We start from the raw sequence: 288,358 nt of genomic DNA, 5'->3' as shown, positions 1-288,358 counted from the left end.
TTAAGATGTTGGTATCTGCCTTGCATCATCTGCAGTGAAAAAATAAGCAATTAGCTTCAGCTCTTTCCAATCTCCTTATCAACCAAAAGTACTCCTTTAAATCTCTCATCATTCAACTCCCTCCCTAGCGCTGCTTATATGTTTAAATGTTTATCATTTCTCTAAACAGTATTAGTGCTGGGCTCCACAAAAATCTTGTTGGCATTGTGCATCCCTTACTCTCATGCTGCCTAGTTTTTTTCTAATTTCTTTGAAGGAAGAGCCTGTTCCTTTTTGTCCCTGACTGGGCAAGAGTTGATTTTCTGAAGTCTCTAACAAGACTTTCTGGAAAGAAGTCTTCTTTGACATGACTTAAGTTTGCTTGTGACATCTTGGACTTGTAGTACCTTTCTTGATTTCTGGTGTACTTTCTAACTGCACTTCTATTACAGGCCCTCCGACATTTCACAGTTGGAAACCAGATCATGTGTGGCCAAGCAACTGGGGTCAGAGCTTGGGGTCAAACCTATTAATGGAGAGGTAAGCCTAGGTAAGGCTGGCCATAGTTTCTTTTTGCTTGAGCCTAATGGGAAGGATGTGGCTCTGATCCTCTTTACTCTCCTTGCCTGCTGAGTTAATTGAGGGAAGCCTACCTTTGCACTTTACACTCACTTTGCAGCAATGGGGCAAGTGGAAGAAGGGGAAACTGGGACATTTTTAAAAGCAGCTGAAAAAGTGAGGTGATAGAGGATTAACTGGGACCACCCCTGCCAAAAGGGAGTGGTTGCAGGATTTACTATTATTGAAGTTTTGAGTACCCTCTGCACCAGCATTCCAGAGAAATTCTTGACCCTCTTTGACTTTTAATTTCTATTTCTATTGGGGCTTTCATTTTCTTTAAAAGCGTCTTAAGTGAAATGTGATTTGCATTGGACTGTCTTGCCTCAGATGGTCAGGAGGCTTCTAAACCCAGTTTAAAACTTGCATGGGCCCTGAAATTTAGGAATAATTCTAAAGTGCAATTCAAGAATACATCCTGGAATGCAGGTGGTTTTCCTCTCAAATGGTTTGAAGATGACTAGTTTTCACTCAGCAAAGGGATCTTGTAGCACATTTGAGATTAACCGAGTGAAATAAGTTGTAGCATAAGTTTTTGTAGAGTTAGTTTACTTTCTCAGATAAATAAACTAAGGCCTGGTACTCACTGGCAGCAAGACAGCCCCTCTTTGCTGTGCAACATTGCCGCAGCAACCAAACCATGAGACAATTCTGCACAGCAAAAAAGAAGCTGCCTAGAGCAGCTTCTTTTTTGCGGCGTCATAAGGGCAGTGACGCAGCCCTATGATGACACTTCCTTTAAGAGATATGTGGGTGCTCAGATGCCCACATGTCATGTACATGCCCCCCTCCCTGTGTGGGCGGTGCCGCTCAATAATGGTGCCACCCACATATCATAGGGCTCGGGAGCGTGCGGTTGGTGCACGCTTCCGAGCCCTACTATTGCCACCAGGACACCACTCCCTGGTGGTGTGTACCGCACCTAAGTCTACGTAAGCTTATGCTACAACTTCTTTTGTTCAGTTAATCTGAACAATCTGCTACAAGAACCCTCTGCATTCTGATATTCCAGACTAGCACAGCTATAGTCCAAAACACACTGCAGAAATAATCCAGTTTGAGACAGCTTTAACTGCCCTGGCTCAGTGCTAGGGAATTCTGAGACATTTAGCCTTCTCTGCAACAGAGTTCTGGTGCCACAATAAAGTACAATTCCCAGGATTCCCTAGCACTGAGCCAGGGCAGTTACAGTGGTCTCAAACTGGATTATTTATACAGTTTATTTTGGACCTATGTCTCTAAATTCTAGTTTTCTCCAAGGTAAACTATATGGCAGTGCTCAAAGATACAGCCATGTTAGTCCGTAGAATCAATTGTAGAGAGATCTTGTAGCACCTTTGAGACTAACCGAAAGAAAGAAGTTGGTAGCATGAGCTTTCATAAACTAAAGTATACTTCCTCAGATGCATTTGGTCAGAGGAAGTAGACTTTACAAAGCTCATGCTGCCAATTTCTTTCAGTTAGTCTCAAAGGTGCTACAAGATCTCTAACTGGCAATGAATATTGAAAAACGGACTTTTAGTCTAACTCCTGGGGTCTCTCTCTCTCTCTCTTTCTTTCTCTCTGTATAAAATGTGTGTATGTGTGTAAGACAGAGTGTGCTGTACATTCCTACTTTGTGAAAGGAAAGGTCAAAGCAAGTGGCAACTTCCTAGAAGTTAATGCAATACAGTAATAGGGAGAAAAGGCTGATGTGGGATCCTTTACATCATATATTAACATTTTATTTTTGTTAAAGCCAAATCCATTCCTTTGCAGTTGTGGAATCTTTGGTAACTAATAGTCCATCCCCAAATATGTTCCAGGACCCAAGTTACTTGTTAATCTTTTTTTCTATTCTGGAAAATGGAGAATAGAGTAGGCCACATTCTTCCTCCTCCTCCTCCTCCTCCTTCTTGTCCATCCCTTTGATCAGATTCTCTGCAGCCAGCCAGACAGACTCCTAGCATCTCTCTAACTATAGTGTGGCAATAAGAAAATGAGCAGTTCTACATTGTCTGTTGAATGCCTGCATTTGCAGCAAAAATACCAAAACTGTATAGAGAGAACAAATTGCAGCCAGGGCAGAAAGCTAACTATGCCTTGTGGCTGTGAGAGCTGACAGAAATGAAGAAGCTCTTGGCCCAGATCCCCTATTGGCACCAAAACACAGGGAGTACAGTGCAGACTTTCAAACCATCTGAGGGAATTCACAGGAAGCAACACCATTCTTTTGCTCGGGCTCATCTCCAAAGGTGAAAAGTATTTTAAAAGAGAGGAAAAGATGACAACATACTTACTATCTGATACCCACAGGAATTTACTACGGCTACATTTTTGACTATAAAACCAGGTGTGGGAATCATGCTGCTCTCCAGTTCTTGTTGAACTGCAACTCTCAGCAGCTCTAGCCACTGTAGCCACTGGTGAGGAATTATGGAAGCTGCACTCCAGCAATATCCATAGAGGTAAATGATAGCTTAGGAAGATCACCTTTGTAGCTGTCAGGATTTCTACCTTATCCTTTCACCCCACCTGAAACTTCTTGGTTCAGAATTATTACTACAATGAATATCCAAGCATTATATACTGACCATACTAGTTTTTACTAGGTTTTTAGGGGTGTTCTCCTCCCCTTTTTTAATTTTAAAAGCTGCAAACTTTGGTCTTCTCCACACCTAGCCAGTATTTCCCTTTTGTGGGCAGTTGCTGCTGTTTTCACTACACAAATATTCACATTTGAAGAATGAGTTTGTTATTAGTGTGCTGGACTAAGAGGACTGTCAGGACCTGTCTCTGAATGGTGCTCCTGAGCCTGTAATACATGCTTGGCAGACAGAAGTACTTTGGATGTCACCATTAAACTGCAAGAAGAAATTATGTTCTTGATGGTCTATTGAAGTCACAGTCAGATCTATGCATTTCAAGATGATGCTCTTTGGCTAATTGATGTCCAAAGTTGTAAATCCTCTCGCTCCAGCAGCCTGCTCCCAGATCCAACTGGCTCTAAATATGGATAAATAAATCCAAACCTCAGATTGGCCCATTTCATTGCCATCTTTAATCAGACAACTATACTGTTTCTGCCCCATACCTACACATCTTATGCTCTGAGGCTTGGTCTTGTTAGAAATGTGGCAGTCTCCTTCAGTTTTCATTAGCATTCCTTGTCAACCTGTGTTACTCACAATTCTCTTGTTCCCAGTTCCTCAGGGCCAGGTCAGTTCAAGAACTGCCATGTAGTCATTAGCAGGTCATAGAGCAAACTGCTTTTCTGTTGTGTAACTGCAGTGCCTACTTGCCAGTGGGAATGGTCAACTTACAGTATATTTATTGAAAACGATAACTCTTTCCTGTTTTGCTAAAATGGGCATGTTGCTGTTAAAGATGCTCACACTTCCCATTATATATGGGAGCTAATCAGTCACCCTTTGGAATGTTTTAGTTGTTAATTTAAATGTGTGTAGTTCACCTTTTGGTTTGAATGAATGAATGAATGGAGGTTTATTTATATACCGCCGTTCCAATGATCACGGCGGTTAACAATAATAACAAAACAATAACAATACATTATATAACATAGGAACCCCCCAAGATAAAACCATACAACATCATAAAAGCCATCATTCATTCCTAACTTAAAACCAATAAAACATCAGTAAAACCCCCTAGCTAAAACACGATCAGACATCATTACAGGAGCAGATAACAATTCAAGACATGGTAGGGAAGGCTTGCCGAAACAAATGGGTCTTCAAATTCTTCTTAAAGGGAGAGGGCTGAGCGGAGCTCGATAGGGAGAGAGTTCCAGGACTGCGGGGCAGCGACCGAAAAAGCCCTCTGCGAAGTTATTACAAATCTCGTCACAGGAACTCGCAGAAGTTGTCTCCCTCCTGACCTGAGAGTGCGGGGCGGATTATATGGGAAGAGGCGGTCCTCCAAGTACTCTGGGCCCAAGCCATTTAGGGCTTTATAGGTCGCGACCAACACCTTGTATTGCGCCCGGAAGCGAATAGGCAGCCAATGCAGATCTTTCAAGATAGGTGTTATGTGGCTGACCCTGGAAGAACCAGTGACCAGCCTGGCTGCCATATTCTGAACCAACTGAAGCTTCCGGGTTTGGTACAAGGGTTGCCCCATGTAGAGCGCATTACAGAAATCAAGTCGAGAGGTTACCAGCGCATGTACCACTGTTTCAAGGCTCCCCCGGTCCAGGTAGGGTCGCAGCTGGCGTATCAGCTGAAGCTGGTAGCAGGTGCCCCTAACTGTCGCATCCATCTGAGGAGTCAAGTGAAGCGACGAGTCAAGAAGCACCCCCAAGCTGCGAACTGTGTCCTTCACGGGGAGCGTGACCTCGTTCAGGACAGGTGGACAAACCTCCTTCCCGGGACCAGGGGAACCTATCACTAGTACTTCTGTTTTCCCTGGATTCAGGCTGAGTCTGTTTTCCCTCATCCAGCCCATTACTGACTCCAGACAGGCGTTGAGCGGAGAGATGCCATCCCTAGTCACTTCAGCAGTCGGAGACACAGAGAAACATATTTGGGTGTCATCAGCATACTGATAACACCGCGCCCCGTGTCTCCGGATGATCTCTCCCAGCGGCTTCATGTAAATGTTAAATAGCATAGGGGACAAGATCGCTCCCTGAGGGACCCCAGATGTAAGGGCCCTCTTGTCAGAGCGACAGTCCCCCAGCTCCACCATCTGGAATCGACCCGAGAGGTAGGAACGGAACCACTGCAAAGCAGTGCCCCCGATACCCAACTCCCCCAGGCGCTCCAGAAGGATACCATGGTCGATGGTATCGAAGGCCACTGAGATGTCCAAGAGCACTAACAGGGACACGCTACCCCTGTCCATGCCCAGACGGAGATCATCGACTAAGGCGACCATGGCAGTCTCAACCCCATAGCCCGCCCAGAAGCCGGTTTGAAATGGGTCTAGATAATCCGTATCCTCCAAGACCCTCTGAAGCTGGAAGGCAACCGCCCTCTCGATCACCTTCCCTAGAAATGGCAGCAGTGACACAGGCCGATAATTGTTCCGAATTAGGGGGTCTAGGGAGGGCTTTTTAAACAAAGGTTTAACAATGGCCGTTTTAAGATTAGATGGAAAACAGCCCTCCCTGAAAGATGAATTGATAACTCGGCGCAACATTTCTGTTATCGCCGTTCCCCCTTGAACTGCCAGCCAAGAAGGGCAGGGATCGAGAGAGCAGGTCATCCTCCTAACGCTGCTGAGGATCCTGTCCACATCCTCGGTACTAACAGACTCAAACTGATCCAGTATAACTGAGTCCACGGAAGCTCTGGACGCCTCTACTCCTGATTCTGAACCAATAACAGCGTCAAGATCAGCCCTTAGCCGAGAGATTTTATCCGCGAAGAAGTTGTTAAACTCGTCACAGCAGGCTTTAGATGGCTCCAATAGTGGGTTCAGGGGGGGAGCCAGTTGAGTAAGCTCTCTCACAACCCTGAACAGCTCTGCTGGACGCGACTCCGCGGACGCAATACGTGCAGCATAGAAAGAATTCTTAGCTGCACCTATTGCCACTCCATAGGCCTTCAAATGAGACTCTAGGAGTGTCTTGTCGGCTAAGTCCCGATGTCTCCGCCATTTGCGCTCTAGTCATTGCGCAGCCCGCTTCCTTGCCCTGAGATCTTCCGTGTACTAGGGCTTTTTATTGGAAGCACGCCGGAAAGGACGCTTGGGAGCGATACTGTATATAGCCCTGGAGAGATCAGAATCCCAGGTGTTAGACAGGGCATCAACAGAATCGCCGTCAGTTCCAACCAAGTAACCCTCTAAGGCTTCCTGGAACCTTTTGGGTTCCATCAACCTTCGAGGGTGGACCATTCGAATAGGTCCACCACCCCCGGGGGGGATCTGGATAGCAACCTTGATACTCACCTCAACCAAGAAATGATCCATCCATGACAGGGCAGAGGTATTCGTTACCTCTGCCCACGGAGACTCCATGTCCGTACAGAAGACAACATCGAGTGTATTACCGGCAGAATGCGTAGGCCCTGTCACCAATTGGGACAAGCCCATGGCAGTCATGGTAGCCATGAAATCCCGAGCCGCACTGGTTGGAACATAACTGGCCTCGAAGGGGATGTTGAGGTCCCCCAGGACAAGAAGCCTAGGGGACTCCAGCACCAGCTCCGAGACCAGCTGTGTCAGCTCGGCCAGGGAATCTGTTAGCGCACGGGGTGGCCTGTAGACCAACAGAATCCCTAACTTGTCCTTGGCCTTCAGGGTCAAGTACATACACTCGATGGAGTCAATCTGGCGCACATGGTTCCTGGTGAGGGAAAGCGTGTTCTTATGGATCAAGGCCACTCCCCCCCCGCCCACTCACCCTGATCTGGTCCTTAACTGAGTACCCGGCAGGGAGGGCCTGTGCCCACACCGCTTCACTCTCAGGCCCAAGCCAGGTCTCAGTAATGCAAGCCAGGTCGTAGTTCTTATCTTCCAGAAGATCATACATAATGTGGGTCTTATTTCTAACCGACCTGGCATTGCATAGGAGCAGAGACAAGGATTGTGGTACAGTTGGACTGACCCTCAGACCTCTTTGGTTAGGAGAGTGGATGGAAGGTGGGATAGATATTATGCATCGATCCTGCCTTCGCTTGCAATATGTCTCCACCCTCCTACCGCTATATCTCCCCCTGCCCCACACTACATTTCTCAATGGAGTTCGTAAGGATAGCTAATTGCATGTTAAAAACAATTTGTAGAGAATGATACAGTCTGAGAAATAAAAGCTAAAGCACTCAGCAACACTTATGTTTGGACTGCCAATGTTATATTTTTAGAGTACAGTTCTCAGAATCCCCCCCCCCCTCCTGCAAGGTGATATTTTCAAGCTTGGATTAATGCATAGCAATTAGCATTAAGAAAGATAAATACAAGACAAAACACAGAGCCAGCAAGGTGCAGTGGTTTGGGTATTTGGCACTGGGCATTGGGAAACCAAAGTTTGAATCCCTGCTCAGCAATGGAATCCCACTGAGCGATCTTGGGCACGTCACACACTCTCAGCCTCAGAAGGCAAAGGCAAACACCCTCTGAACAAATCTTGCCAAGAAAACCTCTTTATAGGTTCACCTTAGGGTTGCCATGAGTTGCAAATGACTTGAAGACACACAACTACAACGTAAGACAAAAAGAGAGCACTGGAAAGTAAGTCCTTGAAAAGGTGCCTAAAGAAACAATTAAAAAACCCCTGAAAAACAGATATAGAGGGGCTACCCAACTCTGATGAAGTAAAATGTGCCATAATATGGGCATCACTGCAGAGAAGATCATGTCTCTCATGCCCACCAACTGCACATCAGATGAAGGTGGAATATAAAAGGGGCTTCCTCCAGGAGGAGTATACATACATACATATGTATATTCAGATGCCAAACTTACTTGCTAATCAACTTACTTGCTGTTCACCGCTATGATCTTTGGAATAGCGGTATATAAATAAAACAAATTATTATTATTATTATAGGCTTTTTAAGAATGTTGAAACCAGTGCTTTGAACAGAGATTGGAAACAATAGGGAAACAATGGAATGGGTAAAGCAGGGGTGCTACATAACAGAAAATGGAGCTGCCCGACTTATCGGGCTGGCTCTGTTGCCACAGGAGAGGGAGCCAGGTTTGGGGCCTCTGCTGCCTGGTAGAGCCCCAGCATGCCTTGCGGGGTTTGGCCCGGCAGCCTATTGGCTGCTTGGAAGGTAAGGGATGGTGCTTTCGCTCCCCTGATGCTGAGACTACATCTCCCAGCATCCCTTGGGGAGCAGAGGTGCCTCCTGATTGGCTATGATGCACTGGGCGACTCAGCCAATTGGTTGGGAGCTGAGGAGGGAGGTGCTTCCTCTTCAGCTCAGGATTGGATCTCGGCCCTATTTAAGGACCATGTGGCACTGGTGCTCTGCGCCATTCTTGCTCAGCTCTGTCCTCTCTCCCTCCCTCCTTCCCTCTGTTTTGGGGGTTGCGCTGTCACAACTTTCGGGGCAGTAGCATAGGTCTTCGATCTGGTGGGTGTGGTTTCCAGGGCTGCATAGCACTGGATTGGGAGTCCTTCAGGGACCCAGGAGCGCTGGGGGCATGCGGTGTCACCACTGCAGGGGTGACATTGATTCAGCATCTTCCAGTGACTAGGGGCATAAAAGAGAGCACCTGATCTACTGGTTACCTGGTGCAGTAGGGCATTTAACAGGTTGCCCCTATGTCATCCCGAAGCTTGGTTGTGACCAAGCAATTTGGTACATTGATCAACCAGGGGTTGATTAATGACAGATCCAGACCTTTGGTGCCAACCCTATTCTCTGCTGTTTGAGGTTAATAAAGTTGTGACCTTTCCTTCCAAGCTATTGTGTGTTGTATTTATTGGTGACACTCCTTCGAGGCAACTGGTTCTTTTTAGCAAGCTTTTTCACTCATGAGCATTTCTGGACGTTTTGCAAAGGCAGTCTGTCTAGAAGGAGGGAGGTAGATTTCTCTAACTTTGTAGCTTCAACCACATTAGATGATAACTTCCACCCTGGGGCATACATGTATGTCTGGGGTTGTAAAGGGATCTTGTACCACCTTTGAGACTAACTGTGCAAAAGTTGTAGCATAAACTTCAGCAGACTTGGGGGCGGTCTACATGTGTGCATTTTATGTGAATTGTTGTGGATTTTTTCACCTTTGAATAAACTCCTATTGTCTACACCTCTGAGCTCATTCCTGTCTGTTTGCATGTATACAATTTCTGTCACCCACACACAGCACCATTATTATTATTTTGCTGTCAATCAAAGGATGCGGACAAAGGCAGTTCTGCTGTCGTGTATCTCTCCCTCCCCTCCCTACAGGTTGGCACTACACTTTTCTCCAATCACCTACTGTTTGGATCCCTTTAGTGATTGTATGCTGCAAAGTTTTCTGAAAACAAGAGTTTAATACATCTCTTTTTTTCTGCCCCCTCCTTGAAATTTGAAAGAATTGAGGTCAGTGTCTCGTGCAATGGATGAAAGAGTTAATAAGGGGGGAAAGAAGGAAGGGGGGGTGTCGATTTGCATATTTCCTCCAAGGGACCTTCAACTATTTAAATGCCCTTTCCCTTTGGGGGAGGGGAGTGGAAATTGAATCCTAGATTCAAATGGCTTTTTCCAGTCTGGAAAAACATGCTGTAAAATGTCAAGCAGTTTACTCTATATGTACCTAAAGCCAAAGAGATCTTTTAGAAAAGTGACCCCGTTTATGAGACATCTCCAAGACCCCTATCTTCCACTGCTCTGCCTAGGGCTTGTAGATTCAGGCCTGTGACCTCCCTAATAACATCTGACCATCTGGAATGCATTCTTCCTCTCTTTCTACTACCTTCTGTCTTTCCTAACATTATTGTCTTTTCCAGTGATTCATGCCTTCTGATGTTGGGGCCAAAGAACAACAGCCTCAATTTGATTATCTTGGCTTCCAGGCAGAGTTCAGGCTTGATCTGTTCAAGAACCCATTTGTTTGTCTTTTTGGCTGTCCACGGTATTCTCAGACCTCTTCTCCAGAACCACATCTAAAATTAATTGATTTTCTTCTTATCTGTAAGCTTCACTGTCCAGCTCTCACAACCGTATATGGTGATGGGGACTGCAATGGTTTGGATGATTCTAACTTTAGTGCTCAGTTGTATATCATTGCTCTTTAGGATCTTGTCCAGTTCTTTCACAGTTGACCTTCCCATTCCCAATTGTCTTCTGATTTTTTGACTTGAGTCTCTGTTCTGATCAATGTTTGATCCAAGATATGAGAAATTTTTAACTATTTTGATTTCTTCATTATATAGTTTGAATTTATGTAGATCATCCATGGTAATTTTTTTTGTTTCTAAAACCAACACAATCTGTTAGCAGAAACATTCAAAGAGGATGTGCACACATTTGATAATGAGCAGTCAGTCAGTCAACCTTTATTAGGCATAGAAAACAACACACGTTTACAATAAATTACAATAAAATTTACAATAAAATTTAAAATAAAATTTACAGAACTTCCGGGTCGTTGTTCGAATAGAGCCATAGTCTCGTTGCCTCCACTAGAAAATTGGCCGTTAGCCTGGTTATATATGGGTTTTGATCTTCTAATAGAAATTCCACTGTTAACCCAATTAAAGAGATATTCATAATGAGCATCTTTCAGGACAATGCAGTAAAAAGTGCAGCACTTTTTTCTTTGGCTTTTGAGGACTTTTTCACTCCCTTTCCTCAAAAGGGACGAATACATCTGCATCACATATGGCTGGATCACATTCTACTTGCATTCTAACAGGAGATTTTTCAGCTTGTAGACTGGCCCTGGGTTACTTCCTCAGATGCATGGAGTGACACTGCTGGGGTTGGTAAGAGTTTTGAACAGGTCGAGATGGACTGAACCAAGGCATGCAGAACTAGGGCAACATCCATTACTGAATAGGAGGTTAAGTGAATATTGATTTGGGGACAGTTTTCTTTCATGAACTTCTTTTATTTAAATAAATAATCTTTCTCTTCACTACATCCAGAGAGGTCTGATGCCATAGCAGCAATGCTTGATATGCTTGTATCTGATTCCTAAGCCCCACTCAAACCCCCAAACCTGCTTTGAAATCCTAAAGGTCTACTCTAGAGGTTTACTGTTCCTTTGGAGATCATTATAAGTGCACAGCTGTTTGCAACAATATCTGTTTTTGACCTACAAATATGCTAAATGGTAGGCTACAGTGTTTATGGCTTGAGGCTGGCAGAAAGCATTTTTCTCCCCTAAGAAGCAGCACTTTCCCTCATTTGGCTTCAGTCTCTGCTTTCTGTAGAAAATTGGATACCAAAGAGGGGGGAAAAATTAAAGACGTTGCAAACATTGTGAGACAAGCAGGCTGGATTTCATCCAGACGCTGAGGCAGTTGCTTTTATCTTTGTCGTTTAACAGCTTGTGTTTGTATTAATACCTTTAGTACCTTTTGTGGAAGGCTCCAAAGGCTGATTTTCTACATGGAGCAAAAGCTGGTGAAAAAAATCTATTTTGTGTTCAGTGGGCACTTAGGTGCTATTGAGAAGGAAAACAGTGGCTGTACAAGCTTGAGACACAACTGAGAAACCCAGTGGCTTGTGTATTTTATTCCAACAGGAGATGGCACTGTTAGGCAGATACTCAGCTGCAACAAGACCAAGTGATAAATGGGGCAGGTGGGGACAGATTCATTAGAGATAAATGCCCCATTGAAGCCATTATTAAACTGTATCCAATGAGGGAGAATAAGGTCATACATACCAGACTTCCTCTATGTGTGCTGCTGCCACCTCTCATGACAGCTTGAAAATATCACCTTTTGAACTACAACACCCAGAATCAGCCTGCCTGCGAGGGGATACTGGGAGCTGCAATCCACAAAAAACAAAAACAAAAAACTGTTCAAAGCTATACCTCTCACTTTCCTGCATTGAACCTGAAGATTTGATGAGGGATTTGAAGCATGATTGTCTAGAAATTAAGGATATTCTTTGTTGTTGTCATCGTGTTGTGTGCCTTCATGTAGATTATGATTTATGGCAACCCGAAAGGATACCTATCATGGTTTCTGAGGCTGAGACTTTGAGTTGTCCGAAGTCATCAAGTGGGTTTCCTTAGCTGAGTGGGGATTCAAACCCTGGTCTCCAGTGTTGTATCCCAACACTCAAACCACTATGCTGTGGTAGCTGATAAGGGTATTCTATCTACTCTTAATTAATATGCAAAAGGATCTTGTAGCACTTTTGAGACTAACAGAAAGAGACAGGTTGGTACCATGAGCTTTTGTAGACTTGAGTCTATTTTCTGATTTTCCAGATTACTATAGCTATAGACTTTATCATGCGGAGGAAATCTGGTGCAAAAGCAGGATTTAACAGGTAGGAAAAACCGGCAAAAGCGAGTTGATTTTCTCACATGTTGTTGTTAGACTTGTGTTAACCTGAACAGAAAGTAAATAAAAGCCAGTCCTTTTTACTTTCAGGATTTTCCGAAAGTAAAAAAGGAACGGCTTTTGTCTACTTTCCCTCCACTTTCCGTTCGGGTTAACATTAGTTTAACAATGACGTTGTGTGTAAATCAACCCACTTTTGAGGTTTTTTTCCAATTTAAGCTCCCATTTTTGGATGGGATTTCTCCCGTGTTATAAACTCCAAGATCTGTGGATTCTGCTCTTAATTAAGTCAAGGATATTCTATTAAGAATTTCTCAGAGCTGCTGTCCAAATATCTTTGAGAATTCTTGGAGGACAGGCGACATCCCTGCAGATTGGAAGAGAGCAAGTATTGCCTTTTCTCTTTAAAAGGGGCACAAAGAGGACCCAAGAAACTACTGGCCAGTAATCTTGAGGTCAAAATAAATAAAGGTGCTAGAATAGATGATTAAACAGTCAGTCTGTGAGTACTAAGAAAGGAACACTATGATTAGTAAGATCCCACATGGATTTCTCGAAAACAAATCATGCCAAATAATCTTCTCTCTCTCTCTCTCTCTCTCTCTCTCTCTCTTTTAAAATAGAATTACAAGCTTTGTAAGTCAGGAGTGTACTGTGGATGTAATAAATCTTGATTTCAGTAAGGCTTTTGACAAATTCCTCTGTGATACTCTTCCAAGCAAGCTGGTGAACTGTGGAGTAGACTGTTACAGTTAGGTGGATCTGTAATTGGTTGACAGGCCAGAAAGCAGTCATCCCAGAGAACCCAGAGAGCAGTCATCAATGATTGTTGTCCATCCAGTAGAGAAGTGACTAGTGGGATACCTCAGAGTTTTATACTGGAACCGGTGTTGTATAAATGATTTGGATGATTTAATAGAAAGCATGTTTATGACTAAAAATGGGGAGTAGCTAATGCTCCAGGTGACAAGAACAGAATTCAAAGTAAGTCTAATTTATTTTATTTGATGGGTTTATTGTCAGGAAATGACATTGGTGTGGCCACTAGGGGGAGATGTTGTGCCCTCCCCTTTTTCTTCCCACTGAGCCTCGCCCCACTATCTCTTCAGTGTTTTAAAAGGGACACAGGTGAACTGCACAGTCCATTTCTGCCAAAAGGCAGATGTTTGGGGAGCAGTGGTGTCAGTCCCCTTAAGGTGTCACCTGCTATGTTCTGCACCCCCCTCACCCCCTACTGACATCCTTAGTCTTTGGCGCAGTACAGACAACCAAAAAACGGAAAAACTGCTGGCGCCTGTTTTTCCACCAGAGGGAAACCACAGTCGCCAAAACGTGCGGCTTCTCGCTGGCAGAAAAAGAACCCTCGAAAAGCGGGTTCTTTTTATGCTGCAGCGGTGTGCGGATGCTGCGTGGTGCTTACGTAACAATGGCAGTTCCCATGTATACAGGGCACCACCATTGTTACACCCTCATCACATGCTGGGGGTGTGTGGGCGCACCACCCCAGGACAACCCTAGCATGTGACAAGGGTACCACGAAAGGCCCGTCTGTTCCGGGCCTTAGTTGTCTTTCTCACAAACCTATATGGTCTTGAGTGTTCTTATATTTGAGTGAGGGGATGACAACATCTGGCATGGTGAACCTGATGCCAGAGAGTGTTCTGATGGGAAAGGAAGACAATAGATACTGTATGCATGTGGATGTTTACTAGGAAAACAAGAGAGAGAGCTTGGGAGGGAAGGAATTAGGTGAGCAGCCTGAGGTGGGAAGGTGACAAGAAGGTGGTTTTTTTTTAAAAAAAATAATAAACTGGGAGAGCAGTGTCAATTTTACTCTAAGCTTATGTTTGTCTTCCTAAGACAGATCTCTTCCAGCAAGCCTTTCCTGAATAGCTAACTGGGCCACCAACTGAACCATCCCTTTGATTATGCTGGAGCCCCATTCACTTGCTTTTATTTATTTTAATGTATGTTTTAAATAGCTAATTGTTTAACTGTTTAATTGTTTAAAGTGGTGGTGGGAACTATTGGGATATCTGGTTTTGTATGTATTGGGATGTGTGGTTTTGTATGTATTCTTTTAACTGTAAGCCACTCCAATTGTCATGGTCAGAGAGGCAGGATATAAATCAAGTTTTATTTATTATTATTTATAAATATTTTAATTTTTCACGTTGGCATTGGCCTTGTGCTTTCAGATTTCAGGGCTGCCGTTCCATTTCCTTTTCCTCCATTTCTACAAGAAGGACAAGAGTGAACTTTACAGAACCTATGATGCCTATTCCACTTTCTTTCTCAGTTCAGAAGGGTTAATTAAATGTCACAGGGTAAGCAAGCTGATGCCATCCCAGCCTCTCATGAACAAGCTGAAGCAAGTTGTACTTGCGTCCTTATTGGGCCTCGGGCTGTCAGATCAGAGGCCATCACTTCTACTGTTTTTCTCAGCACTGTCTAGCAAAGAGCAGGAAGCACCAGTAAGCTGTAGAGAGAGCTGAAGTCCACTGGCTATCTTGTCCTCTTCCTAGTATCTTTCACAGCTAACCTACCACATTGCCAGGTGTGGCAAGGAGAATGCCACTAGCAGTTCATTGTGTATCCATGTTGCCTTTGTATAAATAGTGTGGGCTTTGCCTTATGTCGCTGCTGTCAATCGCACCAGCAAGTGCTGTAAAGATGGTTAAAAAAACAAAAGGAGCCCTAGTGGTGCAGTGGTTAAATGCCTTTACTGCAGCCACTCACTCAAAACCATAAGGTTGTGAGTTCAGTACCAGCAAAAGGGCTCAAGCTCGATTCAGGCTTGCATCCTTCTGAAGTCCTAAAATGAGTACCCAGATTGTTGGGGGCAATTAGCTTACACTTTGTAAACCGCTTAGGGAGTGCTTAAGTGCACTGATAAGCGGTATAGAAATGTACTTGCTATTGCTATTGCTATTTCCCTCCCTTTAAAAGCTACCCAGTGTTGTTCAACTAGGAAACCTGGGTCATAAAGCTGTTTAGGATCAATCAGCAGTCTCTTCTCTATGAAGGCTTTAACCTGGTTGCACAGTGTATAAATTCAAATACCCTATTTCCACATTTGTTAACCGCTGGTTCTTTGACTAATGCTTGTTTAGTACTCTTGTTTTTACTACACAACCCTGGACATGATAGCTTCTGTTCTCAAGGAAAGTGTACAAGGATTTTCTTGATGAACCTCCAGCTAGCATGGTATAGTGTTCTGAGTGTTGGACCAGGACTTCAAGAGATCAGGGTTTGAATTCCTGCTCATCCATGGAAACCCATTCTCTGAGCCCTAGAAGGTGGCAATGGCAACCTTCCTTTGAACAAATCTCCATCTTAAAGTTGTTATTAAATTGGAAAAAACTTGAAGGCACACAACCAGCATAGCCACCACGAGCAGCACCTGGATAGGATCAAGGATGAGGTATTGCTGTAGGTAACTTGACTCAGGGACGTAGTCAAGGGGGGCGTCCGTGGGGTCCAGACCCCCCCCTTCTGTTAGATCCAATGAATGGTGCGCGCTGCTGTGGTACCGTGCCCAAGCCACATTATAATGGTGGCACTTAGTCTGGACCCCCCCCCCCCCTTCCCAAAATCCTGGCTACGTCCCTGCTTGACTGAGACCTCTAATATTTCACCAAGGTAATGTATATTAACACAGCTACTATGCTATATTTTGTTACCGAGAGAGAGAGAGAGAGAGAGAGAGAGAGAGAGAGAGAGAAGCCCTGACTAAACATGATGATTTAGATCCCACTAATGATCTATATCAGAAGTAAAACACACAATAGTACATTTAGTGGAACTGGGATGACTGCAGTCTATAGCAGTAAATCTATGAAGCAGGTTGGTTTTGACCTTATTGTGACACAAAAATGGAGAATGTTGTGATAGGTTAACATTCTAGAAACTTCATTTCACTTTTCAGTCAAAACTGGATCTTTGATCCAGTATCGTAGTCCAAATGGATAAACCTATACGTTGTTTTATCACAGCTGAGAAAAATCAGCTGCCTGTTATTACACAATCTCCATTGGTCTTTTCTCTGCCAGAATGTGAAGATTGGAATGATTTGTTATTTACACTGAGGTAAGATGGTAAAGAGCCACCCACTGGTGAATCTTTTGCTACAAGAGGTAGCACACATCTACTCTCAGTTTTACAATTGGTTCTTCCACAGCTGCTCTGGGTTGTAGTGGGGTCTTCCCAGTGCTAAACCTTTTTGGGGAATAGGGACCAGGACCTGGGTGGCTCCTGTACAATTCTGACCAACTGCAGGAGAACTGGCTGTAAAGTCAAGAGTGCAAATAAGGAGCAGTCATTTTTGGAACCTGATCTCTTTGTGTGTTGAGCTGTACAGTCCATGTTATATTTAAAAATAAAGAAAGAACCCTAAAAAGGGAGAGCAGGGGCCTAGAAGCTGCCCTTTAACATTTAGCACTGGGACAGCAACTACAATGACACACAGTTCAGCTGGTCCCAGCTGTCTTTACTAGCAGTGGATTTATTTCAATTTGACAGCAAGCATGGTGTTGGTGGAGTCATTGGGGTGTGTGTGTGCATGATGCAGTCTGCACTGGGTGACACCACAGAAGTGGAGTAACATCCGGTCGGGCCCTCTCTCCACACTACTCCCTTGGCACTGTCCCCACACATGCTCCCACCCTCCCCAAACCTTACCATGCTCCCCTGTGTGCTCTACCACCCTCCCTGCACCTTTCCCCCTCTCCTGTGCATGCTTCCTCCTCTCCCCACCATCCCTCTCCCCCCGCACATGCTCTCACCCTCCCCCACATGCACTCCCACCTTCCCTGCACCATCCTGCGCTCCCCCACGTGTGCTGCCCCTTGTGCCATCCCAGATGGGACAGCTTGAGGGGGAGGGAGCATGTGCCCCTGGAAGCCCAACCCCCAAAAGCCCTTCCCCCTGCACTGGTGCAAGGACACTACTGCATGGTGTATTGATTGCGGTATCTGACTATGGCTCTGGAGACCAGGGTTTGAATCCCTGCTTGACAATGGAAGCTCACTGGGTGATCTTGGGAAAGTCACATTCTCTGAACCTCAAAGGATGGCCATGGCAAACCTGCTCTGAATAAATTCTACAACAAACAAAAAAACCCACCATAGGTTTTCTTTAGGGTTATTATAAATGATAACAAGAACAAACTGGTTTTACAGAAGTATTGCTTTAGTTTTCCCATATGTATGGTTGTGTGTGTGGTGGCACAGTGGTTAAATGCTGGTACTGCAGCCTCAACATTGCGAGTTTGATCCCAGGGCTTCAAGGTTGATTCAGCCTTCCATCCTTTTGTAGGTCAGTAAAATGAATACCCAGCTTGTTGTGGCAATTGGTTTACAGATTGTAAACTGCTTAGAGAGTGGTGAGTTCACTGTTAAGAGCTATATAACTGTAAATGCTATTGCTATTGTGCACATGCATGGGCATTTAGGTCATATACCTTTGGTATGGTTGGCTGTCTTTTGTTTCCCTATCCTGTCATGATGATGATAACAATAGTAGTAGTAATAATTATCATGATAATGGTAACATACTATACATTGGGCACCTCTGTCCCAAGTTGGGAAATTTCAGTTAGATCAAAACATGGCAGCCAGATTGATTACTCATACATCCAGGAGTGATTTTATGACACCAATATTAAAACCACTACACTGGCTGATAATTAGTTTCTTGGTAAAGTACAAAATATTGGTTGTTACCTTTAAAGCCCTACATGGCTTAGGTCCTAGTTAGCTACAGAATTACCTTCTCCCATATCAACCATAAACGTGTACTACATTTTACACGTACATTTACTTGCCTGGTGGCATCCACTAATGTTTCACAAACGCTAAAAGTTCACCAAAGAGCCTTGTTTTCAGGTATTTGACCCAGCTGAGCCTTCCTTGGGGAATAAATTCCACAGCTGTGATATGTTGGCCAAAAAAGGTCCTGTGTTTCATATGCTTTACTTTGAAAAGCCCCGTTTCCAAGACCAGGTTTCTCAGTAAAGCAATAAGGAGACAAACTCCATGTGCTCTAAGGTGGTCAACTGTTTATCCCTTTTAATAATAATAATAATAATAATAATAATATGTTTTATTTATAAACCGCTATTCCAAATAGATCATAGCGGTGTATAAGAAAATTATAAAACAGTACAAGAAAAATCTACAATTAAGATATACTGTTTCTTCAGGCTAGCCCCTGATGAGGCTGGGCCAGCCTGTTCTCTCCCTCAACGGCCGAAAGATGACAGTTTTAGCCCCATGTGTTTTGGCTTATCTGGGAAAAGGCCTTCTTCAGGGGCTAGAATGAAATACAAATACAAATATTTGATAGGTATTTAAAAAAACAAGACAACACTAAGTTAACTGTATGAACTACACAGTATTACATTATTATTCATATCAGAAACATACATACCCTTTGGCAGAAATCACTGGTGTTCTAAACACTCCCCATTGGACGGGCTGCATTAGACAAACTTCAAATCAAGTGCTACAAACCCCAGATTTTCTTTTCAAATCCCACTTTCTGTGCCAAAAAGATGCTATTCATTTGCATGAAGGACATAATGCAAAGTACTACAGTGCTATTCAAATATATTCTTAGATTTCTTACTTATTACTTATAACAGATTCAATTCAAACTCAGTCATACTGAGAGAAGACATCTATGGGTTTTAAGTTAGTCATGAGTACGTTGGATCTAATTTTATAAATAGGCCTACTCCAATCCTATATTATTATCCTACTTTTCCTTAGAAGAATACAGAGTGATAAATAATATTCTCCCACATTGTATCATCCCACAACAATGTGTGGTGGACTAGTCTTGGTGAACTTGATGGCAGAGTAAAGATTTGAAACACAAGCTTCTTTGTATCTCAATCAGAGCTCTTATATCACAGTATCAAACTGGCATCAGCTGAGTGACAAAATAATATTCATAAATTTACACTATCACCTGTTCTGGCCATTTGTGTACCTTCTCTAGGTGCTGACTTGCAGCAGCAATCTCATAGAGTTTTCTTGGAAAGATTTATTCCAAAGAGATTTACCATTGCTGCCTTCTAAAGTGTATAACTTTATCACACGAGGCTATAAAAGCAAAATAAGATAAAAGTGTATTTGGGCAGTACTTATTGCACAATGTCATGTGTTCTGCTGCTGTCTTGCATTCCATTTGTTACAGTAGTGTACCTTTTCACTGACAGGAAAAACCTGTCAAGAATTCTCAGTCTTGCTGCTATGCTATTACTGCCTTTGTGCAATAGGTCCCTTTTACTACAGTTCTGCTTCTCAGGCAGTCATGTGGCGTCAGTGGGTGTGATTCTGCTCCTTTCACCTCTTCCCCTCACAGCAATTGTATCTGCCAACACTTTCTCAAAGCCAGCTGTTGTGTGCACATTCACACGGCAGCTGGCTTTAGGAGGTGGTTGACAGCGATGATCACTTATTCCATCCGTATCCTGAAGCATGGGGCTGCTATATGAATGTGCACACAGCAATCAGCTTTAGGAGGCATTTGGCAGCTATGGAAATAATAATAATAATAATAATAATAATAATAATAATAATAAGTAGTAGTAGTAGTTTTATTTATAGCCCGCTTATTCATGAGAAATCAAGGTGGGTTACAACATGTAAAAACTATGTGTTACATATCAAATCCAATTGAAATGTATCCCTCTCCCAACCTCCCATCTCAAATTATAAAACAAAATTAAATAAATTACAATATAAAATGTTTTAATGATAAAATCAACAGAGTTGGGGAAAAGAGGAAAGGACTCTATAGTAGGAGGGAGAAGATGCTATCGTGCTCAGAGAGGGGAGACTAATTTGGAAAGGAGAAATATCACATGGAGAAATTATCACATGGAGTAATACTCCTGATAGAGATGTGGCATTGAAAAACTCAAAATCGGGTATTATTGCATGTGCCAACGGCCAAGCGAACAGGCAAGTTCAAGCTTGATGCAGCCCAGACTCAAGCCATGCTTATTCAGCCAAATTTTAAAAATGGGAACCTTCGTTTTTTGAAAAGCCACTGGATAAGCACAGCGGGGGTCCGAGCTACATCCGGGTTGCACTCACCCGGTCACCGGCACATGTGATAATACCCAATTTTGAGTTTTCAATCCCCCATCTATATTGGGAGTACTTCTCCATGCGATAACCTCCTATGATTGCTCGTTCTCTCTTTCCTCTCAGAAGATAGTGTTTGTCAGTGTGGAAAAGAGATCATATGACCATAGACTGCCAAAACACTATATTCAGGAAGAATGTGATATATGATTCCAAATGGATTGCTCCCATTCTTAAACTAAAGTAATTGTGGCAGGACAGCAGGCTGGTGTGATGAAATCCTGAAAGAGTGTGACTTTGTCCTAGGTTCACCCACCGTGTTTCCATGGCTGAATGAGAATTTGAACTCTGGTTTCCCTCAATGCTAGTCCAACACCCAAACTCCTTCAGCATTCTGGTTCTTGCTCTTGGTATCTTTCTTTTTAAGCCTACCTCCAGCAGGCTTCAGTTGCTCACCTTAACAAAGATATATTTAACCACAGATGCCTAAAATATCATTCAAGCCATTATCAGACAGCAGTGTATTTTGCACAAAACTCATGTTTAAAAAAACCTCAAGGCTGTGTACAGGACTTTCCTCCAGAGTGATATGGTTTAAGACCAAAAGCTATTGGTATTGGCATATAAGTCAGCTACTACCTTGATTTAGGGCTGCTTTGGGAATGACTATGTTCTTCCATTGCTGTCAGAGGGTGGGGGAAATAGTCCCTGTAGGGCATTATGGTGTCAGTTTAACTGTTGTGATTTACTGAGATCCTGCAGTTGTATGAAAAAAAAAAAAGACAATTCTGCTGAAGAAGAGTGAGTGAGTCAGAGAAAGAGAAATGATTTTTCAGGAACAGAAAAGAATTCAATCTTATTTTTTATTAACAAGCTTGCTGTTTCTCCACAAGCATGTTCTACACACATAGCGGCTAGGGAACTCTGAATGTTTTAGACCAAAAAGGTAACTTTTCCAAGCTCTGGTCTAGCACTCTATTTCATAGTCCCACGTCAAACAAATATTCTCCTGTTTTGCCACAGATAAATTACAAAAAGCCTATTTGTCCTGAACTTGATGTAATAAGTAATTTAAAAACGTTTTATACTCTTAAAAGCTATTGTTTTGATGGTGGGAAGTTTTTGATATTTTCTGCTCAGTAAGAAGTAATCAGAATTTTGTGTATAAGATTTTTTAAAAATAAAATGAATAGTGTGGGCCCTTGGCATCTGCTGGGGTTTGGTTCCTGGACCTCATGTGGATACCAAGATCCATGGATGCTCAAGTCCCATTAAATACAATGGCATTGTAATATAGATAATAATACTAATACTAATACTAATAATAATCTGTATCCCGCCTCTCCCTGTATTGGACCGAGGTGGGTAACAACAAACAAAAACAATAATATAATATAGAATCATAGAATTGGAAGAGACCACAAGGGCCATCCAGTCCAACCCCATTCTGCCATGCGAGAACTCTCAATCAAAGCATCCCTGATAGATGGCCATTCTGCCTCTGTTTAAAGACCTCCAAGGAAGGCGACTCCACCACACTCTGAGGGAGTGTGTTCCCCTTGTGCTTTCCCTTTTATAAAATAGCAAAATCAAGGTTGCTTTTTGGAATTTATATATTTTAAAAATATTTTCAAGCCATGGATAGCTGAATTTGTGGATAAAAAATTGGATACAGAATGCTGACTGTAACAATGTTAATTAAAATGCTTAGTGGAAGGAAAGAGAAGTTTTCTTACATTTTTCACAGCCATTAGCTTAGAATGAACTGAATCTAATCCACAAAATGTGTCTTTCTGATATATTTACATTGAATTAGATTAGTACTTTATAGATTTTAGCCATCTTTTAGAAATAAAGAAAATAGTATCCTTTTAAAGTCAGAGTAGACAACTGCCAACATGGTGTGAGGTGCCAGCATGGTGTAGTGGTTTGAGTGGTCTCCATACTATGACTTTAGAGACCAAGGTTCAAAACCACAGTTCAGCCATGGAAACCTACTGGGTGACCTTGGGCAAGTCACACTCTCTCAGGCTCAGGGATGGCCATGGCAAACCCCTTCTGAAGAAACTTGCCAAGGATGTCATGAGAGCAACAAATACTTTTTATGTGAGGTGTGTGTTGGTGTTTGTGCTACTGTTTGAAATGACCTTTCCAAGTTAGAACAGATAACATTGAATATTGGAAATCCACTGAATATGACCAAGCATATACTATCACTTATTTTCTGCACACGCACAAAAATCCATAGATTTTCTCCTGCTGAAAAATCTGAGACTGCAATGAATGTCGAAATGGGGGAGTTCTCCTCTCTTTTCCCTCACTGATAAAATATTTCCAAATATTATTTCCCTACATTGCTCATATTCTTCAGAAAGACGTAAGTCATCATGCCTGATTAATATGCATTCTTTAGAAAACAATACCATTTGTTTGGAAAGAGGTTTTAAAATGCAACTCTAAAGGAAAATTGGTATGTGCACTTCACGTTTCCTTTCCTTCTTTCAAAACTATGAATGATTCACAGCATTCATTGTGTTGTTAGAAGATCTGTACTCTGAAGTTCTGAACAGATGTGGAAGAAGGAAATTACAGTTGGGCAGGTGGATGCAGAAATCTATGGAGATACTGCATGTTAACTAGGAGTGCTTTGATCACTTCTTTCTTCACTGGAGGGGAAAGCGGACATTTGGGGGGGCTCTTTCTGATTCACAAGTGCTGTACAACCCAAATGAAGAGAAATGTATCTGAAAAGAGGGCAGAAATTACTATAAAACAAAGCAATTTGGCACCAGCATGGTGAATTTCTCTCTTGCCTTTTTCAGACTAAAGACTGCTAGGTTTATGAGCTACCTTGCTGTGAAACTCCAGGTTGCCTTTGATTTTATTGTGTGTGTCTCTGTGTGTTTTCATTTTCATCAGAAGCAAAAACTCGACAGAGCCTGTGACAACTCAACCAGGTCCCACAGGTGCTGCCACATCCAGCATCACCACTGTCATACGTACCGGAGGCAACTGGTCTACTGGCCTTTTTGATGTCTGCAGTGACAAGAAAGTTTGTAAGAGCTGAATTGTTCTTTTTAAATCTTATTTCAAAGCTGCATTCCCAGGTGACTTGGGAAAAATAGGGTATTTTTATAGACATTTTACAAGACTGCTGATTGAAAAACCTGCTGTTGGGATAATAATGATAATAATGAAGCTGAGATGCTATGGTATGGAGAGAATAAAAGGCTGGTGTTGATTTCTTGTCCCAGGTCCTTCTATGTTAGCTTTCCTCAAGCTGGTGCCCATCAGATGTGTTAGACCAGTGCCAGTCCCCAGGCCATCAGATGCTGGTCCCTGGAGAGTTTATGGGGAAAAAATAAATAACTATAGTCAATGGTTAAAAATATGATTCTTGTCCCATGACTTTTGCTATTATTATTATTTAGCAAACTTTGGCAAAAAATAATAGCTGCCCATCCCCACACTATGTTAGACTTCAACTTCCAGCATCCCCAGATGGGAGAATTAGATCTATGTTCTCATCTACCCCACACTGTGATATCACTTAAGAAGCAGACGGCTTATTCTCTTATCAAGAGTCCATTGTGTTAAACCCAGTTTTGGTCACACCCTAAAGCATTTCTCCACAGAAACAAGTCCTACTGGGTTCATTAAGACTTTGCCTCCCAGGTAAGTCAAAATAGGTTTGCAGCTTTAATCATGTGAAACACAAGTACAACTGAAAAAGTTCACATTTTGTCCCTGCTTTTTTCATTTACAGTATAGTAAAGAAGATTAAATAATTAATTTCCACTTGTGTGAATATGTTTATGTGTAGTGCATGTTATCCAGTTCCTTAATAATGAAAATAGTTTGACTGATAAAAAGGCAAACTGAGTAGAATATTAAATATGGACAACTTCATTTTATAGATTCTTGGAAGTGTTAGGAAGACAACACTCCCTCTCAATCCTTGCCCATCATGGTTGACCACCGAGCGAGGGGATGCAACATAATTAATACTACAATCTATAATTAATGCATCCCACAGGGAGGGGAGTTTTCAATCTAAACTAAAACTAAACCGCTTTTGAAAAAACCCTCCCTGGATCCCCTGGTGAGAAATAATTATAGGCCGGTCTCCCTCTTACCATTCTTGGGCAAAGTGATCGAGAGGGCAGTTGCCTTCCAGCTCCACGCTGTCTTGGATGAAACTGATTATCTAGACCCATTTCAAACTGGCTTCAGGGTGGGATATGGAGTGGAGACTGCCATGGTTGCCTTAGTTGATGATCTCCGTCTGGGCATTGACAGGGGAAGTGTGACCCTGTTGGTGCTCTTGGACATCTCAGCGGCATTCAGTACCATAGACCATGGTATCCTTCTGGAATGCCTGAGGGAGTTAGGCATTGGGGGCACTGCGCTCCAGTGGCTCCAGTCCTACCTCTCAGGCAGATTCCAGATGGTGATGCTGGGGACAGCTGCTCTTCCAAGAGAGAGCTGACAACTGGTGTCCCTCAAGGCGCCATTCTGTCCCCCATGCTGTTTAACATTTACATGAAGCCGCTGGGATAGCTCATCCAGAGACATGGGGCACGGTGTCATCAGTATGCTGATGACACCCAAATCTATTTCTCTATATCTCCGACTGTTGCAATGACTAGGGATGGCATCTCTCCTCTGAATGTCTGCCTTGGGTCGGTAATGGGCTGGATGAGGGTAAACAAACTCAGGCTGAATCCAAAGAAAACGGAGGTACTTGCGATAGGTACCCTAAGTCCAGGGATGGAGTTTTGTCAACCAGTCCTGGATGGGGTCACACTTCCCCTAAAGGATGAGGTTCGCAGTTTGGGAGTACTCCTGGATCCATCTTTGCAGTTGTCATCTCAAATAGATGCAATGGCCAGGAGTAGCTCTTATCAACTACCTGGACTGAAAGGACCTTGAAGCAGTGGTACATGCACTTGTAATCTCTCATTTAGATTTCTGTAATGTGCTCTACTTGGGGCTATCTTTTACCAACTTTGGAAGCTTCAATTGGTTCAAAATGCGGCAGCCAGATTGGCACCGGTACAACTAGACTTGACCATATAACACCAGTGTTGAAATATCTTGACTGGCTGCCAATTAGCTTCTGGGAGCAGTATAAGGTGTTGGTTATTACCTTTAAAGCCCTACATGGCTTGGGCTCAAGTTACTTGTGGGAACACCTCTCCCTACACAATCCACCTCACACACTTAGAACATCTGGGAAGTATTTATTGGAACATCATAGCACTAGGTTAATGACAACTTCCCATAGGGTGTTTACTGCTGTGATTCCAAGATTATGGAATAGCCTACCAGAAGAGATCTGTCTTACCACTACCTTAGAGGCCTTTAAGAAGGCATTCAAAATGGATCTCTTCCGGTGGGCTTATCCACTGGACTCCACATAAAAGGTTATGACGATTGTTTCACTCCTGACTATAATTTTTGGCTATTGGTGAATTGATGAATTGTTATTTTAGAGAACTAATAGGAATGTCGGTTTATTCAGTATTAGTATTTTATTGATTGTATTTTGTATTATTGTATTATTTTTACTGATGTAATCCCACCTCAACCCTTGGGAGAGGCGGGAAATATAAATGTTGTTGTTGTTATTGTTATTATTATTATACATGCTCCCCAGTGTCAGGGTGATAGTTTGAACTAACAGCTGAATTTACATGAACAACAGAACAATGTGGTGGAGCTTATGCTGAATCATATGCCTTCCAACAGGTTAGGGAGTCATATCTTTCAGTTCTTAGCTACATAACAAACATTTGTGCATACAGAAAATTAGCATTTAACACAAAAAGAGTCATACTGAATTCAGCATTTTCTCCTCACAGATCGCTGTGGGAAGCTTACAGGCAGGGCATGACAGTAATAGTCTACTCAGTCTGATGTTCTGTTGTTGTTGATGATGATGAGTGCCTTTAAGTCATTTCCAGCTTATGGTGACCCTAACAGCAAACAGGATCTTCTTGGCAAGATTTGTTCAGGGGAGGTTTTCCATTCCCTTTGTCAAAGGCTGAGAGAATGTGACTTGTCCAACATCATCTAGTAGTTTTCTATGGCTGAGAAGGGATCCAGACTCCTGGAGTCCCAGTCCAACACTCAAATCACTACACCAGACTGGCTGTTATAAAGTTCCACAGCAACTGGTATTTCCAGTTTGATATTGGCTGGTATTTCTGATACTGGCTGGTAGCTACAACCCTTCTGCCTAGTAGATACTGATTGACTTGTCTGTCATCTGTATATCTAAACATTCACAAATTCATTGCAACCAAATTGTTCATTAGAAAAGCGTACTGTATAGTTTCTGCTGGATTTAGCTGAGGGCTACAGAAGGGGACATGTTTAAACTTTAGAGTGGTGTACACTTCTACAACTCCACAGGAGTCTTAGTCCTGATAAATATGGGATCTAGAGTAGGCACTTTATCACACCAGCCTACTGTCCTGCCACAATCATGCTACAAGCATACTAGTTTGGTTTCATTTCTTATCACATTTTCCTCCACAATAGTGTGGAGGGGATCCATAGTTGCAAGATCTATTTTCCACACTGCTAAATGCCACTTCTGGGAAATACTGTGAGTGAGCTATCGTGGCTGCCAATTGCCTCCCGAACGTGGCTGCACACAGGCAGTTGGCTTCAGGAGGAGGTTGATAGCTACTGTCCTTCCTCCTTCCCACTACCAAAGTGTGGAGCTGCTGTGTGCACATTCATACAGCAATTCCATGCAAGCAACTGTAGCTGCCAACCACCTCCTGAAGCTGACTGCTATGTGGGCATGCACACAGTAGCCGCTTCAGGAGGCAGTTTAGATGCAATCGCTGCTAGTGGGAGGACGAGAGGGGAGAGGAGCAGAATTATGCCCTGTCACACCATGTGACTTCCTGAGAAGTGGAGCTGCAGTGAAACAGTACAAAGGCAATAATGGAATTGAGAGCCTATTGACAGTTTTGCTCATCAGTGAAAAGGTGTGCAGTAATGAATGCAATGCAAGGCAGTGGTCTTGATGTCATGTGACAAATACCAGCCAAAGATGCTTTTAGCCTCTAAATTTCTGCTTTTCAGCTTTGTGTGATAAAGCCTTTAACTCCATAGAATGTGATTTCAATATCCATATTGACTTTCAATGGGTTCATTTGGTCAGCATTCCTACTGATTTCTAGCAGGTTCATTTGGTCAGCATTCCTGTTAGTTTCCAATGGAATCATTTTATCCCCCTTGTCAGGCATTGAACCTAATGAAAAGTGGTCTGCTTTTCTACCATACATCTTGCCCATGTCTTCAATTTGCTTTCAGTGTTCTCATAATCTGAATCATGCAGTTTGCCTGGAGAGAACTGGTGTATAGAGGATTCAAATCCTCCAGCAAGAGGTTGGCCATGGTGATTTATGTGGGTCCCCTCCAGTCAGATTGTTCTTTGAATATTCAGTGTTGATCTAGCTTTCATCATCTGTTAACAGCATTCTTGTGGTTGTGCTTAATGATAGGTGTGTGCGGTTCACTCTGCAGCCTGTGCTTGGAATGTTCTCTTGCGAGCCGCTATGGAGAATGCTTTTGTTTTCCGCTGTTGCTGGGCTCCACCATGGCATTAAGAGTTGGCACCAGAGAGAGATACAAAATACGTGTAAGTCTATGGAAATGTCCTATTCCTCTTCCACAAAAACCCCTCACCCTGACTCACTGGTAGTACAACCTGCAGCTGTAGCGTAAAATCTCTTGACATGGCAAGAAACAAAATTGGTAAAGCATGCTAATGAATACCGATGACTTGAAATCATTGTGAGGGTGAAAAGTTCAGGCAGAGCATAAGAAAACCTCGTGGTGTCATATCAGTATACATACTTGCCATTTTCCTCACCTTTCTGAAAGTCCCCCAACTCTTCTCTGTATGAAGCTGAGATCTCTTTTATTGCTAGCACTATGCCTTCTTAAAGGAGAGCAAAGACATTAAGCCCTTGAAACAGCCTCTCCTTTAGCACACCATTTGTTTATAATAGCATGTCAGTGCCAAACAAATCCCCAGGTTTTTACAGCATTGAGTAAGAGCTGCTCTATTTTTCTTCACTTTGGCTGCAAAATTGCATTGTCCACTAGTCCATAGTAAGGGGGAAATATTCATTTCCCATGAAATCAGGAAAGTGAGAGTAAGAGCCCAAAATTACTGTAGATTCTGTGTTAGAATATACTTTAAAGGGAGATTGTCTGAAAGTTATGGAGTCTCTGCAGTAGAACTTAAAGAAGCATGCCATATTTTTTCATGCAGCTTTATTTATTGTAACATTATGATGCCAGAATAAGGATATCGACATTTGGCAGGCGTGTACTGTGAGGATGAGAGGATAACTGTTCCCCCATGTTTTCGAAATACAATGCAGAAGCAATGGATGTCATCAAGGCTGATTTCCCATGCTGCCCTTTGAGTGGAAAAAGTGGGGTCCTGTAAAAGCCCTTCCAACTACTTTGACTTCTAAGACTTTGGTTTTATGTCACTGAAGTATAGATCTCTCCTGCTCTTTGATTGTTTTCTGCTGCCATTGAAATATACTACTGCCATTTTAGAATTCAGAAACAAGTATTTGAGCTATCTGCCTTCTAAGGTGCCCTCAACCCTGGAGATAGTGTGAATCTCAGCTGTGGAGCTCAGCTTTTCAAAAGCTCTTGGATTCCTTTGGCAGTTGACTAAGTACATGAACACAGATTCCCTCCCCAGAAAACAATCATTACCACCAGTGCCCATCCCCCAAAGAAAGAAAGAAGACAATTTATTAAAAAGAAATGAACAAGACACACATGCAATACTGCCATGTGGATGAATGTTGCAAGCAACTATACAGACTAAAAACACATAATTACTCCACTAGGGATCAGTTTAAGGTTACAATGTAATTTGGTAACACAACTTCTGGAGTCGGAATGTGCAGGTGTTCCAACTAGAGATCCTAAGCTACTCATACTTCTGTAAGTTACTCGCATCAGAACCCTCAAAAAGGGAAGGATTGATTTCTGGCCTGCTTTATTGCCCAGATGTGTCTTTTCTCCTCTTTGCTTGTCTAAAAGCCCTTTCACACTACACGATTACAGCACTGTGATCCCATTTTAACTGCCCTAGTTCCATCCTATGGAATCTTGGGGCTTATAGTTTGGTTAGAGACACTGGAGGAGCTATTTGCTTGAAAATTCCTTTCCCTAAATTGCCAATTCCAGGATTTTATAAGATTATAGCAGGTAAAGTGAAATAATGCTGCTATAATATTTAGTTTGAACGGGCCCCCAGTCTTCAAAGGAAGGAAGGGAGCCTGGCATGTCCTGGTCCTGGAGTTGTGCCAGTTCTTCCTTTCTTCTTCTAGGTCTTACTTCATAAAACCTTCCAGGCACTGCTGGACTGGCTGATGGAAATAAACAAATATGCTGTCTCTCATTTTATTATAGATACTTGTTAGGAAATATCTTTAAATAAATGTCCCCTCTCTTCAGTAAAGCAGATGGAAGGTTAAGAATATACTGTGAAGCTGTATGATGGGGTGGGCATTATGTGGCCCTCCAGATATTGTAGAACTATATCTTCCATCCCTAACTACGGACATTATCACATGGGGGAAATCGGACAAAATCGTGCGTATAAACAGCAATTATCCCATGAAAAATGTGATATCGCAATTAAGATTTTCACACGATGTCACTATTAAACAGGCAATAAACAGCAACAAATCATTCACGGGGAAATCCCAAAAATGATTTGTTGCTGTTTATTGCCTGTTTAATAGTGATGTGTGTGAAAATCTTAATTGTGATACTGCGTTTTGCACTGGATAATTGCTGTTAACCCCCCCCCCCCCCCGATTTCCCCTGTGTGATAAGGTCCTATATGTGATGTAGTCCTCAAGGGAGATGCAATCCAGCAGTGTCTGGAAGGCCCCATATTCCTGATGTGTGTTGTAAAACAGGAGTGCTTCATTGGCACAGCGCTGCGGGTGCTGCCAGAGCAATAAATCTCAGTACTATCAGTCAAAGGGCATTACTCACAAATTTCATCTTTTCTTCTATAAGTTTTTTGTTTGTTTGTTATTGTTTTGGTGGAAGTAGCAAAAGCATAGAAGAAACAGTTGGAAAAGAGAAAATGAAGATGATGTTATTGAGACCCTTTGTAAAATGCTGGGAATGATGTAGGCCAATTGGACAATGGAGGCCTCCTCTGAAAGCAAAGAGGAGAAGGGTAGAGAGCCTCTGCTAAGTCACTTCAGAAATCATGTAGAATGTGTAACACTCCTCTTGTTATAATTGTTGTTTGTACCATCAAGCCATTTTTTACTTATATGGCCAGAAGAGGCAGGCCAAAATAAAGCTGCTTTGGGTCACTTTGGAGATATGCCGTTTAAATGATGCATGTATCTTAAGAGGCCAGAAGCTGCGCTGCAGTCCTTAGGAGTGGAGCATAGCTTTGGCGTGGCTTCCGGTCCCTTAGGACACATGCATCATTTAAACAACATACCTTCAAAGTGATCCGAAGCAGCTTTATTTTGGCCTGTCTATTTGGGCCCTTAGAGACCCTAGGGTGAGCATATCAGGGGGTTTTGATGGCAAAATTTGTTCACAGGGAATTTGCCTTACTCTGAGATTCAGAGAGTGAGACTTTCCCAAGGCCACCCAGTGGGTTTCCATGGCTGAGTGGAGATTTGAACCCTGGTCTCCCAGTGTCCTAGTATAACAATGAAACCACTATGCCACACTGACTCAGTGCACTCCTCGTACCCTGATTTTTTTTTTTTTAAAATGAATCTGGTCACTTCTGGCTTTGTTTTTGGCAGGTCTGGAAAGGGGAGGCAAAAATATCCCCTGGACCTTGGGAACTTGACCATCCCTGAATGAAAAGGTCAGTAGCACTTTGCCAGACCACACTGGAAAAGCAATGCTGCAATTTTAATATTTTTTTAAAATGCCAAAACACAGCAAACATTGAATGCTATAGATTACCAACTTGGCTATCTGTGTTTTCTTTACAAATATAAGCAAATATAAAATTATATATGTATAAAAGGCATTCTCTATCCAGATAAAATGAGCATGTATGAAGGGAGAGCATGTTAGTTTCACCTCCTCCTTCACAGTTACCATCACCTTCTGCCTATAGAGGTTGGTTGGCTGAAGAGGAAAGCTTTGGCTATCCATGAGGCTCTCCTCCATGCATACATGAACACTGAAAAACCATGGACACCATGTCAATTTAATTTGAACTGGTTAATGTGGAAGTAATCTGTGCCTTCTCTTTATTTTTAAGGTTTGAATCAGGGCAAAGAACTAGCATAGAGTGGTTCTAAGTAGATCAGCATTTAGTGATGTGGAAAAATGTTTTCTCAGTTATTCTAATGTGGAGAAGTTCTCTTCCTGTTTTTCCCCAGGGAACACTCTGTGAAGACTGGATGGTAGTTCATTGCTGCTGGCCTTTTGCAGTCTGTCAAATGGCCCGAGAAATGAAGAGGAGACCTATATTCCAGCTCCATGAAATGCACCAATCTCCTCCTCCACCTCCTTTCAAAGATGCTCTTCTTTAAAAACCATTCCAAAAAGCATGGGTCATAGTTCTTTCTCCCACAATGTCAAAACTGGTTTATGTAATTCTTTTTTAATCTACATTTTTCTCATGGTAAAAATTTCCCCACTGCCTCCATCATGTATCTGTTGTGTTCTCAGGGAAAGGTGCTAAGTAACAACTCCATTCCAAAAGCAGTCAGCTATTGGAGTAAAGTACCAGTCCAGGCAGGGCTACCTTGAGGGGCTGGTATTTCCAGGCATCTGCTGAAGCTGATGGTATGTGGCAGCAACAAAGCTTTCTAGCTTCTTGGAATGGGTCTTGTTTTTTCAAAATGAATGGCATCCATTTTTCATTCCGATAATACTTTTTAGTTATTTTTTAAATATGAATTTTACATGGATTTTTAATGTAAGAAATAACACAATAATATGGAGATGGGATGGTTTCTGAACATATTGAAACTGACATAAACTAGAGATAGACATCTCTTCCCAGCAGAATGTGTTCTCCATTTCTTGATAAACACTAATTTAATGAAGAGCTGGTACAGTTCAACAGCTAGGAATGAGCTGTTATTCAGAGGTCTCAGCTCAGCTACAAGTTAATTAGCCAGGCCACTTTATTCCAGCCTCAAAATTCATCTGTAATAATTAGAAGGTAAACATATTAACCTATAGGTTTAAAATACTTACCTTTCTAAAACTCTATCCGGTTTGGGACCAAGTTATCTTTAGGGCTATCTGTACCTGTTTCAACCTCCCTGGGCTCTGAGATTGGCCAAAGAAGCTTACATTTCTTTCTCCAAGATCTATTACAGTGGCAAGCACCAGAATCAGGGCCTTTTCTGTGGTGATACCATCTTTGTGGAACTGTTTCTCATGGGGTGGTTTTAACAGGCCTTAAAAGGCAACATAAAAAATTCTAAATAAGTGTGTGACTTCTTGGCAGGATCGATAAAAATGATCCTTAAAATGCTTTGCATATATTTAAATGCTTAGTATTATAGTAAGAGCCTTATCGCATGAATAAACAAAGCAGAAATGGAGCCAGAGGATAGTGGCTTTCTCCATGCCTTACCATGTGGTATTATAATACTTCTTTTCTATTCCAGTGGGAGATGGTCATAAAAGCATCTTTTTTTCTAGCTGGAAAAATCTGTATGACAGAAGATGCACTTTTACAACCATCTCGTGTGGGAAGAGAATTAAACTGCTATGACATTGTGTAGTAACACACAGAGAAAACTGCTACGCTCCATTTCTGCTTTGTTTTCTAGTGCGATATGGCTCTAAGTCAACCTCCAGCTGTTTAGTGACATTTTTTTAAGTCACTACATAGAAAAGTATGCTACATTACTGCTGCCTCATTGGAAGAGATAGCCAATGTGCTGCCACCAGCAGCAGTATGCAAAGAAAGCAGTGCAGCAGGATTTGCTCACCTGCTTGCTCTTCTCTCCTCTCACCTGCCTGCCTGGAAAACTGAAGAAATACTGTTTGTCCACATGTTTATCAATGTCTTGTCTTACGCTTTTTTAAATAAATGTTCACTAAGAAAAAAAAAAGAGAAATACTGTTGCTGCTACTATCACTAACTAACAGCCTGTTGTGCTGTGAAGAACCATTTGCTTCATGAGAGCTTGGTTCTCTGCATCCTCAGAGCAGGTTGCGTGAGAGAGGTATAGCCTGACTGGGAAAATACTTTATTATGATATGCACTGTGTGTGAAGCTACCTTTGAAGACTGTTTGTAAGCTACAGCTTACTCAAAGTACAGGCATCAGGTTGTTAGCTCAAGGACAGTTAAAAGTTGGAGGGAATGCCTTTACCTACATCCTGCTTCAGGGCAGCTAATATTATGTTAGGGACAGGGGAACCAAGCTACTGGATGAAGGTCCTTCACAGAGGCCTTAGTAAATAGTGTGAATCCACATAGACCTAGGCATGTTTTCACTGGATAAATAAAAGGATCGGGCTCAGGCCTTGCATAAGGAAAAGTGAAACAACTGGGATGGCTTGTGGACCTATTGGAACAGGGACAATGAACCCACTCTTGGTGTTATCACTGCTCCCCTGCAGCTGCTGGAATAGGAACTCTCCTAGGGTTGACTCTAAGGAAATTGTCCTACAACAGGAAAACAGGATACAACTTGGAACAGCTGAGGAAGGGGTAGCCATAAATCCAAAAGGGCTGTGCTGGCTCTATGGCAATGGTCTACTGGCCACTGTGGGTAGTCAGATTTAGGAAAGGGCAGCACCAGCACCCTAACCATTCCTCACTTTCAGACAGAGGGGTGTGTACCCCATGATCTGGCCTTTCCCACCTAAGGTAGCCAGGTTCTCATGCTTGGTGTGTTGAAAGACCCCATCCTATTGGTAATGCTGAAGATTCTGTTGCCAGGATAGTTGGCTTCAGCACATATTGCAGAAAAGGCATCTTCTCCTATGCCCCAAATATCCTGGTCAGTCCTGCCTTTCCAGTCCATGTGGTTGATTTCTCCAGTGGCCTGGACAGCAAAATACCAGCACATACTGGTGACATGTGCATGCTTCTTACCATACAACCTTCCCTGCTAGGGTTAGAAATGGGAGGATGATGTGACCATGCTCTAAGTGAATCAGCAGCAACACATACCTCTTTTTCCACTAATAAGATTATGAGCCAGAAATGCACTGCATGTCATCCTGACACAAATGGATATTTTTGTTTGTTTCTAGAAAAACCAATACAATTTTCAGAGAAGAGGGGATTCTCCCCTGTCTCCCTTATTTAATAAAAACTAGGAAGCATGACTGTGGTTTCAAGCTCACAGGGTTAAACTATTTAAGGATTTCTAGGTCTTTGAGCTGCTATATGGGCAATTACCTCTGACAAATGACCTGATGCAAACTCTCCAGCTCTGTGCCAATTCATTAACTCATTCTATAAGATTAGTTTAAATGGTGCTCATCACGAACTTCTGCTAGAAATCCTTCTGTTACTGTTCATGTGTTGGGCCACTTTCTGCTATGTTTAGCTCACTTCTGCAAGCCTGTTTTCTCAGTCCCTTACCACTTCTAAAAAAACAATGCAGTCTGCTTCATGTTTTTTTTAATCTAGAAAGCCCTTTTGCATAGCAAAAAATGTGCAGGTACTTGTGAAGGGAAAAATGTATGAGAAAGAAAGAATGTGTCACCATGAGGTCACAACTGAACAAATATATTTCAATATCAGAGCAGATGTAAGTAATCTTTTCATCCAAAGGCATCACAAAGAAAGCAGAGGTGCCTTCTGAGTAATACTCTCTTTCTGAATGTCCAGCCAGAGCAAGGAATTCAGTAGCATCACATAGCTGCCTTACCAGAGCTTCCAGTCCAGCACTTAGAGTTCTCAGGGTCAGGCCAGTCAATCAGAAGAGGAAGGCAATCAATCAAAGTGACACATCCAAATTGGTAGCAAAGCAAGTCCATGAAGTAGGGTTCAAAGGCCATGGAATCACAGAGTAGAAAGTCAAGAACAAAGCAGGTTGCACCTTCCTGAAAAGGTCAGTTGTTAGTAATGAACTTCAAAGATGAAGCAGGGATATTTATGTTATATTAGACTCCCACAGTTGTTGCCTGATTTCAGCACATTTTTAAAATAAATATGCTCTCACCAATGTAAGCCCTTCCTTTTGTGTTTGCATTCACTTGTGGTGGGTACTGTCTGGTTTGTGTCTGTGTCTTGTGGCTACTGGGGGATATCCCTTTTTGTCTCCTGCATGGGCACATCCCTCTGCTCTGAGTCCTGAGAGCTAGGTCTGTCACCTTCTTTGTCTGCCTCAGGGTCTGTGTCGTATGTCAGAACAGGGGACTGGAAAGGGGGCATAACACTGAATGCAAAAGTGTAAGGTCCTTCATTACATGGAGGAACAACTTTGCTGGACAATATCAACACCACTACCAAATAACCTGGGTTCTAAATTCTAAACCAGGAATAGAAGAACTTTGGTTTGCCAAGTATTTTGGATGGGGGGATCTCATGCACAGAAATTACGAATGACATGTAATTACTAATACCTTTTCTCCACTATGTAGAATAGCTGCTGTGCCATGGTCAGAATTGTTAGCATGTAGGGAGAGCTAGTGTGGTGTAGTGGTTTGAGCACTGAACTATGATTATGGAGAAAAGAATGTGAATTGGCTATGGAAACCCACTGGGTGACCTTGGACAAGTCACACACACTCAGCCTTAGAAGAAGGCAAAAACAAACCCTCTCTGAAAAAAAAATATTGCCATGAAAACCCAGTGATAGGTTTTCTTTAGGAGTGCCATAACTCAGAGGTGATTTGAAGGCACCAAACAACAAGGAGGACAGCAATGGCCATTGTAACCTTTTGTTCTTATTACCATAGTCCTAAAAAAGTCTCCCCTCAGCAGAAACTCTCTAGATGTTTGACACTGAAAGCAATGTTCCATTGACAGTAATTAGTGGCCAAATAATCCCTGATTTGTAACCAAAATTGTAACCAAACATTAAATTAAATTAAAGAGAATGATCTGTTGCTTGTAATTGAACAAATATGACCATGCCCCTTTTGACGTTTTTCTCCGTTTTATTAAAAATAAAAAATAAAATAAAATAAAAATAAATCTGTAGTTGAGAGCAACTGAATGTTTGTTAAATAAAACTTTCTATCTTACTGAAAACTGAAATAATTTAATTGAATAATTTAATTGAATTGAATTAATCTGTTAATTATGTGTGTGTAACTTCATGCTTGTTCTTTTTGGTTGTGATGTCATCAATGTTTTATTTATTTCAAGGATTTATATCCCGCCTTTCTCCCACATTGGGATTCAAGGCAGGTTACATTAATTTAAACAGACAGAACTAAAACACTGATTACAAAAGTTAAAAGATAATTAAATAATACCAACATTAAAACATAAGTTAAAATCAGCATAGTTAAAACCAATATGACTGGTTTTATGATTGGACGAGGTTCATAAAGAGGTGCCCATGCAATCTACATAAACATATTCTTTTGTCATATGTATACCAATTGGATACTTTTGTATTCTGCCTGATCAAGGTTTCTGTGATTCTCCAAAGCCTTCATACTTTTGATAGAAAATTAATTCATGCAAAACAGCACCTAGAAATCTCTCATTACTTATCCATTTCTCTGCATTTTTCTATGACATTTTTTTACAATGAAAACTGCTAGTAAGTTTGGGAAAGTTACTTTTTTTACTCCATGATTACTAGTGCCTGGGGGATTTTGGGATGTGTAGTTTCCATAAACGCAACGTTTCCAAGTTCTAATTTCCTTTCCCTTCCTTTCTGACATGAACAAGTGTGGATTTTGTAACTTCTGAATTGCGCAGCCTGTTTCTAAAAGCAACTGGCTACAGTTATGGTTTAACTCCCCCCCTTCCCAAAAAAGATAGTTACCATTATAACACTGCATTAATTACAGTTTTCAAAACCAACTCTTGACTTTCTGTTTTGGAAAGTAACTAAATAGCTATTACAGTCGGCCCTCCTTATCCACGGATTTTTTAATCCACAGGTTCAAGCATCCATGGCTTGAAAATATTCCAAAAAAGTATAAATGCCAAATAGCAAACCTTTATTTTCCATTTTATATAAGGGACACAATTTTATTATGCCATTGTATTTACTGGGACTTCAGCATCCACGGATTTTTGTTAACCACAGAAGGTCCTGGAACCAAATTCCAGCAGATAACAAGGGCCCACTGTACCTTATGCTGGAAAGTACACTCTTTTTCTGTCAACTTCACTGTCACCTCAACTCCCCACAACACAAGCCAGCACATTCTTCTTTCATAACTGAACCACACCTTGTTACTATTTGAGTAATTAATGTTACATTAATTAAGGAATTAAGGAATTACAGTTATGCCTCAAAAGACTTCACATTATTCCTAATTGTTTTTTTGTGGGTTTTTCAGGCTGTGCCGGCCATGAAAGCATTTGACTTATTCCTAATTGTTGCTGTGTGCTTTCAAATCATTTCTGACTTATGGTGACCCCAAGGCAAGCCTATAATTGGGTTTTCTTGGCAAGTTGCTTCAGATTGGGTTTGCCTTCCTCAGAGGCTGAGAGAGTGTGACTTGCCCAAGATCATCCAGTGGGTTTCATGACTGAGCCAGGATTTGAATCCTGGTCTCCAGAGCTGCAGTCCATTCCTAGTTAATGTACAATTATTGTTGTGTAACCATGCTTCTATTATATGGAAAATGGCACTAACTGTTGCTGTCAAGGAACCACGGAATAACTAATCTCAGTGCTTCATTGCATTTGGAGCTGGGTATTCCTGAGTTGTGTGAAATAATATTAATATGCCAAGTTGTAGTAGGATCAGCTGCTGTGGAACTGGCAGAAAACTTGGAAATACACTCCTAATGAGGCCGGTGATATTAATCAAGAAAACAAAGTAAAGGGTTCATCCTGAACACTGGGGGAGAGCTATAGCAAAGCAGTTTGCTTTTGGAGGCCACATAGCAAAATGACACACACACAACTGCACTCTTGCTGGTGCATAGTATACAATGCAATTTGTTTGTTCTGACACCAGAGGCAGAAAACATATTCCCTCTATGGTGGTTTAAAAATGCAAGAACAAATCAGATAACTAACCATTTGTTGGCTTTTCCTGACACATGAAAATTACTGGCTAAAGTTGTATTCCCTCTCTACCTAAACTGCCAAAGATGGACCTATATAGTAGAATCCTGCTTTGGTTGACTTTCTGTGGTTTAGTTACTTAGGCTGGTTCAGGTGAGAAGGCAGAAGAGGCTGGAATCTTACTTAAGAAATGCGTTCCTCCCAAATTATTAGTAATCTTTCACCATATTGTTATTCCTTTCCACCACAGGTGCACCAGCAGCTCATTGCTTTCCCTTTTATTTCTGTTCCCTGCTAGAGGAACAAGGCCATTATTAAACAGGGAAGTGGGTGTATTTTGCATTCTTCAAAAAAGATCCATCATTGTAACACATGTCCACCCCCACTCTGAACTCCTCTCATCCATCTTGCTCTATTTTGGTCTTTCTAAGGAAACCATCACCATGGTATCACAGCACTGAAGCATGCTCCACAAGCAGCCTGCTTTAGATATCTCCTGTCCTGGCTTTAAATAGCTTCATGCTGCTCTACAAAAAACATTTTCTCCTTCCCCTCTTGCTACTCATACACTCACATCAATATCGGTAAGCCAACATTTCTTTTCCAACCTGATCCTGCCACTGCTGTAAGGTATCACAAGACAGTGAGGGAGAGCATGTTCTCAGTTTAAAACTAGCAATGAGTGGAATGTTTTGGCATCAGGTTGAGCATCCTGATTGTGAAAATGGATATTTGTCCTATAGTTGCATAAAGTCTGTTTCATATCTTGGAAAATTTCTCTAACGAAGAATGATGATAATAATCACATGCTGAAGCCATCCCTAACTAAGCAGTGTGAGGATGATGCTCAGGATGCCAGAGCATCACCTTTAGGCCAGGTCAAGACTATCAGAGGCCCTGAGATTTTTGGACCAAAACCTGAGACCTGGTGATGGCTCCTTTTGATGTCTCAAGGGGAAGCCTCTGGTTATGTCCTTAAAATGATCTTTGAACATCTACCACAGTTGGATGAAGTGCACCATTTATTTTTAAAAAAGCAAACAGATGTGTGTGTACACTCCTATACATAATTTTCAAAGCAGTGTTCTCATTCAGAGATTCCTCCTCCTGCCTTATAAACTAGAGAAAAGGGTCCATACCCTGGTATCTAATAATTCTAGAACAGTTCACTTGTGAATAGCTTTATCATTTAATTATATGCATTTTTATAATAGTAATATTCTAAGCTCTGCTCTTAGAGGGCATCTGTATGGGGTTTTACATGTTTTTTTCCCCAAAATAGAATGAATTTTCATTCAGTGTACACTAATTTCTTATGTGGCCCAGACTCATCCTAAAAAATTGATTTTATCTAGTCCTTTTCAATGATGCAAATCCCAGAATCTGTGACTTTAAGACCAAGTACCCTTCCACACTACACAGTTATAGCACTTTGTTCCCAATTTCGCTCCCATTGTTGTATCCTATGGATTTCTGAGGTTTGTGGTTTGATCAGAGGCATCAGAGGAACCCTCTGGGTCATAATTCCATATACTCCTCCTTAAACTGTTTATCCCAGGATTCCATTGGATGCAATCATGAGAGTTAACATGGAATCATGGTGCTAGAATTTTGTGGTGTGAAAGGGTCCAGGCAATACTGTAATGAACTCACAAAACAGCAGTTGGAGCACATCAGCCTCTGGCTGTCCTGCTTACCTCTACTGAAGGCAGCACAGCAGGGTAATATGCAAAGGAGTAGTCCATAGTCCAGTCCAAAGCAAGTACCTTGCCAGTCAGTCACAGTAAACGGCAGAGTCAAGAGCGTAGTCACAAGGCAAGTCCAGAGATCAGATAACTTGAATCCAACAGCAAGGAATACAGAAACAACAAGGCTGCAAAGAACCTCTGCAGCTGGAGATCTTTTAAAGGGCCTGTGCTTCTCTCAGCTGAAACCTATTAGCTCTCCTCTTGCCTTCTAGCCTGGAAGACCTCCTCAAAGACTCCTTGACCTGCCTTCTCTCCACAGGTCCTAGCACCTGCAGTCTAGATTTCCTAGAGTCTGTTTCTCCCTCTGCAGCTTCCTGAGCCTGCTCTGAGACTGCTGATCCAGGCAGCCCCAGATCTGCTCCTGTCTCAGCCTCCTCTCAAGCAAATGTCCCTGATTTCTTCTATTCTCTTTCTCACTACCATACAGTCCTTCCTGAAGCATGACAGGGCTGGGAATGTCAAAAACAAAACAAAACAAAACAAAACAAAACAAAACAAAACAAAAAACACCTAAAACTTCCCACATAATTTGGTCTGAAAGTGGTCAAGGATGATAAATCTTGATTTCTCCAAAATCTGACAGATAACAAGAACAACAAAACAGTTGTTTGTCCCATAACTTTGAAATACTTGGACATTTTATCCCACGATGACAGAAAATCGTACACTTTCCCCAGAAAACTTCACAGTTTTCTAGAAGCTATGCAGCTCTCTCAGGGAACTATGCAGCCTACCCTGAAAATGGCACAGCTTTCGATATAGAAAGGACTACTTTAGGTAACCACATGTGTGTTTTGTGCAAGATTGCTTTTTATAACATAGTAAACAGCAATGTTGCACAACAAAACAATCAACAATGTTGAACAGCAAAACCAAGTGCCTTTTTCTGTGCAACACTGCTGATTTTTCTCATCATTTTTGTCATGGAACATTTCTGTTTTCTACCTAAATAGCAGTGGTGTTGCACAACAAGTAGCTATGTGGCTATTTTGCCCAACACTTTTGTGCAACACATTTGTTATGCAACATTGCTGATTTTTTAATGTAGAAAACAGCAATGTTTCACATCAAAAATGTTGCCCAAAATCAACAACACTGTACAACAAAAACATGTGGATATTTATTGTGTAACATTGCTGTTTTCTACATGACTACAGCTTCAGTCAGCACGAGTTTTTTCCTGCTGTGTAATAGTTGGGTTGCACAACTTTCAACTGGCATAAGCTGCAGCCATGATATGGAATGCTATGCCACATTGTTTGTAAAGAGTGCAATTTAGTTTTTCATTTTCTGCACTTTTTGCAAGGATATAGTGAAAAACAACATAAGCAGATGAGGGTTCTGGAAGCTGTGCAGTTTTCTATGCATAGTAGAACAGAGTGTAGTAAAAAGACTGAAAGTGTAGGTTTTGTCTGCAAAGCTACACAATTTCTCAAACTCTTGCACAGTTCTCAGAAACTGTACAGTTTATGATGTGCCAGGAAGAAAAATAAGTTCCTGCAGTTTGCCATTTTTCTTCCCACCTACATCTCCCAGGGGGTTAGGAATTCCAAATTTGACCCCAGTTGAGAAACTGAAGAAACTGTTCCATTTCTAGATCAGGCATCCTTCAAGCAAAAGGTGTCCCTCTCCCTGTACCCTTTCCTCCTCCAGTGCCATCTCACTTACTATCTGAGTTTATGTTGATATGCATGCAATTTACTTTGGAGTACATTTTCCCTCTCTGTACCAGATCACACACCTTTGCTCTCTACCCCGGTACTCCTCAGTCGTCAGGCCTGGAATCCACTTTTGGCTTTAGTCTGTATGGTACCTGCCACAACTGCTGATCTCTATATATTTTTCCACATCTGAAGATTGCTGTAGTTGCTATTGCTTGCTGTAAGATTGCCAACTTTAGAACTAGCCCCTGACATGCTGTGTCTCTTCCTTTGAAATCATTAGCAAATAAATACATAGGCTCTAGGCCCTGAAAATCATCACTTGCTGTTCTGACATATATCAAACCTATATTAAAAGGACAGAAGCAAAACAGGGCAGATTTTCTTTCACTCATGATGTGCATTCCATCAAAGATCAATGCTCTGTGATACATAATATGGACCATTCCTCCTCCATTTTGAATTCCAGAGGTGTATGTACTGGATGGAGGACAAAGGGCTGTACCAATAGCCTGTTCAGGGGAGGCTTTGTGCCGCCCCTAGAAGCTCTGGGTTCGGGATGCAGCAGCCGCACGCTACGCCCCCAACCCGGTGCAAATAGAAGCCACAAAATTAAGCTCCTATTTGCACTCTAGAAGGGGCACCATAAGGGCCGTGGCACAGCCTTATTACACCCCTTGTGCACAGCAGCGTTTGGATGCTGCACATGACGGATGTCATCATGGTGTGCACCAACTGAATGGGCATGCACCAAAATGGCACCTGGTGCGTGTGGTAGGGTTTCTGAGAGTGTAAACGCTCAGCCCTTGAGCAACCCCAGTTTGGGTCCAGGCTGGCAGAAAGTGCTAATCTGTCTAGGCCCAAAATGAGAACACTGCCTCCCAAACAAGAATTTCGTTGCTTCCCATGAAATTTTCCTTCACTCCCTGAATTTCTAGTACTGAAAAATTTAAAACTTCAGTTGAGCATTTAGAAACACAGTTTAGGCTTCCAAAGAAGAGGAAGAAGCAAAGTTACCAAGGTAATGTGGGCAACAAATATAAATGTTGTAGGTGTGAAATACTAAAAATGTAGAGAGCGAATGGAAAACTAATTGGAGAAAAGAATTCTTACTTTGAGGAGCAATGCCCCCATTCCCCACCCCATACCCACATCCTTGTTGAATTTTATATTTATGATCAGCAATTTAGGTTATAATCTCCATCATACATATGGCCTCAAAATCCAGTGTTATCAATGGACCTTATCCCACGTGGGGGAGTTTGCAGCTCAGATCCGCAGTCACTCCTGTTCTAGCAATGCAAAGCGTGATGTTTTTTCACACCAGATCCAGAGTCACTCCTGTCTAGCAATGCAAATTAAGGTTAAAATGTGGTGTTTTACCACACCTGGTTGCCTTTCCGCTGCCCTTCCGAACTGAGGGGGAAGTGAAGAAAGTTCTATTCCAAGGAAGTCACGTGATGTGGATTCAAGCAAAGGGGAGTGAGTACACATTGTATTACCACACCGGAGGGTTCAACGATTTGAATCGGCACCCTTGTACATGCTCAGTGGGGCTCTGGATGCTGTCCTCCTTCCCTGCCCCCTCCTTAGCTGTTATCCTTCATCGGGGTGAAGAAGCAGTCAGGGGATGATGGGATAGATGGCAGTTTGGCAGAGAGGGTGAGACGGGGATGCAGGAGCAGGATTGGGGCCAGGATTGGGATGCAGGAGAAGGCAGGGGACGATGGGATAGGTCGCTGAGGGTCCCTGGGGCCAGGATTGGGATGCAGGAGAAGGCAGGGGATGATGGGATAGCTCGCTGGGGGTACCTGGGGTCAGGATCGGGATGCAGGAGAGGGCAGGGGATGATGGGATAGCTTGCTGGGGGTCCCTGGGGCCAGGATCGGGATGCAGGAGAAGGCAGGGGAGGATGGGATAGCTCACTGGGGGTCCCTGGGGCCAGGATCGGGATTCAGGAGAAGGCAGGGGAGGATGGGATAGCTCACTGGGGGTCCCTGGGGCCAGGATCGGGATGCAGAAGGCAGGGGATGATGGGATAGCTTGCTGGGGGTCCCTGGGGCCAGGATCGGGATGCAGGAGAAGGCAAGGGATGATGGGAATGATGGGAAGGGTTGCAGGGTGGCAGAGGGGGTGAGATGGCATGAAGGAGGAGGAGGAGAATGATGGAGCAGGATGCAGGGGACCAAGGGGGGTGACATTGGAGTGGCTTTCCACACCAGACCAATTTGCAGTTTTACCAAAATGAGGGGTCACTTTGGAATCACTGCAGAAGCACCTCGCAAGGAGCTCTCATAGAAAGGAATGGCGTCTGATAACACATTCACGTTACGATGTGAATGTGCATCGCTGGAGGCGCAGTCACGTCGGAACTGACCTGCAAAAGCTCTAAAAATGTCTGTGTGATAAACCTCAATGTTGTGCTAGCACCTGACCACTAAGGCAATGGGAATTTCTTTCTCTCTTTTCTTTCCTGCCACCTTCCATGTCATCTGAAAACGTGCTCTGGATGGGGGGCTATGGGGAAAGATCTTCTCCCATCCTAGTTCTGCTGATGGAAGCAATTCCACAAGCAGAACAGCCCTGTTGGATTCTGGTCCTATGTGCTGAAATTTTTGAAAAGGGTGGAAATGTTTATTGCTCTACCAATCTGTAGCCATTCCCATGCCCCACTGGGAATATATCAGAGTGTGAAAAATAGTTGCCAGATGTATGCTATGAACTTGAGATTTCAGTCACAGAAATGGCTAGTCATTTTGGAGTCAAGGATACAACCATGATATCCAGTTTTTATCTTTTATAGTGAGTTACCATGACTATTTTATTGTTCTAAAAAAGCCTCAAACAGACAGATGAACATGCTACAATTTTGTGGATGCAAAGAAAAAAATTACAGGATGTGGCTTTGAAAAAAGGTCTGAAAATGTTGAACTGACCCTGGAATAACTGCATTTTAAAAAATCTAATACTGAGATAAAGTGAGCACAGTTACCATAGCTTCCAAAAAATCATTCCAAGAATTACTTGAACATTTGGGAAATTCAACATTTTGGTAATCTTGGAAAGCCATCCAGTGGATTGAATTTGCTCGCAATCGACATGAGGTCTAGGAACTCCCTGTTCTAAGCCTAGCTCTGCCTCTGCATACAAAATGGTGTGTCCACAGCAGTGATGCATATCCCGCAGCCCTCCAGATCTTGTTACATTGCAGCTCACATCAGCATAGCCAATGGTGAGGATTGTTGTGGAGCTGAAGTCCATAACATCTAAGGAGCCACAGAATTCCTACCCTTGACCTGGGGGAGGTCACCACGTTACTTTTCTGTAAAATGGGGAACCCTTTCTCTTTTGCTCCCTAGCTGTGGGCTGTGTGATAACAAACATGGAGCACTATGCATACAACAAGTGTTGTGCAAATGCCAAATAACAGTAGATGAGCAGTTCTCCAGTGCTCCTTCACCCGTTCACTTAATCTACTCTCTCCTGTCAGGTAGAGAAGCTCTGTTTAGGAAGGCGCAGGGTTTTGTATTTATATCTGTCACATCATTAGCACTGAACATCTGCTTCTGCTCAACGACTGGGCAGGTTCTTCTTTGTTTTCAAATAACTCCTCCTGGTTAATAATTACCATAGCAGGTAGTTAGTGAAGTGCTTCATGGTGTGAAAACTCTGACTGCTTGAAGGTAAGTGATCCTAAGGTTGTCCTGGTTTGGCATCAGGGCTACCAGCTCTTTGGCCTGTGGGCCACCTCCAATGGAGCAAAATAGCCCATCTGGCTTGGAAAAATCCATCCTCACCCTGACCCTGACCTTCATACATACAGCCAGGCTGCCAGCTTCCAAGCAAGGATGTTATTGGAGATGGATGAAAGAGGTTGTTTCAACAATTCTAAAACTCCAGTCCCATTTTTTTTTGGTCTGTTTTTTCAGCTGGCATCTGCCCACCTCTATTTTCAGCAAACATCACATTTGCCAGTGACTCCATCTGCAGTTTATTTTTGAATAAGGCAAATTTTTGGCTTGTGTAACTCTCATGTATGTGCATGCGCATGTAGATGCACAAGGTAAAAATAGGTAAGAACCCCAAATGATTTTTTACCCCTTCCCCCCCAAACAAAAATTTGGTTTGTTTGATTAGATGCTATTGAGGGCAATGAAGGAAGCCAATTGCCCAATTATCCTTCAAGCAGGGATGCCTTCTTGTTCATTATGTGTCTGTGAGCATGTTTGTAAAAATGAGATTGAAAGGCAAGGCTATTTGAATGAGGAAAATGTCATGGGAAAAGGGGGTCAAACCCTGCCCCCTGAAATGTAGTTCCAATTTAATTAACATTTACTCCCATTAGCTGCTTTTTAAAAATGTTATAGTTCATTTATGCTGCCTTTTGGCCAAAAAGGCTCCTAAGAGACATGGAATCTGATGACATTGAACTTGATTGCATATCTCTTAACATCTCATTGAATTTATCTATCAGTTTAATACTTGAGACAGGGAGAGCCAGTTTTTAACTCCCACTTGATCAGGGATTTCACCAGGATGCCCACAGGCTAGTCTCTCCTAGTTTAAACTATAGCACCAAGATCTGAAAAGAGAATAGGCTAATTTAATATATATAATTTTAGGAAGAAGTTGGCATAAAATGTCAGAGCTGGTCTTACCATGATATAGGGTGAAACAAACAACCTATTTCAGGCAAAACCATAAGAAATGGAAGAGGAATAGATACAGGAAGGAGTTAGTGGGAGAGATGGGATGCTCAGGCAGTAAAAGGTATTGGGCCAATACTGACAAACCTGCTAATAAGATATCCCCTTTGTGACTGTCATCCTAGTCTGTTGTACAGCCTGTTTGTTTCTTCACAAAACAGAGCAAATACTGAGTGATTTTAAAGCAGCTTATTCTGTATGGTGGTGAATACTCCCACTCTGCCCTGCCAAATACACACACAAAAATTTTGTGAAATGACCCTGAATCAAATTTTGGTTAATAAGGAACATCCATTTGATTTTTCTGATGGTGCTTAGTCTTCCATACTTTGCAAATCCCTCAACCACTGTAAGGAATATTTCAGCATGCCTGACCTTGCAAAGCAAACATGGGGAAATGAGACAGCACAGTTCTGGGAAGGCCAAAGAAGAACTGGTTTTGCAGGCAATGTGGGGATTAATCTGGGCCCCAAAGGTAGAATAAATCTGAACAATATTGCATTTTGCTACAAATTTAATTGAGAAGATGGTTGGTGGTTGCCAAGCCAATAATAGATCATTGTACCCCTCACTTGCTCTTGATTCAAAAGGAAAATGTTTCTCCTCAGGTGCTTTCCAAACATTGTATTACCAGTTGCAAAGTTCCCTTGTGTCAGTGTCATTGGTTCTCTGCAATCATTAAAGAAGGTTAGCTTCCAAACTTTATTGAAACGGCATAGCAGAAACCATTGCAAAATGTCATGCTCCTTATTTTGGCTGGAATGCATGGCCTTTGAACTAGCAGTGTGTACAGACAACAAAAATAAATAAACAAAGCTCTATCACATAGCAGTATTCAAAATATTAAGTCACATCTAGGTTCATATCATATGATTTACTGGTTTTGCTTATTGCTAAGGCCAGAGAGGATGAGAGCAGTTGGGTGCAAGTGAGCATTGTGTGAACAAGACCTGATAAGCAGGCAAAGTGAGGGAAAGGCTTTCTGCAAGGAGGGACTGGAGCAAGGATACTGAAGGTGGACAGAAGAGTGGTTAATTGTGTGGATTGATTGGGGTGTAATTTGGATGAACACTGGGATCCCTTATAAGGGGTGTGTGTATCCCCATTTCCATGTTTATTGGTACACATGCAGTAACTACTTGTAGACTACTCTTATGCTCATTTTCTCAGAAGCAAATCCCATTGAGATTAATGAAGCGGGTTCCTCATTGGGACTGAAGCTCTGGCCCATGAATTTGTCAGCACATGTTAACAATCTCTTAAACTCTTTATATGTCTGGAGGATTAATTTCTCAGGTCTTTAAATACAGTTGTCATTTAATGACATGGAATTAGTGTCACTGTTGAATCACAAAGCTACTGAAATACTTGGTACATTGCCCACTATAAGGATGTCAGTCAGTCAATCCATAGAAGCAAGACCCAAAATAAATGGCTAGGGAGATCTGGTAGAGGGATTGTATTTTCTAATCTCCCTTGACTAACTGTTTTTGGAGCTAGGAAACACTTCATATTTCTAAAAATGTATTTCAGATTCTAACATAAATCAACTCCAAAGTTTTTAAATGCAAATAGAGAAGTTAAGGGGAATATGAGACCTCAGCTAGATAGTTTGGGAAGCAAGGGTTCTATTTTATCCACTATAAAACACAGAAGACCAAAGAACATCTTTGGGGGTTGGGTGGGCAAGTTTGTGTTTCCATTTTCATTTGCATTCCATGGTACTGAAATTTAACTTAGATAAATGTGGCTTTTGAATTGCCTTCTGTATTCAAAATAATCTATTTTTCTTTCAGTCATATTTTGTTTGTACTTAAGCAATCAAATTAATTTTACATTGCCACTGTGGTTATCTATGTGCATATGGTGAGAAAGGCATGTCTGGAGTACACACTTACAGTTTGAACCATAGATGTGGCACAAAACAAGACCCTTCCACATAATATGAAACACGTGGTGTCCATTAATAGGCTATAGCTGTGTAGATTGGTCTTAGAGCTCTAGTTCTTCTGTCAGGTTTCAACTTTTTTTAAAAAAAGTTGGCAGATTGGACCCAAGATATATTATTGTTTGCTTACAAAGTAGAAAAGACAGGAACACCCACAGGGATGAAATTTAAACAGGATCAAACTTTTCAGTTTTCAGAGATGGTATTGTAATTCTTTTTTGTAGGAAAGGTCATGTGGCCTGCTAGACCAGATAGATCCAGTGATGAGGTCTTGGGATGTGGCATTCTTCTTTGATGAACTGGACTGGAGCTAATACGATGAGAATAGAGAGCTGACATTTCTGGGACTTTGTTTACATCTGAGTGTATTGTTTCTGTAGCCCCTCCTTGCTCAGGTTTGCCACTGAGTGATGACAGAGAATTATGTCTCTTGGATGGTGGTGGGCTGTAGTTCTGAAATCTCACCGTTTTTACTTGCTGAAACACAACAGAAATCAGGAGTTATGTTTTTCCCACAAAGCTGCCAATAATGCTGTCATTATTATGTGCTCACACAACATGCCTAATTTAGAATCTCTTTGGCAATGTACTAGAAGAGTACCTAGCGTGTCATTTCCTCCTAACAAAGAGGAAGATGTGAGAAGTGTGCCACCTTACTAAAGATTTGAAAGGGATGTTTCTAGAACATTTCTGTTGGGTTAATCTATAAAATGGTATTGTCTTGGATGGAAAACATATTTCTATAATGTATATTTTATAAGCAAATTAACTTTTATCATCAGAACTGTTTCTAGTCACATTTGCCATCCCCATAATCTCAAGAGATTTCCCTAACCATTTAAAGAGGAATGTATTTGAGAGGGCCATCTAATAATAAAACAGAGTAACAAAAATTTAGTTTAGAATTTTCAGACAGGGGTGAGAGATTTTTCCTAATCACTTTTCCTATTTTCTCCCTACTTTATTCTTCAAAGCATCAGTAGTTGGCAAGAATCTTTAAGAACATTCATAGATTTTCTTATCCTTGACAAAAGACGGTGCCTTGGTATGTTAAGGTCTCCATTCAACATTCCCTTGTAAATATCCCCATGTGGACTTTGGCTACTCTGAGTCATATACAACCTTGATCTACTATAAAGCCTCTGAACTTACCCCACATGGCCATTCCATGCTTCACAGCAACCAAGCAGGCAGGATCAGAGAGGTATCTGGCTATGCTCCCACAGCCAGACTCACAATGATTACAGCAATACTGAGACTGCTGGAGGAACCTGACAGATCTCAGCACTAATGTCATCATTTTGTGCCTGGCTATGGGGATGTAGCCAAACACTTCTCTGATCCTGCTTGCTTGCTGTGAATTGGGGTGGGTATTGCAGGGGGAGGAAGGGTATACCAACCCCATAGAACCTGAAAAAAGACATAAACATGCAGAAGTGTGTGTATTTCCCTAGCAGAATTCCAGCCTAAGATAGCTTTAGATCATTTATCAATAAATGTTCATATTTAGGGACATTTTATGAAAGGATTATTTGTATTTTGTAGAAAATACAATGTTTTTCACCAACAAATTCGTCACAAAAAAGTACCAGTATGTGAAAAATGTACAAAGGTTCTTGCAGTCTCACTCAACCTTTTGAAGTTTTTCATTTTGTGCATGAAAATCAATAACAACTGAACTATAAAAACTGAACTATTCAAATCACCAACCCACTAGAGCTTTAGTTAGGGTTTATATCTGAACAAGGTAACTTAACAGTTGAAAAAGCATAGTGTCATGCACAGCAAGTCTGTGCTCAGTGCCTTTGGTGTCTGCAAAGAATTGGATGCTCTGCTTGAATATGTTTGCTTGAATGTGAGCAGCAACTTCCACAAAGGCTGAGAACCCCAAGTTAGAGGATTCCCAAAGGCCAAATGGTTGAACTCACAGTCAAACAAATGTGATTAGAAAATATTCTTCCCAGTTTCAGTGCGTGTAAAATAAGGCCTGCTTAACAAAGAGACCACATTGTTACCTTCTCAGTGGTGTTTCTGGAGGTCTCTGGTTTCACTAGAATGGACGGTGGAGCAGATGGAAGTGGCTTTAGAGTCAGCTCATTTTTTGCCTGCAGTTCTTTGGTGTCTAGTATTATTGTGCTACATACAGAAGGAGCTCGGCTGCTTCCACTTCGGGGCACAAACACTAATGAAGAATCATAGGAGGAGTTTTGTTTGATTCCTGTGTCAGTTGCACCAGCTCCTCGGGGAAGAGTAGAGATAGGTTGATATAACAGCAATTGCTGGGGTTGTGTTTGGGTGGCAGGACTTCGCCTTAGGGAGTTGACAAATGGAATAAGAGCTCCTGGTTGCAAAGGTTTCTGTAAAGATCCACCTACAGAAGCAGAATTCAGTAAGAGATGAAGGCTAATGTGAAAATAAACCCCAAGTAACTTATTTCTGAAAATTCATATTAAACAGAATGGGAGAAAATGGCTGAACTGTTAGCTTAATTTCCCTCTTGATGCTGACTGGCATTACACCATATACTTTTAGAATATGTAGAATATTAGATTAGAACATTTTATAATATGTAGGGGTGACAAAATTGGCTGGCAGCTACAAACATTGGTAGAATAAATGTTTTGCATGCAGAAATTTTGAGGTTTGTTCCTGGCTACCTCAAGTTAAAACAAGGATGGGGGAACTTTGTCTCTCCAGGTGTTTTGGACTTCAACTCTCAGAAGCCCCAGCCATTATGACCAATGTGAATGGGAATCCAAACCATCTGAAAGACCAGCTATTTTATCCCTTGGACTTGAGCAAGGCTGGGAAAGTATTCTATTAGAATTCAAGACAGCACCGGTCAGTGAGCATAGGCAATACTGAATTAGATGGGCCAACAGCCTGAGTCAAAGGAACTTTCATATATTCAGATTACACTTGCTTGCAAATGGGGCATCTACCTTCTTTAATTGTTGTTTAAAATATATTTTTAAAAGCTACCAGTAATAGGAGGAATGGTTTGACTGGGGGCACATGAAGCAGTCAGCTCCTTAGGCTAAGCAGATTTGAATCTGATCAGCACCTGGACTGGAGACTGTGGGGCTGAACAGACTGCCCCTTTCAGTGCCTGATCAGGGCTGTGGCAATTACATGCTGCAGCCCTGATCTGGCCATTCCATGGAGTAAAAAAGGAGCTGCAAAAAGTGGCTCCTTTTTGCACCACAGAAAGAGTGCCATAGTTGCTGGTGCCATGGATTTTTGGTGCTCCTTTAGCACTGCATCATCTGGACATGGCGGCAGAGGAGCACCATGACACTGCCCACTGTGCGGTGGGGCGCATAGTGTCATTCTGGCATGGGGGCAGCATCAGAGCATGCATTGTGCGGATGTCACACTCCCACTCCACCCCGATACCGGCTTTTATCACCGGTCAGTTAATAAACTGGTTGTATGTGAACTATTTTGAGTTCCCTGATGGAAGAAAGGTATAATGTAAATTTACTTAATGATAAACTATTCTTTTGTATTTCTTATTGATTACTTTATTGAAATTGCATTCTGAAGTTAAAACAAATGCTACTTTTCCTGTGAAACTGCTATCTTTTCAACTAGTGGAGGGAGAACTCAGTGTAATTAGGTTTACCACCTTTTAGTGCCTTGGTTCCAGTTCCTTCCAGACATGGCATGTGTTATCATGTCTGGAATTAGATGAAGGATTCCTTACCATTTTAATCTTTCTTCACCTACTAAATTTCTTAGTGTCTTGATGCAGATAAACTCAGTTGCAGCCAATAAAATCATGGCAAATGATTTGCTCGCCTTCTCTTCCTTAGATACACACTTCTTGTCTTGTCTACTTTCAGAGATTATCATAATAGTGACCCAGCATATTTTATGCCACTATTTCCCATTATAACCAAGAATGTGACTTGTGTTCCTCCAAGTCTATTATCCTCTGCCACCTCAAAACTTTGCCCTAAGTGAATCCATCCATTTTCTGCTCTGGTACATCTGGTAGATACTGTATTACTGTAGCTCTGTAATAGACCAAAGCTTTACAAGGATGAACCCACACACAATCCCTGCCATCTTCAGATACAGTTAGATGAAACCCCTGTCTGAATCCTGAAGACCTACTGCTAATCAGTGCAGGTGATACCAGCCCAAATGGAGCAGTAATTTCACTCCATATAAATCAGTTTCCTAACACTGATATTATTCCTTCCTTCCTTCCTTCCTTCCTTCCTTCCTTCCTTCCTTGCTTCCTTGATATTCTAAATCCAGCATGTGCATTAAAACCTTTGATTTAAATCCTTCATGATTCTGGCCAAAATAAAACCTGCTGTATATACTCATGCATAAGTCTAGAAATTTTAGTCAAAAATTGACCCAAAAAGACTGGGTCAACTTATCCATGGTTCAATCAAAGTATTGTACTTTAACTCTCATATATATATATATATATATATATATACACACACACACACACACACACACACACACACACACACATATGAGAGTTAAAGTACAATACTTTGATTGAACCATGGATAAGTTGACCCAGAACTGTTCCCTTCTCTGAGCAGAGTGGCAAAAGGTGAGAGAGTAGTCCATCCTGGGAGAATCTAAAAGAAGCAGCAACAACCTCTATCTGCCATGACACTGCTTATGGCCTTTGCTTATGGCAGGAAAATAGTGGCAGGAGTTTCTTCCTTATCCATCCAGCCTTATGGGTGAGCACAAACATTTATGACTGTTGGAATTTTGTGAGTTCTTTGACATGGTTTCCTCTGCTTGATCTTTTACATCCTTTATTACATGCCCCTGAGATTTACCCTCTACTTACCCACGGGTCATATCAAAATCCATAATTTTAACCCCCAAACCTGCCCTTGACTTATATATGAGGTCAACTTATAGTTGAGTATATACAGTAAGTTATGTGTCTGTCTTTCAACTTGCTCATATTTATCCATTAACTGTATGTCTCCCTTTCTTCGTCTCCTTATTTTGTTTTCCACTGTTGAAATGCAGACAGATCTTTGTATTACTCTGTAGCGGTGTTCACAATGTTTCGTTTTGTTTCATTACTCAGTTTGTTTCTGTTATTAAGGACACAATTCCTCTCATTATATAGGCGGGGTACAGACCGCCAGAAAGGGGCGCCAGGGAGGTGCCTCTCTTTGCTGCGCAGCAGCTTCACAGCAACCAGATTGTGTGACGCTGCTGCACAGCAAAAAAGGAGCAGTAAAAAGTGGCTCCTTTTTGCTGTGCAGCTGCGCTGCAACAAACCTGCAAAGACACCCTGTTTGGGTGCTACGCAGCTGCGACATGATAGCTGTGCGTGCTGTGTGGGTGGTGCTGCGCAGCTGTGACACCCTCGTTACATGTGAGGGTTGCCGGGCATGTGGGTGCTCTGCCTACCAGGCAACCCTCGCACATAACGAGGGCACTGCAAAGGCTCGTCTTTTGAGGGCCATAGTTACAGAAATCACATTCATTATCCATTTGTAGGCATTACACTAACCATTTGGAGGTGCTACTAATGATTACTTGTGTGTGTGTGTGTGTGTGTGTTGGCTGCAGTAAGCCTGTAGGATGGGAGGCATGAAGCCAAACTTGCCTATGGCCTCTCCCCAGTGCAGGAATTGGATTGGCCATTGATCACTGTGCTTGCCCTGCCTGCACATTTGTCTATTTCCTGATGGAGGATGTTATGACTATTTAATAAGGTATTTACCAATACTATGTCTCATCTATTTTTCATTTAGTTAGGCTGACCACTTTAATTACATAATGTATTAGCCCTCTGCTCTGTCCTTGTTATTTTTTTTTATTGTGTTATTAATAGATACTTTAATCTCCCATTTTAATTGTATCATATTTAATCCTGTTTTAAGGGGAGGGAGAATTTGGGACATAATGTTGAATGTAGATATTTTAATGTGCTGTGAGCTGCTTTGATTGTCTCATCACAGAAAAGCAGGATAAAAATAAAAGGTTTATTTATTTATTTTTATTTATTTAATTATACTCTGGCCACCCAGACATGCAACATTTCTGGCTGAGCTTAGGGCCCTATATGTTGCAATACTTTAGGTCACTAGGAGGAGGGAAGGGTGACCAACAGAAAAAGCAATGGCACCACCCCTCTAATAGTGGCAATTCTAGAATGGCACAACATGCATGGCATTATGGGTAAAGAAGCGTCTACAAATGACTCCTATGCTCAGCTTGTGCTGCAGTCAACCCTGTAGAGATGTAAGGCCTGGACACATCACATAAAAACTTCAATTGGGTACTATGAACAGGAGTCCTGAATGAGATTTCCATTTCGATCCATCTACACTTTGGCACATTCATTTTGGAATGATGATAGGCCAAATGAAACAGATCTATTAGGTTCAATTTTTCATGTGTTCTGAATAAAATTCACAGCTCTATTCTTTTGCAAAGCACCATATATATGTCAAGGATGCTATCTGTTTGTATTTTTTTTAAAAAAAGTTGTTACTGTCATCTGTTCATTTGTGTGCTACCAACTCATTCTGTGTTGTGGTAATTCTATATAAATATGAACCTTTGGGAGATCTTTCCAGAATGAGCCCCAGTTTACTGAGACATTGGTGAATGACCAAGAATAATATCATATAACATTTGTGACGTTGCTGCCAAGGCTTCTCCTCCTCCTCCTTTTTTATAATTTCCACAATCTCAGATTCAATTCATGTGTGAGGAACAAATGAAGACTCAGAAAATCCACTGAGTATGGTTGCTATATTCCAGTCTCTCATATGTGAGCATATAATTTGCATATTAATAATTTGCATTCTGATTGTGTAATTGCACCTTTTCTACCATTATGTTTCAACCTCAGTACCAAGCTAAGAGCTCTCTCCCCCCCCCCTTCTTTTCTCCCCTAGCTGGTGTGGAAACAGCAGGGCTTCCAATCAGAACCAGAGAGTAAAGGGACTCCCATATTCTCTCTAGGTTATTTGGAAGCAAAGGTCCACTGTGTTGCCTAGCCCTAGGCTCAAGCCAATGATAGAGTCACCACACAACACAAGGCCATTTCTCCTTGCCTCCTTTCCTTTTCTGCCTTCTGGGCCTGTTGGGGAAAGGAATGGAAGAATAAGGTGGCAATGCTATGCCTGGGCAGTATCAAAAAGAGCCTGCAGGGTGAGATAAGGTTCCTGTCAGTGCCAGCCTTCTTGACAGGTTTCCTGCTTCATTGTCACTGCCACATTTTAACCTACTCATTCACCTGTGAAGGAGAAAGCCGGCATTTACTGTTTTGACTGGCCCAGTCGGCTGGGACATTTTTTTGTACCTTCAATCTGGGGTTTTCCAGGACAAATGGCACTGAATTTTAACTTGGATTTCTCTACGTATAAAAACGTATTTCCTTGTAAGAGATTGAACATCTGATCCTACCACACATTTCTGAGTTGTCTCAGGCTATCGAGAATACATCCGTGCCTTGGGCAGGGCAGCCTTCCAAGCCAGCTGTACATATGCAATCAGGTTCACAACTCTTCAGGAGGCTCAGCCTAGCATTTATGTCTATTGCATCAGACTTGAGTTTCAGTGAGCTAATTAAAGGCTTCTGGCTGTATCTCTGCCACTTGGGAACAGGTTGACATCCCTCTCTCACCAGGACTTACTTTTCCGATTGCTGCCACGTTCTCTTCTCTGAGAGGTTGTTTGCCCCGAGGCATTTGGCTCTGAGAGATTCCTCACAGGCGAGGCCAATGTTGTGGGCATGAAGGCAGATTTCAAAGACCTGCTTTGCCTGGGGCCATTTTCTGAGATGCTTCCCTGGGATGAAAGAGAGGAGGTGGATAATGTCCAAGTCGCATAGAGGGAAGGTGTTCTTGTATCAGGGAAGGTTGAGGACTTCCTGGTTGTTTAGGAGAGAGGCAAATAAAAGAGAGGGAGGGAGGGAGACAAGAGAGAGTCCAATTTCAGATAATTAGAGAGCAAACACAGCTGCACAATTCAGATCCAAGAATTTTGTTATCTAATTAAAAAAACAGTGCAAAGTGTAGAATGCCACCTGTAAGCATTAGTTTAGCTATGATATTTCAAAATCTTTACAATTTCAGTCTGCCATTTTAATCTTCTTCCATGTCTATGATCAAACTCCAGAATTATTGTCAGAAAGCCACAATGGTCATATTAATGAAGGAGGTTGTATTCTCATGAAATAGAATACTCAAACTGTCTTTTTGTGACTGAGAGGTTATGCAACATTGCCTTCCTAAAATTAGTGCATAAAATAAGTGGCTATTTGTTTTACAAATCAGAATGTGAGAGATCAAAAATGCTTCTCACAATTACTTATTCCTTTGCTTCAAATCAGGAGCACAAATATTTCTGTAGGTTAAACAAAACCAATGTGTATGCCAACATTTCCATGGATATCTGTGCTATTTTCAAGGAATCTATGAGATTTTAAAAAGTAATTGTCAACTGCTGTCTTCAGTATGTTATTTCATATCCTCCAGCTGTCCCAATTTGTCCTGATTAATTCTGTGTCATCCCAGTTTTTCAGCTGCTTTAAAAATGTCCCAGTTTCTCTCTCCTCCTCCCATCTTTCATTTGACCTCAGCTTACTTCAATTACTACAAACTGAGTTCAAAGTACAAAAGCAGTTTGTACTCAGCTCAATGGTGGTGGAATCTTTCCCTTTCCAGAAGTTTCAGGAAAAAGTAAACTGCTACAGCCTTTCTTAACTTATTCATTCTTCCTCAGTAATAGCTTTTGCCATATTGACCATTCTTTCATGTTCAATGGTCATACCTGTCCTGGTTTTCATCTGTTAAATGTTGGAAGGTATGTTATTGTTGATATCCTACCACTCCAAATGAGTGGTTTTACCCTGATCATTCTCTAAGCAGGTGTGACATTCCTTGTTTTTGAACATATTTAATCTGTGTTTCTCTCACAGGTATGGGGTATACGGTGATAATTTTAGGTTGAAGTGGCAGGTGCAGCTTGTTTTCTTCACTGTCATTTTTTGATGCTGGCAGGTATTTACCTGAGAGCAAGAAATACTAGAATAAAGGAATTGAGGAGGGAGTAGATGGGGAATAATTTATATAGATAGGCATTTTTATGCTCAAATGATTCAGATGCAAAGGAAATAACTTGGAAGTAAAAAATCAGGGAAGGGGAGAATGCAGTGAAGATAATAGGTATGTGCAAACATATTCAGAGCCAATTGTATGTTTTCTAGTTTACAGAAAAAGGAGCTGCAGGATATTCTCCACTAGAATATAATACAGCAGAGTGAAAATCCCCCATCCCCCAAGTGCAGCATCTGTAGAGAGATGCTAAGTCCCAGCTGAGGCAAGTTAAGGAAAGGAAAATTAGAAATGGGGAGAAGGCAGTTAGGTTCCTCAGACCATTAAAATGAACATTTTGTAAGAAAACATGTTAACATATATATATATGTTTTCTGTTATTGCTGATGTGCTATCACTCCAAATGAATGTTCTTATCCCTGATCATCCTCTAGGCAGATGTAACATTCCTTGTTTCTCATAACTTTCCTTGTATCAGGCCAGGAGAGTCCAAGAGGTGGCTGGGAGAAGGGCTGCTCCACATTCACTGGGGTGGGGAGTGAAGGACCCCATGAATGTGGAAAAACCTCAAACAAAAAAGAGCCCACTATTCTTTTAACTTAAAAGAACAACTGTCTAGGAATCTCCATGTCCTTCAGTGCAACTCTATGGTCAATATCCTTCTGTACCACCAAAATTGGCTGGTAGAGCATGCCTGGGAGATGGGTGGTGGTTGAGTGGCAGCACGACAGCAATTTAATGTGCGATAACACCCGTTTTTCCATGTTCTGCCCCGATCCCATCCTGTTCACTGCCAGGGCAAAATGGCTGTATGATAATCTCCATGGTCTGCTACACAACATGAACAAATTGTTCTTTTGTGTAAAAGTAGAAGACCTTAGCAAAGGCAGAGAGACACAGTCCATGGCTCTCATGGAAGTCAGCCTGGCTTGAGAAGGATGAACCTTAAAACAATCTAAGTACCCATTGCTCTCCTTCTGTCTAGGGTGGGAAGCAAAGCATTCCTGTCATTTTACTTTTTCAAGAACACCACACCACAACCAGCCAAAGCCTGGCATCCCAAAGATGAAGGCACAAGACCACTCTTCCAGAGGAACAAGATGGGTGGCAGTAGGGTACCCTTCTCACCATAGGAGGAAGAGGAGTGCAAAAGGAGGATGACTGCTCTAACATCTTCCTTTCACTGTTGAAAGAAGAATAGAAGCTGTCATACAAAGGCCAGCTATTCTTCTAAAGACCTTCCTAAAAACTAAGGCACTGTGAGAGGGATGACTAAGAAAAACATTTGCCAAAGAGTGCCTTGGCTTCAGGCAAAAAGAACAACAACAACTGGCCTCCACAGCGCTGCTTCTTCCTTTTGGTGGGGACGCTAGACCCACACTCTTCCATGAAAGATGTGTGGTTGACACTATTACCCCCCCTCCTCCTCTCCCACCACCAGGGGCTTGGTGGGCTGGCTGTACTATCATGTATGCCAGGCCATCAGAAAATGTGTGTTTGGGATGTGTGCATGTGTGACCCCCATCAGCACTGATGAGTTACCATAGTGGCTATTGTCCAAAACAAGACACACAAACTTCAGACTGTGGCAATGAGGAAGAAGAGCAGCATAATTGGACATCATGACATTGTCATAACTTGAGATTACTAACTTTACTTAAATAATTTGGCATAGGCAATCACAGTTTTCCTAACTGTAAGTGTTACGTGTTTAAGTGTAAGTGCTTAAGTGGTAAGGGTATGAAAGAGGCCACAAAGAGCTAGTCTCTTGCTATGGCAGTGAGGGCCAGTATGTGTGCAAACTAGAGATACATTCCTGTCTTGGCAACAGGAAGGGTCCTTCCTCAGTTAGTGGGTCAAGCAAGAGCCAAAACAGCTGGCTTGGAGGATTGACTAGAGCTAGTACTTACTGAAAAATCTATCACACATGGCTCAAGATTTTACAGGTAGTTAGGCTCACATAGGAGCATAGTCTCTGAGGGGCACAGGAGTAGTTTGGGTGCAAGAACTAGGAATTAGTTCCTTCTTCATTTTCAGCTAACCTCTATTTGTCTTTATGTAGTTGTATACAATACTGTTGTGATAGCAGCTCAGTTAAGAGACATGTGACTCTTCAATGATGCTACAGTCATAGGCTCTTTTAGACTGGATTCAGGCTGTATAATTCCCCCCCCCCCAAAGAATGGAACACCACTAAGGATCAAATTAGGCTTAAATGAATCTTGCTCCACTTTTGCAACATTTCTCAGTAGTGGAAACACCACCCCCAACCCCAGGTTGCTCAGTAGGCAAGACCAACAAGTGGTACCCTACCAGTTCTCCTGAATTGCCCCAACAGTAGAGGAAGCTGTTAGACTCAAAGAGATTGTTTGATGGTGATCCTGAAGGAAAAATGGGACTGAGTTTTTGTACTCTTTACTTACTTGTACATCCATTTCCCCAGCTGTGTTCCCCCCTCCCTAAAGTGTGTTGCTGTCACTTTTGATTATTTCTTTTCCCATCTGCTTTCCCTGATGAGGCTGACAAGGCCACATAGCTCTTTCACCTCAGTTCTTAAATTGCTGAGAAGGCCATCCATCTTCCACATGAACAGGATGCTTAAATAACCTTCCTTAAGTGCTCCTAATTTCTTTGGATGCGGAGGTGTGGAGAAGGGTCTGTGAGGACTCCTCTCAGAGAGAGAAGGGAAAACAACAACTTCTGGCTCATTTTGTTATCTTTCCACAACTGTTCTGTGCTTTGAAAAGTGATTTATGATTTAATAACGGGGAAGAGATTCATCAAAATAACCAAGACATCAATTTAGTTTGAAGTGATCTCTGAAGGAATCCATACTGTAACAGGCTTCAAACTTGGTGTTCACGACTGATTTTAGGAAGTTACTTCCCATGTCTGCCTTTGATTGTTTATTGGTTTGGTTTATGGGGGGGGGGAGCAAAGCTGCAGTGTTGTCATAGGCCAAAAGCTGGAGAAATAAGCCAGAGGGATGAAGAGTAATGACTGACTCCCCTTAATGCAAGGGGTTTTAGTGGATATTAGAAGAAATAACTCTGGGCCCAAAGTGACTGCAGTGTCTCTAATTTAAACGGCATGATTTAGCATGGTAAAATATACACAGGGGAAGAAATGAGTAAAAACGTATCTCTAGTGAAAGCAATTACATGGATAGTTGGGCTTCTGCTAGAGTGCCTCATATCTGTGATAGCAGACTAAAACTTGGCATGTTTAACTCTGTTTTGGTTTTTTTTTTTTTGCATTTTATGTTAAGAATTACTGTCAAAATGTTTATAGCAGAACATGGAAGTGGGAATTTATAAGTAACATAGTTATCTGTAAATATAAATATATATTTGTTTGCATAAATAATTTGCTTAAATATGTAATAGTGAAAATGATCCAGAGAGATGAATAGTGTGATGAAGCTGCATTTCAAAGCTAACATAATTAGCAGAAACAATGGGAAATTTAGGAAGGGTGTGTGTAAGAATGATGCTTTCCAGTTACTTTAAGAAGGCATTTTCAGCAAAATTTTACATCATCCTTTATCAGTCCTAGGTTCCCCCCCCCCCCCCCTTTAAAACAAAGATGAGTAATAGAACAAGCAAAGACATAGGAGATTATCACATTTACTAAAAACCTGACTGCTCCTCAGCAGGATATAGTTGGGTTGCAGATTGCCACCAGGTATTATTGCTCATAATTTGTTGCCAATTCCACCAGGCGATTGCAACACAGCTGCATCCCAGACATGCTTATGAGCCCCCTTTTCCAAAACGGGATCTTTCCATCTTGGAAAAATGGCCTCCAAAGTGCACTTGGGATGTGAGACGCAGCCAGGTTGCAATCCCCCAGTGGAATCAGTGGCAAATTATGAGCAATAATACCCAGTAGCAACCTGACTGTATCCCACTGGGGAGCAGTCAAGTTTTTTGTCAGTGCGATAATCTCCGTAGTCATATTAGTCTCTCCGTTCTCTCCTCCTCTAATGGAGCCTCTCATGAAGGGCAGAGCTGCTGGTGGGAGAAGAAGGCAGAGGGAGGGCATTGTGGAAGTCCTCCTGGACAGGAGGGAGAAAGGGAGGACATGCCCTGGAAAGGAGGGCATCAGGGAGTATCTGCCCTCGCTGGAACCAAGCAAGTTAATGGAACCACCTTTCTCTCTCTCTCTCTCTCTCTCTTGTGTATGTATGTCTTTGTGTGTGGTTTTAGGAGTTAACAAAGGGCACCCTCATTCTGCCTTTCTCTGAAACACCTTCTGAGGCAAAGAGGATTCCCCCCCCCCATATCCCCTCCCCGGAGCGTGTGTGTGTGTGTGTGTGTGTGCGCGCGCCCTTGTGGAAATGACACTTTGGAGCATGCACAGAGGAGGCATTTCTAAGCAGGCAATGAAGATTTGTTTGTCTCCTTTTGATAGCCAAATTCGCATTGGGCCCACTTTAATGTGCTTTTAACCCCTTGTTGTGCTCTCTGTGTGATAACCAATAGCAAATGGGCTTGCTTTTCTGGGATGCCACCACTTTAACCATTTTTAGGATGGAAGCACATACAGTCTAGGTGTGATAAAGTCCATAGACTTGTTCTACTTCTGTTTGTGAAAGCTTATGCTACAATTTATTTTGCATGGTTAGTCTCAAAGGTGCTACAAGATCCCTTTGCAGGACAAGCAAAGGAATGAGTTACATCACCCTGGATTAAAACAAAGGAAATGCAAAACAAACTACTTTGGAAGGCTTTACACTAAATTATACAACAATCTCTTTTTAAAAATTAACCTTCCTGGTTTTCCTTTTTGGTTGACCCAGTTGCAAATGTATCAACCTACATTATTCAGCAGAAAGACAAATTATAATAAATAAATACTAAAATATTTATTTCTAGCCCACATTTCCTGTGATCAAGGCGGGTTACATACACGTGCCAATACAGCATAGCAAGACAATATAAAACACAAGACAACAAATACATTACATTAAAAATTGCAATAGCAATTACAAATTTCAAATTACAAAATCTAGCTAGCTCGAGATACTTCAACACATACAGTAAGAGAGGGGAGGGCTACATCGGGGAAGGCTGGGGAAAAGCCTGTTGAAACAGGTAGGTTTTTAACTCCTCCTTGAACTGGTCAAGAGAGGTGACCGAGCGGAGCTCACCGGGAAGCGAGTTCCAGAGCTTTGGGGCCGAGATAGAGAAGGCCCTCTGCGTTGTCATGGCATATTTTGAGTCTGGAACTCTCAAGAGTTGCTTCCCGGCCGATCTGAGAGTGCGGGGCGGATTATATGGAGAGAGACGGTCCTCCAAGTACCCTGGGCCCAAGCCATTTAGGGCTTTATAGGTAATAACCAATACCTTGTATTGGGCCCGGAAGCGGATAGGCAGCCAATGAAGATCTTTAAGTACTGGTGTTATATGGCTGGCCCTGGAAGCTCCAGTGACCAGTCTAGCTGCCATATTCTGGACCAATTGCAGCTTCCGAGTTTGGTACAAGGGTTGCCCATGTAGAGCGCATTACAGAAATCCAAACGAGAGGTTACCAGAGCATGTACCACTGTTTCAAGGTCCCCCCTGCCCAGGAAGGGTCGCAGCTGGCGTATCAACCGAAGTTGATAACAGGTGCTCCTGACCGTCACATCCACCTGAGATGTAAGGTGGAGCGACGAGTCCAGAAGCACCCCCAAACTGCGAACAGTGTCCTTCAAGGGGAGCGTGACCCCGTTCAGGACAGGTGGAGAAACATCCAGTCCCAGGCCGGGGGAGCCTATCACAAGTACTTCCGTTTTCTCTGGATTCAAGCTGAGTCTGTTTTCCCTCATCCAGCCCATTACTGACTCCAGAGAGGCATCTAGAGGAGAGATGCCATCCCTGGTCACTACATCAGTCGGAGACACAGAGAAACATATTTGAGTGTCATCAGCGTACTGATAACACCGCGCCCCGTGTCTCCGGATGATCTCTCCCAGCGGTTTCATGTAAATGTTAAATAGCATGGGAGACAGAATGGCTCCTTGAGGGACACCGGATGTCAGGGCCCTCTTATCAGAGCACACGTCTCCCAGCTGCACCATCTGGAATCTACCCGAGAGGTAGGAACGGAACCACTGGAGCGCAGTGCCCCCGATTCCCAACTCCCTCAGGCATTCCAGAAGGATACCATGGTCAATGGTATCGAAAGCCGCTGAGATGTCCAAGAGCACCAACAGGGACACGCTACCCCTGTCGATGCCCAGACAAAGATCATCGACCAAGGCGACCATGGCAGTCTCAACTCCATAGCCCGCCCGAAACCCGGTTTGAAATGGGTCCAGATAATCAGTATCATCCAAGATCGACTGAAGCTGGATTGCAACTGCCCTCTCGATCACCTTCCCCAGAAAAGGCAATAGTGAGACAGGCCGATAATTGTTGTGCATCAGGGGGTCAAGGGAGGGCTTTTTGATCAGCGGTTTTACAATGGCCAATTTTAAGCTGGATGGAAATTGCCCATCCCTGAGTGATGTATTAATTATTCGGTGTAACATGGCTGTTACAACCACTCCCCCTGAGCCGCTAGCCACGAGGGACAGGGATCGAGAGAGCAAGTTGTCTTCCTAACACTTCTAAGGATCTTGTCCACATCCTCGGTATTTACAGACTCAAAATGATCCAGTACAATTGAGTCCACAGAAGCTCTGGAGACCTCTACTCTGGTTTCTGACCCAATAATGGTGTCGAGATCAGCTCTTATCTGAGAGGTTTTATCCGCGAAGAAGTTGTTAAATTGGTCACAGCAGGCCTTGGATGGTTCCAAAATAGGGTTCAGGGAGGAGGGAAGCTGGGTGAGCTCCCTCACTACTCTGAACAGCTCTGCTGGACCCGACTCTGCGGATGCGATATGCGCAACATAGAACGAGTTCTTTGCTGTGTCTATCACCACTCCGTATTCCTTCAAAAGAGAGGCTAGGAGTGCCTTGTCAGCTAAGTGCTGGTGTCTCCGCCATTTGCGCTCTAGTCGTCGCAGGACCCGCTTCCTTGCCCGGAGATCGTCCGTATACCAGGGCTGTTTTTTTCAAAATGAATCAAAATATGCCATATGTGAAGGGACACATCCAAACTAGCTATCTGTTTAGCTATTTTGATTGAGATAATACTAGTCAAATATATTCTTAAGGCTTTTGCTACTCCCTGCTGCTGTTGCTGTCCATTCTGTCAGGCACAATAGAAAATTAGACACTGTACAATCTATGTATTTTCTGAATGTGTAACAGTTTGTTACACTGATGAGATACAGAAAAATGTATAATAGATTATATAGGCAAGTAAGGCTAATTGATCTGAAGAGTTATCTCCACCAAACTTTAACCGTTCCTCATGTACTAGTACACTGTCATACTGTCACATATCCATCCTGCATCTAACCTATAATGACTGCTATAAATTACAACCCACAATTAATTTTTCAGTAATCCTACCAACCGAAGATGAGAACATTCCTGAACTGTTACTTACTGGAAATGTTGAACCTCTTGGGAAACAAAACTGTATGGGAAACATTTTTGTTCTGCCTCCCTAACAACCTAAGATGTGTTTCCAAAGAGGTATCCTCTGTCACAATTTGTGATTTTCCTTTGGGAAGCCTACAGCTCAAGGTAGAAGGGCAGCAGCATCTCTCTAGTGTGTGACACCCCCTGCCCAAATCTGATATTCAAATATAAGCAGCCTCTGAACATGGAGATTCTCTCAAGCTATTATGGCTATATTCAGTATTAGGAAAATTTGTTTTTGAGAGCAGCATGGAAATTTCAGCCCAAAAATCAAAACTTCCAAGGGCTATTTATTTTTGTAATTCTTTCCTGGCAAGGAGGACCTAATAGGCAAAGCTGTTTCTAAAAGACACAAACTAACTGTTTTTAAAACTTCTTTTGTTCTTCAATATTTCTGATTTCTTTCCCTTTTCTATTTTTTCTTTTCTTTTCCCTACTTCACCTTTTTCTGTTAAGGTCCTTCCAACATATGGAAAATAAACCAAGTAGGAGCTACAAGATGTAAAGAAAGAGCACCAGTTTTCCATTATTCTTTTATATTATTCTTATTATTATTAACCTTTATTTATAAAGTGCTGTAAATTTACACAGCGCTGTAACCACCACGTGTTGTGATAGTGAATCCTACAAGTTTACAATGTGTGATGTGCAACAGCAGTTCTTTAATATGAATTACTTGTGCCATTGGAATAAACAAAACTGCTCCTATTTTGTTCAGTGATTATTCCTGGGAAATTCCCACAATACCTTTAAAGTACCAATCCTGGATGGGGCAAGCAATGACTATAATTGTATTTTTAAAAGGTCAGCACAGCCCATAGGGCATCTTCTACCAGCCTACCAACACTTAGTAACAGTAATAATGCTAGCAGAAGCCATTGTGTTGATTGTAATTGTTACTGTCTGTGCTGTCTGCATTTTATTGCCCTTTGATTCCCTCCCCCAACCTGCAATTTACGTCACCCTTTCCTCTTGAAGTCGACACTAGTCTACAAAAGTTTTTGTCATAAAAAAGTGTGCTAGACTTTAAGATGCCATACTTGTTATGGTTCACAATGAGATGAAACTCTGATGAATGTCATGTGGTCACCTTCCAAATATATGAGATATGAACTATTGTGCAACAGTTTTTGCATAAACTATCACTGACCATTAATAATAATAATAATAGTTTATTCTTATATACCGCTATTCCTTATACAAGATCATAGCGGTGTACAGTTAAAAACAACATTAAAACAAGAAGAATAACAATAAAAACAACAATATCAACATCTAAGACCGTATAAAAACATCAATTCCCGCAAAATACCAAATCAATAAAACAACAGAATAATACAACTCAAGTTGGATGAGCCTCTTACTATGGTTTGTAGTTACTACTTGAGGTGTGTAAGCTTCAGTTTTATTCCTCAGGGGCACTCTGCAAGCCTCAACACCTTCACAAATGCATATATTCAACTCTCCCCTCCCTTACTGGGAACTGGAAGTGTTGAGGAAAGGCTGGGATTACCACAATATCCACTCTGGTTTATATTTTGATGAACAAATGTAACTTTAGCTTTTCTAAGTATCTAGGAAATTGCCCCTTACTACTACTACTACTACTACTACTACTACTAATTATAGATTTATTTCTAGCCCACCCAAACACGAAGAATCCGGGCGGGTTACAACAATAAAATACAACAAATTACAATAGAGTTAAAAAATCAAACCCTGGACCTACCAACCCCCCCCCCCATTCCCAGTACTAAAACAGAATTAAACAGTAATAATATTAAAACATTAAAAACATTGAACAAACAAAAAATAGGCAGAAACATTGGCGGGGGGAAATAGACAGATGAGGGGACAAATATCTCTATATCTGGGGAGGGTAACTAAGTTAGAAAGGCCTGCCGGAAGAGATCCGTCTTGAGTGCTTTCTTGAAAGCTGCCAGAGTGGAAATGTGACGGATCTCCTCCGGCAGGTTGTTCCATAGTTTAGGAGCAGTAGTAGAGAAGGCCCTCTGGGAGACAGATGTTAACCTAGATTTTTTTTGGCTGTAGTAGATTTTTTCCAGAGGACCTTAGTGTGCGGGACGGACAATAGGAAAGGATGAATAAGTCAGTCCTAAATTTTACAAACTTAGGTTTGGTTTGTCCCAATTCTATTTCAATTGGGATTTTAAAAATATTGTTTTTAGAAAGCCCAGATGAATTTTTATGTGCATATCTCCTAATGTATGCATTTTTGACACATCATCCTAACATTCACATTCCCCCCTAGTTTAATGTGTTCTTATTACCAATATTCACACTCTTTTCACCAGTATGAACACTACTGCATACATTTCTCCCTAATAAGTACATTTTTGTACACATTTTTGATTGTAAGACAGTGCAAGAAAATCTGGAAAGTGGATATTGAACTAACAAATGTGTTTCTGTTGATTTTCTGGTTTATGAAATGCAAACTGAAGACATTTCTCCTTAGGGGTAATTAATTGAGTTTGTGCAGTTCCTTAGAATAGCTCTACTTGAGGTGACCATTCATTGCAAGCAGCTATTCTTCACTGAACCCAGAACAACCAGGGGATTTGGGGCATGTCTACACAGGCCAAGTGAAGCAGTTTCCCACATCACCATGGTTGCCTGTGTACTTGAGTGCAATCTGTCTTCATAATGGAAGGCCAGTTCCACACTGAATCCACCCCCTTTCTCCCTTATACTGGCTTAAAGTAATTTATGTTTTGCTCCAGATTTTGCAGGAAAAACCAAAGCATTTTGTAGCAATGCCAGGTAGCTGTTTACACATGCATCCTGCTTTGTTAGCTGGTGCTGCCACTACTGGTACAAGTCACTCCTTCTGTGGTCAGAATGAGGTGCCCAGCCATGTGATAGATGCCGGGCACTTCATTTCTGACCTCAGAGGGAGTGACTTCCCTCAGTACCAGGCAACATAGAGGGATATGTGTGCAGACAGCCATCCATTGTCACTATGCAGTCTGGAGTAATGGGGAATCTGGGGGCAGTTCTGGGGCTAGATTACTCCAGAAGCAGCTGGTGCATTCTGGCTGGTAGAGACAAACACCCCATCTCAAGATGTTCTGTATGATACTTTATTGTATTTTATTGTTTTTAAACCATGATTATTTAATTGTAGTTTTAGCACTGGGAAGAGGGGTTGAGAAGGGATCAATTTTGAATTTTATTATAATTCAATGTATTTTTTTATTGTTGTAAACTGCCTAGATTCCTTGTGATTGGGCGGGCTATAAATAAATCTATTATTATTATTATTATTATTATTATTACTACTACTACTACTACTACTCTGGGTGTAAAGATAATGTGCTTTGATTTCCATGTCATTCTACCACTTATGTAGCTGTTATTTAGGTTTGAGTTTTTATAGTTATATGCACATCTCTGTCCTATGCATCATTTTTTGTATGAGCTGTGGCCTCATATTTATTCCAGGATCCCACAAGGGTGATGCACATGGTTGCAGGAAAGCCACGATATACAATATTTCCCTCATTCCAAAAGAAAAAGGCAAACACATCCAATTCTATTGAAAGGCAGGAACTGAAGAGTTTCAAAAATGTTTGTGGGTAGTCCTTTAAGTCATTTATTATGCACTCATGTTGATCCAATTCAAATCTAATTTTGGCTGTGGAAAGGTTTTTCTGTTACCTGCTGTATATGTCATTTCTATCTTAAAAATATAAGTAAATCAAACCTGAAAAGAGGAGCAACATAATTGCTTGGGAAGATCCCAATTTTTCCTGTGACCAAGGACATCCCTTTAAGCCAGCCTTCCTGGTGTTTCCCCAGAACCCGAATGCCTTCTCCTTTTTCCAGCTCTAGTTCATCCGGATTGTGAGCTGTGTAGGAGTGCAGAGCCACACACCTGATGAAACCATAAGGAATGAAACAGCAACGTAAGGCACTCTGAAGAGGCAGCTCCATTTATGTAATGTAATGAAGTTATGATCCAACAATCCTTTTTAAAACTGCAATGGGAACTCTGGTTGTGATTTGTGCTGTGGCTGTGGCCTCTTCAAATAACATGTTTGTCACACAGTGTGGGAATACCCCAGTGTTAGGAGACTGAATCAGATTAATAGGCAGACAACTCATCAAGAATGCTGAATAAATGGGAGACAACACAGCGGACACTCCCATCTGAGATGGTATAATGTGTACAACAGTGAAACAATAAACTTCAGAGTCAGAAATGCCTTAAAGCCTTGGGGTGGGAAAGAGATAAATAGCCATCCAAACCAAGAAGAGTCATAACAACAAAAAGGGATTATATGAACCTTGTCTAGCTGGTTGTTACCACAGAATTCCTCTCAAAGCCTGTAAGAGATCCAGCAGCTGAGGAGATCCTCAGGCCTCCTTGCATAGGTGTTTGCTTGCCCCCAAACCACTCCTTCACAAATGTCACCAATGTTGTGCAGATGCTACAGTTTGGAAATGATCTGATTCATAATTGTGTCAAGCAATCTGGCAGTCGAATACAAACTGCTTCTATTTCATATAATGTAATTGTTTTTTGTTTGCTTCTTGACTTGTCTGAAGCCCCTTTACATGGCAGATTAACTAGATGAAGCATTTCTATCAAGGGGGCTTTTTCCATTTTAACTGAACACCAATATGTGAAAAACCAAAATTCAGCTGAACACCAATATAGTAAAATAGCTCACAGGATTGTTTTTTAATCACCTTTTCACTATATCCATCTGGGAGGTTTTGGTCCCATTTTTATTTCAGTGTAAAAAAATTGGCAGTATGGGCTATGGTTGCTAGGAAACTGTCTCTCTAGCCCCAGAAAAATGCTGTCCATACCCAATTGATAAGGATTTGCCTTACGTACATATTCACCGAGAGGTGCTGCTGTAAATGGGGAAGGGTGACGATAGCTGTAGAGTGCCCCATGGATTCAGATGGAGAGTAGTAGGAAGTGCTCACCTGGAAATAAGGAGAAAAGAATTCAAATGGGTGTCATTATATCCTACCTTCAAAGGGAATAATCTTGAACAAGATCTCGCAAGCAGCTGACATCAAAGCGAAGCAGAATATCCTGTTTCATGAATACCGCATTTACCTCATTAGTAGAGCTGATTCACTCTGCTGTATGTGTGGCCAGATATCTAAATGGAACATTAACATTGTAGTCACCCGGATAACAATGAACATGCTGCTGGACTAGTTTGCTTGTTGTCAGTGATGAGGAAGGCTTATTACAGGTTATTTCTGAGGGACTTGAAATGTGGTATCCCTGAAGGTAATGTGTCTGTCACCTTCACTCGTCAGAGCACATCCACCCACTGGAGATGTGATGCCTGTTATGCACAAGATCTCTGCTATTTTGTTATGACTTGAAACTTTAAGGACATGGTGCAGCAAGAACACACTATTTCTTAATTTCAATGAAATCAAGAGTTCTTTACCATTTAACTAAGCATTTAGTTCCTTTGTTGTCAGACTTACATGTGCTGAAAGTCCTTTCCATTGCCCATCTGAATGTAACTATACCAGGAGCAGAGGCAAGCTCTGGTCTATTGACTTGCATTCAATATATCAGAAAGGGTTAATACTTGCTAGCAGACCTGGGCCAGTGGTATAGTATGTCATTGTTGGGAGGAGGTAGATAGGACCATCAGGTATGGTGGCTGAGACTGATGAGAGATCTGGAAGACCATGGCTTTCCCACTTACAACATAGGTCATAGGATAAAATAGTCTCTTTAGTCACTCTATTTGTGCTGTCAAAAACCTTGGTATTCATGACTAGGGATAGTACAATAAAATCCAAAATCCATAAAGCAGTGATACCTTTATTGGACAAACCAAAAGGCATAAAATATATGCTGCAAGCTTTTGAAGCTCCACTGGCTTCTTCACCAGCCAAAGGTGTTACAAATAGTAAGGAGAAAAAAATGGCCCTCTAAAGGTATCACTGTTTTATGGATTTTGTACTTGGCTGTATGGCCAACATGGCCAGCCCTGGATATGATGAGGCATGTTACCTATAGACGGCAGGAAGATTGTAGAATCCCCCAGCCCAAGAAGAAAAGGTTGGTTCTCTCTGTTCTGAATTTCAGCCAAGACCTTGCAGGGCATTTCTTTTTAACTGACAGTCTTTTGCTTTGGGTTCTGTCCTCTTGAGTTTAAGATGAATTCTTACAGAGAAAGAACTGAACTGATATTTTCTAATCATGACTATATCCTATATTAAGGGTTAATGTCTATTTGTGAATTTTTTGAGATGCATATCTGCATGGCGGCCCTTTAAAAAGTTTGACAAATCCTTTTCTGTACCTCTGCGATTGAATAGGGGCTGGAGTCCTATTCCCCCCCCCTTAAAATGTGATTGAAGTTTATCACACAGGCCCTAAAACGGGCCTGTTGCGTTACAAAATTTGTGCACGCATGGGTGCACACGGAACGGGATGGGGCTAAGAACTGTATTTTACTGCATGCTTTAGAACAGTTCTCAGAAATTGCGCCCTCTGGAACAGAGGGAGGCCGTGATTGGAATGCCCGGCGGCAGTGGCGGCCTTCCCTCGTGCAGTAAAATACAGTTCTTAGCCCCATCCGGTTCCATGTGCACCTGTGCGCACACGTTTTGTAATGCAACGGTCCCATGCAATAAACTTCATTGAGTCTTGAAGTATTTTTTTTAATGGTTTCTGAATGTCATTTCATCACGTCTATTCATCTGTGTTAAAATTACCTTTTGCATTTGGCCATGCACTTGAGTTGCCTACCCACATCCTTAACTGTACCCTCTTGATCATGTCCTTATGTTATTTGACACTTTCAACCATGTTTCTGTTTTCGTAGATAAAATGTGAGAGATCGTATGTACATTTTTGCTCACCTTTTTATCAGTGCAAACAATAGCTATGATATTTTTTTTTAATTGAAAAAAGAGTGGTAGTGGAAAGATTAATCCTGCTGACCTATGCCACAATACCAGGCTGGACTGGGTGGCTCAACTACTACTTCCAAAAATACAAAGTGGGCCTTTGAGATGCAATCATGAATATCCATCACTGTGTGTAGTTTGGCCTTGAAGTGCACTTGGATTGAACATGAGATGTGACATTCTTCTATCACAGGGCTTTTTACAGTGGGGATTTTTCTTCAGATCAATTCTCCAGGATATTTGGCTGAAAAGGCTACTTTCTTTATATTTATATAACCCATTGTTCTTACTTATTTTTAACCAAATACAACCAGTACACAGTTCTGAAAATAGTTTTTACAAGTGATTATTCTGTGTAGGTTAATATGAGGGTTGGGGATGGGCATACACCAGAACTGAGAACCTATTTCTGGCATTCTCGGATCTTGGCAAGATGCACTGGCATGGTTGCCAGAACTGAAAGTGCCATTTTGAGCAATCAGAAGTCACTTGGATGCATTTGTTTTTGATCTTTTGGTGTGCTAAAATTAATGTTTACAGTGTCTCCCAAATGCTAAAATTCAAAGATATAGCCATATTAGTCTGTAGAACCAGTACGTAGAGAGATCTTGTAGCACCTTTGAGACTAACTGAAAGAAAAAAAATTGGCAGCACAAGCTTTCATAAACTTCAGCCTACTTCCTGCATCTGAAGTCTACAAAAGCTCATGTTGCCAATTTCTTTCTTTAGTTAGTCTCAAAGGTGCTACAAGATCTCTCTACGTCTCAAATGCTAGTTTTGGCTGAAAAGGTGTCTTTTCAGCTGAATTTTTTTGGGGGGGATTGAGGTAGGTTAGGGGACAAGGATTCCACAGAAACCCCTCTTAAAGTTGCCCAGTTCTCATCCCATGCAGCTTTCTAACACACTAGGTTTGGCCAATCTCCTATTGTCAAAATATTTCTTGTTGTTCAATTGCTCCTAATAGATGGTTTCCTCTTGACATGGAGCAAATATCATCAGCTAGCCAATATCATCAATGTACAAGACACTCACTATAATAACACACAAACAAAATAAACAGGCCCCTTTCCTCAGGTTTTTACAGTCTGAAGCACTGCTAACTCAAGTCACAGGAAAGTGAAAACAAGAAGCCTTTAGAACACATACTGTAGTTTGGTTCTTTCAGGCTTAGAAGTAGGGAAGTTCTTAGAAGGACAAGAAAATACTTAGAAGGACAAGAAAAATATTCTGAATCAGAGACACTTTTTAAAAATGATCAGTCTGGAAAATGAAACAACTACCCACGCATGGGGCCACACACAAACACTTCAACATATTCCTTATCTAGAGTAGTGTTTATCCAACTGCCACGATCAAGGGCTCTTGTGCTTTCTGAACAAAATATCACCCAACAAATGCTAGGTATTCAAAATCACAATGGTGCTGAGGGACAGATAAAGAGTTTCTGAATATAATTTAGGATTCATTTTAAAAATGGTAAAGTACAAGTCTTTGTGATATGAAGAACAATGGGAGCTAGAAATATGACTCCTTAAAAGGGGAGGGGGATTATTAAGTATTCTGCATGGTGTGGTATGGGAGGAGGTGAATGGGGGGGGGGGGGAGATGACACCATGAGTTATCACACTCAGTAACACCAAACCTAGGGATACCACTGGACAGGAATGCTGGGATCTGCAATCTAACATCACGTGGAGGGCTGATTCCCAGCCCTAGTTTGAAAGACAGGCAGATATTCTTCACATTCCTAAATGATTTTTCAAGAAAAGTTTCTTTATTTTAGGGGTAATAATCACACAAACTTTCAGATATTGCTTGACTGTAGCTCACAGCAGCCCTAGTCAGCAGAGTCAAGGTCACGGAATGCTGGGAGTTGCAGTCTAATAACATCTGGAGAGCCAAACAATTCCAACCTCTGTTTTAAACTGTTTAACTTGTCTTAATGTTATTTGTAAGCCATCCATTTCATAAGTAAATAAATAATAAACCTCTGATTTAGCTGGTACACTATATATTCTCTGCCAACGTCCCTGGCTTTCCATCTAGATACCTTGTTTTAGTCTTTTGCCCCCTTGTCTTGAATTTAGAAAGGACATACAGAAAGCCACTGCAAAAAAGGCTATGGAAAAGTGACACTTGCTGTGTGTGTCACCCTCTCCCCATTCCTAAAGGATTTTCAGTCTCCCATCCCACCTGAATAGGAAGTGGAGTACTCTGATACTTTGAGACAGACTGTGGGATTCATCAAGCCAGCTCCCCAGAGGCAGCAGTCCACATCTTCCTATACTGCAAAGTATTTTGTAATTGACAGGGTTAAGGCAACAAAATTCCCACACATCCATTATATCGAATTCTTCAGCCTCTAGTGCTTATTCATCTGTACAGCTGCTAAAAGGAAGAGGCAACCCTTTCTCACCTCTCATTCCTCAGTTGTTTCTTACTGAAGGAGAATGATCTTCAGTGTAGATCATCCATTGTGAAATACAGCGACTGTGCAGAGCTAGAACAAATTCAGACACTGAAGGAATATAAAAGTAGATCCTATTTTATGGTGAAATAATGATCAAGACAGGCTCCTATTTGAGTGCTAGTTAATAATGAACTTACCTTTGGAGGGGGAAGTCATATCTCCATGCCAGAGTTATAGTATTCCATGTTATCACTGTCACAGATTGTTGTCACTTGTTTTTGCAAGTTTTACTACACAAAAACTGAGCTGCTCCCTCTGTTAATTATTTCTGGTGGTCTGAACAAGAAAAAGCCTGATCCACCTACTCACCTCCATGCTGCTTGTGCTAGACAAATACTGGAGGGATGGGATTGCTTTTGTGCTCTCCAGGAAAACAACAGATGCAGTGATATTTGTGGACCTGTTATCAGTTTTGTAGTGTTGGGGCTTGACTGGCCCACCACTGAGTCAACCTCTGTATTTACTGTTTGGGTTATCTTCCCACCCTGATATTCACTGAGGCCATTTAGCCATTTGGACAGATAAAATTTTTATCTAACCAATTCTTTCAAACATAGACCAATGCTTATTTTTTTGGTCTTCCATTTAACCTTTCCCAAGTTGTCATGCAAGGCTAATTAACACTGAGGTGGTGCTATTTAATGAGACAGTCACAATGGCAGGACAACCTGGGTGAGGAAAGAGCTGGCACCATTGGTGAGCACCTGAAGGCAACTTTAGGATAAAAGGCAACTTCCGAGGCCAAAGCTGGCAGAACAGCCCAGGCCATGCTGCTAATGTCCTGGATATAAAACAGTGGCCGTGTGTAAAATTGTAAATTGGGAGAGCCACCAACAGTAAGAGGTGACCAGCCAGCCAGTGAAGTTTAGTGAGCTGAGTTCTGGTCTGGCCCAAGACTGCAGAAAGGAGAGCATAATAAGGCATTTCAAGCAGAAATACCCTAGATCTTCTAACACTAGACTTTATCCCAGACTTTACCCTAGACCTTACCCTAGACACTACATTCTGAGAGAGCCAACAAGGTGTCATGGTGTGAGTGTTAGATAGCATTCCATGACCCCCAATCTGCCATGGAAGCCCACTGGGTGACCTTGGACAAACTACATTAGTTCATCCTCAGATGAAGGCAATAGCAATCTTCTTTTGAACAAATCTTGCCAGGAGAACCCCATGACACACTCATCTTAGGGTCAAAATTAGTCAGAAATGACTTGAAGGCACACATCAACAACATCAGCAACCGAAAGCCACTCTCAAGTTACAGGATTATAGTTCCTCCTTTATGGCCCAGAGGAGATGGTTTGCAAGCACCATTGCTTTCCCTCAGTACCAAAGTTTTGCAGGCCCTCTGCAGATCTTTTAAATAATAGAATCACAGATTGGTACAGATCACAAGGGCCTTCCAGTCCAACCCCCTGCCATGCAGGAACACACAATTGAAGCACCCTTGACAGAAGGCCATCAAGCCTCTGTTTAACCCCCCCCCCCAGAAGAAGACTCTACCACCCTCCAAGGGAATGTGTTCCACTGTCGAACAGCTCTTACTCTCAGGAAGTTCTTCCTAATGTTGAGGTGGAATCTCTTTTCCTGTAGCTTGAATCAATTGCTCTAGGTCCTATTCTCTAGACCTGCTGAAAACAAGCTTGCTCCATTCTCAATATGACATCCCTTCAAATATTTGAATGGGGTTATCATATCATCTCTTAACCTTCTCTTCCCCAGGCTAAACATACTCAGCTCCCTAACCCTCTCCTCAGAAGGAATAGTTTCCAGACCATTCACCATTCTGGTCACCCTCCTCTGGACATGCTCCAGTTTCTCAACATCCTTTTTGAATTGTGGTGCCAAGAATTGGACACAGTATCCCATGTGTGGCTTGACCAAAGCAGAATAGTGTGGTACTGTTACTTCCTCTGATCCAGACACAATACTTCTATTAATGCAGCCAAGAATTGCATTAGCTTTTTTAGCTGCTGCATCACACAGTGGGTGGTTAAACAGTTATTGAAACTGTGGCTCTGTTTTATCCAAGCCTATGAATTTGTAGTCAAGGGTTTGAAAGGTTAAAGCAGTTCAAGTTAATTTCTGCACAGGATTTACATGGATTGCAGTTCACTTCTTCTGCTGCATGAAACATTTCTTGCAAATGTAAAATTTGTTGACAGGGTGATGGGGTAAGAAGTATAGTATGAATGGGTAAAGGGTAATTAAAAAGACAAAGGTGGTTGAACAGGTTATTTGCACAAGCACAGATAAGCAGATAATCACATGTATAGTAGAGAAAAGTCTTTGTCTTGTAGGTATAGTATTTTGGAACTAGGTGTGAAAAGAGAGAAAAAAACCCAGTTCAATCATTGTAGTAAAACAGGCAACATTTTTTTTAATTATTTGTGTACACACACCAATGAATGGAAATCAGCATATTAATACATGCAGTATGCCCAGAAGCCATTATCTCTTTCCAAATCTTTGCTGATTCAGTCTTAATGGATGCACCAGTGGCAACCACTATCCAAAATCTGCACCTGCACTGCCAAACTCTTGGGGGGGGGTCCATGATGCAGTGGTTGAACACATGGAACTGTGAAGGTAGACAGTTACTGTTTTGATCCTTAGCATCTCTAGTTAAAAGGATTACAGGAAGCAGGGTTATCTCAATAGGTCATTGTAGAATTGCTGTCAAACTAGATATTGAGCCTCATGGGACTAGTGCTCCAACTCATAATAATAATAATAGTTTTTTTTATATATATCCCGCCTCTCCCTGTGGATCGAGGCAGGAGTACAGCAACAAATTTAAAATTACGGTTAGTTAAAATACATTCTCATATCATAAAATCTTAAAAACACATCAATAACCCTATATAGGTACAATATCACCATCTAATTTCCCATAAATGCTCTGAATGAAGTGTCATCTTAAAGCTATTATAGCAGGTCAGGGGGATAGGCTCACCGGAAGATATCTGTCTTGAGTGCCTTCTTGAAGGCATCTAAGATGGTAATAAGATGGATCTCCTCCAGCAAGCCATTCCACAATTTGGGAGCCATAGCAGTGAATGCCCTGTGGGAAGTAGATTTTAGTCTGGTCTTTGGACAATCCAATAGATTCTTCCCAGTTGTTCTGAAAGTGTGGGGCGGATTGTGTAGGGAGAGGCTTTCCTTCAAGTAACTCGTGCCCAAGCTATGTAGGGCTTTAAAGGTAATAATCAACACTTTGTATTGTGCCCAGAAACTAATCGGCAGCCAGTGAAGGGATTTTAGAACTGGCATTATATGGTCATGCCTAGGTGTTCCAATGACCAATCTCGCTGCCACATTTTGCACCAGTTGAAGTTTCCGAACTTGATACAAAGGTAGTCCCATGTAGAGCGCGTTACAGAAATCAAGATGAGAGATTATTATTTTGGTAGGTTCTGGAAAAAGGTATAAAGGAAGACAATAGATTTATTATTAGCAACCTAGTTGAAAAGAATGATGTATTTAAAAGCCAGGTCTTCATGGTTTTCTGTTCTTTCTCACATTTTGGCATCACACTTCAGTACAACCAAAGGAAAGATTTTAGGGTGAGATTATACAAATACATGCACCACATTAACCTCCATAGGGAAGAAGAAACAACAATTCTAATGCTACTCTAAACATGGGTCATGAGGGACAGATCTTTGATAAGTCAAAAATATTTGCTCCTCTGCTCTATAAGGTATTCACTAGTGACTCCAAATATTATCATGCTTAATATCCGTGAGGACCCACTTTGCATTTTTTTTATAAGAACCCTGGTCGTGCGGTGGTTAAATGCTAGTACTGCAGCCAAAATGTTCTAAGTTCGATTCTACAGGGCTCCAGGTTGACTTGGCCTTCCTTCCTTTTGTAGGTTGGTAAAATGAGTAGACAGCTTGTTGGGGGCAATTGGCTTACACATTGTAAACAGCTTAGAGAGTGCTTAGTTTACTATGAAGTGGTATAGAAAATAAGTGTTATTTCTATTAGTATAAGCATATCACCACCACCACCCATAAGCAAAATAAGTATTTTGGATATAATGGCTGGCATTCTGTTAGTAACATATGTATGCATAAGTCACACTAGGCATGCAGGACAAATTAATAGCCGTAGTGCAAAAATAGTCTGCTGACAGTGGTGGTTGCACACTGTGTTTATGCAGTATACATTGTGCCTTGTGCACCCAGTAATTGATTTGTGTTGCACAATGTTGCTATTCTGCATTGGTGTTGTGTTTTGCTAGTGCAGCATTTCTCCACATATGGATAGTTACATTCTATGAGGAGATGCTGGATTGCAGCCAATATATAAGCTTGCTTGCTCCCATGTTGCTTCTGCCACTAAACAACCAAATTCTCATGTTCTCAAGTTCTGGAGAAAGAGAAAAAAGAGAGAAAGAAAACTATAGCCCTGGTAACATGGCACACTCTTCATTTCTGCAAAAGCAAGAGATAAGGGTCATCAGCCCAAGAGGTCATGTCACTCATTTTCTTATCTGTATTTATCCATGCGCTAGCAATGTCTGCTAAACCAGCCAGTACTTTTATTAGCTTTTAGCTGATAACTGATGTTGCTTGCCTGCCTTGAGAGAAGAATGGTCACTGAACAGTACAGTTAACTTATCAGAAGAAGCACAGGCAGGTTTGGGGCTCTGAGACGAAGCTAAATCAAATATAAATTTCCTAGGAAGTGCTGTTGAAAAACAGGTTGTATAAAACCATAAAGGATACCACCAATGTTGCCCTTTAGCAGATAACCAGAGCACCTCTGCAATTACTCACCTCTCAAACTGTAACTGTTTGTTTTGAGAACATAAGCTTTAGGAAAGCCTAAGCAGTATAAATGCCAAAAAAGCAACACCTACTCAAAACTGAGACTGCTACAATAAATCCTGAATAGAGGATAAAGCAAATCAGCAAACAAGACAGGATGTTTGTTAAGAAAATGCGTATTAGACTTCAGCAGATCAGTGTGGACCTCTGACATCCTTAAGACCATCACTCCTAGGGTTGCCATAAGTCAGGACCTCCAAAGAGGGACGAATGTAGGACAACATTTTCAAATGGAGGACACACACAATTTTTTGATGATTTTTAAAAAATCTTAATATAAATGCATGTTTCTTAGGCATGATCAAAATGGAGGACATTTTGGCATTATTCCTAGACAGATGGCAGAAATGTACTTCCCTTTCTGGCCAAACCACCCCTTCCCCGTTCCAAAACACACGACAGCACATTTGGGCATTGAACATGGCTTTACTTAACATGGCCTCTTTTATATTTCAGAGGCTTATTCCATAATTGAACATGGGTTAACATGGCTATGCATATCGAACATGTCAAGGTGGTTTCACAAGAAGTCGATTTGCCCTCAGTTTCAGGTTTCTTACCGCAACTGTACTTCTGGTGTACTTGGTCAAGGCACTTTGATTTTTCTTCACTGCGCATAAGTTTGTAAAAATCAGAGCAACTTACATTGGCCATGCCTCAGAGGTTTGCTGATATCATCATCATCAGCATTAAAAGGAGAAAAAACACACAGAAAAGGCACTTTGGAAAGTCACACTGTCTCGGCTTCAAGAACATCAGGCGCAGGCCTCTGAAGCTGACTGATACCAATATCACCACCACCACCACCATCATCACTAACATTGTTAAAAGAAGGCAAACTTGTTAGCATTAAAAGCAGAAAGAATACACAAAAAATACATTTGGGAAAAATAAATATTAGAAAAAATACACAGGGTCCAAATAAATATTAGAAAAAATACACAGGGTCCAAATAAATATTGAAAATGGCCATGCACCTCCTCCTCCTCCTCCTCCTCCTCCTCATCATCATCATCATCATCCTCGGCGCCAAAGGAAATGGCCCTCTCTCCTCTGCTGCCTTGTTGGGCCCAGTCTATGTGGGGACCAAACAGAGGAGGAGCTCCTCCTCCTGAGTCTGGCTGGCCAATGGGGGCTGACTGGGGCTGGAACAGCCCCACCCCCTGCCAGGAATCACAGGCTCTGGCTTTGAGAAGGGGCGGGCTGTTCAACCTTTGCCCAGCCAGCCTGCCCTCAGGAGGAGCTCCTCCTACTTAGCCCTGCACGCAGCCCTGAAAGGGCACGCAGCAGGGCAAGCAGAAGCGCCGGCGGCTGGAGAAGGCTGCGTTGGGGGTGGAGGCCCCAGCAATAGTGGCCACACGCAACGGCAGCTGCCTCAGTGGCAACCTCCTCAACCCGGGACAAACCTGGGTCAAGGAGGAAACAATGCAGGGACGCCCCCTACAGGTGAAAAACTGGGAATGTCCCACCGCCAGGCAGGTTATGGCAACCCTAATCACTCCTCATCTTGGCTCCCGTCACTGCCTTCTTATTGGAACTAGGAAGCATGGGGTGCGTAGAGATACTGATAAAACATAATTATGTTGCTTAACAATTGTATATGGCACACAAGACTCCACTAAAATATATTACAGTCAGTCCTCCACATTTGCAACTTTGACTTTTGTGGATTTGACTATTTGTGGATTTGATTAATATGCACTCTCTAGAACTTCTAGTGCAACTCGGCCAGAAGTTGAACCTAGAGTCATTCTGGAGGAGCTAGAGATTCCTAGCGAAAACACTTTTCTAGGGGTTGTTCTCACTAGGTGAAACCCCGCGTTCTGAATCGAATCCAAGGAGTGGCGTTCCTATTAGGATCCGATTTAAACCTAGAACGGTTCTAGAGCAACCCGCAATCGTCTCCACTACAAATCGAATTGTAGAGCGGAATAAAATTTTGATTCGAGTTTTCCTCATTTAACATGTGTTAAAAAAACACTAGGGTCTGACCTACGTTTTTCCATTGATTCGATTTAGGAACCGGAGCATTTAAATAGGAACGACAGCCTTTGAAAGCCTTAGATGAATGGGAGGAGCGGAGTGCGATGGGGCTGTCCTTGGGGGAGTTGCCCTTTCTGTCCCCATCTGTCTGGCTGTCGCCATTTTTGCTTCCCTCACCCCTTTGTCCGCTGTGGTCTTTCAATAAGAGATAAGGATTATTTTTATTTTTTATTTTAATGGTTTACAGGCGCTTAATCTCTTCAGCGCTTTAAACACCTGAAGTCCCGGCTGCTCAAGGCTTCCCCCGGTGGATTGCAACCTCCCCTCTGTGTGGGGAGAGCCCATTTCTAACGGAGGAGAGGCAGGGAAGGGATGGCTCCTCGCGAGGAGACATTCCCTGCCCGCTTGGGCACTGATCTCGCCCAGACAGGGAAGGGAAGGCTCCTCGCGAGGAGGCATCTGATCTCACCCAGGCAAGGAAGGGCTCTGATCAATGGGGGGGGGGGGGGATAGAGCCTTTCTCCCTCCATTTCTCAAATGGAATCTGCCTTTTCCCCCAACCCTGGAAAGAGAATCTTTGGGAAGAGTGCTCCCTCCCTGCTTTTCCAGCAGCCTCCTTCATTGATCTCTGTGCTCTCTGAAGGGATTCTCCCTGGCTGTCAATGAAATGGAAACGATGCCAAAAGATAAATCGCTTCCAAATATTCCGGATTAACGTTACGTCATTCTGACGTACTATTGATTGACAGCTCCAAATAAAGTATGGAGGAGAAGAATCGCTTTATTTAAACACCGATTTCATGCCAAGTAGGAACGCTTGCAGGTAAAAACTTTGATTTAAACAGATGGGAACGATGAACAAAGCGAATCGGATAGCGGGATAAGAACAGTGTTATTTTGAATCGATTTTATTAAAAACGTTGTATTTTAAATCGTTTCAAATCTTAAGTGGGAACAACCCGCTAGACATTTGTAGGTGCTCTAGCATGATTCTATGGTCAGCTTCCAGTGGAAGAAGTGCTCTTTCAAGAAAATAAAAGTGGGGTTTTATTGTGGTTTTCCCACTTTCACGAGGGTTCTGTGTTCTAACCCCAGTGAATGTGGAGAATGTGGAGCTGACTGGAGGAAAAATGTGGCTATAAAGGCAATGGATAAAAAATTACTATAAATGTAATGGGAAGAATGGGATCTTTTACAGGATTACCAACTGCATGAACAGAGTGTATAGTTGTTTATGCATCAGGTTGTCATCAGCTGGATGAGTGACCTACAACCTTATCCTCCTTCATTTGAAAACACAATCTGTATATGACAGGGAAATAAGATTTGTACAAAACCCAATATTTGTATCAACTAATCCTTCATATCAGATAAATCCACCAACAAAATCATTTGGCTTTAAGTGCTCTGGCTTTATGGCCCATTACAGATGGGCCTAAAAGTACAAGCTCCGTGCATACTAGTGTTAGAAAGGAGCGTCCTTTCCGGACGCTCCCAACTCTAGCACGCTCAGAGAGCGCACAAAATGGCAGCGGCCATTCCACACGGCTGCCGCCATTATGTCATGACCGCGCCTCCTCCAAACGAGGCGGTGCGGATGCCTAGAGCACCCTTTCCGCAGCGTAAGAAGGAGCTCCGAAATGGAGCTCCTTCTGGGGTTTGTGTCGCTGGGCGCAGCAGAAGAGAAAGGGGCCAAGTGGCCCCTTTCTCCTCCTCCCCGCTGTTGCCAGGTGTCCTTGGGGCTTGAAGCGGCCTTTTGCCACTTCCCCGCGGCCTGGAAAGCGGTGGATCGGGGCCTCGCAGGCTGCCGGTCTGGCAGCTGAGGCCCCGATACAGCGGGGAAAGGGGCGGGTGCAGGCCGCCCCAAACGGGCAGTCTGTAACCCGCCTAACTGACTTAAATTAACACCTACAACATGCTCTGGCCTAAATTACACATTGCACACAACTGCAAATAAGAAAGCCCCGATGGAAAGCAATCCCTGGAAGCAGGAATAGGAAGAGAAGATAAGAGCTTAACCCTTTCCTGGTATTTATTCACCCCCAGCTGCTTTTCAGGTTAAATTTTTTTTGTGTGTGTGTGTATGTGTGTGTGCTTTTTTTTTTTTTTTTTTTTAAAATGTCATTGCTGTGTTATGCTTTTTATTGTGTCTACTGGGTAGTTTGCCCCCCAGCTGCTGAGATGTTGTCAGGTTTAACCACAGTTCAAGTTGTCAGACATTTTAAAAAGTATCATTGGCCCAGTCCTGACAGGCCAAATGCGCCATGCTGGTGGCGTACTAGGGACTGCGCGGCAACTGCACGGTCCCTAACCCTAGTATGGTGCGGCACCATAACAATGGCGGCACCCCATGTATACGGGCACCGGCATTATGACGTGATGGACGCATAGCGTCCTCACATTGCACCATGTCAGTTACATCACTTGTGTGCCATTGGCGCACTCAGGCGTAACTGATGCAGCACAAAAAGAACCCGCTTTTCGCAGGTTCTTTTTTCCCCACAGGGAAGCCTTGCAGTTTGGCAGCTGCAGCTTCCCTGCAGGGGAAAAATGGTGCCGGTAGGCCTTCCTTTTTGGGATATCTGTTCTGGGCCATTGGTACCAAATTTAGTTTCAGAAACAGAAAGAATTTAATTCTGTTATTAGAAGAGGGTCTGGAAGCAAAGGCAGTTGGAAGGATAGCCAAAGTACTCCTCAGTTGGTGGGCCATTTGAGAGTACTGCATGTATAAGGAGGCAGTATATGAATGGCACACATCAAAAGTGCCTACATAATGCACTTTATGTGTAACTACTGTTGTGACTGAGTGGGTATTGAATGGGAAGCATGTGAGAATGAACAATAGCCATGTCAAGAATCCCACATTTGTGAGTGCCTTACCAGTTGTGTACCTCTCAGAGGGACAAAGTCAGCTTCACACATATTAAAAGGCAAGCAAATGAATACAGATGTAGAAGCATCTGTACTAACAAGAAGGTCATATGTCATTAAAATGTATGAAGAGCTTGCTTGATCAGATCAAAGGCTTCATTAGACCATTATTTCACTTGCCCAAAGGCAGGGCAAGAAGGCAATTGCATCCCCCAACTTCAACTTCCTGAAAATATGAATGCAAAGGGATCTTGCAGCACCTTTGAAATTAACTGAAATATAGAAGTTGGTAGCATGAGCTTTTGCAGACCTGAGCCTATTTTCCCAAATGCATCTGAGGAAGTAGGTTCAAGTCTACGAAAGCTCATGCTGCCAACTTCTATCTTTCAGTTAGTCTCAAAAGTGCTGCAAGATACCTTTGCAAACTGATTTTCCAGACTAACATGGCTATGGCTTTAAAAATATGAAGTTATTCCACCTCTGATACTGGCTTTTTCATTCATTCCAGGGAAATTTTCACTATTCTTTTAGCTGTTTTTAGTCATTACCATACCTGTTATCAACATCCTTAGTGTGTGCATACACAGGCTGAGCCCATGATGGAAACTGTAATGTTGTCAGGAAGCATGTGTATAGGATGTCTGACAAAGGATGGTTGTTGTTCTTCTTTCAACAGAATTTTGGGAATTGCTTAAGGGCATACTCCCAGGAATAAAGACTGCAGTGCTTGCAACACGCATGTTTCATAAGGGTGATATTGTTTCTGCTCTGTCGTGTCTTTGTTTCTCCCAACATGCTCTTCCTCCACCCTAAGGCCTTCCTTGATCCTGCATAGTTAATGATTTTCAATTCATTTTACCACATACAGTGTCACACCATTGGTAATGCATAGCACTGTGTTTTAACTTTAAGTTTTTATTACTACAGTACCACCTATAGTGTAGCAATAAAAATTTAAGGCTAGAGCATAGTGCTATGGGATTATTACTATGCTACTTCCCACTGCAGAGCCAGTATGGTATAGTGGTTTGGACATTGGACAATGATTCTTGAGACCAAAGTCTGATTCCCCACTCAGCCATGGAAACCCACTGGTGATAGGTTTGCTTTAGGGTTGCTATAAATCAGAACAACTTCAATAACCACCTATATCAGCAGTGAAGGAAAATAAAGGAGCCACATTGTACTGGCTGAAGATGTGTTTTTTTTTTCAGATGATGTGTGGGGTGTGGGGAATGAAGAGAGATTGTCAGTAATGAAAAATACTTGGGAAGATCTGATCAGCAAAAAAGAAAAGCATGGTGGGGTGGAGGAAGCAATTATAGTGGAATTTAGCCAGGATGCCAGAATTAATATCTTGCATGAAGTCTCTCTCCCTTCCCTCTTCCTTCTAATGCCAAGGCAGTTGGAGTCTGGCCCTTTGTCCCTCAGCTCCTAATAAAATGCCTTAATTATCATGTGGGTGCATTTATTCCTTGCTGGCATTTGGAGCAAGTGCTTATTATTCAATCACAAATTCTACTACTTCCCTACCTGCTGCTCAAATGGAGTGGCAAAATATAAAACTGTGAAACTAATTTCACATTGTTCTTGAACTTTGAGTGGAGTACAATGTGGGAGCCTGCCCTACATGCTGTATGTATGAACATTGGAAAGCCTTATCTGAGCCATGTGGCAAAAGCTACAGTGGCTTCAGGAGTGTTTTGAATTATTAGGGAATGCTTCCACCACACATTCTGCTTGACCATGTCTTCTTTTAACAAAAAAGAGCAATGGACACAAACAAGGTTAACCTTTCTTTACAAAATAAATGGAAAATCTCAAAATCCTTAAAATAGGTCAAAAATGGTATATCCTATGATGGGAAAGGGCGTTACATCCCTCATTATTATTGTATAGACATGAGAAGGAGAAAATCTAATCCTCCAGATATTTTGATTTATAACTCCCATCAGCTATGTCCAGAACCTGCCAGTCGTAAAGGGTTTTGGGAGCTGTAGTCCAAAACAGCTAAAAGGGTAACGTGTCCCCACTACATTATGAGATACTAATATAAGCTCATATAGCCTGTATACACAATGTCTTATTGTATGGATGTGTGCATTTCCCAGTAATACGATATACTGTACAGTGTCTTACTGTATGGATGTGTGCATTTCCTAGTGACAAAATATTGCTTAAATGTTGGTAAAATATTAGAATAGGTATAACCTTACATCACTATATCTTGATGTTGCCTTGGGTCCCATTCAGGAGAAAGGCAGGAAATAAATAAAATAATAAATAAATGTCATACAACAGCTGAAGAATTATTATCATCTAGTAACATCTTCTGTAGGGGGATATCACACGGGGATGTGTGAAAGGTTGTGACACCTCGATTGTGAGTTCCTTTCATATTATGCAATTATATCACTATTGTTCCATACTAACTGCTATAGCAACATCCCATGGAATCCTGGGATTGGACATTTTGGAACATCTTCAGCTCCTTTGGTACTGCTGACCAAACTACAAACCTCATTATTCCATAGAATGCAGACAGGGCAGTTAAAATGGAATTACAGCATTATGGCCCGATTTAAATGGGCCTTTGTGCCGCCCCTGTCACGTGCTAGGGGTTGGCCGAGGACATAGTGTCCATACTGGCCTCACCTCTAGTACGTGATGGGGGCATCAAAATGGAGGTGCCCTGTACACATGGGTGCCACCATTTTGATGCGACAGACGCATAGTGTCCACACTTCCTGGTGCCTTTGTGACGCCGTAAGTGCGCCATTGGTGCCTTGCAGCATCACAAAGGCACCACAAGAAGAACCCACTTTTTGCGGGTTCTTTTTGTTCCGTGACGGAGCCACGCGGTTTGTCCGCTGCAGCTCCTTCGCGGAGCAAACCAGGGTGGCAGAAGATCGCCCTTTTTGGGCTGTCTGTATCCTGCCTATAATTCTCTAATGTGAAAAGTCCCATGGAATGCTTTCTCTTTAGAGGTTTTATTACAGCACCAATTTATAACATGCCTTTTTTTATGAAAGCCCTTGGGGAAACCTAATTATTTTATCCAGCTTGTACATGATTTTAACTAACATGTTTTGATTTGTTATGTAGTTCAATGTATCCCTAAACTGTATTTTTATTGTTTAAAGTTGTTTAAACTTTTTTTTAAAATAATGTTATAAACTACCCTGAGATCCTTGGATAAAGTGTGTAATGTAAATATTTTTCATATATAAAAATAAACAGCATATAGAAAAATTCAGGGTAATTAATTAATTAATTAAAAGATTTATATTCTTCCTTCCTCCCAAAGTGGGATTCAAGGCGGCTTCCATGGTTCAGATAGAATGGTATCCATGTTCCCCATCATCCATCCATCTTTCTTTCCTTGTCTTATCCTGTCTTCTACTTAATTAAGCAAAAGGCAAGCCAATTTAGGGGCAGCTTTTTCCCCCTTCCTCTGCAACCTGTCCTTGGAGAGAAAAAGGAAGCTTCTCAAGGGCAGTTGAGATTTTAATTCACACAGGAGCCAGCAGAGAAAGCTGAACAGCCAGCTTGTCTTTAGCTGAGTATGTACTGTATTATGTATAAAGAAAAGAAAGACCACCCTTATTGGCCAACTCATCTCGCATGAAACAAACAAACAAACAAATAAACAAATCCCCATCATCATCAGACAGGAGCTGTGCACCTTCTTTCTGAATTTAATTTAGGGAGGTTAATGATTTGCTAATTGAGGAATGGGGCAATTAAATGAAGAGAAATACCCCTGGAACAGGATCTCAGTCATCTGTTTAGTAAATGGTTTGGTAGTAAATTAATTGAAGAGCTGATTTAAGTGATCTGGGGTGGGGTGCAAAGTAATTGAAGAATTTATTAGCTTGGGAAATTAATTGGCTTGTCGTCTCTGTAATGTAAATGCTAGCAATTAATTCTAAATTTCTACATGTTCATATAAAACAGCACAGGCAAATTCAGTGCAGATTTGTTCCCTCCCCCCTCCCCTTTTATTGCTGATGCAGTATTGGGGATGTAGGTCAGCAGCACCTCAGTGAGCGTTGTGGATCAGACAGTCAATTTGGGGGGTGTTCTCACTTACGATTTACAATGATTTGAAATACACCGGTTTCGGTAAAACTGATTCAAAATAACACGTGTGTTATCCCGCGTTCCAAATCACTTTTTTTCTTTGTTCTCATGTACCAACTGATTTGCCGTAAATGATCCGCTTTCGTTCCTATTCAAGAATGAATCGGTGTATATATAAACCGGTTTTAGCGTCATTTCGTTCGCACTCACCTTTTTCAGCTGTCAATAAAAGTGATGTCATCGTGACGTCACAATAAACCGGAGTAACATAAACCGGTTTAGCTGTTTCCTGCATTTCCATTTATTGACCGTTTGTAATTCGTTTTTAATTTGGCGCTTTTTTTTAAAAGGACCAATAAGAAGGTGCTTAAGCTATTATGCGTCATAAGCGCCCAAGCTTTTAAGAGTCTTCCGGTTGTCTGTTCCCTCCTTCTTTTGCCATTACTGCTTTCCTTACCGACAATCATGGACCCTCACCTGCACCTGGAGCAGATGTTTGTGTTAATATGCATGTTTATAGAGAACTCCCTGAGCTGTCTTTTAAGCCATGAAGCAGGGATATGTTCTGCAAAACCCATCCCATAGTTCCTCTGGAAAGAGCCTTGGTTTCCCAAATTCGCTTTGCCTGTCCCATGGGGAGAGAATCTTTGGGGAAGAGTGCTCCCTGAGCTGTCTTTTAAGCCATGAAGCAGGGATATGTCCTGCAAAACCCATCCCATAGTTCCTCTGGAAAGAGCCTCGGTTTCCCAAATTCGCTTTGGCCGCCCCATGGGGAGAGAATCTTTGGGGAAGAGTGCTCCCTGAGCTGTCTTTTAAGCCATGAAGCAAGGATATGTCCTGCAAAACCCATCCCATAGTTCCTCTGGAAAGAGCCTCAGTTTCCCAAATTCGCTTTGGCCACCCCATGGGGAGAGAATCTTTGGGGAAGATTGCTCCCTGAGCTGTCTTTTAAGCCATGAAGCGGGGATATGTCCTGCAGGAGCAAATAGGAGTTCCTGTTGCTCCTACTCTCTTATCGCAAGACCTCGGCAAAGATGGCGATGGACGATGGATGGGGACAAAGAAAGGGTGACTCCCCCGAGCCAGCCCATCGCACTCTGCTCCTCCCATCCAGTTAACCCAATTCAGAGGCTGAATCGTTCCTATTTAAATACTCCGATTCCTATCCCGAATCAAGGAAAAATAGAAGGGTCGACCCTTCTATTTTTTTTACTCTGGTTTATAAGCCTATAACCCGGATTAAATAAAATACACCGATACAGATTCGAATAGTAGTGGAAACGATTGCAGGTTAATCTAGAACTGTTCTAGAGTTAAATCGGGTTTCAGTAGGAACGCAACACCTTGAATTCGATTTGAAAACTGGAGTATAAGCCAGTGAGAACAACCCCTTGCTGGAGCTTTTCTGTTCTCCTTTTTGGCTTAGCCTACTTGGACACCACCTGTAATAAGGGATAGCTCAGCACAGTAGCACTGATAAAGCATCTTCTGTTCCTGCTTCAGGCTTCAGTGCATGATTGGGAATCATGTGGTTCTCCAGATGTTGTTGGACTACAACTCCCAGTGTTTCTCTCCATTTGCTATGCTGATTTGCTATGCTGCTGGGACTTGTAGTCTGACAACATTTGGAGAGCCAGCTGCATCTCTGTCCCATTTAGGGCTACACTGAGGATCCAATTCAACTATAAGGGAAATCAACAATATATTTAACAATTGAAGCCTGCAGCAAAATGTAGCAGTATAGCTCAGCTCCTAGAAAGAGTATTCCTGCTCAGGGTTTGAGTTTGCTAGCCATGCCACCTCCATGATGCTATACGATTTAAGATGCACAGGGCACTCCACTCATGCTGTTTTCCACTTTCCTACTGACACTCTATATTATGTGATTATGCACAGTCTGTTCTCATTTAACTTAGGAAATGGATTGTTGCTTTAAGGTGGGATTTAAAAAGAATTATGCAGGTTTCTTTACCAAAGTGTTGTTACTTTGAACATGCTGGTACAGTAATTATTTCTGGCTCTCAGAGATAAACGAGGGGCTGGTGTACACTAGGAATATATATCAGACCTGGTCCCAATGTGATAAATAATAATAATAAAAATTTTATTTGTATACCGCCCTTCTTAAAATCAGGGCGGTGAACAGCAACTATACAACAGTACAACAATAAGCCATACAGAATTAATTAAAAACAATTCAATAAAAATAATAAAATTTCATGCCAGCGAAACAATGCTGACGAAGGGGGGGGGGAGGGGAGGAAGTATTCTGGTCAGGGGTAAGCCTGTTCGAATAAGTAGGTTTTTAGCCCCTTCTTAAATTGGGCTAGGGAGGCGGCTGAGCGGAGCTCGAAGGGCAGCGAGTTCCAGAGGTTGGGGGCCGAGATGGAAAAGGCCCTGATGTGTCCAGATGGCATAGGGCTTCATCTGCTGGAGTGCCTCCAGGTCTCTTGGCTTTCAGGACAGCTGGACTGGGTCCAGTGCAGCCAAATCCAGTTGTACAGACAGCAAACATGGCACCGTCTCCCTTACTGTGCAATGAGCAGCTCAGGGAAGGAGATGGATCCTCTCTGGAGCTACTCCCCCTCTGGCCAAGCCACTGCCATTACTTCTGCTGAGATCAGAACAGGGCACCTATGCCATCCATGAAGCAGGGGTAGAATGACACCCTCCTTGTTGATCACATGGTGGGCATTCTGTTCTGACCTCAGCAGAAGCAATAACCAGGCTTGCCCAAGGAGCCATTTGGCCAGTGAGACGGCAGCAGCAGTAGTAGTATCACTGAAGGGATGGGCAGTGGGGCTGATGTGGTGTGATCCCAGCTGGTCCGTGTGCACAATGTCACAGCATTGCACCAGATTTGGCCCTGTGTGTGTGGTTGCCATCATGGTCAGTCTGGGGCCAGTCCGAGGCATAATACTCTTGACTGGTCCCATAGTAAGTAGTCAGTGTAGACACACCCTAGATGTTAAGGATAATAAGTATTCCTTACTGTTTTCCTTCCCACAGTGGGAATTCTTCAGAGAAGTCTGCTTTAACTATCAGACTTGCAAAGTAGGTCTGCATTCATCTTCTGATCACTAATGACAAAACAAAGCATGCTAAATGCAAAAAAATGAGGTGAGGAAAAGCAAGTCCTATCACAGATTTCTTTCAACACTTGAATGAGAATCACTTCTAGCAGTATTTTGAGGTTGACTGCCTAGAAACATGTTTTGAATTCATTCCTGTTGCTGCTCAAGTGAATTCTCTATTAATGGACATAATTATAGTAATAAATAATAAATGTAATTATTGAAAAAAAATCCACAAAAGTCCACTACTCTAGAAGCCCTGATTTAGCCAAGATAGCCACTTTCATACACCACATTCACCAAATATTGCTATGTCCAAGAAGCAGCTTACACAATACAGAACTGTATTCTATTTGTGGGCAGCTGAGAGTCTGGGTTATCTGACCCAATAATGGTCCATCAGACCATGCCACTGGACTCCCATTTTTGGAAACTGTACTCCCCCAAAGAAAAATGTCCAATCCCTGGGACCCCCCCCCCCCCAACTATCCAAACCAACAGTGCTCTTCTTTTCAACTATAAATTTGGGGATGGCACACTTTAATTTAAATCTCAGGAAGTCTAATAATAGTATTTACCTCTTGCCAGTAAATAATAACTATGATCATTTCTTTCACCTGTTTCTGCTTCCCTTTTAAGTCTTTCTCCCACATATCTCTCTCAGCTTATTTTTTTTTCAAATACCCTCAGCCAATCTCTCTTTCTTTCACCAAGTCTGATTAATTTTGTCTGTTCTTCTCTGCTGTGTATATGGAATAATGAAACAAAGCCTCTGCCTCAAACAGCAGAGGGAGAAGAAAGAAACCCTGCTCTAGAATATTTCCCAAATTGACTGGCATCAATGCAGAAGTGAGCAGCTGCCACAGAGAAAATCAGAGGAAGCATAACGCTTGTGGGCACGACTGTTTTAGGCAATTACTGTCATTTATAGGAGCAAAGTTTCATCTTTTGAGGAGTGGTATACTGGCGGCAGAGAGCACAGGCAGATTATGAGGGAGTGAAATGACAGCCTTTCCTATTCTGAGTATGGGTTCCCCTCTTCTCTTAATCACACAGAGGGAATATGGTTGCTTTGGACATACTCAATACACTGGTTAGAGTATTTCTCTTGCACAGTACACAATATGTTTTTTAACTGTTTCATGCATGCCTTTTGCTCTGAGAATATTATTTCCTTAATTTATCCCCCTTAAGTAAAATGTAGGATTCTGCAGTCCTCTAGAGAATAAACAGATAACTCAGGCTCTGTCTACACGGGCAAAAAGGTCCATTCCTCCATCCTATTCCATTCTGGCATCATCCTGTTTGGACAACGCATGGTTTAAACCCCTATTCAGCTGTGAGCAAGCTAGATGACAGATGGCACACCCCACACGAGAACTGGGGCATAACAAGCTTAAGATGAATTAAAATAATTTACCTGTTGCTCTGAATCTCCCAGGGAGAACTGGAGCCCTCTGTTTCCATGCTATGGAGACGGTCTGCATGGCTATCCTGCTGAGCCACCTGAGCATGTCCGCCACTACCATGGGTCACTTGTTCTGAAGTCATGAGGTCAGAACAAGGCACCCATCCCTGGGGACTTTGTGCTGAACTCAGAAAAAAATAATCTGCAATGATGGCGGATGTGCCAGGCAGCCCAGTAGGATGCCCTTATGGGCATCTGCAGTGGCACGGAAAGAGAAAATGATGCAACAAGGGCAGGTCTAGGCAGCTGAGGGGCCAGGGTACTCTGAGCTGCACCTGGAGTATCCTGGTCAGTGCAGACAAGGCCTCAGATAGAGTAGCAAAGAGCAGCAAGTTACACAGTGATTTTTCTCTCTCCATCCATCTTTACCTTGCTGTAGTCTAGCACCTTTCATTGCAATTACAGGGTGTATGTCTTCAGTTTAGCCAAATGCATTTTGTGTTAAGGTTTGGGTACCAGCAGGAAATGTGAATGTATCTCATCAGCTTTTTTTTTTTTTAAATGTGTTGATAAATTATGGATTTTTCTTTTGAAATGCTTGTGGGTGACCTCAGGCATGGTCTAGTTGGATATGATATAGCAATCTTGCTAAGACTAAGCAGGGGTCCTTTCATATACTGTATTACAAATGTAGCATTGTGGTTCCACTTTATCAGCTATGGTGGCATCCCATGGAACCTTGGGATTTATAGTTTTATCAGAGGCACTGGATTCCCTGGCTGAGAATTTGAAAAGGGCCCTCCCTAAACTTCAAATCCCATTTCCATAGGATACTATCATTTCATAAAGTTGAATCATAGTTGTATAATTGTGTAGTATGAAAGGGCCCCAGGTATAGGTCAGATCCCCACTGGAATGGGAGACAACCTGGGAACTCTCCATCCCTTGGAGGAAAGGTTGGATATAAATGTAATAAAAGTATATAACTATATGTACACCATAATGGACTCCTGTGAGGAAATAATAATCATGGCTACAACAAAAATACACAATTAAATGGAAAGGTTTGAGATGCCGCTGGAGGCTCACTATGCTTGCTATATATGTTAAGAAGTACTGATTTAAAGAGAGCCACAATTTTTCTTGCATGCTCTTCATAATGCCTGAGTACATTTTATACATTATCATCATCATGTATTTATTTAATACAGTACCATCAGTGTACAACAGATTTGTTTTCCTTGTGTCGCATGGAATGGCCCATAGCTGGAAAGAAGGTAAAATCTGGGGGTATCTGAGGATACATGTTTTAAGGATGTACCATATTGTTTATAATTCTGTGATTTTTGTTGTTGCTGTCATGTAAGAAGCAGGAGGCAGCTACACATCCTGTAGTTCAGGAGCAGCACCTGTATTACTGCAGTTTTCTAAGTTATGTGTGCAAAAATGATGAAAAACAAATTATTTTTTTAAAAAATCCAACACATGGCAGATCACAGTACATGATCCTGGCTCCAGACCGATGGAACATAAAACACTACTTGGGCTTTGCCAGCATGAATGGGAGAAAGTTTGAAAATCCCTTTGAGACAATTTGTGGTTTGCAGCTTGGGTGTCGAGTCACAATCTCCCTAGCACAGCATATGCATCTGTCTCCTTTGCCTGGTATAGCTGGGAAAAGATATGTGACAGCTGGCAAAACTGCATGGAGAATTCTAATCAGGAAACAAATGGTTGTTTTCAAGAGAGACCCCTTGGGAACCTTGAGCCAAAGACAGAGATAATGGAGTCACAGCTGGTGTTAATTAAACAAAAGGCCTGCCAAGGCCAAAGATTAAGAAATTATGTGTTAAGAGCCCTCCTCCTCTTGAAAGTACGAGTTCCTGCCGATAATGGTGAGATTTAAGTGGCACGTGCTAGGGAGATTTAAATGTCATCTTTTCAGGCATGTCCCTGAAACAACAACGGCTAGAAAGCTGAGCTTTGAGAGATTTTCACACAGGGACAGGATAGGGACGGGATTGCTCCCCCTTATTATCCTGTTCTTAACCCATCCGTGACTGCAATGGAGTGAAAGGCTTTCAAATCATAGCATCGATCCTGTCATTAACCTGTCATTAAAGCGGAATTGCATTAATGCAAACTTCCATTAATGCAAAATGCCAGCCAATGTCATTTTAATGACAGGTTAATGGTGGGATAATGATGGGATCTGTGTGACTTCATCTGAAAGCTTTTCACACAATCACCATCATTTGTGCTTCCCAGATGGGATAAGCATGAATCCCCTCCAAGGAGGGTTACAAACCGCCGCTTTGCGGCGGTCTGCCGCTGTTTGCTCCATGAGGGAGCTGCCGCAGCCAAACCGCGCGGCTCCCTTACAGAGCAAAAAAGAAGCTCCAAAATGGAGCTTCTTCTGGCAGCGTGCTAATGACACTGCGAGGCGCCAATGGCACACTCACGACATCATTAGCGCCGCACGACGTGCGGACGCACAGCGTCCGTTACGTCAAGATGGCGGCGGCCGTGTGGAACGGCCGCTGCCATTTGTTACGGACAGAGTCCGTAACAGGAGTAGGGGCGTCTGGAAGAGACGCCCCTTTTTTAAACTGGGACGTCCTGAGGACGTCCCAAGTGGCGGTTTGTAACCCGTCCAAAAGTCTTTCCCACGATCCCTTGGGAAGGACAGGAACATGATAGGACAGGGATGGGACATCCCTTGTCTGATAATCCCCTTGGTTTGAAACAAAAGCTGAAATGTAGCAATAGCATTTTGATAGGGTAATCACAGTGTGGTGTAATGGTTTGAGACAGTATTGGACTAGGACTCAGGAGACCAGGGTTCAAATCCCTGCTCGGCCATAGAAACCTACTGGATGATCTTGGTCAAGTCATACTCTCTCAGCCCCAGAGGAAGGCAAAGGCAAATTCTCTCTGAACAAATATTGCCAAGAAACCCCCATGATAGGTTTGCCTTAGGCCTGAGACAGATGGATGGGAAGCGAAATACTGGCGCTGATTGTAGTGTTCAGGACTGCACACCAACAGCATGCTCCCAAACCCTAGTCCGTACAGACCCCACCATCATGGCAGCCTCCTGTCCCCATGGGAGCCGCCATGATGATGCAAGTGTGGTGTCACATCTGCATGTCGCGGCATCACTCTCACATCATTGACGTGCGACAGTTCGCCAATGGCGCATTCGTTGGTATGGAGGGGTGCCGCATGGTTTGGCTGCTGTGGCGTCCCTCAGGAGCAAAAAACGGGCAGCTCCAGCCCACCCTTTTGGGGTGGTCTGTCAAGCCCCTTAGGGTCACCATAAGTCAGAAATAGCTTAAAGGCACACAACAACAAACAAAAATCATGTTAAAATAACTAGCACTGGTCCTGTGAATTGTTTTTTTGAGACTTCCCCCATGTGGAATGTGGAACAGCTGATCTCACTCAATATGCTCGTCTTACATACATTTGCATAAGCACCTTGAAGATTATGAGAAACTAAACCTTGCATAATACTTATACCTTTCCTATCCAGTAATTTGTATTTCCTCCCCACCTCCAAAACCAGTCCTGAATCTAGTCCCTTTCAAACTAAGCATGGGTGAGCAGTTGGAACAGGGGACAAATTTTCTCCCTTGTGTTCTTATGGCAGACTCCTGGTTTTCACATTTTAAAAAATTGTAGAAAATCAATTCCTGAAGTGACCAGATGTCTATTTTCAATTTACCCTTTCACGTTTTTGGGGTGATCTGAGTCTGGGTTGGGAGTTAGGGTGTTTTAACTATTTCTACCAGTCAAAGTAATGCTTGAGAATGTTGGGAATGATTTTCTTATCACCTGAAAAAAATGCAACTGGGAGTTTGGGGTGGTATGGTGTACAAAATGGATATGGGGGCTGCATATATCCCATATTCTAAGGGTATGAACCCAGGTTAGTAGAATAGCCTATGAAAGATGCCAATAATAAAAGCTGAGACAAACACAAATCTTTGAATTAGGCCATTAGTGTAAATGGTTTAAGAGTTGGACCCAAATTCTAGGAAACCAGGGTTAAAGTTCTCACTCAGCTATGGAAACCTACTGAGTGACCTTGGGCAAATCACACTCTCTCAGCCTTAGAGGAAGGTAATGGCACCCTCCTCCAAACAATTCTTGCTAAGGAAACCATAGAAGAGGGTTGCCATAAGTCATACACTGTCATATACCTAAGTCATATAGTGTAGTGACTTGAATGTTGGACTAGGGCATTGGGGACTGTGTTCCAATCCCCACTCAGCCACAGAAACCCTTGGGCAAGTCACACTCAGAAAGAGGGAGACACCGCTCCCCCTGAACTAATCTTGCCAAGAAACTCCATTACAGAGTTCCTTAAACTGGAAATGACTTGGAGGACACAAGAACAAGAACAACAACAACAGAACAAAACAAAACAGAACAAAGACCCCCAACTCCCACCTCTTCTCAGATGCAAGTTCCATGCAACCTGGGAAGTGGTTTCCAAGTGTGTTTTCCATTTGAAACTGCTCTGTATGCACACACACAGGTCAGAATGATGGGCTCTCCTTCCAAACAGACTTCTTCCTTCATGACAGAGTAAGATGTATTGCAGTCAGAGTTCTTCTCTAGGGTTGGGGGTACTTGACAAAGAATAGCAGGCACTGGAATGGCACACCTTTCAACTGTCCCAATTTGGGAGGGAGAGTTCCAGTTAATCCTTTGTTGACCCACTCTTTTAGCTGCTTTTACTATCACAGTTGAGTCACACTCAACTTTCATGTTCATGTTTTATCCATTTTTATTTATGTTTACTGGATACATGAATAAATGCTTCAAAACACACCACTGGAAGATAGTAAGTCTAAAATCTGACACACTCAAACAAGGTACCAGCAAATGCCCACTAGTCTGCATGCAAATTATGGGCAATTGAGTTTACAGAAGCATCATGTTCTTGCATTTGTCTGAAAACATCGGGTGTGGCTAATTGGCTGTTGTTTATGTGTGCTTTGCCCCAAAGCTTGGGAGGAGGTGCGGCATCCAGGCTTGCAAATTGCCCTGGATGCTGTGCAGGCATCCTAAAAGCCAAACCAGAGGCTATCCTGACAAACATATAAGCCACAAGGAGGAATCATGTGCCCCTCCAGATGTTGTTAGGATGGTCGTTCCCAGCATTTCTCACCATTAGCTATACTGACTAGGGCTGCTACAATTTCAAGTCCAACAAAACAACCGTCTGATATGTACCTCTCATATCAACCCATATATGCCAAGATGTTTGGGTAGGCTACAGGTTCTTCATGGGTGAGTCAGCCAAAAGGAGACAGAAGTGTCCAGCATCCCCACAGCAGCCATTTCTCCCCTAATGACTGCTCCTTTGCTTTTTCAGCTAGAGAAAGCTTTTAGTTTTAAAGAGCTAAAATCTGTGGACAAAAGAAGTACTCAATCCTTTCTCAAATCACATGTTCCAACCCTCAAGAGACATATTCCTCTCTCTAGCTGAGAAGTCAGAAACAGTCATCAGTCCCCTCCAAATGGGCCCTTGCTTGCAAGAGAAATATGGAGTTGGGAGCTTCCAGTTCCCCCCAAAACATCTAATCTACTATGTCCCCAGTTGTCAGCCTGGGTAATCCACAAATGCTTGTTTATAGTAAGGTGAGATCTGCTCTCACACTTGCCTACCTGAATAACCTAGAAATCCTCACTTGCTAGCAGACTATCGCTGAGCTGTAACAATCTCTGCTGTAGGCTTTAGCAACTCTTATCCAAGTAATCTGTAGAGCAGCTTTGATGTGGTTGCACTCCATCCTGCTTCCTTGCACTGAGCTTCTCTGTATTTTCTTGCAGCTCAGTGTACACCATGGTTGCTCATTCCAAGGCAATATAGACCATGCTAGCACTTTGTTGTTATGTACCTTCAAGTTGCTTCTGACTTATGGCAACCCTAAGGCAAGCCAGTGCGGCATAGTAGTTTGCATGTCGGACTGGGATTCTGGAGACCAAGGTTTGATACCCAACTCCCAGCTCGGCTGTAAAACCCACTCTATGATCGTGGGCAGGTTGCATGCTCTGAGCCCCAAGTGAAGGCAAAGGAAAACCTCATCTGAACAAATCTTGCCAAGAAAACCCCATGTTAGGTTTGCTATAAGTCAGAAATGACCTGAAGGCACACAACACCACCACAACAAGGCAAGTCTATTACAGGGTTTTCTTTGCAAGTTTCTTCAGAGGGGGTTTACCATTGCCACCCTCTGAGGTTGAGAGGGTGTGACTTGCCCAAGGTCATACAGTGGATTTACATGACCAAGCTGGGATTCAAAACCTGGTCTCCAGAGACCACTACACCACACTGGCTACCAGACTGAAAACGAGAGAGGGCTCCTCTATTTTTAATGGCTGTATACAGGAGACAATTTCATCACTGACTGTTCGTTAAACAATACTGGTTGAAATTATTTCTTCTACACAACTGCTATAGATACAAGAGCCTTCTCCAGTTTTCACCCTAGACAAAGTCCTGCCTCCACCCCGGTCCAAAAACAAATGTAGTTTCAAAGCAATCTGGTAGGGGGTATGAATAATACTATGTAAAGAGAGTTCAGATATGGGTCCGCTCAGAACTAAACCAACATTCTGAAAATGGGTTCCTCATTTAACTTGTAACCATTTCTGACCGTACAATCCCACCCCCTGCTGAAACATTAGTACCAGCAGCAAAATTACCATACCCTTTTCTTAAAGACCAAAGACAAAGTTTTTGTTTGACAAATCAACAGTTGATTATTAAAGGAAAAACTAACCTCTCAAAAGAACTGAAGGAGCCCATTCCACAAAGTTGGCATTGACATGGTCAGTCTCAGGTTATGCTGTTGGAAAAACTGACAGGCTCCCTGCTCATCTGAGAACAGAGAACAATTTACCTGGTCCACACCCCAACCTTAGGAATGCACTGAAGGCCAAACACCTCTTGGGTGCCTCCAGGATGTGAGCTTCCTTATTCATCTTTCAAGCAGCTGGGATTCTGAGCAAGCATTTAAAACTGGGTTGAGCAGTTTCTAGATACTGGTGGACTGCAATGCCCATCATCCCTCACCATCACTACACTAAATGAAATTGGTGGAAACTGCAGTCCAATAACATCTGGAAGTGAACAGGTTGCTCACCTGAGATACAGAAGCATCAGAGTCTACCCATCCTATGCCTTGCAACCTTTTCTTGGCAGAACTTAAGAAAAACGTGCAAGTCGGATATTCCTCATGTGAAGCACTTTCTGACACAGAACGATGTCTGCTGAATAGCAGTATTTTATGCAGCTGTTAAAACTTGGGATTCCAGCCAAAAAATCACTGGCAACTTTTGCTAGCTTCAATATCCTTTCTTATAATCCACCCCAATTCCCACCAAGTTACAGTCTAAATTCTGCTAGTGGGTTTGTTTTCTTTCTAACATAATGCTTCAGGCCACCCTAGCCCCCAAATGTGTTAGTTAAAAAAGAATCAGCCTTCATTAATTTTCTTTGTATTATTTCAAGGCTAATTGGTGCCTTGAGTCTGATCCAGGCATAGAAGAAAAAACAAGGTATTTCAAATGGATCTGCTATGAAAGGGCAGTGGTTTCCAATTGAGAATTAGGCAGGGGGGAAGGCAGGGCGTGCATTCATTTATTTTCTGTTTCCCCTAGAAGCTGCACTCATGTAGAACTGCTACATGCCTCAGAAGCCTAGCCTGTGGGAACAGACCCACTGCTGCTTTTCTTTTTTAAAAGTATGAATTTGCCAGAACTACTATTATTATTATTATTACATTTTCAGTCTGCATGCCCAGAAGTGACTGTGCAGCAATATAAGTATCTTCCTCTTCCCCCACCCTTCATCTTTATTCTAAAACAGAGGTGGAGAATTTGGAGTTCCTCAAATACAGCTGGAAAAGGCCAGAAGGGCCATCCAATTTAACCCCCTGCCATGCAGGAGTACACTATAAAAGCACACCTGACAGATGGTCAACCAAACTGCAAAAGAGGAGACTCCACCACACTCTGAGATACTGTGTTCCACTGTCAAAAAGCTCTTATGATCAGAAAGTTCTTCCTAATGTTTAGGTGGAATATCTTTTTCTTTAATTTGAATCTATTGCTCCATGTCTAGTCTCCAGAACAGCAGTAAACAAGTTTGCTACTTTTTCAATATGACATCTTTTCTAATACTCAAACATGATGACCATGATTTCCAGAGCTTTTATGATTTTGGTTGCCCTCCCCTGGACATGTTCCAGCCTGTCAATATCCCACATGAATTGTGGTGCCCAGACCTGATCACAGTAGTCCAGGTGAGGTCTGACCAAAGCAGTATAGATCCTTGATCTAGATGAGTGATTCCCAAACCTTGGTCCTTCAGGTATTTGGACTTCAATCCCTGAAGCTCTAGCCAGCTTGGCTAACTTTCAGGAATTTGGGGCAATGCAGCCTAGAATCATTTGCTTTTTAAGTTGCCACACCAAACTGATGACTCATGTTCAGCTTGTGATGTACTAACTCCTAGATCCCTTTCACATGTACTGTTGCCACTCATGTGCACTTAATTTTTTCTGCCTAAGTGTAGTTCCTTACATTTCTCCTTGTTGAAATTCATTTTGTTAGTTTTTGCCCATCTGTCTAATCTGTTAAGGTCATTTTGAATCTGTCTTCTTGGGTATTAGCAACCCCTTCTAATTTAGTGTTATCTTCAAATTTGATAAGCATGCCATCCATTTCATCATCCAAGTCATTTATAAAGATGTTGAATAGCACTGGGCCCAGTACAGAACCCTGTGGCACCCCACTAGTCACTTCTCTCCAGGATGAGGAGAAGCCATTGGTGAACACCCTTTGGGTCTGGTTGGTCAATCGGTTACATATTCACCTAACAGAAGCATTGTCTAGTCATATTTTACTAGCCTGTTTGCAAGATCATCATGATGTACCTTATCAAAGGCCTTACTGAAATCATGATATACTGTTTCCACAACATTGGTAACTCTACCCAAATCAGAGATAAGATTAGTCTGGTATGATTTGTTTTTGAGAAACTCATGTTGACTTTTAGTGATCATGGCATTCCTTTCTAAGGGCTTAAAGACCATCTGTTCAATGATATGCTCTGGAATCTTTCCTGGTATTGATGTCAGGCTGACGGGCAGTAATTGTTTGGGTCCTGTTTCCCCTTTTTGAAGATGAGACAACATTTGACATCATTCAGTCAGCTGGGATTTCTCCTGTTTTACAGGAATTCTCAAAGATCATTGCCAGTGGCTCTGAGGTTACTTCTGCCAGTTCTTTCAATATCCTTGGATGTAGTTTATCTGTCCCTGGAAACTTAAATTTATTTAAAGTAGCCAGCATGGTATTGTGGTTTGAATGTTGGACAGCGACTCTGGAGTTATTTTGTTATGGGCCTCCAAGTAGTTTTTGACTTATGGTGACTCAGTCTAAGGCAAACCTATCATAGGGTTTTCTTGGCAGGTTTCTTCACGAGGACTTTGCCATTGCCATTGTCTGAGGTGAGAGTGTGTGATTTGCCCAAGGTCATCCGGTGGGTTTTTATGCTTGAGTGTTGAATCAAACCCTGATCTCTGGATACCGGGGTTCAATTCCCTGCTTGGCCATGAAACCCACTGGGTGACCTTGGGCAAGTCACTCTCAGCCTCAAGGGAAGGCAATGGCAAACCTCCTCTGAACAAATTCTGCCAAGAAAATCACCTTCAGGTTGCCATAAGTCAGAAACAACTTGAAGACACACAACAAGAAGACAGTTATTCCTGTATTTGCCTATTCTGTGCTGCATTTTCCCCACTGCATCATCTGCTCTATTTTCCCCAGGCTGAGCTTTAAGGAGAAGACTGACGCAAAAAAGATGTTGAGTAATTCTGCCTTTTCTCTGTCCTCTGATAGTATTTTACCACCTTCTTCATGCAGCAGCCCTAGCATTTCCTTATTATTGCTTTTGCTATGCACATAACTCCCCCCCCCCCAAAAAAACCAAAACCCCACCCAAACCCTTTTCGTTGTTTTTAACCTTCCTAGTAAGCTTGAGTTCATTCTGTGCTTTAGCTTTTTTGACTTTCTCCCTACATGTGCTGGTTATTAATTTGAATGTCTCTTTGGTGATTCCCCCCCCCCCCCCCTTTCCACTTCTTTTACATGTCCCTTTTAAATTTTAGCTGAATTGAAAATTCTTTAGATTTTAGACTTTTAATGAGCACTTCCATTATTCTGTATGCTGGCCAGGCTTTCATGTGTTGATGGAACTGGAGTCTGACAACATCTGGAGGGCAGTACAGGTTCCTCACCAATGTTCTAAACTATTGTAATAAGTAAATATTTTTTTAAAAAAATTAAGTTGAATTATGTAAAGGAATAGACATTGCTAGACACAGCTCCAGCAAATATGCACATCTTGCCATATAATTACTGAGTTTTGTGAAGTGCTTTGTCAGGCTGCATGTGTCAGTCAAAATGTTGTAAGAGGTCAGCAGTATCTCTGTCAACAATCTGGCTACTTTGCTATGTTATCTTTTTATCACTCCCAAGTATTCCTTTCTGCCATTGTCAGACATACAGATTAGTTGTGGATTTTCCTATCTAGATGTCATGTGCAATAAAGTTATTAATTCTAGTTTGTTACACAGTTGGCCCTCTGTATCCATGGATTCTTCAACCATCCATAGCATGAAATATATATTAATATATATATTTATTGGGACTTGAGCATGCACAGATTTTGGTATCCATGTGTATGGGAGGTCTTGGAACCAAACCTCACAGGATACCAAGGTCCCACTGTACTTCCATGAGTTTCAGAAAAACAGTAGTGTGGTTCTAATCTTATGGTTGTATTCCCTTTTGATTACTGTGCCTGCTTGAGTTGGGTGTGCAGGCTTGTTTACTACTTGTGCCATCCTCCTTACACAAACCTATAGAGGAGTGCATGATTTGGCTAAAATTGGGGCGGGTTGGGTAGGATGCAGTTACCTTGACATATATCTTGCTTACATCTAGGGATTCTTTCTCATTGCACAAGTATAGCACTTTGATTCCACTTAAACAGTCATGCCTCTATCCTATGGAATCCTGGGATTTGTAGTTTAGGGAGGAACCTCTGGAATTCTCAGCCAAGGAGCTCCTCTGATGCCACAGGTTGCCAAGGCAGTTAAAGCCAAGGGAGTTAAAATGGAATTTGTTGTTGTTTGCCTTCAAGTCATTTCCAACTTATGGCAACCCTAAGGTGAACCTATGATTGGTCTTTCTTGGCAAGATTTGTTCAGAGGAGATTTGCCATTACCTTCTCCTCAGGCTGAGAGAGTGTGACTCACCCAAGGTCACCTAGTGGGTTCCATCATGGCTGACCTGGGAATCGATTCCTGGTTTCCAGAGCCGTAGTCCAATGTTCAAATCACTATGCCATGTTGGCTAGTCTATTGTAAGTGGAATTACAGTGCTAAAACTGTGCAGTGTGAAAGGTTCCCAGACTGCCCTTGAAAACAAATATTACAAGAGAATACTCCTTCTGTGTCGTGTCTCTCTAGATTGTAAGCCCAAGGGCAGGGAAATGTCCAATTAAAAAGATTGTATGTACAGCGCTGTGTAAATTTACAGCGCTTTATAAATAAAGGTTAATAACAATAATAATAATACTTCATATAATAGTACAGTACTTCAATTCCGTATCTGTTACAATAACTGCCTATTTATTTTCAGGTTCAATCCAAGATGATGGTTTTGGCTTTAAAACCTCCACATTTTGGAAACACTTCACCTGTGTGAGCCAACCCGGCCCAAGCATTAAGAACAGCATTAGAGGCTTGGTTCTTAGATTGAGCAAGGAGTGCCGTTAGGCTGACAGATACTAAGGGTAGAGCTTTTTATATGGAAGCCTCACACCTTGGAACTGCCTTTCCATGGAGATATGCATCACAGCTAGAAGCTGAGAAAATGCTTTCCTTTTTTTTTATTTGCATGTGGTGCTTGAAACCAAAATGTTTGCTCCTGTATGTTCTTAATTTTGATTTTATTTCCCCATATTTAATGATTATACAAGTAATTGGTGGGGTTAGGATATTTAAAATTGTTATTAATCATCATCAACTACAAACAAAATTAATGCTCTATTTCTCTCTGTTCACTGTTCAAGCACTTGTATTGTGCCTATGAGGAATAATACATAAAATCAGCTTTAATTGCAAGCCAGATTCTGGATTGTTGTTAACTTATGTGTCTCTTTGGGAATCAGTTGGGTTTTTCCCGTATTCATCTGCTGACCCATGAATCCTCTGAATTTCTGTGAGAGAAATGCAACATGATGTGAGTTGCCTCAGAGGATGAAGCTTTGCTGCTTATTGGATACCAAAATGAGAGCCTTGTCTATTATTTGTTAAGGACTGTGATCTATTTCTAATGCTAACAGTGAAAAAAGACAAAAATCTTCCAAGCATAAGCAGAGTGCCTCCCCCACAAAAAGCAATCAATGCAGCACTGTTAACACCTCTAAGGTGAGAAAATATGCCCTTGACATATATATTTCAACTTCTTGCTCCCAGGTAGTATTGCCATATTGCAACTTGAATAATTCCCTGGCCTTTTAAATGTCAGCTAAATAGGGAGAGAAGGGAACTTCAGTTTCCCGTCTATTTTTCCCTTTGTCGTGTCTTTTTCACCTGCCCATCTTCAAGTGGGCATTCCAGAATTGTCACAGGGTTGGTACTATGTCTGATAAGAAAAAGCACTACATACAATTGTTTTTGTCCAAGTCATTTTAGTCTAGTACAGTATAGGCTTCTGAATGTGGAAAGCATGTGGTGTTTGTTTTTGTGTAGGTAGTCCTGCTGTCCCCTGGAATGGACTTGGGGTGAAGCTAAATAGAAATGCAGATAGAAGATAGAATCAGTGGAAATTTTGTGCATGTGCGTGCGTGCACACACGTTTCACTCACGGAAGCCTCCACTGGATCAAAAGCCTTGTATGAACTAATGTAGATTCAACTATCTGGGTGGAGAAGAAGACTACAGAACAGAAGTCATGCAACACATTCTGTTCAAATGAAGCACAACTTCCACTTTAATATAGTGTCTTTTTTAAAAAATAGTATGCTTCCTCTGTGTGTGTGTGGTTTGCCTTCAATTTATTTCCAACTTAGGTATCGCAGGGATTTCTTGGCAAGTTTCTTCAGAATGGGTTTGCTATTTTCATCCTCTGAGGCTGAGAGAGTGTTACTTGTTGCCCAAGGTCACCCAGGGGTTTTTCATAATTTGTTTTTTATTTATATACCGCTATTCCAAAGATCATAGCGGTGAACAGCAAGTAAGCTAATTAGCAAGTAAGCTAATTATGGCCTAGTAGGGTATCGAACCCTGGCTTCCACAGTCATTGTCCAATACTCAAATCACTGTACCATTTTTGTTGTTGTTGTTGTGTGCCTTCAAGTTGTTTCTGACTTATAGTGATCCTGCGGCAAACCTATCAAAGAGTTTTCTTGGCAATATTTGTTCAGAAGAGGTTTCCCATTGCCTTATGCTGAGGTTGAGAGAGTGTGACTACAGAGCAGTTACTGGAGCTACTGTCTTACCTAACCCACACATGTTGGGAATGGGTATTTCTATACTCTTCCTGATTCACCCTCTAACACTGCCTCTTTGCTACTGCTGGTCCAACAAAGCTTCTGACAGTGAAGTTTCCTTTTGGAAAAGTCCTCTTTTATTTCTCATCCTCTGTCTAGCTGGAATTTTTACAGCAGCATTGGCACTAGGGGATAGTGGAGGACTGGGAAACAAACTCTGAGTGGCAAGTTGCAGCATCATGATAGCAGTAAGCAATGTAAATAAGGCTTGAGCTGGAAAAGAGTGGGGTTATAATCTAATCAATCCTATTTTAGCCTCCGTTAGGCAAGATAAACAGCAGTATTATCCTGAATCTCTTACTGAGCATGTATGAACAGCACTATCAAGAGAAAAGCAGAGAGAGGATAAGTCTGTTTCCCCAGCTCTTCTTAGCATGTTATAAAAGCATAGTGCTTGGCCATTATATGGAAATCATTAAAAAAAATGGGGGCTGGTCAGAAAAAAATCATCCCTGCATACATTTTAGAAGAAACCTGCCAGTGGTTTTCAAAAGGTTCAAAACAGATGGTAGGGTTGCCAGATCTCAGGGCCTGACCTTGATTCTCTAGTTTGCAGGGGTCATTCCCAGGCAGGAGATAAGGCTGCAAATTTTCCAGGGACAATGGTCTCACCTACAAGCAAGAGGAAAGGGCTGTGTTCAAATCTTTAGTTCAGCGATTAACACAGCATCTTACAATAATTTCCAGGGCTTAATTGATTTGTTGCTACAACCTGCAAGTCATTGTAGCACCAGGATCCACCCTCCAGTCTGCTCGTCATCCAGCTTCTGGCTAGATGCCACATTAAATGTGCCTCATCCCTTTTGGGGATTAGGACTGTCCCTTCCAAATCAAGCTAGTTGGAGGGGTATGCAAATAGAATTTCATAGACTATGCCTTAACTGCATTCACTTTTAATATTGATTCTTCCCAATTCAGTTATTCTAGTCTAGTCAAAATAACAAATAGAAACACAAATGTAAGAAAGTCCTTAATTCCTGCTCCTCCTTCATGAATCATTGATGGCTCAAGTGACTCATGAGATAGGACAATCAGTTTCAATGGAAGCTGAAACAATGCATAAGTAAATAAAAAGCCTTAGTTTTTAGATAGTATGTTGTCTCATGAGCATTGTTAAAGCTAGTGATTTATCTCCTATCCCTCCCCTGCTTCATCTGACACAGTATTCTTAAACTGAGTCTTTTATCTTTATTATTTCTTGGCCTACTGGTTTTAAGAATAAAACACCAGCACTGATACAGAAGAAAGACTGGGCTCCTGTGTTGGTTAACACTTCTGCTCTTAGTCAGTTAACCTTTATGATGAGGTAAATGAAGCTACATAACAGGGCGATCTGGTTCTACAGGAGCCCAACACCTGAGATATTATTTTGCTTAGATAAGTATTATTGATTTCAATGGAATTTAATTTCCACGGAAGTCTGGCAGAACTGAAAAGAATCCAAATGATTCACCTAGTGAAAACTAATACAGGATAAAATTGGGAACATGTAATTTATCCTTCTGCAGCATGGGCATGAGACTCGGGAAAGCTGATGTAATCTATCTAGCCTTTTGTAGACTTCTAAGCAAGGAAAACTCAACAAACAGATGCCATTGCTGAACATCTGTTATAGGTAGGAAGTGCTAAAGTTCTTGTTCAGCATTGTTCCTTGCAAATTACATTAAGTGGCACCAATCCAGCATAAAGCCTTCCCAATTTTGGATCTAGGCATGCATCTCCTAATGCAATAGTGGGAAACCTTTGACCCTCCAGATGTCATTGGACTCTAGCTCCCATCAACCTCAGTAGCTGTGGCCTCTGGGCTAGTGGACGTTGTAATCCAACAATACCTGGAGGCCCACAGGTTCCCTGCCCCCAATATATTGTATGTATTGTTTACTCTGAATGAGCCAATCACTTGTTTGGGAGACTGAATCTAGGGACCACTACCTTTTGAAGAGGTGATGGATGGTTTCACAGCCAGCCATCCAATCATGTTCTGTATGCTGGGGATGATGGAGAAGATAATGATTGGTACAGTGACATTGGCAATTCAGTATTAAAAAGGATATTCTGGTGGCCTGATACCCATATGATGCCATTAGGGTTGGTGTCACCACAGTGTGGTATCTCATGCTGTCATCCTCCAGGCTGCCTGGCACACCCCTCAGCCAAATCCCTCTGCCAGCCCCAGACCACTTCTGCCATGGCCAGAACCCAACCAGGTCTAGAAGGCAGCCTACTAGAAGGCTAGAAGACTCAGAAGGCAGCCCCTTCCAACAACAGTCACTGGTGGGGATGGGGTGTTGCTGACCTCTGGCAGCCCACTCTGGGTCTGACAGTACTGATTACCAAGTAGTAAAGGGAGGTAATGTTAGCAGTGGACTCCTTTCCTTTGATGAAAGGGGAAGAGTCTGTGGCTGATACAGTTGCCTGTGACCAGCCTGACTATCAGCCTTGCCAGACCCACAGGTAGCTGCAGCCAATGGATGGCATAGGCAACCAGGGGGGGTCTTGGGATGATGAATGATTACTCTCTGCTCTGGGTGTTCACCTCCTCTCAAGTGTCACCTGGCATGGTCCGCACCCTGTGATGACACCCCTTCATGGATTCAAGCTAAGAAAATAATAATTTGGTGGCTAGAAAATTGCCTCTGCCAGTGGTCATCATCAAAACAAAGCACTTTTTTTCCTTCAAAGTCCAGAAGAAGCTGAAGTATTTCCCTAGTGCCCATTCTGTGGTTCTTATTCATTTCTAGAACCTACATTGAATAGCCTTGTGTAGACAGTATACACAGGCATGGAGTCTATCTTTCACTGAAAGATCAGACTCTGTACATATGATCTTTCCTATGCTTTTAGGGTGAGAATCATACAGACTTCCTATTAGGGAGGGGGCTTTTGAGAGTAGCAACCAAAAAGCTCTTTGATAAGCAAATGAGACCCGGCTTTCCAGTATACCTTTTATAAAGGTAATATGACAGAGGAGTAAGACGTTTTCTTCTGTGGGACTCATCTATGGGATCTTAGGATGATACCTCTCTATGGCCCCATTCCCACTGGTGGGTTTGCTCCTGAAGGAACTGGGAAGATTCAGGGAGCCCCCTCCCGAATCTCTCCGTTAGTAAGTGCTCACTACAAGAAGAGGGGCATTTTAACCCAAATGTCTTCTTCAGAAATCAGGGTTTACCATGAAGGCGCCTGTTGTCAATCAGGCGATCGTCATAGGTGATGTTTGCAGCACTCATTGGGGTATCGGAAGTGTGCTTTTCCCCCTCCTTTTTTTTTTAAAGAGCCAGGCACAAAATGCACCAAAATGCACACATTTTGTCAAATTTAAAAACCTCTTTTTTTGTGTGTGTGTTTGGGTTGTGGGCATTTTCAACCCCAAAATGCAAGCTAATGCATCCTGTATCCCCCACTACTTGCCACCCCAGAATGCCTCTTAGACATGTAATAATAATAATAATAATAATAATAATAAATTCCTCACCTCGGAAATGCCAGAAAAGGATGCGATTGCCATGCATTCTTTTTGGCTTTTAAAAGCAATTCAGGGCTACCCCTGAATTCCTTAGAGACAGTAGCAAAAGCATGTATCATTTTGCCAATTGGCCAAATTGACAAGAGCAACAAATGTAACATTCGAATTGTAGCATTCCATTCGCAAGTCTTGCCCATTGTAACATTTCCCCTTTGCTGGGAGCAAGCAAATGAAAGGGAAAGTGAACCAGCAGCAGCTACCCACGTTCTATCTATCTATCTATCTATCTATCTATCTATCTATCTATCTATCTATCTGCCTCAAGCAAAAATAAGCATGCACATATTTTGTCAAAAATAATTTTAAAAAATAAAAAAAGGGGGGAAGGTGCCTGATATGATCTCCGTTCATGCCCTGCCTCTGACCTGAACTGAACTGACCCCTTTCCTCCTGCTTACATTCTCTTCAGAGGAGCTTTGCCATTGCCTTCCAATGAGGCTGAGAGAGAGTGACCTGTCAGTTCCAACTGACCCATGGAATCAATTGGGAATAAAAGGGAAATGCAGCGCAGGCATTCTGACTGTAGCATCCTCATATAACACTAATAATAATAATAATAATAATAATAATAATAATAATAATCCAGGAGCAAGAGGAAATAAAGTAGCACAAGCAAGCACACAGACATGTCACCCAAAAAATCATGTGCATAAATTGTCAAAAATAAAAGCCTGATTTTACAGCCTGATTTCCCTACATCCCTCCTCTGGCTTGGTCTCACAGCCCAATTTCCCTTGGCAATCCTCCTCCTCCTCCTCCTCCTTCCTTTTGACCCTCCCCTCCCTCTGGGAGCTGCCCTGGCTCCTTCATCCTCCTCCTCCTGCTCCATGCCCTCCATGGCTCCCTTCTTCCCATGGCTCCTTCCTCCTCCTCCTCCTCCTCCTCCTCCTCCCCCTCCATCACTTTCTCCACTACCCCCTCCCTCTGATAGCCCTTTGCAGCCCCTGTCAGTCACCCTGATTTTCCCTTTTTGCCTCCTGTCACCCTTTCCTCCAGATTCCCCTTTTTCCTTCGGCTCTTTCCTCCTCCTCCTCCTCCCTCTCCCCTCTGATGAGGGGAGGGAATGCTCTGCCCTCTGCCTGCCCTCTGACCTGAATCCCTCCCTGAATTTGCCCCGATCATGATCGAGGGCAAGTTCATATTTCGCGGAACCTGGGTCTTTTCAGAAAAGATGGATTTTAGCCCAAATCTCGATAGCCTGCACTAAGGGGAATTTCCTTGTGCAAGCCTCAACATGGATTGTGACAGAATCGGGCCCAATATGAAATTCACATGGAATTTGTGGAAGCTATGCCAGAGGAAATGAATTTTTTTTTTAAAGGAAAATAACATAATCGGAATGGAAAGTAAGATCATATGGGACACATTTAAATCAGTCATGAGAGGTATGCTGATTTAAAAAGGAGCTGAAATTAAAAGACAGAAAGATTGAAAATACAATAGAGATACTCAGGAGTTAAAATCCATGGAAGATAAAATGTTGAAAAACAAGGATAATGAAACTTTGAGAAAGCAATATATAATACTTAAAAATAAAATGCAGCAGCAAAACACGGAAGAAACTGGAAAAAAAGCTAATAAGAATCAATCAAAGATACTTTGAAGGAGCTAACAAATCGGGACGTTGGTTGGCATACAAATTAAAAAAAGAAACAGAAAAAATGATTAATGAAATCAGGATAGGACAAAAAATAATAACAAAACAGGAAGATAGAAAAAGAGTGTTTCAGGAATATTATACAAATATATATAAAGAAAAAAAGAAGACGGAGAATTCGACGAAAAAATAAGAAGATATCTTGACAGGAAAAATATAAGGCAAATGTCAAAAGAACAGATTGAGGAATTAGAAAAACCTATACAGGAAGATGAAATATCAAAGGGGATAAAGGCATTGAAAGAGGGCAAAGCTCCAGGGCCTGATGGCTATATGGCCTGTTTCTATAAAACTTTTGAGAAAGACATCATAAAGGAGTTAGGCAAAGTATTCAACAATATAGCAGAGGAAGGAATCCCTCAAACGTAGAGATTAGCAAATGTGTCGCTCATACCAAAAGATGGTAAAAATAGAACAGAACCCACCAATTATAGATCCATCGCACTCTTAAATATAGATTATAAGATATATACTGGAATTTTGGCAAATAGACTTAAAAAAATACTGATGGAGATCATACATGAAGATCAAAATGGATTTTTGCCAGGGAGACAATTAAGGTACAATATACGAACTATCTTAAACATAATAGAACACTATACTAAACATAATGACAAAAAGATGGCGTTAATGCTGGTCGACGCTGAGAAGGCTTTCGACAATTTGCGATGGAAATTCATGTTTGAGATTCTGAAGAGAATGGGGATGGGTTGTAATTGTTTGTCAAATATTGTCCAATTATATTCTAATCAGAAAATACAAGTTATAATAAATGGACAAAAGACAAATTACATTAATGTAGAAAAAGGTACGAAACAAGGCTGCCCTCTTTCCCCTTTGCTTTTCATTACCGTTTTGGAAGTATTGAATAACTCTATCAGGGCAAACAAGACTATTAAAGGTACCAAAATTAAGGGAGTTGACTACAAACTTCGGACATATGCTGATGACATGATCATAATTTTAGAAGACCCGAACACTTGCATTGATCGTGTTTTAGGGGAATTGAATGAATTTGGATTTTTTTCAGGATTTAAGTTGAACAAAAGTAAATCTACATTGATAACAAAGAATATGAGAGTAGTTGAAGAAAAGGAATTGACATTAAAATCAGGAATTGAAGTTAAAAGAAAAGCAAAATATTTAGGTATCTGGTTAACAAATAAGAATATAGAACTATTTGAAAACAATTACAAAGTAGTATGGAAACAGATCATAAAGGATTTGCAAAGATGGAGCAAGTTGAAACTGTCACTGTTAGGAAGAATAAATACTGTTAAAATGAATATACTGCCAAGAATTATGTATCTTTATCAAAATTTGCCCATTATTAATAATGACAAAATAATTTTGGCTTTGGAAAAGGAGATTAATAAATTTCTATGGAAAGGAAGGAAGGCAAGGATTAAAATTCAGGTACTACGGAAAAGAAAGGAACATGGGGGATGTGCCCTGCCGGATATGAAGCTGTATTTTTGGGCAGCTGGATTATTATGGCTGCAGGACTGGATGAGATTAGAAAACACTAATCTACTAAACATTGAATCATCCAACAAGAGATATGGATGGCATGGATACTTATGGTACCGTAAAGATTTGATTAATAAAGATTTCATAAATCATTCAATTAGAAAGCCTTTGCTAAGAATATGGAAATTAATTAAAACAATGTTTTATATTAAAATACTGAATTGGGTCTCCGCTCAAGAAGCCTTGTTCAGTAGATGGGAAAAGAAACAAATTTGGTTAAGATATAAGGATCTAATTAAAAGGACGGAAAATGGGAGAATAGAGATAAAGACCAAAGAGGAATTGGAAAACTGTGGAATCAGTATTCAATGGTTTACATATTTGCAAATTAAATCCAAATTCAAGGAAGATTTATTAAATGATGGATTGGAGACACATCAAAACGAATTAGACAAAATATTTTGGGATACAGATAAGGGAAAGATTTCCAAATTTTATAAATTATTGCTATCAAGAAACTTAGAACATGAAATGATAACATTAAATATGACAAGATGGGCACAGGATGTGGGACATCCAATAATCTTAGAAAACTGGAAAAAATAATGGAAAACGAACAGCTAAATTCATGGTTGCACAAGATTTGAAAGAAAATCATTTGAAAGTTATGAACAGATGGTACTTGACGCCGGCAAGGTTATCTAAGATGTGTAACACAAAGGAAAATAAATGTTGGAAGTGTGGTATGGTAAAGGGAAGTTATTATCATGTATGGTGGTCTTGTGTGAAAGTAAAATGTTTTTGGAAAAAAATACACGATACTATACACAAAATAATAAGAGTTAAATATCCTATGACACCGGAACTCTATCTCCTTAATATGACCACATTTATGGGGGCAGAGCCGGAAAAATAAATTGGAAAACAATGCTATATTTTGTAACAACGGCTAGGATACTCCTAGCCAAATATTGGAAAGTTAAAAAATTACCTAATATAGATGAATCAATACAAAAGGTTTTGGAAATCCAAGAAATGGACAAGCTAACTGCACTACTGAAGGACGAGGATTATGAAAGTAACATTTGGACACCTTTTGAAGAATATGTGAATAAGAAGTGGAATGTAAGATTGTAGTGCATTATGTTAGAAATAAATGACGGATGTATAGAACAAGGGAAAGAATGTTTGAAACAGAAGATTATGCTGGTACATCAATACATTTGTAATATATAGCACATGTTGATATAAGGAGAATGTTTAAATTAATATAGGAGTGTTATGCAACGAAGAGTTATAACATAATAAGAGTTTAATAGTGATTGAGAAAATGATTCGAATAGTGAGGATCAGCAAGGATGTATTTAGGCTCATTAATTATATTTCTGTACTTAAGATCGGTAACGGATAAAGAAGATGAACTGGATAATATTGGACTGATAGGATCTAGACTTAAGTTGTATACAACTATAATGTCAAGTAAGATAATGTAGTGATATGGAACTGAGGTAATATTATTTCAATCATATTGATTTGTTTGTTTTATATATATTGATAATAAAGATATTAATCGGAAATTCATGTGGAAGAATCGATTTCAAAACCAGGTTAAAAGGTAGTATGAATGGCCCCAAAATGTTCCACTAATAGCTAAAATTCTCTTATTTTCCCCCAGGTTTTAGCTGGCTGCTGTTGATTTTACACCCAGTCTTGATTTTCTTTTACTTTTAGTGTGTGACTCTGAATTTGTGTCTTTTTTGTTCACTGACTTGAACGCTTAAGTTGGAGAGCACACTTTTTATAAAGAAAAAATAAGCATGATTGACAAATTCCATGAGATATAAACATATCTGTAAGCAACAACAGCTGCACTCTGGGCCTCATTTGAGGCAGCCCAGTAAGTTTGCTACAGCAGCTTTTACATTGAAGCACAGAGTTTTTCAACCACAAGAGAGAGAAATGTTTAGATACCACAGTTAATCTTTTCTAGAAGAAAGCTTCTGTGGCAGATAAGGTGGGCTTTTCAAGTTGCTGCCTGTCAAGCAAAAATATATCCAAACAGAAGCCTGCTCTTAAGCTTATGGTTTGTTCACTGCCTCCAGTATCTCCCATAAAAGTAGTGCCAAAAAGAGAGGAAAGAGAATTTGGATTTACCTGGACAGGAGTGCTGTATGGATATTCTATTTTCTCATAGTTCTGGGTAGATACCGATGGGTTGCTAGAACTGATGAGCACAGGAGAGCTGATATCCAGGCTCTGTCGTCTTGTGGGTGAATGGACCATCCTGTTGAGTGTATTTAAGGCTGTTGTGATAGAGAATTGCTTCATGTTTTTTCTTCTTGATTCGGACTCCATGCCTTTTGCTCTGGGCAAGGATTTTCGAAAAGGTGAGGCACATTTCAGCTGGGAGGATTGGTAACTTTTCTGAAGGAGCTGCCGTGCTGTTGTATTTGGCTGGAAGAAAAGAAAAGAGCAATGAGATTATGTTGTCATTAGTACCACAAATATTCACACACACACCTCCTAATTCAGACAAATTGCAGCCGTTGCTGGATTGAGTATCTTTGGGCCCTTTCATAATACACAGTTATACCACCAAAGTGCTCCAAAAGGAACTGATACTGTATTGGTCCACTGCAGCATTGGACTAGCTGGGATCCCTTCATGCTAAAAGTTATAGCACTATGATTTCACTGTGACTTTATCTGCCATGGCAACATCTTATGGAATGCTGGAATTTGCAGTTTAGGAAAGGGCACTTAGAATCTTCACCCAGAGAACTCCTCTAATGCCTCTGATCATACTACAAACCCTAGGATTCTGCAAGATGTAACCGTAGCAGTTAAAATGGAATAGAGCACTATAACTGTGTACAGTCGCCCCTCCTTTTTTGTGGGGGATCAGTTCCGGATCCCCTCGCGAAAATGGAGTTTCACATATATTCAAGCCCCATCGGCTTGAATATAGGTGTGGGTACATGGGAGCATCCAGCCACTTCCCATTCAATCTCCCTTCGTTCATCCTTCATGCATAAACGAGGGATGCAAGTCCGAAGACCACAAGAATGGAGGGAGGATTGTAGTATGAAAGACCCCTTAGCTGACATGCTAACAAGCCTTTATGTGCATGAGGGAGGAGTGGTATGAGTTTATTGTGGAAGCTGAACATCAAAATGGTTCTTTACATTGTAATTTTTGAGGACCTACCAGAGGCTGGAGATACTATTTTTAGACTGCAGTTCTTGAGAATCTCCCAGCCAGGGGCTATGGGATTCTAGTAGTTAAAGATGCAAGAACATGTTAGGGGAGTGTTATAAAAGGTAACGCATTACAAAAAATACATTTCCAATGTGGCTTGTCATGTTCCTGTTGCTACGTGCCTCCAATGCCATTTCTGACTTGTGGCAACACTAAGGTGACCTGATCATGAGGTTTTATTGAAAAGATATTTTCAGAGGTGGTTCACCCTTCTCTTCCCCTGAGGCTGAGAGAATATGATTTGCCCAACTTCATGGGTTTCCATGACCAAGCGGAGATTCCAACCTTGGTCTCACAGTATCCTAATCCAACACTCAAACTACTAAACTACCTTTTCAAATTTATTATTATTTTAATTACTTACTTTATTTATACGCCACCTTTCTCCCAGACCAGGACCCAAGGCAGCTTCCATAACATATTAAAAAGTTTACAAAAAGTTCACAAAAATATTAAGAAACACTAGATTAAAACATTGTAAAACTGTGTAAATAAAACACTATAAAACTGATTTAAAAACATACAAAAGTTAAAAACAGAAAGAACATACATCTATGTTAAAAAGTTTCCTTGCTTAAGAATTTTTAAATATTTGTAGGACATAGTAAGTTACAGATATGTAGTCCCCAAATTCACAGGATCTTCCCCAAATGAAATGAGTCTAGAAGGGTTTTTCCATAGAAGGTATGCCCATGCCAATCAGTAGTGGTTATATTTTTCACAAGTTGCATCTTCAGTTTAAAAAATTGCTGAGGAAGTATTATTATGATATTATGTCTGAAAAAGTTCCAGCTTCAGCCAAACTGCTCTGCATTAGGGATGGAAATAATACTCACATTACAGTATTCGTTCCTGGCAGAAAAATGGGTTTCCTAACATTGAGGAAGATTGGTTGTGAAATAACAGAGCAGCAAGAATTCTGTGCAGTTTTCACCCAAAATTTGCATGTCATTATTCTGTGAGAAATACGTGTGTGTGTGTGTGTGTGTGTGTTGGTGAAAAATATTTTTATGCAAAAAAAATATTATTTAAAAAGCACCTCAGTTAACAAAGTATGCATGTTCCTAGGCATGAAGTCTTTAAAAGAAAATTTGGTACCAGAGACAGAAACAACATTTTAAAACCCTACATGTTCCTACAACACAAAGGAAAACTGTCAACATGTTTCAGATTTTTTAAAAAAATTATTTATTATGTAAATTATAACAGTAAAACACAAACCCAACAAACAAAGTCACTTCACAATAATCATATCAACCACTATCGATGGTCTTCTGGGTCTGCTAAGGAAAGAAGAGAATATCAGTTGTGTCTCTCCAAAAAACTTGTTACCCACATGGGGGTTGCAATTGTCCTTGCTGTTTGTGGATATATTCAATGAAAATCTGCCAACCTACTGTTATTCCTAACATATCAAGATAGCGATAAAAGGGTTGGACAGAGGTCAACTTTTTATTGTTATACTAGACATAATATCCAAGGCCTCTGTCCAAACTCTTTTAATCTTAGGGCATTCTATCCACATTTAAAAAATGACAACAACAATATGCACATGTGAAGCAGAACCACCAAATCAGGCAAGCCTCGCGTAAGTAAGTAGAAACATTCTGATCCTAGAGATCACTTAAAATCTTCTTCGAAATGCATCCAAGGATGACTTTTTCTTTCACCAGCCTCCACCTTTTGGGACATTTTGGTGGCCAAACTTACATATCTATGCTTTTAAAAACATAATGGATATAGCTGGTGAAGAAGGTTTATATGCTGTGCCTTTCCCCCCCTCTATTTTGCTGTTCATGCATGCTGTGTGCTGTTCACACACAGCAAAGGATTTTGAAAGCAACTGCTGTTTATCTTGCCAGTTGTACACAGACACACAGCACTATGGCAGGATTAGCTAGAAAATAATCCCATTTTCCCCCAGCTCAAGCTTTATTGCCTTGTTTACAGCAGGCATGCTGCTGCAATGCAGCACTAAATGTTTATTTTTCTCTATTTCACCTACACCATTCTTCTAATGTGGATGATACCAAAAAACTTCCAGTTAGACAAAGGGGAAGGGAATGGCAGCAGCAAAAAAGAGAGGCATAAAGAGACTTTGTAAAGAAGGAGCTTCTTTATCTAAAACTTTGCTGATTGAGGTATGACACTGTATACCCTGTTAGCCATATCTTTGTGCAAAATTGCTGTATGGTTTTTGGGTGTGCAAAAAAGAACAACAGCAGTGGCAGTCTTGGACAAACAAAAATCCATATGGCTATCTGAAAACTGCTTTTTGTGCATAAAATAGTTGTGCAAAACCAGATTTTTTTTGTAGAAAAACATTTTCTAGAAATTCACATTTTATTTTTGTGCAAAATTGGGGTTTGATGCATAGATTTTGCACAAAAATGTTTATTTCTAGAAAGGGGTGGTTGCATGAAATTTATGTTTTTGTGTGAAAACAGATTTTTCATGCAACCCTCCTTTTTTCCAGAAACCCATTTTGTGGAAAAATCATGTTTTGTTATGCAAATCCCACTAATTTTTCACATGACATTTGGGTGTCTGTATTCATTTATTTTTTTTTTTTTTTAAAAAAACTGTTTCCAAACACAAACTTTGTTTTGGGCAAAAGAAAGACAGACAGACACACACACACAAACACACACACACACACACAGAGAGAGAGAGAGAGAGAGAGAGAGAGAGATGATTTTAGATAACCACTGGAGAGTTGAAGGGTTGTGTACAAAACCCAACTTTGCACAAAAAATAATACTCTGTACTGGCCTGTTTGCTCAATGTAGAGTGCTGAAGGGCATTGCTGACATAGTATGGCAAAAATCACATTGGAAGATGAACACATGAAGGCCCCCCTAATATTGTGGGTGATGCCATTTGGTCTTGTGACGACATTTCCTGGGTAAATGTGTGGGCAGAGCTGGCAACTTGGTTTGTGCCAAGGCTTAGTATCAGTGTCCCGATCTGTGTTGTGTGCCTTCCTGTAGGTGAGTATCTGTTTGAGATTTGGAGGCTGTCTGTAGGCAAGTAAAGGTCTGCCACCAAGAGCCCTTGGAAGAGTGGCATTTATTGTCCAGAATAGGTTGGAGTTCACTGATGATGCACCTGAATGGTCCCAGTTGGTTGCTGTATGTGACCACTAGTGAGGTTCTGTCATTTTCCCTCTTCAATCTGTTCTGTAATAGATCAGTCCTGGGTACATGTCTTGCCTTGTTTATTTGTTTTTTGTTTTTTTTTTCCATTTCATGTGGTGGATACTGTAGCTTGTTATAATTCCTTGAGTTTGGCATTCCTGTCTTGTGGTTCTGAGCAGATGCAATTGTATCAATGGCTGTAGACTATAGATTTGGTGATGTGTTCAGGGTGGGAACTGGAGGCATGTAATTACATGTAGTAAGTCAATGGGTTTGTGATATAGTGTGCTGCTCAGATGTGCATTTTGTAGTTGTACTGTATTATCAAGGGATGTGTCAGTGTAACCAGATCTGACATCTAGATGTCCTTTAAATACTAGGGGAGAATTGCCCATAATTACTTGTTTTCTTCTTTAGCAAGGTGAAAACTGAGGAAATTATTCATCCTCACTTGTAAGCATGACATAGGTCCAAAACACAGTACAAAAATAAACCAGTTTCAGACCGCTTGAATTACCCAGCCTTAGAGCTAAGAATCCTGGGAATTGTTATTTATTGTGGCACCAGAGCTCTGTGACAGAGAAGGCTAAATGTCTCATCAAACAACAGTTCCCAGAATTCCCTACTGAGCCAGGGCAGTTAAAGTGGTCTCAAACTGGATTATTTCTGCAGTTTGTTTTGGACCATAATTGAATATTTACATCTCTATTTGGCATTGTACTGCATTGTCCAGAACTTACAAAGTTGTTTTTTTTTAACTACATCTTACAGAAATTGCAGCTAGCAAGGCAAGTGACCCTCCTTGGATTCTAGGAGTTATAGTGCAAAAAGTAAACTCCCTTGGTTTTTCATTAGCTCCTTTTAAAATCAGGTTTTCAGATGCAAGAGTGATTTGTGAAAGTAAAAACAAACACATTGATCCAATCAGGAAGATGTAAGCACTCTTCTACAGAGTGGACACAGAATATATCTGGATGCACATCTGCACCTCAACTGAAGTTCTCATCCAAGACCTCTTGAGATTCACCTGACAGATATCTAGATGCAAATGGAGTTGTGCATCTCAGTCAAGAGAAACTAGTTGTTATGTATGACTAGTTGCCTATGACAACAGCAGGATTCGGGCCATAACATTTGAAAGCAGTGCTCCATTTCTATTATAGCTGCTAATCTCTACATCCAAATGGCTTAGCAACCTGCTGTGTGGTATTATGTTGATAATAACCACTAAGATATTCAGTATGTTGGCATTTGGCAGAGACATGTACTCTTGAAATCTGTTATTATCTACAAAATGTCTTATGGTAAGCGTTACACTTTGTTTTGCAATCTTATTTATTCCCACGGACAGTTTTACATTGGGAAATTCTCCCCATGGCCTTACAGCAAAGCTGGTAGTTCCTATCTAAGGACTGTGTGGTCCTTGCTAAAAAAAGGTTAATATTGTTTGTAAATATTGCAGATGAGCACTGTTAATTAAACGGAACATACAGATAATGCAGTGCAGACATGAAAATTGCAGGAGTTGCATCTACAAGCACATATAGACAAGGCCTCTGTTAAGGAACGCAACCTTTTTAATTTGCCAGTGATGAATGATGGATTGTAGGGAGAGTGAGCCTGTGGTGGGGTTGGCCAAGAGTGGTAGGCATTTCCAGAGCTAACATACTCCCCTTGTCACACATACAACATGCATACTATTCCTCCTTACCCAGTGTCCTGCTCACACACATTTTCTTACATGCACACACAAAAATGTTAGAGATGGGGGTAGTGAGTTTTCATACAGTTCACGTTTTGATGAACACTTAGTTTACTCACCTATCCAAACTTCTACATGACTGACAGCATGGCTGTGCTCTGAAATCTGCATTTTTCTGAACACAGTGATCATGTTTATCTGTGAAAAAACATACTGTGGGGCCCTGGTGGTTCCGGATCCCCTGCATAAGGGGAAATCCGTGTATGCCCTTGCCTCATTGCAGACAATGGGGCGTGTACACGATGCACAGGGCAGCACGTGCACCATGGGCACACACACCATTTCTTTAATTGTCGTGCGGCTTCAGTGTAAGCTCAAAGTTGTATATAGTACACCCATGAATGGCGTGGGCGCACAGTACTTGGGAAAAGTGCACACAAAATGCACATGTTGGGGGATAGTGCATACAAGATCACAATACACTATAGGCTAATTCATACATTTTTAAAGTGTAAAACTGACTTGTTAGGGGAAATGAACACAAAAAGTAATTGGTATTTCAGCCTTTTAAAAACAAAATTGTTGAAATGGGATGTAATGATGGAAGTCCAGCTGAAAGGGTTGGCATCCTGTTAGTGACATACCTAGGAATAACTGGAGGTTTCTCCTGCATGTTGAACTTCTTTGGTTGTTGTGGAGGGAAGAATTCCCTACTCCTTTCATGCAATGACTCAAACTCCACAGAACTCACTTCTCTACTGAAAGCCACCCCACAGTGGCTAGAGAAGAGAAGAGAAGCATCAAAGAAGCAATTGGCTATTCCCTATCAGGTAAAAAAATTACTAGGGTATCCTGTAGGACCTTCTGGGGCTCTCAGAGGTCTTGGGGGATCATAGAATCACAGTGTTGGAAGAGACCACCAGTGCCATCCAATCCAACCTTCTGCAGTGCAGGAATACAATTAAAAATGGCCATCCATCTGTTTAAAAATCAGGTCTCAAGACAACATTATAGCTCAATGGGGAAAGATGAAAACTAAAGGTAGGGTAAATCCCTCTTCCTTTTTTTGTATGATAATTCCCAGGTTCTCAGTGACCATGTTGGCCAGGGCAGTCTGGGAGGTATAATTCAAAAATAAGGATGGAAAGGAAATTCAAAATTATTAACAAAATGATTTAGAAATATGTTTTTCAACTGCTGAGAAACCTTGATGAGAAGAATCCTGGACTGACAAGAATCTTTGAAATTCAGGACTTGCATGCGCATGTACCTGCATCTCGCCTATTGACTTATGGCATATCTCCTTGTTTGAACCACTTGGGCTCTGAGATCCTCTGGAGAGGCCCTTCTCTCTGTCCCAACACTATCACAAGCACGGTTGGTGGGGAGGCGAGAGAGGGCCTTCTTGGTGGCTGCCTCTGGAACTCCCTGCCCAGGGAGATCAGAATGCCCTTCTGCCAGCAGATTAAGACCTACCTGTTCACACAGGCTTTTAAGTAATTGTTATAAGGACAGGCTGGGATGTTGTTCCACTTCAATAAATTTTGATACAGGTTTTTTTTTAAATATATAATTTTATCTTTTTAAAATGTGTTTTATTCTTTTAATAACTATCTTTTTTAATATTGTAATAATTTACTTCCTTTTTAATGTACTTTTTCTATATTTTTAATTGTACTGTTTTTAATGCTATGAAGCTGCTCTGAGTCCCAGTTCTGGGAAAAGAGCAGGATACAAATAAATATAATAATGATAATAATAATTATGGCAACCTCACAAAAATCGAAAGGCATATCAGGTAGGGCATAAGGGTTAGGAGAAGCAGGGTTAAGGGAGAGGGCAGGAAGGGAGCATGATGGGTGCAGCAATCCTGGTTGTGCACATAAAAGAAGTGAGGCGGTGGCTGTTCTACAATTGCTATGTTACAATTTTATTATTACAGTACAAGCATGACTGCAGCAAGAAAGGAACTGATGTGATAATCTCCTTTCTTGTGGTGGGAAGAAATTTGTTAAAATTACTTGTTAATTCCTTTGGGAAGAAACTTAGGCGGGTTACAGACCGCCATTTCAGATGTTCTCAGGACGTCGTCCCTACTCCTATTACAGACAGAGTCCGTAACAAATGGCGGCGGCCGTTCCACACAGTGGAAGTGATGCCATGAGTGCACAACTAGCGCCTTGCGGCGTCTCTTCTGGGCCATAAGAAGGAGCGCGATTTTTGCACTCCTTCTTGGCAGCGTCCGGGAACCATGCCTTTTGGCTGCTGTGGTTCCCGGACGCTGCAACCGGCGGCGGCGGCAGACCGCCACTTCTTGGCAGTCTGTAATGCACCTTAGTGAAGAACTATGTCCATCTCCAAATAATAACACTTCAAAGCATTAAGTGGCCTTATTAAGTAAGCTGGATGGCATCTACCAGAAGATGCCTTCTCCTCATATTGTGCTGCAGAACCACTGCCAAAAAGATCATCTCAGAGATCACGTAGAACAAGTGCATATATTGACAGTCATATCTTTGAGTATATTCAAGCCATTGTTCTTACCTCTACAAACAAGATGGGGAAAATTCCAGTTCTGTCACCTATCTTGCCCTCTGCCCAGTTCTCATCCACTCGACTGATAACAGTGATTATGTCTCCCTGAAAGATAATAATCACATAGGGTTTTCAGTTCACTTGCCTGTACTTGATAGGTAACAGATGGTTTTGTCTCCTGTACTATACTGAGAGATCAACTATGCTAACCTTGTCTTTTATATCACTAAAATAGGAAGACTTACATAATACAGTACTATAATATTTATAAAGCTAAAAAGGCACATCTTCATTTTTTTCAGTGTGACTTTTATGATTTTGTTTCTCTTTCCGTTTAATAGGGAGTAAAATTTAAATGAGGAAAACTACTTTGCTAGCTGCTGAATTTTTCAATACATCAACAGCACCCAATGTAGTTTTACTAGTTTTAAAATGATATTCATTGTATTGACAGGCACAAAACTGATCCTACATTGGATCAGCATATGTGTAAAATAAGACAAATTACAGCAGTTTCAGCCTATTACAAATCTTTCCTTTTAAAAAAAATATTTATTGGTAGAATGAAATTAATAAATGTTATTATAATAAATTGATAAAACAAAATATTGGTTAATTCACCTTACAATAATATATAAAAACTTTTACATAATATCCCCCATACATATAATACATCCCTTTATATTCCATCCTTTACCACTTTATCTAAATCTAATTCATATTTCTTTTCTTCATATACTTTTCATAATTCCCCCCTCCCCCCGTTTCCCCCTTCCCCCAAGTGCTCCCCATCACCAGAGCCTAATATCTTCTTATTACTCTACCTCCAGAATTGTAGCTCTTCCTCTGGTGGTAAGACACCTCCTTCTTTTACTAAAACCTTTTGTACAAATGTTTTCCATATTGCTTCGAAATCATTTCTCTTGATTATTCCTCTTCTAAACTAAATTCCACTAGTTAACTTATCATTAATTGCTATTTGCCATATCTCTCTATACCAATCTTGTATTTGTAAATCTCCCTGGTCTTTCCACTTTTTTGCTATCATTAATCTCGCCACTGTTAATAAATTTGTGATTAAATCCTTTATAACTTGGGTGCAGTTAGTTTTATCATATAAAGATAATAAAGCCCTGGTGGCGCAGTGGTTAAATGCCTGTACTGCAGCCATTTACTCAAAACCACAAGGTTGCGAGTTCAAGACCAGCAAAGGGCCAAGCTCGACTCAGGCTTGCATCCTTCCGAGGTTGCTAAAATGAGTACCCAGACTGTTGGGGGCAAATTAGCTTACTTGCTAATTAGCTTACTTGCTGTTCACCGCTATGATCTTTGGAATAGCGGTATATAAATAAAACAAATTATTATTATTTATTATTATCTTTGGACAAAATTCTAAATCAATTTTTGTTATTTCTTTTATCTCTTCAAATACAATTTTCCAAAATTTCCTTACAGTTCTACAACCCCACCACATATGCATATAAGTACCTATCTCTTGACACCCTTATTACAAATGTTTCCATCATATCATTAATCCTAAGTTCCTGAGTGGTGTTGTCACTTATGAGGCTTTGATAAGCTGGATTCATTTCCATGTTTATATTTTTGTCCTCAGATTCATTTTGACTCTCAGATCAGATTTCACTCCCAAATACGGTTAGAGATACAGGACAACAGGTCTCCCACACAATAATGTTAGTACTCATTAGCAATACCTGACACAGTAAAGCACATCAGTTAGGATCCAAAGAACTGCATATGTTCCTGCAAGGGACTTGTACTTTTTATTGGTTGGTTCTGTTTGGAGGATGGAAGGCTCTTGGATGAAGCCTCCAGAGGGTCTTTTCAGTTCAGATTCACTCATGCCTCCACCCCATTACCAGTGACACCATGACCCACCTGCTTGCCATCTTCCTTTCAATAGGAACAAAAACGTGTATGTCAAGTCTACCCACAGCCTTATCCAGTATAGCCAACCATGTGGAATGCTGAGAGTTCAACCACATATGAAAGGGTGAACAATCACCAGCCTAGTCTAGAGAAGAGGGAAATAGAAGGGAAAACCAGTGCTCCTGTTATGATTAATACACTTGGAGTGGGTTGTCAGGAACAGCAAGAAGGTGGTAGAGAAGGAGGAACAGAGCCAGGTAGAACCAGAGACTCAGAGTGGGCTGGTTGCTGATGTCTAGGTCTCAGCAGGTGCCTGACAATGTGGACCCCTAAATTGCAGCTGGGCCTGAATTAGTTGGTTTTCTAGGTATCTAGCCTACATCTTGGTCAAGGCCCCTAAACTAGGGGAGTTACAAAAATAGCAAGAGAATAGTTAAACAGAGCTTGAGAAACAACATCTAAACCACAGTAGAGCAAGTATGAACAGAATATTGTTCTAGTATTCATCGAGTTTCTGAAAGACTTTGTGCTGTGTAGGCTAGGTCTGTCCTCATCAAACTTTTTGGAGGCTGAGAGAGAACCACTTAGGTTGAGCCCATTCTGTGTTTCAGAACCTTTTTTTAATGCAGAGTCAGACTATTGGTGCAACCAGGTCAAGATTGTTTAGAATGGGGAGGGTCAAGTGTATCATCCAGTGTCCCTGCTGAGGCTGTACTCCTATAATGTTCCCTGTCCCCCAGTCCATCTTTTTGGGGTGTGAGGTGTATGAAGTGACTCAGTTACTTATGTTTTTGAAGAAAAATGTTCCTATTGGTCCAAGTTGTAGAGAAAAAAAAAATAAAATGCTTTCTTTGGAGTGTAGGGGGCTTGCGGGTGGGAGAAATATGGCACTCCAAAGTTCTGGGGGAATATATGGCTACCAGACATTTGGCTGTTACCCCCTCAGCCTTACCTGAGATGTCAGAAGTCAAACCTGGGAACGTTTATATGCTCAAAACATGGACTCCTGTGCTAAAGACAGACCCTTTCCAGAAATAACCAGAAACACCCTAGACTTTACAACCACTCACTATATGTTAAGAGATCCAGCATGGTGTCATGGTTTGAGTGTTGGACTACGATTTCAGAAGACCAGGCTTCAAATCCCTGCTTGACCATGGAAATCCACAGGGTGACCAGGGATAAGTGACACTTTTTCATTTTCAAAGGAAGGCAGTGGCAACCTCCCTCTGAATAAATCTTGCCAAGAAAACCCTGTGATAGGGTTGCCAAAAGTTGGACTTGACTTCAAGGTGTGTAACAACATAACAGCAATATATATTTTAAACTAGGAAATGGCATGCACAGTAAGTACTCTTTGATAAAACCGACCATGAGGCAGACATCTGGGGGAGGAGAGAAAGCCCTCTCTGAAATACGGCCAGTGGCATATGCCATATGACTCTGCTCAGTTTGCAAACAACGGCCTGGGACAAACTGCCTCAAAAGGGCGGCCTGCTGGCAACCTATTTTCCTTCACAGGGGTGGCGCAGCCCCCAAAATGGTGTGCCATCACTGCAAAGGAAAAAGAACCCAGGATTTCTGGGTTCTTTTTTGGATGCCGCAATGATGTCTCAAGTGCGCCAGTGGTACACTTGCGATGTAAGTGGTGTGTGGCACCGTGTGGATGTCACATGGTGCTTACATCACAATGACAGTGTCTGTATGGATGGGACACCACTATTGTTACACTGCCCACACATACTAGCGGTTGGTGTGCGCTCCCTAACCCCAGAATTGGTGCCAGTACACCGCTTTATGGTGGTCTGTACGCACCATAAACAACTTTCTTTGCTGAATAGGCAGTGATGTAATTGACCGAGAGCTTGCAAGACTTACCGTATATACTCGACTATATGTCAACCTCATGTATAAGTCGAGGTCAGGTTTTGGAGGCAAAATTATGGATTTTGATATGACCCTTGGATAAGTTGAGGGTAAAACTTAGGGGCATGTAACAAAGGATCTAAATGATGAAGCAAAGGAAGACAATACCAAAGAAACAGCAAAATGATGGCAGGCATAACTGTTTTAACTCATACTAAAGGCTGGATGGAAGAGAGAGTAGATGGAGGTCAGTGCTTCTAAACAGATTGCACTCTTGCCTTATACCAGGGGATCATTCCCTTTTTAATAAGAGTTAAAGTATAATATTTACATTTGATCCATGGATAAGTGGACCTGGGATTTTGGGGTCAATTTTTGACTAAAATTTCTAGACTTATACATGAGTATATACAATAAGCTCTAGGACTTTCTGATTAGCAGGAACAGCAGCAGCAGCAGCAGCAACCACCTCCCATGGGCTTTCATGTTCTCTCTGATTTTAGATGCAATCTTCCCAGTAGCTGAAGGGTAAATGGATTGCCCAGCAACAACATATTTTTATGAGCTGTGTTTGGGAGATGGTGGTGGTAGTTTGAACTTGACTGGGCAATGAAGACTCATTATGTTTATTCCAGGTTGAGTCTCCCTTATCCAAAGTTCCAAAATCCAAAATACTCCAAAAACCAAAACTGTTTTTGTGAGTCACTGTGATAGTGACACCTTTACATTCTGATGGTTCAATGTATGTAAATTTTGTTTCATGCACAAAATAACTAAAAAAAAGATTGTATAAAACTATTTCATATTATGTGTATAAGGTGTATATGAAACATAAACAAATTTTGTGTTTAGACTTGGGTGCCATCTCCAAGATATCTCAGTGTGTCTGTGTGTGTGTGTATATGCAAATACAGTGGGCTCTTCCTTTACATAGGGGATTCCGCCCCGCCCCCCTGCATAAAGGAAATACCGCGTCTGCTTGATCCCTATTGAAAACAACGGGGCTTGTGCACACGGCACAGTGCGTGCCCCATGGGCGTGCACATCATTGCCTCTTCTGGTTGCATATGACACGTGCACACTGTACAGGTATTCCAAAATCCAAAAAATCCAATGAAATTCAAAACACCTCTGGTCCCAAGCATTTTGGATAATGATGACTGATAGAGGAAGAGGAGGAGAACTAGATGATCTCATGGGAAATAAAGGAGAAATAACATAACAAATAAGTAAATCTGAACACTACTCTGTTGTGGAGGAGCAAATGTAATGTTCAAATTATGGCAACTGGATTTTGATCATTAACACAAAACAGAATTTGTGATCTCTGGACATCAGAGGTAGGAATCTTGCAGCCTTTCAGAATCAATAAACTGTAAGTCCCAGCAGTGCTGATTAGGCAGTGCTGACTGGGGCTGCTGGGACTTGCAGTTTAACAACATCTGGAGGGCTGGTTTATTTCCACCCCTGCTGTACATGTTGTGGCAAAACAGAATCTTGTTTGGCTTCTATTTTTGTGGAGATGTTTGGAAATGGCTTTAATTATAGCTATGGTCAGGAAATAGCTGTCATCTTTACAAACCTTTCTGTTCCTCGACTCCCTTGTAGGAAGACTAGTCACATGTAAAGCGGATTGAAAAGAAAAACAGAATGACACATTACTACCATTCAGCAGACTAGGAAGCAGCTCACAAAGGTAAAAATTCTGGGATACTGCTGTGCTGAATTCTGTGGATACTCTGCTGTGCCTCTTTGGCTGTGGGAAAAGGCATCATGAAGACTTCTTTTGTGTTGAGAGTTTTCAAGGAGTCAGCGAGGAAATGGTTGGGTTTCTCCTCTGAACACCCACAGAGCTAATCTCATGTTGCCAGCCACAGGTATCTTAATATATTCCTCTCTCCTTGCTGAAATGATGACTGTTTCTCTTCTGTAAAACAGTAAATCTCAGCATTCTAATTGTGCTGTAGAAGTGGAGATGAGCTGTCTCCAACAGCAAATAAACAGAATGAACCACTGAAACAAAGGTGAATAAAAGAAAAAGAAAGCAGAAGGAACAAAACAAAACAAAACCAGATGGCATTTTTTAAAAAGGGCAAGGTCTGCAACAACCAAAAGAAATGGTCCCTCTCCTGTCCCCTTTATTGTTGTCAGTGATGTGGAAAGCTACTTTTAGGAGTATTGATACTGTCGAAATGAACAGCAGCAGATGCTGCAATGAAAACTGGTGCTCACAGCTGGTTTCTTCCTCATCCCAGGCTGAGATAACAACTGGCTCTTGGGTATCACAACTCATCGTCTTGCAGCTCTCTTCCAAACCAACCCTAATACTGATGCTGTGCAGGAACAGCCTGCATGAGTGTAATTTGGTCTGATTGTTCAATTTGCCACACCACTGCCACATACTTGAAACATGAGATGGCCTCATTATTACCCAAGAAGGCTGTTGCTTATTTCCCATGCAAAATGTACCTCTTCTCATCCTCTGGCTGCTGAAGGGCATGCGCTCATGCAAAATGCATGGCAGCACTATTAATTATGCTTTGCACGAGCAGTGGGACAAATGGAAAATATCCAGGGGATATTTGTGGAGCACTTCAGAGGGTGAACTGGTTGCCTCTGCTCAGTTAGTCTATCTCTCTATGTCTCTCTCAGATCCCGACATGAAAGCTTTTACACAGATATGTAAATCAATGCCAACAAACAGTGGGAGCAGTAGTCTGTGGGCAAATAATAGATACTCATGTTGAGGATGTGTTATTGTTTATTACAAATATAAAAAATGTACATAAACCACAGTTGGAAAAAAAACCGTTTTTTTTTTTTTGAAATACCCCCCCCCCCTCAAAATCCAATTTTGGGGGTTAAAGCAGTTGTGTTTATATGGTATAGGGTTTTTTTTTTGTTTGTTTTGGCATTAATGTGTAGGACTATACCAGTACAGAACTAAATCAGAAAATTGAGTAGCAAAATGCAGTTCAGATGTTATGACCACTACTGAAATAATAATTGTTCTTTAAAAGTGCTTTAAAAGTTGTTTTGGTTGATCTTATGTCAATTGAAGGGTTTGTTTCTAAATGGTATATCTTGCCTTATAAAATAAAGTGATTAAAAAGAAGCAACTGACACTGGATACTAGTTTAACAATGAACAACTGCCAATAAACTGTTAAAGCTAAATTGTTTAAATTCAAACAGTCATTGTTGTTCTAGTGAGAGGGTTGGAAAATGTAAATAATCAAGTTTAATTAAAAGAATTTTTCCTTTCAAAGTATTTTGGTTTAAACCAGCCAACCCTGACATAAATCTTGCTTGACTGAGCAAGAGCATAGACTCAGCAAGTGGCTATTTACAGTCCAGTGAAATAGGAACAGTAGGTTTGCCTTCATCTTTCCGATGCACTAATGCCTTGTTCCCAGGTCAGTGGACCAAAACCAAAACCATAATAAGGACAGGTCCTGGAAAAATTACTTTTTGGCTTACAAGTAACACAATCTCTAGCTAGGAATGTCTGGGAGTCCTGGTCCAAAAAAGTAATTGTGTAGTAATTGTGTCCCTAAGGGCTAGGTAGAGAGATGCATGAAATGCATCTGAGAAAGTAAACTTAAGTGTATGAAAGCTCATGCTGCCAGCTTCTTTCTTTCAGTTAGATTATTGCACACGCTATATCCCATCTTTCTCCTGAAGGGATAAATGCGTGTTTAAGTGTCAAAGATGAGTCTTACTGCATTCACCCACGACTGCCCATTTGCAGCCTATCTGCAACCTGGGCTTCTCTGGCAGATTTTAATACACAGGATTTTCCTGCCTTTGAAAAGCCATGGGATAAGCCTGGGTTGCAGACGGGTGGCCATGGGTGAATACAGTAAGACCTGTCTTTGACATTTAAACACACATGTATCCTGTTGGGAGAAAGACAGAATACAGCATATGTGATAATTTCCTATCTCAAAGGAGCTGCAAGATATCTCTACATACTGATTCTACAGACTAATATGCCTATATCTTTGAATTCTACCACCAAGGGCCTGGTAGTTGCATGTATACTGTGCAGTGCATGAAAATGATACTGTTTCATACTGTGGACTGACCGTACAGTACACTTGCTAAAAACACTGGCCACTTCTGTCTTTCACTGTAGTAATCTAGCCTTTGAAAATAGTAAAAAATATACAAAAAATTTCCCAGGTGTTGGGAAACCCTGTTGAGGAGAATCCTGGACAGATGAGAATCTTCATAGTTTAGGACATATTCTGCACAAAAATGCACATGGTATTTTTACTTGGGGTGGACAGAGAGTATGTTTCCTGTGCAGAAATATAATTTATAGCACAGAAAATAACCTAGCAAAAAATAAGTTTTTTTTACAGAGTAAATCCCAAACTACAAATAGTCCTTATAGACTGCTGTTTTTGAATAATTTATCTCAGAAGAGAGAAAAATTCTCATAAGCAATTGTTTTTGCTTATGAGAACAAAATTTACAAAGATTTACATTGTTATTCTTCAATTTACAAAGATTAATCACTGCATAGAAGGCAATGATTGAACAGGTCTGCTATATTGTTTTCTTTCACCTGCATTCATTCACTGTAATGGCGAGAACACAGAACTAATGAATAAAAAGTTTTTATTTATAGAATTCACTGGGGAAGGACTATATATAACCCAGCGGTAGAGCACTTGTGTTATAAGCAGAGATTCTCAGGTTTAATCCTTTGTCTCTACTGGCAGAGCTCACAACTCCCCTACTTGAAAGAGAGCTGCTGCTAGTCAGTGCCAACAATACAGGATTAGATTGATCAGTGCTCTGACTGTATAAAACACTTTCTGATATTCTTAGGCATTGGATATTATCATCTGAACTGGGCTTCCTTAAACAAGGTCTCCTTCTTTGGCTGGCCAATGCCAAACTTACCTTTTGAAAGGGCAGGCAGTCTGTTTTTTCATTTGTCTTCTTAGACTTCAGATCAAAGTTATAAAGTGCTGTGCAGAGGGGAAGTGGCTGGGGCAGCTGTTTGATAACTTGTACGGAGTTTGTCGGGAAAACTCCACTGACCCTGTTGATCTCTCCTAGATACCAGTTTTCATCCAGCTGACGGTGCAAAATGATGATGTCTCCTTTGTTGAACTTCAGTTCTCCAGGGTTGTGTCCTCTATAGCTGTACAAAGCTTTAGCTCGGGGAACCTTCAGCAAAAAGAAACAGAGAGGTGAGTTACCTTATGCCCAGCTCACACAGTGTCACACCATGTGCGATTTGGGCTATTTATCTTGGCTTCAAGACCATAGTCAGCATTATGGCAGCAAAAAATGAAACCTTGATGTCTTACAGGACCTAAAGTGATAACTCTGGATTTATCTCAGTGTCTATTGCTACTGCTACCAATAAGAAATGGACACCAATGAATACCAGGTGCTGTAGGCTATATTTCAGATTAAGGAACTAGCAAACCACCTCTGAGGATTCCTTGCCGAAGATAACCCTATGAAAGTATGTGTATGTGTGTATGTGCCTTCAAGTCGTTGGTCGACTTATGGTGACCTCATGAATTTCATAGGGTTTTCTTAGGCGAAGATTTCTCAGAGGTGGTTTGCCCTTGGTTTCCTCCCTGTTTTAATATTAGAAATATGTTACCCTTCTGCCTGTGCTTGCATTTGTGGGGTGGACAAGAGCCCAATTTAAACACCCTTAACAGTCCAATTCTATGTGAGTCTGTTCAGAATGAAGCCCCAGATGAGTGCAAATACCTATCCCTAAGTAAATGGGCATAAGGCTGCATCTTTAATCTCACTGATATTAAGCACAGAAATTAAATGTCTGTTTCTTTCTGTCTCTGTGAATTTAGTAGGAATTGAACTGTCAGACTTTGGCTTGTGCCACATCTTCTTCGGTTTCCAGTATTTGATTTTTCATCATTTTGTTAACTAGTTTCTTAGTGATGAAGGACAAAAAGCTATATGATTTATAGGCAGAGGCAAATCTTCAGAATAAATAAGATAACCAGGGCAGGTAGGTGGGGCAGATTGTATAAGGACAAGAAAACTTGGTCCCTGCAACTTCCTAATGCAGTCCCGTGGCATCAGAGTATTCCAATTTAGCATAATCTAGAAACATTTTTTAACTGCTAAGGTTGAGGTATTCAAGCACTTTAATTGGAGCCTATGCACAATTCTTGTTTCTGACGTACTTGCCAATTCAGTCTGTGCATGTTACGCTGCTCTCTGCATAGTAGAGGGATGGACAACTTGATGCTCTCCAGATATTGTTGGGGTATAGTTCCCATTGACTCTGCTGTCTAAACAATCAGAGTGGTCAGTTCGTCAACAACTTTACAGAGGCATACATTTTCCACTCTATTTTAGTATATGCAGGCTTCCCCACTTACTATGCTGGAATAACAACTCTTTGCTTAAATGCCTTTACCCATGTTACAGGCAAGGCTGGCCCCTCATTAGGCAGAGTAGCAGAGGCTCCTTGGAATAATGCTGAGACAGTAGTAAATATGGCATATACTTATCCATAAGTCAAGAAATGTTCGCCAAAAAATAGACCCAAAAAACCTGAGTCGCCTTATCTACAGGTCAATGTAAGTACTATACTTTATCTTATCAAAAAAAGGGACTATCCCCTGGTGGAAGCCAAGAGAATAATCTGTCCTGGAAGCACTGACACCCATCTATTCTCTCATCCATCCAGCTTTTAGGGTGAGCACAAACAGTAATGACTGCTAGAATTTTGTAAGATCCATTGTTGTTGTTGTTGTTTTGCTTTATCTTTTAGGTCATTTGTTACATGCCCCTAAGTTTTACCCTGGATTTGTTCTTTGGTCATATCAAAATCCTTAATTTTGGCCCCAGAACCTGCCCTTGACTTATACATGGGATTGACTTATAGTTGAGTATATACAGTAATGTAAGCATAAAGGTTTCAGAAGGAGTTGCAAGCTTACTAGCAATATCCTATGGAAGTATGGATGTGAACCCCTGTATTTCAGTTCCAGCGTGTAGTCTATGTATCAGACCACAGTATGTGTTATACTTTGCAAGGGCATTGCTGTTAACTCACTGTGAAATGAGAGTGGGAAGGATCTCATTATTGAAATCAGGAATGTTGAGGAATTTGTCTCTTTCGGAAGGTCAAGGAAGGAGAATTCAAACCTATTTTTTTGCTAGCTTCCTTAGTAAAATGACTGCCAGGCTACAGTATCCACTTTACTGAACTGAATCCTATTTTATCCACTAGAAAGCTTTCAATTTAATATCAGATAGAGTAGAGCATATAGACTGCTGGAGCAAGCCTAGAGAGCCTTCACTGCATGCACTTTCACACTGATAGTCTGAAAGCAGCCCCCCACACACCCCCTGAAGAGGCATAGCAGAGATAAGCAGAAGGGGGCTGTTACCATAGACCCAGGGGCCCTATGTATAGGCCTCCCTTGGTACACCAAGCAGGGAGGAAAAGGAACTGCATTCACTCAGTAAATGAGGTTGCAAATGCCAGAAAGGGACTTAAATGATGTAGGCAGATGGAAACACTGGGCAGCAGGCAAGTCCTTCTGGTATGCCTCATGAAAATTAAATAGGCAAACTGCAGCTTCACTTACATTAGTGTCATCATAGACAGAGTGTTTGGATGGTAACCTGGAAAACTGAAATGTAAGCAAGTTACAAAGTTGGAAATGCTGCAGTGCCAGGTGCAACTCACTCTATCCCCTTTGGCTATGGAAAAAAAACTGGACACATTTATGTGTTTACAACAAGAAGCAGCCTGGGAAAAATACAGAATTCTGTGGGGCCTGGAGGCCACAAAAACTTCCCTGTGGATCCACATGGGCCCATGGACCACATTTTCCCCACCCTAGTACTAACTATATAACCAAATGCAAAGCTTTCCACCCCTTAATCCAGATACTCCAGATCATAGCCCAGATCATATGCAGATACCTTTAGTTTTTTATAGCTCAATCTTAGGGGCCATACAGACAGGCCAAAATAAAGCTGCTTCGGGTCACTTTGGAAGTATGCTGTTTAAATGATGCATGCGTCCTAAGAGTCTGAAAGCCATGTCAAAGCCACGCTCCAGTATGTAAATCAGAGCATAAAACTATAGCAAGGTCCTACTGTAGCAAGTATTCTGTATGTTTAAAACTGGGCTGCTGTCATCATCAGAGAATCACAAACAAACTGCAACGCTTGACAGCAAGGGTGGGAAGCAGGTAGCCTTGCAGATATTGTTGAACTGCCTCTTCCATTGTTCCTCACCATCAGTGAAGCCAATTCCCACCTCTGCTTTATAACAAAAGATTCCTCAATGGGCAAAAACTGAATGTTCATTCTGATCCTACAGATGCTTACTTCAGCTGAACTAAACCCTACTGGATTCAATGAAGCATATTTTCAAGGCTTGAATCCTACTGGAAGTCTCCTTAGAATAGACTCAGTATGCAAAAGGATCTTGTAGTAGCACCTTTGAGAATAACCGAAAGAAAGAAGCTAGTAGCATGAGCTTTTGTAGTCTAGAATCTACTTCCTCAGATCCATGAGGATAAGGTTCCAGGAACAGACATATATAAGGAGACTGTGTGTGGGAATGGTAATAGAAATGCTAAATGTGTGGATATGGTGATGAGGTGACAAAGACACAAGGAAGGATGTTGCCTAAAGCCAAAATGAGTAGATAACCATATGAATGGCAGTGGGAATATTGAAATGTAGTGTGATGCTGGCTGGGAACAAGAAAGGAGATATGACAAACTGGCCAAGAGACCCCTTCTGAGGTTGGGTGTTAACTAGTGTTAAAATATGCATAGTGTGTCAGAAAACCATTGTCCCTGTTCAAACTACTGTTAATGGATTGGAGTTGGTGGGCACTTTCCAGTTCTGCAGCTTCTCTTTCCAATCTTTCTTTGTAGTTTATTTCTTCAGGGACTGCTGTTCTGAGGCCAGGGATGGAATGCCCAGGAAGACTGAAGTGATGATCTACAACCAGTTTTTGTGTATTCTCATTCTTGATGTCTGATTTATGTCCATTTATCCTCTGTCACAGAGACTGGCCTGTTTGCCCAATATAGAGTGCTGAAGGGCACTGTTGCCAGAGGATGGCATACATTACATTAGCGGGTGAGTAAGTGATAGTGCCTCTAGTATTGTGGGTGATGTGGTTAGGTCTTGTAGATATGTGGACAGAGTTGACATCTGAATATCTTTCTCCACATCTGTGTTGTGTGTCTTCCTATAGATAAGTAACTGAGATTGGGAGGCTTTCTTGATCAGCCAACATGATTGTAATTCCCATTAATTCAATGGGTCTAGTTTAGCAGGGATTACTAGATAGCTTCAGGACAGAGCAGTAGAGACCTATGTATATGTAATACACAAGAAGCTTATGACTGCTGCAGAAGAAACTGTTTTTTCTGCCAAGGCCAGCCTGAGGCAAAGGGCATAATGGCATCCTCTCCCTGTTCAGTGTATAGAATCTGGCTTGAGTAGCAGTGGAATCATGCCTCAGCATGGACAACACAATAATGTCCTCCATCCCAGCTGAGGAAGAAGGGTAGTTTAGGGAGACTCAGGACAAGCTGTACGGTGCTGTCTTCCAACAGAGGGAACAGGAAAGGAGTCCAGGAAGGGTCAGCCAGGAGACTGTCACTGTTGCCTCACACCATCTGCCACCTGAGCCAGTAATCTCTCTCTGCCAAACAGTAAATCTGGCTCTGTTTCCTGTAGAAAGCATGCTTGAATGTAACACACTCAGACAAGTCCAGCTCCTGGTTGTTCTGTTCCTTGCCAGATTTGGATGAGTTTTATATTTATCACTCCTCAAAGGCACTCAGGAGGATACTGATGCTCACTGTTGAAAATGGATGAAGATAAACAATTTTTTAAAAGTATCATTTTCTTCTATTTAAATAGACTAAACTGCTCACATAGTGATCCACTATTCCTTCTCACCATCCAGTACCAACACAGCTTTTCAGAACTGAAGCTGAAAGTACAAAACACCTGCTTCCCCCCAGAACACCATTTCTTGAAAAATGTAGCATTGCACAGAACCAAACTTAGCACTTCCCTGCATTTCTCAAAACTGCAGGGTAGTAAAATAGTTTCATGTAATTTGTTTCTGACCAACTGCATAATTTTCGGAATCCAGGTTTCCTGTTTATTTGATTAACATATTCAGACTTGAAATTGTGATTTTAATTGCTGTTCGTCACACCAGAGCCCTTCTTTTAAAAGGAGGATATCTTCTAAATAAATTAATAAATTGCCAAAAGAATACATTTGATTCTCAGCCATGTAAATTATGAATACTACATACTGTAAGGCATATAGCAAGATCTTTTATCTCAAGTTACACAATTAGTCTATTTATTTCAGGCTCTTATACGAAGTTGAACCATTAGTCTATTCAGGGTTCATTTACAATGCAGCTTGCTTTCACTTTAAGTGCTGTAGCTCCACCCTACCTTTTCAGTTCATGGAGAAGTCAGATCTGGCCATGGTGGTACATGCCTTGGTTACATCCTGCCTGGATTACTGTAATGCTCTCTATGTGGTGCTGTCTTTGAAAAGTGCCCAGAAACTTCAGCTGGTCCAAAGAGCTGCAGACAGGCTGTTAACTGGAGCTGGCTACAGGGAGCATGCAATGTCCTTGTTGCAACAACTCCATTGACTGCCAGTCCATTTCTGGACACAATTCAAAGCACTGGTTTTGACCTATAAAGCCCTTTATGGCTTGGGTCCAGGCTATTTGAAGGACTGTATCTCCTTGTATGAGCCCCTAGAGTATTGAGATCATCCAGAGAGACTTTTGGCTGTGTCCCACCACCCTCTCAGGCATGTTTGGTGGGAACAAGAGAGAGGGCCTTCTCTATGGCTGCTCTCAAGCTTTGGAACTCCCTCCCTAGAGAGACCAGGATGGCGCCATCCTTACTATTCTTCCAACTCTAAGTAAAGATGTTCGTGTGAAGCCAGGCCTTTTAAGCTGATAAGGACTGAGTTTTTAATGCTGAGCTATACAAATTTTAATGGTTTGTATTTTAACATGTTATATTTTATTTTATAACTGTTTTAATTCTTAAAATTGTTTAACTGTTTTTTAAATTTTATATTTATCTATTTTTATATTATTATGCTGTTTTTAAAAATAATTTTAAAGACTTGTTGTTTGCTGCCTTGAGTCCCTGTATTGAGAGAAAGGCAGGATATAAGAAAATAATAATAATAATAATAATAATAATAATCCTATGGAATCCTGGGATTTGTAGTTGTACAAGGTCTTTAGCCTTCTCTGTCAAAGATTGTTAGTGCTTCACAAAACTAGAAATCCCATGATTCTGTAGGATGGAGCCATGGCAGTTAAAATGGTGCCAAACTGCATTATTTATACAGTACAGTCGGCCCTCTCCTTATGTGGGGGATCCGTTCTGGATCCCGCCATGTAAGGTGAATTCCGCCTATGCTCAAGCCCCATTGGAAACAATGGGGCTCGTGCACAGCGGCGCAGCGGCATGCGGGGCACCACGGGTGCGTGCCCCATTCAATTAAATGGGACATGCCGGCTCTTCTGCCCTGTGCGCTCCCCGCGGCTTGAGCGCGTATGCTCAAGATCATGTATGGCACGCCCGTGTATGGTGCAGGCGTGCTGTATAGATATTTCCACAGTTCAGTATTGTTTACTCTCATTTGGCTGCAGTCCTCCAGGGTTTAAGAGAGAGGTCTTAGCCAGAGATTCCAGGGACTGATTAATGTATTGAATTCTACCACTGAACTATAGTTTTTCCCCTAAGGTACAGCCCTTTCCCCAGTGCTTAGTATGAAAAGTAGCTGATGAGTCTTTAATTGCCCACATTTATCTTAGTAAAACTATACAAGCTTAAAAGTTGCACATGTTTTTTGCCAGGTTCCATGGCATCTTCTAAAGATTAATTCATACAATTACTTAAATGACTATAAAATATTACATTAGGCTTGATATCTTCCATGTTGTGCCAAAGCACATGAGACTATATGAGTTTCTAACTGTGGCATCATGTTTTCATAGAATCATAGAATCGTAGAGTTGGAAGAGACCACTAGGGCCATCCAGTCCAACCCCCTGCCATGCAGGAAATCCAAATCAAAGCATCCCTGACAGATGGCCATCCAGCCTCTGTTTAAAGACCTCCAAGGAAGGAGACTCCACTACACTCCGAGGAAGTGCATTCCACTGCCGAACAGCCCTTACTGTCAGGAAGTTCCTCCTAATGTTCAGGTGGAATCTCTTTTTCTGTAGCTTGCATCCATTGTTCCGGGTACTGCTTTCTGGAGCAGCAGAAAACAAGCTTGCTCCCTCCTCAATATGACATCCTTTCAAATATTTAAACAGGGCTATCATATCACCTCTTAACCTTCTTTTCTCCAGGCTAAACATCCCCAGCTCCCTAAGTCGTTCCTCATAGGGCATGGTTTCCAGACCTTTCACCATTTTTGTTGCCCTCCTTTGGACACGCTCCAGTTTCTCAATGTCCTTTCTGAATTGTGGCGCCCAGAACTGGACACAATATTCTAGGTGGGGCCTGACCAAAGCAGAATACAGTGGCACTATTACTTCTCTTGATCTAGACACTATACTTCTATTGATGCAGCCTAAAATAGCATTGGCCTTTTTAGCTGCCGCATCACACTGTTCACTCATGTTCAACTTGTGGTCTACTTGGACTCCTAGATCCCTTTCGCACGTAGTTTCATTCAGCCAGGTGTCACCCATCCTATATCTGTGCATTTTATTTTTCCGCCCTAAGTGCAATACCTTACATTTCTCTGTGTTGAATTTCATTTTGTTAGCTTTGGCCCAGCTTTCTAGTCTATTCAGGTCATTTTGAATCTTGATCCTGTCCTCTGGGGTATTAGCTATTCCCCCTAATTTGGTGTCATCTGCAAATTTGATAAGTATGCTCCCAATTCTGTCATCCAGGTCATTGATAAAGATGTTGAATAGCACTGGGCCCAGGACAGAGCCCTGTGGGACCCCACTGGTTTTATTCACAATCAAGTGACCTATGGCAAGTCTCTGGGCTAATATGGGGTGTCCTCAGTGGGGGAAGTCGGGAGGGCAGTTGGCTGTTTTGTAGACACTAGAGCTTCTTGGAATCATTTGGTGGTGGGATGAAAAGCATTTTTCTCCAAACATTTCCCCAGTATCTTTTCTCAATAGCAACCAATCCCAAACTGATTTCTGGACAGTTTCCTAAAGATGGGCTCTTCTGGGCCTAAAATGGTCAAAGGAAGGCCAACAAATATGGAGAAACTGTCCTCCTAGGAGACAATGGGGGCAAATGGCAGTCCTCCAATATCCCTTGAGTGGATTAAATACAGCCCTCTAATCTAAAACAGTTACATACTCTTTTATTATAGCATACTTTCCAGTTTGTTTCATTTACTACATATGTCTCTGTGGGTCTAAGCTTGGAGAGAATCTTTTCATTTGCACTACACTGCACTACACATTCATTTGCCATCTTTTCTCTGGAATGCCTGTGGATTGACATGCACTTGTTTGCACTAGCCCAGGATACACCAGGGACAGCTTGGAGTATTTTGGCCCACAGTGCCCTGATCTCCCCTCTGCTACCTGGCCCTCTGCTCCTGTGCCATGGCAGCTATCTCCAGGACCATCCCACTGAGCTGCCCAGTGCATCTGCTGCCACTGTGGACCACTCACTTCTGAGGTAAGAATTAGGTGCCCAGTGATGAGCACATAGCTGGGCACCTCATTCAGACCTCAGAACAAGTGACCTGTGGTGGTGGTGGGCATGTCATGTGGCTCAGCACAACATCTGTGTAGACAGCCACAGCAGTGTGGAAACAGAGGGCTACAAATCTTCCCAGATGATCTGGAGTAAAAGCTATATATTTAATACATTTTAAGAGTGTTATACCCTGGTTCTGGTGCTGAACATGACAGACATTGTTCAGGCTGCTTGCACCAGAACTGGAGGTTGGGATGCACATCATCTGAACAGGACAATGGCAGAAGGATGGGGTAGGATTTTTGGCCCTTGCAGGCAAGGCCTGGGTGCCCCTGTTGGAGGTTGGAAAGCTTGTACTTCATATAGACTGAATAGGAGTATTTGGGGTGTGTGGGCCCTTTGTGAAGACAGAAATGTGTACATCATGCAATTTGTGTATGTGGGCAGTATTATTTTTATGGAGAAATACATGACAATTTTAAATGAAATCAATGCTTTCATTTCAATGGTATTTAGGTAGAATACATTCTTACTAATCAGTACTTCCTGGTGGTCAAATCTGTGTGTCATTAATTTTGGCTGTCCCTTATAGCTGTTTGGAAAATGTAGCAACATTCATTGATACAACAGAGCATGCCTCTCCATGGCTATGAAAGAGATGTCACTGCTGCAGAGGCAGTAGAGAGCACTACAGCAACTGTGGTCACCCTGCTGCCACCTGTGCAGGATGCAGTGCAGGGTCTTTCAAAAGGCCCTTGAAGCACCATGGTGACTTGTGTGTGCTGTGCATAGCAACTTACAGAATGTCCATCCTTCTTCCTGCCAATGGAAGATGGAAGCACAGAGAAGATCTCATTATTCGTGGTGTCCTACCTGCAAAGTACCATTATGGGGTGCCAGTGGTACCATCCATTAGATGGTATGTGAAAGACTCCACATTATCCAAAATTTCAGTGGGCAGTCTGTGCTTCTGCAGCTTTCCTCTGTGTTGCCTACCTTGGATTTCACAAGTGTTGCTTTAACTGACTTTTCTCACTTTTTTCAAAGCCACTTTGACTCCCCCCCGCACACACACACAGGAAAGAAGGCATAGAAATAATCTTTTAAAATGGATGCACAATAAGAAGCTGGAAGTAAAGACAATTCTAAAAGGCCAAGAAGGGAGTCTCTTCAGTTCATTTGTTCTGGACTACTGCCAGGTGAACCTGAACAAATGCCCTTTGGGTCACTTATATATAATCCTCTCACCTGGCATAAAAGGTCTATGAGAGAACACAAGAGATCTGAAACAAAATGTGGAGCACTTCTAGCCAGGGTTGCATCCACTCTATCCTATTCCCTCTCACCCGTTTACCATCTCTCCCTGTATAGGAATGCATTGACCACTGAGCATGAGGGACATGAAGAATATTCACATAATGTTTCATTCTCTGCTAGAGAGGCTGTCAGTAGCCTGCCAGAGCACATCAACAGCCTGCCAGGAAATGAACAGTCTCCATAAGAGTTCTTGCCCCTAGCATGAGAATAAAGCTAGAGTCTGTTACTATGCAGTTATAATATTTTGGTATGACTGTAATGGTCATGACTCCTATAGAATCCTTCAATACTATTCTTAACAGACATTCTATTCCAGTTTTAATACAATTAGCAATCAGCCTAGTATTAGCAACAGTTACTTTTATAGCATATCCTACATAGTTACATAGTTACAAAAATCTCTTACAAACATAGTTACAGAAGGAGGGGTGGCACATCCTTCTATAAATTTTGTGGTTACATGTGAACTGTTCTCTTACAGATGTACATTGCGCTTTTACTGTTAAAGATGTTATAATTGGTTATAATTACATTGTTGCACTGCATATCTTTCAATAAGGGCATGGCAATTTGCTATAAAAGTAACTGTTGCTCCAACAGTAGGCTACCTGATTGCTAACTGTATTATAGTCACCAAGTTCAGCATATTCCTGTATTTGTTTGTGTTCAGCTATTATAGCCTTGTACAAAATTATGTGATAATTCCTCTTGCAATGTGAAAAACTCTTGACAAAAAGCCCAGGAAATAGTTTACCATTTTGCAGGTGGAAAAAAAAAATCTGTAGTTTCTCATTCTCATGTGCAAAAAACGGGACAAAGATCCCTACTGAGTATGTGAATGCCTAATTGAGGTATTTTTAGGATTACTCTTTCCCCAATAGTTTGTACTTTTATAAATCTAGGGATTCCCCCAGACCTACAGAAGCCTTTCTCTTGTATTGTAGGTGCTATTGTGGCTATGTATGCAACAGTATTCAGAGCCTGCTTATAATGAAAACAGTGATCCTTCTACTGCTACAAAATATGGCAGATCTTTAAAATTATACTGGAGCATCATATAAAACCTCAATCAATTCATAGTACATGCAAATTACTATTAGAGATTAGAGGAACTAAAACATGACAGAGTTTAATCCACAACAATGAACTGTTTGTAAGTGGAAACCTGGAGCAAGACTGGGCTTTTTAGACTGTGTTCATTGTGGCAGGAAAAAACAAACAAAACAAAAACAACAACAATATATAAAATAAACTTGAGTATACAATTGCAGAGGAGAAGAGCTTTTGCAAACTGATATATATATTATGCCACCGTAGAAGTTTTAATCAAAATGTAGGTGTCTTTCACTTATTCATAAAGGGTTCATGGAAAAACCATGTAATGGTTTCAAGGAGTGTACTTCTGGCAGACTGGGTCAGCCAGAAAAATCAGCAGTAACAGAATGTTATAAACCATCCTGAGCATAAAATGCTGTTTGCAAAAACTGACATTCTGGACCATGCCAACCACTACCATGTCAGTATGCACAGGGAAGCCATTGAAATCCACAAACACTTGGACAATTTCAACAGGAAAGAGGAAACCCTTAAAGTAAACAAGGTTTGGTTACCAGTCCTGAAAGATAGCAAAATAAAGACTCAACAAATGCAAATGAGAAATCTCCCAGGGTCAGGGGTTTCCCAGCAGACAATTAGCATTAATCAAGCAGACACTAATCCTCTTTTGTAGACCCTCCCACCCTGAGGCCTGCCATTAACAACAGAACAACACACTTGCAAATCACTCCTGCATTCCCAGGTTCACACAGTATGTGTACACACACACACACACACACACATACCTCCTTTCCAGGCAAGCATTCTCTGAAGATGCCAACCACAGATGCTGGCGAAACGTCAGAAAGAAACTCTTCTAGAACATAGTCACATAGCCCGAAAAACCCACAAAAAAATATGGATGCTGGCCATGAAAGCCTTCGACTCCACAGTGTACTTCTGCTTCTATTTTAACCATTCGGAAAAATGGTGTTTCTCCAATTGTTAAATATGTTATTGTTTTGAACTATATTTGAGCCATATCGTGTATCTGCTGGGGTCACATACATATGAAAATGTGTGTGTGTTCACAGATATATATATACATATACATGTCTCAGTGTACAAGGATGGGAAGTTCAGATCAGCTAATCAGCTGTGGGTATAGATATGTCTGACTTCTGCAGTTTTGACCACACCAGGAGCCCCCAAGGGCCAGTTGTGGTACAAGGAGTGCATCTTATGCACCCTTGTTTCTAATAGTGTTTCCCTCTCAGAGCCTACCTTGATGTTTTCCCAAATTCTTGCTACTGCTTTGTGCCATTTCCCATGAAATAGTTGTTCCATTTCATTTTACTTGAGCCTTTGCATGCAAAGGTATGCAAACATTATGCAGTAGAATCTGAGCAACAGAATGAAAGGAAAGGAAAGCAATGGCCATTTGGAGCTTCTTGGGAAACCTGTATTTTAATTTTCTTTGCCAGTACACTGACAGCATATCATCTTCAATGTCAATGAGAGTTTTGCAATTCACTGCTGCATTATGTATAACAAAACTGCCAGAGTGGCTTTTTAAAAGAAAAATGGCATCAGGATGAGAGTAACTTGCAGCAGACAAGCATCTTCTGGCAGCTGATCTGTTTATACATTACTCACAAGCAAATCTGGGGTTATCAGCAAGAGTCTTATAGCACATGAAAACACATTGGAAATAGATCCAGAGAGTAGCAGCTTTCTCCATGCTTTATTGCATGATGTTGTAGCGCTTCCTTTCTCTTCCCACAGGAGACAGTTGTAAAAGTGCATCATTTTTTCTAGCTGGAAAACTGCACACAACAAATATAATTGTTACTTTTATTTTGCAGGCTTTGGCTTTCGTTTATGTGTTTATGACCATCTCCTGTGGGAAGAGTACTGAAGTGCTACAATGCCATGCAGTAAGGGACAGAGAAAGCTGCTACTTTCCAGCTCTGTTTTTGCTTCGTTTTCTTGTGCAATAAGGTTAGAAGTGTGCGGTAAATAAGTCACTGCAAGTGAATAATAGCTTTTGGTCAAGTATTGTGAGAAAATCTGGACATTTTGGAAAGTTCTTCTAAAAACAACAACAAAGCACTTGAAAACATCACCCATCCCTTGCAATTACATCTTGATTTTCCTGTCATATACTCCTTGTGAGTACAACAAAAATGCAATGTCGTGTGATGGTGTTTTTCTGGCTGCTATCACTGAAGAGTGCCTGAGGGAGGGGGTAGAAAATGACTAATTCACTGATAGTATTTCAGGGCCACTAGTCACCTATTATGGTATTGTTGGAATGCCACTAAAATTCTGCAGGAAATCATGGTGTGGCATCACTAGGGGGGTGCAGGTGGTGCGGACTTCACTGGATGACACCTGGCTGTGTGAACCCTGCTCCCTGCCATGTGCCATTTTACTCATAAGTAAAGTGGTGTGTGGCAGGGAGGGAGAGTGCCCAGAGTATGGGGCATTCAGGGAGCTATAATCCAAGAAAGAGAGAGTAATTGTTCCAGGCTGCTTCTACTGCACATAGGTTTAGGATTGAGGTCTGAAACCCACTGGGTGACCTGGAGCAAGTCACACTTCAGAGGATGGCGAAGGCAAACTCCCTCAGAACAAATCTTGCCAAGACAACCCTATGATAGGTTTGCCTTAGGGTCATTATAAATCAGAAATGACTTGAAAACACAACAACAACAACAACAGTAACAACACACTCAAAAAGCAGGAGCATGCAATCCTAGTTCTCCAGCTGTTGAATTTAGACTTTCAGGCGTACTGATGAAAACACTGTGAAGAAGCTCTTTGATCTACTGATTCCTTGTCACTTTAGGATCCAAAAGAGAAAATCTTTGCAACACACCCTCTAAAAGATCCTTGAGGCAGAAACCTTTCTTGAAGAGAACACACCTGTGATACCATAGACCAGATCAAAATCTCTTGCTAAGTTTGTATTGATTCTCATGATGCAATGTCAGGATCTATTACGATGATGGCTCATTGGGTTGCAAATTTAAAAATATTTACTTTCTCTTAAAAAGAATGAATCTTAGGCCCCTTTCTCACCACACAATTATTGTGCAATGCTTCCACTTTCATGGCCATGGTGACATCCTGTGCAATCCTGGGGCTTGTCATGACCAGCCAAGAGCCAGACTCAGAGGATGAGGAAGAGGATGTGATTACTCTACTGCAAGGGGAAATTGAGGCTACACCAAGTGCTAATCCTGCTCTGCCAGATCCCAGCTGTGATCTCCCAGCTCCAGAGGAGGAAGCTCAGCCAGGTCCTAGTGCTGGTGGGATTCCTCTTGTGGTGCAACAGCCTAGTGGTGACTCTGGGGAGGAATCATGCCTGGAAGTTCCTTCCTTTAGGCAACGCAGAGCTGAGAGTGCTTGTGTGCGTAGATCAAGGAGGATTGCTGAGAAGCAATTAGCAAATCAGCCTCAGGTGGCATGGGGGAGAGCATCTCTTACCTAATGAGCAGAGAGACGCCAACTCAGTGCCAGAGTTTATTGAATGATCCTTTGGTGTGATTGCTGCCTGCACTGGCTCTGTGTATCTTGACTCCTTGTTGCCTTGACTCTTGAGTTTAGAATGAACTGGACTATTGCTACCTTCTGGCTGACCTGACCTTGGACTGGACTGACTATCGTGATCTCTGTATTTCTGACTTTGACTTTGACTTTCAGCTTGCTCACTTCTTGCAAGGTTTGTGGACTGTTTCCAGCTGCATAGCTAATTACCTTGCTGAGCCATCCTTATCGGCGTGTGTTTGTGTGTGCTGGCTGCAGTCTAGGACAGGGCTGTAGTTTGATGAAGCATTAGATTTCTCTGGTTGAGAATTATATGTAACTTTCCTTAAACTGCAAATTCCATGATTCTGTAGGATATTACCATGGCAGATAAAGTAGAAGCATAGCACTATAATTGTATAAGGACAGGCCTCTTAGTTCTGAGAAAAGATAGCTAGGCCTGGGCTATATCAATAGTACATTTTATTTCCCACCTACTTGAGTACACATGTAAAGAAAGAAATGTTTGTCCCTTTTTTTCACATAAGGAGAGCTGTTATGCTAGGGAAGATTGGCAGTAGAATTTTCCACAGTTTGTAATGAACTTAGCATTAATTAATTCAGAGACATATCTATGTTAGTTTGGAATATCAATATGCAAAGGGATCTTGTTATACCTTTGAGACCAATTGTGCAAAAGAAGTTGTAGCATAAGCTTTTGTAGACTAGGTTTGCTTTCTCAAATGCATGGATTAAAGTGATGCCCAGGAAAGGCCTTTATAACCAGACTATATGAATAGCTATAGAAACCAAAACATGTGGGTATGGTACTGAAGTGACAAGTTCAGTTTTAACTATGGTTGTTGAGACACAAAGGTAGGAGGAAAGATGTTGTCCAAAGCCAAGCTGGGTGGATGACTATATGAACAGTGGAGAGAATTTTGGAATATTGTGATGGCAAGCTGGGAACCAGAAAGGAGATGTGATAAACTGACTATGAGTGCCCTTATGAGGCTGGGGTGTTAACCAGTGTTATAATATGTGTAGTGTGCCAGGAAGCCATTGTCTGTTTAACCCACTGTTGAGGGACTGGAGTTTGTGGACATATGGTAATTCAGCTGTTTCTCTTTCCAGTCTTCATTTATAGTTGTTATTTTTAGTTCATGGACCACTATCCTGGTAGAACTCAAAGATATAGCTATGTTAGTCTGTAGAATCAGTACGTAGAGAGATCTTGCAGCACCTTTGAGACAAACTGAAAGAAAGAAATTGGCAGCATGAGCTTTCAAAGACTTCAGTCTACTTGCTCAGATACATCTGAGGAAGTAGACTGAAGTCTACCAAAGCTCATGCTGCCAGTTTCATTCTTTCAGTTACTATCCTGAGGTCAGGGATGGAATGCCCAGGAAAACTGAAGTGTTCTGCAACAGGTTTTTGTGTATTCTCATTTCTTATATCTGATTTATGTCCATTTATCCTCTGGTGCATAGACTGGCCTGTTTGCCCAATGAAGAGTGATGTTGTCAGAGGATGGCATATATCACAATAGTGGATGAGCAAGTGAAAATCCCTCTAATATTGTGGCTGATGTGATTATGTCCTGTGATGACATTTCCTGAGTAGATGTGTGGGATAAATTGACATCTGCATTTGTCGCAAAGTCTTGTATATATCTCCCCATCTGTGTTGTACATTGTTCTGTAAGTAAGTAAGTAAGTAAGTGTTTAAGGTTGGGAGGCTGTCTGAGGCAAATAAAGGCTTGCCACTGAGAGCCTTTGAGCAGGTAGGGTTATTGCTTCTCCGCCATTCATGTGGTCATCCACTCACCCTGGCCTTAGACAATGTCTTTCCACCTGTCTTTGTCAACCACTTATAATAGTTAAAACTGGACTTGTCACCTCATCACCATATCTACAAGTTTTGCATTTCTATGGCTATTTATATAGACTGATTAGAAATGTCCTTCCTGGGCAACATTTTACTCCATGCATTTGAGGAAGCAGACCATGTCTATGAAAACTTATGCTATATCTTCTTTCAAACAGGTAGTCTCAAAGATTCTACAAACTCCCTTTGCACAGCAAGTGTTAATGAAATTCTAAATGAGAGACAAAATGTCTAAATACTTCTACTTCAAAGAAACCATGCCAAGAGGAAACCTAGTGAGGAAAAATGTTGGCTAAAAAATAACTCCACTGAGCTATTTGGCAGTGAGAGAAAAAATACAGATATCATGTCCTTTTGATAATACTGATGATAGAAATTCCAAATTAATGGGCAGCACAATAGTAGTTTATCCAGCTTGTAAATATCTGGTTACACTCTGAGAGAACTCATCTGCTCCTGATCAAGTATACATTTGGATTATTTCAAATATATAGGCCAATGTCACACCTCCACAGCCTAAGCCAGGGCTGAGAAATTTGGCTCTTTGGATCTTTTGGCCTACAACTTCCATCAGACATACCAAACATGACCAATGGTAAGAGAGTTTGGGAGTAGCAGAGCACAACAATGGAAGGACAAAGGTTTCTACCATTGGAGTAATAATTTGTAAGTAAGCAGTCCATTTTTCTGTATGATTGTTTGATTGCTCAAACTGACCCATTTTTTTTAATGTGAGTGTCATATTCACAGACTTTCCTTTGAGTGATTGATATGGTCATACATTTGATTGTTCATTGAAAACAAACACACATGTTAGTTTGTGAACAAACTATCTTCCAAAGAATGACATTCATGGTGATGTTATCATGGCAATGAAAGTATACAGGTCTTGTAATACAGCATGCCTGCATCATATGCAGACACTCTATATGTGGCTTTCAGCTTATGCTGAAAGCAGTGCACTGGTAGTGGCAATGGTGCATACACCTATGGTATATGTACCACGCTGTGCCGCATGCACACACTTCAGTGTTTTCAATGGGACTCGAGCATTCACGGTATTTCCCTTACATGGTGTGTGTGTGTTTGTCTGGAACAGATCCCCCATGTAAGGGAAGGGCCCACTGTATTCGATCTTCCCTGCTTTTCTTTAGTGCTAATCATATGATTTATGGACTGCTAAAACAAGAAAATGATATTGAATGGTGTGGTTTAGCTTGGGCCTACATGTCCAAATAATCACAAGGGAGTAAGGAATTCCTGAACAGAGCAGACTCCCACTCAGCCAGTGAGTGCTCTCCAATGATGCTTATCATCATTGGCCCAGTTCTGAATTGAGATGGGGAGAGATCAGCCATTGCTAACTGAGGAAGAAGAAATGTTTCTAATGCTTGTTTGGGTCTCACTAATTGTATGGGTTTTTCTTTAAGCTAAATTGTTTAAAAACATTGTCCCAGTCTGAATCTTGTTTGTGTATTTACCTCTTTCCTAAGCAGCAGAATGTAAAAGTACTACTGTTTGCAATTTCCCCCCCCAAAGGCCTGTTACAGACTGCCAAAATAAAGCTGCTTCAGGTCTCTTTGGAGGTATGCTGTTTAAATGATGCATGCATCCTAAGAATCCGGAAGCTGTACCAAAGCTGCACTCTGGTGCTTAGGAATGGAGTGTGGCTTTAGCACGACCTCCGGACTCTTAGAACCCATGCATCAAAGAGACCCGAAGCAGCTTTATTTTGGCAGTCTGTAACAGGCCAAAGTGTTTTCTAATGAAAAAAACAACAACCAATGGATATATCCATACTTTTATTTCATTGTTTTAACATATATCATCCTGATTGCTATGGCTATGCGGTAACACATAAACAAAACAAACAAGTACAGTCAGCCATCTGTATCCATGGATTTTTTATCCAGGGCTTGAAAATATTTTTAAATACATGCATTCCAAAAAGTAAACCTTGATTTCACCATTTGATATAAGTGACACTGTTTTACTGTGCCATTGTATTTAATGGGACTTGAGTATCCACAGATTTTGTTATTCACAGGGGGACCTGGGACCAAACCCCAGTGGATACCAAGGGCCCACTGTAAAATGACTTTCTAAGTTCCTTGACTGACAAATCATCATAGGTTGGCTAATGATCTGAGTTCACGAGATCCTGCTTGGTCAAGTGGTATTTGCATACCTTCATGTACAACACTCCTCGCCTTCTCAGTAACTGACAATAATTTATCATGCCATATTTTCTATGTGTTTGATTTGCAGTCATCACTGATGTAAACAGGATTGTACCAAATGGTATTTGATGTGATTGCAACAGAAACAAAAATTCATAAGCATTCAAAGTTGCCAAAATGCCAGATTTAACCCTTAAAGCAACATTTAGAGCTCATATAGGTGAGGCAACCATTTTCTGCTATTTACTTAGAAGTGACTCCCATTTAACTGAAAATGATGGACATACCTCTGCATACATTTACTGGATTACACTGTTAGATTTATTAGTATGGCTCCATTAGATCAATGTTTGCAAGTGTCACATATGAACTTCCACAATCTATCAACTGCTCAATGTGAAATAATGCATGGCATTTATTAAATAGTATCTAATACAAAATACTGTTTCATGTCACCTGTCAAACACCATTGTGTGCCAACTGTCTAATTTAGCCAAACATATCAGCTTTCAGTGTATGGTAAATACTTTTTGTGTGTGATTGTTTTGCATCCATTGATAGTTTCAGGCTTTCCAAAGAAAACAGAAGTAAACTTCTGTTCCTAGCTGCCCTCTGGTGATGATCCATTATGCTTGAAGTTCCTATCATATGAAATACAGGATGAGCAGGGGATAGGAAACACATTGTGTAAATAAAATACATTCTGAGTTTTTCTTCATAAGCAGAATAAACGCACACTATAATGTTTAATGAGCTATTAATGAGCTATTAACTACCTCATTATGTTTAATGAGCTAGTTCTGGCTTCCTTTTTTGCTGACATTAGAATTATAAGATTTTAGGCTTGTTTTATTAGAAATTAAAAGAGAGAGAGAGAGAGAGATTAAGTTAAGAAAGAGAAATAATGGGACATCAGCATGACAGAAAGGCAGTAAATTTGGACCATGATAATTTCCAAGAGATCTCCACATAGGGCCCTTTCACACTACAGAATTATAGCACTATGATTTCACCTTAATTGCCTGGGCTCCTTCCTTTGGAATCCTGAGAAAATTAGTTCTTCTGGTCACACTACAGTACCCAGAATTCATAGGGCATTGCCATGACAGTTAAAGTGAATCAGAGTCTGTGTACTAAGAAAGAGCCTTATTAAAGGCGGGATACAGACCGCCGCTTTGAGACGGTCTCCTGCCGGCGCCATTTGCTCCGCGCGGGATCTGCAGCAGCCAAACAGCGCGGCTCCCGCGCAGAGCAAAAAAGAAGCTCTATTTCGGAGCTTCTTTCCGCGGCGCACTGATGACGTCGCGAAGCGCCAAGGGCGCATTCGTGACGTCATTAGTGCCGCGACACATCTGGACGCTATGCGTCCAGTACGTAAAGATGGCAGCGCCCATGTGGAAGGGGCACCGCCATCTTGTACATATTGTATACGTACTAGGGTTAGGGGGGTGCGGAAGCACCGCCCCTTCCTAACCCTAGTACATATACAATACGTACTATATGGCGGTTTGTATCCTGCCAAAGTCTAGAACAGTGGTTCTCAACTGTTGGTCCTCCAGATGTTGGAACTTTAACTCCCAGAATCCATTATCACTGGCCAAACTTGTGGAGGTTTCTGGGAGGTGAAATGCAAACAGTGATGGATCAAAGGTTGAGAACCCCTAATCTAGAATAATTGCCCTGATGACCAATCTCATTACAATCACTAAGGTGGTATGGATTCTGAAGGAATGGGAGAACAAACTAAGCCAAATTTGTCATCAAGTGAGTGGGCAACTGTATTCCTTATTTAGCTAGAATAATTTATAACAATTCAGACTGTGACCGAAGTGTTAGAATTCTGATCCTTGGAATTACAAGGGGAACATGACTATAAAATACCACACTACCATAAGAAAACCTCTTGGCTATAGAAAGTTTTAGGTTGCAATCCTGAGCACATTTACTTGGCAGTAAGTCCCACTAAAAAAACGCAGGAGACTGTGTTGTTTGGATCACTTGCATCTTGATATGCTAGTTTACTCTACTTTCAGATACCTGAAATTATGCAGACTAAAATTCTGCATCTCAGTCTATACTTTTGTGTCCTCAGCAAAGCCACATCAGTAATCCAATATGTTGTATGGCTTTCCTACCACATAGCTCAGCTCAGAAGTCTATCACTTAAGAGCAAGATCAGCCCAATTTTGTTACTTATTTGAAGGAAAAGACCCCTTGCAAATTTTACCAAGAGAAACCAACTGGACTGGACATTTCATTTGCATGATCGGTTAACATCTTGTACAGTACCTGAAGGCATCAGGCTAGTTTAGAAGTTTCAGAGCAGGCTGTCCTACAACAGAAGAGAACAGGTGTGGGGGCTCAGGAAGAATGGCTGGGTGGACTGCTACTCATGTCTGCCCCTGGCACACACTGCCTGAAGCAACCACTTCACTTTTCACCTTTCACACTACACAATGATAACACTATAGAATCATAGAATTGTAAGTCTTTTTCTGCATGGGCCACTAGGCCTGTTCCCCCTCTGTTCTGGCAGTGTCTTGTTCAGACAATGGACAACTGAAACCTCAGTTCTGGTGCAAGCAGTCTGGATGACATTGGGCACATCCTGCACCAGACCTGAGGCATAACAAGGTTAAAACAAATTAAAATAACTCATCTGTTGCCCTCTGTTCCCATTCTGTGGCGGTTGTCTGCATGGGAGTCCTTCTGGACCGTCTAGAGTGTCCACTACTGCAACAGGTTGCTTATTCTGGAGTCAGAATGAGGTGTCCAGCATATGATCATCACTGGGCACCTTGTTCTGACCTCAGAAGCACATGACCCACAGTGGTGGTGGATACACTGGGCAGCGCAACAGGATGCCCAGGCAGGCAGCTTTTATGGTGCAGGAACGGAGGCCCAGATAATTGGGGGACAATGGAGCAGTTATGAGGCCAGGATAATCTGGGTGGTCCTGGAACATCGTTGCCAATGCAGACAAGGCCACGGGGTTGGAAGAGATCCCAAGAGCATCCAGTTCAGCCCCTGCCATGCAGGAGGACACAACCAAAGCACTCCCAAAAGATGGCCAAATTAAAAATAAATAAATAAAAAGACTCCATTATAGTATAATTTCCACCTAAACTGCTTCAGATGCATCCTGTGGAATTCTGGGGTTTATATAGTTTGGACTGAGTCTATAGGAGAGCTCTCTGGGTGGGAATTCAGAAGGCCTCTTCTGTAAGCTGCCAATCCCAACATTTTAAAGGATGTTGCCATTGCTGTTAAGGTGGAATCGTAATGTTAGGATCTTTTAATGGATGTGTTGTTTTTGACACTTACTGTGTTTTAAATGTATGTAAAACTGTTTTAATCATGTTTTTTTTAAAACGTGATTGTTTAATGGGTTTTAAAAAATGTGTATCAAGGGTTTTCAAATTTCTTGTGAGCCACCTTGACTGCTGTGTTGGGAGACATGTGGGGTAGTAAATAAATGAATAAGCAAACAAGCAATATGACAGGGCCCCTAGTTTAATGGGGGACATGATCTGTTTGTGAGTAAACAGGAACTTGCATGCAGGGTGGGGAATATCCAAATTTGATCGGAATATCAGTTCTAGGGGAGAGGCTCATTAATATTTCACCTACATAATATTTCCCCCACTTAGATTTCATTTTCCTAGAGTTTCTGGTAGCCCCAGGCTGAGAAGGCATATGTAACCACAAGTAGCAGCTCCCTTCTTTACCTGCTTGAAACAAGGAAAATAAGCAACACTGTTGTAGGCAGGTCTGTAGCCCTCCATGGCTAGATGGAAGAACAACACTGCAGGAGGCAGTCAGAGATCTCTACCTAATGTGTTGTTTGGCCTCCAGTCACCTAGTTAGATAAACTGAAGGGCTTGCCAGGGCTCCCAGGACCAACAGGAGTTGAGCCGACCAGATCTGAAGCTCCACTGAATTCTTCTGTTGTAAAACAACAAGAGGGCAACACTCTGCTCCTCAAATGAAGATGGGAAGAACTGAGAAGGAGGGAAAGGGTTCTGCCTTTGAACCTGAGAGCCTTAAATTGGGTCCTTTGGAGAAGACAGTGGAGACTTTGGGGGAAATAAATAGTCTGGGGCAGTTGTTGGGCAGACATTTAGGGTGTATTCACACTACACAATTATAGCACAATGATTCCTTTTTAACTAACATGGCAACATTCTACGGAATCCTGAAATTTGCATTATGGTGAGAGGCACCTGTAGACCATCTTGAGTGAAGGTTCTAGAGCAGTGGCATCCTCATGCCAGGTATCACCAGGTGTGTGAGTCGGGCTGCTGAGGGGGGGTCGATGGTGGCCAAAAGGGCATGCTGGCCCTCTGGGCTTTGCCATGGCTTGCATCCTTCCTGTCCTCCAGTCCTTGGCTTTCTCCCTGGGAGCAGCTGGCAAAGGCATGCATGTACCCCTCCTGCCCCTCTTCTGGGCCCCACCTGCTGTACCTCCCTGTACCCCCCAGTGACGCCACTGTTGTAAAGGCCTCTCTTCCCCTAAAGTGCCAATCCCAGATTCCATTGGATGCCACCATGCAGGGACGTAGCCAAGTGGGGGGGGGGTCTTGGGGTCCGGACCCCTCCTTCCATTAGAAAAATGAATGGTGCGTGCTGCTGCTCCACCACGCCCAAGCCCTATTATAATAGGGGCAGTTAGTCTGGACCCCCCCTTTCTAAAATCCTGGCTACTTCCCTACACCATGGCAGTTAATACCTACATTCCCATAAAATGCAGGGCTGGGACTTAGCTCTCCTTATAAAGTGTTGGACTTTGACCCATAGCGCTATAGCTGTGCTGCATGACAGAGCTAAGAGAAGAGTAAAGAAACTTGAGCCATTTTGGACTTCACTCCCAATGCTCCCTTACAATTTGCTGTGCTGGGTGGAGCCAATTTGTGCCAAAGTCCGGAACTTCATAAGGAGACTGTAGGTATTGTGGCTCACAACAACTGGGGATAGAAGTGCTCCTGTGAAATAACTACATGCAGTCTGAAACTCATGAGGATGATGTGGTTGGGAAGTTCTCCAGTCTTCACAAAAAAGACACACCTGCTTCACAGGTGGGACTGACCAGTTTGGATTGTGACACTACCCCACAGGCTACATCTACAGTATGGAATTAATGGAATTTAAAACCATTTTAACTGCCATGGATTTCTGGGATTTGTAGTTTTATGGGATAGCCTTCTGTGCAGGGAGAGCTCTAGTGCCACAAAAAATACAAATCCCAGGATCCCATAGGATGGTGCCAAGACAGTTAAAATGGTGTAAAAGTGCATTAATTCTGAAGTGTGACAGCAGCCCCAGTGTTCAAGGTCTAAATCTGAATGAGAGGAGTTGTGATATGTTTACAAGGCACAGCATGGACAAAATGGTTAACAACAGCTCTGTTTGTGATGCTTCCTTTATACATATATAAGAAGCACAGAAAGGTGCTTTCTGTTAGGTTAGACAATTTGTGCATCCAGTCTAATATTCTGATTAGAAACAACTCAGTAGAATTTCATGCAAAGGCTATTCTCATGGTCTCCTATCTCGTCCTTTTTAGCCTGGGATGCAAAGAATTAAACCTGTGACCTTATTAATGCAAAGTACTGCATTAGAGTCAATCCCTTTCTCAAACAGAACTCAGACAAATGTAGTGCCTCATCTTGTCACATTTACCTCAACCAATTGTCATTTAACTTCATTGGAACTTGAAAGTAATTAGTTACAGATGTGAAATTAATTATATTTAATTCCTTGTATTCATTCACTAAGGTATAAAGCATAACAGTTATTAGATAATGAGGGTAGAATTCAGACACATATCCATGTTAGTCTGCAGTATCAGTATGCAAAGGGATCTTGTAGCACCAAGTCTACAAAAACTTATGCTATAACTTCTTTCATACAGTTAGTCTCAAAGGTGGTACAAGATAATGAGGGATAACTCATAACTTCTTTTTCAGCAACTGTGTTTAAGTAACAAGAGCCTAAAACTTCTCTTTCCAGCCTTTGCTTGTGCCTAAAAATGTGCGGAAGGGTCTTTTCAGTCTACCAAAACAGGTTTTTAGGGTACTCAGGAAATTGCATCCCATACTTATGCTGCATTCTGCTTTTGTGGATGTGGAAGTCCAGTATTGCATTCAGCCCAGGTTGTTTGGGTGCAGACTCATTACTTAGCTGTGCCTGGTAGGATTGAAATGAGTATTTTGTTTTACAGCATAACTATTTCATTTTGGGAAACTGGGAAAGCATTATTATTATTGGCCAGAATCTTCTACCACATTGTAAGTTACGTACCTTTACATACACTTAGCAACCTAGCAGAGGCATTAAGAAATCCGGTTAGTGAATTGAGCAGATGTTTTAACAGGCCACCATCAAGAGGGACCCAATGTGCATCTGCACTTGCTAGCCTTCATCCTGATATAGGATGTTATTATGTGCACTGGTCCCAATGGTTTACCATTGCTTTCCCCATGTGACTTGCTCAAGGTCACCCAGTGGGATTCATGTCCAAGCCGGGAATTGAACCATGATCTCCAGAGTCACAGTACAGTGCTCAAACCACTACATCACAGTGGCTTTCACTGGCTCCCCTTCCTAGTAACAAAACAGTAGCTCTTTATTGGGTACAGATATTACAGAACTGCCTAATTCTAATTCCCACAGTCATAAGTTCACTTATGAAAACATAAGTCCCCAGCATGATTCAGGCAATTTGTTGTTGTTTTTGTTGTCATCATCTGTCTTTTCTTTTCCTTTTAAAAAATCTTTTATTAAACATAAACACAACCACAACAACATTTTGTAAATATATCTAAAATACAAACAATACTAACAATCAATAACAAAGAAAACAAAACTATTTAACAAAAATAAACATACACTACTGACTCCCTCTCTGCAAACTGATGAATATATAATGCTATTATTCTACTTCCTTATATATAATAATATATTTAAGCCTCTACCATATACCATTGTGTTGGCAAGTATGTAATAAACAAATCCCAATATTTCTTAAAGTTATTCAAAGATTTTTCTTTGATTAGCATTGCCAATTTATCAATTTCAGCAAATATCCTGCCTTTTTGCTAAAAGTGGGACGCAAGGTGGCTTACAAATTAAAACGATTCCATTAGAATCAAAAACATACCAAAAAGTCAACATTAAAATAGAATGAAACTGTAGCCACATTAAACAATTTAAAACATACACTTTAAAAAGGTTTTTAAAAACAGGCAAAACAGTACAGTTCTAAACAGTATGGAATCCTCTTATAGCCCTTTCCGTTAAAAGTCTTCATCTATAAAAGCCTACAGTATTTGAATACAAAAGTCTTTGCTTGCCAGCAGAAGGATAAGGGGCCTGTATACACACCCCAAAAGGCCTGTGTTCTCTCTGGCCTGGCATCACCCTATCTGGAGGTTGCAGGCCATTAGCCCCAGGCCAGGATTGGCCAGTCCAGACACCAATCCAGTGGTCCTAGACCAATCCTGGCCCAAAGGGGCCTTAATCCAGTTTAAAAAGACCACCTGTTTGCTGCAGTGTTTCCTGGAAACTCCATGATGACTGCTGGCAAACTAGACAGTCCCACATACTCTTTACCTGCCACTGCCACTGGGCACTCCAAAGATTCCTTTCTGTGATAGAGGAAGGGGAATTTGATCATATGGGTGTAGCCCAATGCTCCGTTTCTGCCCTTACAAGTCACAGTAGGAACCTTTGGTAGCAGGTAAGAGGCACACAGCAGTGGCAGATCCACAGTGCAGCAGTGGGTAGGCTGGTAAACACCCACCTATTGATGCACTAGCCCAGGGACTGACCAGGGTGGAAACCACAGGCAAGATTCAATGGAGTTAGCCTGTGCAATCTTGCCCATCTGTTTAGGTCAAAGGAGGGGGCCATTGTAACCTTCCTTAGGAGGGAATTCCAAAATCACCAAGCAGTCACCAAGAAGCCCTGTCTCCTGTTCCCACCAGACTTATCTGTGAAGGTGGTGGATCAGGGCAGCCTTATATAGGAATATATGCTCTGCCATAGAGCTGGATCTGAGCCTAAGTGAAGATTTATAATTTAAACATTGAAATTATCATAATAACTATGTATCGGGGGGGGGGGGCATTGGAACTATAAGTGTATCTCATTTACTTTTGAACACTAACTTCCCAAGCTCTCACTTATATAGGAGATGTAGGACCAAGTACTAGAGTGTTTAGGGGCTGAATTGAGCACTCCTAAGGGATGGTCTATAACTGCCTCTTTCTTTGCCAGATCGGGGTTGTGGCAACTACATGCTGTGGCCCTGATCTGGCCTTTCTGTGGTGCAAAAAGGAATTGCAAAAAGCAGCTCCTTTTTGCACTGTGAAAAGGGCGCCATAGCTGCCAGCACCACGGCCTTTTGGCGCTCATTTGGCACTGTGTCATCTGGACACAGTACCAGAGGAATGCTGTGATACCTCCTGCTGTGTGGTGGGGTGTGTGATGTCATGCTGGTATGGGGACAGAATTGGGGCATGCGTTGTGTGGCTGCCACACCCCCACTCTGTCCCCATGCTGGCCTTTGATGCTGGTCTGTACAGCCTCTTAGTCAACCTTGTGTGCATTCTGGCCTTGCTTGTTTTGGTGTCAAAGTCCATCAGATTTTTGCATTGCCCTGAAAAGAAATGTGTGTTTCCCTGGAAGGCAACTAACAAAGAAAGAAACACATTAAAAAAAAGAAAAAAAAAAAAAAGAAAAAAAAGACATGACCAGTCTCTGTCTCATGTAGCTTTAATAGAGAGAGAGGCTTTGCAGTTTTTGCTTTTGTTTTAAATCACATCAGGTTTTAATTAGCTTACGTTATTACCAACAGTGTATAAACACCCCCTGATTTGTACATCAAGATAAGACTTCATTAATCTGATGAAAGGGACTAAAGCCCACAAAGACTTATGCAGCATATATTTGTTAGTCTTTAAAATGCCATGAGCATCTGTATTCTTTTTGTTGCAAGATACTAACATGGTTGCTTCTCAGGAAACTGCCCCATAAATTGCACGTCCCTGAAGACAGAAAAGGTTGTTATTTACATGGTTTGTATGTTCAGCTTGCAAAACGCCCCCGTCTCTGGGGTGGAGAAATGGTGCAATTTTATGGTAGATTCATCATAATTTCAATTCTGTTTTTCTGCTTTTTAGCAGTTAAGATAACTTCAGTCTTGTCAGATGGAACAATACTGTCAAAAAGTGAACTTGTCATTTCAATCTCTTCTTATAATTATATTCTGAAAACTGAAGACATTTGAAGTTTTTTTAAACTTTGCTTTTTCCCATAGGAAAAAGAGAACTGCAGAGCTTCACGCAAGCAGAAAGCAGGGAATGATGCTCAGTCCCAGTGCTTCCATTTTGACATGGTGAAATGAAGGTTTTTAGTGTTCCCTTGATTCATTATAGACCTAATGCCAAAGCTGTAGATATTGATAGGATGGTTAGTAAGAGCTACTAGGTAATTATATATTCCCTTCACTGTCTCAGTTTCAACTGGCCTATGCTTAAGTCCAGTTTAGAGAGGTTTTAAAACTCAAAGGTTTACATCCAATGCTGCATTGGAAGAAATTTCTCCACTGTTTCCACGTGGCCTCCTGATCTGATCATGAGATCCTCCTAAGATTGCAGTGTACAGGGGGCTTCAGGGAGAGAGAAGAAATTATCTTTCATGCTGTGTTGATGGGAGCACTAATTAGATATAATCTTAGAAAGACTGTGATCAAAATGGTCACATGAGGCTCAGATTACTCTAAAAGGTCTGATAATCATCCAAAAGTAGGTGCTTCCTTGGCTAGAGAAATACTTTGGACCAGGTTTCTTCAACTTGATACCTTCAAGATTTGCAGTCAAATGCAAGGGAAGGAGAGAGGGTGGGTAAAGAAGGGTTTCCTCCCTTTTTTCTCTTTGTTTGTTTGTTTGTCTTTTCTCTCTCTCAGTTTTTCGTAGTTTTGTCTGTTTTGTTAGGTTTAGATATATATAATGTTTATGTTTATATGTGTTTTAATCAAGCATTGAATAAAAATTATTTTATATACCTCTGAGATTTATCAGGAATATATCCTCATCATTCCTGGCCATCCTAATCCTCTACTAAGTCCCTTTCACATTATAGTATTACAGTCACCCCTCCTTTTTCACAGGGGATGTGTTCCGGACCCCCTCTCACAAACGGAATTTCACTTATATTCAAGCCCCACTGGCTTGAATATAAGTGCATGCGTGTGGGGGTGCATGGCCCCATTCTTTCCCCGTTTGTTCATCCATCACGCATAAGCGAGGGAATGCGAGTCTGAAGACCACAAGAATGGAGGGAGGACTGTATAGTGCTATGATTCCACTTCAGCTGCCATAGTTGCAAAAGGTTGATGCTGGTGAAATTGTAATATTGACAGTCACATGTCTCCTTCTTTATTATTCCCAAGCAGTCTGATTGCTTTTAATTTTCTTTCTATTTGCCCCCCATTTTTTAAAAAAAAATCACATTAGTAGAATTCTGAAATTGTTTGAAAATGTGCAAATAAAAATAAAATAAACCGCCAAGGCATGCTGGGTAGGGCACAGAGCAGGGAAGTGGGATTAAGGGAGAGTCTGGAAGAATGGCAGAAACAGCCCTGGTCATGCAATTGGCAAGATGTGAAATAATGGCTGCTCTGAAACAGGTATGTTTCCATTTTTATTAACTGATGTGATTGTGGTAAGAATGTGGCTCACATGGTAGTGTCTGCAGTTCCTTAGGCGAAGCCGATAAGGGGAGAGATAGACTGGAAAAGGTAGCATGATGGGATAAGGAAAAACCTTTTGTAATGGGAACAAAAAGTGAGGATTAATAAAATATACTGGTACAAACCCCCAAAAGATGAAAGGTTGGGTCTCCCAAATTTAAAATGGTATTATAACACAAATCAATTGAGATATATTATAGATGGAATTACAGAGAAAGGGGAATTAGATTGGTTAGAGATGGAAACAATAGAAATAGAGAAAAAATGGAAAATATATATTTTTAGGGATTTCATTATGAAAGAAATAGAAAACCCCTCTCTAAAGAATATATTAGAGATTTGGAAAAAATATATAAAGAAAAATTAATACTAGCTATCTCACCATTAACCCCAGTTGTGTAATGTTAAAAAAATCCAATAAATTTAAAAGAAGAACTAGGGAAAGAGATAAGGAAACAGGAAATATACAGGATAAAAGAATGGATGAAGATAATGAAGAATAAAGGAAAAATAATGGAGAAATTACAAAGTCTATCATTAATCTGGTTTAATTGTATTCATTTGGAACAATGGACAAAAAACTGGAATAGAATTTAGAGAATATACTAAATTTGAAGAAATAATTAGGCAAAGAGATCGTATAGAGGCAAATGAAATTTTGAAAGGTGTTACATTGAAATATACACATTATTATCAAATCATAATGAGAAAGAAGAATATCTTAGGACAATATGGGAGGAGGATTTGGCACAAATAATAAATGTTCATGAATGAGGAAAAATTAGGAATCAACATTATTTTAAAAATATATTTAAAAATATATATATCTATATGGATAAAGGAGAATTATTATAAATTAATTTGGAGATGGTATTTAATACCAGTAAGGTTAAACAACACAAATAAGAATTATTCAAGGATATCTTGGAGGGGTTGCCAAGAAATTGGTACTTATATTCATATGTAGTGGGGCTGTAGATCTGTAAAAAAAATTGGCAATTAGTATTTAAAGAGATAACAGAGATAACAGAAATTGAGTTAGAAACTTGCTGAAAGATAGCATTATTATCTATATATGATAAGATCAACTGCACCCAGGCTATGAAGAACTTAATTACAAATCTATTAACAGCAGCAAGATTAATTATAGCAAATGAACTGGAAAGACCGGAGAGATCTGCAAATGCAAGATTGGTATAAAGATATATGGCAAATGGCATGTAGAATTAAGGTAAAAAAGGGAATAATGATGAGAAATGAATTTGAAGCAATATGGAAAATATTTGTACAAAAGGTTTTAGTAAAAGGGGAAGGTGTTTTACCTCCACAGGAAGAGTTCAATCAATAAATCATTGACCAGGATAAAATATAATAAAAAATATAAATACCGAGATAATAGTATGATCGAAACAGTACAATTTTTTAAAATTAAAATGTATCGATACATTCTAACAGTACAATTAATGGAACAAAAGTCAGAAGGGTAAAAGAGCAAAATCAGGTCAAATTTCACCGACTATCATCAATTGCTATCAGCCAGTTGGGAACGTATTTTACACATGGTATAACAAAATTTTGCTACCTTAAGTACATCACTTGGGTTCTGATTATCCAGCAAATAATGTAAATAAAAAGTATCAGAATGTCCACAGGGTATTTAGTTATAAGAAGGATAAAAGAAGAGTTACAATTTTGGAGGGTAGAGTAATATGAAAACATTAGGCTCTGGTGATGGAGAGCACTTGGCGAAGGGAGAAAAAATGAATTAGTGATAAATTAATAGTATTATACCTCTGTGGAATTATGAATAGTATATGATGAGAAGACGACAGTAAGAAGAATGAAGATATTAATAATTATTTTATGTGTTTTTTAAAATTACTGGGTTAGTTCATATTAAATGGTTTAATATGAATAAGATTTAGATAAGGTAGTAAGGAATGGATAATTAATGTGTTTTCTTACACATTGTATGTGGAAAATTATATAAAAGATATTTTAAATACTATTGTATGTAGGTTATAATGTTAATTTTTTTTTTTTAAAAAAAAGGATAAGGATAAACCTATGGAAATTGACTTTCATGCATAGTTCTACATTGTGAGCTTTTTCTGAGCCCCCATAGCACACTGGTGCAAACTCAGCCTTGCCTTAAGAATTTAATTAGGAGAAAGAGAGTGAGCAACATCAAGAAATGAACATAGAAGCAGTTAATTTACATTAATCCTCAGTGGAGCTGACCATAGTCCCTTCCAGATGTTCTTCAAAATTTTCCCTCAGAGAATCAGGTGTAGAAAAAGTGTACTTTTAAAGTGAGCATTTACCTGCTGTCCACTAGGATGAGTTTCAGTCTAGAGCTGGAATTCCTAGGAAATGGAAGATTGCTAACCTCCTGGCAGCCATAGCTGCTAGCACTGTAATTAGCCTAATATACACATCTGCTAATCCTCTTCCATTTTTGACTTGCTGTCTGAGTCATTACCTTAGGATCAAATTAAGCACTTCTGTTGTTTGCAAGTCAGTGCTCCTTTTGGTAAAACTAGAAAAACCTGCTCCTAAGATTTTACTGTTTCCAAACATTTTGCTTCCTCCCTCTTCTTCCCTCCCTTGTAATGGCCAGCTCCTCCTCCTATTTTTCTGAGTCACTTGCTGTACTGTGGTACACTACATTGTATTGTGATTCTTTGGTGAAGGTTGGGCATCAGATTGCTTTCACATAGAGATAGCAAGTCACTGTTGGTCTACATTTGGAAAGCTGGCTGGGGCATGGAGATGATTAATAATCATGCAGCCCTCCAGATGTTGCTGGACTAAAACTCACAGCATTGCTACCCAGACTGGTTAGGATTGGTGGGGGTTGCACTGCTACAATATCTGCTGGCTGCAAAAGTCCCACCCCTGGTGCACATGTTCAATAAAAATATTACCTTTTTTGGCATCTATTTTGTGAAGATATTTGAAAGTGACTTTAATCACAGCCATAGTTAAGAAGGAGCTGCCATCTTAACAAACTTTGTTTCTTGACTGCCTTGTAGGGAGACCAATATCATGTAAAGGATGTGCTCCACTGGTAAAGTAAATATATAAAAAATTCACTACAGGTCACCCTTTACTACTAGCAGGACCAGCAGTATCATTAGGCAAAATGAGGAGACCACTGTAGGCAGCACATATTGGGGGGAGGGGGGCAGCAGAAGCAGCTACTGTTTCACTTGAGTGTCTGTTCATTCCTCTCTGATTGGAAACACAGGGCTGTGTATGTCACCTAAACTAGCCTACAGCTTCAGGTGCATTAAATGTTGTCCAGTCACCACTGTTGTAGTCAGGTTCAACTACCAACCTTTTCTTGAAATGGGGAAGGAGCACCATTTTAGCCTTTGCCTCAGGCAGGAAAATCCTTTGAGCAAATCTCATTCGAAAAGGGGCAAATGAATTATTTTATAAATAGCCCATGAATCAGGAATTTAACCTTTCTATTTAGAGCATTTGAAGTTCCTTCTCATAGAATTTTAAAAAATCCTCTTGGACACGTTGGCTACCTATTACTTATTTGAATACATGATGGCATTAGGGATTGACCTAGATGATCTTTCAATGCCTCCTCCAACTGGAAGCCCATAATTGTAAGAAAGAGGATAGAATGGAAGCCTGAAATTCAACTTTGACTCATGCACATCCTTTGGCTAGACGCATACTAGTATTTATTAAATTAAGGTTCTAGATTGCCATATGACAAATTACTAGCTTTCCTGGTAGTGATATATGCAGGTGTAACTGAAAGTGTCTATAACGTTTTTTTAGGCATGGTGGATGGAAGAATCCACCTGCTATGACTCCTTCCTTGAGCCATTTAGTTGCCCTTCCCGATAGCCATTCAGTGGTTCTAGTGGAGATCAGCAGCAGGAAATAAAAGTCACAATGTATCTCTGAGAGTCCTCCAGAGGTCCAGGAGGAGGAGATCTTCTTTTCCCACTGAACAAATTTCCTCCAACTCCTTTTAGAGTAGATAACAATACTACATGCAGTGCAAAGCCTGTGTTAAACCTTAAAACCAAATACTGCCATCCTTAATGGCATAATTGTGCCTCAGTAAACTACTTTTCCAATCCTCAGCTTGTCAAACTGTTCACATTTCAGTAAACTGCTGCCTAATTACAGCAGACAGCAGTAGCATGCTAAAATGGGCTACAGAGAGAATAGGAAAAACAAACAAATGTTTGGAGGTACGTTGACACAATGCAAATCAACTGAATTGATTTTGAAGCCAAGGGTAGGTGGGTAGGGAGAACATCTGTCTAGTTAGATGGGTCACACATGTTACTTATATATCTGAGCAATACTGTGGCAAAGAATCTATTGGATATGTTCTTCGCCATTACCCCACTGCAGCAGTAAACCAATAAATGTTGGGAAATAATGGTGAGGAGGGCAAAGACCACTGGGGAATGGCTTCATTAGAAGTACCTATTTTCTAATGATATTCCTAGGAGGAAAATCCATTTAGGAAAAAGAAAGACAGTTCAGGGAAGACTGAATAGAAGTGTATGAAGTTATGAACAGTTTGGAAGGTTTAATGTGAAGTTGAAGGCTTTCACGGCTGGCATCTATAGTTTTTTGGTGGGTTTATATCTTTATATATGAAAACATTTTTATCCTGGCAGGCCTTTGCATATTGACATGGGCGCTGTTTTGTTCTTATTTTAAAGAATTTAAATTTTTAAATGTTAATAATGTAATGTTTTCAGTTGTTTGAATTGTTTAATTGTTTTTTAAACTTTGTATTTTTAAATGTTTTATACGGTTTTACCATGGACTATTTTAGATTTGTTTGTCCTTGTACTGGGAGGAAGGCAAGATATAAAGAAACAACAATAACAACAACAACAACAACAACAACAACAACAACAACAACATAAACTCTTCTAGAACATGGCCTCATAGCCCCCAAAAAAACCCAAAATTAAATTTGAAAGGTTTTTCTCTCTCCCTCTCATAATATTACAACTGGGATTAGAGCCAGTTCTATCATTAAGCAGAGTAAGAATATCACCTCAGGTTAATGTGGGTTAATGATGCTAGCCTTCAGGTTTGCTACATGACACCATCACCTTTTTTTCTTTTTCCTGTATGTTTTTAAAACACCTTTTGCCTAATGAAGAAGCCAGGGGAGCTTTGAAAGCTTGCCCGCTGTGTTTGTGCATTTTGGTTGGCCAATTAAGGGATCACTCCTCTGCAGATTGTGGATGTTGTTTTATTTTGCTGTATGGCGACCAACACTGTTACTCCTGAGTATATTTTTTTCCTCCATGTGAAGGCATCCTCAGTTTGAAAGGCTGTCCACTCTAAATCCAGTTTCCAGATAAGGAATCATAAGAAGGAAGAGTAGGAGTAGGGAAGTTGCCCATCAAGAATTACTAACCAGACAGAAGACTGATCAAGTACACAGATTACCTGGTGACAGTCTTCTCCACTGTGGTAAAATCTACAGTATTTCTATTTAAAGTAAATAATTCTAAATGTACATCTATGCATATACATTTGCACATGAAAATCTTAGGCCAATCTTTGTTCTTTTTTGTCCCCTGTTTTGGCAGTGTTCTTCTATTTTTGCCTTCTGTATGCTTAGGATGACTTATACCACTCCAAAGAAGTGTGAACATGTTACTTTGACTGTTTTTTTTTTTCTAGACAGATCTGTTGTCCTCAAGCACAAACAATAGTGGCTGGTGTCTTCTATCGTGTGCGTGTGTGTGGGTTAATATCCTTTCTTCACCTTGATAGGGAACTCAGAGAAGTTATACGAGGGACTGAACCCTTCAGAGTCCTAGAGATGAGGTCAACAATTATAAGAATATTATTTTAAATATGATAGAAAATTAGTAAAAAATGAATTGGTGGAGGAAGGACTGATGTAAGTCATGCTATTGTCAGGAAGATTGAAAAGTGTGAGAAGTGAAAATTTTGTAAGGAGGGACATTAGTTGGAGGATGTATGATCATGTTGTATGTATTGTTATGTTTGTATTGTTTATTTTGATAAAAATATGTTTTAATTACTAAAAAAACAAAGTCCTAGACTTTAAAGGAGCTATCCAAGGTACTGAACCCTAGCTCCATGCCAACTGGAGCAACTTGATAGCTCCTTTGAAATCTGGACTAAAACCGAGAATGGAGTCACTACCTCAATGACATGGGAGTCATCAGCTGCGACTGACAGTGAGGAGAGCATCATTTCAGCAGGACAAATTCTTTAGTCATTTTGTGCACCAATCTGTAGTGATGCCATGAATAAGATCTAAATGAGGGTTGGTGGACATCTATTGCAGCGTTTGCTCATTGATTCAGAGAAAACAAAGGAAGAAATTACTTAGGGTTTTCACAAGGCCACAAAGAGTATTATGAATTGCGACCTTTCTGTCTTTGCCAAAATGGCACCCAGACTGCCCCTGGAGCAGGACAATATAGATCTTTGGTGACTAATGTTTATATTGCTAGTTAGCAATGTTTTCTTGGCAGAGAGTGTGGACCATGGCTCAGGACTCGCTTTTTCCAGAAATACTCCTTTGTCTTCTATGGCATGCTTCAGATGGCAGGCTGCTTGATCACCAAGACATTGTGCGGAAAGTGATGTAGTAGCATCATTTAGACTAACTGAAAGAAAGAAGCTGTTAGCATGAGATTTTGAAGACTTCAGTCTACTTCCGTGCTGAAGATTTTCAGACACATCACATTTATCCAGGATTTAACCCTTGAAGATCCAGGAATGCTCCAGTAACAAACCATTCATAGGGAATTCCCATGAATGGTTTGTTGCTAGAGCATTCTTGGATCTTCATGGGTTAAGTCCTGAATAAGCACAATGTCGTTTGAAAATCTTCAACACGTGTGACTTTGCTGAGAGTATGCATTTTTCTTCCCCGATTTTTCCCCATCTGATAATCCCCTTAGTCTCAAAGGTGCTTCTACATCCCTTTCCATACTGATTTACCAGAGTAACACAGTTATGTCTTTGAAGACATTGTGTATGGCTGAGAGCCCACCGACCCCCGGAGAGACGCCAGCGCCAACGCCCCCACAGCACGGGAAGGAGCACGCCTTCGTTTTTTCCCCCTTCGCGCTCTTGGAAATAGAATGAACATCTATTCTGGCATTGGTCTATTAGATTAGAAATAGGGGAGTTGAAGGAAGGAAGAAAGAGAGAATGTTGATCTTAGTTATGAAGGCTCTGAGACTCCAGTATTTATAGTTTATTCTAGATGCCTACACAGTTGTAACTTGTGAAATTTTAGTCACCTATGGCATCATTAGGAACCATAACATCAGGTTTCCTCTCTATTCTTTGTCTCATACTTGGTTGTACTTTGATGTTTGGCCCTATTGAGTCACAATTACAACAAGAACAGCAATTGGAAGATCTTATGGAAGAGGTCACTGACATGAGTATGGAGCCTAGTTGTATTAATGTAGAAACCAACAACAACTGTGGTGCTCCAATAAGAGTTGTGCGGGGTATGGGGAGGTATGGCGTTAACAGGCTGACTAAGGCAGTTAAAGGAAGTTGAGATCGATACTTAATACCTATCCCGTCTTCCTGTCACCCTGTTAGCCCGAAAGAACCAAGGATCGTCCCAAGCATACCACAGTCCCTTACCTTGCTTCTTTGTAATGCCAGGTTGGTGAAGAATAAATCTCATATTATATACGATCTATTGGATGAGCATGCTCCCGACCTGGCATGCATTATGGAAACCTGGCTGGGGGAGGACAGCTCTGTAACCTGGGCTAAAAACCTCCCAGCTGGGTATGCGTTGAAAGAGCAGGTCAGGGATAGTGGGCGAGCGGGAGGTGTGCCAGTGGTCCATAAAAGTCACATCACCTTGACTAGGAATTCGGTACCGAAATTGAGACACATCGAGTGTATTTACCTGACTCTGAAAGCCAAGGACAGTCTAGGGATTCTGTTGGTTTATCGTCCACCCCGTAACCTAACAGACTCCCTGGCCGAGCTGACACAGCTGGTCTTGGAGCTGGTGTTGGAGTCCCCCAGACTGCTTGTCTTGGGGGACCTCAACATCCCCTTCGAGGCCGGCTCGACAGATCTAACAGGTGCAGCTCGGTTGTTCATGGAATCCATGACAGCCTTGGGCCTGTCCCAATTGGTTTCAGGGCCAACTCATTGTGCTGGTAATACTCTCGATGTAGTCTTCAGTACAGTCCGAGACTGTCCGTGGGTGGAAATAAATGCTATTTCCCCCTTGTCATGGACGGACCATTTCCTAGTCAAGATAGGACTGAAAGCCACCATTCATAAACCCCTCGGGGGTGGAGGACCCATTACAAAAGGTTCCAAGATGCCCTAGAGGGTACTATGTTTGGGAACAATGGCGACACTGTTGAAACCCTGGTCGACAACTGGGATAGGAATCTTACTGGGGCTATAGACAGTATCGCTCCCGAGCGTCCTTGCTGGCCCGCTCCTAAAAAAAGACCCTGGTATTCAGAAGATCTTCACCAGATGAAGCGGGCTGCGCAACGACTAGAGTGCTACTGGCGGAAACATCAGAACTTATCTGACAGAACACTCCATGAGAACATGTTATGTTCCTACGGAGTGGCAGTTAGTGCAGCTAGGAATGCGTTCTGTGCTGCACGGATTGCGTCAGCAGAGTCCCGTCCGGCAGAGCTGTTCAGGGTGGTCAGGGAATTAACTCAAACCCTGGTCACCCAGAATCCCTTACTTGAACCAACTATTGCTTGCTGCGACACTTTCAACAACTTCTTTGCTGACAAAGTCTCTCAGATAAGGGCTGATCTTGACGCCAGTTTTCAAGTAGAACCTTTGGTTGAGGTATCCAGTGACTCTGGTAACAAGGTTATTCTGGATCATTTTGAGTTTGTGAGTACCGAGGACGTAGACAAGCTCCTTGGATGCATGAAAAGGACGACTTGCCCTCTTGACCCTTGTCCCTCTTGGTTGACCGTGCAGGGAGGAGATGTTATAAAATCTGCTCTCCATCTGATAATAAATACAACTCTTCGGGAAGGTACTGTTCCATCATCTTTGAAACAGGCAATTGTAAAGCCTCTATTGAAGAAACCTTCCCTTGATCCCCTATCAATGAGCAATTATAGACCGGTCTCCTTGTTACCATTCTTGGGCAAGGTGATTGAGAGGGCAGTCGCCTTTCAGCTCCAGGCAGTCTTGGATGAAACCGATTATCTTGACCCATTTCAAACTGGCTTCAGGACGGGTTACGGAGTTGAGACTGCCATGGTCGCCTTAGTCGATGACCTCCGTCTGGCCACCAACAGGGGAGATATAACTCTGTTGGTGCTCTTGGACATCTCAGTGGCCTTCAATACCATCGACCATGGTATCCTTCTGGAACACCTGAGAGAATTGGGTATCGGGGGCACAGTGCTCCAGTGGTTCCGGTCCTATCTCTCGGGAAGGTTCCAGATGGTGAGGCTGGGGGACAGCTGCTCTCGTAAAAAAGAGCTTACATCGGGCGTCCCTCAGGGTGCCATTCTGTCCCCCATGCTATTTAACATTTATATGAAGCCGCTGGGAGAGATCATCCGGAGCCATGGAGCGCGATGTTATCAGTACGCTGATGACACCCAGATCTATCTCTCCATGTCTCCGACTGATACAGTGACTAAGGACGGCATCTCTCCTCTGACGCCTGCCTGGGGGCAGTAATGGGCTGGATGAGGAAAAATAAACTCAGACTGAATCCAGAGAAAACAGAGGTACTCATGATAGTCCGGGCAGGGAAATTTGTCATCCTGTCCTGGATGGCGTCAAACTTCCCCTAAAGGACACTGTTCATAGTTTGGGAGTACTCCTGGATCCATCTCTGCAGTTATCATCTCAAGTAGATGCCAGGAGTGCTTGGTACCAGCTTCAGCTGATATGCCAACTACGTCCCTGTCTGGACTGAAAGGACCTTGAAAATGTAGTACATGCACTGGTAACCTCTTGCCTGGATTTCTGCAACGCGTTCTACATGGGGCTACCTTTGTATCAGGTTCGGAAACTTCAATTGATTCAAAATGCTGCAGCCAGATTGATCACGGGGACAGTGAAATCTCTTCACTGGCTGCCAATCCGTTTCCGGTCCCAGTACAAAGTGTTGGTTATTACCTTTAAAGCCCTAAATGGCTTGGGCCCGGGTTACTTGAGGGAACGCCTCTCCCTGCATAATCCACCCTGCACTCTCAGAACAATAGGTACATTATTACTCAATCATCCTAAAGTGAGATTGGCGACTACCCATCAAAGGGCTTTTACAGCAGTAGCGCCTTCTCTTTGGAATGCTCTACCAGAAGAGATCTGCCTCAGTGGAACGGTGGAGATCTTTAAAAAGACATTAAAAACCTACCTCTTCTTACAAGCTTATCCTTCCAATTCCTTGTAATAAAAGTCTTCCCCTACTGACTACGATGTATATATACCTGGGATTTTAATATTTTTGAATTGTATGTTTTTAGATAATTGACATTGGATCGTAACTCGTATTAATGTGTGTTAAATTGTCTTAATGTGCCATTTTATTTTTATTGTACCTATTTTATATGCTGTACACCGCTTTGATCTTAGGAAAAGCGGCCTATAAATAAACAATTTATTATTATTATTTTATAACCCCAGCCTCATGCACTTTTCCAATTGCTAGTTCAGATGCAAAATTTTTGATATAAATTCCTTGCGTTATTACTGTTCAGGGTTTAGCATTCCCCCAAGGGCTCTAGAAGTTGTATATCCATGCATATGCATATGGACTGAGAGTAAGGTACAAGGCAGTACCCAAACAGCTATTTGCAAAACTTAAGAAAAATTACTTCTCTCTCTCTTTTTTAAACGTGACAACTCTCTTAATTCCCTAAGTCCTAGACACTTTGGATCCTACCATTATTGAGATACATTTCAGATTGTTGATAATATTTTGTAAACTATTATATATTTGAAATATACATTTACTCAATAACCAACATGTCCTTAGCTTTTAAATGAATGGAAAATAAACAACAATTGCAGAGCACACTTTTACAGCACAAATATTTAACAATGCCTTCCCTTACTTGATACCTCCTCAGTATCATAGACTACAACCACTCCCAGCCAGGGCAGGCTGTCTTATACTGTGTGTGGAGGGACTAGAGATGGGGGAGGAGAAGAAAAAATCTGTGAGTGATCATTGGAGTGTTGTAAAAGGCTGTTTGTTATTTTTATAAGTTCATGTGTATCTCCTGGGGGGTTTGATTGAGTGGCCACTGTGGGAAATAGGATGTGGATAAGATAGGCCTTTCATCTGATGTGGGAAATAATGGCTGAAGGATATACATCAGGACAGAGAAGAGGAGCTGATGTGATGCTGATGAAGGTTGGAATGCACTGGAAGAAAGAAGGCCGTTAATCAAAAAAAGAAGAGACAGAATTGCTTAATAAATGCATATGTATATGCATTTTCAGATATATAGATAAGTATACTGGTACATTTAGCAGTCTAAATACCCTAAAGCACCAGATCTCAACTGATCTTGGAAGCTAAACAGGGACAGCCCTGGTTAGTACTTGGATGGATGACTGTCAATGAATATCAGATGCTGTACGCTGTACTGCAAAGAATGGAACTGGCAAAACTACGTATGAGTATTAATTGCATAAGAAAACCTTATGAAAAATTCATAGGGGCACCATATGTTGGCGGGTGACTTAAAGGGCACATCCACACACACTGGTAAATAACAGTAATGCAACACTGGCCGAGACTGAAATATGATCATCCAGCCATAGGGCAAAAGTAATCAACAAGAATGGCTCCCATCTCACACATAGCACACTGGGTGCTTAATATATTCTAGCTATAGCCAGCTCACAGAAATTGAAGGTTTATCAATGGGACATCAGTTATGCCCAGTATATAGCTAGTGTGTTATGTACAGCTTGTGGGGTGGGGGTGGTTGGATTGCAGGCTGCATTGTGTCTCTCATGCCAATAATAGTCTCTTCCCCCTTGTATGCAAAAGGTTTTTGGAGCACTGAGTTACATGCCAACACAATTGAATCTGTGGCAACCAGTTCTGAAGGCTAATTTTAGAAGTACAAGATAGACAAATCCCATTGGTCGTTTTTGTTTTTTTTTAAAGATCTGAGAAAATGTTCTTGGAAGAGGGGGAAAAAGAACAGAAAGCATACATACAGGGATTTCTATGAAGGTAGCAATGTTGGAGTTTTTATCTTGAGTTTTATGTCTGATTAACAGTGAGGGAGGGATGCTGTTCCCTTGTTCTTAAATGGGAGATAGAGCAAAGGACTTTTCGGGTACACCTGGACTGATTAAAAAGACCAGAAAGTTCCATATTTTGTTGCTGTCCTTTCTTATTTTATTTTGTTTATCTCAGGTTATTTTCTGTCAGCTTCTGTTTTATACCAGCTCCCTAGGTCAGTTTATTTTAATCTGATAAAAAAGTGGAAAGAACAAGAACAAATTCTAGAACTTTTCAATCAGTCTAGAAGTACCCTTTTCAATATCTCAAAGTTTCTTTGACATCCCTTTGAGATTTCAGTGGGATTAAATTTTTGGACTGCCCCAGTTTGATCCACTGCTTCTTGACCTATATAACACTTCTTTAGCAAGCAAAGTAGCATTGTGCAATTCATGATGCAGGGTTTTGGCTGGGATTTTTTTTTTAAAAAAAAAAGCGTGAGCACTGCTACATCTACTGAGGCAATTTGTGTGCAGAACTGGGATTCATATCTACTCACATTTATCTAGATGTGCCATTAGGCTGTAACAGTGCTACATTCAGTACTCTCTTCTTTCTTTGATTCAAGACCACTGTTCTTCCTTAGAATGTTTCTGTGCTTTGCGTGGGGAGATAATGGATTTAACGGCCAGGAAGCATTGCCTTTTAAATTATTTAATTCTCCTGTGTTTTGCTCTTTGAAAAATCTTTATTCATCTTGGCTAGAGAAATCGAGTTCCCTACAATTTATTTCATGGAAGGGAAAGGATTTCTTTTCAAAAATGATTTTAAAAAAGCAAAATTTTGTTTATCTGCCTTGGCTTTACATGGATGCATAGATGGATAGATGGAAGGATGGATAGACAGACAGATAACAGTTGATAATTGTGCTGATTTTTGTGTACACCACAAATTCCCTCTTTGCCCATGCAAAACATGATAAATTAATAAAGTAATTGTCTTTAGAAATGACTGTGCTTGATCACATGCTACAAGTATATTGATCAAAGCAATGTACAAAATACAAGGTTTCAAGATGCAATGTTATTTTCAGTGCAAGGAAAAATTCCTAACCCCCCCCCCCCCCCGTCATAGATTTTGATTAATATTAGGTCATTTCTAAATTATTATTATTGGTTAATTAGTAATATTTTTGGTTAAATCTAAATTGATATGTTTAATTCAGACGGTAAACTATTTATATCAATTCTAAACTTAAAAAATCTGAGCATTCAAATGGTACAAAATCGACATTAAATAATACTTGATGTTTTCACTAATTAAATCAGTGGCTGATATTCCACATTGGCTACTTAGTTCTGTAAGTTTATCTAAGGCAGAATCTGCACTGCAGAAATAATGCAGTTTGACACCACTTTAACTATCATGGCTAATCCTTTGGAATTCTGGGATTTGTAGTTTTATGAGATATTTAGCCTTTTTGCCAGGGATCGTTGGTGCCCCAACAAACTACAAACCTCAGAATTCGATAGCATTAAGCCATAGGAGATACAGCAGCATCAAACTGTATTATTTCTGCAGTGCAGATTCAGCCTAAGTAAAGTTTCCTGACATTAATCTTCCCTGCCCTGCCCTGCCCACCTTAACCACTAGGAGGTGGATTGGGCAAAGGTGGCCTGTTCAGCTACAAACCAAGATACAAGGAGGATGTTTCCAACATCATCATCCCCAGCAAGCAAGGATGTGACAAGGACTTGAGATAAGGGCCCTGCTTTTGATTGTTGCAGCCTGGCTCACTGGAATGTTTGTGAAAACATCCTCCTCCTTGTACCTTACTGACATCTAAAGAGATTTTTTTCACCTGATCCAGTTCCTGGTTTTAAGGTGAGTTGGGGGCATTTAGATAGTCTTATAATAAGAATGAGAGACAGTGAGGAGTCCTGGTTTGAATGTTGGACTATGACTCTGGAGACCAGAGTTTGATTGCTGAACCACTCAGCCATGAAACCCACTAGTTGACCTTGGGCATGTCACATGCACTCAGCCTCAGGGGAAGGCAATGGCAAACCCACTCTGAACAAATCTTGTCAAGAAAACCCCCAAGATAGGTTCATTTTAGGGTCACTATAAGTCAGAAATGACTTGAAAGCACACAACAACAACAATGACAACAACAGTAAGATTATGTAATCTTATTGAAAACAAGAGTAGTTACAGTGTGAAGTCGAAGGCTTTCATGGCCGGCATCCATAGTTTTTTGCGGGTTTTTCAAGCTAAGTGGCCATGTTCTAGCAGAGTTTCTTCCTGATGTTTTGCCAGCATCTGTGGCTGGCATCTTCAAGATGCCAGCCACAGATGCTGGTGAAATGTCAGGAAGAAACTCTGCTAGAACATGGCCACTTAGCCCGAAACCCCCCCACAAAACTAGAGATTTGTAACTCCAGGTGATAAATCTATAACTGCAATACTGAATGTCAGTCTTCCTTTATATCTGAAAATGCAAGCATATTTCCTTTTTCTCTTGTTCCTGCTAAGCCAACACTATTCATATTGTTTTTGGTAAATACTGTTGGAATTATTGAAAATTGCCTTTGTAGGCAACAATTTTCCTTTCCCAAAATGTTGTCCCATCCCTTTATACTGCCTTGACTTGATAAAAAGCAGCATTCTCTAGTCTCATTGAGAGTATAATGTAACAGCGCCTACCTGCTTATTATAATGTCATTTAATTTACATTGGCCTCCCAACTGGTAAGGATCATCTATGTGACAAATTTGGGAAAGAAAAATAAACACTGGAAAGGATGGAGAGAAGAATTGCTGAAGCCCTCAGCCCATGAAAACAATCACATCAATACCAAACAGGGAAAAAAATGAAACAAAAGGAAATGTTTGTATTAACCAGAAATAAATCTGTTGCACTACAGTTTTTGATTCAAAAATTAAAATAATGAGTTAGCATTATGGTGGTAGTATGAAATTTGTATAGTTGCAGAAGCAAATATAGGGTTCTGTTTGTCATGTCTGTAGTATTTTAAGTGTTATAATCTTCTATGAGAGTTTATTTGAATGGAAAATTTTGTGTTTGAATATATATATATATATATATGTGTGTGTGTGTGTGTGCAAAAGGAAGAGGATACTTCTGAGTCATCCATTGCTACAACTGACAAGCTCTATCCATTTGTTTGCTTGTCATTTGGCTGCTTCATTTTTCAGTATGTCTAAGTGAACTTAAGTGGTGGTATGCTTAGAATAAGAGCAAGTGCTTTACATCCCACAACTAATGCTCATGCAGCTTCTGTAATGAGTTCTCAGGACTTCTGAATACATCCTGCTATGAATAGTGAAAACAAAATGGGAATAAATAAAACTCTCTGCAGAGAGTTGCTTTCTGAGAAACCAGGAATGTGTGAATTGAATATGATACCAAAAGGTTTTTTCCCCCTGCTTCCTTTTCACCCTACCGCCAAAGCTGTGAAGGGGTCAATTTCCCTGGCATTGCTCTGCAAAGCTGTTTCTGCAGATCTAGCCTGCAAGTGAGATGCCTACTGGGATCCTGGGAGGGAGCTGTTTTACTGATGCAGGAATGTGTTAAGCCTGCATGGTGCCAAGAGAGAGTTTGATGAAATGTAACTTGGCATGGCAGAATGGAAGCAGGGTTGGTGGGGATAGAGCTGTTTCTTTTGCAGGCTGGGAATCAGGCATGGAGAGAAAACAAGAGGGCAACTTTGAACAACAGCTTCATTAAGAGAAAGAGGCAAGAGTAGTCTCCTATACAAGTCTGCATCATGCAGAAAACTTTTGCAAAATAGACGGAAGTGAGTGGGCTCCTTGGAACAGAGATTACACTTTTGTCATGAGCTGTTGAAGGCACACAACAACAGCATTTTATTTTTGACAACATGCTATGGATAACAACTGGATCAGGTTATTAGAATGCATCCAGGTGGTCAGAAATTAATACACTTTGAATTACTGCTCTCTCATAGTGTAGTTTTGTATGTTTAAAAATAATCCCTTATTTGGTGATCTAATCATTCTGACATAAGGGCCTTGTGGGAACAGAAGGGGAATTATTTCTGGGATTGCTATTACAAATCCAGAGATGGGATATATCTGCACTGCACACCTGCACTGCACACCTGTTGTGACTTCATCCTACAGAATCCTGGTATTTGTAGTTTGCTGAGGTATTTGGAATTATTTGATAGATGTTTCTAGTGCTGTAATTCACGGGTGTGGGCTACATTAGAGCTCTCTAGCAGAGAACTGAAAGCCTTTGACTTCACATAGCAGAGAATTCTTTATACTTTGTTAAACTACAGATCCCAGGAATCCTTAGAATGGACCTATGGCAGTTACAAGTGACATCAACCCTCTCCAGCCACAAAGTGTGATGGTTCTTGCATATGATGAAGTGCACTGGAATCCAAACATGTTTATGCTGAAATATATATTTTCAAATGTGCTGCTAGATCCTACCTTCTTAACTTTCCTGGTCATGCTGAGAGAGACTTACATAGCTGTCTCCTTGAAAACTGCACTGATCGTTCTCATCACCTTTGATGTGGTTTAAATCAAACCGAGAAAGCCCAACTGGCTTGAAAAAGATTTTTAACTGTCTTTTATATCACACAATTTTGATGAGCTGCATGGCTTCATCAGATCATCTAAGCATTTGCAAGTTGTTCATACAGGGATATTATGGGAGAGAACACACTGTGGATTACAAGCATTTGTAGATTAGTGATAACCCGGTAGCAATGTCATGCTTGGTTCTGAACTGATACCACAGGGTGAGGCAAAGTCCTGAGCAGTCTTCCAATAGGTGATCTTCAGCTGAAGAAGGCAGGGGTGGCTCAAGACATTTTCCTGCCTGAAAACAAGAGGGCATCCCTTCCCCAATCCATGTACCAAAGATAGCTAGACTGTCACTGGAATCCTAAGAAAATGAGCACAACCATGGTAGTTCAAACCATACAAAGCTAAGTAAAGTCAGATGTTGTTAGTACTTGGGAGGGAGATCTGCAGGAAATATCAGGCACTATAGGTTATATTTCAGAGAAAGGCAATGGCAAACCACCTCTTGAGTATTCCTTGCCTAAGAAAAATCTAATGAAAGAAGACATAAGTTGACAGGCAACATCAAGGCATATACACATGCACATGTGCACATGTACACACACACGACCTTTGATACTGAAATCTTCCTCCAACAAGGGCAATGAAACCACATTCTTCACCATACCAGAGGTAGAAGACACATTTAGGGAGGCAAGGGAAGACATGTTTGTGGCATAGACAGCACTCTCCTCTCACACACATTAATGTCTGTGGAGTGTATGGGAAAAAGACAGGAGGCTGCCACCACTGCCCCACAACATCTTTTATTTGAGAGAGTCGCCTCATTCTGCCACTTTGGAGCCAGGAATTTAGTTTTACAATATGAGCTGCACTAAGAGATGTCCTTACCCCTCCCACAACCTATAGGGACCTGGGACTTCTTTTGCTTACTGTTTTAGGACAGCAGGTCAGTGGGGGCCTTATAGCCCAGGAACGGCTTATGCTCAGAATTTACATTTTGACTTTGGCAGGTCTTTCACTGAGCCAAGGCAACTAGCAACTCAGAATATTTGCTTAGCTGCCCCAATGTGTGATCCATAGAATGACTACAGGAGGGCTACTCAAGCTCTTCTTCACTGTCAGCTTTTGGATGAGGCCTTAAAACAGGGATGGTGAACATCTGATCTCCCATAGCTTGTTGGACTGCAGCTCCCACCATCATTCACCAATTGCAAGCTGCAATTCAATGACATCTGGAGGGCCAGACATTTTCCAGTTGAAAGTCAACCCACTGTCATATTATACAATCTCCTTTTCCTTTATGCACCCACTGGAGATAATTATGAAAACTAGCCTGTCATCTTTGGAATCAAAGCATCATTTTCGAGGGTCCAGTACAAATATGTAATAAGGGCCCCTTCCTACAGTGACACCATAATTCTTCATCCCATAATTACAGTCTCGCAAACCCTGAATATACATTTGTTATATTTCTGAGGTTACTGTTGCATTGTCTACTTCACTGTTTGTTTAGTTTAATAATAACCCCCAACCTGACCATCATACAGGTCTGCTATCTATTATTTCACCTCTTACCATAGTTGTTAATGAAGGAATTATCACATCAACATTTTTAAAAATTCTAATGTATGACAATGTGGCCACATTTCATGGCCTTTTTCATAGTAAGAACATGAATTAGCACCACATAGGCTGCATGTGCACTTCAGAAATAATTCAGTTTGACCCCACTTTAATTGTCACGGCTCAATGCTATGGAATTCAGGGAACTGTAGTTTGTTGTGGCACCAGAGCACTCTCAGAGAGAAGGCTAAATGTCTCACAAAACCTCAGTTCCCAGAATAGCATTGAGCCATGGCAGCTAAAATGGTGTCAAAATTGATTATTTCTGAAGTGCAGATACAGCCATAGTCAATGTCTTTTTCAATTTCATATTCAAAAATCAAGAGGTCCAGGCTGTAGAACCACATTGGCTTGATGTAATGTCTTTCAGCTTCTTTCATGGTCACTGGCAGTGTGCAAAAACCCTGAAAATAGGATGCAGTTGTTTCTTGTAAGTTTTATTAAAAATATAAGTGGAGGCAGTTCATATTCTTTTGCAAAATTAGAGATTTTTTTTTCAGGTGCACCATGTCACAAGAAAAAAAAAATCTCAATAGAATTTGTGGGATATTTTGAATTCCCATTTACAAGTGTCTTTTAATTCACAAGGCTCTTGTAGCATACATTTTAGGATTGAATAGAATGTAAAACAAATGTTATTGGTTACTTTCAATTTGTACTCTAATGTGCAGATTATATTGTCTAAAGCTGCATTGAAAGTTCCTGTGAATAAATCAGAAACCTGAAAATCCTACCAAAAGCAACAACCAAACCTGTGCCCATCACTTTGTGCACTTCACTTTGCCCATCCCAACATATATCCCCCTTTTCTGTCTATGCACAAGAAACTCTAGTCCTTGTAGTTCTTGATTGGATAGACCATGGGTGGACATCATGTGTCCCCCACTTTTTGGTGGCCTCAAGCCCCTGCAGACACTCCGACACTGCTAAACCGTAACACTGTTAACTCTTTTGACCGTTAACAGAGTGTAAGGAAACTAGGCTTGCAAATGAGCTTGTTTTTAACTCTTTTTCTGTTTAGGTCAGCAGGCCTTAAGGGAGTATGGCTAAGATTCAGGAATTTACTTCCATATCCAGTGCCAGCAAGATTCCTCTTCCATGGAGGTGAAGGGGAAAAAATCCTGGTGTGCTGAGTTTCAAGCTTTCTGGAGCAGGTTTTTAGTATTTATGGGGGGTGGGGGCTGTAGGAGGGAGGCTTCTGATGTTGGCAGACATGGGTTTGGGGAGAAGCATACCATTGAATCAAGGCTAGGATTGAAAGCCAATCTATTTTTGCAATTGGTTGTATTGTTTTATATATTCCTGCAGCTTTCTCTCTCATTCATAGGGTAGCTGTGGGCTGAAGCTGACTTGATTGCAAATAACAACAAACTCTCTCTTAATCTTGGCTTGTATAGTATCTGGATTTACAGGAGCCTCCTTTTGGTGAGAAATAAATAATAAATCAGTTCTGGTGGATCTGTTTTTGCCACACATTGCTGGCAAGTGTTTGTGTATTGCTGTATCTAATTTAAAATGAATGTCCTCCACAAATAGAGTTGTTAGCAGAGGATTTTTATTTCTCCCAGGTAATGTAACAAGAGCCAACAAGGGCTAGTAGTTTGAGTTTTAGACTAGGACTCTAGAGAACAGGGTTCAGATCCCAGCTCGGCTGTGGAAACCTACTGGGTGATCTTGGGCAATACTCATTCTCTCAGCCTTAGAGGAAGGCAAAGGCAAGCCCTCTTTGCACAGAGGAAATCCTCATGATAGTTCCCCATGATAGGTTCACCTTAGGGTCACCATAAGTCAGAAATGACTTGAAGGCTTCCAGCATCAACAACATTCTTCAACTATTTTAAATATTTGTGCATTCTTCAACTGTTTTAGATATTTGTGCATTAAAATGAAACCTTGATGTAGGAAGTAAGACAGGTTGCATTGCATTTTTCTCTCACTGTTTTTTTGAGAAGCCTGTCCTCCAAACTCTGGCATAGCTATATCAATAGTGCTTGTGCAGGAGTACCATGTGGTGGATTCCACCCTTCATGAATAAACAATTATGCAATGAACATTATAGATATCATTCCAGTGTGGATAGGAGAAGGTGGGTGAAACTATAGTGATAGGTACCTAGTACATGATTGATCTAGGTTACAGATAATTTCATGTTTGACAAGTATTGGGAGTGGAAGACACTGCGTTGTTTTCACCTTTTATGACTTGCTGTGGCTGCTTATCTAGGGTGCTGCTCCAACCAGTTAAAATAAAAAATGATGCCACACAGAATTAAAGGAGAATGGGTATGCCTAAACCCAGCCTTATTGGTGCCACTTTAACAGCAACTGAGATGTCCTTCAAATGTATTTTTTCTTTAAGGAGATATTTCTGTCACACCAATAGCCACGGATGAAGGAAAACTGCAGCAAGACTTAGCATGATTCATCTACTTTCCCTACGAATACACTTACATAAGGCATAACTAACTGCAAAGAACTTCCTGCAAAGTCATACTTTTGCAAATCTGTTTTAAGAAGCATACACTGTCAGGGGTAAGAAACGGACTCTGATAGACTGAAGTCTCCACCTTTGCCTAGAGCCAAATCCACATGCTTGGTTCCATAACATATGTGCAAAGTTAAATATATGCTGTGGTGTGGAACTCTCAGTGAGCTTTTCTGTGAAAGACCCCAGAGAACAGAAGTACTAATATGACTAGGAACAGAAGAATCTAGGGCACAGCTGACCTACTTTTTATCCATACTCAGATCCTGCCACATCCCTTTAAAGGATCAAAGACTCCCCCGCCCCTGTGCTCATGGTGTAACAGGACAGGATAAATCATTACATTTTTTAAAGTTCTGTGAAAAATCAAACCACCTTCCATTCTTGACAGGTGTGAAAGTTGTTTTTCTTTCCCACATGTATACATTTTTCCATTCCCTGGTTTAATCTAAGACTGGAAATAGAAGGAACTGTAACATCACTTTGAAAAGCCTCTATACAATTTCAGGCTCAGCTGGAGAGAGCAATCCCTTGAAAACACAGGAGCCAGGTTCTTAGCTTGAAATTGTTCCAGTCAGAATAAATTTACACCTAAAAGGCAAAGTCACTGCATAGATCTAGTTAAGATAGCTCAGTAGCTTGGAAGGAAGGCACCCAGCTTTGTAATGAAATGAATTCACCCAACCCCCTTAAACTGAAAAATGGCCTAAAAATCAGTCCCACTAATCAAGTTATTGATGAAAGAAAAGGACCATTCTTACCCCTTCCATAGGGATCCTGGGATAAGAAGTCAGCCCATATTGATGGAGTTGCAAAGCTCTCGGCTCTCCCCGGGATCTCCTGAGGGAAATGGGAGACGAAAGGACCCCAGATCTCTGGAGCGAGCCAAACTTCATCACATTTGGTCCAAGTCTGATTCCATCCAATAATCGGATCAAAAATAAGTTGGCAGGAAGCTCTTCGATGCTGCAGAGGACAAGGGCTCGGCATTCAGGACATCTCAACTCCTTGTGCAATTTCAAGATTCTCTGGAGGCAAGGCTTGCAGAAGGTGTGTTGACATGGGAGCACTTTGGCCGAGACATCCAACTTCTTCAAACACAACGGGCACTCCAGCATGTCAAATAAAGCTAAATCACCCATGTTGTGGCTGTTGTTACTACTATTATTTTAGTGAAAAACCTTGGTCTCAAGAAAAGCCAGAAAAGTCCACATGATGTTTGCTGGAGGAAAAGGGGGTTGTTCAGGAATATTCCACCATGAAACTTGTAGATACTTGTAATTTTAAAATGTGAGTATCAACATCCTGTGGGAATTAAAAGAACAGAGAGAGGGAAATTGCAGAACCTGAAAACTTCAGCATTATGAAATTTATACCACCTACATTTTATAGCAATGCTTCATGAACCAATTTTTACCATGCATTTAATGGCTACCTCACACAACCCAAATTTGGCATAAATCATTTGTGAATAAATGCCAGTAAGCAGAATTGATACCCAATGACTCAATTGTGTAACCCCCCCCCCTTTCTACAATTTCATTCACTGTTGGAGACTGAAAAATGAGAGGAACACCTTCATTCCATGAGGTGATTCTACCAGATCAATACAATACTTTTTGGATGTACAGTACTGTAGAGGGATCAGTCTACCTTAAAACAATGCATTCCCCAAAATAAGCAAATCATGAAAGCAGTAAAATGATCACAGCAGATAAAGACAGAAGGTGTTCCACTAAAACACATGGCTAAACACATTCCACTCTCTGTACTCCCCTTTTCTAAATAGGCCGCTACCTACACATATTCTCTTAGAACCACCCACGGTGTTTCACATTATCTTAAAAAGCATTTCTTAGTTTTCTATATTTTCTCATTTGCTAGTCACTTTGATGGCAAACATTGTTTTGGCATACCTGGAAGTTCAAACAGTCTTGCTTGACTTCAGGAGACTGGCAGTATTGTAGGTTGCCTTGCCTTAGCTGACTTGATTGTCCAAAACAGCCCAGAAAAAAAAATTTATCAGTATTCCTCCCACTGCTTAAAAGCAACTCAACCTGTTTAGCGCCTTTCTTACTGTATGCCAAGTTGAAGTGAAACAGATACTGAATCCCAGATTCAAGTCATGGCCTGCGAAAACATGCACCATCCATCCCATATTACACCATGCGTATTAAGAGTCAGGCAAACCTACTTAGATCAAATCTGTCAGATGGTGCCAATGTCCTTTTTCACCCTGAATCTTGAAAAATCCTGCTTTATATAAACTTCAAGTAATTAGCCACTGCACAAGCTACACATACTGTGAAAGGGTCATAAGCTTTGGGAGCTAAACCTTCTTCCTGAGTACTGCTTTGAAGGTGGAAACAGAAGAAGAGGAAGAAGAAAGAAAGAAAGAAAGAAAGAAAGAAAGAAAGAAAGAAAAGAAAAGAAACTTGAGCAGTCTACTAATTTTTGCTAGTGCAACTGACCTTGTATTTATGACCCCTTCAAAATGAGTTCAGCATAACCGCTCCTGCTTTCCCCTTTCTCTCACTCTCCAAATTGCAGCTGCATTGAAAACTTTAACTAGGTGCATTACTCACTTAGCTCAACTTAACACATGCTGCCTTGTTAACTCATGTGTTGCCAGACTGCTACTCCTACAGCTACTTCAGGCAAGGGAGAACAGCGAAGCAGGATTATCAACCAGGAGGAGGCTGTTTGGTGTATGTTTCCCCCCCGGGGGGGAGACACACAACAACCGTGAGCTAATCTGGCTTTGTACCAGTGCAACTCCAATCAATAAATTGGTTCAGCTACTATTTTTTATGAAGCCAATCTGTTTTAGGAAACAAGGAGGAGGTGTGTAGAAGGGTGAGAAAACAAAAACTACAGAGAGATTGCACACAAAGGCAAAGAGCAACATGAAATGTGTGATAAATGCAACTCTAGGGAATAAGTCCAATACTGGTTTCTGTAGGACCGAGCCTCACTGAAATTCAATGGGACTTACATCTAAGTAGACACTACTGTTTATAAAGTGAAATGAAACATGAGGTGTAATAGACATCTAGTGGGAGGGGTGTGTTTATATAGAATTCAGCCACTGTGCTACAATATTCCTCTAGCTGCAACATTTTCATTTTAGAATACAAAACATGTGAAATCTAAAACAAAAAATTTCATTGAATTAGCATAGATCTGGTAAAGGACCCAAACATGTTATCTTGAATATATAGGTGGGGCAGAGCTGTTATTCTAATCATCTGTAATACGAGTAGGATGGTATGGGAATTTTTTGGATGCTCCCTCAGGTTCATCATCTGGTGAAGTGCTTTAGGAAAATCTTAACAGCATTTGAAATCTTGATTAAGCGGACTCCCTCCAACCAGCCTCTCTATGTATGTGTATTTTATAAGGGGTGAGCAATTGCAGTAGGAGCACGATTTTATGCTTTAGGTTCCACTGGGAACAAATGGATCAGCAAAAATGTCCCCAACTAAAAGCCTGGATATATTGTAGCTGTAGGTCCACTTCTGGTTTAGAGAAATGTGTCCAGTATTTGGCACCATAATTCAAAAAGGATGTTGAGAAGCTGGAACATGTCCAGAGGAGGACAGCCAAACTAGTGAAAGGTCTGGAAACCATGCCCTTTGGGGAGACTTAGGGAGCTGGATATGTTTAGCCTGGAGAAAAAAAGGTTAAGAGGCGATATGATAGCCCTGTTTAAATATTTGAGGGGATGTCATAGTGAGGAAGCTTGTTTTCTGCAGCTCCAGAGAATATGACCCAGAGCAATGAAGCAAACTACAAGAAAAAAGAATCCACTTCAACTTTAGGAAGAACTTCCTGATAGTAAGAGCTCTTCTACAATGGAACACACTGCCTCAGAGAGTGGTGGACTCTTCTTCTTTGGAGGTTTTTTAAACAGATGGGATGGCCATCTGTCAGGGGTTCTTTGCATGGCTGGGGGTTGCACTGTGTGGCCCTTCTGGTCTCTTCCATCTGTATGATACTATACACACACACACACACACACACACAAACAGTGCAGGGGAGGGTGGACTGCAAGCTATTTAAAAGGTGAATTACTAACCCTGGAAGCTTCTGGAGGAGGCAATTTTCCCTTTTTAATGGCCAAGAAAAAGGCAATTGAGAGGTTTGGATGCATTGAGGGCTGAAAAAAGTTGAGCGAAGACAGGGCCATACTGTATTCATACCTGGTGTATATGTATATTTATGATTCCACCTCAACATTAGGAGGAACATCCTGACAGTAAGAGCTCTTTGACAGTGGAACACACTCTCTCTGAGTGTAATGGAGTCTTCTTCTTTACAGGTCTTTAAGCAGAAACTGGATGGCCATCTGTCAGGGATCCTTTGATTGTGAGTTCCTGCATGGCAGGGGGTTGTACTGGATGGCCCTTGTGGTCTCTTCCAACTCTATGATTCTATGATATGTATACACACGCACACACGCACACACACACACACACACACACACACACACACATTTTCAGAGTGTATGCAGTGCCCTATGACATGAATACCTCAGAGGGTACATAATAACCCAGAGAAGAGGAGTAAAATTTAAAATGACCTTAATAGATTAGAAAGCTGGGCCAAAACTAATAAAATGAACTTCAATAGAGAGAAATGTAAGGCACTGCATTTACGTAAAAAAAAAAAAAATGAAATTCATAGATACAGGATGGGGGACACCTGGCTTAACAGCAGTACATGTAAAAGGAATCTAGGAGTCCTAGTAAACCATAAGTTGAGCATGTGACAACTGTGTGATGTGGCAGCTAAAAAGGCCAATGCAATTCTTGACTGCACCTTGATGTATAACGTCTACACATCAAAGGAAGTAATAGTGCCATTCTATTCTGCTTTGTCAGGCCTCACCTAGAATACTGTGTCCAGTTCTGGGCACCACTTTGCTAGATGCTTACCCGAAACAAGAGATTCTCCAACAGAATCTTATGGATCAGTATCAGACTGGTTGCTTCCATGAAACTTTCTCAGGTTATATTACAAAATACAGTGCCATCTTGTTAAAGGTTTGTTAATATATTCATTTGGGACAATTCAGCCTTTTGTCATTTATATGACTTGTTTGGAGATTCTTGGAGACTCAGTTCCTTTCTTTTCAGGTATTTATAAGGTACATTGTTGTTTTTGTTGTTAGTGCTTTCAAGTCAACTCTGACTTATGCTGATCCCATCAAAGGGTTGTCTCAGGAAGATTTCTTCAGAGGTGGTTTGCCATCGCCTTCCTCTGAGGCTGAGAGAATGTTCTTTACATGAACTTTAAATTCTTCAGGGACGTTGTTGAGACTGTATTTTGCCATGATGATTGATTTAATATTATTATTTAGCATTACTCTAATTTTTGATGCAACAATTTTATGGTTTGTGGTACAATCTGTTCCTTGTATTGTTTTTGTAGAGAAAATTTATCAACTGTATCTTCTGCTTCTGCAAAATTATTAAATAGTTTAAAAGTACACTTAAATTATCTAAAATGTTTAGCATATTCACTTGAAGAAATATTACATGTCATCCTTTGGTTCTTCAGATACTTTGGACTACAGCTCCCAGAATCCTTTACCATTGGCCACACTGGTTGGGGCTTCTGGGAACTGAAGTCTGAAGCATATGGAGGAGAAAAGGTTCAAACCTACTGTTATTTGTGACTATGAAATAACACTCTTTAGAGATCCTTGCAAAATGCAAACAAATGTTCTAAGCAGAGTATAGCTTTATTAGAACAACTTTTGCATCAACAAGTACTTATTCCAGAATCTTTTATAGGTACATGATCAGCTCTTGCTTGAGGAGTAGACTGAGAGAGCGAAAAGGAGTTTGATTCTTAAATAAACCAGTTGGTACTGTTTTGGGTTCTGATATGCTCAGAATGAGAGACAAATATGAAATCCTGTCTAGCATCTCTTTGCAAAAGTCTCATTCAAATTTGCTCATTAGGGAACCATCATTGGTTGCAGCACCTTCCTGTGCAGTGCATATTTAGTGCATGTTTAGTTTTTCCTCTGTTTCATATGCCAAATGGCCTTTGACAGCCTCTTCTCTTTTAGTATGGCACACTAATTTGACAATTGAAGTGTTCTGCTTTCTTGAAGAGTGGAGAGAGAAGCTCAAAGTCATGACCCAGGAGAAGGCACCTCCTGTTTTTTATAAACTCATTGTCACATCTGCACTAGGGAAGAAACGTTTGTTATTATCAGTATACAATGTAAAATCTTTAACACTGGGTGTTAGTCACAAAGCACCCAGAGTGTTTACAGTAAAGTTTATTTTTTCCAACTGTCAGAGGCTGAGCAAGCATGGTCATGCAGAATCTCTCTCTCTTGCTTTTGGATGCTGAAGTCAGCTGCAGTGTAGGATACTTCTCCATATACCACTAGGGCAGCAGAAGAAAATTTACTGTATCTCATGCGGCTTAGCATTTCTTTCCCCCGAAGTATTTGAAAAATGTCACTGATAATTCATAACATTTTGTCCTTGAATCTGTTCACTGTATTATATTTAAAACTGTGTTTTAAAATATGTTTTAAGTGTTCTAGTGTTTTGGCTGTTTTAATCATGTTGATATTTAATTCCTATTTAACTTTTGTAAATTAATGTTTTAGCTGGATCTTTTTAAAATTATTGTAAGTCCTGATTGAAAATTTAAAAAAACTTGACTCCAAAGTACATTGGTATCCTTATATGCAGATTAAAGAAAGATTTAAAATAGACCAAAAACTACAAGACTTTGAAAAAGAAACTTCGGACTTGTCAAAATTTTTATTAAATACAGTTGACAAAAAGACTGCTACATTACATAAATTTCTTAGAGAACTTGAACAAGAAAAGGAACCTGTTTTGGATACAATGATAAAATGGGCTTCAGGTCTGCAAAATACTATAGAGATGGATAGTTGGAAGAACGCAAGAGAAAGGACTAAAAAATTCACTAAATGTCAAAACCTCCAGGAAAATTATTGGAAAATGGAACACAGATGGTACTTAACGCCGAATAAGATAACAAAAATTTACAAAACAGGCCCGGGGCTATGTTGGAAATGTGAAAAGGCACCAGGAACTTGGTTCCATGTTTGGTGGAAATGCCCAAAACTAAAGTTGTACTGGAAAAACATACACAGAGAAATTGAATGCATTTTTCAACTGAATTTTGAAATGAGATCAGAAATGTATTTATTGAATATGTTAGACAAAGCTCCTGCGCAAATCAAAATTAAACATGAGAGAACAATACTATATTTAATAACTGCTGCCAGAATTATATTAGCTCAATATTGGAAAAGTCAAATAATACCTGATTTGGATCTTTGGTGGGCAAAAATCTATGAATTTCGAGAGATGGACATTCTCACTGGCCGTTTATCTAATAAAGATGCTACACTAATAGAGGAAGTGTGGGACCAGATAATGAAAAATTGCAGGTTAGAGACATAAGAATGCAGACACGATAACCTATAAGCAACTTATTTGTAATATAACACTTAAGAAATTGTACAATTTGGGGGAATATACTTCGAGGTAACAGGAAGTAAAAAGAGAAAGTGATTAAAAAAAGAGAATATTGAAACGTATGGGTATAGTGTTTGGGAATTGTTTTTAAAGTGACTTTAGAAGTACTGATCTGTAAACTTCAATATATTCTCTGATACTATGTAGTAACCTGAAGCTTTTTTTATTGTTTTTGTATATAAAATGCTTTTATAAATAAAAAAAGTTAAAAAAATTATTGTAAGTCCCATTTTTGGAGAAAGGATCCCATTTTGGGAGAAAGGCAGGATATAATGCAATCAATCAATCAATCAATCAATCAATCGCTCAATGAAAATCTAATTAATTACTATGCTGCTTTTCTCCTGATATAGGACCCGTCATGGCTCACAACAAAGATAAAACAAAAGACAGCTAAAACCTGATAAAGCACAAATGTTAAAAAAAAATGACTAAAGTGTGGCAAATCATAGGAGGTGTCAAGGTTCCTGTTGCCATCTGCCCTGTGAACTCCACATGCACAGAGGCTCCTAAATGCCTCGAACTGCACTCTGTGAAGCCCAGAAATAGACTGGGGAAGAAGGGCAGCTTGGAGAGAAGAAGGAGGGAGCAGACCAAGGAAAAGTAGAGAGGAGCTCAAAAGGGAAGCATCAGAGGAGAGGAAAGAGGTGTGTGGCTGGTGTGAAAGCTGGGAGAATAAATCTGGAGCATGGGAAGGGCCCCAGGCAGGAGGAATAACAGGCAGAGAGAAGGGAAAGCCAGATATAGTGAGAGGAAGCAGAAGAAGTGAAGATGGATGGGGAGAAATGGCTGCGAAGAGAGAAAGTGAAGGAGACTGGCAAGAGGATGGGAGACCAAGGGCAAGGTGTGAAATGATACCAGGGCAAGATGCGTGGCAGAGAGCTAGCAGAGAGAGTGAAAGGAGTAAGACAGTGCAGCAGGAACAAGGTTGGTGGGAGAGGATGAGCAAGGAAGAGAACACTGGGATGGGGTCAAGTAGAGAAAGCAAGGAGGAAGCAGGGACAAAGAGAGAGGGGGCAGACAGAAGAGAAATGAGGCCATGAGAGGACTAGTGAGTTACGTGGAGAGAGCACAGGAATCCCTAGATGACTGCACAGAGGATGGGAGAGGGGAATACATCCATAGGGGTGTGTCCAAATGGACATGTGGATGTGGATGTAGATACAGAAGGAGTGAGAAGGCTGAATGGGAAAGTTCAGAGAAACATCTGGATGAAAAGGGGTGAGGATGTAGCCCTTCACATAGAATTTGGTCTGGGTGGCAGATATTGTTTACTGTTCTGTTTAAACCCCAGGGCTGGATGAGTGCCTGAATTGTAGTTACACATGCAGCCGCAGCTACTAATTCAATGTTAATAGCCTCATGCCACGTATACCATTAAAGGGCTATTACCTGCAACCTTTACCCCACAATGTGATACTATCTCATGGATCCCTGTCATGCTGCTTCCAGAATATGGAAAGGGACTCTTGACAGACACTGCATTGAGCTGCTGGTCCATAAATCAGGAGTTGTTGCAGATTATCTAACCGCCCTGGTTTCTGAATACATGTTTCTGAACACATAGACTGTATTGTTGACTTTGGATATTGGTTAACTGACTGGGATATTGCTGAATTCTCTTGTCAGATCTGAAGCTAGTGACTGAGGTTTGTTTGGGACTTAAAGCTTTTGCTTGCTAAGGAAAGTAAGTGCTGGCCTGTAAACTGCTCTATTACTTTGCTTGCTCATTAACTAGTGCTGTATCTCTGCTATCAGCTGTGTAGCAACAAGCCTTTGGCTGGTTGCCTGGACTATATGTGGACAATTTCCAAACTAGGATGGGCTCTAGCCCAGTGGCAGGAATGGCAGAGCCTCAGCAAGCCATCAATTATGAATAAATTATCAACTATTAAATAAACTATATAACTATTTACTAGTTGATTATTCATCATCTAGAGATCATAAGTGTTCACAGGCTTGCTTGCATGCAGACAGACTTACACCTGCACGCACAACACCCTTTAGCATATTCCACTCTCCACAAGTCTTCTATACACACATCACAAACTGATTTTAAATCTCTATCAGATTTAAAAAATAGCTTGGTATTCAAAGATGTGTGCTTGGTGGTGTGATGAAAAACTCTCACCAGGATCCAGCAATGCTGTTCTACAGTGCTCCCACTGGACCTGGGAAGCTGAATTCCTTTGCTTCCAGGCAGTCCCACATGCTGAGTTCACTTTCAGGTTCCATGGAGCACGGTGGGTGGGAATGAAATAAGGGAAAATCCTGTTTATAATAGAAGTACACAAGCATACTGCTACTGGATAATCGGTGGGAGCACCAGGTGAGCAGCCTTGTGTTTTTGAACACAAATGGTGGCTCTAGTGCAAGTTTGTGCCTCCATCACCTGCAACAACTTCATTCAGGCAGAGAGAAAAGGGCACTCAATTTTCTCCAACACTGAAGTCACAGTGAAAGCCCCTACACATACAGAACCCCAGAATTTACATGCTGGTGAGGAGATGCTTGATTGGACTGGCAGCCTTCCCTATCACTGGCTATTTATCTGGAGATGATGGAGTTGTAGTTCAGCACATTTGAAGGACATCAGGTTGAAGAGGTCTAGTCCAAAAAGATGGGCTTCGATGGACCTGTTTTATTGCGTGCAAGCAAGAGGTCATATGACACGAAAATTAAGTGTAGACTCAAGAAAAGAAACATGATCTAAAATGTTCTTGGTTCATACTTCTCACATTTGCATATCATTATCAATATTTGTTGTACTTCAGTTCCCTTTCTCCCCGCTTTATCTTCACAACAACCCAGTGAGGTAAGACAGGCAGAAAGCGGGGTGGAGGGGGAGCAAATTCACAAACAATTTATGGCTCAGTAAGAATTTGAGCCTGGATTACCAAGAACTTTATCGCACCCATTTTTGTCTCCGTTATGGGTACGGAAAGTGGACACTCGTGTGCGCGCGCGCAACCTGTCAAAACCGGATTTTACCGCACGCCAAAGTATCCTCCAAAAGGCCCTGTTCTGTCCCCCGGCACCAAGCCATCCCGCTTCAGTGCTGATGGGCGCCATTTTGCTCGGTCAGAAGACTTCTGACCAGAACATTTCACACGCCTCAGCACTGAAGCTGGACGGCTTGGTGCCGGGAGACAGAACAGGGCCTTTTGGAGAACGCTTTGGCATGCGGTAAAATCCATTTTTGACAGGTCGCGCACGCACACGAGCGTCCCCTTTCCGTACCCGTAATGGAGACAAAAATGGGTGTGATAAAGTTCCAAGTCTCAGTCCTATAGTTGAACTGTTATTCATTCATTTCTATATAGTTCATTCATTCATTCATTCATTTCTATATAGTACAAAAATAATGTGTACAGCGAAGCTTGGTTGAAGGATTCTGGGAACTATAATCCACAAAATTAACCTCTCCATATTCTAAATTGTGGCAATTGCACAGACTGTCCCTATGCTGCTCTCCATGTGCTCAAGGTGATTTTACACTCCAGAGTGTTTGGGATGACTAGGTAGATTCAGGTACCTGCTCCTGTGCAAACATTGTCCTGAATGTAGAGAGATCATTGAAATGTTATTCTGCACAGATACATTCATTCATTTCTGCATGGAAGTAAATGATTTTACAGGATTTTCCACACAGCCCCTTCAGTATGGCTGAGCATTGGTTTACATGATGGTCTCAACTGGAAGATGTGGTAGGGCATGGATGGCAGCCTCTTGAGTGTTCCTTTGGGGCTCTCTGGTTTTGTTACATTCTTTTGAAGACTGTGCTGTGTACACCACACAATCTGTCCTCATGCCCCAGACAAAACTATTGCTTTAGGTGTAGTGGATCACACTATTTCATTGACAGCATTGACAGAACAGCCACTCCAGCCATCTCTTGTACAGAGAAAGAGAAAGGATGCTGTTTTGTTATTTGCCATGGTTAGCATAATGTCATTGGTTGAGCCAGGTATGCCATAAAGTGGGATTACACTGATTTCAGTCTCATTCAGTTGTGGAGAAAGACCTAGGGGGATGGGAAGTATAGACAGGAAGGCATGTGCACAGTATGTCCTTTGAGGATGTAGATAAAATTATTTCATAAAATGCCACAGTCCCCTGTCTTCAGGGAAATCATAACAGCCTGGCTGAGTTTGTTTTGGAAGATCCTGCTGGATAGGTTGTGTAGGGTGCTTGTTCCAAGATACAACAAATTACAGTCCTGAAGCTACTTCCTTGTCCTCCCACCCATAAACACACAAACCCTGTATTTTTGTTGCCTTTGAAGCCTGGCATGCAGGAAACAAAAGATGCTACTTACCTGAGTTTTCATACTTTCATACAGATAGCTATGAGAGGAGAGCTGAATCATATTGGGCCACAGAGGCAATTGTTCCAAACCCCTGAAGCTTATGATTTGTATGTTATTTTTCCTGTTTGAAAATTATAAGCCTGAACTCATATAACATTTTAGGATGCATCTTTGTCCCAACCCCTAGATATGTCCATGAAGCTCACTGGAAATACCATACAAGGAACACTGTTTTCTGCAAGTGAATGGAAGCCTGGTATCTATTTGCAACTTTTAAGTAGCCTGCCATTGGTGTGTATATGGTTCATCAATTAATACTGGATTAATTTAAAGTGACCAGGGGAATGGGAATGAAAAGTCTTTGTAAATACTGGGAGCTCTCTGAGAAAATGCCAGAATGGGGAAAAAGTAATGTAAATCTTTTTTAAAAATTAAAATAAAATAAAATTGGAAAAGACGGGAAAAACTAGGCCTTTCTGGTTTTTCATCTGGGTTTGGCCTTTTATCTTTTCTCTATTATTGTCTGAATCCACTTTCCAAAAATCTTAGATTCACATCATCTACCTCAATAAATGTCTATATATCCTCTCCTTTTATATGTGTGAGTTCCTCCTTTACTTGAGGTAGGATTGATCTCAGTTCTTAGAAGCCTGTGGGAGATAAAATGCAGAGCTTGCCCCTCCATTAGACAGAGTGAGGTGGACAGAAGGAGATGATATTGGGATGGTGCGGCTCTTTTCCTTCCACATCAGGGGGGAAGAGAAGCTGTCCCTGATGAAATGGAACTTGGATCCCCTCCTCCCTGTAAAAATGTATAATATTGTATAATTTTAATCATACCAAAATAGCAGACTTCACAGAACCTTAAATGTCAAAATAACAGACTCCATGAATCTTGAATGAATTGTAGTGTGAGCATTTTTTCCTTGCTTTTTACATGAAACCAGCTAATGATATAAATAGAGTTTTGGCAAAACCCAGCCAACCTGGTTCATTTCAAGCAAAATAATTTTGACAGGATAATGATTCTTTTGCTCCATATCTCAGCTTCTATATGAGCTAGAGACTTGCTTTCTTTTTTAATGAACACTTGGAGTCCAGCTTGTCCAGGCTGGCTAATGGTGCAAGTGGGCACAGGTAGCATGATTTGAGTAAAACCCAGCCATCCTGATGTCATGGCAATCTTCTTTGAGCAGACAAGTTCTTTCTCTCTCCTCGTCCAGTTTCATTACCACTCAAACACATACTCAGCTTTCAGCTGCTCTCAACATTTGTGATATGGCTGAAGTTCACAAATCCTGTTCCAGTCATTTTGAGGGTTTTAATTTTATTCTTTTTCATTTAACTGACAACTTAGGGCTGTGCAGCTAAGGAGCCTTTCAAATTTGTAGAAATCATTGTTTTCTTTTGATGGCTCTGTTTCTCTTTCAAATTCATAAATACTGATGCACTTGAGCACTATTAGAGGGAATGATGATCATTATTTTTTCTGGAAACTCTTGTGAAACTAGACATCCATCTGCTGTCCTTTGATTGCCTTCCCTTAGCTAGTTTGCACCATCTCCTTATTCTTTTCAAGGTTAGGTGCTCCCTCTTCTGTAACTATACAAGTTGTAAATCTTTTCTCCTCTTTTCTCTTTCACTACTAGCTTAATTTTGCCATATACGTGTGGGAGGAATACAAAACCCTTATTCTTCCTCTTTTTGATTTTCGTTCATTATAGCTTTTACAAAATAGTTTATTATCTGGTTCCCAATTCTTCTCATGGGCATAGAAATTATTTTATGCACCAAAGAACACACATCGCAACTTGCTTTTGTTGTCACTCTTCAAGGAGCTTTCAGCAGGCTTCTCCATGGGGAATCCATCACAAGGATCCAGCTGCTGGGATGCTGGGGAATTCTAATTGAACAGAAATCGTACTAATTGCAATGTAATAAGCAGCCTTGTTTCCTAACACTTGAGCAAACTGTTAGAATAGCTCAGTGACTAGATTTTTTTCCTGGGGAATATTTCAGAACCAGCGTGGTACAATGGTTTGAGTGTTGGACAGCAAGTGTGGGATGTGGTGTGTGTGTGTTGCATGCCTTCAAGTCATTTGCAACTTATGGCAACCTTAAGGCAAACCTTTCACAGGCTTTTCTTGGCAAGTTTCTTCAGAGGGTGTTTGCCTCTGCCATCCTCTGAGGTTGAGAGAGTGTGACTCTCTTGTTGATTTATGGTGACCCCATTAATTTCATAGAGCTTTCTTAGGCGAGGAATACTCAGAGGTAGTTTTGCCATTTCCTTCCTTTGAAATAAAGCCTACAGCACCTGGTATTCATTGATGGTCTCCCATCCAAATACTGACCAGGGCTGACCTTGCTTAACTTTCAGGATCAGATGGGTTCTGCTGCCTTTAGGGTATTTCAGTAAGGCTTAGATATTACATTGTTGTAGTGTGTCTTCAAGTCATTTCCAACTTATGGTGACCCTAAGGTGAACCTGTCACAGAGTTTTCTTGGCAAGATTGGTTCACAGGGGGTTTGCCATTGTTTTCATATGAGGCTGTGTGTATGATTTGCCCAAGGTCACCTAGTGGATTTTTGAGGCAGAATAGGGATTCAAACCCTGGTCTCCATAGTCCTAGTTCAACACCCAAACCATTGCATCATGGTGGTAGGGAGCTGTCCAGAACTACAAGAAGAAATTGGAAAAATTAGTTTTTGAACTCCCAGAACACCCAAGCCAGCTGATGGAAATAGTATAGACACTTCTAGAATTGGAAGGAGGACAAGGAAGTAAACAAACAAAACAACAACATCCTTAACATAGTTACCAGCCTAACTATTGTGGTTGTGGTGTTCTGAAACTCATTGCACAACTCATCACAAAGTTTCCTACACAGTTCCTCCTACTGGAATGTCCATTAATTGGAAGCATGAAAAGCATGCTTAGGGGACCAGTCCAGTGAGGTCCAGAATCCTGTATGACACTTGTATATTATGCAGCACCGTAAGTACAATGCTACATAGTGAATAGTTAAAGGGGAGGGAAGCCACAGGGATGTTATTGTGGGAGTCTACTACAGACCCCCAAGTCAGACTGAGGAATTGGATGATGTCTTTCTAGAACAGATGAACAAACACTCAGAAAGGAGAGATGTAGTAGTGATGGTTGACTTCAACTATCCTGATATTTGCTGGAAGTCAAACTCAGCCAAATCTCAAGGTCTAGCAAATTCCTCACATGGCTTGGAAACAATTTCATTGTCCAAAAGGTGGAAGAAGCAACAAGGGGATCAGCTATTTTGGATCTGATCCTAACCAACAAGGATGACTTGGTTAATGGGGTGCAAGTGGTGGCATCCTTAGGTGGGAGTGATCATGCACTCCTGGAATTTGTTATACAGTGGAAAGGAGAAGCCAAGCATAGTCAGACACACATTCTAGACTTTAGGAAAGCCGATTTTAGTAAACTTAAAGAAATACTGGAAGTGATCCCATGGTCAGCAATACTAAAAGAGAAGGGAGTTCAAGACGGATGGCAGTTTCTTAAAAGGGAGATACTGAAGGCACAATTTCAAACACTTCCAATGAGGAAGAAAAATGGGAGATGTCTCAAGAAGCGAGGATGGATGACTAAGGAACTTTCAACTGAGCTAAGTTTTAAACGGAACATGTATAAGAAATGGAAAAAAGGGGAAATCACCAAAGAGGAATTCAAATAGCGCACCTGTGTAGGGGTAAAGTCAGAAAAGCTAAAGCACAGAATGAACTCAGGCTTGCTAGAGAGATTAAGAACAACAAAAAGGGCTTTTTTTTGGCTATGTCTGCAGCAAAAGGAAGAAGAAGGAAATGGTAGGGCCACTGCGTACAGAAGATGGCAAAATACTAACAGGGGACAGAGAAAAGGCAGAATTACTCAATACCTTCTTTGCCTCAGTCTTCTCAGAAAAGGCAAAGGGTGCTCAACCTGAGGATAATGGAGCAGAGGACAGAAAAGGGAATTTCAGCACAGAATAAGGAAAGAATACCTGTTTAACCTAAACGAATATAAGTCTCCAGGACCAGATGAACTACATCCAAGGGTATTAAAAGAGCTGGCAAATGTAATATTGGGGCTATTGGCAATAATCTTTGAGAACTCCTGGAGAACAGGAGAAATCCCAGCAGACTGGAGGAGGGCAAATGTTGTCCCTATCTTCAAAAAGGGGGAAAAAGAGGATCCAAACACTTATCGTCCAGTTATTCTGACATCAATACCAGGAAAGATTCTGGAGCAGATAATTAAACAGAGAGTCTGTGAACATCTAGAAAGCAATGCCATAATCACAAAAGGTTAACATGGGTTTCAGAGAAAGAAGTCATGTCAGACAAATCTGATCTCTTTCTTTAATAAAATTACCAGATTGGTAGATGAAGGGAATGCTGTGGATATAATATATCTTAATTTCAGTAAGGCCTTTGACAAAGTTCCCCATGATATTCTTGCAAACAAGCTTGTAAAATGTTGGCTGGACAACGTAACTGTTACATGGATTTATAATTGGTTGACCAACCGAACCCAAAGGTGCTCAACAATGGCTCCTTTTCATCCTGGAGGGAAGTGACCAGTGGGGTCCCACAGTGCTCTGTCCTGGGGCCAGTGCTATTTAAAATCTTTATCAAATTTGCAGATGACACCAAATTAGGAGGAGTAGCTAATACCCCAGAGGACAGGATCAAGATTCAAAATGACCTGAACAGACTAGAAAACTGGGCGAAAGCTAACAAAATTCAACACAGAGAAATGTAAGGTACTGCACTTAGGGCAGAAAAATGAAATGCACAGATATAGGATGGGGGACACCTGGCTGAATGAAACTATGTGTGAAAGGGATCTCGGAGTCCAAGTAGACCACATGAGTCAACAGTGCGATGTGGCAGCTAAAAAGGCCAATGCAATTTTAGGCTGCATCAATAGAAGTATAGTGTCTAGATCAAGTGAAGTAATAGTGCCACTTTATTCTGCTTTGGTCAGGCCCCACCTGGAATACTGTGTCCAGTTCTGGGCACCACAATTAAAAAAGGATATTGAGAAACTGGAGCGTGTCCAAAGGAGGGCAACTAAAATGGTGAAGGGTCTGGAAACCATGTCCTATGAGGAATGACTTAGGGAGCTGGGGATGTTTAGCCTGGAGAAGAGAAGGCTAAGAGGTGATATGACAGCCCTTTTTAAATATTTGAAGGGATGTCATGTTGAGGAGGGAGCAAGCTTGTTTTCTGCTGCTCCAGAGACTAGAACACAGAACAATGGATGCAAACTACAGGAAAAAAGATTCAACCTCAACATTAGGAGGAACTTCCTGACAGTAAGGGCTGTTCGACAGTGGAACAAACTTTCTCGGAGTGTAGTGGAGTCTCCTTCCTTAGAGGCCTTCAAACAGAGGCTGGATGGCCATCTGTTGGGGATGCTTTGATTGTGATTTCCTGCATGGCCAGGATTGGACTGGATGGCCCTTGCGGTCTCTTCCAACTTTATGATTCTATGATTCTATGAATCCCCCCAGTCCCCATTTACCAGGTAGCAGCTGCTGTAAATGATAGGGCTATGTCTCCCTGTTGCTCAGAAAGTGGAAGACTGCCTTTTCTATTCCCTCCCATGAGAGATCTCTGGTGCAACAGGCAGAAATGGGATCCCTGTCTCAATTTCCCCTCATGCTGGAGATCACTTGCCAAAGAGGGGATGAAAACAGCAGCCAGCTGCTTCCTATGCAACAGAGGGATGGACCTCATTCGATGACAATGGCTGAATCAGGGAAAGTGCAGATTGGGAGACTTTCACAGCTCTTAGATAGCTCCTAAATGCAATGCCGGATGTGTGTCATGAAGGTGCACACTGTATGGACTGGTGTACACCAAAATGGTGCCCTGGGGGCAGGGTTAGGGCATCCAGTGTGAGGATGCTGAGCCCTGAGCCTGCCCACAGGCTGGTGCTTTTTGCCAGTCTGTATAGGGCCTTAGTCTGCTTTTTGCAATGAGTTTAGGCTTTATATGTTTGATTTGTTTATTGGCATGATTCTGGTCACTATATGGTTATGGTTATTTTCTTACATATTCCTGTGCTTCAAAAAAGGAAGTAAATTCCCTACTGGGAAACAAAACGTTCCATTTAAAGCAAAAAAAAAAAAAAAAAGTATGGTTGGAACTATACACCCAAAAGTAAGGAAATTTGGAGTACAGATCACCAGCCTTTGTTAAATCAAAACATGGGTAAATTGATGGATTCTTCTCATAGCTTAACATTCACCCCCGAACAAACACAAGAAGAGCTTTTGAAGTGAGGTAAATGATTTATCACTAAAATTAAGGCTGTGAGACTTCACCTTCCACCCCCTCTCCAGTAAGGAAATCTGGATAACCTATTTCCCCAAGGAAATGAAAGCATTGCCTCTGCCAGTAATAATTTTGCCTATAAAGGAATTTTTTATGTTATTCCTCAAATTTGTAGCATTGCAGAGAATGAGATCTTCTTGATAATCATAAATACCTAGAACTCTAACATTGGCAGTGTTTGCATTATCATTGGGGCAAAGATGCAGCTGTCCTGAAGCCGGCTGCTGCTGTGGTACTAAACAGGCCATTGGCAGGAGTGGCTTTTGACTGCTTCCTTTTGGGCTGGCTTCAGGTGACCTTAGGTGACCTCAGAGAGACTTCCAGGCAGTTTGGGTGTATGCATCACTTGAATGCGATGGCTCCAAAGTGCCCAGAAGGGCTTTATTTGGTCCATGTGTTTCAGGCCTTGGTAACTTTGTGTTTCTTCTTTGAAGAATATTCTCAAGTAAGTGGGTATCAGCTTGCAGCTATGGGCCTGAATATTTTCATTAGTTTGAACTCAGGTTAAGAAATCAGAAGAAAACTAGGACTGGGAATAGGGTTGCCATTAGTCCGGACCTCCAAATCGGGACAAATGTAGGACAAATTTTTCAAATGTAGGACCTTTTTTTTGGGTTCTGCATTTGAAAAAGAGCCTCGCTGAGGGGAGGATTCCTTCTCTGCTTGGGCTCCGTTCTCACCAAGGATGGAGCCCAGGCGGAGAAGGAATCCTCCCCTCAGGGAGGCTTTTTTTCCCCATCTGGGCTCCGGTTTTGCCGGCGGAGCTCAGGCGGGGAAAGAAGCCTGGCCTCGGCAGGCGAGGCTTCTTTCCCTCCCTCAGCTCCAGCGGAGCCAAAGAGGGGAGGGAAGCCCCCCACCAAAGGAGAGAGGCCTACAGAGGCCTCTCTCTCTTTCCCCCGCCACTGCTGTTGCACACTTTGCAACAAAGCCCGGGGGCAGGGGAAATCCTGGGGCGGGGCCAACCCGGGGCGGGACCGTGCGGACCCGCCCAAAACTGGGAAAGTCCCACCCACAGGCGCGATATGGCAAGCCTAACTGGGAAGGGCAGCTATGAAAGAAATGGGCAGGACCATAAAGTATAAAGACATAACTCTGATCACTAAAAGGAGGATAATCCAATCACAATGTATGTACATGATAGCTGGACAGTGAAAAAGGCCAAAAGAAAAAGAAAGAAAGAAAGAAAGAAAGAAAGAAAGAAAGAAAAGAAAATCCGCTCATTTGAGATGTGATGCTAGAAAAGAGTGCTGAGGATACAGTGCATGGCCAAGAAGACAAACAAATGGGTCCTAGACTAGATATAAACATGCCAGATGTCTAGATTCAATCAGGGAGATACGGGCCTAGGCCAGCAGGACCTGAACAGAGAGGCTGGGGACAGAGAGGCTTGGAGAGCTGTCATCCACAGGGTTGCCATGAAGTCAAAACAAGGACATGGTTTTTTGTGAGTTTTTCGGGCTATGTGCCCATGCTCTAGAAAATTTTCTTCCTGATGTTTTGCCAGCATCTGTGACTGGCATCTTCAGAGAATGCTTTGCCTGGAAAAAGTTGGGTGTATATATACTGTGTGAGCCTGGGAATGCAGGAGTGATCTGCATGTGTATTCCCAGGCTCACACAGTATATATACACCCAACCTTTTCCAGGCAAAGCATTCTCTGAAGATGCCAGTCACAGATGCTGGCAAAACATCAGGAAGAAAATTTTCTAGAGCATGGGCACATAGCCCGAAAAACTCACAAAAAACTTCACAAATCAAGGCAGTTAACAACAACAACAACAACAACAACAAAACATGGGTAGTGTTAGCAATCTTTGCATGACTATGCTCACTAATTGATCATTTGCTTGCCTGCAGATACACCCGCTCTCTTCTTGTATCACTCTAACCTCAGCAGTTTGCTCTTCCCTCTCTCTCTCTCCTGACTTCAACCTCTTATTTGACTATGCATAAGTATTAGTAAGTAAAATAGATGTTTTTCAAATGAGACTAAGCTTATTTCTTTTTTCCACTAGACTCTTGTAGTGGGGATATGTTATGGTTATTGTTCATTTCTGCCTATGTAATTGCTCTGCCTGTGAGAGCCAGTACTATTTCTCAACAAGTAGAACCTCTGAATCCATGGGATTTCACAACATTTTGATTTAATTCTGAATAATTAATTATTGACTGGGTCTCCTCTAGTTGGGACTAACTAATAGAATTCAAGTTATTGATTTATTTGTTTTTTGCTATCTTTTATGATAAAGAAATTATTTAGCTCAGTACTGATTCCTTCTGTTTAATATTCTGCCATGTACTCATTCAATTTATCTAAGATGAAATGGCACAGCACAACAGTTAATACTTAGAAGTGTGGATATTGTGTGTTTGAAATGATTCCTTTTACTATGAAACTGATGCATATTATGCACATACCGTTGCTTTTCCGCTAGCTGTGAATTGTTTTTAAATGTTTCACCTTGAAACATAACACACTGCTATATATTATAAACCAACTGGTTCATTTGAGCAAATTTCTTCTAACACTTCATTACAGCATATGTTTCCCTTTCCAAGGTTCCATCAATGTTTAATATCAAGGTGTCTCTTATACCGTAATGTGAGAGGGGCCAACAGAACCTTTGAATTATACATTGCCTACCTGACTGTGAGCAAGTTCTTTTCTAATTCCAGCACTGTCCTTGCTGAACTAATTTCTGGGAAGCAGCTTCAAAAACCTGGATCTATGGATAATTTTGAGAAGAAACTGAGCCAGAGGCTTGATGCAAGGTCTCGAAAAGTAAGATTCAAAATCTCCTCAGCATACAGTGGTCGCCTGTTAAAGCAGGTCTATGAAGATGGACAGGAACTTGAAATCCCACAAGTGGAATATCCCCATAGCTTTCGGCACTGGAACTTTGAACCTAGAGGCCATTTCTTTGGGATTGATGAAGCCCCAGAATCTAGATTTTATCCATCAGCTAAATTGAATGCACAGAGAATCAGTGTATTCAGAGAGGGGAACAAATACACCCTCACAAGTACTCCTTCTCTCCTGAATGATGACCAGCCAGAGGACAGTCGTATGGTAAGTCATGTTTCTTCTTTGTTCTGCTGACTCAAAAAGAAAAGACAGAAAGACATTTGAGTTAAGGGAATGTGACTGGCCAGAATTCACTAAGGCAGTTACGAACACATAACCTAGAATTATGCATGTATGACTGGCTCATATTCATGATCCAAACATATTCACTAGTTTAGAGACTGTGAAAACTTCCCAGTCCTCACTTGCTGGGCATCAGCCACTTTGAGTGACAGGGGTCTGTTCCTCTATCAATCAGGAAGCAGCTGACTGACATTTACCCCTCCCTCCTGAGAGTGATCTTCAGTTTGATAGGCCCTGTAAGTGAGGTGTGATGTGGTGGGCCAGGGGACAATACTTAGCTACATAACTAAGGTGGTTAGGTAGCTGAATAGGTTTGTTTTTGGTAGAAGGAGCTGTGGGCAGTGATTCTGTTGCCTCCCCCAGAAAGCTGCTGTCAAGTCAATAAGGAGGTGGATAGATGAGTAGTCTGACCTAAAATAAGCTATCTTCCCATGTCATAGCATCATAGGGGCAGTACACACAGGCACTTTGTGATGCCCTGATGCCAAAATTAGGGCTCGCTATGGCACAGCATCTGTATGCGCCAAGCCCTAATATCAGCGTCATTACATCACAAGGCTGCAGCCCCATCCACACAGGGCACAGCCTCATGACATAAGGGTGCCAGAGCACGCACACACCTCTGGGAGGACATGGCATCATAACGGCTGCAATGCAGCCTTTATCACGCCGCAAAAAGGAGCAGCTCTAGCCGGCTCTTTTGCTGTGCAGTGTTGCCATTCTGTTTGGTTGCTGCAGCAATGTGGCACAGGAAAGAGGGGCGGCATTTCGCGGCCTGTGTGTACCACCCCATAGAATCATAGCATCATATTGTTGGAGCTCAAGTGCCATCCAGTCCAACCCCCTGCCATGCAGAAGCACACAGTCAAAGCACTCCCAGCAGATGGCCATCCAGCCTCTGTTTAAAGACCTCCAAAGGAGACACCCCCACACTCCAAGGGAGTGTGTCCCACTATCGAACAGCTCTTACTGTTAGGAAGTTCTTCCTAATGTTGAGATGGAATTTCTTTTCCTGTCGTTTCCATGTAACTGTTGCTGAAGAGATAACTATTTGGACTAAAAGGTATGGCTGTACATATCTCACAGTCAACTTGCATCAAACCCCAGAGTTTCACATGGATCATTTGGATGTGATCAGAGTCAACAATGCAGTATACCAGGCCTTCACACCTTGTGTCCCTTGAAACCAAAGGGAGCCCTTCTGCCATATGTAGCAGTGTCTGAACATCTCCTTTTTTGTTGTCTGCCTTGGTGGGGTGAGCTTAAGCATTTAGAAAGCCATTTTATGTGGTTGGGGGGCTGCATTTTGTTTGATGGGTTCCCAGTTTTGCAAGCCTCCTGTATATGATTAATTATGGGAATGAAGGTGCAACTAAAGTGACAAATATGACATTCAGAAATACAATATAGTTGTCATGCTGGTCAAGCATCAATCTTTTTTAAATGGTCCATTTTCTATTTCATTATTCTTACATCCAGATCTGGAGGTATGATCCTTTGGGAGGCATGTCTTGTTCTGAAAATGAAAATTTTATGGAATACCTAGATAAATCAGCCAATTTAGTAAACTTAATGTATAGTCAGTGTATAAATCACAAGTGAGCTTTTAAAATAAATAGCAAAAAGGAAATGCTAATATTTAGGAAGCAGCCTTTATTCAGTCTTATTCTTAATTATGAAAACTTAAACCCAATGGGATGTAGAGTCTATTCATAGTTCTGTATAGTTCTGTGGTACTTTTACTTGAATGACTTAAAACATTTTGAGAAGGGGTGAGTGAGTGGGGAGTTGGTGGATGGAAATAACCTTCTAAATAGTTTGCATTATCGCCATATTTGTCTTATTCTTCCTATGACACAGGCTTGACTTAATAATCATTCATATTAGGCTTGGGGAACACATGGGGATCTCTTGGTACTCTCAGACTGAAATGTCCACTGGCTCCGGCTAGCCTAGATAGTGGTAAGGGATGATGAGAATGGAGGTTCAACAACATCTGAAGGGCAACAGGTTACCCACCTCTGATTTACATTATTAGAAACAAGTAACCAGCCTAATGCTTCAATTACAAAAAAATTTTGACACCAGATCACTTAGGCTTTCATTTCACAATGACACCATTTTAACTGCCATGGCTCAGTGCTATGGAATTCTGGGATTTGTAGTTTTGTGAGATATTTAGCCTTCTCTGTCAGAGAGGCCCAGTGCCACAACAAGCTACAAATCCCAGGATTCCATGACAGATAAAACACTGTCAAACTGCATTAATTCTGCAGTGTGGCAGCAGCCTGCGAAAGTCAAGATTCTGCCCCGTACTCTCCCACCCCCTGCCTGCTGAGTTAATTGAGTGCAATATAATTATTCATTTTGAATTCATTTCACAGTGACTGGAATAATCTGGGGACAAAGAGGAAAATTGGGAGGAGGAGAAAGAAGCTGGGACATTTTAAAAGCAGCTGAAAAAGTGGAATGACAGAGAATGATTGTCCCCACCAAATTGGGATAGTGGGAAGGTATCAGATGCATCCCTCTTCCCCATTCTCCTTTTTCAGGCATGATGGCTACTCCCTATTGGAGTTTATCACATGGGAAGAATTTCTCGTAATTTCAAATGAAAAGAAAGTGGGGCCAGAACGCATTCATGTGAATTCACTAGTTCAGCGAATTTACATGAATTCGAATTGTGTTTGAACTGACTTCCCATTGCCTGAAAATAGCTTGCCATTGCCTGAAATTGCGTGTGATCACCTCTCATGCAATAACGTGAAACCCCATGATTGCGTTGGACTGACTTCCCATTGCCCGAAATTGTGTGTGGTAATCTATCATGTAATAACGTTGGACTGACTTCCCATTGCCCGAAATTGTGTGTGGTAATCTATCATGCAATAACGTTAAACCCCATGATTCCATTCAGATTGCAATACGATTATACTTCCAATTTCCCTTGTCTGATAATGTCCATAGTGAGCTGCTGTTGACTGCTGGTTGTGTTAGCCACCAAAGTATCTTTGGTTAATATGTTACCATATTGCTTCTCTGATTTACCCAAGGCTAGTGAAATTTCATGTTATATGAGCAGATCTCATCAAGTCTGAGGGCAAACTGGATTGTCATTATGGAGACAGAGTTCATGGAGTTTTGTGTTTCAAATGCAGTTTCAGAATTTTCCTGGTCATGTCACATGCACATCTTTTAACCTATTTTGATTATAGTTTAATTGCTTTATTGTGGTATTTTACTGAGGTTACTTTTTAACTTGTGTTTGGAAATTAAAGGTGGGGATGGATGTGATGTGTCCTACAATTGATATGTAAACCTTCAGCTAGGAACACAAGGGTAGTACATTTATTTCTATTTTTTTCAACAGCTGGGCTTTAGCAGAAAGCAAACCTGTCAGAACTGAACCGTAACTGGAGTTTACTAAGATAGCTGTTGGTTTTTCTACCATCTGAAGACTTATTATATGTATCCCATTTCATATCAGCCTCCCCCTATTTTAGATTTTGGAAAGATCATCATCTACACCAGCAATCTGAAAATCATTCGAACATCAATGAATAAGAAAGAATTGGTTAGAAAAATTATGCAGGATGAAGGTATTGATGACTGCTCTTTCATGTGTCATGAAGAAAGAAGAGGAAATAGTAGTAACCAAAGTGATAAGAATTTGAAGGATACTGAAAATGACCTTGTTCACAGTCAGCATGTGCAGGTAAAACAAGATGCTTCCTTTTTTGTTGTTCAAGGCATCATTCTAGAAGTTGCCAGAGCCTCAACTATGATTGTATAACCATTCCTTCTAACAGAGAACCTAAGTGGCTTAGTCTCTATACAGCATGAGGTAGAAACATCTCAAAAGTAAATTCAAGAATAAGGTAGCAATTCTTGGGAGAGTCCCTAGGTAGGCAACACTAAGTTAAAAGAAATGTGTACATTAAAAGAAAAGAACATTTTAATAAATAAATAGAATAAATAAAACTTTTATTCATATCCCATTTTTTCTGCTGTAAAGCAATCAAAGTGGCTTACAGTTTAAAATACAACAAATATACAATACATATACATTTTTACCCACCCTCCTAAAAAAGAATTAAACATATTGTTATTAAAATTTAGACTGTTAAAAAAGAAGTACTAAAAGCAAATAAGCTTATTGGCAGTGGTGGGAATACATAATGTGGGGGAAGTTCCTTTATAGCTGAGTGGATCTATTCAAGAAATGCTTGCCGGAAGAGATCCGTCTTAACAGCTTTTTTGGAGCTGTCCAAGCCATTCCACAGTCTGGGAGCAGTTGCAAAAAATGTCCTCTGGGAAGTTGCAGTTAGTCTAGTCTTTTTTGGCTGCAGTAAATTCTTCCCATAGGACCTGAGAGTCTGGCTTAGATAGGTTGGACCTAGGCCATGTAGGGCTTTTAAAAATGTTATCTCAGGTCCGGTACAGACGGGCCCTTTGTGGCACGCCCATGATGTGCTAGGGTTACTCAGGGGTGGGGCGTGCAGATGCCCAGCAATCCTAGCACATCATGGGCATGCCGCAGCTGCGCAGCACCATCTAGATGGTGCGCGCAGCAATGACATGTGAGCAGTGCAGCGTCCAAACAGGGTTGCGCTGCTGGCACGTCATCGCACTGTCACTGGCACTTTGGTGCAGTGCAAGTACACCACAAAAAAAGAGCCACCTCTGTGTGCTCCTTTCTTGCTGTGCAGCAGCATCGCACAATTTGGTTGCTGCGGCGCTGCTGCGGAGCAAGGAGAGGCACCTCCCCGGCGCCTCTTTTTGGTGCTCTGTACCACGCCTCAAATATCCTAATAAGGACCTGTAAAGTTCCAGGATTTATGGAATGCTAATGGCAGTTCATACTAGAAAGAAAGAAATTTTAAGTTAACAGTATATAACATGGGTCCACCTCACTGGAAAGCAGACCAGGTATTATCATGCCCTTGGCTTTGTCCCTTTGCCTAAAGCAATGGTGAGCAATAGCCAAATGATGCTGAACTGCAACTCCCAAGACAGCACAACATATGATGAAGTATGCTAAGAGTTGCTATCCAACAACATACAGTATGGAGGGATAGTAGTTGCCACTCATAGTTCAGAGCTTAGAAAAGTTACTGTTATAGATAACTCTGCAGCAAACTCACTAGCCAGAATATGCTGGCTATGGGGAATGAAGACTAAATGTTACTTTCCCAGTCTATGCTTTTTTTGTACTGCTTCTTATCCTTCAGATCCAAGTCAATAGCCATACAGCATGGAGGGAAAGTTCTGTTCCAAGAGATTGCCACTGATTTCTTTCTGGCTTTTTGTATCCATGAGACAGAGGTCCCCTTTATTCATGGCTATGTGGATAGCAGAAAAGGCTGGGAAAGGTTGTATATTATTTGAGGATGTGTGTGGGCTGTGCTACACATGCACACATGGCTGACGTATTTTCCACAGATAAACAAGTAATCCCAGTTTCAGGAGAATAAAGATGGATAAGGCCCTCCCTTTCCACCAGCTTGTGGTAAACCATCAATTCTTATTTCCCTTGGCTGAGAGGGGTGACAGGCTATTAAGACTGAAGAATGTGCCATTTGCAGCCACAAATTCCTTTCCTCTTATCCACAGTTTTAATTGCCATCTTATTTTAGTAGCCTAATCAAGGTGGCTATATGAAAATCTCTTGCCCAAATGGCACTATGCACAATTGCCTAGGTGTGCCTATTGGAAAAGCTGTCCCTACCAGATAAGTGCCTCTGTGCTTCCAGGTTGATTTTGCAAACTGCTCTTTGAATGACAGCTTCCAGAATTATACACTTAGTACTACCAATGTAGTTCACTGTGGTTCAGAAAGTAACTTTTCCAAGCTCTGGTCATGAGGTCTAAGAAAATCAGAGAGAAGTATTACAAAAGGCATAAAAATACTTCCTGTTGAAGCTGATGTGCCTAGAATGAGTATCATGGGCAGCTAAATAAGAATATTATGGGCTGGGCTCGCAGACAGCTAATTGGAATGGATAGCCAGTGTGGCATAGTTGTTTTGAGTATTGAACTAAGACTCTGGAGACCAGAGTTCAATTCCCAGCTTGGCCATGAAACCCACTGGGTGATATTAAGCAAGCCACACTCTCTCAGCCTCAGAGGAAGGCAACAGCTTGCCATGAGAACCCCATAATAGGATGGCTTTCGGGCTGCCACAAGTCAGAAATGACCACAAACAACAAGGTTGTCAGAAATGACATGAAGGCACACAAAAAAACAACAAAGAAAAAGAGTGGAAGTGTGCTGTGATTCCCCCACCACACAACTAGGCTATCTATGTCTTTGCTTCTTGATTGAGCCTCCATCACATTTCCTTACCATGTGCAATTGTGAATAAATAGACCATTGCAAAGACATTGCAAAAGTCTCTTTTTTTCTAACTTCCAAATGTAGCTTTCCTTTGAACGACTCTCCTAAGTTGAAGATGTTCCTATTTCTTGGAGAAAAGAAAATGTTCAGGTATAGATACTTCCCAGACATTACCAAAGACTTAAGTCAGCCAGGATTCGGTGATTCTGGATGGTTAGGCAGGGTGGTAGGCCTCATTGCCTATATGCAGAAATATGCCCTGCTTACACATAGCACAATTACAACTGCTGGTGGGAAAGGATACGATAGTGCCTTCCTCATTCTATATACTGAACCCAGACTGGCAGTTGAACCTAATTTCTACTTCGGCATCAGGATGGCATCTTTCCTCCTGCGCACTTCATAACAACAGGCTAAGTTGAGGGGTCCAGGTCAGACTCTTGTTGTGTGCCTGCAAGTTTTTTCTGGCTTATGGCAACCCTAAGGCGAACCTATTATGGTGTTTTCTTGGAAATTTGTTCAGAAGGGGTTTGCCTTTGCCTCCCTCTGAGACTAAGAGAGTGTGACTTATCCAAGGTCACCCAGTGTGACCTTGGACAAGTCCAAGGCAGAGCAATGATTTGAACTCTGGTCTCCAGAGTCACAGTCCAATGTTCAAACCACTACACCACACTAGCTCTCATAGATAGCTCTCGTAGATAGTTTTCCATGAAAATGGAATGGCCAAGGGCCTGAAGAAGAATGGTTGCAAAGAAGCTTCTATGTGGGCCTCTGCTACTTGTGGCTATTACCACATTCTGTGTCTAATTGTAGGGCTGGGCCTGAATAGAGCAATATCAGCATGCCACAACTGTACAGGACACCTCTGCCTCTACTTAAAACAGACATTTCTGTTCTGCAGTTTCCACTAATTTTTGACTGGCCAGGTACATTTAGGTGCGTTACAGACCGCCCAAAAGCGGGCGGTCTGCCGCAGCTGTCATTAGCTGTGCTGAGAAGCCCCAGCGGCCAGACTGCGAGGCTTCCCAGCACAGCTAAAAAGAAGCAACAAAATGGGGCTTCTTCTTGGCACTTGGAAGTGGCACGCAAGGTGCGCACTCGCGGCGTCACTTGCTCCGTGCCATGTCCGGATGCTGTGCATCCGAGACGTAAAGATGGCAGCGCCCATGTGGACGGGCACCGCCATTTACTACGCGCTCTGCGCGTACTAGGCACGGGGCTGGTTAGGAAGGTAAGACCCTTCCTAACCCTAGCACGCCCCTTTCTAACCCTAGTAAGAACAGAGCGCGTACTAAATGGCCGTTTGTAACGCGCCATTGTTTGGTTAAAGGACTGTGCAAATTGATGTTGCGGAAACTTCTTTTGAACACTTCATTCTGTTTCAGGAACCAGATGATGAGAACAGTTGTTCCCAATGTAAGGGATCGGGCTCTGCACCCTGTTCTGTGTGTCACGGAAGCAAGTTTTCAATGTTGGCTAATCGTTTTAAAGAGTCCTACAGAGCTCTGCGATGTCCTGCTTGCAATGAAAATGGCCGGCAACCCTGCCAGACTTGTGCTCACTGACTGCATCTACAGATTGGATTTCACTTGATTTCAATTGTTTTGGTTTGTGTAGGGAAAACATTCTTCAGATCTTGTATGTTTACTCTGATGATGCATACACTTTTTACTAGAGTTTAGAAAGGTTACATTTTGGACTATACTGGTTGGAGACTGTGGGAACTATAGTTCAAAAAGTACTTTTCCAAGCACTGATATTTACACTTGGCTTTAGGATATTATTTAAAGTGGTAGCCATTTTCAAATTGCATGACTCATTCTTTGCACTATGATACAGTTAACTATTTCACAAATTGGATCATGAATCCAGTCTCACTGATGGGAGTGGGTATGATGTAAATATCACTCTCCAAAAGACATTAAAATGTGATTAACTTTGGTTGGATCTTATATTTATTTTATTTTTTTCCCACTCTCCTCCCACTTTGGGATCTAAGTTGGCTTACAAGTCAAAATATGACTAAAAATACAAGTTTTAACATGAAAGAGGAATTTAAAATCAATCAAATAAGCTATCATATTATAACCAAGCACTGAGTTAAAATAGTTTAGAAACATAAAAATGTGGGATAAAAGGACAACTCAAAAAAGATCCAATTGCAGCAGCTTACTGGGCTCAAATATGTCTGAATAAAAACAGCCTCTGCCTGGCTTGGGTTTTATTCTTCAGCGCCTGTTCTTCCTATTGCAAATTAGGCCATTTGATTTGTGTCAGTGAAGAAGCAGTACTGAATACTTATCATGCTACCACCAACACTCTGTAAGAAAACAAATGAGAGAGTGACAACATTTTCCTTGTTGCAGAATTTGGATCCTCGCTTTCATGCTTTTCCTCTAGGGAATACTAAAATTGTTCATTGAGTGGGTTTATTCTTTGTATTTGTAATTTACTGTATCTCTTGTGATATATGATTGTAGGACAGAAATTAATTATCCTTATGTGTAGGTTTCTAGAACAGCGACACACACATTCTGACATTGGTACAATAGCAGAGGAAACTGTGCCTCACCCCATATGAAATAAATGGTAAGATTCTGCATGGTTATAATTTCACTTGCCTAGCAAAACATTCAGTTTATGTTTTAACATTCACAAACATTTTTAATTTGCATACCATTTTGCAATTAGCTGTACATTTATCCCTCCAGTGGTGCATGCCTTCCCCCCCGCAGATCTGGCTCATTTCAAATTTACTGTTATTAGAGAACACCATTTTCTTCTGTTGTATGATGTAGGCAGCATTTCCCAATTCTACACATTACTGCAGAGAAATACAGGGAGGGCAGGGAAACTAAAAACAAGAGTGCAAATGAAGGGAAAAAAAACAGAAAACAAATGTGTTTCATGTGTCTTATTTAGAAAGACACTGCCAGTGATATTAATGGAAAAGATCTGCCTCTCCCAGGATTCACCTGTTAACAAATGGGGCTTGTGTTTTCAAAATGAATCCCTGTTGTCCTTTCTAAACTGTGAACTCTAATTAGTCCAGATGAAGAAGCAGCACTGAATATTTAGCATGCTACTAGTCACAGCAACAAAACTGTTACAAATAAGGAGGCAAAGGGAGCACTTTCTCTCAGAGCCTGTAGATTTAGTTTATTGTGACTCTGTTAATGTCAGTGCTGGCTTTGCTTGATGAGCTAAGAAATTTCCTACCCATTTCATCTGCTGAGGTTGCAAGTGTAGCCAGTGTAATTTATGGCCAAGTATGTACTTCAGGGTGAGAATGTGTTGGAAGATTTCTCTGAAACAGCTGTATTATCAGCTCCAATGCCATCATATTTCTAAGACCTGCCTGGATTCTTTAATGTTGGAATTCACCAGTGTGTCTCCCCATTGATATAAATACTACTCTGAAAATTGTCTAATAGAGGTAATTGTAGAAGTATAACTACAGTAAGCCATTTTTGTTAGTTCTAAAAATGCATAGTGTAGAAATGCTTTGACTTTTACGGGAAGCATGGTTAGTACATGAAATGGGGGTTGTTTCAGAGGTTGCCTTTTCATCTGCACAGATCTTAAGGCCCCTGTTGTATTTTGCTTTTCAATGGTTTTGATATGGTGCATGTCAGATTCACTTCACTGCTGAGATTGAAGTATACTGCACTTTTTATCCACACAGCGTGTGAGTATGAAAGTCAGAACAACTCATGTTTAAAATGAGAGAGAAAAAGACCTCTGAAAATCCTCTCTTGGAATTGACTTTCCACTAGAAAAAGTGAAAATCTTGTACATTCTTGGGACCCAAACTTCCATGACTCATGGAATCTAAATGCAGGCTTGGGAACTATAAGGGGGGTGGGTGGGTGAGAAGAGATGTTGAAAAGCATTGCTGGTTTTGGCTCCTAGCCAGTGACAAAATGCAGGTTATGTACGTCCATTGCCATGTACAGGATTTAACTTGAGATAAACCATTACACTCAAAAGTTGATTTTTCTATGGCATCCCATACATTGAATTCTGCATCTCTGGATTGCATTTGCCTTGGAGTTCAGAGCAGCAAGCTTTTTGTACAGCTCCTATACTCTTGCTTGCTTCTTTCCCTTTGGTAGATACTGTCTCTGAGGCATTTTCCCCCAGGAAAACTTACTTCTGGAACTGGTTAGCCAGATTTGGTGGGGTGGGGAAGGCGCACTGGGGGAACACCTTGCAAGGATAAGAACAATGGTGCTGATAATGGATTCATCAGGACCCTCTCCTTGCTCCACTGTTGCCTTTAAATCAACTCTTCCTCCCAATTCTTTGGTTTAGATGTCTTTGTAGCATATCTGCTCCTGAAGACACAGATCTGCAGCTGTCACATCTAATCAGAGCCTCAGAAGAAGGGAACATTCATATTGCCCACTAACTTTAACTATTGAAAAGTGGCTCTCAAATACAGTACATTATGAAACTAAGAAATATGCTTACATCAAGTTCCAAAAGCCCAACCCGAAATCCACTTAAATTACGATAGATACTCCACTTCTATACATACTCACGACTATTCTGTGAGTCTCAATGCCTTCTCTCTCTTATTTATCCTTCTTTTCAAAAGCCAGTTAACAACATCATGTAGTTGTTTCTAAACTTCAGTCCTTGGATGCTGTTAGTTTTTAGCTGCCCAGAGCCCTAACAAGTATGGTCAGTGACCAGGATTTCTGAGAGCTGACATCTGGGGATCCACAACAGGTAGACAATGCTGTAATATGACCAGGAAGTAGAATTTAGAATGGTTGCAAATGAAGCGGCTATATAGGTAGGAGACAGTCTTAGTAACTGGTATCAACAAATGCACAAAGAACATTAAGCCATCACCTTAGTGATACCTCTGAAGATACCCTTTTAATTTTTCCATCCAAGTACGTGGCTGCTGTTCACTTGATATTTGTCCACAACAAAAGTCAATCCTGCCTTTCAGCCTTGACCTCACTTATCCTGCTCCTCTCATTAACAGCCCTACTCCAGACACAATAAAAAGCACTCTCCCTGGATCCAGTTTGTCAGTCCCACCTACAGTATTACAGCACACATGCTGTGTTTTCATACACCCAACATCCATCATGATGATGGGCATTTGGCTTAGTTATGTAAGAATAATAAAGTGTGATGAACATCTAGTCATCAGGGAAATCTAAAAAGGTGTGAGGTATCTTACAGCTGACACTGCTTAGTTTGATGATGTGGATGTAGGATGAAGTGATGATGGTTATTCTGATTCTGTTCCAAATGCAATGACTAAGCATCCATCTTGTGAGGGCTGGTGGTGCTCAGTGTGAGGAAAAGCAGAAAGTCCAGGCTTGCCACCACACCCACCAGCAGTACAGGTGTGTTTTACAAAACATCTTTGTCTCCCTGTGGGTGGAAAAGAGTTTGCAGCAAGGGCAATTTTGAGTTCAGTGGTATTCTTCACCAGTTCCCACCTAGAATAAGATTATAACCTTTTGTGTTTATTTTTGATTTCAAAAGCAAACAGGGAAAATAAAAGTGTAACTACATGTTGCTTATTTTCTGCCTGAGTGCTGAAAACAGATAACATCTATAGACCAAGATGTTAGGAAGGGACAAGGATGAGAGGACCAGAAGGATTTTGCTTCTACTGGAACTGAACTGATAATCCAAAAGTGGATAGGAACACTGGATTGTCTGGTGTAGAAAGTGGAGAGGAAAGTCATAAGGGAAGCCTGTGATTTAGTTCACAATGCAGTGGGGTGTACTGCTATTCAGAGTCCAAGCTAGGGATGCCTGTCCCCACATTTTCCATTTCATTCTTCTTCCAAACAATTCACCTATGTGTATACTGACATTTTCTCCGCATTCCATAGCAACTGATTCCTCACTGGGCTGCTTTTGGTGTATGTGCAGGGGTTTTTTGCCTCCTTAGTTCCCACCATTCCCCACCCCCATAAATATACTTGTCTTTCTGCAGTACCTGACTTCCCTAAACCTAATGGAATCACCTTTGTGGGCAAAAGGTGTCTAGGCAAGGATCAGCACATGACCCAAAACATTGGTAAACTGAGAGAATTATACTTTTGATAGCTTTTGGACTCATTTCAGGTTTGATTACATTACATGCAAAAAAGGTGTTGTGTTGAATTAATAAAGCATGAGATATTTGATAAAGTGTTTGTCCCTGGAGAAAGAATGGCTCATTGCCTAGTCTTGCAGTGTTCCTCTTGTCCAAGTATCAAACTTTTCAAAAGTGTGTTGCTGGAGGTCTGTATCTCTCATCAGCACAGCCTAGGAAAAGTTAGCTTTGGGAGCTATAATTCCCTCATTCGTCAGCCAGCATGGCCATTGGCTGTGAGAAAACAATGATTAGGCCGTGTTGGATGCTGTTTTCTGCCCTTGTGCTTTAAAAAACAAAACAAAACAAACAAAAAACAGTAAGAGAAGGGAAATACATAGGATTTGGACAAGGTTAGGCTGAACATGTACAAAGAGTTTTCTAATGCAAAATTAGTATGTTGTAAGACATTCAACAAAAAGGATCAATGAACATACTCACCAGTATGATGATCTTCATAACATTAACAACATTTACTTGCGGGAATGCTTCTCCCTACACAATCTGCCCCACACTCTCAGAATATCTGGGAAGTACCAGCTGGAAATACAAAAAACCCAGGCTGGTCTCAACTTCCCAACGAGCTTCCTCTGCAATGGCTTCTAAACTGTGGAACAGCCTCCCAGAGGAGATCCATCAGGCTGCCTCCTTGGAGATTTTCAGGGGGGCAGTCAAAACGGATCTCTTCTGACGAGCCTACCCACCCAATCTCATTTAGGATATATAGTCCCACCCTACCTGACTAAGATTGCAACAATTCTAACCCACCGTCACTCTGATAGAGCTAGTTTAATTAGTTTAATTAGCTTTGATGAAGCTTATTGTTTTTTTATTGTATTGTATTGTATTGATGAGCTTTGTATATTTTATCAGGCTGTAATCCTGCTTCAATCCACCTGGGAGAAGCAGGAAATACAAATAAAATTTGTATTTATTATTATTATTATTTAGATCAAGGGTGGGCAAGTGTGGAAAGGTAGGGACCATGTTAGGTCCTCAGAAGACCTCAGAGGGCCATGCCCCCTGCTGCAGCTAATACCACCAAACAAACGAACAAACATCCCCCCTCCAAATTTTACTAAATACTCTCTAGGGGTCACTGAGCATGCCCACTTTATATGCCACATTTAATCAATTTTCTCTATATAAAAAGGGTTGCCTTGCAATCTTAATTTGGAATTATCCCACAGAGTTAGTTTACCCTGACAATGAGTAAACCAGAAAGAAAAGACATCTCTGGAAGTACCGAGAGTTTCCAGTTCTTTTTGTTTTGATTTTATCTGTATATTCCCAGTTCTGCATCCAAACTCTTTTCAAAAAATAGTTCAGGTTTCCCTCACTTCCTTTTCACTTGTGCTCAGCCTCTTCCCCCTTTCCACTGATCACTGTCAATTCTACACTCATGCAACATTTCAGAAGCTAATTTTCACCAATTTCCACTGAACCTTTATTATTATTCAGGAGTTAGAGTCAAAGTGCTAGTGATTTAGCAATACAGATGTCTGCTGGGACTTGGTTCCAGGAACACCCCCCCCCCCCCAAGTGGATACCAAAATCTGTGGATGCTCAAGTCCCATTATAAACAATAGTGTAGTAAAATTGTGTCCCTTATATAAAATGGCAAAATCAAGGTTTGCTTTTTGGAATTAATTTTTTTTTAAATCTTGGATGATTGAATCCGTAGATTCAGAATCCATGGATATGGAGAGCTGACTGCATTATACTAGTTACCATATATACTTGACTGTAAGTTGACCTCATGTATAAGCTGAGGGCAGGTTTTGGGGCCAAAATTATGGATTTTGATATGACCTGTGGATAAGTTGAGGGTAAAACATAACAGCATGTAACAAATGATGTAAAGGATGAAACAAAGGAAAACAATGCTAAATATCTTTAAAATTTTTGGCAGGCGTAACTGTCTGTGCTCCCCATAAAGGCTGGATGGATGAGATGTAGAGGGGGTTTATGCTTCTTTTAGGTGCTCTGAGAAGAGATTAAGCTCTCACATTGTTTCTTTTTTTGATAACAGTTAAAGTATAGTACTTACATTGACCCGTGGATAAATCAACCAAGGTTTTTTGGGTCAATTTTTTGACAAAAATTTCTACTTATACACGAGTACATACAGTAAACATTAGGACCATTTGTTTTGATTCATACGTTCCTCTTTGCCTCACTTGATCCCTATTGAGCCTGTATCCTGGAGACAATAGCTGCATTTACTGGTGGCCATCTTAGCTAGTTCTGGGATAATTAAAACAAAAAGGCAAATGGAGAAACAGTGCACCCACGCCATATGCTGGTGCACCATACACAGCTTCAAGCATACACTGAAGCCACAAGGCAATGAAACAAATGGTGTGTGTGCCTGTAGTGTGTGCACCGCACTGCAAGCATGCACCCCATTGTTTGCAATGAGGCGTGAGCATATGTGAGATTTTCTTTATGTGTGTGTGTGTGTGGGGGGGGGTCTGGAATGGATCCTCCACACATGGGAAGGGCCACTGTATCTTTCTTATGGGCTTAAGGGCTTATGGTTGGATCTGACAGCGATTCTGTTGATGCCCTGACTAACATCTGGGACAACAATCTCTCCAGGGCTATACACAGTATCGCTCCTAAGCGCCCTTTCTGGCCTGCTTCCAATAGAAAACCATGGTATACAGAAGATCTCCGGGAAATGAAGCGGGCCGCGCAACAACTAGAATGCAGCTGGCGGAGACACCAGTGCTTATCCGACAAGACACTCCATGAGGCTCTTTTGAAGTCATATGGAGTGGCAATGGACGCGGCAAATAACTCCTTCTATGCTGTGCGTATTGCGTCTGCGGAGTCACGTCCAGCAGAGCTGTTCAGGGTGGTCAGGGAGTTGACTCAGCTTCCCCCCACCCTGAACCCTATTTTAGAACCAACTATAGCCTGCTGTGACGATTTTAACAACTTCTTTGTAGATAAAATCTCTCGAATAAGGGCTGATCTTGACGCTGGCATTTCAACAGAAACGATAGAAGAGGTATCCAGAGCTTCCGTGGACTCAATTAAACTGGATCACTTTGAGTTTGTTCATACCAATGAAGTGGACAAGCTTCTTGGAAGAGTTAGGAAGACGACATGCTCTCTCGATCCCTGTCCTTCTTGGCTGACCGTCCAGGGTGGTGATGGTGTAACATTACTGTTACAACGTATAATCAATGCATCATTCAGGGAGGGAAAATTTCTATCAAGTCTAAAACTAGCAACAGTTAAACCGTTGCTTAAAAAACCCTCCTTGGACCCCCTAGTAAGGAATAACTACAGACTGGTGTCATTGTTGCCATTTCTAGGTAAGGTGATCAAGAGAGCGGTCGCTGTCCAACTCCAAGCAGTCTTGGATGAAACCGATTATCTGGACCCATCTCAAACTGGCTTTAGAGCGGGTTATGGAGTTGAGACTGCCATGGTCGCCTTAGTCGATGATCTCCGTCTGGGCATCAACAGGGGAAGTGTGACCCTGTTGGTGCTTTTGGACATCTCAGCGGCTTTCGATACCATTGACCATGGTATCCTTCTGGAACATCTGAAAGAGCTGGGCATCGGGGGCACTGCGTTCCAGTGGTTCTGGTCCTACCTCTCGGGCAGATTCCAGATGGTGCAGTTGGGGTACACTTGCTCCTCTAAGAGGGAACTGATATCTGGTGTCCCTCAGGGAGCTATTTTGTCCCCCACTTTGTTTAACATTTACATGAAACCGCTGGGAGAGATCATCCGGAGACACGGGGCGCGGTGTTATCAGTACGCTGATAACACCCAAATATGCTTCTCTGTGTCCCTGACTGATGCAGTGACTAAGGATGGCGTCTCTCCTCTGAATGCCTGCCTGGAGTTGGTAATGGGCTGGATGAGGGAAAACAAACTCAGCCTAAATCCAGAGAAAATGGAAGTACTGGTGATAGGTTCCCCAGGCCCAGGGAAGGAAATTTATCCACCTGTCTTGAACGGGGTCACACTTCCCCTGAAGGACGAAGTTCGCAGTTTAGGAATACTTCTGGACTCATCTCTGCAGTTGACATCTCAAGTAGATGTGACGGTCAGAAGTGCTTGCTATCAACTTTGGTTGATACGCCAACTACGGCCCTTTCTGGGCCAGTTAAACAGTGGTACATGCTCTGGTAACCTCTCGATTAGATTTCTGTAATGCACTTTACATGGGGCCACCCTTGTACCAAGTCTGGAAGCTTGAATTAGTACAAAATATGGCAGTCAGATTGGTCACTGGTGCATCCAGGTTTGACCATATAACACCTATCTTGAAAGATCTTCACTGGCTGCCCATTCGCTTCCGAGCGCAATACAAGGTGTTGGTCACTACCTATAAAGCCCTACACGGCTTGGGACTGAGTTACTTGAGGGACCGCATCTCCCCATATGATCCGCCCCGCACACTCAGAACTTCTGGGAAGAACTTACTGGTAATTCCACCTTCCAAATATGTTGCCATATCCCAGATGGCCTTTTCAGTGGTGGCCCCACGGATGTGGAATGATCTACCTGAGGAGCTCCATCTGACAACCCCCCTAGAAACATTCAAAAAGAGGCTTAAAACTCTTCTTTTTTGTCAAGCCTTCCCCCCTGAAGAATGAAGTTATCTACCCTGTTGCCATCAATTCCCTGCTTACCCTTGAAGGCGAATGATTGTGCTTAGAGTTCTGTAATTGTATGGTTTTAATTGTCTGTACACTGCTTTGATCTGTGGAAAAGCGGTATATAAATAAAATTTATTATTATTATTATTATTATTATTATTATTATTATTATTATTTCTTCCATTTCAGAAAATATTGGATAAATTTAAACCAATCTGAGAAGAAGGAATGAAAAGTCCTTGGTAATGCTAGGAATTCCCAGGAAATACTTCAGGATTAAGAAATTGGCATGTGGCTCTCCAGAATAAAATCAGTTGGCACAGGAACAAAACCTAAGGCTTTCAGATACTTTTTTTTTGCCCAGAAGAATTAACAATGGATCAAACTGTAATTGACAGAATATTGTATGTCATGCCCAGCTGGTAGCAGAAGTCACAGAGTTGCCATCCCTTTCTTCCTTGAATGAACAGAATTTAAAGCAGTACAAAAATAGGTTCCAAATAAGTCGATTCCAAGATTGTCCAGGGACCTGAATTAGGTCATGCTTGCCAGTTATTTATATGAGTCAGAAAATATGTTTTATGCAGCAAACTCAAATCTGGAACATTGAATCTATTTTCTGAAAATAACACTTGAATCCTTAGGAGTGAAAAATGGGATGGTAAAGACCCCAATATAAAATAGTATTGGTTATCTGAAATTAAACATGAGGGACACACAATGAGTACCTCAGACACCACACAGTATCCAAAATAATACGTTTCTCATAAGTATATTAACCTGCATCTGAGTGGATCAACACCAAATACTTCATTTATGACCCCCCCCCATCCATATCCAGAGACATTTCACCAAGCATTGTAGACAAATGCAACTTAGGGGCTGTGCAGACAGCCCCAAAGGGATGGCCTCCAGCCGCCCCTTTTACAGCCAGATTGGGACCGTGGCAACCATACACTGTGGCCCCAACCTGGCCTTTTCAGGGCATGAAAAGGAGCTGCAAAAAAGGTGAAAGGGCACGATAGCCATGGTGCTGGGGCTTTATGGCACTCCTTCTGCACTGCATGCAGTGTCATGCCACCCTGGGGGCAGAGCTGGGTGTGTGTCATATGGATGCTACATCCCGACTCCGCCCCCAACCCGGCCTTTAAGGTCAGTCTGCATAGGGCCTTAATTGTCTGAATACTTATCTTGAAGAATCAATGTGCCCCAATCCCTAATAGCTTGTGGATACCACTGAGACTACTAACTGGCAAATATCACAGAAGGAACTGTAGCCCAAACAGGTATAGTCTCATATTTAGACCAATAATAGAATACACTTGTCATCCCTCCACTTCTGTGGCTTTGACCTTTGCAAATATGATCATTCATGGATTTTATTAATATGTTTGCTCTAGGAATATCTAGGTCCTCCAGTGCACCTCTGGTTAGTTTTAACCAAAAGTTGCACTGAAGGACCTATAGAGATTCTTAAAGAAAACACTCCACTAGGCTTTTGTAGTTCTTCCAGTGCAATTCTATGGTTAATGTCTAGCAGATGTTGAACACACGAGTTGAACTGGAGGACCTAGGGATTGCTTGAGAGGTGTTCTCTCAGGGAAAAACATGTTTTTGTTATTTGTGGTTTTTTCACATTTACGGTGGTCCTATGCCCTTAACCCCAGCGAAGGTGGAGGGACAAGTGTAGTCAGAAAGAGCCCTGAAGCTACAAATGAATTTTTATCAATTCTGGTAAGGAAGACTCTGGCTTAGATTTAAATACTAAAAGACAGTGAGCATACAAAGCTGCCTTATAGTTATATGTTTCATGTATACATCTACAAAGTTCTAGTTTCTGCCTAATTGCACATGATACTGGTTCCAAACATAGTTCAAATAACAGAGGAGAGAGAGAACACCCTGTCATGTTCCTCACTTTAGTTGAAAAAAAAAGTATGTCATTGTTACTCAAGAAAGATATAACAAAAATCTGAATCCATTTAATAAATTCTGATGGAAAACCAAATTTATTTTAAGTCTCCAGTTAAACCTCCAGTTAATTTTGTCAAACGCCTTCTCAGTAACAAGTGCAATAATAGCTATAGGATCAGGTCATCTTGAATTTAAAGTACTCAAATTTGTAACCTTAAATTATCACCCCTCTACCTATGATGAATAAGTAATACCTACCTGGGCTGGGTGAATTAATATTATTATTATATTCTGAAATCAATTTGACAATACTGCTGCTAATATTTTAACATTAATGCTTTATAAAGCTATGGGTCTAGAGATCTTAAACTTATTATTGGACAGAATCCTGTTGGGGTGTTAAGAATGCATAACCACCACAGTTACAGTACCATGCACTTAATCCCCATCCTGATCCTTATAATCCTCACTTACTGGGCAGCAGAAACTGTAATCATAGAATCATAGAGCCAGAGAGTTAAAAGTGGCCCTATGGACCATTAAGTCCAATCCCCTGCTCAATGTAGCTAGAATAGTGAGGACGGACCTTTTAGAGATCAAGTGCCCAAACTCAAAGATCTTCCCGCACCGGGTGTAACCTGGTGCCAGGGGGCAGGACTTCTGGGGGATGGGACGTCAGGGGGTGGGTGGGACTTTTGCCTTTCCGGGGGGGGGGGACACCTCTGGGGATGGAACTTACCCCAAGACTGGTGAAGGCCTGGGAGGGGGGGAGGAGGAACAGACATACAATTGTTCCTCCTCTTCCCCCCACCCTCCTGGGCCTTAAACTACTTCCCTGGGGACAGCTGAAGGCCTGGGACAGCTGGGAAGAGATATGTGCCTGTTCCTTCTCCTCCCCCTGCACCCTCCTAGGCCTTGTTCCCTCTCCAGAGCTCACTGAAAGCCCAAGATGGTCAGAAAGAAGAAGAACAGCCACACACCTCTTCCCCGCCCCCTGCATGCCCTTAAAAATGGCTCTCTGGCATGTGTGCCATAGGTATGCCACCACAGAGCTAGCACATCCCCAGCAGGTAGCTGTCCAGCCTCTTTTTGAAGTAGTTGTGCTGAACAAGAGTATTAAGGGATACCTTGGACAGCTAAAAAGACAAACTAATGGGTCCTGGAACAGATCAAGCGAGAATTTTCCCTGGAAACCAAGACTACATTGAGGCTGTCATGAGAAGCCACAACTCATTAGAAAAGTCAATGATGCTGGGAAAGGTGGAGGGAAGTAGAAAGAGAGGAAGACCACATACCAGATGGATAGGCTCAGTCAGGAAGATAATGGGTCTGAGCCTTCAGGACCTGAGCAGGGAGGTAGAGTCTTGGATATGTTTCATCCACAGTGTTGCCATTAGTTGGGATTGACTTGAAGGCAGCTAACAACAACCACAAGAGAAGGCAACCCCATGAGCTGTCTATGCAATTCACTACAAAAAAACATCTGGCCACTGAGCTTTTCCATTTCCATTTTTCATAGATTTAATACCAATCACTTCTACTTACAAAGTTGCTGTCAGAAATTCTTTTAATCATATCAAGTTGTGGCAGGATTAAGCCTAAAAAAAGAGAGACCCAAAACTAGATTCAGATCCAGGCATGAGGGATCCTTGTACGTTTTTTTTTTTTTTTGGGGGGGGGGGGGGAGGCATAGAATGCTGATATTTATTTATTTATTTTAGAAAAAAGCAGATTAATATCTTTTGGTGTAGAAGAAAGTTAATTTTATTATTGTTACAATTTGTATTCTTGTTATAGTTAATATTATATCCTGCCTTTCTCCCAATAATGGGATTTAAGACACCTTATAGATTATTAAGAACAGAACAGATTTAAAAACATGCTAAAACCTCAGTAAAACAAATGGGGAAAAGGTTATTTTAAAACAGTTAAACAATCTATAAAGTTTAAACTACTTTAAAAAGCAACAGAATATAAAAAGGCAACAAAACAGCACACCATTAAAAGCCCCTTACACTGAGTTTGTAAAAACCTGACAGAGGTTTATGAAACAGAGATTTTTGGAGCTTTTGCAGGTCAGTTCTGACGTGACTGCACTTTCAATGATGTGCATTCGTGTCATAACTTGAATGTGTTATCAGACGCCATTCCTTTCTATGGGAGCTGCTTGTGAGGTGCTTCTGCAGTGATTCCAAAGTGACCCCTCAGTTTGGTAAAACCGGAAAAAAAAGTGACTTCGCAGAATTCGCTTCCAGGCTCACTTTGATTGCACTGCAAATTGGTCTGGTGTGGAAAACCACTCTGATGTCACCCCTCTTGGCCCCCTGCATCCTGTTCCGTCATTCCCTTCCTCCTCCTTCATGCCATCTCACCCCCTCTGCCACCCTGCAACCCATCCCATCATTCCCATCATCCCCTGCCTTCTCCTGCATCCCAATCCTGGCCCCAGGGACCCCCAGTGAGCTATCCCATCATCATCTGCCTAATCCTGCATCCTGATCCTGGCCCCAGGGACCCCCAGCGAGCTATCCCATCATCATCTGCCTTCTCTTGCATCCCGATCCTGGCCCCAGGGACCCCCAGCGAGCTATCCCATCATCATCTGCCTTCTCTTGCATCCTGATCCTGGCCCCAGGGACCCCCAGCAAGCTATCCCATCATCCCCTGCCTTCTCCTACATCCCAATCCTGACCCCAGGGACCCCCAGCGAGCTATCCCATCATCCTCTGCCTTCTCTTGCATCCCGATCCTGGCCCCAGCAACCCCCAGCAAGCTATCCCATCATCCTCTGCCTTCTCTTGCATCCTGATCCTGGCCCCAGCAACTCCCAGTGAGCTATCCCATCATCCTCTGCCTTCTCTTGCATCCCGATTCTGGCCCCAGCAACCCCCAGTGACCTATCCCATCATCCCCTGACTGCTTCTTCACCCCATGAAGGATGACAGCTAAGGAGGGGCAGGGAAGGAGGACAGCATCCAGAGCCCCACTGAGCATGTGCAAGGGTGCCGATTCGAATCGTTGAACCCTCTGGTGTGGTAATACAATGTGCACTCACTCCCCTTTGCTTGAATCCGCGTAACATGAGTTGCTTGGAATAGAACTGACTTCGCTTCCTCCTCAATTCGGAAGGACAATGGAAAGGCAACCAGGTGTGGTAAAACATCACATTTTAACATGAATTCGCATTGCTAGACAGGAGTGACTCTGGATCTGGTGTGAAAAAACACCACACTTTGCATTGCTAGAACAGGAGTGACTACGGATCTGAGCTGCAACACCGCCCCCCCCCCCCCCCCCCCCCACACACACATATGATAAGGTCCTAGGGAAAGTTTTCCCCTGAGGTGGAAGAATAAGGAGAGTGATCTAAAGTCTGGGTTCATCCACTGAGAAGGTCCTGTCCTTTGTTCCCACCACATGGTAGGTGATAGGGCAGAGAGAAGGGCTTCTTCTAAAGATCCTGAACTTGAACAGGCTCCTATAGGGAGCTAGGCTCTTTCAAATTCTTTAATCACTGAAATAATGTTACAGTTTTGTTGTTGCTTTAATTTGTGTGATAAAATGTAGCCTGGTTTCTCCCCAATCTCCTGGTACTTTTGATGCAAACATTCAAATGCAAATTCTGCTACACATGACAATAGTCTGTTCAAGTCAACACTTGGCATGTTGCATTTTACAATAAAGATTTTTTTTGGGGGGGGGGGGGGAGAGGTGTACTGCAAATTGGTTTAATAGTCTTTACTGCTTTTCCAGTTCTTCCTCTCCTCTTTCACCTCACAAAGACTGAGCAGACAGCCTAATGTGGCCAAACAGAGACAGCAGATGACAGAGGATAATCTTTCCCTATCAGAAGAAAATAGAGCAGGTCTCCTGGCTGTTTTCTTAATCCATGCAGTTCTCTAAGAGGTGGCTTAACTTAGGTTTTCATTACACAAACCTTCCCAGAATTAATTGCTCAAAATGAGAGTAGATATCTGAAGGCCCACCATAACCACATCACCCTGCCTGCACTCAGAGGTTAATGTTTTACTTTCCATACTCTCCAACTCCTCAATAAGGCAGGGACAATCCCTCCCAATTAATTCTCTGTTGTCCCACTTTTTCAGTTGCTTCTAAAATGTCTGTTTCTTTCTCCTCCTTCCACTTTCCCCTGCTGTCCACCACTTATTTCAATTGCAGCAAATAGAGTTCAAAGTGCAAAATAGTTTTTTTAATGATAATATTTATTGAGATTTAACAAAATATAAAAAATTCTTCTGTATACATATTTGTATTTATATTGGTTCTCATCTGAAACAAACAAACAAACAAACCAAAACAAAACAAAAACGGCAGAGAACAACCAAGAAAGTAATTTCAAGATAAGAACAGAAGGGAACAATTAAATTGTCGGCAACCTACTTCTATAAGACATCACAGTTCTCTTGAGCCTATAACGTTGGGTACCAAGTTGTATATGAAGAAAATTCCGTCAAATTGTGGAAAGGGGTTCTGCTAAAAACAAGTTCTGCAAAAATCAGGTTTAGCTATCCTACTCCTGTAGTTATCCATCTTTCTCTGTTAATACCATATTCCCCCAATAATTCCCCATTTCCTCTCGTATTCTTGCTTTGTTTTTCCTGCAATATACATTGTCAATTTATCAATTTCTTTAAATTCAGAAACTTTTATTTTCCATTCTGTTATATCTGGTATTGACTTTGTTTTCCAGTGTCTAGCAAAGACCATTCGTGCTGCCGTAATTAAATACAGTATTATACTAATCTGATTTCTGTCTAACTTTGATTGTATCACCTCTACAATATTTAATAAAAATAATTCTGGAGTTAAGGGTATATTTATTTTAACTGCTTCTTGTATTTCTTTATGTACCTTCTTCCAATATTTTTGAATTTCTTCACATTGCCACCATACGTGATACATTGTACCCACTTTCCCTCTAAAGTGCAAAATAGTTAGTACAGTAGTCCATCAAAAGAAGAAGAGAAGAGTGGGTGGAATCTTGCCCTTTCCAGAAGGCTCAGGCAAAAGTAAACTGCAGCAGCTTCTGCTAGTTTTTGTGTTCTTCCTCATTAATAACTTTTGCCATCCTGACCACATTGTGATATTGATTGGCACATGTATCCCATTTTTTATCAGTGAAATGTTGGAAGGCACGAGGTCCTACATAATCCTGGCCTGTGGGAATATGCAGGATGGATGGCAGAAGGCTCAGGAGGACCTTTTTGGCAGAGTCTTCATCCTGTTTGGAGAACTCTGTACCTCATGGTTAGGCCCAGCCTGTGCACAATTGCTTTCTCTTGAAGAACTGTTTAGAAAAAAGATTGCTATTTATGCAATGTAAATAAAAAATAAACAAAACTTTTATTTTTATCCCGCTTTTCTGTGACAAGACAATCAAAGTGGCTCACAACGCATTAAAATCCACATTCACAACATTGTGTCCCAAATTCCCCCCCTTAAATAAATAAAATGTAACTTTCTTGTGGTTTAATTATTAGGCTTTAGAATTTTATTGAAGTCAATACATTGTTTTTATTTCTGTAGCTTCCTATTAATTATCCCTGTTAACATTTTAAAGAATTCATTGTTCTACCATATGCTAGAAACTGCACTGGGAACATTTTTAGCTGAAAAGACAGCTGACAAAAAATTTAAATATATAACTAATGTGAGTGTGAGCGTGCTTGTGCCATACTTCTTGCCTATGGAAGACAGCCCAACATAATTGCACTTAAAATTCCACTACAGTCACATAACACTGGAGAGCAAAAAAAGAAAGAAAGAAAGAAAAAAAGGAAGCACCTACTTAGAGGATAAGGAAATATATTCCTGCATTCCCCAGTAGTATGTGTTTTCAGTTAGATGCGGTGTAGTCACAGATACAGATTTTTGGAAGATCCAGGTTATCATTGAGCCATGAAACCCAGCCATCTTTCATACTACACAATTATAGTGTTAATGTAATTGCCATGGCAACACCCTCTGGAATGCTGGGATTTTCAGTTTAAGGAGGAGTATTTAGAATTCAGCCGAACACCTTTGGCACTTTACCAAACTACAAAACTCGAATACGTATAGGATATTGCCAGGGTAGTTAAAGTGGAATTATAGTATACAGTACAGTAACTGGATTATGTGAAAGAACACTCAGTGACCATGCACCAATTACACACTCGTCCCATCCTAGCTAGAACTGCTAGGCATAAAAAGTGGCAGGACTTGTGTCATGATGGAACACATGCTGAAATTTTCTCTTCTGCACAACCATTAAGGGGACAGGGACACTGTCTATAAGGAGCTTATTGCACAGGGTTTTCCCATGAAGAAACAGGATTTAAAACAGGGAAATCCTCCAAAAGCAGGATCATTTTTACATGACGTTGTGTATTAACATGTACACAAAGTGAAAAAAATCCCACAAAAGCAGAAATGTCTTCACACGACATCATGCGCATTGAGCATTAACGCAAAAATAAACCACACAAAGTGGACAAAATCGGTTGTTTTTTACTTTTGGGATTTTCCTGAAAGTAAAAAATGGCCAATTTTGTCCACTTTCTGTGTGGTTTATTTTCACGTTAATGCTCAGTGCCCCTCATGAGTGTGGAAACGATCCCACTTTTGTGAGATTTTTCCTGGATTTAAATCCTGTTTTTGCATGGGATTCAGGCACTTAGCCTTCCGTGTGATACACAGGAAGGTGCTTTTGCCCAGGTCTATGTGGGAACCAGGGCGGCCCAGTAGTCTCACTGCAAAGGAGGACAAGGCACAGAAAAATGGAGGACATGACTACAGAAAAGCTGAAAAGCACTCATATAAAAGCAAATGCATGCTTCTTAGAGCCTGCTGTTAAAATGACACACTCATCTTAAGAGGCCAGAAGCTTAGGACTGGAGTGTGGCTTTGGTGCGGCTTTTGGACTCTTAGGATGCATGTGTCATTTAAACAGCATACCTCCAAAGTGACCCGAAGCAGCTTTATTTTGGCCTGTCTGTTCGAGCCCTTAGCCCTGCTCCAAAGGGGAGACTTGTATGGAATCCCTCCTGTACAGAAAATAAAAGCCAGAAACACTCATAGAAATATCAATGCATGCGTCTTAGTTTTGCTCAGAATGGAGGATGTTTTGGAATTCCTCTCAGTCAGAAATGGAGGGCAGGTCCTGGAAAAAGAGGGTGCTTGGTCACTCTGGTGGGCACACAGACACCCCCCCCCGCTAGTTTTGGCACCACATTTCCGTTTCCCACCGTTCATCCGCAAAAGGAAAAGCAAGCAAAATGCAGTCTCTCCATGTTTACCCAAGTGGCTGTGCGCAAACTTTGACCCACAACACTAGGGCTAGGGTGGGTTTATGTGTGTGTGGCGGGAACACATGAAAGAAATGAGGACAAGACTTGGGTTTTAAGGGGCGCCTCTTCTCTTGAACCCCACTTTTTCTTTCTTTCCACAGAGAAAACCCTTCCGCCCAGACTAGGGAAGAAGCCCTCTCAGGGCACGTGGCTCAAATAGTCGCACCAAGACCGAAGTCTCTCAGGGCCTGAACAGACAGGCCAAAATAAAGCTGCTTTGGGTCACTTTGGAGGTATGCTGTTTAAATAACGCATATGTCCTAAGAGGCCAGAAGCCACGCCAAAGCCACGCGCCAGTCCTAAGGACTGAAGTGCAGCTTTGGCACAGCTTCTCGGCTCTTAAGATGCGCATGTCATTTAAACAGCATACCTCCAAAGTGACCTGAAGCAGCTGTTTGGGCCCTCAGTTCCAGCAATTCAAGAGGATCCAGTCTCCAAGGTCTCTGGAGCCACCCAAAACACAGCATAAATAATCCACTTTGAGACTGCTTTAACTGCCCTGGCTCAGTGCTAAGGAATGCTGGGAATTGTAGTTTTTGTGGCACCAGAGCTCTCTGACAGAGAAGGCTCAATGTCCCACAAAACTACAGTTCCATTTCCTGGAACTGAGCCAGGACAGTTAACGCGGTATCAAACTGGATTACTTCTGCCTGTGTTTCGGATGGCTCCAGAGACCTTTGAGACCGCATCTTCTTGATATTGCTGGAGCTGAGAGACTTCGTTTCTTGGGGCCCACATGCCCTGAGAGGGCTTCTTCTCTAGTCTGGGCCCACGGTGGAGGACCTTTTGGAATCCCTCCTGGACGGAAGGTGCAAATGGAGGACAGGTCCTGGAAAAGGAGAACCAAGTCAAGGCAGTTCTTAGTCCTTTTCCAAATGGAGGACAATTGGGAAGTCCTCCTGGAAAAGAAGGCCGAAATGGAGGGCAGATCCTGGGAAAGGGGGAACCAAGTCTGGCGGCCCTCTTCTTAGTCCTGCTCCAAAGGGAGGACATCTTGGAATTTCTCCTGGGCAGAAGGCGGAGATGGAGGACAGGTGCTGGGAAAGGAGGACCAAGCCTGGCCCCTCCTTGCTTTCAGGGTGTTCCGACGAGGCTTTCCCTTGAGTGGGAGCCTGGCGGAGAGAGAGCGAGGCTGCATCCGCACTGCAGAAAAAACCCACTTTGACGCCGCTTTAATTTGTCATGGCTCCAGGGCCAGGCTAGGGAATCCTGGAGGGGGTTGTGGCACCAGCGCTCTAGAATGCTAGAACTGTCCCCCCAAACCCCAGGAAGCCCTTCTCCTGGAGCCAGGGCAGTCAGTGAAAGCGGGGCCAAAGCGCCCCAGGGTTGCAGCAGGCCAGAGGCAGCCTGGCCCGGCCCCTCCCTGCTGGCCTCCCTCCGGTCGTGGCTGGAGCTGGAGGCGTGGGGCTTGCATTGTGACCTCAGGGGAGGCGTTCCCGGGCGAGGCAGGGCCGGAGAAGGACCCCGCGGGGAAGGCAGGAGGCCCCGGGCAGGGAGGGAGGGAGCCTGGGCTGGCTGGCTGGGGCCATCATGGGGGTGACCGTGGAGGCCCACAAGGTGTACCGCTACCCCTTCGAGCAGGTGGTGGCCAGTTACCTCCGCAAGGTAAAGCCCTTGGCCCTCCTTCCCCAGCACTAATCCTGCTTACAATTCTGGGTTTAAGATCATCAATAATCTATAATCTATAACACCATCTCTCTTCTCAGCTCTAAAAGCTCTTCCATCTCGAGCAGGACTAAGAAGAGGAGGACTTGCTCCCCCTTTCCCAGGACCTGCCCTCCATTTCAGCCCCCTCTCCAGCAGGAATTGCAGCATGTCCTCCATTTTGGACTAAGAAGGGCGAATTTACATTTCATTCAGTGTTTTAGCTTTGTTGCTGCTGCTGCTGCTGCTGTTGCTATTTTGGGTTAGGTCCTCCATTTTTCTTGGAAGTTTCCTACATTGTTGGTGCTGCCTCCTCCTCCTCCTCTTCCTCCTCCTCCTTTGTGGTTAGAAACATCTGGTCACCCAGAAGCCTCTTTGTGGGGGTAGTTTTGAGGGGGTTGTTGTTGTTGAGGTGGGGGTAGGTCTGGAGCCCATATCTCTGTTTCCCAAATAACTCTTAATTGCATCCGCACTGCAGGAATAATCCAGGGTTGTTGTTGTTTTTTTGACACTGCTTTAACTGCCCTGGCTCAGTCTGTGGAATCGTGGGAATTGTAGTTTGATGTGGTGCCAGAGCTCCCTGACAGAGAAGGTTCAACGTCTCATCAAATTATGCAATGGGATTCCATAGCACAGAGCCAGGGCAGTTAAAGCGGTGTCAACTGGATTATTTCTGCAGTGAGGTCGCAGCCTCTAGTCTCTAGGGCTGCATCCACACTGGAGAAATAACCTGGTTTGGCACCACTTTAACTCTTTCTTGCTCAAGGCTGTAGAATTCTGGGAATTCCATAGCCTTGAGCCAGACAGGTTAAAGTGGTGCCAAACCGGATTATTTCTCCAGTGTGGATGTAGCCAAGGTGACTCTGGACTGCAACTAAACTAAACTCCCACCATCTCTGACCATACTGTTCCTTCCGGCAGCAGTTGATGGAAGTTGGAGACCACAAAATCCAGCAGGCCACAGGTTCATACATATTGTAAAATAGGGGTTATGTGACCTGCCATATGTTGTTAGACTACATGTCCCAGCAATCCTAATCAGTATAGTCAGTGGTGAAGGAAGCTGGGGAATTGCAGCCCAGTATAATTGAATACTGGACAATGACTCTGGAGGCCAGGGTTTAATTCCCCACTTTGCCATGAAATTGATTGGGTGCCCATTGGCAAATCACATGCTCTTAGCCACAGGGGAAGGCAATGGCAAACCCCCGCTGAACAAATCTTGTTAAGAAAACCCCATGATAGGTTTGTCTTGGGGTCGCCATAAATTGGAAACAACTCGAAGGCACACAATAGCAACAATATTTTGGAGGGCCACATGTTTTCTATTCCTGCTGCAAAGCCTCCACATAGCAGACATGCCCTTGGCTACTGCAATATTGAAACAATGCCCCTGAGATTATTTTCACTGTTACCATTCGAAAAGATAAAAGCCTCACTTGCAGATGTCATTTGGGGGAAAGTATCCTGCAAAGTACTCCAGGCCTAGGAATCAGATATTTAAAATCTAAAGTCAGTGTCTTGAACTGCATTTGTAATCCAGGTGGTAGATAGTTCAGTTCAAGTTAGAGTGGTGCTTAATACCCTCTTTCCTGTTGGGTCTCATCTATTGATGGCTCCTTCTGCATTAGTTTACTCTTCCAGGGAAAGTCCCCCTCCAATAATAGTTGTTGTTTTAACAGCCCTCAAGTTGACCCCGACTCATGGTGACCCTGTGGATGAGACACCTGTAAGCCCCCCTGTCTGCCACTCTGCTGAGGTCCTCTAACTTCCACCCATCTAGTGTAGAGTCTTCTTCTCTCTCTGCTGCCTCCACATTTCTTAGCATTATTGTCTTTTCCAATGATGTTGGCCAAAGTATGAGTCTCCGTTTGTTAAAACTGGATGTGTGTAATAATACAAGGTCTGAGAATCCCCAATTCTCAATATACTTCAGATAGGAGTAAAACTACTAAAAAGAACAAAACAAAACCCTCCGCTTTTACTATTTATATTTATTCAAATATTTATATTCTGTCCTCTAAGCAAAGATTGTGGGATAGTAGACAATACAGTCAATTCAAGCAATTTAAAATAGTTTAAAATAAATTACAGTGTAAAAACATATTAAACTGTGTAACAATTTAAAGTGAGTCAAAACAGTTAAAACCATGTACATGTAGAAGGTAAAGTAAAAGGTAGTCCCTTGACATGAATGTCTAATTGTAACCAACTGTTGGGGGTGGTGCTCATCTCTGTTACTAAGCTGAAGAGCCAGCATTCTCTGAAGATGACTCCGGTGGTCATGTGGCCAACATGATTGCTTTCCCACCGAAATGGTACCTATTTCTCTACTTGCCATTGCATGCTTTTCAACTGCTAAGTTTACAGAAGCTGGGACTAGTGACAGGCGCTCACCCCATCATGCAGCACAAGGGCCTTGAACTGCCAACCTTCTGATCTTCTGATCATCAGAATTGGCATGTTAACCACTAAGCCACTGCATCCCATGTAGAAACTGGATAAAAAAACCCCAAAGGCTTTAATAGAAAGCCACATTTCAACTTACTACCTAAATGAAGCCAGAGTTTGTGCCAGGGTTGCTCTGAGGCCTGTTCACAGTTGGGGTGCCACAGCAGAGAAAGCTTGCTTCCATATAGTGTACTGGTCTCACTGCTGGAACACAGAGGAGGACCCCTCCAGTCACCCCCCCCCCAAAAAAAAATCAGGCATATATAGCGAGCTGTGCTTCTTCAAATATCTAGGTCCCAAACTGATTAGGCCTTGGCTCATAGCCAGGAGAGTGCCACCTGCCCCCCCCCCCCCCCAAATATGAAGAAGTGTGCAAGGGTATTGTGGACACAAGAAATTCTATTGTCACCCAGCCTCCAAACACTGCTTTGAGGCAGGGGTAGGAGAAACTATGGCTTTCCAGGTGTTATTATACTGTCAGCTCCCAGCATCCTTCACTGTTGCCTACACTGGCTAAGTAGCCAAGGGGAATTGCAGCCCAGAAACATCAGGAGACCAGTGAGAGCTATGCAGTGGGCAACCTGTTTTAGAACATAGGTGAATGAGCTACCTTGGAGTGAAAGCAGTCTTTTTGGCAATTTTTTTAAACAAAAGCTGCTAAATCAGTTAGAGCAGGTGGGATTTAATGTTGTGGCTTGTAGATTGGCCCATGAACCATGAGAAGTTGGGCTGAGTTTCCAGGAAAGAAAGAAATGGTTAGAGATAATGGGCATAAATATAGTACTACTCCGTGGCACAGTAGAAGAAGAAAAAATTGTGAGCACCCCACATCAAATAATCTGAGAAACTCTGAATTACTGTATATACTCATGTATACGTCTAGATATTTTAGTCAAAAAATTGACCCTAAAAACTGAGTCGACTTATCCACGCGTCAATGTAAGTACTGTAGTTTAACTCTTATTTTAAAAAGGGACCATTCCCTGGTGAAACGCAAGAGTGTAATCTGTCCTGGAAGCACTGACTCCCCTCTGCTATCTCATCCATTCAGACTTTAGGGTGAGCACAAACAGTTATGCCTGCTGGAATTTGTAAGCTCTTTGGCATTGTTTTGACATCCTTTGCTTCATCCTTTAGATCCTTTGTTACATGCCCCTAAGTTTTGCCCTTGATTTATCCATGGGTCATATCAAAATCCATAATTTTGGCCCCCAAACCTACCCCAGATTTACATATGAGGTCAGTTTATAGTCAACATGCAAGGACTAAACTGAGCAGAACTCAGGAGCAAGCAAAAATTTAAGGTTTGTTTCGACAGAGGAAAATAATTATTTCTTATGTGAACAAACATGCATCTCTCTTGGGTTCACACACTTCCCTTTCTTGTTTATCTTCATTAGTCAATTAAATGTATTTTCCAACTTGCTACTAAAACTAGTGCTCCAGTTGGCTAACAGTGATATAATACATTGAAATGTTTTTTATATATATGTATATCTATTATAAAAACATGCATTAAAAAAATGAAGCACTGTTTAACTAGCCAAAAGGTGGTCAAAATAAAAATGTATTTTACCTGTTAAGCAAAAGAAGAAGAAGAGAGAATAAATTGCTTGAAATCCCTTGCAGAGAGTTCCAAAGCCTGGGAATAGCCACTGAGAGGGACCCTTACCATGTTCCTGCCAAGGATATCTCCATTAGTGGAGAGCCACAGAGAAAAGGCTTTTCCAACAAAAGTGTGGGACAATTCTTTCATTCAGAGAATTTAGGCCTAAATTATGTATGACCAGCATAATAATAATTAATGTTTATTTGTATTCTGTTTTTTCACAAAGGAATCAAAGCGGATTCAACAGTATAAATAAAACATCAAAAAATTAAAAATTACAATGAAAAACCCCCCAAACCCCAACCCTCCCCCCCAATCATAAAAATAACGATCAACCCATAAAAAGAGATTAAACATCAAAAACTTTAAAACTGTCCAATAGGAATACATTGAAATTTTGGGCAGATTAGTGCAAGAAATGAGTCTTCCTCGGGGGGGGGGGGGGACAGGGGTGATGGTATCAATCAATTTTGTTATCAGTATCAATAAAGGTATAAATAGAGGAGGGAGGCAAGTCTAATGGATCTAACCTAGCATTTTGAACTGAGTGCAGAAACAGACCATAGCCAGTGAAGCGGTTGTAACAGGGGTTATCTTCTTCTCTGTATAACTGGCTCCAGTTCTTTCTTCTTGTGTGGCCTGAAAAGAGAAGATGAGAAGTTAGTCTTGTGTTAATAATCCAACACTCTTTGCTACACTGCATACACTGTTGAACATGTATGAAAAGGATCCCTATATGGTGCATTTGCATAAAGCAAATACATTTATATGCGTGAGAGAGTGACAGAAAATGAATCTTGCTGCTGTCTTGGAAAGTGAGGTGGGATTTTTTTGGTCTCTGCATAGTGCCTTTCTTGTACATGGGAAATGTGTGTATGTGTGTGTGTGTATTAGTGTGTGTTAACGTGGATGGCTGGTAACACTGACCCCATTCCCCTTCTCCATGTGTGATGAGTGACTGTGTGAACATCCTGGGGAGTGGAGGAATGGAAAAAGTATAATTATTCTACTGTACAATTACAAAATCCATAGGATGAGAAATTGTGAGTTCTAGCTTGTGTCTGCTCCTAGCCCATGAGCTTCATCCAGTGATGTGTTCCTTATAGGCTGATCATATTTCTGTAAGGTTTGCTGCTTCTGGGTGAAATTTCTTGCGCAGAGCTGAGCAGCTCATACAGTGGTCAAAACCCCTTGTTTCTAAAGAAAACCTGTTTTTTTAAAGGAAGCAAGTGAACAAATAAATAACCCCCTTCCCCAAACCTTTCAGGGTTGTTTCTTCCTGTTTTCTGGAAAAATGGCCTTTGTTTACCATATTTACCATGTTGAACTATGATTACTTCTTAACTAGAATTGCATGATGATTTTCTAGAGGAAGATGGGGAATGTAACTGATCAGCAGTCTCATTTTTGCAGAGGGGAGGGCTGATGATTTTCATCTTGGTCTTTCACACACTCCGGAGCTCTTGTCTTCAATCCCCCTAAATATAGCTCATTTTGAAAAAGGGTCATTCTCAAGAGGTTATTTTCTGTGGTTGAAACATGGCATACAGACAATGTTAGCCTTATATTAGGCTGTAGTTCTGTACTTGAGAGTACAGTAGTTTATATTAAACTCATACTTCTGAGTAGGCATGCAAATAATCAACTCCTTAAGTAATTTTGTTATTTCTGTTTTGTATAAATTAGTATTAGCATGCCAGGACAATCCTGGGCCCTGAGATTTCAGGGCTTAAAACTGAGTCCTAGAGATGACCTTTTGTGATGTCAAAGGCTCTGGTGATGTCATTAAGTGTCATACTAAAAGCATTAACCACAGTTGCACAGGGTATGCCACTGAAATAAAAAACATCAAGTCTGAGTAATGATGAAATAGCAATAGCAATAGCAAGTACATTTCTATATTGCTTATCGGTGCACTTAAGCACTCCCTAAGTGGTACTCCCTAAGTGGTTTACAAAGTATGAGCTAATTGTCCCCAACAAGCTGTGTACTCATTTTAGCGACCTCGGAAGGATGTAAGCCTGAGTCGAGCTTGAGCCCCCGTGGCAGGGACTGAACTCACAACCTTATGGCTTGTGAGTGAATGGCTGCAGTACAGGCATTTAACCACTGCGCCACCAGGGTTGAAAATATATATACACACATTTTTGAAGATAGCACTCTCACCCTGAGATTCATCCATGGCTCTGGAGACTGGAAAAGCAGATTAGGCCCTAAGATCTGAGAACTGTAATATGGGTGAGATTCTTAGAGCACCCTTATTTGGGAGTAAAATCTATTGAAAATAATAGGTACTACTTTAGGAAAGGAATGAATTTGGATCATATTCACCAGAATCCATCTGCTACCTAACTTGCTACCTAAACAAAGCCAGAGTTTGTGCCAGGGGAGCTCTGAGGCCTTTACCTTTCTCCTAACAATGTTTGGTAATTAAATATCCCTGTTTTGCTGAAGAAGGTTCAGCACCCCTTCTTGCCCGCTGCTCTTCTAACTGCAATCTCACAGGGCTGTTTTTTAGTTTTTTAAAGAAGCTTACATGTATCTGGTGTCTGGTTTACCCATTAGATTCTAATTCAAAGGTGTATTTTTCTGTTCCTCTTTTGTTCTGATCTGAATGGAAGTGTATGTTATTTAATTATAGGTACTCATAATACACTGACTTTATTGCCCTCTAGCTGCGACTTCTTAGAAATGGAATTGAAATTTTAAAATAATGAGTACTTCTCTGCCTGTTTTCCACTCGGCATAGTGAGTTCAGATTACTTTTTCCAGTACCATCCCTGCTTTGTTCAAGGTGCACAAAAGAATAGCTTTTTAGACAAACAGACAACTTTTGTCTTAAGGACCTCTGCATCAATCTCATTTTCAGCTTCACGGGCAGACTTGTACTTCTGCTATGCACTTCTTTTTTCTACTCTTTGTTCCTGCCTAGTGTAAGAGAGGATAATAAGGTACAGCCAATGAGCCTTATGTGCATCAGTGTAAACTGACTACAAACCTTTCTCTTATCACAAAAATGTTATAATATGATCTTACCCCCCCCCCCCCGCCCAATACTTTTGTTCATCTTATTATTTGAATTTTCGTTCAATACAATTTTGCACTGTGCATCTAACTTTTATCTGTACCTCTATCTCCTTTTTAGCTATTGTTCAATTCTTTTCCTGTTAGCTGAGGGTGTGTTTTTGTACTTGAGGCTACAAAAAAACAACAACCCAAAAACAAAACAAATAAGCTCAAAATTTATAAGAGATTTGTTATTGATTCTAGTAGGATGAGGGTGAGTGGGCAGGTATTGCACTCAGGGGACCACATTGGCCACCCAAGGCACCTGAGAAGGCTCAATCCTCACTCAAAAAAGAAGACCAAAACTTTTGCCCACCAAAACCCTCTATGAGGTTTGAGAGCAATTTTGTTTCTCCCTACATATTCACTATTTCAGGGGACACATAGGGACCATGAAAGTTCCCCAACTTACTGGGCAGTAGCTGCTGTAATTGATGGGAGTCTTTTCCCCTCTTGCTCAGAAAGCACCTGGCTGATGGTTCCCTTCCACCCTGCACAAGCAGTCTCCGGCAAGAGGGAGAATTGTAATGGGGACTCCACTGCTGCTTGTTAAAATGGAGATTACTCATACTAGAGGGTAAAAAAGTGAGTCAACTGTTTCCCGATTTACAGAAGAACAGTCCCCCATTGAGCACAATGGCTGCTGCCTGGTAGGGGGGGTTTGAAGGAGTCAGGATCAGAGTCAATGTGTAGCACAGCAACTACAATGGGCCCTGGGTATCTGGTGAGGTTTTGTTTCAGGACCCTCTGTGGATACTGAAATCCATGGATGTTCAAGTCTCATTACATACAATGGATAGTGAAATGGCGTCCCTTATATAAAATGGCAAAATCAGCTTTTTTGGAAATTTATAAATGTAAAAATATTCTCAAGCCATGGATACTTGAATCCGTGGATAAAAACTCATGGATATGGAGGGCCAACTGTACAGTGTTTCTACATTCATTTCTCTCCAACTGGATTCCAGCCAACAGTTGCATAAATTATTATCTACGCAGCATTAGATTATTATCCTATCACAATTTTTTTCCAAGGTAAAAGGCATTCAGGAGTTGGTTACCATTGTTGTCTTCTGTGCAGTACCCAGAGTTAGTTAAAGTGCCACTGCTGTTCATTTTGAGAGATCCTTCACTAATGTTGCTTCTATTGCTTAAAGAGAGAAAGAGAATTATACAAACCTACATTTCTATTGCCACACACCTGATCTTGTACTAAGAATTTGCTGTGACAATTCTTGCAGTGGGGGTGGGAGGGAGAGCACTTCATCTTGAGTAAGAGAAATTATTATCTACTTTGACAGATATTGAAAATACCATCTTTTTTTTAGCAACATCTATTTTTCTCACCAACCCAATTACTTTATTTCATAAATGTTCACATAGTAGCTGTGCATTACATTTACTAGACTCTATTTTGCACAGCATACATTTATTTGATGTAAAATTCTAGAAGGCTGAAATTGTTGAACTGACTTCTTTCCCTTCGGGATTTAAAAAAACAGAATCCTTCAGATACATGTTGTGATATTATAATGTTATTTTTTCCTTCTCTGTTTAAGGATTTAAGTTTTCATTATAAATTATATTAACCCAATAGTGACTGCTCTCTTCACTTAGGTGCAAATAGGGTTGCCAGGTGTCTTGTGTTATGCTTGTTGTTGTGTGTCTTCAAGTCATTTGTGGTGACTCTAAGGTGAACCTGTCATGGGGTTTCTTCACAAATATCTTTAGAGGGGCTTTGCCATTGCCTCCCTCTGGGGCTGAGAGAGTGTGACTTGTTAAAGGTCACCTAGTGGGTTTCTTTGGCTGAGCAGGGATTTGAACCCTGCTCTCCAGAGTCATAGTCCAATGCTGAAACCACTACATCATATTTAGGAACCAAAATAGTGGCACCACATCCATTTTATATGGGATGTCTCAAGTCCTGCATTTAAATCTAATCACAGTGTGAGCATCAGCTGTGCAGAGTAGACAGATTCCCCATTACTTGGTACACAGCTATGGTTTGACATTACATACAGTATCAAATGTTGAGGGTCCATCTATACAATTGCAGCTGAGGCCTGCTCTTTCTCCACCTTTGCACATTCTGGGTCTGCCATCATGAGAATTTCTGGGATTTGAAGGTTTATAAGAGATTAGAGATCAATTGGGCCTAATTGTTGACTTTGCACTATGGTATATGTCATCAGTGTTAACTGTTTTGAAAATTTTGGGAGCCCTAGAGCAAGTTGTTTTCCTTTGTTTTAACTTTTTTTAGTGGGATGGGAAGTGAAGGGACATTGCATAGTGTATTTGTTGTTTACCATATTATTTCAGCTTTCATAGTACACCTGTGGTGGGTTTAACATCTTCTCTTAACCTTCTTAGTGGAAGCCTCACTTTAAAAGTTAGCTCATGATGGTTTCTTATAGTTTTTAAAATTTTGGATGGGGGTGAGTGTGGGAAATAAATATGTTTTCAGAAACAGCAGCAGATAAAAGTATATTGATCAACAATTTCATACTGTGCTTACAATATATCTCAGAGTCATCCATCCCTTTCTGTAGACAACAAAGCAGGAAATTCACCATGATGTGTCAGGATTTGAAAAGAACACCACAGGGTCTTCCTATCAAGCAGTACTTTTATCTCCTACCCCTCTCTCAAGATAGTCTTTCCTGATGCAACAAGTTCCAAAATCCATATTGTTATAATGTCTGTACAAAGCCAAGCAACAAGGCACATAAATCTGTGCAAGCTTTTAAGATCTCCAGGTCCCTTACTGAGGCAAGATGTTACAAAGAGCAGGCAGGGGGAAGTGGGAGACAATTTGATCTTAAAGGCATGTCATAGTTCATATGTTGACTTCAGATAGGATAGCAAGGAAGTGTCTGCAGACTCTTAAACTGAGCTCACCAAATATTACATTTTTACCTTTGTCTCTATGCTTGTTGGGAACAGGAAAAGCAATAAAAGGCAGTAAACATTGACTCTCAATTTTGAAAACAGAAACAATCTCATTGAAGGACATACACAAACGTCTTTATAATCTTATTGGAAGAGAGTTTCTAAACCAGTTTGCAGACTACTTGGCAGCAGTAATAGTAGGAGGATAACACTGGTGGAGGATTTCTCAAAGACAGTGCTAGTGGCTGACAGTAGTCAATACTGTGCAGAAGAAGGCATGATAAATGCCTTTTGAATATATTTTACCATGGAAACCTTATGACAGTGATGTTAGAACCTTTTAGAAACCGAGTGCCCTTCACATTTGTAGGTTTGACTGTATCTTGTCCCCACATATTTCATATGCTTTTACAGTTTACCACAAGATGGCATTAAATCATTCTGGAGATGGTATAGTTACAGAAGTTTTTTTTTTAAAAATGGATCAATTTAAGTGTAGTTACCAGTAAACTTGCTTGCTGATCTGTGCTTTCCATCTGTACATAACAAATGCTCTACCATTCCACATGCCTCTTAAGTTTACTTCTGTTTTTAAATCCCCCCTCCAATTATACATCATTCTAACCTTTAGATATTTTGTTGTAGAACCATTGATTGTCCGTGGTTCTCATAGACTGGAGATATGAGACTCCCCTTTCACTTCTCATTTCCTTGACTTAATTGTCTTAGCATCTGATATGCTATTCTTGCTCCCCAAGATGGATACAGGTTAAGATGTTTGCCTCCCTGGAAACAATTCACAGAGCTGCCGAATGCAACTAACCATGAACCACATTGCTATAAATAACATATATTCCATATATTAGAAAGCAAAAATAGTAATATAGGATTTAAAAACTGACAACAACATATAGTCATGCTTTCACAGAGTGTTTCAATCAAGGAACTCAGGCCTCTGCCCTGTTTTGGCTCATTCAGCATGGTTAGTTTCCTGTGAGCTGTTTGACATGCCTTACGCTGTGCTGATTCTCCAGTCATCTGTGAATCAGTCATCTGGGAGAACTGCAACATGCAAGCACAGTTCTTGTAGGAATTACAATTCTTATTCTTATTTCTATTGTACCTTTTCTCCATTCAGAGCGTATAACAAAATATCAAAGTTAAAAAGCAATTAAATAATCAAAAATATTAAAACCAGATTAAAACATATACCATTAAGAGTGTGTGTGTGTGTGTGTGTGCGCGCGCGCACGCGCACATGTGCATGCATGCACCTGCCCACCAGCACAATTAGCAAAATCTAGCATATTGCTTAGGAGAGACAGACCTTATATGATCAGGAATATTTTCTTTTGATTACTGCAACAATATGTGCCTTTATGTGCTTTTGGGAAAATATTCTGAAACATCAACTTGGTGAAAGGGCTGCTGCAGTCCAATTCCTGACTGGAGCTGGCTACAGGGAGCCCGTGATGTTTCAATTACAACAGCTCTTCTGGCTTCTGAGCACAAATCCAAGTTCTGAATTATGACCTTTGAAGATTGGCTTGGATCCATGTTAACTGGAGTGTGCATGGAATCTGAGATCTTTAGGCAAGGCTTCCCTCTCTTTCCACCCTCACAGGGACATGTGGTGAGGGCACTCTCTGTCAGAGAAGACCCTCCTTGGTCTTCTTCCTTCACTAGGTGAAGAATTCTTTATTCTAGCAGAGTTTTGCAAAAACTATAAGTTAAGGGCAGTACTGTTTTTAAACTGATGTACTGCTTTTAATCTTTATTGTTAATGCCTGTTTTAAATTGTTTTCAGTGATAAATACATTAATTTGCACATCTTTTGCTTTTATATCAAAACAAGTGCATGGTTTATTTTTATGTGTGTGTGTGTGTGTGTGTATATATATTTGTTAAGTATGGCATGGTACAGACCGTCCAAAAAGGACGGTCTCCCGACACTTAGTTTTGCCCTGCAGGGAAGCCACAGCCACCAAACCATGTGGCTTCTCTGCAGAACAAAAAAGAATCCTCAAAATGCGGGCTCTTTTTGTGCCACGCTTGTGATGCCCAAGTGCGCCAATGGCACACTCGTGACATCACAATGGCAGCACAACATGCGGCTGCTATGCAACCATCATGTAACAATGGTGGCGCACGTATACACGGGGCAGCACCATTGTTATGGCGCCACAGCATAGTAGTGTTAGGGACCATGCGGTTGCCGCATGGTCCCTTAACATTACTATGCCGCCAGCACAGCGGAAAAGGCGCATCTGTACCACACCTATGTGCCCATTTTAATTCTGTAAGGCATGGGGAGGGTGATGAGGAATAAGGAATAAATAAAAATGCACCTGTGAATACAGAACAGAATATTTCTTATATTTCTAAAATTACTACTGTTCCTTTGGAATTGCCTCCACTTTCCCCAAACTTTATTACTAGTGCCTTTGATTATCTTTTTAACAATATATGTGGACTTCCCAACATAATTTATATAATTTGCTTTAAAGCAAATATTGTTCTGTAGCTTATAGTGTTAGATGTACACCTGTGCCTTCTAAACTTTAGATGTACACTTAATAAAGACAGGAATAATTGCATAGTTTCATATTAGCACAGTGGGGCATTGTTGTATAGTAGAGCTCATGTTTGTATATAGAATGTTCTAAGTGCAAGCTCTGGCACTTCCAGTCTGAAAAAAGGGTCAGGTCGACTCTTAAGAGTTGGAAGACACAATAAAGGCAACCTTCATCAGGCAGTGGCTGATGAGAGTGACTACCCTGGAGAACTGCTGCCTGTCAGAAAAATCAAACATGGACTATGTGTAAAAGGGTGTGATCTAGACCTTCCTGTGAAATCAGATCAATGTTCTAGCTTGGATAAGGTGGCTATTTATGTTTATTGTTGTGTGCCTTCAAGTTGTTTTTGACTTATGATGTCCCTAATGTGAACCTATCGCATGGTTTTTGTTGGCAAGATTTGTTCTGCTTTTACTTTCCTCTGAAGCCAAGAGAATGTGATTTGCCCAAGGTCACATTGTGATTTGTTCTGGTTGAGTGGGGACTTGAACCATGGTTTCCAGGGTTGTACTCTTATGTTCAAACCACTACACCATGATGATGTAGGCCAGGCCTGCGCAACATATAGCCTGGGAGCTGCATGTGGCCCACCAAAGGATTTTCAGTGGCCTGTGAGGATGTGGAACAACTTCAAGGCTCCTTGTTGCGCAGCCTTTTTCCGAGGTGAGGACTGGCTGGAGGAGGAAGAAGAGTGAACGCTCATCTCTGAAGGCTCCTCCACCACTGGACTTTCTCCCAAAGAGAAGGCCAGGGGGCAGAGAAAGAAGAGGGGTGAATGCTCACCCCTGAAGTCTTTACCACACTGGGCTTTTCTCCAAGGAGAAGGCTGGGCAGTGGAGGAGGAAGAGGGATGAATACGTGCTCTGCTACTCTCCTCCACCACTCAGTTTTCTCCTGAGGAGAGAAGGAGGAGAACAGAATTATTATTAATAATATTAATATTAATTAATTAAAATCTATATGTGATCCAAATAAACTTTTCTTATTTTAATTTTGCCCCCTACCGACTGCCAAGTTGTGCAGGTCTGGTGTAGGGTAACTCTGTGTGTGTGTGTGTGTGTGTGTGTGTGTGTGTGTGTGCGCGCGCCTCTGTTGACTTATGGTGACCCCATGAATTTCATAAGAGTTTTCTTCGGTAAGGACTATTCAGAGATATTTTTGCCAGTTCTGTTCTCAGAAGTATAGCTTACAGCACCTTATATTTATTGAGGATCTTCCATCCAAGTACTAACCAGGGCTGATCCTTCTTTGTTTCCAAGATCAGGTTGCATCTGAGTCCTATAGGGTAAAAATTAGGCCCTGCCCTGAAAATAACTGTTTAGTGCAGTGGTACTCAAACCTTTTTCCCTTAGGACTCCCCTTTACATCTACATGTGGATGTCATCCCCTCAATGTAGTATATGAATAAAAATATTTTATTTAGTGTGCATATTTTGATTTGCACATTCATGTACTTCATATTATCAGTTTTCTTTAATCTGATGAATATATAAGCACTTTATGGAAACCTGGTTCTATTTTTAAGGGTTATATGGAAGAAATAGTACTGCTAATAGTTTAATGTTCCACCTACTCACAAGCTATTTCATCTTCATTATACTACACTATGCACAAAATTGAGTCTTTTCTTGGTTAAAATACTTGGGTAACAGAGGCTAGTATTTAGTGGAAGATTTAGCTTTATTGTTTCACACAAATGGCTCTTATAGACTAGTTTCATTGATAATGTAATTACACTATTACTTGCCATTTGAAAGCAGCAAGCGTGGAAGCATGCATTTTAACTGCCATATAGAAAGTCTTATACAGTAGTTCACCTAATAAAGTTTTCCTGTAAATAAACAGAAATACATATTATATTTTTTCTAGAATGTTACTGGATTTTTGTTTATCATCACTCATTTAGTATGACTGTCTTAGATCTAATTTTATCAATTTGGCTCCTTTTTTGTTTCATGTTTTTTGGTATACTTTTCATACTGATGTGTTTTTTATATAAACATATGTGCTTATACATTCTTGCAATGTGACTTGATCTATATCTTAAAATGCATTCATGTGGAAAGGCACAATTTGAGATTAATTTTCTAGATCACAGAGTGATTGTCAGTGATTTTCTAGATCAGAAAGTGATTGAAAAAGAATACTGCAAGATTAGTCGAGAAAGATTGAATCCCTTAAAGATTTCTCCTATTTCCAGAATAGTGCAATAAACCTGATAAATTACTTTGTCCTTTTTGTGTTAAACCTCACTTTAATGCTCCACTGTTAACATGGATGTTACCTTTTGTCTTTCTGGGGCCAAACACTATGTCAGTAATGAGTAGTAGCTACTCTGTTTCCAAGGATACAGAATCCTATCTCCCTAAATTATTACTTTTAAATATTACTTATTTAAGAATATACATTGCTACTATTAGGCTTAGACTGCCAAGGTTACTATTATTACATGAGAAACAGGTTTTACATCTTTTGAACAAATTCAAGTAATATGTTCAAATATTTATTTATATTGACTTGAAATGCAAACTGAATATGTTCTAACTAAACAATAATTGATTACAGTGGATTATTCTCCTGCACATTTCTTTTGTTCATTGATACAGGGGTAACTACTGCTGGGATTTAAAGACAAGGTTCACATATAACGGGCAGCTGTAGTTTCTCATTACATGAGAGAGTTGTGCTGAGCCTCAGGTCTTTACTCTGTTTTGCTTTCCAGAGGTTGTGACTGGAAGATTCACTGGTTTTAAGCCACAGTTTCTTCTGATGTCTAAACTCTGGGAATTGTGGGTTTAAACTGTGGTTGGGGACAATACGCCAGGATCAAACCGTCTTCAGATGCCATTTCAACCAGTTAAAAATCTCCCCCACATTTATTTAGTTAGTCTGTTGAACTTAAATCTATACTTAATGTGTTTTGTGTGATAATACTGAAGAGATTTGACTAATGAAAGTTAATTGATTAAAAGTAGTTTTTAATTCACCTTCTTGGCAAATATTTTAATTAGCTGAAACAGTTATAGCAAAGTGTTAGTGTACATTCCATCTCTCTGTAGAATCTCTTGGGTAACACCATGAAAATGTTTCTTCATTTAGTAAGTGGGGAATTTTCATCTATTTGCATAATAGTTTGTAAAATGTACACTCTGCGTTTTACTCTAGTATCCAAGTCCAATGGAAAAACATGTTGTAGCTGTTAAAACAGTAGAAGAGAAAACAGGTAAGCTGGACATCTTCTTTTTAGCATATAATTTTCAGTTAATTATATGCACTTTTGAAATTACTGTCACAATTATTTTCCTAACTTTTCTGTAGTATCGTGCATCTACTTATAAATGGATTAATACAGCTTGTAGAATTTAGGTGAATCAGGTTTTCTTCTCAACTTTTAATCTGCTGTTTAGAAAACTGGAGGGCTCCACTGAAGTCCTGAGTTATGGCACCAATTAAAGTTCCCCTCTTTTTTTCCCTTTATTTTAATAAAACCCAGTATACATTGGTGTGCATGTTCTTCTTTTAAAGGAAAAAACAAAAACTGAGCCGGGCAGCTTTATTAAATTTTCCTATCACTGCATTGAATATCACACATTTCTGCTCATCATCAGTTCTTTTCTTTCCCTCCATCTTTGGTTCCTCCTCTTTGCTTGGGTAGCTGAACCTCTTATCTCTGTTATCCTTCTCCTTGCTGCTCTGCTTGTTTAGTCACTTGCTTATTCTTGCCATTGAGCAATTACAGGCTGCGTATCCGTTATCCAGAATTCCAAAATCAGAAATGCCCAAAAATTGTTCATGTGGGTGGCTGAGATAGTGACACATTTGCTTTCTGATGGTTCACTGTACATGCACAAAATTATTAAAAATATTGTGTAGAAAATTACCTTAAGGCTATGTGTATAAGGTATATATGAAACACAAATGAATTTCATGTTTAGATTTGAGTCCAATCTCCAAGATATTGCATTATATATGTGCAAATATTATGGAATCAAAAAATCAACCAAAACACTTCTGCTCCCTTGGATAAGAGAGATTCAAATTTTAATTGCATTTATTTGAATTTGTGCTGTTGATCTGCATGGTTTCTCAATCACTTCTAGATCTCACACATCACCTAAAGCCCACAGAAACAGGCATACTATTCTATGGCCATAATGAAGAACAGCAAGCCACAACAACAACAAAAAACATTCTCATTTCAGCAGGAAGGAACATTCTGGCCCCTCCTTGAGATGACCAGAGGGTTGGTTCATTATACATTTCAAATAACATGACCCTCAGTTCTATCTATTATTTACTTCTGTTGATATCAGTGGTGCCAGTAGAGATACTGTACCAGTTTTGGGGATCCCCTCAGGAATGAAGGTATGGAATAAACTAAAATTTAATCCATATAAAATGGAAAGGTTCTACTTTCTGAAGGATAGATGTGCCTGTTGTTTTATATGCCAGGTATTCTCTAAGAGACTATCCCTTCTTATTTTTATTTTATTTTATTGATTTCATTTGTATGCCACCTTTCCCCCTGGAAGGACCCACTGATGTGTGAAGTGGTAGCTGAAGTGGGCAGGACTCCCATCATTAAGTCTTCCTCCTGCTTTTTCTTCATGCATTTTGGTATTTAACTAGGAGCCAAAATAGACAGTTTGAGACAACCAGGTAATCCTCCCATTGGGGGTAAAAATTCAAATGCAGAACTTTCCATTGTGTGAAGTTGAAGGCTTTCATGACTGGCATCCATAGGTTTTTGTGTGTTTTTCAGACTATGTGGCCATGTTCTGAAAGAGTTTATTCCTAACATTTCGCCAGTGCCAGTGGCAGGCATCTTCAGAGAATGTTGGCATGGAAGTGAGTGGGGTATATATACTGTGACCCTTGGAGGTGATTTACGTATTAATCTGCGTTTGCCTATTGGTTAATGGCAAAACCTCAGGGCCTTGGACAACTTCAAGAAACCCTGAAAGTAAACAAAGCTTGGCTACCAGTCCTGAAAAACACGAAAATCAAGACCCAGCACAAACAGACACAAATCCTCTTTGCATATCCTCCCACCCTGAGGCCTTGCCATTCAACAACAGACCAACACACAGATTAACATGTAAATCACCTCCTCTTAACCAAGGGTCACACTATATAAGCCACACTCACTTCCATGCCAGCATTCTCTGAAGATGCCAGCCACAGATACTGGCGAAACATCAGTAATAGACTCTTTCAGAACATGGCCACATAGCCCAAAAAATCCACAAAAATTTTTTCCATTGTACATTATTTTAGATGGTAGTTGAATCCATCGTTCTCTCTTGGGAAATATCAGATATGACTCCTCATAAATGTGTCATATTGGTAAACTAAATATACAGCCAGCATGGTTATTTAAAACATCCTGCAAAGCACTGCCTAGCTGAAAAATGGAATCAGATAAATGTAGTGCAAGAGATTTTTCACTATGTAAGAACCTTTTTTCCACTTGGGCTATTTGCCCAGTCAGATTATCAGTTAACACCATTCTGAGGCTTCTGGACTTGACAAGGATCATTAAATATTAAAATGTATAGTGAGTGTATAAGCCAGTCATATTATACTGTAGCTCAATAACTGTAAGTTTGTGAAGGGGTTGTGTTGTGTTTGTGTGCACGCTTTAAAAAATAAGTTTTTTTTTTGTCGCTGGCTCAACTCAGTGCAAAAATAAATCTTAATTGCTCAAGGAAAGTGCTTTAATTCATGCACATTGACAAATAGTGGGAGAAGGATAGGTATTTTGTGCTCTGATTGCATAGTTTAGAATGCATAGTGAGCAAAAGGAGCCATTTTTGGTCTCAAGTTCTAACCCAGGAAGATGTTTGAAATTTGTATCTGGCAATGCAAATGATTCTAAAATTGACTCCCGGGCTGCTATATGTTATAGCTTAAGTGTTTCAATGCAATCCCAGCCACGCCTGAGAGCCTGGCATTGCATGTTATGCTTTGTTATCACCAGGACAGATGCCAATAAAATGTTTGATCCCAGCCATCTGTTCTTTGGCTGGTTGGGGGTTTTGGTGAGTTGAGATAGGCAAAGATAGCATCCTTGTTTGGATTAAGCTTCCTTTATTACAGTATATCATAGTCCATCTAGCAACTGGGCTGGAATCTGGAAGGGAAAATGATCCTTTCACTTCATGCAGTTTCCTAGCCTTTCTGCTTACACATGTAATGGAATTGTTTGACTTTTTGTTTGTTTCTATGAAAACTCAATTTGTTATTCTATGTCAGATTCGTCTACAGGAATCATATACCGAAAAAGGATTGCCACATGCCAGAATGTAATTCCACACATTTTGAGAAAGGTAAATCATTGTAGCCAGCATTAATTTTTAAGAGTATAGGCAGGCAAAATATCCAGATTTGTGCTCATTTAAGAAAAGCATTTCGTTAGTTCATGGGGTATCCTGTATAATCCAAGTGATTGAATGATAGGGTTGCATTTCAAATCTTAGATCATTGCCTTAGTGTCTAAATAGATAATTTCTATAAAAAAGTATAAGTTTTAACATAAGAGCTTGCCAAGGAAGTAATAGAAGCATTCTTAAAGGAATCTTGTTCTAGAATAAATAAGTGGTAACTTCTTTTGTCTGAAGGTTTCCAGTTAACAGCCCTTCATTTTTACATTCTTTTGTGTTCCATTTTCTGAAGTGTTGATATTTAAAATCTTTATCTTATATGTTGAAATTTAAACAGTGTCTTTCTGTCACATTTCTGTTTACCCCTTTCATGCCTCTTCCAGATGGGAAAACATAAAATTTGCAGGTACAAAACAGAATGTAAAATGAACCAAATGTTTTGGCTGTTTATGTGTTGTGTGCAACCGTCAGCAGATGACTTCAAAATCATTACTTGAAACTGGACCTATAAGCAACTAAAATGCCACACAAATTAAGTTGTTGCTTCACTTAAAATGTTGCAGTTGGCAAAATCTAACAAAGTCCTGAGCATGAGTTTCCGAACACCTGCATGATTTTATCATTAACTGCTATGGTGTATCATTTTCAATTGTTGATGGATATTATCCTTAGTTAAGATTTATTTTATTGTATGATGAGGACAATTTCTGGATCTGAAAATCTCCAAATGCCTTGAATTATTTGAACTTGTTATCATTATGTCTGACAGATCAGTATCCTAAAAGTATCTGAGGTCTACTTAGAAGAAGAATCTTGGCTTAACATGCAGGAAAGAATTATGTCTATGAAGACTCGCTGTCTCACGTGGACAGAGTATGCCACTCTAAAAGAAGAGTCAGTCTTCAGGGAAAGCTTAGAGAATCCAAACTGGTAAGATGCAGATTCTTTATTTGCACAGATTTCAATATATTCTGTTTGCCACACATTGCACTAGGAGAATGTGATGGTTGTACCATGAGAATATGGGATGTTGTTATGTAGCCATTTGCTTTCAGAGCATAATTTCACAGCTGATGGCTAAGGCAGGCCTACACAATTTGTGACCACCAAGTTGAGAGGATCCTGCCAGGTGGATATGGCTAGCTGAAGTCTCAGTAACCCTCCTGTTTTGTGCCCTGTCTAGGGCTTAAAGAACAGGCCCTGGTTTTTTGCCAACTACCTGATATACACAAAGATATATGGCTACTGTACTGTGTCACAGGTTAGTGAGCCTGAAGTAGCAAGGAGGTATAGGGAAATATGGAAAAGGATAAAGCCTCCTGTCTCTAAAGCCACTTTTTCACCTTCTTTTTACTGCTATTATGATGTGGTAGGAAACAGTTACAAGCTGGGTTGCACATATACGGCTCCAAAAATAATCATATTTGGAATTCCATGCCAGGTACACAAATCAAGAATTACTGTGCATTTATTTTATATTTATTGTGCTTGATATATTGCGGTTGTGATGAGAAATTAGATTCAGCTAGCCATTGAAACAACTCACAACCAGCGCTAGATCTCAGGTCTTAGCAAGAATTGCTTGCAGAGTTTCCAGATTTCTTTCTTAGGAATTCCTTTCTAGAAACCTTGTGGTTCAAATGAAAGGATATTCCTGAGAGGCTGTCCCAAAGCTCATATTCTTTGGGTTTTCTGTACTACTGCTCATCTGAAGCACATTTACAAGCACATGGGACAATTCATCAGTAATGACATTGCTGAAATGTGTAACAGCTAGGTATTTTTCCTGTTACAAGAATTTTCTGCTCCCCAAATCTGTTCTTACTGTGAAAGATATTCTCAGTAAAAGCAATTGCTCAAGCATAAAATAATGAATATATATGATGAAAATAATATAATGAAGTAGAGCAGATCAAAATGAACAAGGAAGATACCCAATTAACTAGTGACAAGTATTCTTTTTTGCTTATTCCATATGTAGTAACAATAGTTCAGTAATACCTAAACTAGTTTTGTTAAACTTATTATATTCAGCTGTATTCTACATTGTGTGTATTTTACAAAATATTGTTGTACTTCCAGAGTAAAGATTTGTTCAAACCCAGTAGCTGGGTTTTTCCAGCCAATTCATTTTTTGGAGGGAGAGCAATTATTGATTATATTTGATCTAGTGAGAAGTGATGCATGTAATGAACCGTTGATAAGCATAGGAATGGCACCCAGGCATTAACAATGTAAAAGAAGGAAAATGTGTTGGAGCATGAAATGATCTTAAATGACATAATCCACTGTAAACTATTATTCACTTTAATATATACACACACATACCCAGTGGAGCCTTGCCTTACGTGGGGGATCCGTTCTGGACCCCCCGCATAAGGCAAATCCAGCGTAAGCTCGAGCCTCATTCAACAGACTGGGGCTCTTGTTTGTGGTGGTGTGGTGCGCGCACAATGGCTGCGCATGCCATTCATTTAATGGCGATGCGATTTCCGCGTAAACCGGAAGCCACGTATGGTGCGCCTGCATATGGAATGGGTGCACTGTATATGAAAACCATGTGAAACAACAATCAGCTCCATTTTGATAAAACAGTGTGTGTGTGTTGTGATATTATAATCAGAGTACAAGGATGTGTGCGATGTTTTTGGATGCTGCTATGTGCATTAAAATTTTCTCAGGGAATTCATTCACTAGCTTATTGGAATCTCAGGCAAATACTAGACCCTTTTGCTCATTTACTCCCATATAGGTATAACTAGGGCTACCTTAATGCACAACCTCAGGGAGGTACTCTTATCCCTTCGATCCCTCCATAGGGTGTGGGACATTAAATTGTGGAATGCCCTCCTCTTGAAGGCTCAATTGGTACCAATCTTAGTTTGACTTACTGTAGCCTTTAAGTAAAATCATGGCTTAAAGCCTTTGATCTTCACTGATGTACATCAAATACTACACAAAGTAATTAAAATTACTACGCAAAGGGGTTTAAAACTGTTTTAATATTTTCAAATTGTTTTAACTTGTTAATATATTTAATATATTTTAATATTTTGAAATTATTTCATAGTTATAATTTCTTTTAATCTCTTTGTATTGATTTCACCTGTATGCTGTCTTGAGGTCTTATATGGGGCTTTTGATATACAGGTTGAGTCTCCCTTATCCAGAATTCCAAAATCCAAAATAATGGGGGGGGGGGGGGGACAAAAATTTTTTTCATGGGAGGCTGAGACCTTTGGTTTCTGATGGTTCAGTGTACACAAACTTTGGTTTTGCGCAAAATTATGTTGATTTGTGCTTATTCTTGGATCTCATCTCCAAGATACCTCATTATGTGCATATATAAATAAAGCTTAATAATAATAATAATAATAATAATAATAATAATAATAATAAATGCAAATACAGGTATTCCAAAATCCAAAAATATTCAAAACACTTCTCATCCTAAGCATTTTACATAAGGGATACTTAAAATGTATATACAGTTGGCCCTCTGTGTCCACGGATTCTTTATCCATGGATTAAACCATCCATGGCTTGAAAATATGTTAAAATATATACATTTAAAAAAGCAAACCTTGATTTTGCCATCTTGCATAAGGGATGCCATTTTGCTATTTCATTGAATTTAATGGGACTTGAGCATCCACAGATTTTGGGATCCATGGGAGGCCCTTGAACCAAACCGCAGCAGATGATAAGGGCCTACTGTATGTTGATGTTTATTTATTTTTTAAAACAAACAAACAAACAGTAGCTTTCTCAACAAATATTAATTGGCCTCAAAATGATTACACAGCTCAAATGTCCAGCATTCCTACCTTTTTTTCATTTGCAATGTTGGGATGGTGATATAGCCTTCCAGGCTTTCTGATGAAGGACTAGCAGTTGCATCAGGACAAGCTGCCTGAACAAGTGTTTGTCTCTCTATTCACTGTGGCAAAGAGCAACAAAAAGGATGAGTTTGTGCAGAGAGTCAGGCCCTATAGAACCATTTGCCAGAGCTGTAAGAGCCGAATGGGGACCTGTAGCTATAACACAGGGTTGGACCAATTCCTTTCATGATTGAACTCCAGAGTCTTTCCAGGTATTGTAGAAAGGTCACTTGTAGTGCACAGGAGTCTCCCCAGACACTGGAGAGTTAGGCACACTATGGGTCATGCAGGTAGAAGCCAAACCATGAGGGAGAGCTTGCTGAACTTTTGTTTTATGACCTCATACACCATTCCCTGAGAAAGCTTTTAGCCCCTGAGAAGGTTTTGGGCACCAGGCTGGAAGGACATTAGCTTCTCCTAAGGGAACTGCCCTTTTACACATCATCCCATTGTCTTTTGCTTGAATTATTCAACTTGTTAAGGGATTATAACAAGTGATAAGAATTTAGTAAGAGAACAGAATAAAAATTCACAACTACTAACATGTAACTAATTTATGAAATTAGCTCTAATGAAAAATAAAAAATGAAGAATTGTATATCACTTCAGAATGGAACTAGGAACTAGAAAAATAAATGAGTTCTGGTTTAGATAGGTAACCCAAGAACAGTCTTAGTGGATTTTTTTATAAACAGATATTAGGATTCATTGATCTACTGAAAATTCTAAGGATGTTGCTCAGATACCAACGTACTCCCAGAATAAATACATCTGAAGTACTGTATTATTATACAAGGATCTTAACAATGGGCAGACAAAACCTAACAGATGGAACGTGCATATGAATGGTGGTGGTGGGAAATCCTTCTGTCAAATAGTACCTGCAGTAGAATATATGGCACAAGTTTTTTGCTCATATTCCTGGGGCCTGCAGGAAAAAAAGTGCCCCTTTGTTCAAAATGTTTTTTTCTTTATTGAATCTCACATTGCATCTTTCTAATTTGCTTCTTCCTTCAGTTTATTTCTTGATAAATTATATGGACAAAAGATATAAGGGTAATGCATAGTATCTGGTGAGCATGTGAATATTATTACTGCACATGCTGAAGAGTGCAGTAACAAAAATCACAAAAGTGGTTTTGTGAATGGTGAGGTTCCCCAGTGATTTGCAGATAAATATATAGTTGGCAACTTTACTCCTCTAATCTATTAAAATTATAAGGGACTCATGCTCACATTCTGTGATCCTGCTGGGTCCCCCCCCCCCCCCCCCCCCGCGTTTGTTATGTAGGTAATATAAAAATTGAGTGTTAACATCAAAAGGGTTATTAACTCATGTCCTTTGGGATATATAAGGCAGTGGCCACCTGGATGAAAAGGAAATCTATTCATTGTTATTGCAGAGCAGAAATGACCAGGTGTGTTTTTTCCATGAAACCTCTGGTATATTTCAGTATTAGGGGGAGAGGATTTAATAGAGTAAATCTTCTACCAGTTTGTTCTAGAACGGTATTCTTATGTGACACTAATTACTACATACTGTACATACTCTCAGATTTTTTGAGTAATAACATAAGGGACAGAAACAAAAATATTTCAATTTATCCTAACACCAAACAGAAACACTCCTATGCAGGGTTCTAGGCAACCATTTCTTCCAACCAGGGCATTCTATTCTGACCTCTGATTTTCCATTTCCTCTCCCCACCCCCATCCCCAGGCTTGTCATGTAAAAGTGGGCTGTTCATTAGGTTATATGTGGTTCTTCCCAATTTTCCTGAAAACGTTTCCAAATATTTAAGGTTGTTTTTGTTTTTCCTATATCAAGCAAGACTATGCAGGTTGAGTTTCCATTATTCGGATTTCCAAAATCTGAAACATTCCAAAATGCAAAGTTGTCCATATGGGTGGCTGAAATAGTGACAACTATTGACTTATGATGGTTTAGTGTACACAAACTTTGTTTCATGCACAAACTTATTTAAAAATATGGTATAAAATGAGCCTTATAGAAGGCGGATATGAAGCATAATTGAATTTTATCTTTAACCTTGGGGCTCATCTCCAAGATATCTCATTATGTATATGCAAATATTCCAAAATTTGAACAGCTCCAAAATCCAAAACTTTTCTGGTCCCAGCCATTTCAAATAAGGGAGATGTAATCTGTACAGTGATTTATCCATTTGGGCAAAATTGGATATAAAACACAGCCTCTTGCCAGTGCAGTGTTTGTTTCCGCACTGTTCCTTTTGCCTGCCCTATGTTTTTTTAAAGCATGTGGACATCACTTTTGACAGTTCCTGAAATGCACCTCTTGAAAGTACAGCAGCAGTACTTGTTCCTTTTGAAATTACAGCTTGCCGAAGCTTTGTTCTGTGCCATTAAATCTGACTGAACCTTGTCTTTAATCTGCATTGCATAATGTATCACATCTTAATGGTAATAGAAAACTGGAGGAGGGAAAGTCAAAATAGGTGTGCTCTGTGCTACTAAAAGATTACTATGTACCAGATTGTAAAAATGGAAACATATACGATAAAAAGATCAGACAAATGTGCTTCTAGTTTTTCGTGGCAGGAAGAGTTTCTAACACATCCTACCCTAATCTTTAGGTGTTGGTACCTTTGGCTTAAAAAAGACAATTTGAAGATGACTTCTGTTAGACTGGTATAACTTTGTTGAGCTGCCATTTTTTAATGGAGGATTAATCTTTGGTTTGCCTTCACTGTACAGCTGGCTAATCTATGCTGAAGTTGTTGGGTACTCCACAGTTGTGTGATATATGAAGTTGATCAATAAGAGTAGATTGATTTACTCAATCATTTTACTTTCCATGTCATTAAACCTGCCTTGAGATAAGTCCCTTGTGTTTGTCAGGCAATTTGATGAAATCTTTTCGTAGTGTTAGGTTGTGACCAGTTTTGTTTGTAAACTACAGTTACAGTTACACAGAAATGCAGAAAATGTGCAGCTTGTGTTATTTAGGGCAGAATTCAACTTTCTAAGCTCTGTCTTTCCTCTGCCTCCTGCTCCTCCTCAAACTGTTACTTGTCCTCAAGACTGCAAAGATATTTGAAAGATTCTTGACAATACAGTTGGCCCTTCTTATACATGGATTTTTTATACGCAGATTCAAGCATCCATGCTTTGAAAATGTTCAAAAAAAGTATAAATTTCAAGTATCAAACCTTGATTTTCCATTTTTTTATAAGAGACACCATTTTGTTAAGTCATTATATTTAATGGGACTTGAGCACCCACAGATTTTGTTATCCACAGAGGATCTTGGAACCAATCCCCAGTGTATAACAAGGATCCACTGTACCTTGAAAAAGCCCAGAAGTTTCAGGAGCTGCTAACATTTTCAGGGAGCAGAGCTTCAGTACCTTGCTCATCTGCATGATCAGGGGCAAAATAAATTATAGAAAATAGAAAAGGGAAATGACTTTGTAATGCACATTATGGAGAGAAACCACACAGACTTGCATTATTTATCTAGGTCACAGGTGTAGCATTTGTATTTGATACTTTTTCTTTCTCTTTCTTTCTTGCAAAAGGTGCACACAGCACTGAGCATGATTCTGTCTGCAGGGATGCTACCCTGGATTGGCCATTAGATCCCCCAGGTGACTTATGTGCATGAAGTTGTTTCTTGTCTCATCATATTCTCATTGAGTTAAGAACATTTTCTTCAAGCCCTGGGTGTTACATACATTTAACTTGCTGTTTGTTACCATAAAACTTCTAAAAATAATTATATGCAATAAAAGCAATCTTAACAGTTTTAACTATCATATTTTCTCTAAATGCCCATCTTCTCAATTTCCCTTCAGGTTCCTCTTAAGTCTGCTTTGTACCTTAGGAAACTGTCTTGACTTGTGTGAATAGTTTGTTCACATGAGCATTCCATACATTTGAGGAAGTAAATCAAGTCTATGAAAGCTTATGCTACAGCTTTTTTCACACAGTTAGTTTCAAAGGTGCTGCAAGATCCCTTCACATGAGCAGTATGACATAGGGAATGAAAACTTTGTTCATGCAGTGGAAACTTTATATCAAACAGAGATTTCCACATCAGGTTCTTTAACTTCTCCTTTTTTTTTTTTATAGCTCAACCAAATGGACCTCTGGACACATATCAGAATAACTTCTGAACATTCAGTTGGTAGTGCCCAGTTCATGATGGACTGAGGAATCAGAATGTCTTCAGAATCCATACTGAACTTTTTAGTAAGAGTGCTTCTACTGATAGAAATTCAAAAGCACTTTTCAAAGACAGTGTAACAGAAATTTCAGGAAACTTAAATTTCTAGGATTGGCAGAGCAATAGGATTGGCAAGAGGACCTAGTAATTGAAAATCCATAAGTTTATTTCCAATTGTCGACAAAGGAAAACAATGAACTCAGTGGAATTCAAGTTCCAAAAGCTGAGACCCCGAACAAGACAAAATGGCTCTTTTTATATTATTCAAGACAAAGAAGCTTCTTCAATACACCTGATTGGCTAATTACAATTTAAACATACAGAATTCTTACAATCAGAACAGAAATACATGCATACATTAAAACTGCATCATCACTCCTTACCCCCTCCTGTAGGAATTCAGTGGCTTTCCTCCTAACCTTGCTTCTGAATGTCCTTATCTCAGTAGTTTATGTTATGTCTTTTTACTGGTGCCAGCTTCCATCCAGGTCAAGATGCACTCATTATTCCTTTGCTCTAGTTTTTCTAAACTCCAAGCCTTTATTTCAAAAACCATCTCTCTGGCTGACAAAGGTGACTCCATCTTTCTATAGTTTTTTATTTCAACAAGGAATATTTCCACCACAACAGAAACATTTATCTCATCTAAATGGCCAGCAATAATTTTTATAGTAAAGATGGTTTAATTAAACTCTAATCACAAAAACAATTAAGCCAAATTTGCTGTACTTTTAACTGGTCAATAATTCAGTAGTTGAATCTCACCAATAGACTTTTCCCTCTGTCTGTGTTGTTGTAATGCTGCATCACCCAGCTCTGTGCTGTAGGAATCAATCCAAGATCAATATTTTCTATGAGCTTTTTTTAGTTTTTCAAAGGCAAAAAAAAAAAAAAAAAGGGGGGGGGGAACCTAGCAGCTTGGGCTTTCTTTTTATGATTAGTCTTATCAAGCTAAATAACACCCCACTAACTCATTTGCCTTTTCTTGTGACTTCTCTGAGGAAAAGCAAAGGACATTGGTTACTTGTATAGATGGGAACTACTGTAAACGACAACTAAAGCAGGCCTATCAGACCAAAATTGATTTATGGATGATCAAATTAGGACAAAACCATTAGTACAGAGTGGATTTAATTGATAAGTAATTCATGCAGCACGTGTTTTGCAGCAGGAAAAGCATTCAAATGTCTTCCATGATAAGTTGGGTCCCTCGAAAGCCCCCAGACCCACTCTACAGGTTACCGTATATACTTGACTATAAGTCAACCTCATGTATAAATAGAGGGCAGGTTTTGGGCCAAAATTATGGATTTTTATATGATCCATGGATAAGTCAAGGATAAAACCTAGGGGCATATACAAGGATCTAAAGGAAGAAGCAAAGGAAAACAGTGCCAAGGAACTTAAAAAATTTCAGCAGTCATAATTCTTGTGCTTATACAGTGCACCCTTGTTTTACATGGGGGATCTGTTCCGGACACCCCCGCATAAAACAAAAAGCGTGTATGCTCAAGCCTCATAACTTGTAATGGGGCTCGTGCTCATGGTGGTGCGGGGTGGTGGTGATGCACGTGTGCCATGAGTGCATGCACCATTGTTTTTTCCGGTGCATGGTGCATGCACCCGCGTATGACATGGGCGCACTGTACTGAAGGCTGGATGGATAAGAAAATAGGGAGTGGGGGTGGGGTCAGTTCTTCTATAACAGATTATACTCTTACTTTTCACCAGGGGATGATTCCTCTTATAAAAAGAGTTAAAGTACAGTAATTACATTGAACTCAGATTTTTGGGGTCAATTTTTTCACTAAAATTTCTAGACTTATACATGGGTATATACAGTAGGTGTTGTAATACCACATGTTCATCCTGAAGACTGAGGTAGGGGATTTATCGCCTTCAGGCTGTTATAGTTCCTGAGTCTCACTTTGGCAAGCCATGAAAAAATAAAAAGAAACTGAAACCTGGCTACACTATCTGTAAAAAATGGCCTTGGAGTTGTTTTACTGAGCACTTCTGACTTGTTCTATTGGCAGCCTAGTGCTGCAGTGGCAGCTTTTCTCCATTCCCCATTGTAGATTTATGGCTATGCATAAATTTAAATCTAGTTTGAACATTAATTTAGTTCTGATATGTTTTACTTTGTGTCCCTGCTTTGCTTTTGTGTTCATGGAAATATAAAAAATCTAAAATACTTGGTTGCTTAGCAAAGAACCAAAGTTCTCACAGCCCTGCAAGTTTAAAACAGTCTAGTTTAAAGTTTTGTAATGTGAAACACAATCCTTTGCCAATTTATTCAGAGGAAAGAAGAATAAATACCCTAAAGGCAGAGATAGTCCTTCAAGATATCTGGAAGATGGGACCAAAGTCTAAACAAAAAAAATCATTTATGTTTTATATACATCTCATACACATAGCCTGAAGGTAATTTTGTACAATATTTTAAGTAATTTTATGCATGAATCAAAGTTTGTGTACACTGAAGCACCAGAAGGTAAAGGTGTCACTATTTCAGTTACCCATTTAAAATGTTTTGGTTTTTGGAATATTTTGGGTATTCCAGATAAGGGAGGCTCAACCTGTATTCTCTAAATTTCCTGCAAACCTCCTCTTTCTTTCATACCAAACAGATATTATATTGGCAGTTTAGAAATGAAGGGTGGAGAGGTAGGTGGCTTTGTAGGGTCACTAGTTATATCTAAAATGCCCAGCACTTTTTCTGCAGAAAGACTACCCCCCCTCACTCTAAAACTGTCATGAAAATACTTTTCAGCATTCTACTGAGATTGGGCTCACACATCCCTTTTAAGTGTTAGTGACCAATACAACATGAACAGGTCAGTTTATAGCTGTAATAGATGTCAAAGGTCAGACATCGTAGGCAGAACTCACATCATGCTTCTTTCTCTGAAATGCAATGCTATTCAACAGATATATCAATTACTGAGAAATGTGTCATTTAGCAAGGGAAGAAACAGGTGAAGAATACTTAGTTATGAAGGAACCAAGAAAGATTGGTTTGGGATGACTGATCAAACTTCCATGTTTGGAATAAAAATATTGTTTCATGTGGCACTAATATTATGAGATTTAAAATAGTCTGTCTGTGTTTGTATACATGAGTAAAAGAGAGACACAAAACAGTTTTTATTTTTATTTTTTTTTTTTTTTAAAACCCACTTAGCTCTTATATTCCTGATAAGGAACTCAAAATAAGTTATAAATTGCAGATTGTTATCATTCTGATTTCCCCCTGCTATGTTTCTTTTTATTTGTTGTGTACCTTCAAATCCTCTCTCACTTATGGCAACCCTAACATTAACCTATCACAGTGTTTTCTTGGCAAGATTTGTTCAGAGGGGATTTGGCATTGCCTTCCCCTGTCCCCCAATATAAGCAGGTAAAATAATACCTTAGCAAATTTACATTTGTTCCCTTTCCTCTAATAAATTTATCTGTAAGCAAAATGTTTTGCCAGAAATAATACTTTTTGTATCCTATCCAAAGGAATTTGTAAGATGAGCCCTGGGGTGTCCTTTTGATACATTTAGTAAAGATGTATAGTTAAGCAAATGCTTAAAAGTTTAATGCTTTTGTGCTAGATATTATACAGTAAATAGAGCTGCAACATTAAGAGGTGAAAGACCCAGCATTAAGAATTTAGTAGATTATGATTGTAGAATATGGTCCTTCTGCTGTTTGTAGGGTGTCGTTTTATCACAGAAGTGCAGTACCTACTATTGGAAGAAAAGAAAAAGCTCTGTTGCATTTTGTTTTGCAGGACAGAATTCATACAGAAAGGAAGGATATCAATAAAAGGAGCAGGGCTGCTGAATTGTTTCTTGGAGGTTTTTGCACAAACCTTTTTAAATCAAGGAGTCAAAAGGGTAAGTGCTTCAACTTTATAATTTTTTAAAAAATATGTTTTAAAGATTTTCTTGTCTGCTACACTTCATGAATCTCCATTTATGATTTTTCTCCTAAACTTTTGTCCAGCAATTTCAGATGATTGTGAAAGGCAGCTCCATGTAGAAGAGAGTCCTTTATACAGTCCGTCCTTGCCTTACGCGGGGGATCCGTTCCGGATCCCGCCGTGTAAGGCAAATTCCGCCTATGCTCGAGCCCCATTGGAAACAATGGGGCTCGTGCGTGGCGGCACGGCGGCACGGGAGCACACGGGGTGCAACGGGCACACACGCCCATTCAATTGAATGGGATGTGCCACCCCTTCAGCCCTGAGCACGCCTTGTGGCTTGAGCGCGTATGCTCAAGGCCTCGTATGGCGCGCCCGCGTATGGCGCGGGCGTGCTGTATATTTAGATTTATAGCCTTAAGTGCTGAACTTATTTGAAATTTCATGCTGATGGGGATGAAGCAAATGTCTGGAAAGCACCCAGACACCAGTGTCTGTGAGCAGAATTGAGGCAGGCATGGGTTACTTCATATGGCTTCCCTACGACTCCCTCCTATCCTGTGTGAACGGCTTCAGTTATTGTTGTTGTGTGTCTTCAAGATGTTTCCAACTCCTGGTGACACAGATTTGTTCAGAGGAGGTTTGCGATTGCCTTTGCCTGAGACTGCAAGCATACGACATGCCCAAAATCATTCAGTGTGTTTCATGGCCAAGTTGGAATCGAACCATGGCCTCCAGAGCCATAGTCCAACACTCAAACCACTACACCATGCTAGCTTTCACTGAACAGCTCCAATACTCAGAACTTAATTCTTTCTTTAAATCCTTTGAATTGTGAATGAGGAAGCACTTGCTTCATTTGATGATCTAACCTACTTCACAAGACTGTTTTGAGCCTAAAACTGTTGAATGAAAAATAATGTGTACCCTTTAAGTCCTTGGAAGAGTGGTGAAATAAAAATGTAATAATAACTAGCTAAATAAATAAGCTTTTTATTCAATAGAAAGTTCTGTACAGGGTTATTTAGGGTTATTTGCTTTGATGAGCAAACTAAATTAAAGATGAAGGTGATTTCTTTCATTCTTTCTTTTTACATGGTGGTAGGAAATCTAGGTCTGGACAGCCAGTTGAGAACTGCGTGTTAGTATTTAAGACAGGTTGGACAAGTGGTAGGGATTCTGGTCACTTAGGCCCTGTGCAGATTGACAGTTTGGGCCAGGTTGGGGGCAGAATCGAGGCGTAGCATCTTCATGACACACATCCCAGCTCTGGCCCCAGGGTGGTATGACATTGCATGGCGTGTGCCATCACAGTTCTTTTCTGGCGCATCTGTGCAACACAGTCCCGAAGGAGAGGTATAAAGCCACAGCTATTGTGCCCTTTCCAGGGCACAAGAAGCAGTGGCTCCTTTTCACGCCCTGGAAAGGCTAGATCGGGGCCGTGGCTTGCAATTGTCGCCGCCCTGATCTGGCTATTAAAGGGGCGGCTGGAGGTCACCCCTTTGGGGCTATCTGAATAGCCCCTTACATTGTTTTGGGTGGGGGGGGAGCCTGTACAGTCTGAGGGAAGGCCTTCACAGGCCCCAAAATGAGAGAGGGGCTCAGAAATTAATCAGTAGCATCCACAGTTGTTAGGGTGTGTTGGCTATTTGAGGGAAAAATATTTTTTTTTTTAAATTTTTTATTCAGAAATACATCTTTACATCTTCATTTACAAAAAAAAGAAGAAAAAAGAAAATCACATAAAAAGACAAACAAGCAATACTTTAAAATCTCCATACCTAACTAGTATATGCTAATAGTTACTGTCCTCTTCATAACTTATTTTTCCTATCTCTTCCACAGACAAATCCATATTCCCCCAAATATTTCTTTTATCATCAGACTAACTCTTTTAACAGTATTTATACATTCTCCATAGACTCAAAAATATCAAACAATAGGATTTCCACCTTCCCTATACTATCTTTATTTTCACTTACACCCTCCGTATCAGACTGTCCTATTTATTTACAGAATTTGTTTGTTTTTTGTTTTTGTTTTTTCCACCCTCTGAATATAAATATTCCATGGATCCCATTTCTTATCGAACTGATTTAAGGTATCATTGCCTATTATTGTTGTCAGCTTATCCATTTCGAAGTATTCGAGCACTTTCAATCTCCATTCTTCAATCGTTGGTATTTCTTCTGATCTCCAAAATTTAGCCACCAGAACTCTTGCCGCTGCCGTCAAATAGAAGAGTAATTTCTCATTTTCTTTATCCAGGTCCTTGGTGTCTGTCATGTTCAAGAGATACATCTTTGGATCAGCCTTTCCTATACTTTTTGTCTTAAAAATTTTTTTAATCTCATTATGAATTTCTCTCCAATATATTTCTAGCTTTTTACAATACCACCAACTATGTAAATATGTCCCCACCTCTACTTTACATTTCCAACATTTGTTCTTATTATTTTTAAACATTTTAGCAATTTTAAAAGGGGTCATATACCATCTATACATTACTTTATATAAGTTTTCTCTAATCATTATACTTGGTGTATATTTCATCTTTATCTTCCACAATTTTTCCCATTGTTCCAATTGTATTGGTTCTTTGATGTCCCTTGCCCATTTAATCATAAATTCTTTAATTGTTTCCTGTTCTAGTTCCAACTTTCTAATTGCACTGTATAATTTCGCGATTTTATGTCTAGGGTCCTTAATTATTTTTTCCAAATCCTGATCTACCTGTCCAATCCCTGATTTTTTCTTATCTTCAACAAATCTTTCCTTAAACTGTCTGTATGTAAACCAGCTACACCTATATCCTTCTTTATTTAACTCCTCTTGTGATTTCATAATTCTATCTCCATTTTGTAATTTAGTTATGTCCTCATATAGCACCCAGTAATTTTCCTTCAATTCTTCTCTTTTAAAGAAGGCTTCGTTAGGTGAGGTCCATAGTGGTAGTTGATTACACCATTTTACCTTATATCTATTCCAAATTTTATATAAATTTTTCCTTATAATGTGGTTTTTGAAGTTCCCATCTACTTTAATTTTGTCATGAAAAAGATAACCATGTAATCCAAACTTTAAATCCACTTTCTCTAAATTTATTACCCTCTTATCTTTTAATTTAAGCCAATCCATTACCCAATCCAAAACGCACGCGTGATAGTACCACTTTATATTTGGGAGAGCTAATCCTCCTTTATCTACCGAATCTTGTAATACCTTACTCCTAATTCTTGCTTTTTTCTTATTCCATATAAATTTGGAAATATCTGTCTCCCATTTCTTAAAAGGTAAATCATTAGCGATTATTGGCAAATTTTGGAAAAGAAATATTAACTTAGGTAACACCATCATTTTGATAATTGCAATTTTGCCCATCCATGAGGATCTTAGCCTGGTCCATTTTTCAAAATCCCTTTTAATTATTTTCCATGTTTTCTCATAATTATTACTAAATAAGTCTATATTCTTCGCCGTTAAATTTATCCCTAAATACTTCACCGTTTTGACAATTTTGAATCCCGATTTTTCCTGCAGCAGCTTTTTTTCCTCATTATTCAAATTCATAGTCAAAACACTGGTTTTTTCTATATTTACTCGGTATCCGGCCACTTTACCGAATTTCTTTAAAGCTTTAATGATCTGCTGATAATTGTCCAATGGGTTTGCTATTGTCAGGACTAGGTCATCAGCATAAGCCCTTAATTTATATTCTTCTCCTCTTGATTTATATCCTTCAATTAACTGGTTATCTCTTATATTTATGAGTAATATTTCCAACATCATGATAAATAATAATGGAGATAAAGGGCACCCTTGCCTTACCCCTTTATGTATATTACACGATGATGTCATTTCTCCATTCACCAAGATACTTGTTGTTTGTTTATCGTATATAGCTTCCACTGCCGTCTGGAATTTTTCTCCCGCCCCCACATAGTCTAACACCCCAAACATGAACTCCCAATATATGTTGTCAAAAGCCTTTTCGGCGTCAATAAAATATAATGCTAATTTTTTGTCAATTCTTTTTTCATGGATTTCTATTAAATTCAATAAGTTCCTAATATTATCTTTTATCATTCTTCCCGGAAGGAAACCGTTTTGATCAGGATGTATCCAATTCTTCAAAACTTTTTTTAATCTTTCAGCCAATATTGAGACAAATAATTTATAGTCGGAATTTAATAAAGCAATAGGCCTATAATTTCTTGGGTTAGTCAAATCTTTCCCCTCTTTTGGAATCAAAATTGTATTGGAGTGAGTCCATGTTTGGGGTATCTTACCTTTTAATACCTCGTTCATTATCTGGAGTAGAGGATCTCTAACACTTTCTTCACCCGATTTATAAAATTCATTAGGGAATCCGTCTGGGCCAGGTGACTTTCCTTTTTTACCTCTCTGTATCGCTTGCGACAACTCCTGTTTAGTTATCGTGTTATTTAACAACTCTTTCTGCTCCTCTGAGAACTTTTTCAGTTTAGTCATCTTCAAATAATTCGTTATCTTTCTGTCTTTAACTATTGGTTTCTTAAATAATTCTGTGTAAAATTTCAGAAAGCAGTTCTTAATTTGCGTTTGATTCTTCATTATCCGACCTTCTTCCTTTAACATACTTATCGTACGTCTAGCCTTCTCCCTTCTAATTTGATATGCCAGAAATTTTCCAGGTTTGTTGGCAGATTCGAAAAATTTTTGTTTTACAAATTTTAGTTTTTTGTCCATTTCTTCCACCATCAATATTGAAATTTGCTTTTGTATATACTTAATTTCGTTTAAAATTTCTTTATTTTCAGGGTTTCTTTTTAATATTTTTTCTCTTTGTTCTAATTCTTTAACTAAAGTATCTATCCTTGCATTCTTAAATTTCTTTTTTTCGGAAGCTTTCTTAATTAACCACCCTCTTATCACAGCTTTAAATGCATCCCATACCGTCTGAATTTCTGGGCCTTTATCTAGATTCTCTTTAAAATATGTTTGTATATTTAGGTTCAGCTCTTTCACTAATTGCTCATCTTTTAATAAGTTCGTATTTAATTTCCAATGAAATTCTTTATGTCCCGTTTTTATTTCTATTTGAACCGGGTTATGGTCCGACCAAATTTTTGGTAATATTGTTGCTTTGTGTACTCCAGGTAGTAAATGTAACGAGGTTAAGATCATGTCTATACGAGACCATGTCTTGTGGGGATTAGAGAAAAATGTGTAATCTTTTTCTGTTATATTCATTGATCTCCACACATCATTTACCACCAATACCTCCATCATGTTAAAGAATTCTTTTGGTAATTTCCCTTGAGATTTTTTTATCTTTTTTTCTGAAAATCTATCTATACTGGGGTCCATCACCCCGTTCCAGTCCCCTAACATTATAAGTGAGTCATATTCTAGTTCCAAAATTTTTTCTCTTAATTTCTTATAGAACTTACTCTTCTTTTCCAATGGGCCATAAACTCCTACCAACAACCATCTTTGATTCCTATATCTCAACTCCACTATTATATAATGCCCCTCCGAATCCTTTACTACTTCTTTTACTTCCCACTTCTGATTCACATATATTTACAACCCCTTTTTTCTTTCCTTTAGCCGCTGATATAAATTCCTGGCCTAACTTCACGCATCTCAAGTGTTTTGTGTCTTTTTGTTTTATCCTAGTTTCTTGTAGGCATATCACGTCTAATTTAAGTTTTTGCAAGTAACTAAATACCTTTTTTCTTTTTTGTGGAGTGTTAAGCCCTTGTACATTCCATGATAATATTTTTAAATACGCTTCCATTTTTATGTGTCTATGAAGTATCTCTTAAACCTTATATTCAGACACCAAGGATTCTTTAAGCTCTTTTCGAAAAAGATTTTATTTAAATTCTTGATATAAAGGGAAAAGTTCCCTTCTTATTCTCATAAATAAGAAGGAAACAAAAAATTAAACTTTAAAAAAGAAAAAAGGAAGAATTCTGATTTACTTTCAGGCGAAAAAATTGAAAAAATTGAAGACAAGATAAATTGGCAGGGGTTTGGCTCTCTAACAGATAGGGAATCTCAGTCTTCTACTCTTGTTCAATTGCTGCGGCAGCACCTTTTTCATAATCCAATTCCTCTCTCCTGATTCTTTCTTCCTCCAATAAAAATTCTTGCGGTTCCAAGTCGGTGAAGGATTTATCCGAGAGGTTACGGTTTAGTTCTTCTTCACTTCCTAACTCCTCTTCTTTATCATTTAGGTCCACTATTAAATTATTCAGTCCTTCTTCCCGGCTATTATTCTCTGATTCTGTTTGTTTTCCTTTATTTTGTTCTTTATTCCTTTGTGATGTCTTCTTTAAGAAGGCTCTTGCTTGGTCCGGGGAAGATATCTTTGTCCTTTTTTTATTCCACCAAAAAATGAGACCCTCTGGAAGATCCCAACGGTATGGAATCCCTTCTTTCCTGAGGAACGTCGTCAGCACTATATAGTCTTTTCTTTTTCGGAGAATCCGTCCTGGGATGTCTTTCAACACTTTCAATTCCTGATTTTTATATGTAAAGGGGGTTTCATTATGCTTAGTAAGGAATAGGTCCCACGTACGTTTTCTCACAAAATAAACCGCCACGTCGCGTGGGAGACACTTCTGTTTAGCAATTACTGAGTTTATTCGAAATAATTTATCAATTTCTTCGTCAAAAAAAACTGGGTCTTTTTTCAAAAATTTTGCAATTTCCGTTATTAATTTATCTGCCAAATCTTCATTTTTCTCTTCTGCCAAACCTCTAATTTTAACACATTTTTCTCTTAATTTCTGTTCCCAAACCGCCTTCTCATCCAGTTCTTCCTCTTTACTGGAAACAACTTTTACAAATTCCGACTCTAACTTTTCTGTTCTAAATTCCAAAATTTCCACCCTTTGTTTTGTTTTTTGGTTGTCCAACATTAATTTGTCTACTGTTTGGCTAATTTCCCTCAAATCCGACCTTATCTCTTGTTTAATTTCTTTTTTAAAATTGTTCATCTCCTTAGCCAAATTCGCCGACAAACTTAATGATAAATTCTCAATTTTGTCCAATAAGAGCTGATTCATGTCTGGGCTCTTGGGTCTGTCCACCGACAACTTTCTTTGGGCTTGTGCCTGTTGAATTGCTTTTTGAGATTGATGTCTAGTGTTCATATTGTGCAACTATCACTTCTTCACCTTCAATATCTATTGAGACCCTCACCTGTCCTCCTTCAGTCCTCCTTCAGACCTCTCTTTCCCCTTCTTTCTCCTTCACTGTTCCGCTGACTTCCGTTTCCTCTCTAGCCCGCGTCTTCCCTCGTTTCTTATCTCTCGTTGCCCTTCTACCGTCGCTGTTCCTCCTCTTCTTCCTGTCTCAATGACCTTCTTCTGCTGTCGCTCTATTCCGTGTTCCACGTCGTCTCTCTTTCTCTCACTGCCCTTCTTCCGTCGTCGCTCTATCTTAACTCGTATCCTCTCTTCCGTTCTGCTACCCTTCTTCCGCTGTCGCTCTAGCCTTCGTCTTCTCTCCTCTCCCTGCCCTTCTTCCGTCGTTACTCGGCTTCGTTCCGCCTGCTCTCTTCCGTATCTGCTGCCCTTCTTCCGCTGTCGCTCTAGCCTTCGTCTCCTCTCCTCTCGCTGCCCTTCTTCCGTCTCCACTCTACTTCGTCTCGTATGCTCTCTTCCTTTAATACTGACCTTCTTCCGCTGTCACTCTAGGCTGCATCTCTCCTTCTCCTTCTTCTCTGGCGACTTCTATCGTTTGTTTTGCACCGCGCCTCCTCCTCCAATTCGTCTCCGCCTCACCACTCCTGGTCCGCCTCTCCCTTCCTTCCCGTCTCTCTATCTCCTTTTTCTCTCCTGTTTTTTTTTAACTCCTCCGCAGGGCCGTCTCTCTCCTTCTCCAGTGGCTTCTCTCCCTCCTACTCACAGGTGAGTTCTCAAGGCCAAATATTTTAACTCTTCCTTTACCAAATCTCAATTGTCCATTGATCCACCGCTTTTAAATTTCTTCACCCGTAATATTAGGGGGGGAACATTCCCAATAACAAGTAAAAGAAAAAGGACAGTCAGTTAGCACTTCGGATTCAATCCTTTACCGCCTCTCCTCCGGAGTGGTGCCTTATTTCTTTCTTTCTCCTCAAAGACTCCAAGTTTAATTAGTCTAGAAATCTCTGCCTCTCTCCTGCCCCGTTCTAATGGGCTAATTGTAGTTGTTATTTCTCAGGAAAATGGATGTCTTCTTCCTTTAACCTTCTTTGTGTTTTAACACAAATCAAGCTGTTGGTGTCCCTGTGCGGTCTAGCCGCTGTTTGCACAGAACGAGCGTGGAATGCTCTACAGGTCCCCTCTCCCGGTTTCTTCCATTCTCCCACGTAGCGGGTAGAACTTACTCTGATTTCTCAGTCCCGGGATTGGATTGGACCCTCCGTTGAGCCCCCTCCGATTCCCCCCACATTCAGGAGGAATTTCTCGGCCCCCAGAATCTCTTCTTAGGGGTCAAGGCTTCGTTCTGACCGAGACGTCTCCACAGCTGCCTTGGAGACCGTCTTAGCGGGGCGCCATCACAACCGGAAGTTCTAGGGGGAAAAAATATTTTTAGCCCACACAATTGTTTAGGATGCCAATCCTGGGGGATGCCAACACCATTGACCAGTTCAGTTGAGGAGGCTTCTGGCCACTGGAATGTTTGGTACATCAGCACCATCCCTGTTCTGTCTCTTTGGCCCAAATACCCAAGTAGAACATAGTGCAGGTTTGCTCACAGAAGTTACTGATAACTTTTGTAAAAAATGGCCTCTAATTTTGATATACAGACAATTTAAGGTCTGGAAGGAAAAACAGGAGATATAAAAATATAAAGATTTAATTGACTATGATGCAGTGACACAGCCTCTGTGAACTTATGACCCAGATAAATGGCTTGAGTCTGCTTTAGTTTGAGTACTCCTAGATTAGAATTGATTTGCACTGTTTTATAGATCAAGTTTAGCAATCCAATAAGATTTGAAAAACTTGCTATTGATGATAGCTAATGTATTCTGTCATTATTCTTTTAAAAATCCTTTTAGAATATGAGTTTTAACAAGTGAAAAATTTAATGGCTAAATGATTCAAGACATTGGAGAAAATAATCCAAGAATATCGTTGGCTAGAGCATGATAGTTTTCTTAAATTATGAACATCAGAATATTTTAGGGTGTCGTCCAGATGGAACATTGCTGCTGCAATCTTATGTACACTGTTTTCTTTTTAGTACCAAGCTAAATTTGTCAGTTAAAACTTTGTGTTTTCAACTGGTAAACAGCTATTCTTCCCTGTGTGTTATAGTATTTAATGGTTTGTGTTGTGTTTAATTGTAAGGTAAATTCCTAATATTTACATATACAGAGATCTTTCAAGATGTGGAAATGAGATGAAGCCTATGAAATCTTTAAATAGATATAAAATGTGTGAGCAAGCAAACATAACAACTTTATTTGAAAGGAATATTTTGATTGAACCTTTATTTAGCCATGTCCAGTTAAACAGAATGATAGTGCTGGCTTAGAACTACCCTTTCTTCCATACCCACTTTGTAAATTTCCCTCCTTCTTTCCTGCTTTAGCCCTTCTATCAGACAGTTCCCTTTAAGACAGCTGTGCTGTGAGGAAGAAAGAAAAAGCAATTGTCATACTGTGAACATAATTGAGTCAATAAATAACACTTTAAAATGCCCAAGGAAAATCTCAGAGTTTTCACATGTCAATTAGTGCTCTACTTAGTAAACAGTGGCAAACTTAATTTAGACGGATGGGCTGTGTTAGCCCATTCCCACTTCCTGTGGAGATAAAGGAGGAAGAAAAGAAAAGCACTATCCTGAATTATTTTTTATTATTTTTAAAAGCAAAGTTTAGTCCAATTTTGTGTGCAAGTTCAGTGCTACTTTGAAAACTACTGCCAGGTTTACAAACTCACAGGAGAGGATTACAATGAAGACAAAGAATTTTACCATTCCATTTATTTCTCTTTTTCCTCAGCCTTGTCTGTGACTCGAGGCAATTTACAAAAATTAAAAGAAAAAAAAACGTGAAAGTGACAATGTATGAAAAGTCGAAGGCTTTCATGGCCAGCAGCCACAGATTTTTGTGGGTTTTTCAGGCTATGTGACCATGTTTTAGGAGACTTTCTTCCTGACGTTTCGCTAGCATCTGTGGCTGGCATCTTCAAAGAATGCTTGCCTGGAAAGGAGTTGGGTATATATATTGTGGGACCTGGAAAGGCAGGAGTGATTTGCATGTGTATTGTTCTGTTGCTAATGGCAGACCTCATGGTGGGAGGATATGCAAAAGAGGATTAGTGTCTGCTTGATTAGTGCTCATTGTCTGCTGGAATACCCCTGACCCTGGGAGATTTCTCATTTGCATTTGTTGAGTCTTCATTTTGCTATTTTTTTAGGACTGGTAGGCAAACCTTGTTTACCTTAAGGGTTTCCTCTTTCCTGTTGAAATTGTCCAGCTGTTTGTGGATTTCAATGGCTTACCTGTGCATCCTGACATGATAGTTGTTGGCATGGTCCAGAATTTCAGTGTTTTCAAACAGTATTTTATGCCCATGATGTTTTGTAACATGTTCTGCTACTGCTGATTTTTCTTGCTGACCCAGTCTGCAACAAACTTTTACATGGAACACTTTGAAAAGCAAGCCCTGGAACAGCACTGAAAAAGCCCACAACTTGGTTCCAATACATGGATGACATTTTCACCATTTGGAGCCATGGAGAAAAAGATCTGGCTATGTTCCTGAACCATCTGAACAACATCCACCCCAACATCCAATTCACTATAGAAAAAGAAAAGGAAGGAACACTGCCATTTTTTGATGTCCTAGTCATCTGCAAACTAAACCAACGTCTGGGTCACACAGTATACAGCAAACCCACACATACAGACAGATACCTTCACAAGAACTCCAACCATCACCCAGGACAAAAAAGAAGCACACTCAAAACACTGGTAACTGAGCAAAATGCATCTGTGAACCCCACTTCTTAAAAGATGAACTGAAGCATCTGGACTGGGCTCTACAGGCGAATGGTTATTCCAGCTCAGACATCAGAAGGGCTGCCAGGCCAGGAAAACCCAGAGAAGTGAAAACAAGCAGCCACCCAAAGGGAAGGTATTTTTACCATACATCAAAGGAGTCACAGACAGAAGAGGCAAAGTGGTGAGGAAGCACAACCTTCAAATGGTTTACAAACTGACAAAGAAATTCCAGCAAATGCTTTGCTCAGCCAAGGACCAGAGAGACCCTCTCACAGCCACAGGAGTTTACCGCATACCATGCAGCTGCGGACAAGTCTACATAGGGACCACCAAACGCAGTGTGCAAACAAGAACCAAGGAACATGAGAGACACTGCAGACTGGGCCAGCCCGAAAAATCAGCAGTAGCAGAACATGCCACAAACCATCCTGGGCATAAAATACTGTTTGAAAACACTGAAGTTCTGGACCATGCCAACCACTACCATGTCAGGACACACAGGGAAGCCATTGAAATCCACAAACACCTGGACAATTTCAATAGAAAAGAGGAAACTCTTAAAGTAAATAAGGTTTGGCTACCAGTCCTGAAAAATAGCAAGATAAAGACTCAACAAATGCAAATGAGAAATCTCCCAGCAGACAATGAGCACTATCAAGCAGACATCAATCCTCTTTTGCATATCCTCCCACCCTGAGGCCTGCCATTAGCAACAAAATAATACACATGCAAATCACTCCTGCCTTTCCAGGTCACACAATATATATACCCAACTCCTTTCCAGGCAAGCATTCTCTGAAGATGCCAGCCACAGATGCTGGTGAAACTCTTCTAGAACATGGCCACATAGCTCAAAAAACCTACAAAAAACTATGTGATATTTTCTGTTCTTGAGGCAGATCTAAAACATCAGTAATCCTGAAATTTCCCTCCTCACTTTTCTCCACTTTGCTCCCACCCTCTAGAATGAAGATGCAAGACAACCAGCCACATCTTTACTATCAGCTAAAATGAAAAAGAGCACAGGATTAAAAACACACTGGTTGCCAAAGCACAGAGGTCCCCAGAGGAACTTTGGTTCTTGGTAGTAGTTCAGAAAGGAAGCCATCCCTTCTACCACCCAAGTGGCAAGGACATCCTACCTGAACCAAAATGTGTTCCCTGAGTAAAATGACGGATGTTAAAAAACCTAAGGGAAATAAGGCTTCCTAGTAACTTTATGTCTTTGAGTGATTTTCCATTCCAAATTCTAATATAAAAGCCAGTGCTGTCAGCATAGCACTTTAAAATGCCATATTCCAGACCAACTATTTTGTCAGTCTAGCCCAGTATTCTGATCGGCAGAAGCTTTCTGGGTCTCAGTCCAAGGTCTTTCCCATCATCTGTTTCCTAAACCTTTTAGCCACAGATGCTGGGAAATGAAGATGGAGCTTTATATATGCAAAACATTTCTAAATCTGTACTGAAATATGTTATTAGGAGGCCAATAACATTTTTAAAAAGTTAATTACATACCAGTTAAAGCTAAGATAATTCTTCCTAGCGCTGTAAATAGCCTGAATCTGTCTAGATGCTCTCTAAAAAGGGATATTTTTGAAGGTTGGATTATCTGTTATCAACCACGGTAACATTTAGATATATTTTCTCTCCCCACAGGGTATTTCAATAATGGAGAAACTTTTGCAAGAACAGTTTGGGAGCCCATTTTTGTAACATGGAAAAGTGAGTAGTCATACTCTGTTTCTGTTTTCATAATAGTGTGAAAATTAAAATTACAAAGAAGGTTCTAAGGTGGTATCTAGTGGTATCAGTACAAGGTGTTGGTTATTACCTACAAAGCCCTACATGGTCTGGGTCCAGTCTCCTCCCATATAATCCTTCCCATACACTCAGTTCCTCCGGGAAAAATCTTTTACATCCAAAAAAGACCAGATTGGCGGTGACCTCCTGGAGGTCTTTTTCTGCTACAGGTCCTAAAGCTTGGAATGACCTGCCGGAAGAGATTTGCCAATTATCCTCATTGGAGGCTTTTTAAAAAGCGACAAAAACCTTTCTCTTCCGGCAGGCCTTCCCTGAGTGATAACCACCCAGAACCGATTCTATCTGTCCTTCCTACTATATCTCCTCGTCATTCGCGGATTGTAGAATAATCTTGTAATGTTATGTTGTATTGTTATATATTGTAATCATGTTTTATGTTAATTTTATAGTTTGGGAGGGAGGGTTAGGTCAGGATTTTGTGGGTTTTATTGTTTTTATATTGTGTATCATAAACTCTGTTGTTACCCACCTCGATCCCCAAACAAAAGAGGCTGGATATAAATAAATATTTTATTATTATTGTTATTATTTATTATTACTCTGCTAGTGGGATGTTTCTATCATTTTGTTGTGGCACACAGTGAGTTGAATCTAATTCTTGTTCTATTTTTATAAGAACTTGTGTAAACCACAGTGCAAGTGTTCCCACAGTTTCAGATGTCTTCATTGTACTTGGTGTTGCTTTAGTGCGTTGTTGCATTAGCTGTTTCTGGAAACTGCCTTGGGTTCCACTCTGGGAGAAAGGAGGCATATCAATGAAGTCAACAAACAAACAGTGACAGACCATCTCCTGTATTTTTTCCACAAGTGTTATATGGGGTACAGCCACTGGATTTTTAAAAGGTTTTTTCCTTCAAATATTGTTCATATTTATGTTCTACCAGTAGTTCTAAAAAAGAGAACAAATTGCTATTGGTTTGGTTTAGAATAAGTGTTCAATAAAAATTTTTTTTGTATCTTTCAGGAGGAGAAATCACCATGCATTTAAAGTTTATCCACAGCAATAGGTTCTTATTACCAACTCTGCTTCCTGGTGAAGTTAATTTTATGTGTTCATTTAACAAAGAAAGAAAGACTGAGTGAAAGAAGACAATGATCTACATACTACTTTAAGTAACATAAGCAGAACGACATCATTCTGTTCCCAGGGTGATAATGGAGAAAAAAAGTATATTTTAAAAAATGCATAGTGTGAACTTGTGCTCTAATCTCCAAAGGTTTAAGTGATCACAGAAAAATGGAAGGCCACAAAGCCTTTGTTTCTGTGGAGAGACTTCTGTCAGCCAAAAGGGACAAAGTTTTCCTCTTATTTTAATGTCTGGTTACACAAGACAGATGATCTACTCCATAGAAATGAAATTGAAACTAAGATAATAGGTAGTATGAATTGATACTGGATTGTCAGAAGGGTACTTGGCAAGTTTTCAAGATATTTTTATTTTCAAAATTCTGCTACTCTGCAGGGGAAAAATGCTTTAAAAATCCACCAGTACTATTCAGGTCTTTCATGTTTGCCCATATATCCCTGTAAAATTTGAATAATTGCAAAACTGTATTAACTCTCTGAGTCTGTAAAAGGAAAGAGACTTTAAACATTTGTTTTTTAAAAAATAAAAAATAAACATTTCTTAATGTTGTAATTCAGTGAACTTTTTTTTTAATTTAAAGAGGACAATCTTGTTAGGTCTTTTCTGCTGATAAGTGAATAGGTGGATTTAAAGAATGATAATTATAAACTCCCCTGTAATTTAAAATGTAAGTGGATTTTGGGGCTCAGTTCCTTTTTTTTACTTGAACCTTTTATATCTTTTACAGATTATATTGTTAAATCATTCAGTCTACAAAAGTGTAAGCCTTTTATTTGGCTATTCTTATCTGTACAGCTGAATCTAGGAGAATACAGTCTTGCAAATAAGAATTGAAATGTTGGCATCTATAAATTATCTCTTTATTGGGATAAATTAAATGAACATTATATGGATAGCTGACATACTGGGAGGACAGTTAATATCTGCTTAGAGCTAGTAACTGCCCTCCTTGGATAGACATGGTAAATATGATGTTATCTGTTGTGTGATGCTTATGTAAACACTTAGTGTTAGAGATGTTTAAGCCTTGGTTAAATAAAATTATGTTCTGAAATACAGGTTGAGTATCCCCTATCCAGAATTCTAAAATGTGAAACTTTTTTCATGGATAGCAAAGGTTATGACATCTTTGTTTTCTGATAGTTCAGTGTACACAAACTTTGTATCATGCACAAAATTACTAAAAATATTTTATAAAATTATCTTCAGGCTATGTGTATAAGGTGTATATGAAACATAAATGAATTTTGTGTTTAAACATGGATCCCATCTCTAAGATATCACATTATGTATGTATATGCAAGTAAAATATTCTAAAATCCAAAATAAAGTAAAATAAAATGTTAAAATCTGAAATCCAAAACACTTTTGGTCCAAAGCATTTCAGAGTCAGTCTGTAGTAAGGAAGATTATGTTGTTTTGACATAAAACCATGTCCCTTTCAACCTTGTCACCCACAGTTTTATGAGGGAGATTGCTAGTGCAGGTGGGATTAAATTTAGATTTACCAGGCCCAGCAGTTATGTCAGGTCATTTTTAATTCATTTCCTTCAGCAGGAAGCCAGCCTAACCAGTCACTTTGACAGCTGGCTAATGGGATTGAAAAATGTGCCAGCTGCCTTGCTGGTTGCCTCCTCTTCCTGCTCCCTTTCATTTAACTGTGTTGGAAAGAGAAGGGCAAGTGTTTCTCAGATGTCTTAGTAATGAGTAACATGCCTGGTCTTCCTTTATCTCCCCACAACTTACTACACATCAGGTAGGTGTTTAAACAGGGACCAGTGGGCAAGGAGGATGATTGAGGACTATATAAACTGAAATGAAAGCAATGTGAGGATCTGACAGTGTATGGGAAAGTATACTCAGAGGCAAAGCAGACTGCCCCTTTGTGCTGGCTTGGCGGGTGGTGTCTAAGTGTGGTGTTTATATGCCTCAAACTCTGACACTGCCCCCATGCCTCCAGGAAGTTGCATGGCTGACTGCACATGTGCCAGCATCATAGTCTTTCGGTGGTTTGCAGAAACACTGAAAAGAAACACAGTATATGGTTGCCACGTCCCCAATCCAGCTCTTTCAGGGACAGCATCATCCATATCATGCCCCCCTTCAGGGCCATCTGTTTCGCCCCTCAATTTTGTTTTTTAAAAACCACTTTATCCCCTCATCCAACATCGTTCAAGAACATAGAAGAAGCAACTTTCATGTCTTTGAGCCACTAAAGGAGATTGCAAAGAAGTAAATTACCTTGTTAACCAGACCAGACTATATTTCATTAAGGTACCAAAGGTTCCATACTCCTGTCATTTCATAATGAATCATAGGATCATAGAATCAATGGATAGTAGTGAATACTTTTGCAGGATGGATGCTTGTGTTCTTGCAGACCATGTGAACAAAATAATTTATTTAATATTGCTAGCCGCAAGACAGAAGTAGGGCCCATTACAGATAGAGGTAGGTGGAAGTCAGACTTGGGTCCTGCTGTTTTTCAGATAAGAGATGGTGCTTCACTACTCAGCAGATAGTTATTGCTAATTTAGTACCCAAATGCTATGACCATTTCTGAAACAACTTCAGATTATTGAGGACTCTTATCATGATATTTATTTATTTATTTATTTATTTATTTATTTATTTATTTATTTTCTGCCTATTCCCAGAGGAATCAAGGCAGATTACAGCAAAAACTATAATAATAAAATCACATTTCAAAATCACAATATACATGATGTAGGGAGAAACATGTCCCTAGCCTAATATCCACTGCTGCTGGCAGGTGGTTATGAGGACAGGTGAGAGGGGCTCTGCTTGCTTCCTTTCTATTTTCTGAAATCTGATGAGTAGTGCTTAGTACCACCACTGCAATCCTTCCACAGTGTCCTGTTGGCTCTCTAAGCATACCTGGGACAGGATACTTTTTGTTAATGTAGAAATTTTCCAATGTTAAATGGGAAAATGAGGGAATATGTGTCCTTCCATTTTCGATTGCAGCCCCTATCACCTCTATTTAGGGTTGATGGGAGTTGAAGTACAACAATTTTTCCATGAGTGTGGGGAGGGCTTCCTTCAAACTGGGTCTGACACCTCAAATTACCTGTCAATCAAAATCTACCACCTCAAAGAGGGAGAGCTAGTCCCACCTCCCCGATTGTGTCCTGCCTTGGCTGCAAACAGGACAGGGTTTAGTGCTCTGGCTAATCTTGTCTGGATTGTGAATTTTGGAGATTATAAAAGTGTATTCAGATTTAGGGCTGTAGAGTTACCTGAGTCTGTCCATGCTGTCATATCAAGTTTGTTGATTGAATGATCTGTGTGATAATGTTAAGGTTAACCATATTGCACTGTAAAAAAATCAAATAAAGTAAGATAGTTATTTTTTAACAAAAACAAACCATGTTTCTCATTAAACATATACATATCTGAAGATATTTTTTCCTTCAAGATATTCAGAGGTTTACATCAAAGTTAACAACTGGAGTAATCCTTGCAATGTTGTTGTTGATGCTGCTGTTGTGGGTCTTCACCCTGAGGCTTTGCGATTCAGCACAGACCAACATACAGATTAACATGTAAATCACTCCCTTCCAACCAAAGGTCACACAGTGTATATATAGACCTCACTCACGTCCATGCCTGCATTCTCTGAAGATGCCAGCCACAGATGTTGGTAAAATGTCAGGAAAAAACTCTTCTAGAACATGGCCATATAGTCCAAAAAACCCACAAAAAACTATGGATGCTGGCTGTGAAAGTCTTCAACTTCACATTGGTCTTCAGGTTGTTTCTAACTTATGGCAACCTGAAGGTGAACCTATGATGGAGTTTTCTAGGCAAGATCTGTTCATTGCCTCTCTCTCTGGGAATGCAACTTGCTCAAGGTCACCCAGTGGGTTTCCATGGTCAACATTCAAGCCTCTACATTATGCTTCATCTTTCCTTGCAACATACAACATAATACAAAGCATGGTAGCTGTACTGTGTGGAGCTGTTTGCCATGGGGACGCCTCCCACCCTAATGACAATTCTAGAGTATGGAAGCATAGTGATATGAAGTTATGGCGATTCCTCCTATTATGAATGTGATTGCTGTGGTTAGTCCCACGCTATGCTGCATGCATCAATTAACCGCTTAGGTGTGTTGCATTTCAATATGTTCCGGTATGTATGTTCAACATCACTGGAACACAATATCATAAATTGTTCCACTTACGTACTACCGTGGATCCTCCCTATACGCGGGTTTGCCATACGCGTATTTGAGCATACGCGCATGGCAAACCCGGAAGTTGTTCCTAATGGCGGTGCGCGTGCACGCGCGCCGCCATTAGGAACAAAGTCCCTCTCCTCCCCTCCTCTTTTCCCTCCCTCCCTCCCTCCCTCCCTCCCTCCCACCTACCTACCTACCTACCTACCTACCTAAACTAACCTACCTTCCCTCCCTCCCTCCCTCCCTCCTTACCTGTGTCGCCGCGCCGCTGCTGTCGCCGCCGCCGCTGAAAGTGGCCCGGATGCAGCCTGGAGGTCTCTTGGCCTCCAGAAGCAGCACCCAGCCGTTTTGTGGCGGCGGAGGCCGAGGCCGCGAGGGAGAAGAGGCTTGGCCTCGTCCTCCTTGCGGCCTCGGTCTCCGCCACCGCAAAATGGCCGGCTGCTGCTCCTGGAGGCTAAGGGGCCTACAAGCTGCAGCCGGCTCTTTAAGAGAGGCGGCGACCAGGGAGGAGGAGGCCAGGCCCAGTTCTCCCTGGTCGCCGCCACTGAGGAAGAGCCGGCTGCAGCCTCGAGGACAAGGGGCCTCCAGGCCCAGCCGGCTCTCCTTCGGCGACAGAGACCAGGAGAAAGGGGCCTGGCCTTGGCCTCCTGGTCGCCACCGCTGAGGAAGAGCCGGCTGTAGCTTGGAGGACAAGGGCCCCTTGTCCTCCAGGCTGCAGCCGGCTCTTCCTCAGCGGCGACGACCAGGGAGAACGGGGCCTGGCCTCCTCCTCCCTGGTCGCCGCCTCTCTTAAAGAGCCGGCTGCAGCTTGGAGGACAAGGGCCCCTTGTCCTCCAGGCTGCAGCCGGCTCTTCCTGAGCGGCGGCGACCAGGGAGAACGGGGCCTGGCCTCCTCCTCCCTGGTCGCCGCCTCTCTTAAAGAGCCGGCTGCAGCTTGGAGGACAAGGGCCCCTTGTCCTCCAGGCTGCAGCCGGCTCTTCCTGAGCGGCGGCGACCAGGGAGAACGGGGCCTGGCAGAAAATTCTAAATACTTCACAAAGCTACAAATCTCAAGATGGAGATTTGTTTGGAACCATGATGATTAAAGTAGTGTCAAAGTGCTATAACTGTAGTGTGAAAGAGCCCTTGGACACCATATCCCATGCTTGTACAAATTACCTAACAGAAAAACATCTATAGTTCACCAAGTGCTTGAGACTATGTTTCTTTTTTTCTTTCTTCCTTTTTGCAGTGCTGGGCAGATAACTGGCAGAAGCTATAGATGGGCCACTGCATACATATTTTATATTTTTAAAGGCCTTCACATAAGCAAATATACCCCAAAGGAAGTCCAACAGTGCTAGATGTGGCATAGGTTTACAGCCTCAGTTCTATTCTCTTCCCCCACCCTCTGGGTGGAATCTTTTTCTTTTGGAAACAATAAAGTTCTCATAAAGTGGGGTGTCAAAAGGCAGTTCTCTTTTGTCAGAGAACTTCCTGTACTATCATTTTTTAAGTGGAGTGGTTAGACTGTAGCATGCAATTATAGCAGTATTTAACATTACTGAAGGAAGTGACAACCTGTCATGTCATAGAGTGAAATGACAAAATGAAGGGATCCTGTCCATTGTAGAACACATCAGGAGTTCACAGATGAATAAAAGAAGTGGAGGTACATAGCTCTGAGGGCAAGATTTTCAAGAACTTTTTTTAAAAAATGGAAGAAAGAAGCCATGTGCTATTGGAAATGCCCACCTTACAGAACATGGCAAATATATTACTTGAAAATTGGATGAGACATCTGAAGGACAAATGTGAGGCATGACAAGCAACTGAGGCAAGCTATTAGAACTGGGAGAAGAAACATTAACAATATATTGCACTCAGTCATTTTCATGTGTATATAATCCTTATGATCAAGTCAGAGCCCTCAAATTAGGAAAGCATTAGGTGCCTTCATATTTCCATAAAATTGGAAGCACCGGGAAGTACATGGCTAATGAATACACACACTTTCCTCAAATATATCAGTATTTCTCCATTATGCTGAGGAAGTCTCAAAAGATGTATGGCTGTCTAAGATATAATGGCAGAATCTTCTGCACCCTGCCAGCTCTGGTATCGTTATGGTTGCTTGCACGATAGGCCTCACAATTTAGAAGATAGTGGCTCTGTGTATAGGTAATCACACAAGAGCAGGTAGCTAAATTTAGAGTTAGTAGGTCAATGCATCTATGGGATAGTTTGCACACCTGATAGCAACTATCAAGAATTTAAAGAGCAGATTAGATTTAAAATAATGTCTAGACAAGGCCATTATGTCTTATTTGACTGGTCAGGTGGCTCATGGCCCTAAACTATGGCTTGCACTATGGTATCTCTTGAAACTAAAGGTCCAAGCTTGGTATCCATTAATCTGTCCAACCAATGGGACATCTGTCAGAAAAATGCAGGCTCTAAATCCTCTTCCTGCCTACAGTCCCTACTCCCCCACCAAATCTGCTCCAGAGTGTTAGGATATGATTTGGTGGGAACTGGTAGGGGAAAACAGTGGGTGGTAAATGGGAACAGCCTTCTCATGCAACAGGGCTTTTATTCAAAGTTTGAGCCTCTGGACTTTTTCTTTCTTTTTTTTTTAATAAATTTTATTATTAAAATACATAATATACATAATATATTACAAAACAATAAAACATGATAACAGTAACAGTACATACAGACAAACATACATAACTAGAAAAGAAAAAAAACAAGAAAAAAAACATAAATTTATCATGACTATACATTAAGCTCTAGTCTTATTATTCTCCTAACAAGAGTTTATGGATCATAATACATATAATATAATAATAGATATCCTTATTCATTCTTTATCTCTCTCTTTACCTTCAAAGCACCTTATCTTTACCTTCCCTTTTGACTCTTCTTCTACAACCCTCCTTCCTTTAACTCTTCCCTTCTATCTCCTCTTCTCCTACCTACTCTTGCCTTCTTTCACTTACCTTACCCATCAAGTTTGAGTTTAATGGATGCATTTTGTTGTTGGAGCCAACTTAGTGCTTTCACACAATGTTGTATCCAAATTGCCACAATTCTGTGTTTTCTCCCTTCCAAATCTATTTGTGTGTGTGTGTGCTCCAAAATATTCTGTTAGTTCATTAATGTCATTTTAAAACCACTGGATCTTTGCGATGCAAAAAGGTCATCCTGAAGCTGCAGTATATCTGATAAATATACCTCCCATATCATTTTTTTTTCAGGGATGTTTCTGGTGCTTGAGCCAGAAAGATCTTCCCATAATGTATAATCTATAAGGCATTTTTATTATTAATAGTAGTAGTATTACTATTATTAGCAGTATTATTATTATCCTGGTACACTAATGTACAACATGATGTATTTGGTTAGGGCGTTAGACTAAGTCTCTGGAGATCAGGGATCAAATTCCTGCTCAGCTACGGAGACCAAGACACAACCCGTCAGCCTAAGAGTAAGGCAATGACAAACCTCCTCTGCATCAGTCTTCCCAGGATAGGGTCCCATAAACTAGAGTTGACTTGAAGGTACATAATAACATTTTTTTTAAAAAAAAAATTGAACTTACTATAGGGACTGTAAAAGTCCACTGGAACATTTGTGTTGTGCTGTAATACTGGCACAAAGACAAAAGAGTATTAAAGGGGTACTTCAAAGTCACAAACCCAGCAGCATGGTGTGGGCAATGGTTATTTGAGGTAACATCTTTTGAGATGTATTTGTATGAATAGTTATTACCTATTCTGTCATAATACTGTAATGTAGTCAGAAAAATGGGTGGTGGGGAGGGAGAGTAAGGGACCTGATCATTCTGTGTGTCCAACACTACAAGGAAGATGACATTGGGCAGGCAATAGCAATAGCAAGTACTGCTTAAGCACTCCCTAAGCAGTTTGCTATGTGTAAACTAATTGCCCGCAACAAGCTGGGTATTCATTTTAGCAACCTTGAAAGGATGCTTGGCTGAGTCGACCCTGAGCCCCTGACTGGTACTGAACTCACAACCTTGTGGTTTGTGAATGAGTGACTGCAGTACAGGCATTTAATCACTGCCCCACCAGGGCAGCTATGATGGGTAGTTTGACAAGAGCAGGAGGAGCGAAGAGTCAGCAAATGTTAAAAAAAATGTAGTGGAAATCAGCAGCAAATTAAGCCAATGCCAGAGAAAAATATGAAAGAAACAGATAATGGCCAGGATCCTTTCATGCAATGTTTCCCAAACTTTGGTCCTCCAGATACTTTGGACTTTAACTCCCAGGGCCCCCAGTTAATTGGCCAGCAGTCAGGAATTCTGGGAGCTGAAGTCCAAACCATCTGGAGGTCCAAAGTTTGGGAACCACTGCAGTGTAGCAGATGCATAGCTATTTTGTCATGGATTCGCTCCATCTCCTGCTCTGACCACAAAAACATACTTTAAAATCTAGCCAACCATACTGAGGGACAGAGTTCTGTGGCACTAAGAAGCAGGGGACTGAAGGGTGATGTGTCCAGCCTGTTCCCATCAGTGAGCTGTGGTTGTCCCAGCCAGAAGGAGGGACTCTGCAGGTGTCTGTTGCAACTTACAGTGTACTACTGCTTGCTGGTGAGAGGAGACAGAACAGATCATCCTTTAGTTCTGTATTCACCAGCACCACAGAATTCATGATGCATCTGGCTTGATTTTAAGATGGGTTTCAAGGACATTTACTATTGTGGCAATGGTACCACAAACCTAAATGTGAATAAGAAACATTTGCAAACTTTTAGACCCAACTTGCAACATCCAAACTGACCTGCAGGATGCTACCCATTGTTGTGGTTTTAAAAAAAAGCAGGAAAGAAAGGTGCTGTTGTAGAGTACATACATTGTTGTCATGTACCTTTAAGTTGTTTCCAGTTTATGAAGAACCTAAGGTGACCCTATCATGGGGTTTCTTTTGCAAGATTTGTTTGGAGAGAGTTTGCCATTGCTTCCGCTAAGGCTGAAAAAGTGTGGACTTGCATAACATCACCCAGTGGGTTTCCGTGGCAGAGTTAGGATTCAAACCTTGGTCTCCTGGAGCCATAATCCTACACTTAAATCAGCCATGCTGGTTCTCAAGACATACTTATACAGTATGCACACTATTGAAAAAGCCCCTAGATTGGAAAAGAACTATCCTGGAATTATGATGGGAATTGTTCCTTCAACAAGTCCTTTGTAGGTCAGAAATTGAACTGGTCAATACAGAATAGGACAGAAGAAATATTACTAGTAGAAACATGGCATGTCACTGAACTATATGGGGAAAGTAGAAATCTGCATGCAGGAAATATATTTGATTTGATGTAGTCTGTCTTTTACAGTTTGCATGGGTGAACTTTTAACAAGCAAAAAATTGGGCTAAATTAAGTTTTAGGATCCATATGACTGCAAGCGCCTTTCATTTATTGGTCCAAATCAATTGCCTGCTACTGCAAACTCCATGATTGCTTTGTCCTTCAGTGAGCAACCTAAATTGCTTTCCTGTTTTAACGGTACCTCTTTGCATTTGAGCAAATGGCATGGAAATCAAAGAAATTCTAGTCAACAAGGGCAGAAGGAGCCCCTGAGGATGCTACAAAGTGAGTTCAACAGAAAATAAAAGATCTGACAGATGAATTCCTGAGGGTAAGGTACTTACAAAGAAGACTGGAGCTTGGTGGAAAGAGAGGTTACATTTCTCACAATATTGTTCATAGTTAAGTGTTTAAAGGCTTCCTTCTGTGATATTTTTTTCAGTTAAAAGTGCCCCAAATGGTGGTAGCATTTCTTGGGAACAAGCAGCAATGTTAACGGAAAAATGAACATTTGGGGGAATCTGCATTAGATGGGATAGAAAGACAGAGGAGGGAGGGAGAATTCCAAGGACATGCTGAAAAACCTCTAATGTATGATTACCAGATGAGTTGAAAATCAAGGTCAGGAGGGAAAGAACTAATGGATAATTCTAGCAAAAGGAAAGGTTTTATAATGTTCCCATTGTAATATGTTTGTGTCTTCACTGAGGAGTACAACATAAACAGCTGACAAAAATATCACTATGACATATGTTGAAAAATTCTAAACATCCCTAAAATGAGAAAAACTTTCCAAACATCTCTTTATAAATAGCATAAAATTGTGTATGCCTATGTATCTATCTCAGGACCTGTCTACACAAAGAGAAAACATCAAACTCACCCCAAAGCCAGCACTGGCAGTCCTCACAGTGTAGGGCTCTTTCCGGAGAGATATGGCAGTTTTAGCCCCTTAACTCAACTTGGTTCCAAACTAAGCAAAGTCAGGCAAAAGTCTGATGTTTTCCAGAAACCCTGGAATGACTACAGGTTCTTTTGGTATGTGGACAGTTAGACTGGGTCCAGTGTTGTACCATCCCTCTTCCCTGTGCTGAGCGGCACAGAGAAAGGGAATGGCTTGTTTTCAGAGCTGCCACTGCTGCTGATTCCCCGTGAGCAGGAGCTCTGTGTAAATACAGCCTGGCAGGCCACTGTTTCTGCTGAGGATAGAAACAGACACTTGGGCATGTGATCAACAAGAAGTCCAGGTGCCTTTTCCTGTCCTCAGAAGAAGCAGTAGTGCACTGGGCAGGGTTTATACAGAGCCCCTGCCTACGATGAAGCAGTGCCAGCAGCTCTGAAAATAGGCTGCTGCTGCTGTAGCCTTGTCAGCCAAACAGCTCCCTGTGAGAGCCTGGCTGGCACTGATGCTTCTGCTGGAGTCTAAACAAAATGTGATCATGAGGATCAGGAGTGTCCTGAGATAGACAGAAAGATAGAGACAGCTGGTGAGGCTGCAACAACAGTGGTGGCACAGGGGACAAGGTGATATCCCCAAT

General features: G+C 41.0%; 4 protein-coding genes and 1 long non-coding RNA gene across 10 annotated transcripts; 3 read left to right on the top strand and 2 right to left on the bottom strand.

The window, feature by feature from the left end:
- Nucleotides 1-16,466: 16,466 nt before the first annotated feature.
- Nucleotides 16,467-32,183, top strand: PLAC8L1 (PLAC8 like 1). The gene is made up of 4 exons (XM_089504569.1): nucleotides 16,467-16,591; nucleotides 23,518-23,654; nucleotides 28,122-28,258; nucleotides 32,031-32,183. Exons 1-4 carry the CDS (start codon nucleotides 16,467-16,469, stop codon nucleotides 32,181-32,183), a joined length of 552 nt encoding a protein of 183 aa, XP_089360695.1.
- Nucleotides 32,184-47,591: 15,408 nt separating this feature from the next.
- Nucleotides 47,592-185,627, bottom strand: SH3RF2 (SH3 domain containing ring finger 2). Of its 3 annotated transcripts, none has more exons than XM_089504332.1 (10): nucleotides 185,563-185,627; nucleotides 183,853-184,396; nucleotides 132,672-132,941; nucleotides 124,012-124,107; nucleotides 115,526-115,825; nucleotides 70,293-70,387; nucleotides 69,153-69,323; nucleotides 56,485-56,720; nucleotides 50,854-51,209; nucleotides 47,592-49,315 (listed from the first exon to the last, which is right to left on the bottom strand). In XM_089504332.1, the coding sequence occupies exons 2-10, from the start codon at nucleotides 184,231-184,233 to the stop codon at nucleotides 49,025-49,027; spliced, it is 2,196 nt and encodes a 731-aa protein (XP_089360458.1). In that variant the 5' UTR covers nucleotides 184,234-184,396; nucleotides 185,563-185,627; the 3' UTR covers nucleotides 47,592-49,024. The 3 variants fall into 3 exon arrangements, with proteins under 3 accessions (XP_089360458.1, XP_089360522.1, XP_089360594.1); XM_089504396.1 differs by lacking the exon at nucleotides 185,563-185,627 and adding an exon at nucleotides 185,286-185,388; XM_089504468.1 differs by lacking the exon at nucleotides 69,153-69,323.
- An 18,396-nt stretch (nucleotides 185,628-204,023) lies between these two features.
- Nucleotides 204,024-212,344, top strand: GRXCR2 (glutaredoxin and cysteine rich domain containing 2). Of its 2 annotated transcripts, XM_089504234.1 has the most exons (4): nucleotides 204,024-204,365; nucleotides 207,931-208,158; nucleotides 211,155-211,172; nucleotides 212,180-212,344. In XM_089504234.1, the coding sequence occupies exons 1-4, from the start codon at nucleotides 204,024-204,026 to the stop codon at nucleotides 212,342-212,344; spliced, it is 753 nt and encodes a 250-aa protein (XP_089360360.1). The 2 variants fall into 2 exon arrangements, with proteins under 2 accessions (XP_089360360.1, XP_089360280.1); XM_089504154.1 differs by lacking the exon at nucleotides 211,155-211,172 and having other exon boundaries at nucleotides 212,165-212,344.
- Nucleotides 212,345-232,267: 19,923 nt separating this feature from the next.
- On the top strand, nucleotides 232,268-279,927 carry PRELID2 (PRELI domain containing 2). 2 transcript variants are annotated; one of them, XM_089531219.1, is made up of 7 exons: nucleotides 232,268-232,384; nucleotides 248,180-248,237; nucleotides 251,270-251,343; nucleotides 252,167-252,327; nucleotides 263,267-263,372; nucleotides 276,051-276,116; nucleotides 277,180-279,927. In XM_089531219.1, exons 1-6 carry the CDS (start codon nucleotides 232,310-232,312, stop codon nucleotides 276,105-276,107), a joined length of 531 nt encoding a protein of 176 aa, XP_089387345.1. In that variant the 5' UTR covers nucleotides 232,268-232,309; the 3' UTR covers nucleotides 276,108-276,116; nucleotides 277,180-279,927. The 2 variants fall into 2 exon arrangements, with proteins under 2 accessions (XP_089387345.1, XP_089387354.1); XM_089531228.1 differs by lacking the exons at nucleotides 263,267-263,372; nucleotides 276,051-276,116; nucleotides 277,180-279,927 and adding an exon at nucleotides 258,839-258,908.
- LOC149321910 (uncharacterized) lies at nucleotides 260,185-287,963 on the bottom strand. 2 transcript variants are annotated; one of them, XR_016281833.1, is made up of 3 exons: nucleotides 287,704-287,963; nucleotides 280,564-280,641; nucleotides 260,185-260,306 (listed from the first exon to the last, which is right to left on the bottom strand). It is a non-coding gene; the product is annotated as an uncharacterized LOC149321910 (long non-coding RNA). The 2 variants fall into 2 exon arrangements; XR_016281832.1 differs by lacking the exon at nucleotides 260,185-260,306 and adding an exon at nucleotides 276,877-276,948.
- Nucleotides 287,964-288,358: the final 395 nt, after the last annotated feature.

Source organism: Sceloporus occidentalis, unplaced genomic scaffold (genome assembly GCF_023333645.1).
Source record: "Sceloporus occidentalis isolate IW3139 unplaced genomic scaffold, rSceOcc1.0.p SCAF_1, whole genome shotgun sequence".
Lineage (NCBI taxonomy): Eukaryota > Metazoa > Chordata > Lepidosauria > Squamata > Phrynosomatidae > Sceloporus > Sceloporus occidentalis.
Note: the sequence above shows the minus strand (reverse complement) of the source record. Positions and strands in the feature narration are given on the sequence as shown.

Coding starts and splice junctions, on each gene's coding strand:
- PLAC8L1 (XM_089504569.1), top strand. CDS start 16,467: ATGGATAAACCTATACGTTGTTTTATCACAGCTGAGAAAAATCAGCTG. Junction 16,592..23,517: donor GATTTGTTATTTACACTGAG/GTAAGATGGTAA, acceptor CATTTTCATCAG/AAGCAAAAACTCGACAGAGC. Junction 23,655..28,121: donor CTGCAGTGACAAGAAAGTTT/GTAAGAGCTGAA, acceptor GCTTAATGATAG/GTGTGTGCGGTTCACTCTGC.
- SH3RF2 (XM_089504332.1), bottom strand. CDS start 184,233: ATGGGTGATTTAGCTTTATTTGACATGCTGGAGTGCCCGTTGTGTTTG. Junction 115,826..124,011: donor TCCCCATCTTGTTTGTAGAG/GTAAGAACAATG, acceptor CTTTTCTTCCAG/CCAAATACAACAGCACGGCA. Junction 49,316..50,853: donor CCAGAAACACCACTGAGAAG/GTAACAATGTGG, acceptor GTTGTGTTTCAG/CAAGTAAAAACGGTGAGATT.
- GRXCR2 (XM_089504234.1), top strand. CDS start 204,024: ATGGATAATTTTGAGAAGAAACTGAGCCAGAGGCTTGATGCAAGGTCT. Junction 204,366..207,930: donor AGCCAGAGGACAGTCGTATG/GTAAGTCATGTT, acceptor ATTTCATATCAG/CCTCCCCCTATTTTAGATTT.
- PRELID2 (XM_089531219.1), top strand. CDS start 232,310: ATGGGGGTGACCGTGGAGGCCCACAAGGTGTACCGCTACCCCTTCGAG. Junction 248,238..251,269: donor AACAGTAGAAGAGAAAACAG/GTAAGCTGGACA, acceptor ATTCTATGTCAG/ATTCGTCTACAGGAATCATA. Junction 251,344..252,166: donor TTCCACACATTTTGAGAAAG/GTAAATCATTGT, acceptor TATGTCTGACAG/ATCAGTATCCTAAAAGTATC.